The sequence below is a fragment of the Anabrus simplex genome, chromosome 3 (genome assembly GCF_040414725.1).
Source record: "Anabrus simplex isolate iqAnaSimp1 chromosome 3, ASM4041472v1, whole genome shotgun sequence".
Classification (NCBI taxonomy): Eukaryota; Metazoa; Arthropoda; class Insecta; order Orthoptera; family Tettigoniidae; genus Anabrus; species Anabrus simplex.
Genome location: NC_090267.1, coordinates 294313153 through 294556945, shown reverse-complemented (window position 1 = coordinate 294556945; position 243793 = coordinate 294313153). Strand labels below are relative to the sequence as shown.

Here is a 243793-nt window from a genome sequence, read left to right as displayed (position 1 = left end):
GAAAATTTAATTGAATTAATTGTAGGAGGGTACTTACATCTAATAAAACTAAAGTTGTTACAGATGTGAAAATTGGTATTTGGTTCTCCTTGAAAAACAAAGAAAGACGCATTTTGGGGGAAAATCATCTTGGGGCGCGGGGGTGAATAGGAGTTGAATTCCTTTTATGACGACACATTTCTCAAAAACTGAAAATGTTACAGTCGTAATAATTGGCATTTGGAAGATCCTTTACTAATAAAGAAAGGAGTATTTTTTTCCGGAAAATTCACTTAACGGGGGAAAGTGTGAAAGGAAGTGAAAAAAGTGTATTCTTTTTATGGGGACACTTATATCTCAAAAATTAAGGTAACAGACGTGAACATCGGTATTTGGAATCACCTTTAAACATAAAAACCACACCTTTTTTTGGGAGGAGGCGGGTGTAATTCAACTTAACGGTGGTGGGGCGAAAAAGGAATTGAGACCAATTGATCCTACTGTTCATAATGTACTTGATTCTGATCATAAACTGATCATTTTTAATCTTTTCTGGGTTCGTTTTCATGAACCATCTTTTCCTTTGGAGAACTTGAAGTCAGATTACAGTAGATTCTCCTGGCATATAAATAAAAGTTTAAATACATTTGAAATAAACGGTAATTGACCGTGCAATTGTTCACCTCTATAATAAGGTCAATAATGCACGGAAGTATATCATTCGTATCGCCAGAAATTCCGCGTACTTGCCTACGCGCGACAATGGTGCTGGTCACATTGTCAGCAATGACAACGGCAGAGGATGTAATTTACCGCCAAGTAGCGGTCTTGCATCTTGCTGTGGGTTCCAGACCATCATCAATAATAATAATAATAATAATAATAATAATAATAATAATAATAATAATAATAATAATAAACGTTCTGCACCGTCGTCAAAATGTGCGGACCACGCTGGAAACGGGTCCTGGCCGGGTAATGACTACGAATGTAGTCCGGCCGCGGGTACAGTACCGCCAAGAAAACCAAGACGACACCACGCCGGATATCCTCAAGGATTTGATCCATATTAAAAATGCTTATAGGAACAGATGGCAAAGATTTAGGAACCCAACTGAGTGGGCGGAATACCTGGACCTAGCCTGGGAAGTACGAAATCGAGTGCTGGAAAGAAAGATTGAAAACTCGGAGGAACTTTGCTGTAATCGGCGTAATCTCTCAGAAAACGAGTCAGATCGGGAATTTCGGCGGATTGTATATAAAACGTTAAGCATTCAGTTATAAATTTCAGTATAATACCAAAGCAAAGCACAGGTATCTTGCTATTATTTTATACTAAATAAATACAGCAGTAATTCACTTACCCTCTGGATTTTCCCTTATTTTATAGATCTCAAAATAACGAAATAAATAAAAAAATTGACAGTGGAAACAATTTTATTTCAAAAAGTCAAACAATATGACAATTATTTGTGTTCCTTTAAATAAATATTCCAGTACATACCTATTTAGGTAATACAATGCCCTTATCATGCTGGTCTCTTCAGCTTCTTTAAATGACGAAAGCAACTATTTTTAACATGATAAAACAAAGACATATTGGTAAAGGTAAATTAGGCCAGTTTTTCCACTAGTGATTGTTAACTGCAATAATATTCATTTTTCTTTATGACTACTAAGTACAATTAGTCTGCGGCTAATACATTTTTGAAAAACAACCTTCAATGGAGGTGCAAACAACTGTCAATGAATCAGTGAATTTCCTTCACACATACCATAACAATTATCAATTGCACACATAAAAAAATAAGATGCACAGAATATAAAATAAGATTATTTTATAGTTGTAATTCCTCCCATATCAAAGAGAGTTTATATATAAAAATCACACATTCAACAGGCCATAAAAATGTTTATATATGCTGATACAATGATGCAAATATACATATACATTGGATGCACCATGTAGTTAACACCAAGGATTTGTGTTATGGTACTGTAAAAGAGTGGGGTCACAGGACATCAAATCTAAATACATCCTTCTAGGCATTCACCAAGAAGTTTTCTGAATCAATGACTCACATTACATGCTGTCAAGTACATAAAATCACAATTAACTGTCACTTGTTTTACTTACCGTACCATTTGTCCAGTATTGCACAGCAGTGAAAATTTATCACAAAAAGATAGAATAGGCTACTTACATCATAGTACTGTATATCATGAACAAGTTTCATACTTCCTCCTATCTATATTTATACATATGTGTAAGTGTGTTGCTTTCGTAAGCAATTTCTTTATGTTACAAAAGGTTCAAAATATGTACGTATAAATCAATGGTAGTTGTACCAAGTCCAAATAGTTTTCTACAGAGAAATTTTACCTAATATATTAAATGCTCAAGTGTATTATGACAATTCATCAATGGATTTCTAGTTTTGGTGAATAAACAGATCATTACTTCAAAAGCAAACAGTAACATCTTCAAACTTAAAATGTTAATATTTTCCAAAGAGAGTTTTATTTATTATGGCACAATAAAAGGATCACACTCATTTTGTTGGCACGCCAAAGGACGGACATAGGCGTCTTTTAAAATATCAGCCATTTGGTCTCCTCTCTGGTTTATACGAGAAGTGGTGAAAGCTTCTTAATTAGAGTTTCACACTGTAGTTAACATGATAGCAATTATCACTAAACCTTTTACTGATTCTTTAATATTGTGTACAGATACCTTCTGTTGAGATAAAATGGTTTACTTCTATTGAGTCTATCTTACTGATAGTTTGAGCCTGTAGGATTTTGTCCATTTTTAATTTTTCAAAAAGTCTGCTCTGTACTATTCTATTTTATTCATGGAGCATTCGTTGAATATAGGCTGAGCTAGTTTTGTCATTATACCAATTTACTTATGAACAAGTGAAACAATGTTTTTGTCTTCAACCATTTTTTAACAAAAATATCATTAGTGAGAATCCTGAACATTTAATCCAGTTTCTTCACCACCGTTCTCTGTTATAATGTCTTTAGTTAATGAGCATGGTCATCCTTTCTCTTCATCAGGCAACACAATAGACACAGATTTCCTTGGTCCACGACCTCCCAAGACGATTACCCGTGCTTCGTCCGATTCTGTTGGACTGACAGGAGATGCTGGTGCTACGACAGTGATCTCAGGTTGAGCTACTGGTGAGACTATTGGAGGCAATGTAATCTTCCCTGCTGATGCTGAAGAAGAATCATCTGGTGTTGGTAGTGTTTGGCTCAGCAACCTATTGACAATATCAAAGTTGTAGTAAGTAAGTAAGTAAGTAAGTAAGTAAGTAAGTAAGTAAGTAAGTAAGTAAGTAAGTAAGTAAGTAAGTAAGTAAGTAAGTAAGTAAGTAAGTAAGTAAGTAAGTAAGTAAGTAAGTAAGTAAGTAAGTAAGTAAGTAAGTAAGTAGTAATTATTTAGAACACAATCCAGTTGAGGGAATAAACACTAGAGAAGATCTAATAAGTAGGCCCTACACAGTTACATTTAACTGTTGCCACACAGTTGTGTCCTGATAGTACATCAACAGTAATCCATGTGCAATTCTGAGGGGCACAGACTATAGGAAATACTCCCCTAGGGGCCCCTCAACATGCGAGACACGCATGTCAACCATGTGACTCAAGCTATTAAGTTGGCTGTCTGATAACCCCATTGTTTATCCCCTACATACAACAAATACCTCAATAATCATAATCACTAGATTGCCTGAATATGTTCTAATTTCATTTTTGTTTGTGGTATAACATGATACTAATGATGCTGGCATGCAAAAGGAAGGACTGAAAAGGTAGAAGCCATGGCTTAAATTAGGGCACAGCCTGGCATTTGTCTGGTTGGTAAATGGTGAACCATCATTCAAGGGCTGCCATTAATGGTGTTTGAACCCACCACACCCTGAATGCAAGTTTACAGCTACATGAACTGTTTCACACAGTCAACTCAATTGCTGGTTATTTATTTGTCATTAAGTTACTAGGGATCAAATTAAATGTTATCAAGAAAAACAGACAAACAATAATACTGTAAATGAATTACATAACATTATCAGAGGTTGGTCAGTGTTTACGCCTTTAGTTCAGAGGGACCTGGGTTTGATTTCCAGCCACATCACGGATTTTAATAATGTCTAGTTAACTCCTCTGACATGAGGACTTGGTGCTTGTTTTCATCCAAACACTCCTTTTCATACACATACAACACATCATCATCATCATTATCATCATCAGTTAACCGTCTCCAGTTTCCCAGGTGCGGTGGCACATACAACACACCATACTAAAAACCACTACAAAAACACACAATAATGATAATGCTCCCCACGTAGATTTGACGCCAGGAAGGGCATCCGGCAGTAAAACAGGATCAGGTCCAAATGTGTGACATAATAAGCAGCTGGGACCCCACCATGAAATGCAAAACTTGAAAGAAGGCGGAGAAGAAGAAAAAAAGGAGAAAAAAGAAGAAAACATTATCCAAGGTATATCAGAAATACAAAAAGTGAGCAAGGCAGAAAAGAATACCCATGAACCTACTACGCTGGTGTAACAGGGGGAGAGGTGATACTCCCACCTGACGCATCCCAGGTGGCGGATACGGGGGTCCTAACCGGCTTGCTGGCAGACTTGAGGGAAATAAAATACCTCTCGCGGACCACACACAACCCCATAAGTTGGTATGGGAATAAACATCCATATCATCTGATGGTCAGGCAGGCATCAATTTTTGGTAATGAGACTAAGTCTCTCATAGTGCACTGGCACTGCCGGTGGCTACAAGTAGCCTACGCAGTGGACTCCATGGTATGCACTAGCCATGCATCTTGGTGGGTGTGCTATTTACCATCTAATGAGCTCAACTTAGTTCACCAGGGCGAAACGCTGGCAACCAGGAATGAGTTAGCTGGAAAATTTATAATGTCCAATAATGGACCATTTATATTGGTATTGTAAATTTACTCATTCGGGACAAATATTTCAGGTTTCCTATGGGAATCAACATCTGTATCATCTGATGGCCAGGTAGGCATCAATTTTTGGTAATGAGACTAAGTCTCTCATAGTGCACTGGCACTGCCGGTGGCTACAAGTAGCCTATGCAGTGGCCTCAACGGTTTGCACCAGCCATGCATCTTGGTGGGTGTGCTATTTACCAACAGATGAGCCCAACTTAGCACACTGGGGAAAAACGCTGGCAACCAGGAATGAATTAGCTGGAAAATTTATAATGTCCAATAATGGACCATTTATATTGGTATTATGATCTTAGAGGATTGAATTAAAAAGGACAAACCCAAGTACATGGCATTCCTAGATATAGAAAAGACATTCACTAGTGTTGATTGGACCAAGTTATCTGAGATAGTGAAGATGATTGGAATCAGATGCCAAGAGCTTTGAAGAATCAGCAGCAATCCAGAAAGGCAAGTGAGGCAAGGCTGAAGTTTGTTCACCCCCCTCCTTTTCAGTGTTTATATAGAAGAGGTGGTACAGGAAATCAAAGAGGAATTTGGAAAGGGAATCCCAATTCAAGGAGAGGAAATCACAACCATGAGATTTGCCGATGATATAGTTATTTCATTTGAGACTGCAGTAGATCTGGAGAAATTGCTGAATGGTATGGACAGTGTGTTGGGAAAGGAGTACAAGGTGAAAGTAAGTCCAAAACGAATGTAATGTAGTGCAGTCGAATGAAGTCAGGTAATGCAAGAAATATTAGATTAGGAAATGAAGTAGATGAAACAAATGATAACAGAAGTAAGGAGGTCATAAAATGTAGACTAGCACAAGCAAGGCAAATCTTTCTTAAGAAAAGAAATTTGCTCACTTCCAACAATGATATACTTACAAATTACAAAGATGTTTTTGAAGACTTTCGTCTGGAGCATGGCATTGTATGGAAGTGAAACATGGACAATAACTTGCTCAGAAAGAAAGAATAAAAGCTTTTGAAATGTGGTGTTACAGAAGATTGCTAAAGGTGAGATGGATAGATCGAATTACAAATGAAGAGATACTGAATTGAATCGGTGAGAGGAGATTGATTTGGTTAAATTTGACAAGAAGAAGAGATAGAATGATAGGACACATCTTACGACACACAGGACTTGTTCAGTTGGTTTTTGAGGGAAGTATAGGCAGTATGAATGATAAAGATAGAAAGCAGATTAGAGCACATAGAGGATGCAGTAGTTAGGTAGAAATAAAAAGGTTAGCATAGGATAGGGTGGCATGGAGGGCAGCATCAAAGCAGTCTATGACCTGATGATTCATACAACAACAACAACAGAAATGTGATTAAGGAATAATATCTCTTAATGTACAATTTAGGGCTGTCCGCCAGGTGGCAGGTTCCTTATCATGAGTTGTTTGCCCTAATCTTTTCTTAAATGATTTCATATAACTTGGAAATTTACCAACTATTTCCCTTGATAAGTTATTCCAGTACCCAATTCCTCTTCCTATAAATGAATATTTGCCCCAGGTTGTCCTCTTGAATTCCAATTTCATATTATGATTTCCTACGTTTAAAGGCTCCGCTAATGACGTTCCGTGCCATCTCTCCACTGACAGCTTGGACCATATCACTTACATAAAACTATTTTCATGTTTTTTAGCCGTATTGAACTTAGTACTAATTGTTACAATACTTGTTTTATTTTCTGCCTAATTCAATACATAAAAATGTTTTTTGTCTCTAGAAGTACATTTTATTACAATACAACACTAACAGGGGCATGTTTCACTCGATATATCGAGGATCTTCAGTCTCATTTGAACAAATATCTCAAGGTTAAGTCTTTACATTGAACCTTCATATAAATAATATGTTAACAGACCACCGAAAAAATAATAGTACAAAATTTCTAGAATTTTAAAATACCGTAAGATAGACAGTTGTATAAAATTCACTGAGGAAGACGAAAACAATAGTTCATTAAATTTTCTAGATGTGAGTGTAAAGCGTACAGATTTAGGATTTGATTTTCAGACATACAGAAAACCGACACACACCGCTATTGGAATAAAAAATATTCCCTTCATCCAAAATCCCATAAACAGGCATCCTTTTTCATCCTAGTCTACAGAGCCTTCAAAATACCTTTATCTCCTGTAACTTAAGGAAAGAACTTAGATTCATAAAAGAATTAGCACTGACTAATGGTTACAAAACAGAGACAGTAAATCGAATCATTAACAAAGTAAAACTTAAGTTCGCCACTAATCTTACTCCAGAAAAGACTAAAAAATCAAAATACACAACTTTCACCTACACCAATCCTGTGATTCACCAAATTACAAATTCCTTGAAAAAACGATATTTACAAGTAGCCTTCAAGACACATAACACTAATAAAAACATTTTCTTCAACCATAATACAGTTAATACAAATAACGATGAATATCAGTGATCTGGAATATATAGGTTAATATTCACACAGTGTAGTTTCCCATACGTTAGCCAAACTGGGCACAGCTTTATTACAAGATACATGGAACACTATAATGCATTAAAACATAACAAATTTTCCGCAATGGGCAATCACATGAAATAGACCGGCCACCAATCTAGTACAATAGACAGGTATCTCAAAATAATAAACAGGATCGAGGAAGGGAAGTTAATGACCGAGTATGAGAGCATTTATATTCATTTGGAACAGTATTTCAATAAAGAAAAAACCTAATGATGCAACTGAAATAAAAAGCCTGTTAATAGAGCAGTTTCCAAAATTGCTACAAGTTCTCAAATCAGAAAATAATAAAATCTTGAAAATATTCAATTATAAACCTTCCAACACGTTAACAAACACAAATCCCACCTCAGAAACACAAAGAGACCCCTCCATCACAAGCTAGGTCAGTATCAAACATTCTGCCCACAGTTCCTTCCCGTACGCCCCCTATTAGCCTTCCACACATTACACTAGTGCTTATTGCTTCGCCCACAGTTCCTTCCACTACGCCTCCTACTCACCCTCCACCACACCTGCCCCATGGATATAACACAAGAAGCAGAAACACAATAACAAATAGTCTCAGTACTGCTAAAAGCACAGCTATACACTAAAGCATGAATAAAAGGGTAAGTGAAATTCCAACGACAAGAATTTCTCATAACAACTACAAACAACACACTCATAATATTTTTTTGTTACAGACACATTCATCCACAAATGTTGCAGTAAAACAACACTTCAGCAACTAGGTATCATCTACTGGTGTCCCTTTTAACCACACTTCAATAACAAACAGATCAGTGTAACAATAGGCTGACTCAAACCATGGTGAGGATCGGTGAAGACTACTAGTGTGATGATTCCAGTAGATCACAAACATTCAGTACACAATCTTTTAATAAGGTAGTGGTTTCTCAACTAAACTGAAAGTACAATGAAGAAGAAAAACAGTGCAAATTTAAACCTCTAATATCATTAGTTTAAAAAAGGGCATTTAAATTTAGAAAAATAACTTAGCACTAAATAGTGTTAGTAAAATCTGGGAGCTAACACAATTTTTAGCAAAATCTTACAGGTGTTTAGAACATCACTATAACTTGGACATCAGCAAAATGTGATCAATGTCTAATCTATCACAGCTATATATTTTAATTTGTTAATTCATTTTAATTATGCATTAACTGGTGGTAACATTTTATTGGTATAAAATTTAACAAACAAATTATTTATATGAAGGTTCAATGTAAAGACTTAACCTTGAGATATTTGTTGAAATAAGGCTGAAGATGCTCGATATAATGAGTGAAACATGTCCTTGTTAGTCTTGTATTGTAATAAAATGTCCTTCTAGAGACAATAAACATTTTTATGTATAGAATTAGGTGCAAAATAAAACAAACATTGTAACAATCCATATCACTTAGTCGAGCAGCTCCATCTCCTTACTCCCAAGCTTTCCCAGCCCAAATTTTACAACAATTTTGTAACACTGCTCTTTTGTTGGATATCACCCAGAACATATCATGCTGCTTTGCTTTGGATCTTTACCAGTTCTCATGCCAAGTAATCCTAGTGCGGGTCCCATACACTTGAACTATACTCTAACTGGTATCTTCTCCCCTACTGTGATAGGGTGGATCATGGAAGACTACTGGCAAAAGTGAGTGCAATTGGACTAGATGAAAGAGTGACTGAATGGGTTGCTATATTTCTAGAAAATAGATCTCAGAGAATTAGAGTAGGCGAAGCTTTATCTGACCCTGTAATAATTAAGAGGAGAAATCCTCAAGGCAGTATTATTGGACCTTTATGTTTTCTTAAATATATACATGATATCAGTGAAGAAGTGGAATCAGAGATAAAGATGATGTTATTCTGTATAGAGTAATAAGTTACTTACAGGATTGTGAGCAACTGCAAAATTGCCTCAATAATGTTGTGAGATGGACAGCAGGCAATGGTATGGTGATAAACGAGGTTAAAAGTCAGGTTGTAAATTTCACAAATAGGAAAAGTCCTCTCAGTTTTAATTATTGTGTTGATGGGGTGAATGTTCCTTATGGGGATCACTGTAAGTACCTTGGTGTTAATATAAGGGAAGATCTTCATTGGGGTAATCACATAAATGGGATTGTAAATAAAGGGTATAGATCTGTGCACATTGTTATGAGGGAGTTTAGGGGTTGTAGTATGGATGTGAAGGAGAGGGCATACAAATATCTGGTAAGACCCCAAACAGAGCATGGTTCCAGTGTATGGGACTTTCACCAGGATTGCTTCATTAAAGAAACGGAAAAAATCCACACAAAAAAAAGCAGCTCGTTTTGTTCTGGATGATTTCTGACAAAAGAGTAGCATTACAAAAATCTTGCAAAGTTTGGGCTGGGAAGACTTGGGAGAAAGAAGATGAGCTGCTCAACTAATTGGTATGTTCTGAGCTGTCAGTGGAGTTTAAAAAAAGTACAGCAACTATGATCGGTGGAAAACGGTAAATAAAGATGTAAACAGACTCTGGGATGGGTTTAAAGCAATTGTTGAGGAATATGAAAATAGGTTTGTACATTTAAAGGTGGTAAGGAATGATAAAGGTCCACTATATTATAATAGAGAAGTAAACAGACTAAGAAGGAGATGCAGGTTGGAAAGAAACAGAGTTAGAAATGGTTGTGGAAGTAAGGAGAAATTGAAGGAACTTACTTGAATCTCGCAAAGAAGTCAGCTAAGGATAACACGATGGCAAGCATAATTGGCAGTCATACTAATTTTGGTGAAAAATGGAAGGGTATGTAGGTCCCTATAAGTACTTTAAGGCAGGAACAGGTTCCAAGAAGGACATTCCAGGAATCATTAATGAACAAGGGGAGTGTGTTTGTGAGGATCTTCAGTATGTTGTACATCAGTATGTATACCTAGGCTCCTTACTATCCAATTCTGGTGGTTCCAAAGATGAAATAAAGCGAAGAATTGAAATAGCAAAGGTAGCATTGATCCGTCTGCGGAAGATCTGGAAAGATAATAACATCACCATCAATACAAAAAAGAAGCTCGTTGAATCTCTAGTCTTCTCAGTCTTCTTGTATGGCGCAGAGACGTGGATCAACCTTAAACATGATCGTGAATGGATAGAAAGCTTTGAAATGTGGTGCTGGAGGAAAATGTTAAGGATTCCTTGGACAGTTCATCGCACGAACACCTCAATCCTGAACCAACTTCAGATAAAAGTTCGTCTATCATGAAAGGTCTCTCAGCAGATTGTATGCTACTTTGGACATATAATGCGCCGAGATGGTAGTTTTCAAAAGCTGATTGTTGAGGACAAAGTCCAGGGAACCAGACAACGAGGATGAGTACCAACACGATGGATTGACATGGTGAACGGCCCCCTACAGAGTTCTCTCAGAGCAACCATATTGAAAGCTTTAGATAGGGAAGAATGGCAGAGTATGTTTCATTGGCTAGAGGGCTGAATATTATGATAGTCACGAAGCCTCAGCCATGAGGTAAAACGAAGAAGAAGAAGAAGAAGAAGAAGAAGAAGAAGAAGAAGAAGAAGAATGTAAAGATTGTTGATTACAAGGATAATGTCCAGATAGAGAAGGTGACTAATACTAAAGAAGTATTAAAATTTACCTATAATAACAATTACATTTACAGTAAGATACAAAAGTTGAAAACCAGAAAAACTGCCAGAATCTATAAGATTGCTGAGGATATACTAGTAGCAAGTACTTATTTGATTATTGTTTGCATGAAGGAGCTATACTAAATGAATGGAGAGTTTCCTTAGTAGGCCCTGTGTATAAAGGAAAGGGTGATAGACATAAAGCTGAAAATTACAGGCCAGTCAGTTTGACATGCATTTCATGTAAGCTTTGGGAATGCATTCTTTCTGATTATTTAGATATGTTTGCAAAATTAATAACTGGTTTGACAGAAGGCAGTTTGGGTTTAGGAAAGGTCACTCCACTGAAGGTCAACCTATAGGATTCCAGCAAGATATAGCAGATATCCTGGATTCAGGAGGTCAAATGGACTGTATTGCAACTGACCTATCTAAGGCATTTGATTGGGTAGATCATGGGAGATTACTGGCAAAACTGAGTGCTATTGGACTAGAAAAATAAGTGATTGAATAGGTGCTATATTTCTAGGAAATAGAACTCTGAGAATTAGAGTAGGCTAAGCTTTATCTGACCCTGTAATAATTAAGAGGGAAATTCCTCAAGGCAGTATTATTGGACCTTTATGTTGTCTTACATATATCAATGATATGTGTAAAGATGTGGAATCAGAGATAGGGCCTTCTGCGGATGGTGTTATTCTATACAGAGTAATAAATATGTTACAAGATTTTGAGCAACTGCAAAATTACCTCGATAATGTTGTGAGATGGACAGTAGGCAATGGTATGATGATAAACGGGGTTAAAAGTCAGGTTGTGAGTTTCACAAATAGGAAATGTCCTCTCAGTTTTAATTACTGTGTTGATGGGGTGAAAGTTCCTTTTGGAGATCATTGTAAGTACTTGGGTGTTAATATAAAGAAAGATCTTCATTGGGGTGATCACATAAATATGATTGTTAATGAAGGGTACAGATCTCTGCACATGGTTATGAGGGCATATAAATCTCTGGTAAGACCCGAACTAGAGTATGGTTCCAGTGTATGGGACCGTCACCAGGATTACTTGATTCAAGAACTGTAAAAAAATCCAAAGAAAAACAGCTCGATTTGTTCTGGGTGATTTCCGACAAAAGAGTAGCGTTACAAAAATGTTGCAAAGTTTGGGCTGGGAAGACTTGGGAGAAAGGAGACGAGCTGCTTGACTAAGAGGTATGTTCCGAGCTGTCAATGGAGAGATGGCGTTGAATGACATCAGTAGACGAATATGTTTGAGCCACGTCTTTAAAAGTAGGAAAGATCACAATAAGAAGATAAAGAGGACAATTGGGGCAAATATTTGTTTATAGGAAGGGGAGTTAGGTATTGGAATTACTTACCAAGGGGATTGTTCAATAAATTTCCAATTTCTTTGCGATCATTTAAAATAAGGCTAGGAAAACACCAGATAGGGAATCTGCTGGGTGTATTCCCTAAATGCAGATCAGTAGTGATTGATTGATGCCACATGACCACTTCAGTGTCAAATACATGAATTCATTTAATGGCTGCTGGTTTCATTAGATAGGTAGTAGCTTACATCATTTAAATATAGATATCGTCCATCAGTAACATAACATATTACAAATATTAACATATTACACATTATTATCAGATGTCACTTATTAACAGACATTTTGAGTTGTGACAATGTAATTGTGATTGTCAACTTCTTATTTATGTTTACTGTTCATCTTCATTATGTGCATTTTTCTTAATTCTGCTCTCTCTTTTCATTGTCTTCTCTATTTCAACAGTGTTAATTGTGCATATATTTATTTTTCAATTTGTTTGTCCATTTGTTTGTGAAAATCCAAAGGAGAATTAATAACATAACTTTAAATACATAAATAAATAAATAAATAAATAAATAAATAAATAAATAAATAAATAAATAAATAAATAAATAAATAAATAAATAAATAAATAAATAAATAAATAAATAAATAAATAAATAAATAAATAAATAAATAAATAAATAAATAAATAAATAAATAAATAAATAAATAAATAAATAAATAAATAAATAAATAAATAAATAAATAAATAAATAAATAAATAAATAAATAAATAAATAAATAAATAAATAAATAAATACATACATACATAAATAAATAAATAAATAAATATTTATTTTAATTTTATGATTTCCTCATCTGTGTGTTTGGTACTAGGTAGATTAGCCATGAAATTTAAGAATACTCTTTTTCTGCTACTTAGTTTGGTTTGGTTGCTAATATGTTATGGTTAAAATCTACTGACACAAGACTAGATTATTTGATCACCTTCAAATGCCAATGGACTGATGTGGATTCGTACCTGCCTACTTGGGCTCAGAAGGCCAACTATTCATTCCCATCCACTTGAATCTATTATTTATGAAATATTAAACTTTTATACATTTAAATAAAATAATAACTAAATGATGGAACTCACCTCTCAGAGCCTGGTGGTGGTGTGGGTGTCCTGGAGAGTGGGAAGCTGGCAACTTCCCTGCTCACAGACAGAGACCGGATGGAGCCAAAAGTCTGATCTGGAGACAAGTTGGCCCCCACGGACGTCACCATCCCACTGCTAGACCAAAACAAGTTATGTACTTCAAATTTAAAGAAAATAGTTTTTAACATACCTGTTAAAATAGCCACATAACTCTCCCCATCCTGTCCTGTGCTAACCTTTTCATTTCTATTCAATTACTATATCCTCTATCTACTAACAACAATTAAAGCCCACCGAATGGGGAATTATTTGATATGATAATCAGTTATGTGTGGAACAACGCAGCTAGGAACATGATTGTAGTGGATCATCTCAGTTTACCAAATGTTAACTGGGAAGGAAACTGAATGACAGAAAGTATGACCAAGAAATGGTAAATAGGGACGTTAATGTGGGACTGCTGAGTCAGGAAGTGATGGTATCAAGAAGAGGGAAGAATATTCTAGTCATGGTGCTAACAAAACCAGATGAGCTCAAAATAATAATAATAATAATAATAATAATAATAATAATAATATTGGTTTTATGTCCCAATAACCACTTGAACAGTTTTTGGAGATGCCAAAGTGCCACAGTTTTGTCCTACTGGAGTTCTTTTTATTAGCTGATAAATGTACAGACATGGGACTGACAGTCCGACTCATTGGCTGAACGATCAGCATACTGGCCTTCGGTTCAGAGGGTCCCGAGTTCGATTCCCGGCCGGGTGGAGGATTTTAACCTTAATTGGTTAATTCCAACGGCACGGGGGCTGGGTGTATGTGTTGTCTTCATCATCATTTCATCCTCATCATGATGCGCAGGTTGCCTACGGGAGTCAAATCAAAAGACCTGCACCTGGCGAGCCGAACCCATCGTGGGATATCCCGGCACAAAAAGCCATACGACATTTCGTTTCATGGGACTGACATATTTGAGCACCTTGAAATATTACCGGACTCAGCCAGGCTCGAAGCTCCCAATCTGGGCTCAGAAAGCCAGTGGCTTAACTGTCTGAGCTACTCAGCTCGGTGAGCTCTATAGATCAACTGAGGTGATGGACGGTGTAATTGACCGCGAAGCTATTTTTGACGTACATTAGTTAAACATAAATGTGATAGAAAGAAAGGTTATGTAGCACTATTAAGGAGTACTGTATAGTTAATAAGAGAATCATGAGAGAGATTTTGAAAAGGAATCAGGATCAGTGGAAAGTGGTTAACATGCACCGGATGAGCTGATTCGTATCTAAAATACTTCTTACACACAAAGATGCGCTAAAAAGAATGAAATGGCGTATGGCTTTCAGTGCTGGGAGTGTCTGAGGACAAGTTCAGCTCGCCAGATGCAGGTCTTTTGATCTGACTCCCGTAGGCGACCTGCATATCACGATGAGGATGAAATGATGATGAAGATGACACATACACCCAGCCCCGTGCCAGTGAAGTTAACAAATTATGATTAAAATTACCAACTCTGTCGGGAATCAAACTCGGGACCCCTGTGGCCAAAGACCAGCATGCTAACCATTTAGCCATAGAGCCGGAGAAAAGATGCGCTGAAGTAATGAAAGCATTTTTGCAAATGAACAATCTACGGCTTCGACTTTCAACTGAGCACTCGCCATCACAGGCTACAGACCGGCTTTCATGGACAGAACCTATGTTATCATGCACCTGGCAGTGGAAAAGGAAAATGCTCTGTCATCGGTCAAGAGTTAAAGTAAAGCTGTGTACATGATAGCAATTTTAGGTCTGCACATTCTTAATTTCAGGTAGATGTGTACTATGATCTGTCTTTGCTTGTTTGAATTTGAGTGCATCATTGCATTATTCAGGGGGAAGAAAGCAGTATTACAGCTGTGTATCTTCAGACATGTTATAATTGTTATCTCATACAGGATTCACAACGTTGCTATGAGTTTATTTTTGTTGTGTATTTGCCTTTCAAGTCACATTTAAAGATTTATAATTTTACATGGACAGTTGGAAAGAACGTTACAGCCCATCTATTGGCCATGATCATTGTGGTATCAAATCTATATGGCCTGTCACTGTGGTTAGCCATTTTGGGTCCTATTGGTGGAAAATAATGCTACCATTAAAATGTCGGCCAGCGAGGTGGTGGTATACAATTTCTAATCACTAGATTGCGTGCCAGAAGGCTGGATTCAATTCCAAACCTCTCTGCAATATTCATATGGAGTGAGGGCATATGACATCCATCAGATTAGCATGTGAGGTTTCGAGCAGACCCCTTAGTGCTATTTGACAGGAGTAGGCTATGTACCAGCACCAGGTTTCACCCTCTCCTTTTCTACTATCATACTCGCATATAACAACATTAATCTCATCTCGTTAACTCATCTGATGGGGTTGATGTCAGGAAGGACATCCGGACAAGCAATAAATGCAACGAACATTGATCTCAGTTCATACTCGACTCTGTAGAGAAACTGGACAAGGTTTGGACATACATAAAGTTAGAAGGAATGTTACTTCTCTTTTAAAGAGGAATGATGGGAAAGGAAGGTAAATGCTACTATAGGGAAGCCTAGAGCAAAGAAATTCTATGAGAATTCTGCACAAACATAGGTTTTGTGTTTGAAATAAAGTTGTATAATTTAAATGAATGATGAGAATGTAATTACAATTGATATTCCAACAAGTTAATACTTTAAAGTTAATTGCGATGTTTCTGATCAGAACATCGGTTGTGGAAATAGTGTCATCATCATGATTATTAAGCCAGCCACCGTTCATAATTAGGATTATTGTCTCAACAATTGCATATCATTAGTTGGGTATGCAATCAACCTTTACGATCAAAACAGATTGCTGTTTCCAATATCTATTGTAATCTTCATGTTTACCCACTTGAAGTTCTTTCTTCAAATTTTTCTTATTTTATTTAAATAAACCATTTTTCAATCAGTCAGCCATCATTCATCTGCATCTAGTGCTGTCACCTGGGTGGCAGATTCCATATCTAGTCTTAAATGATTTCAAATTGGAAAAATATTGAACATTTCCCTTGATAAATTATTCCAATCTCTAATTCCTCTTTCTATAAATGACTATTTGCCCCCAATTTGTCCTCTAGAATTCTAATTTTATCTTCATATTATTATCCTTCCTACATTTAAAAGCTCCACTCAAACTTATTCATCTACTAATGTAATTCCACGTCATCTCTTCACTAAGAGCAAGGAACATACTGCTTAGTTGAGCATCTCGTCTCCTTATTCCCAAGTCTTCCCAGCCTTAAGTGTGCAACATTTTCTTAACGTTACTCTTTTGGCAGAAATCACCCAGAACAAATCGTGCTGCTTTCCTTTGGATCTTTTCCAATTGTTGTATCAAGTAATCTGGTGTGGGTTCCATACACTGTATTATACTCTAATTGGGGTCTTACCAGAGACTTATATACTCTCTCCTTTACATCCTTACAGTACTGCAGCCCTTAAATACCCTAACCTACATGAAGAGATCTGTAACATTCATAAACGATTTTCTTAATGTGTTTACCCAAATAAAGATATTTCCTTATATTTACATCTAAGTACTTACAATGATCCCCATGAGGTACTTATCACCTCATCAATACAGTAATAAAAAACACTTATCCTTTCAGTGAAACTTGCAACCTGACTGTTTAACCCGGTTACCATCATACCATTGTCTGCTGCCCACCCCACAACATTGTCATGGTCTTCTTGCAGTTGCTCACAATCCTGCAACTTGTTTATTACATTATACATTATGACATTAACTGCAAGAAGCCTTATTTGTGACTCCAGTTCTTCACTCATATCATTTATCATTATCATCATCATATGTAGTTTCCAGCTGTGTTGGCCAGGTCTGTTTACTTATGTCATTTATATACACAAAAAAAACATGGCAGTCCAATAATACTGTGTTGCAGGACCCCACTCTAAAACACTACAGGATCAGACAGTGCTTCACCTACTCTAATATTCCAAGTTCTCTTATCTAGAAATTTAGCTACCCATTGAAGCACACTTTTGTCTAGTTCAATAGCCCTCGCTTTCACCCGTAGTCTCCAGTGATCTATCCTATCAAAAGCCTTGGATAGGTCAATAGGAATACAGTCCATTTGATATCCTGAAACTGTCTACTATATCTTGCTAGAATCCTTCAAGTTAAGCTTCACTTGAATAACTTTTCCTAAATCCAAACTGCCTTCTATCAAACCAGTTAGAAATAATACATAATTGGCAGTATACTTTTAAATAATTGCCAACATGAACTTCTATGACATGAAAACTGGCAAGTGCTTGATGTATGATTTTACAATGCATATTTTACCCCTTAATTGTATCATAACTGGTCCCACAGTCTAGGGATAGCATGTCTACCTCTTACCTGGAGGCCCCAGGTTCAATTCTGGCTAGGTCAGGGACTTTTACCTGGATCTGAGGGCTGATTTGAGGTTTACTCAGCCTGCATTATTACAATTGAGGAGCTATCTGAAGGTGAGGTAGTGACTTCAGTCTAGAAAGCCAAAAATACTGGCTGAGATGTTTCTTTGTGCTGACCATGCATCACCTTATAATCTACAGGCTTTGGACTGAGCAGGGGCTGCTTGGTAGGCCACAAGCCACAGGTCTGCCATGTCAAGGTATTTTTTGTGAATAATAATAATAATAATAATAATAATAATAATAATAATACCCGTCCGGTCTTGGAGAACAGTCTTACACAAGACACTGAGATTGCTGGAGTGCAGAAGTGTTTCTTTACGACCTTCCCTGAAGCCAGGAAATTCTTATATGCGAGTTCACGTCCCACATTCATCGACCGAGGCTCAAACCGCGACCATTTTGGTGAAAGGTGAGCTACGAGAACGCTTAGCTACCATGGCCTGTGTGCTATTTGCATCTCCATGGCTAAATGGTTAGCGTGCTAGCCTTTGGTCACAGGCGTCCCGGGTTCGATTCCCGACAGGGTCGGGAATTTTAACCATAATTGGTTAATTTCACTGACACGGGGGCTGGGTGTATGTGTCGTATTCATAATCATTTCATCGTCATCAAGACTCGCAGGTCGCCTACGGGAGTCAAATCAAAAGACCTGCACCTGGCGAGCCGAACTTGTCCTTGGACACTCCCGGCACTAAAAGCCATACGCTATTTCATTTCATGTACCTACTGCAGTTACAGGATAATGTGGAGAATTATAAGCTGTTCGCTCATCCTTGATTAGTGCCTATTGATCATATTGGTTGAATGGTCGGCTCAGAGAAACTCTGATTCGATTCACGGTCGGTCATTTTAATCGAATAGGGTTGGGTTCAGGAAGAACATCCGACCGTAAAACAAGGCCAAGTCCACATGTGCCGCACAGTCTGCACTCGTTACCCCAGCAGGGTGTGGAAGAAGAAGCTGGCATCGTTCATAACCTGGAAATGACTTACTGTCCCATGCGGAAAAAGCGCGAATGATACTTTTGGCGTCATCCCTATGACCCATTCGCGTAACTTCATGGTGTTCACTTTTGCGGGTTAATATATTGGACACTGTGTAGCCATAAACATGTGTGGGAGTCTACACTGGCAAGTTTGATCAAAGCTTCATTCATGTTTGAATTTAGATTATTTTTCATGGTTTTGCCTCATGTTAGATTGTTTTTATCTTTCAAAGTTTTAGTCAGGTTAAATTCATGATGATTTACCATCGATATCTCTTTACCATTTTCTGTATTCGACAAATAAAGACGTGAAATGAAATGCCCTTGGCCTATTATGCCGACACTTTCTGACTTGACTTGTATTTAAACTACACCATTACGCTCGTCGTCTTCGTTAACGATACTTCATTCTACAACGCACTTGAGATCCCACAGGGGAAATGAGCACAAACAAGTACCGGTATCGTATTATTCACGTTATGTTTCCGCGCTTCGTCATGCGCGCGGCCCAGTAATGTGCTTCAAGTTAACTTGGAGTCGCGAGGCTTCATGCGAACCGACTCCGGTGTTAGGAGTCGACAATCTCGATCAAAGAGGATAGAATAGATCTCGATTTCAGGCTTCAGGCGCGCACATCCCTACTAACAGCACTCGCTCGTCGCTATCTATGGACTGATCCAGTATCCATAGGTTCACTTACCCACTGACAGAAATGAACCGTCTTAATCGCTAGCGGAACTGAACAGCTGATGGTCGCTCGACCCTTCCAGATACTTCAAGAAGGGAGAAGCCTCCAGAGTCCTCTGGAATCAGAAAACTCTGGGTTCACAGTCTAGTCCTCGCGCCGGCAAGGAGGCCTGCAGTTAGATAACGGAGTGGTGACAAAGGGGCTGGCCTCTCGCGCCTGGCTCGACTCTGACTGGTTGGGGCAGTGTCAGTGGGCGTGGTCCTAACTTGCGGCTGGAGCCAGGCAAAATTTTTCCTCCTAAGAGCTTACAACAAAATTGTTGACACCGTCACAATATCTTTATTATCATAGGTATATTTCAGTAGTTCGCCTGGATTAGTCGCCTTCTCAACCTGGACTTTATCCTGTCTTAACATACCGCTGACTCCTGCCTTCTGTATATCCACACATATACACTCCTAGCTTATATGCGGTTCAAATGAAGCAAGACCATCTACAATAGTATCAGACTTTAATACAAATTCAACATGGCTGACGCATCGGTTCAATGTAAACGATCCTGTGATACATAAACATAGCCTTCTGATTATCGTATTGAATAGCTGAAATGAAATGTCGTATGGCTTTCAGTGCCGGGATATCCCAGGACGGGTTCGGCTCGCCAGGTGCAGGTCTTTCTATTTGACACCCGTAGGTGACCTGCGCGTCGTGATGAGGATGAAATGATGATGAAGACAACACATACACCCAGCCCCCGTGCTGTAGGAATTAACCAATTAAGGTTAAAATCCCCGACCCGGCCGGGAATCGAACCCGGGACCCTCTGAACCGAAGGCCAGTACGCTGACCGTTCAGCCAACGAGTCGGACTATTGAATAGCTAAGTTGTCAATAATAACGAACAAAATACCTTACTTTGGGTAACAGACCAATACTATCTTGAAATAGCCTATATTTAGATAAGCAATATGTGGATAATTCAACATAAATTTATTTTCTCTGAACTAGTATGGTCCAGGAAATAGATAATAATTATAGGATTGCATTCTAAAATAACAGTCCTGGGAGAATATCTGACGCGTTTCAAAGTGTGCTAGTTTCAATTTAGTTCAATCAATCAATCAATCAATCAATCAATCAATCAATCAATCAATCAATCAATCAATCAATCAATCAATCAATCAATCAATCAATCAATCAATCAATCAATCAATCAATCAATCAATCAATCAATCAATCAATCAATCAATCAATCAATCAATCAATCAATCAATCAATCAATCAATCAATCAATCAATCAATCAATCAATCAATCACCAGTGAACTGAATTTAGGGCTGTCGCCCAAGTGGCGGATTACGTGTCAATTATGTACCTAGTCTTTTCTTAAATAATTTCAAAGAAGTTGGAAAGTTGCCGAATTGGTGGAGATATAGTAGGGGGACCCTTAGTAAATTATTCCACACTGTAATTCTTCATATAAATCAATACTCGTTTTACAAATTGAATGACCTTTCTATTACCATGCGCTTTTAAATACACTAGCCTTCCTCGTTCAAAAATTTATTAAAAGCATAACCTTGTCACGAATTTAAATTCTCTCATAACAATGATTCTGATAATGATTCACCAAACTGCTATAATATATCTGTTTCACTTCAGATAATCAATAGGATAATCGATTTGAAGTTCTCTGGTGGCATATGCATTTTCGTATAAAGCACTTTAACACCCAAATCGTTGGCAACGTAAATACGTACTGTAAGTGACAGTATATCAGTTGATACCTTGTCCTCGAATTTAAAAAAAAGAGAATATAACCTTCATTCACAGATAAAATGAATTGCTTGATCACTTTTTATAACTTCACTTTTAAAAATCTCAAAAGATACAGTAAGTGAGAAATGTACTGGGATAGGCACCAACACCCAGAGTTTTGGCCTTATCCATAAAAAATAGCTCATCAAGTACACGGAAATCATCCTCTCTATTGACAAATTTATCCTCGAATGTCTTAATGCATCCTAATAAATTATTTGTAACTACGAAATCATCACGATGTATTAAGTACCCTTTATCTAAATGTGAGTGCATCTGCTGTAATATGAATTGCAAACAGGCACACGATAAGATCTACACGTCCTAATATATCAAAATAGTTTAAAAATCAAATTACACTAAATACAGCACTACGTTAACTTTTCCTAATCAAAGCAAACCAACAGAAAGTACTGAACTGACGCTTCGCACAGGCTCATGTTTACATTTGAACTAACCGATCGCGGTGCCATTTTAGCTAATATCGATAGCTGCGTTAAGGTCTGATATATTGTAGTTGGTCTTGAATGAAGGCCATCTGAGCGTAGATCCATAATGTCATCCGAGACATCATTTCGATACAGCTTTGATATACTGTACCTTTCACATAATGAACCTTTTCTCCAACTGAACTTCAGTGTATTTTGATGCCCACGACAACGGAATAAGATACCCGCACCCGTCCGTGACTTACACGCCCGTGACTGAGCCGAAAAGAAGAAGAAGAGGAATGAGAGGTAAATTAAATACATACATACAGACATGGATGAGGACCACGCCGCAAAAGGGATAAGGGTCTCTAAAACAAAGTTTTTGGCTAGAGCAAATTTAAGGTTTGGATCATAGAATGTTAAAAAAATATGCTATACCCACCTAGGTGTAAGGCTCATTTCTAAAGATAATAGGCAACTTAATATATTTGGAGTGTACAGATCTGGAAAGGGTAGCACTGACGTAGATTCGGAATTATTTGATAGGATAGTCAGCTATGTGGGAAACGACATGGAAAGAAATGTGATTGTAGCGGGAGATCTGAATTTGCCAGATGTTAGTTGGGAAGGAAATGCGAACGACAGGAAGCATCACCAACAAATGGCAAATAAGTTAATATGGGAAGGACAGCTGATTCAGAAAGTGATGGAACCAACCGGAGGGAAAAATATCCTGGATGTCGTGCTGATAAAACCAGATGAGCTCTATAGGGAAACTGAAGTAATAGATGGTATTAGTGATCATGAAGCTGTTTTTGTCGTAGTTCAAAATAAATGTGATAGAAAGGAAGGTCTTAAAAGTAGGACTGTTAGGCAGTACCATATGGCTGATAAAGCAGGCATGAGGCAGTTTCTAAAAAGTAACTATGATCGGTGGAAAACGGTAAATAAAAATGTAAACAGACTCTGGGATGGGTTTAAAGAAATTGTTGAGGAATGCGAAAACAGGTTTGTACCTTTAAGGGTGGTAAGGAATGGTAAAGACCCACCTTATTATAATAGAGAAATAAAGTGACTAAGAAGGAGGTGCAGACTGGAAAGAAATAGAGTTAGAAATGGCTGTGAAGTAAGGAGAAATTTGAAGGAACTTACTAGAAAATTGAATCTAGCAAAGAAGGCAGCTAAGGATAACATGATGGCAAGCATAATTGGCAGTCATACAAATTTTAGTTAAAAATGGAAGGGTGTGTATAGGTATTTTAAGGCAGAAACAGGTTCCAAGAAGGACATTCCAGGAATAATTAATGAACAAGGGGAGTGTGTATGTGAGGATCTTCAAAAGGCAGAAATATTCAGTCAGCAGTATGTAAAGATTGTTGGTTACAAGGATGATGTCGAGATAGAGAAGGAGACTAAGGCCAAAGAAGTAATAAAATTTACATATGATAAAAATGACATTTACAATAAGATACAAAAGTTGAAAACTAGAAAAGCAGCTGGAATTGATCAGATTTCTGGGGATATACTAAAGACAATGGGTTGGGATATAGTACCATATCTGAAGTACTTACTTGATTATTGTTTGGTCGGAGGAGCTATACCAGATGAATGGAGAGTTGCTATAGTAGCCCCTGTGTATAAAGGAGAGGGTGATAGACATAAAGCTGAAAATTACAGGCCAGTAAGTTTGACATGCATTGTATGTAAGCTTTGGGAAGGCATTCTTTCTGATTATATTAGACGTGTTTGTGAAATAACTGGTTCGATAGAAGGCAATTCGGTTTTAGGAAAGGTTATTCCACTGAAGCTCAACTTGTAGGATTCCAGCAAGATATAGCAGATATCTTGGTTTCTGGAGGTCAAATGGACTGTATCGCGATTGACCTGTCTAAAGCATTTGATAGGGTGGATCATGGGAGACTACTGGCAAAAATGAGTGCAATTGGACTAGACAAAAGAGTGACTGAATGGGTTGCTATATTTCTAGAAAATAGATCTCAGAGAATTAGAGTAGGTGAATCTTTATCTGACCCTGTAATAATTAAGAGGGGAATTCCTCAAGGCAGTATTATCGGACCTTTATGTTTTCTTATATATATAAATGATATGAGTAAAGGAGTGGAATCGGAGGTAAGGCTTTTTGCGGATGATGTTATTCTCTATAGAGTGATAAATAAGTTACAAGATTGTGAGCAACTGCAACGTGACCTCGAAAATGTTGTGAGATGGACAGCAGGTAATGGTATGTTGATAAACGGGGTTAAAAGTCAGGTTGTGGGTTTCACAAATAGGAAAAGTCCTCTCAGTTTTAATTACTGCGTTGATGGGGTGAAAGTTCCTTTTGGGGATCATTGTAAGTATCTAGGTGTTAATATAAGGAAAGATCTTCATTGGGGTAATCACATAAATGGGATTGTAAATAAAGGGTACAGATCTCTGCACATGGTTATGAGGGTGTTTAGGGGTTGTAGTAATGATGTAAAGGAGAGTGCATATAAGTCTCTGGTAAGACCCCAACTAGAGTATGGTTCCAGTGTATGGGACCCTCACCAGGATTACCTGATTCAAGAACTGGAAAATATCCAAAGAAAAGCAGCTCGATTTGTTCTGGGTGATTTCCGACAAAAGAGTAGCGTTACAAAAATGTTGCAATGTTTGGGTTGGGAAGAATTGAGAGAAAGAAGAAGAGCTGCTCGACTAAGTGGTATGTTCCGAGCTGTCAGTGGAGAGATGGCGTGGAATGACATTAGTAGACGAATAAGTTTGAATGGCGTTTATAAAAGTAGGAAAGATCACAATATGAGGATAAAGTTGGAATTTAAGAGGACAAACTGGGGCAAATATTCATTTATAGGAAGGGGAGTTAGGAATTGGAATAACTTACCAAGGGAGATGTTCAATAAATTTCCAATTTCTTTGAAATCATTTGGGGAAAGGCTAGGAAAGCAACAGATAGGGAATCTGCCACCTGGGCGACTGCCCTAAATGCAGATCAGTATTGATTGATTGATTGATTGATTGATTGATAGTTTTCCTCCTAAATGTTGTTTTGTCAATCCATATTTCAAATCACTTACTTTGTTATTTTTTTATACCCCAAAAATATAAAACATTACGAAATACACAATCACTATTTTCGCTATTTAATCCACTGACACCCTCACCACTATCCATTTTCACAAGTTTATTATTCGGACAATTAGTCAAAACAAACGAGAATAGCCACTAACCAACACAATATATCAAACTGGAACGTAAACAAACGCACAAGACTGAGCTCGCTCGAATCTGCTGGATTGACTGGCATTCTTCTTGCGTTGGTTGAGCTGACGTTCATCCTTCTTGTAAAGTATAGTATTACCTTGAAGCCAGATAATAGCTAAGCCATCAACCTTTTTATGTAAAATGAGCCCGCTGCAGCTTCTAACGATCCTTGGCTATCCATTACTCATATAAAGTCATTTTCGAAAAATAAATACTATTATCAGTTTTGCAGTATAGTCCTCACATTACATACATACATACATACATACATACATACATACATACATATTATACTAGTAATGGGCAGTCTGAGACGGGGTCTCGAGATTCTCGAGACTAGCGCAAGCGCTGTTTCTCGCGAGAAATTTCCAAAAAAATCTCTAGAGCGTTGTCCGCGCATTGTGTAGAGAGCAGCGTGTCGTAGGCCTCCAGATCGTCGGAGCTGAATGTTGTTTGTGCCGAGTACGCGAATAGCTAACCACGGGCCTTCACCATTTCGTAAATACATGTCAACAAGCGAATAGGGAGTTCATTTCTTTCATTTCCACCGAAGTCTGTTTTGGCGCAGTATAACATTATTATAAAGGACACGAATTCTGGCATTGTATACAGCGGTAAGTACACGAATGAATAGGCTAAGTACAGAAATTGACAGTTACTGTCGGTACACCTACCTGTTTGTGTTTACCGATATTTTGGTGACGAAGGAAATAATTCCTTACAATGTTATAGAGTGTTCGCGTCGTAATTAGGTACTTCGGAATATGACGGTGCAATGTGTAATTGTGCTTAATTGTACGCGGCAACTTTAAGACGATGTCCGAAAGGCAACGTAAGTCGTGGATGTAGGTTATTTTGATGAGATGCCACATAGCACAGCCCGCTGTGTTGCTTATTCAGAATAAGTAAAATGCGTCAGCAGAAATATTTCTGGGATGGTCCGACACTTAAAAACACATAATATCGCTGAAGGTAGGGATGGGCAGTCTGAGACGGGGTCTATAATGATTTCTTGAAACTAGCGCAGGCACTGTTTCTTGCGAGAAATGTCAAGAACTTCCGAGACCGGTGTCCCCACATTCTACAGCGAGCAGCGCGTCGTAGGCTCACAGGTAGGCGGAGCAGAATGTTATTTGTGCGGAGTATGCAAGTAGAAAGTCCCGAGCGTTTTCCATTCCGTAAATGCGTGTCAGCAAGTGACTAGGCCGTTCAATTCTACGGAGGTCTATTATAAAGGATACACATACTGGCATTGTATGCAGCGGCAAGTACTCGAAGTAGTAGGCTAAGTACAGAAACTGGCGGCTACGGTACGTTCTACATCGTTATCACTAAATTTATCAGTCCCGACATTCAAGATCCATTTAACCAATGCTTGTATTTACCGATATAACGGTGACGAAGGAAAAAAAAAATCCTTACAATATTATAGAGTATTTGCGTCATAATCGAGTACTTCTGCATACGACTGTGCAGTGTGTAATTGGTATCATTATACGCGATACCTTTCATACTAAGTCCAAAACGCCGCATAAGTCATGGACTTGGGATTATTTTGAAGAGACGCCACATAGCACAGTCCGCTGTGTTGTTTAAAATGACTGAAATACGTCATCCGAAATACTTCTGGCATGATACGGCACATAAATACGCGTAACATCTCAGCAGGGGAATCGTCACGGTGAACACCTCCGGCCCAGCCTTTATCACATAAAGCTACCTTGTCGACAGGTACGAAGAATTCAGGCGTGTGCACATTTTATCTACAGTCATTAACAAATTACACAGGGTTATTCAGCTAAGAAATCCACTTCAAATAACTCTTGAACCGTTTAAGATATTGGCATTCTATTTTCACTTTCGTTAATGTTTTTACGAGGTTCATAGTTGAACATGCATGACTTTTCCACGCTTTTGGCAAAATTCATCGGCACACACGTTTCCATATGAGAACATCATCTCACTCAATAACTGCTAGTAATGTGCACAAATGACGCCTGGAATCGCGAGAATCGGTTTCTACGACTCCGAGACCGCATACAATGTCGCATGCGAGGAATCGGTTCCGCGATGACTGCACCAGACTGTGCTGGGCTCGGTTACTAGAGTGAGTCCGTATAGAAATGGGGCAAATTCGAACGTTCAATATTTACTGTTTCTTTTGTATACAGTATAGTAAGATATAACACCCATTTAAATTAAATGTCTTATTGGTTGTTATGAATGAATTATGCCACATAATGAAATAACAATTTAACCAGTTAGTCTGGAAATAACATTACACATTTCGACACTGGGTGTAGCAATCGACGTTGTTATTTATGCTTATACTGTATTCTGCGTCTAATATGGTTTTCAAATATCGCTAGTATAAATGTATAAAGTCTGCGGAATTAAGTCAGATTTCTAATAAGTACACAACTTGTTTGGTAGCGCACCTGTCTTCCTTTTCATTTAATTTGCAATGAACATTGCGTACTAATGCCAAATATTATTATGAGAAACTGTTATAATTACTGTTTTTGTTTTCATCACTGCTGAATACTAGCTAAGGTTGTTTCTTTAGTACAATTGTATTCTGTTGAAATAGTAGCAATATTTTATGTCATAATCCACATAAGTTTTGATTTATTGACAATCAATACAATTGGATTAGTTTCAAACAGAGATTAACTTACATTATATATTATGAACAAATTACAGTCGTATTAGAGTAAATAACTCCAGGACACTAAAATGAGTGCAGGCATGTCTTGTAAAGTGACCTGATTTTCAACCAAAACGAACTCATATTACAGAACACATTCGTGCTGCACGTGTTTACGTATCTGCATCATAAATGGTGCTACTAGTTCCTCGGAATCGATTCCGGAATCGGGGACCCGATTTCCTAAGGCATATGGCATCGACTCTTCGCGATTCCAGCCGTAACCCATCACTAATAACTGCTTATGATATACACTGACTGACAGAGCAAATGCAACACCAAGAAGGAGTGGTTCGAAAGGGATGAAAGTTGGGAAAAAAACAGAGACAGCACGGACGAATAATTGATGTTTATTTCAAACCGATATGCAGGTTACACAATGCGCACGGCATCGACTCAGTAGGATGTAGGACCACCGCGAGCGGCGATGCACGCAGAAACACGTCGAGGTACAGAGTCAATAAGAGTGTGGATGGTGTCCTGAGGGATGGTTCTCCATTCTCTGTCAACCATTTGCCACAGTTGGTCGTCCGTACGAGGCTGGGGCAGAGTTTGCAAACGGCGTCCAATGAGATCCCACACGTGTTCGATTGGTGAGAGATCCGGAGAGTACGCTGGCCACGGAAGCATCTGTACACCTCGTAGAGCCTGTTGGGAGATGCGAGCAGTGTGTGGGCGGGCATTATCCTGCTGAAACAGAGCATTGGGCAGCCCCTGAAGGTACGGGAGTGCCACCGGCCGCAGCACATGCTGCACGTAGCGGTGGGCATTTAACGTGCCTTGAATACGCACTAGAGGTGACGTGGAATCATACGCAATAGCGCCCCAAACCATGATGCCGCGTTGTCTAGGGGTAGGACGCTCCACAGTTAGTGCCGGATTTGACCTTTCTCCACGCCGACGCCACACTCGTCTGCGGTGACTATCACTGACAGAACAGAAGCGTGACTCATCGGAGAACACGACGTTCCGCCATTCCCTCATCCAAGTCGCTCTAGCCCGGCACCATGCCAGGTGTTCACGTCTATGCTGTGGAGTCAATGGTAGTCTTCTGAGCGGACGCCGGGAGTGCAGGCCTCCTTCAACCAATCGACGGGAAATTGTTCTGGTCGATATTGGAACAGCCGGGGTGTCTTGCACATGCTGAAGAATGGCGGTTGACGTGGCGTGCGGGGCTGCCACCGCTTGGCGGCGGATGCGCCGATCCTCGCGTGCTGACGTCACCCGGGCTGCGCCTGGACCCCTCGCACGTGCCACATGTCTCTGCGCCAACCATCTTCGCCACAGGCGCTGCACCGTGGACACATCCCTATGGGTATCGGCTGCGATTTGACGAAGCGACCAACCTGCCCTTCTCAGCCCGATTACCATACCCCTCGTAAAGTCGTCTGTCTGCTGGAAGTGCCTCCGTTGACGGCGGCCTGGCATTCTTAGCTATACACGTGTCCTGTGGCACACGACAACACGTTCTACAATGACTGTCGGCTGAGAAATCACGGTACGAAGTGGGCCATTCGCCAACGCCGTGTCCCATTTATCGTTCGCTACGTGCGCAGCACAGCGGCGCATTTCACTTCATGAACATACCTCAGTGACGTCAGTCTACCCTGCAATTGGCATAAAGTTCTGACCACTCCTTCTTGGTATTGCATTTGCTCTGTCAGTCAGTGTACTATCAAGCTTAGACTCCTACTTACTGGAAAGTCACAGAGATCGCAGCGCAGGAGAATCGGTCTCGAGAGCATTGTCCTTTCCTATCCTGCCGAAAGAATTGGAGCAAACTCAGGTATTTTAGATTACACGTTTGACTCATGCTTAACAGTGGTTACATATCCAGCAAGGCACATCTTGCCCAGTCAAAAGTTCGAATAATGCACGCCTCTAGTATATCTACTGTACAGTAATTTCCAAATTATGCAGGGTTATTGAGCTAAAATGAGTCTCGAAAAGTTTAAGATACTGGAATTCTGTTTGCACTTTCGTTAATGGTATTAAGGGGTTCATAGTTCAATATACAGTACTTTTGCAGCTTTTGTCAAAATGTATCGACACGCACGTTTCCATATGAGAACTGCTTATGATATACTATGGAGCTTGCACTCCCACTTACTGGGACGTCGCACAAATCGCAGCACAGGATAATCGGTCTCGAGAGCATTGCGCATTCCTACCCTGTCGAAAGGATTGGAGCAAACAAAGGGATTTTAGATTACACGTTCGACTCACGCGTTATGGTGGTTACATGTGAAGTGAGGCACATTTTCCCCCGTCTAAAGTTCGAATAATGCACGCCTCTAGTACATTCTATCTATTGTACAGTTATTCACAAGTTATGCAGGGTTATTCAGCTAAGATGTACACTTCATGAGTCGTGAACAGTTTAGGATACTGACATCCTGTTTACACTTTCGTTAATGGTATTAAGGTGTTCAAAGTTGAACATGCAGTAATTTTGCAAGCTTTTGACGAAATTTATCGGCATACACGTTTCCACAGGAGAACGTTTTTTCCCGCAATAACTGTTTATGATATACTATCAAGATTACACTCGTAGTTTCTGGGACGTCGCACAGATCGTGGCACAGGATAATCGGTCTCGAAATTCTCGCGAGAGTCTCGAAATCTGTGACGTCAGTCTCGGGAGTCTCGAGCGAGAGCATTGCCCATCATTAATACATACATACATACATACATACATACATACATACATACATACATACATACATACATACATACATTACATACATTACATACATACATCTATATATAAAATAAGAGTTTTGTCTGTACATTGCTCAGAATTTGAAAAGAATGGTGTTTCTGTATCGGTCATGTCCACAGTAACAAGAACATGCATTTTTTACTTTTCCGTAATGTCTGTCTGTTTGTCTGTCTGTCTGTCTGTCTATCTGTATGTATGTACACGCATCACGAGAAAACGGCAGAAGAGAATTTAATGAAAATCGGTATCTAAGGTCGGGGGATGAGCCACTACAATCTAGGCTATAAATCATTTTATTCACGCTAAATGAAATGGTAGTTTAGGGGAAGGCCTAAAATTTAATTCTCAAATATTTACATTATTAGTGGTCCTATCGATAAATACTACATAACTAAAGTTATATAGAATAAAATTTCCGATCATTTATGTCTTACATATTTTTACAGTACCGGCTACGATAACACAGATATTCATGAATTTGTATTTTTGTTGCTAAGTCCATATGAATGCCGAGCCACGAGAAAATGGGTTAACAGAATTTAATGAAAATCGGTATAAAGAGGCGGGGAATAACAAACTACAGTTTCTTAATTTTTAAGTGCCTTTGTTATTGGTCCTTTCGATAAGTACTACATAACAAAAGTTATTTCCGATCATTTATGTTTTATTCAGTTTTATCGTACCGTCTATGATAAGAGTGGAAGGGGTCTATTTCAGAGTTGGAAGAAAACTAAATGTGAAGGCCTACAATACCGAAAGCGCGTAACAGTGATAAAAAATAACATTACATTGCCCATTGTTTGTTGTGATGTTTTTTTATCTCTTATGCTGCCACTCCTCCCCTATAGATGGGATTACTGCTGCGTACCGAGTATAATAGCCTGCCTGAATATTGGCGGAAAATAGGTGGGGAGTTAGGTAACTTTCTTCTTTAGTATGCCATTCCTGTGGTTCATACATTTTCTGATACTACTAGCACGTAACACATTGGTTCATCATAGTATTCAAGCTATTCGATCCCTACTCTGATGCGCTGTTTTGAATGAGCCGTGTCACTCGCCGTGTACACACTTAAGGCATAGGCTCACTTAGTAGTAGTAGTAGTAGTAGTAGTAGTAGTAGTAGTAGTAGTAGTAGTAGTAGTATAACCTGGTCTAGAATTACAATTTCGGCCTATTCCAAATTATAGCACCACATTTCACTAAATAACTCAAAATTAAACACCGAAAAGAGCCGTTTCTTAAGAAAAGCTTCTTCCTCTTCATTTTATTAAGTTCTTCATTAATTTTATTCCAAGTTAGCAGTGAAGAGGGGGTTTCTCCTCTGGCTTGGAGGAAAAATGTCTCTCGAAGTCAAGCTAGATGTTTCCGCCGCCAGTGTAGTGAATAGAGATTTTCCGACTCCTTGGGAACTCCTATTAAACAGATGAGGGCATATTTTTGGTCCTAGGACTCTACATTATTCGCCCTCTCCCCTCCGCCATCTTCACACCCCCTGCCTCCCGAAATTAAAGAGCGTTCATGGATCACGGCTGTCTACGGCCTGGTCATTCCACCTCTGGAACTTTGAACTATTAGATTGGCAGCGTAGTAGGCTACTGTTCGTTAAAAGTGAGAAAATGTGTGGTTTTTAATTTGATTGAGTATTTCATATGATAGCATTGCTTTTAATTGCGACATTCCTACTGGCGTCATTGTACCGATCTATGTTGATTTCAGTTGGGAAAACCACTAAGAGAGCCTTTCTAAGGATGTAAAAAGGCAGGTGGACAGTAAGTATAATGAAAACTCCCAGACTTGATTGTGACTGATGGTGGGCAAGAGGGCCTACCATTACAATAAAGATTCCCTAAACCAATCTTCACAAAAGACTTCCTCATCACATTTCTAGGGTAACGTCAAGAGCCTTGCAATTTAATGCAATCTTGCTCACAACAAGTACACTACTTAACCTAGAATTCTGTAAACAATGTAGAATTCTGTAGCGAAGCACAGGCACATCAGCTAGTACATACATACATACATACATACATACATACATACATAGGGTACACAGGGATGATGTACAAAGTTTGTAAGAAAGCCTACCAAAATTCCTTGATAAAGGGACAAAGAATATACACAGTTCCAAGCTTCAGCAATATTTCGTCGAAGTAATGGTGAAATAATGTGGTCGAAGTTAACGGAATTCATAAGGAAAATATATATGTATCTCAATGTCACATTTAAGCCCTAGAGATAGTGGGCGGTACGCACCCGACGGAACCAGAAGTGACTAGGAAGGGCAGCGGCGTCGGGCAGGGGCTGGCTGGCGTGCTGCTGACAGAGCTGCGTGTGCTGGACAGCGTGCTATGTGGACACTGAGGTGGACCTCCCAAGGTACCAGGCTTGGCGCTGCCTCCTCGCCTCCAGCAGAGTGCCCATTGCGATACAGGCTTGCCCACTGCAACAAGTTACACTGGATTACAACAAAGTAACATGCATATTGTTAGAATTCCTTTGCACTAATTACTTTGTCATATAGAATGTTTGATGTTAAAGAGAGTTTGAAATATTTACCCGCTAGTCCAGTAAACGTTTATACAACTACATGTTGGTTTTTGCTAAATGTCTGTCTGTCAGGTCATCAGCCTAGAGGCTGGTTGGATCCTCAAATAGCACCCCGAAAGGTTATGCGGTTATAAGGAAACCCCAAAAACCAATGGCAGCACCAAAATGAGGCGTACTAGGCAAGATGAGGCGTGAGGTAGTTTGCCATTGCTTTCCTCACTGGGTCAGAAAGTACTATTGCAGCACGACTGACCCTATGAGCAGCACCTTTCATAACACTCAGATGCACTAGTCATGCGCTGAATGTCATTACTCAGCACTACCCATACCCCAGCAACTTCCATATTGTCACAGCCATGGATGTTGACTGGGACTTAGGTGGAAGTTACACTTTACTCTGGCCTGTGCCAAGAGATGGATGCAAAAGTACTGTATCCATCAAGAAATGACAGCAGGCAGTTTTTCCAAATAAGAATTATTCCTTCAGTCATTAAAATCGTTTCATTGTATTGGTTTGAATTGGTGTTGTATACAGGGTTATCACTTAAAACTTGCACCACAAATATTTCTGAAATGTAAAGTGTTATTGATGTGCCAAAGAAGTTGATTCTGAAAAGAAGAGACGCTACGAACCCTGTTTTAAGTACTTAGAAGAAAAGTATCACATACCCGCCAGTTGCTGGGAGGTGATTGGCGCGAGGAACTGTCACAAAATTTTCAGATAATTTCTTCCTTCATTTTGGTATTCCTGTTTCGTTTCTAAAATATATTTGTTTAGATATTTTACGTGATTCATTGCCAATGGTAAATCATCATTTATAAAGTTTTCCTGATCGAGGATAGCTGTACAACAGGGGAATTTCAAAATTCAATATATATAAGCTCATTTTATCCTAAGATAAATAGTGCGAAAATTATTATCTATTTGATGCTGTTACCGTACGGTACCCCTTGTTCTAGGGAAGATATCCCTTGTGGATTCTCTCTCTCTGAAACGAAGCGTAACCAGTGACTCATAACTGTAGCCTATGGAATATGTATTTTAGAAAGTTATATTTTCAAGTGGAACGATACCTATTGATATTCTTCTTCTTCTTTATCTGTTTATCCTCCAGGGTCGGTTTTCCCTCGGACTCAGCGAGGGATCTCACTCCTACCACCTCAAGGGCAGTGTCCTGGAGCTTGAAACGTTGGGTCGTGGGATACAACTGGGGAGGATGACCAGTACCTCGCCCAGGCGGCCTCACCTGCTATGCTGAACATAAGCCTTGGTGGGGGATGGGAATAGTGGAAGGGATAGACAAGGAAGAGGGAAGGAAGCGGCCGTGGCCTTAAGTTAGGTACCATGCCGGCATTTGCCTGGAGAAGTGGAAAACCACGGGAAACCACTTCCAGGATGGCTGAGGTGGGAATCGAACCACCTCTACTCATTTGACCTCCCGAGGCTGAGTGGACCCCGTTCCAACCCTCGTACCACTTTTCAAATTTCTTGGCAGAGCTGGGAACCGAACCCGGGCCTCCAGGGGGTGGCAGCTAATCACACTAATCACTACACCACAGAGGCGGACACCTATTGACATTAACACAATAAAACTGGAGTAAATTAGAATGTCAATGGTGTTTTTTTCAGCATTCTAGTACAAGTAGTAAACGAGCTATCGTTCGAAAATTGTGAATACAGGCAGTTGTCTGCTCCATATGTTAGCACAAACTTCAATAAAAAGTTATTAAGCGATTTCTTTGGGTTCTGAAGAAAAAAGAGAATTGGCCTTTAAAGTGAGGACCACCAGCTTCAAAACAAGTTTCCAGTCTGCCATGTAAAGGTTGATGCATACGTTCTAGCATTTCAACAGAAATTTCAGCACAGGTAGCAGTAATACTTCGTTTAGTCCGGCCCCGCGGTGTAGGGGGTAAAGCGTCCGCCTGTCACCCGGCGGCCCGGGTTCGATTCCCGGCTGAGTCAGGGGTTTTTAATTGTAAATGTTTAATATCCCTGGCCTGGAGACTGGCTGTTAGTGTCGTCCTTAACGTTCCTTTCCTCACATTCAACACTCTACACTTCCTCCATTTCAATTAAACGCAGGTTCATATCACATGGTGCAAGTAGGGGCAAAAGATCTCTATAGGTCGACGCCCCGAACAAATAGCATTTTTTTTTAAAGGAAAAAGAATACTTCGTTTCATTTCATCTGGTGTAGTCAGTATATGCTTGTAAACAGTGTCTTTTAGCTTTCCCCACAGAAAAAGTTACAGGGATCAAATCTGGTGAATGGGCCGGCCAAGGTACAGGTCCCTTTAGTACAATACAACGATTTGGAAACTATCGGTGAAGTTAAGCAGTAGTGCGTTGTGCACTGTGCGCTGGACAGCAATCATGCTGATACCCAATATTCCTTCTAGTTTGCAGTGGGACGCCTTCTAAGATGTGTGGAAGTTGTCCTGTTAAGAGGTTGAGGTCCTTTTGAGAATCTAATGTTCCTCCTATGAAAAAAGGGCCTATGAGCTAATGGTTCCCTATTCCACACTACACATTTAAATTCCATGGACGCTGACGTTCCTCCTACCGAAGCCAATGGAGATTGTTTACGGACCAACAATGCATGTTTAGGAGGTTTACTTGGCCATGATTTATAAACGTTGCTTCATAAGAAGGTACATTATGAATCTGGTGTATTTTTTCTTAATGCTCATGTACAAAAGTTAAAGCGATTCTCAAAATTGTTTCCATACAGGAAGTCGCAATGCAAAGGAAACAAACAACATCATAGCTTCGTCACTAAGCTGTTCAATGCAGCGGACAACTGTCAATATTTACTATTTTCAAACTACGATAGCTCGTAAACTACTTGTACTAGAATCCATTGACATTCTAATTTACTCTAGTTTATTTTGTTAATATCAACAGGCATTGTTCCATTTGGAAACAAGTAACTTTCTAAAATAATACTTCTTCTTTATCTGTTTACCCTACCACCTCTACCACCTCAAGGGCAGTGCCCTGGAGCATCAGACTCTGGGTCGGTATACAACTGGGGAGGATACATCGCCCAGGCGGCCTCACCTGCTATGCTTACGGGAAGGGGGGGGGGGGATGGAAAGATTGGAAGGGATAGACTAGGAAGAGGGAAGGAAGCGGCCGTAGCCTGAAGTTAGGTACCATCCTGGCATTTGCCTGGAGGAGAAGTGAGAAACCACGGAAAACCACTTTCAGGATGGCTGAAGTGGGAATCGAACCCACCTCTACTCAGTTGACCTCTTGAGGCTGAGTGGACTCCATTCCAGCCCTCGTACCACTTTTCAAATTTCATGGCAGAGCCGGGAAACGAACCCGGGCCTCCGGGGGTGGCAGCTAATCACACTAACCACTATAGCACAGAGGCGGACCTATAGTCCTCTCCGTGTAAGGACGTACCCTAAGGGTGCAACCTTACCCTTTCTCCCCTGTAATATTAAGATATTGATTTATGGTTACTTTTCTTGCTGTTGGGTCTTTTTCAGTGTCGGTAACCATACAGTTTAGGGACCCTACTTGCCGATACGACGTCTTACATTTACCGTTAATCTGGCACGTTGGCAACGTTCAATCACTGCTCTAGCGTGAAGTGCGTGTTGCCACCGCATCGCCGTTGAAGTCACTAGTGATACATTTGCGAGAATATTTAAAGCATATTTTCTTTTTCTGTGGGATTGTAAATCTATTTGGCTAATACCAGGTAAGTAGGATTGTGGCATGTTCGGATAATGCATTTAATAACATAGTTTGTGTGAAATGATGAAAGCGCTCAAATACGTCAGTCTCATGTCTAGATCTACCGGTACATGAAATAACTCTTGCGGGACGAAATTTTGGCAGTAGAACTTATAACATTATTATTTTCAAATCCGCAGTGAACTTGAAAGCTGACCTAAATTCCGTTCACGGAACTTGGCACATTAGTATTCCTATATGTTTCCTGATAAGCTTGAAGATATAACAAGCCTGCAGGCTGAAAATATGCCCAATAATCTCTCTCCTTACTGGTTACCGGTATTGAAGAGAGAAGGAAATATTCGCGCAAAAGAAAGGGAAGTCATTGGATGTCTGGAACTTTCGAAAATCACACTGCAAAGACTTATTAAATAAATTGCATCGTTTAACACGCCCCTCTTTTCAAGAATATGGTTATAGCACGCCTACTGTATATCAAAATAAAGACAGATAATTTAAGTGAGAAAGTGTGTTTATTTCCTTAATTCCTCATTGAGGAGATATTCATAATTATCTTGATTTATTTCATCTTATCTTTTATCATTTACTAGGGTAGGGAAACATTCATTATCGGTGTTTACATTGAGGTTAGTTTGTTATGGTTATGTCTGATTTTAATATGTAACCAGGCAGGTTGGCAGCAGTGATCAGCCATTACAAAAAAGAGAAAAGAAGAGCATCGGGCGGCGATATTTACTTTCTGGGGTATTTCCTTACGTGGCAATTACTATAAACTAATACACATTCTAATAATTAGAACATCTGTGTATGGGCTACAATCATGAGCCCTTGGTTACACTTCATTCTGTGAAAATAGCACATCAATAGCACCTTCCATTTCAGAAATATTTTGGGTGCAAGTTTTAGGTGATTCATTCTGTATAGTATACAGGCCAACCAGAAAATATGGGACGTTGAAATTATTTCAACTTAAAAGTTCGAGGTAAAGAATGCCTACAAACTGTGCTACAACTTAGCTGCACAATACAATCTACATAATGTATTATTTTGTCCAACCGACCTCGATAGCTTAAATGCAGCCAGCATCCAGTATTCGGAAGATAGTGGATTCGAACCCCACTGACGGCAGTCCCGAAGATGGTTCTCCGTAGTTTTCCATTTTTACACCAGGCGTACAACAGCTTTGAGACGAACTGCATGTTTGTGACCATTCTAAGACACATGTCTTTACTCAACCCTCAGAAAAAGGTCAGAATGACCACTTGCAATTGCAGTGCATTTTCTGGTTTGTGTCTGTGGATTGTGTCCTTTAAATATCCGCACAGGAAGAAGTCTCACGGATTAAGATCGGGGCTATGTGGTGGGCAGATTGAGCCACATTGAAAACGTTCGGGATATCGATGGAACATCACAAGGGGCCCGAAATATTCATGCAGGTAGTCCAGAACAACATTTGCTGTGTGCGGAAGAGCTCCACCTTGCATTAACCATTGTCTCTCTATTGGTAGTCTTGTTGCAGAGAGATGTGGAAGGAAACCGCTTTGCAACCTGTCTATGTAACGCACACCGTTGACTGTCTCATTGGAAAAGATTGGCCTACCGGGCGAGTTGGCCGTGCGGTTTGGAGCGCGCAGCTGTGAGCTTGTATCCGGAAGATAGTGGGTTCGAATCCCACTGTCGACAGTCCTGAAGATGGTTTTCCGTGGTTTCCCATTTTCACACCAGGGAAATGCTGGGGCTGTACCTTAATTAAGGCCACGGCCGCTTTCTTCCAACTCCTAGCCCTTTCCTATCCCATCGTCGCCATAAGACCTATCTGAGTCGGTGCGACGTAAAGCCACTAGCAAAAAAAGAAAAAAAAAGATTGGCCCAATAATACCATGACTGGAAATTACAGCCCACACACACTTTGTGTTTTTTACTATTTGCTTTACGTCGTAACGGCGCGACGAGGGGACAGGAAAGGCCTAGGAGTAGGAAGGAAACGGCCGTGGCCTTAATTAAGGTACAGCCCACACACACTTTCACATCATGATTTTCAACCTCATGCACAATATCAGGCCGTTGTTCGAAACCGGACATTCTGTTTGTTCACTGCACCGTTGAAATAAACGCACTGTACGCCTCATCCACTGAACCATGTGTCGTGCAGTATGGGATCCACCTTCTGCAATAGCCCACACAGCAAGCTGTACTCGACGCCGCTTGTCATGCGCCACTAGTGGTGGTGTCATTTTGTATGGTAAACGGTCAAGCTTAGACTGCAGTATTCTCCGTCCATTTTAATACAGGAAGTTTAGGTGGATTTGGAAGGGTTCCGAGCCACAGCCGCAATATTCTCCAGTGATCAGGTCGGCTTGAAATGGGGCCATTTTCTCTTCATGATATTGTCTTCGGTTTCTAGTTGGCTGACCGGTATATACACCGTCTGTTGGCAGGGAGCCCACCGGGTACTGAAATGAACACTAAACCTTTCCTTCACTCTTTGCTTCCGCATAAAACGACACTGTTTTCACCTTCTGTTCACGCGTCAACCTCCCTTTGTCCGCCTTACTGTGTAACTGGAAGCCGGTATGCATGCGTGACATGTGCTGCCATCTGTAGAATCACGCAATAAATACTGTTTCTGTTCACAAAACATCGTTCTGAGCCCAGATTTACCCATTTTATAAACTATTTTCGATGTATGAGATTTCGTGCCCCACTCTGAACGTACTACACTCAACGTGAACGGTAGGAGGCACGCAAGATTATCACAATTTCGTTCTACATGCACGCGGCAAATAGCAGTTGTCATATGCTTCGTTCTCTGACACAGAGTCATACAGTAGCAATATTAAGGGGATGATTATCCTTATGATTTTTTTTCTTAAAGCATTTATCATTAAATAAGAGTCTGGCTTGAGCGAGCGAGGAGCGAGGTTGCGTTTTACAGTGCGTGCCGGGAACATGGTTGATATCGAGCAGTACCGGGCCGCGATTGGGAGATGGCAGCTGAAGCAGAGGAAGGAGGCCAAGAATGGACTAGCAATAAGAAAAGAGGAGGTGAAATGGGGAGAAGCGGTGCCGGTAGCAGCAGTGTTAGCAGTGCTTCTGGTCACTGGGGGGGGGGAGGTGGAATTAAATCCAGGCCCAAATATCAGTGGCACTTTCAGCATGGAAGATTTGGCAGCACTTAAGGTGGTAGTGGAGGAAGTGATACATTGTCACTGGGATAAGGTGCAAGAAATAAAGGACATGATGGAAGAGCAGAGAAAGGAGACAGGAAACATGAAGAAATGGTTGGAAACTAAGATTGAGGAATCGAACAATAAAGTGTGCAACAATGAGAAAGAAATAGAGTTATTACGAGGGAAGGTGAAACATCTAGAAGATGAGGTGATGAAGAAGAGGGAAGCAGAGGGGTACAGGCAGGAGAGAATGAAGAAAGCCATATTTATATATGGTGTGGAAGAAGGTGAGAAAGAAGGAAATATTGATTTAATCTTTAAGGTGGTAGAGGTCATACGGGATAGGATGAAGATAAATTTCAATGAAGTGGACATAGACGATGTGGAGAGAGTGGGCAAAGGGAAAGGACGAAGGCCAATTAGGGTGCAATTTTTCTCTACCTTAATGGCAGAAATTGTGCTAAGAAAAGGTAGTAACTTGCAGGGTCAGAAAGTATTGGTGAGGAGGGACTTGGGAAAAGAAGGTGTGGAAAACATGAAGATTCTGAACAGGCATCTTTGGAAAGCGAGGCAACAAGGGCTAAAAGCCCACATAAGAGGTCAGAGACTAGTGGTGACGAATGGGAGATTGGTGAGGGAGCTCTTAGTGGCGAAGCTGAAAGAGATGGACGAACACGTCAGTTCTGAGAGGGGAGTGATGGCAGTGCAAGATGGAAGGCAGGAAGCAGAAAAAACTAGGGGTGAAGTGGAGAAAGGAGTGGAGATCAACCCGTGTGGAAGTGGACAATGTAATGTGGATACAGAAGAGCAGAGCAGTGAAGGGGCGAGTGAGGATAAGCCGCAAAAACCGGCGAGTGCAGTGTGTAGTGGTTTTGAGAGCAAGAAAGAACATGAGAAGAGTGACCGGCAAAAAGGTAAAGATGTTATGAACAGAGGAAGAAGTAGCAGCCTGAAAGACTTGTGGGGTAGAGTGTGCAAGAGGGTGGAGGATACGGAGGGCATGGAACGGCAAATAATTTTAAGAAAAGGAGGTATCGAAACAGAGAGTGAGGGGGTGAGAGCTACAAGGAGTAAGAATAAGGGAGGCAATTTAGAGGGGAGGGAGAAGAAGAAGTTATAACTATATTGGAAAATAGGATGTGTGAATATAGAGGGGATAAGAAACAAAATAAGAAATAAAAAGGTTAGGGAAGTGGTAGAAAGTTTCGATGTCGTGGCACTCTTGGAGACGTGGTTAGTAGAAGGGAAAGAGATTTCATGGAAGGGGTTTGTGATTAAGTATAAATATAGAAGAGAGGAGAGGAATAAGGGACGCGCCCCAGGTGGAATGGCAGTATTAATTAAAGAAGAGATTAGTGAACTAGTAAAATATATCGAGACAGATATGCGGGAAGTTATATGGATTAAGTTTAATATGGGATGGGTAGAGGGAGGGATGGAGAGAATAATCCTAGCGTTCGTATATTGCCATCCTAGTAGTTCCGTATACACAAATAGGCATCTTTTGAAGAACTACTGGTGGAAATTAGTGTGATAAGGGAGAAGTTTGCAGAAGAAGAGGGCATGCTGCTATTTGGAGATTGGAATGCGAGGGGAACAGAGCCCGCTATATAGTAGGGGAAAACGGGAGTTGCATGCTGAGGCGTAGAAGAAGTGAGGATAAAACTATAAACAGTTATGGGGAGAAGCTCTTAGAGTTGTGCGCAGAGGGGAATTTATATATTCTGAATGGATGGAAGGAGGGTGACAGCAAGGGAAAATTGACCTATGTTTCAAAGCAGGGGGTAGTGTGATATAGTTTTAAGCTCGGAGGGAATGTTAGAGGATATTATTAGGATGGAAGTAGGAGACTGGTTCTGTTAAAAAGGAGGGGGGGGGGGAGAAGAATATAAGAAAAGAAGATAAGATGAAGGATGAACTAGGGAGAGGGTATAATAAATACAAATGGACAGAGAAAGTGAAAAGGGATTGGGACAGGGTAGTACAGGAAGAAGTACACCTACTGCAATATGGATGGGAAAGGGCGTTAGAGGAGAATAATATCGATAAAGCCTTGGAATTGCTGCTACATCCAATAAAGATGATAGCTCAGATAGATAATGGTGGAAGAAAAGAAAGAGAAGAATGGTTCAATATAGAGTGTGAAAGTATGCGAAAGAGAGTGCTGGGAGCGTTAGGGGAGTATAGGAAAAAAGGAGGGAGCTTAGAGAGGTTTTTGGTAAGTTAAGGAATGATTACAAAAAGAAAATGTGTGAGGTAAAAAAGGCGCGGTTAGAGGAACAGACGGAAGCCATAAATAAAGAATGTAAGTTGAACAACACTGAGAAAGTTTGGGGAAGGATAAATAGAATAATTAAGGGTGGTAGGAGTCTTGAGAAATCGAGTATTGAAGATGTACATTGAGTTAGCTACTTTAGGGAATTACTCGGGGGGAAGGGAGAGTTATGGTTGAGTGAGACGAGGGACGAAGCAATTTGGAGGAATAGAAGAGTGGCAATTTACGAACTAGACAAGGAAATTACAAGAGAAGAAACTTTGGGAGTGATAAGAAGAATTAGAGGCAGGGCGGCGGGGGGTTGCAGTGGTATCAATAATAAGTTTTGGAAAGAAATTAGCTAAAATTGGACAATGATAGGGGGCATAGTTAAACTATTCAATAAGACTTTTGATGGGGGGAAGTACCCTAGGGAGTGGGAGACAGGAATTTTATGTCCAATATATAAGGGAAAGGGTAGCAAAGACAGTATGAATAGTTACAGGGGAATTTCTCTATTAGATTCCTTAAGTAAAATTTATACAGGGGTATTAGCGAACAGAATAAGTGAATGGGCTGAAAGGAACGAAATTTTGTCAGATCTTCAAGGGGAATTAGAAAAAAGAAAAGAACAGTGGACAATATAATGATAATGAAGAAGGTATTGGAGAAGTATATGAGCTCGTCAAGAGGTAAGGTGTATGTAGCGGCAATCGACTTTGAAAAGGCGTTCGATAAGGTCAATAGAGGGGCTCTATTAGAGAAATTGGGTAGGTTGGGGGTGTCGGAAGAGATGCTAAGGGCAGTGGAAGCGATATATAAAGTGGTTAGGTGTTGTGTAAAATTGGGTGACGATAGGTTGAGCAGACTACTAGAGTCCAGGGTGGGTTTAAAGCAAGGGTGTAAATTATCGCCAATATTGTTTATTGTATTTATTAACGATATTTTGGATGGGCATGGGGGCGACAATTGGGCCGTACCGGTGATTAATGGGATGGAGATACCGGGTTTGATTTTTGCTGATGATGTGGTATTGATGACTAACTTCAACAGGGGTGCAGAGGAGCTTAAATACAGTGTCAAATTTCGCAAAGAAATGGGCCTTGAAAATTAACGGGAATAAATCGAAAGTGCTAGTAGCTCAGGTACATTAAGGAAGGAAGGAGGAGGGGGAAATGGGTCGTGCAGGGAGAAAGGTTGGAACAAGTTAGTAAGATGGAATATTTCGGAGTCATTATTAACAGAAAAGGAACTTGGGATGATCAGATAAGGCGTGCGAGAAACAAAGGGATGGCTGCCCTTGTCTTAGTCAAAACTTGCCGACTAAATTTCCGGGTATCAGTTATAAGTTTTAAGATCGGTAGTTTTTGGTAGGGTAATGTATGGGGCTGAAATTTGGGGGGTGGATGAGAAAAGAGTAGAATTAAGACGAATTATTAGTAATTTTGGTAAGTCGGTATCTCACATGAAGTGACGGGGATTTGAACCACGGAATCCAAGGGTGAGAAGCCGGTGCGCTGCCGCCTAAGTCATGGAGGCTCTAATCCGAACCATATTGACATGATTTTCCATTTTAAAAATCCAAATGCAATGGCTGGGATTCGAACCACGGCCTCTGTAGTAAGAAGCCAGTGACAATGCCAAACGGTCATCAGGCGCCTTCTTCCCTTCGCACGGAAAGGACTCTGCACGAATGGAACGCGGATGTCTTGTTGGATTTTGTGCAAGATTCATACCTCACTTGTGCTCATTCATACAAAAAAAGCAACAGATACAGTACACTAAATCTCAGGCTCATATTGTGAATGCCAGAAGGTCGAAACATATTAATCGGCCTGTCATTTGTCAAGGGAAATACGCAGTCATCGGGAAAGATAACATCCGACCAGTCACGGTGTAGGTTGTTTTGGCAAATGCAAGTCCATACAAACAATGCTTATCACTAAGCCTTGTTTCTTAGCAGAACGCTGGGATTTGAATATGCCTCATTTAGGCGTCTCAAAGTAATTCTAGGGCTGACGAGGAAACATACTGTGGATTTAAGTTGCATGATGTGAAACTTGGAAATACACAGAACTCGTTGATTCTCCTCATTACCTCTAATTTTCACTATCAATGAAGACTTAAACTTTTCTCTGGCTTTCATAATTTTTGGCGTAAAAATATGTATAGGTAAGTCTTTTAATACTACTTTGTATGTTGGCAGTTAACTGGGCGACTAACTGGTCGACAGAATGTTAGAAGCGGAGATCAGTCAAGCAATCCGGTACATCACGGTTCGTGATATTCCTCGAATAGTTATTACATCCAAAATAAATCTATCGACTTTCTCTTTTAAACTAACTTAAGGTAACTAAGACTAATAGGTATATTATGACTCAAGAACACATGCAAATCTGACATTCTTCATAGGCAAACGTTACGTAGACACGAGATTGTTCAACGTCGACTGTGATATTGTCATTTACTAAAGAAACTATGTTTTAGTCGACGGACTGAGGATAGCTACGGCATTTGAATTGTGTGTAATCTACCACTAAGGGAACATAAGAAAGATTCACGTAAAGTGGCTGCTTTAAGCAAGAACTGAAAATGCGGAAACAAGGATATGAACCAGAATAATTGTAGTTCTCCGTACAGTCATCATGATACGAGGTATTTCAAAACGATATCCAGTGTTCAAGACTTACTTTTCCAACTCATAATAAAGCAGCTAATCTTAGAGCGCACTTTCAGGTGAATTCGAAATGGTTTCGAATCAGTGTTCAACAATCGGGTGAATAAATACAATATATAGTTATAAATACAAGAAGATAAATTGCTTAATGATAGGTGATGAAGGTGATGTGCAACTTCTAAATAGAAGCTAGGTGCTTAGTGGCTTCCACTCTCTGTATTTTTGTTAAACTAGCAAATGTACCCGTGCTTCGCTACGGCATTCTACATTGTATACGGATAGCGAAGTAAATTCCTATACATGCAGTGAATAGATTTTTAAAATTGCATGTCCCTTAGCGTTATCCAGAAACAGCAGGGGGAGTTTCCCATACGTTATTTCCAATGTAAAGTGCGCGTTGCGGAGTTGTGATAATAACGGCAGGCTCACTGGCCTACTGCCGTTCACAATCGAGTAGGGAAATTTTCATTATAATGGACTGCCCCATTACCTACTGCTCGGTCACAATCGAGTTTGGGAGTTTTCGTTACAATGACAGGTCCCCTTTCCTACTTCCAGACAGATTAGAGTTGAGGAGTTTTTATTATAATGGCACGCACCTTCTCTACTGCCAGTCAAAATTGAGTTGTGCTGTTATTATTATAATGACAGGCCCCTTTTCTTAATGTCAGTCACACCGAGTTGGTGAGTTTCCATTATAATAGCAGGCTACTATGCCCAATGCCAGTGACATTTTAAATGGGTAAATTTGTTTATATTGGTGGGCACACTTGCCTACTCCCAAACACAATCGGTTAGGGGAGTTTTGAACAAAATTGCATGCTCCCTTGGCTTCTTCCAGTCAAATCAAGAAGAGAATTGTTCATTACAATGGTAGTCCCTCCTTACTAATGCCATTTACACAGGAGTTGGAGAAGGATCGCATTCCTACTGCCAGTCAAAGTCGATGTGGAGAGTAATAATTACAATAGCCCTCCTGCTGAGAGTCACTATCGATTTGTAAAATATTAATTATGATGGCAGACACACCCTTTCTACATCGCTAAAAATCGACTTCAGTGAATATATATAGATCGACATACGAAGTATATGAATGTTTACAATATTGAAAACCTTCATTTACAGATTAACCGCTGATAAACGATACGTCATATTGACAAACGGATTGTACCATAAGACGCTTCATTTAGCGGTCTAAATTGCTGGTATTATGATATTTTCTCTTATCTCATCTATTTATGGGTTGGATTAAGTTAGGAACGTTGAATAGGGTGAAGTTTGGGTAAGGTTTTCTCACAGTGCATTACCTTCTGATACTTATGTGACAGGTACAAACATAGAATTTGTATCACATATGGATACTGGGTGGGCCAATGTTCGTGTAGAATTAGATGATTCTATTTTTTGTAAGTGATTTAAACTATGAATATCATACGTATACAAAGTGCTTACATACCATCTGTGGCAGGAAATAACACACACCGCCCTATGCTGACGATCTTCAGATTTATCGACACTGCAAGATTTCAGACATAGATGAAACAATACAAGATATTAACAATGACCTCCGAAGAATCAGTATATATGCACAACGAAATTCTCTTATACTAAACTCCACAAAATCTCAGGCAATCATAATTGGAACACGAAAATTACAGAACTGTTCAAACAATATTGCAATCCCGCCTATCCTACTGAATGGTAACATTATTCCCTACAGTAAAACAGTTAAAAATCTCGGCGTAATTATAAATGAAACATTTGATTGGTCTGATCACACGAAAATCATCTGTAAAAAGATTTTTGGAGCGCTTCACTCTCTTAAACGGCAAAGGGATGCATTTCCATTTGAGCTTAAGGTCAAACTAATACAGACACTGGTTCTCCCTATTCTTGATTATTGTGACGTTGTTCTAGTCGATATGACAAGAGAAGAAACATTTAAACTTCAACGAGCACTGAAGTCCTGCCTGCGATTTATTGACAATATCGGGTACGATGTTCATATTACTCCATACTATAAGGCTCTCTCATGGCTGAAGCCTGATAAACGTCGGCAGGTACACATTTTAACGATGGTGTTTAGAGAACTAGCTGAAAGTTAGCCACTGTATATTTCTTCTGAATTCACCTTTTTATCATCATTTCACAACTTAAATACACGTTCCAGATCCTTACTTTCTATTCCAGTGCACCGCACAAATAAAATTAATAGATCGTTTGTAGTGACCGGCGCCAGATTATGGAATTCCCTGCCAGCTCAGGTCAGAGAAACTAGCTCTTTAAAAAGATTTAAGGTCACCTGCCGAGACTACCTGTTGGGACAGCTAACTGAATGGCTGAGGTATGAATGTGTGCGCGCCTGAGGATTAGTCATTATTAAGAGTTTTTACTATTAATTAGTTTTATTATTAACTTAGTAATGTATTTAAATTTGTTCTCAATTATATTAATATTTTGTTTGGTTTTAACTATTTTAAATATCTCAATATTTTATTTATGATTTCGATTAGTATGTGGTTAAGTGGAAGAGAGGGCCTCGAGCCCTAACTTCGCAAATAAATAAATAAATAAATAAATAAATAAATAAATAAATAAATAAATAAATAAATAAATAAATAAATAAATAAATAAATAAATAAATAAATAAATAAATAAATAAATAAATAAATAAATAAATAAATAAATAAATAAATAAATAAATAAATAAATAAATAAATAAATAAATAAATAAATAAATAAATAAATAAATAAATAAATAAATAAATAAATAAATAAATAAATAAATAAATAAATAAATAAATAAATAAATAAATAAATAAATAAATAAATAAATAAATAAATAAATAAATAAATAAATAAATAAATAAATAAATAAATAAATAAATAAATAAATAAATAAATAAATAAATAAATAAATAAATAAATGCAAAATGTACGTATAATCGAGAAATAGAGACAAATCTTACGTATAAGGAATAGAGATACGAGAAAACTTCATAGGACCAAAATTGTAGAGCACTCCAAATTGGACTGAGACAGTGCCATCCGTTTTGTGACACGACTTACCGTTTATCCACGAAATACCTCGAAACGAAGGTCTGCACCGACATTAAAATTGCCTCAATAATACGATATTTTTCGGGGTAAAAAGTGAAATATTTCAGGATCTTGGAAGTTTTCCGCCGGCTACAGGCTAAGACATATCATTTTGCTGAATTTCAATATTTTAGCTCTCGTCTGGCAGATTGTGCCAAATCTTGCTTGGGTGGGGGGAAGTGGGTCAAAATGAGGGCTTTCAGGAAACTAAGTTAACAAATATGCAGATGGTCATTATTACACCTGAAACGGATAACTGAATGAAAATTTCACCAAAATAGTCAATGTACAGACACACGGTCGTTACGATTTTATTTATATAGATAAGGAATCTGCTCCACGTGCAACATCTTTTGGACTATGTCAGCTGGACTTAACCTGCAAAACCAACTGTTCACGATATCTCCCTCATTAATCCTCCTATCAGAAAAATGCACATGGATTTCCATCAAGGTTGGTCCACTTCCAGTTACGTTGGTCTTGTATATATTTTGGGAGAGTAAAAATCACTGTATGAACCCCCAGTCCATTCCGGGAATTGGACGTGGTATGGACCTAAAAACCTACCTTTGGACAGGTGTATGCTAAATAGGAAGTTTGGTTGAAATATCTACAGTAGTTTTCAAGTTATAAGAAATAACGTACGCTTTACACGCACCCGCTCTTCAGTTAAGTCAGGTGGGACTAGTACGGAAAAAACCGTCCGTTAATGATGTCTCGCTCATTAATCCTCGCATCGAAATGATGCGCATGAGAAAAAAGTTTTAGAAATTGATTTCTATTAAGGCAGACAGATTTCCATTAATTTTGATTATGTGTATTTTGTGAGAGTGCAAAATCACGCCTTTCATTTTCGTTTAAACTCCCAGTTGATTGCATGATTTAGAAACAATATTGGCCTTAAAACCTACCCAAGGACAGGTGGACTCTAAATATCAAGTTTGGAAGAAATATATCCAGTAGTTTTCAAGGTATAAGAACTCAAACTGATAAACAGACACCAAAGCTGAAACATATGCAGATGGTCATTATTACTCCTGAAACGGGTAACTGAATGAATATGTCGCCCAAATAGTCAATGTAGAGACACACGGTTGTTACGATTTTATTTATATAGATGCATGATATACTCCATTATTATGCTATTACTCATTCAAATACATGAATTTCTGCCGATGTTCTTGCCCAAAGTCTCTAAAAGTACTCGTGACAACTGCTGACCCAAGCTGATCAGTCATACTTGTATCCTTGAAAAGAAGATGTGTCGAGAAAGCCATGCAATACTCAGGACAACTCTACAAATTGTGGCCTGCTGAACAGGTTCCAATTGCAAAACTCGGTACATTACTTTCCAATATGAATTCTTGCCGCCATTTCATAGCGACCAGCTGTTAAACCAAGAACAAAACGACTCCCATCAAAAGTTTAGGTGGTAGAACGCTGGCCTTCTGACCCTCACTTAGCAGGTTTGATCCTGGCTCAGTCCGGTGGTGTTTGAAGGGCTCAAATACTGTACGTCAGACTCGTATCGGTAGATTTACTGACACGTGAAATATCTCTTTCTGGACAAAATTCCGGCACCTCGGCATCTCCGAAAACCGTAAAAGTACCGTAGTTAGTAGGACGTAAAGCAAATAACATTAGATTATTATATAAAATGTGCTGAACATAATTTAACAATCCCTAGCGCCATTTTTCGCCAAAAGAATTGCTTTAGAACTTCATGGCAACATCCTAGATCGAAGCGCTGGCATCTCATTGATTATATATAATTGTCCGCAAGAAAGATCTTCACGACGTTGTGATCACCAAAGCAATGACAGGAGCGGATGACTGTTGGACAGATCACCGACTTATCAGACCAGTTATGGATGTTTCACTATCCCCTCAGAAGAGAAAACACCGGAAGAGCTGTAAAATACGCTTTTCATACAGTGAAATTTGGGATTTCAGAATATGCGTCACAATATAGAGAACTGCTTCATCAGACACTCCCGGAGGAGTATCATCAGGATGTAACACAACACTGCGGGAGCTTGAAGACCACTATTCGGGATGCTTGCAAATAAGCGATGGGTTATAAGACCAAGAAACATGAAGATTAGTTTGATTAAAATGATGAATACCTAGATTAAAGCTTTGATATCAGAGAAGAGAAAAGCCTTGCAAGAGTGGCGAAAGGACATGAACTGCCTCGCAAAGAAAGAAGCCTTTTGTCTTGCCAAAGATTCAAGACAATTCTTCCAAATCACGAAAGCAGTTTATGGTCCCACCACCTTTGGTAGAAATCTACTCTGGTCCAGTGGTAGGAGTACACTTCTAAAGGATCAGTTCTCCACCATGAATTAAATGGAAAGAGCATTTTGAAGGTCTCCTGAATCAGGAATCAGTTGTTGATGAACAGGTGTATGACTCAATAGAACAAGCACCCATCAAAGAAGAACTTGGCGCCCTACCAACACTGGATGAAGTTAAGCGTGCTGTTAATCAAGCAAGACGACACAAGGCCACCGATCTTGATGGTATACCTGCGGAAGCTCTCATAGAAGGTGTGAGGAACTCATAAGACACTTACATGAACTGATTGTTAAAATTTGGAACACTGAAGAAATACCTCCTGATTTCAGAGATAGTCTTATAGTTCTAATATTTAAGAAAGGTGATAGAACAGACTGTAATAACTATCGAGGAGTATCATTACTGTCTTCCTTGGGAAAGCTTATTGCTCGAATTTTGGCAAATCGTATACTACCCTTAGTGGAGGAAATACTACTAGAGACCCAGTGTGGATTCAGGCCTTCTAGAGGAACCACGGATATGATATTCACAGCTCGTCAGCTTCAGGAAAAATGCAGAGAACAAAATATACCTCTTCATTGATCTAAGTAAGGCATTTGATTCTGTAAACCGTGATGCTTTGTGGGAGATTTTAGGATTGTATGGCTTTCCACAGAAATTTATTTCCATCTTGAAACTCTTCTACACTGATATGACGGCAGCTATTATCGGTACAGACTCTGTTGGAGAGCCATTTCGTATCAATACCGGTTTTAAACAAGGCTGTGTGATTGCCTCCCACTTTGTTCTCATTACATATCGCCGATGTTATGCAGCTAGTTAAGGACATTCTTCCTCCAGGAATACAGATAAATTATAGACTGGATGGGAAACTGTTTAATTTGAGCCGTCTATGGGCGAAGACTCGTAAACTTTCTACAGCATTAGTCGAGTTACAGTATGCTGATGATAATGCAGTTGTAGCTCAGTCTGAAGAAGAACTAGTGTTAATCCTGAATGCCTTTTCAACTGCATACAGAAAGATTGGTCTCAAACTGAATACCAGTAAGACACAGATGCCCTTATCAACCAGCCCCTGGAGAAAGACATAGAGAGATCAATGTCTCCATCGACCGTGTGAGCCTTCAAGCAGTAAACTCCTTCCCTTACCTTGACAATATCCTCTCATCAAGCGCAAATATAGATTCGGAAATCCAGTTTAGAATCAACCGTTCTGGAGCATCCTTTGCAAAACTACGACCGCGAGTATTTGACAATCATGATGTCAATGCTGCAACGAAGATCCTCGTATACAATTCAGTTGTAGTTCCCAGCTTACTATATGGATCTGAATCCTGGACATGCTACAGGCGGCATATTAAAAAGTTGGAACAATATCGCCAGCGATGTTTAAGGAGAATTTTGCATATAACCTGGCAAGATAGACGTACAAATGTCAGCGTACTTGAAGAAGCACATACCACCAGTATACGATGAACAGGACATGTAATACGCATGTCCGACAGTCGCATTCTCAAGCAAGTGTTGTACCCTGAGTTAACAGTGGGTAAACGTTGTTTGCGTGGTCAGAGGAAGCGACTTAAGGATATAATTAAGACTAACATGAAGATGTGCCACATTGATGTCAACAACTGGGAGACCTTAACCCTCAACCGTTCATCCTGGAGATCTTTAGTTCATCGCGGCACACTACTTTTCAAAAAAAAAAAAAAAAAAAAAAAAGTAGCCGAACGATAAGAGGCAACGAAGGAAGGGAAAACGAAAAGGGAGAACAATGGCTGATCCACCTGGGACTATCTGCCATCTCCGCGGGAAATTCCGTGCTTCCCATATTGGGCTATCGGTCACCTACGGACTCACAGATGAAGAGGAATTCTGAGTGGAAGACCAACCTACTCGTTTTCAAGTGTCTGCTATTATTATTATTATTATTATTATTATTATTATTATTATTATTATTATTATTATTATTATTATTATTATTATTATTATTTTGCTAGGGTCTTTACGTCGCACCGACACAGATAGGTCTTATGGCAACGATGGGATAGGAAAGACCTAGGAGTTGGAAGGAAGCGGCCGTGGCCTTAATTAAGGTACAGCCCCAGCATTTGCCTGGTGTGAAAATGGGAAACCACGGAAAACCATTTTCAGGGCTGCCGATAGTGGGATTCGAACCTACTATCTCCCGGATGCAAGCCCACAGCCACGCGCCTCTACGCGCAGGCCAACTCTCCCGGTATATTATTATTATTATTATTATTATTATTATTATTATTATTATTATTATTATTATTATTATTACGTGTGGCTATTGCTAGCCTGGTGCAGTCCTTGTAAGGCAGGCCCTACGATGAGTGTGGGCAACGTCTGCCGTGTACACTGACTTAGCAAATGTCATGGGATAGTCACCTAATAGCGTGTGGGGCCTCCTCTGGCCCTGCGAACTGCAGTGAGACGCTGTGGAAGTGAGTCGACAAGTCCCTGGTAGTCCTCTGGACGCAGATGACACTAAATCGTTTGCAGACCGGCCGCCAATGCTGGTCTGTTCGTAGATGCAGGATCCATGTCACGGAGCCTGCGTTCCAGGACATCCTAGATATGCTCGATAGGGTTCATATCGGGGCTCCTGGGTGGCCATGGCAGTCGTTGGACCTCCGCTACATGTTCCTGGAACCAATCCAGGGCGACGTGGGAGCGATGTGGCGGCGCGTTATCATCTTGAAACACCGCAGAACCGTCTGGGCGCTGGAAGAACAAAAATGGGTGGAGATGGTCTCCGAGCAGCTCAACATACCGCGTACCATTCAAAGTCTCTTCCAGAACAACTAGGGGGTCCATTCCATACCAGGAAAATGCACCCCAGACCATAACAGACACACCAGCGCCCTGGACCACACCTTCGAGGCAGACAGGGTCCATCGCTTCATGTGGTCTGCGCCATACACGGTGCCTCCAATCGGCATGGTGCAGTTGAAATCGTAATTCGTCCGACCATATCACGTTACGCCATTGTTCCAGTGTCCATCCCTGGTGACTGGCGACAAATGCGCGCCATTGTGCCCGATGACGTTGGGTTAAAAGTGGCACCCGTGTGCGGCGCCGGCTTCCATACCCCATAGAAGCCATGTTCCTACGGATTGTCCACTGGGAGACGTGTCTAGCACGGCCTTTGTTGAATTGAGCCGTGATTTCTTGCATGGTTGCCCGTCTGTCACTATTGACAATCCGTCTCAGATGTCACCGGTCACGGTCATCGGGAGTGGCTGGACGGCCGGTCGTTCGTCTGTTGTGGACGGTGACACCCGCATTCAACCATTCACGATATACCCTGGACACGGTTGATCGTGTGAAGCCGAATTCCTGCACCAATTCCAAAATCGCACTTCCCATCCGTCGGGCACCGACCACCGTACCCTGTTCGAACGGTGTCAGCTCACGACGACGTTCCATGTTACACCTGTCACATGCACAGCCACTGCTCACAAGGTCTCCTATACAACTGCCGCTGGCACAGGGGGCGTGTGGTGAGCAGACAACACACCTGTGCATCAGTGCTCCGCTATCCCATGACATTTCTTCAGTCAGTGTATAACAAACTGCGTGTCAGTGTAGTGGAGGATCAGGAATAGAAACTTAACAGTCGGGAGAGGAGGGCAGACGGGGCCACTAAATTAAAACCAATCCCATAGCAGTACAGCTCTGAAAGGCCTTGGCCTACTAAGCAACCGCTGCTCAGCCCGAAGGGCCGCTAAATTGGAGAAGTATTTTAAAAAATTAAATTATTGATATTTACGTATGATAACAAATGAAAATCTTTTCCGTAGACTACAAAAGCCAAAAACTACAAAAGGTGCTAAATGCAGAATGACCAAGCTCGATAGCTGCAGTCGCTTAAGTGCGGCCAGTATACAGTATTCGGGAGATATTGGGTTCGAACCCCACTGTCGGCAGCCCTAAAGATGGTTTTCCGTGGTTTCCATTTTTACTCCAGGCAAATGCTGGGCTGTACCCTACTTAAGGCCACGGCCGCTTCCTTCCCATTCCTAGCCCTTTCCTATCCTATCGTCACCGTAAGACCTATCTGTGTCGGTGCGACGTAAAGCAACTTGCAATTGCAGAATGTGTATAAAGTGTTGCACGAGTTTGATGCAAATGATGAAGCACATCAAGTCCACCTGTAGTTTCGGAAAATAAGTGGAACTCTAGGCATACTCTTACCCTTCTAGTTCCCAAGTTACACGATAAACTATTTCCTGTTGTGACTAGCAGAACAACATCATCGCAAACCAATAAGGAACGAGGTCAATTCAGCGTTATCAGATGTTTCATTATTGCCATTCCACTACCAGCTGCCGAACGGTCAATTTCATAACGCAAGTATTGTGGCCTGACCACAGACCGCTATATATAGCAGGTAGCCCGTCAGCGCCGTACTTTATACTAATAAGTGTGCCGCATGCACTAGTGATGAACATGGTATCTAATAACTGATTTTCACAAGGGTATTACTGACTGCAGGTTATTTACGCCAGAATATGAAGAGTTGTGTCGTCCGAAGGAACTCTTGTCGGGTGAAGTCAGATGACCGCGCCATCCGATCGCCTGCCACCTTACCAAATCAGATCGTCTGGAGCGTGCTTTAGTTTTACTGTAGTTCAAGCTTTCTGTGTTTTAATTTTTCTTACATTTGTCATTAGATTAAGAGTTTGTATAAAATATCTAAGTAAAATACTCAAAATAATAGTCCTAACTGGAGTAAAACCAATTATTTCTAATATTATTACTATTTATCATAATAAAATGTTATATTCTAAAGCTCCAGTCTGTTGATTCAGCCCACATATGTATACACATCCCGGTACCATTTGACAAAACTTTTAATTTACAGCGAATAAACCAAATATGCTACTCTCAGATTATTCGTCAATGAAATACCTTAGAATTAATTTTGGTATTTTAACTTGTACTAAAAATGAAATTGCTGCAAATTTGAAATCAATCATTTACCATCTAAGCTGAAGAATAAGAAAATGAATAGGGGAATTACTGTGTGGTAGCGATATCACGTGTTGTCGGAGAGGATTTTGGTATGGTTGGTCGTATGGGGGTGCGGAGGGGGGCCATTATTCAGGTAACCAGGCTGAATAGCTCAGTCGGTAGAGTGCTGGCTTCCTAAATTCAAGCTGGTGGGTTCGATCATGGCTCAGTCCGGTAGTATTTGAAGATGCTCAAATACTAGCCACGTCTCCGTAGATTTACTGGCACGTAAAAGAACTCCTTTGGGACAAAATTAAGGCACCTCTTCTCCAAAATCCGTAAAAGCAGTTAGTGGGACGTACATTATTATTATTACCGGGCGAGTTGGCCGTGCGCGTAGAGGCGCGCGGCTGTGAGCTTGCATCCGGGAGATATTGGGTTCGAACCCCACTGTCGGCAGCCCTAAAGATGGTTTTCCGTGGTTTCCATTTTCACACCAGGCAAATGCTGGGGCTGTACCTTAATTAAGGCCACGGCCGCTTCCTTCCCACTCCTATCCCATCGTCGCCATAAGACCTATCTGTGTCGGTGCGACGTAAAACCCCTAGCGAAAAACATTATTATTATTATTATTATTATTATTATTATTATTATTATTATTATTGAGCCTCCCTGGCTCAGACGGCAGCGCGTCGGCCTCTCACCGCTGGATACCGTGGTTCAAATCCCGGTCACTCAATGTGAGATTTGTGCTGGACAAATCGGAGGCGGGACAGGTTTTTCTCCGGGTACTCCGGTTTTCCCTGTCATCTTTCATTCCAGCAACACTCTCCATTCTCATTTCATAGCATCTATCAGTCATTAATAAATCACTCTGGGAGTGGCGACCCCATCGTACTAACAGCCTATATCTGCTTCATTCATTCCATCCCTGACCCGGTCAAAGACTTGAAAGCAGGTTGTAGGTTTTCATTATTATTATTATTATTATTATTATTATTATTATTATTATTATTATTATTATTAAGTTACAGTTCATCGTTCTAATCCAACAACGGAGAAATTCGAAACTATAACACGTGCATAATTTTCAATAGCATTATACGCGAATTCTAAGAATATGAGTGACAATATCGCATAATTTTGAATTTCCTTAAACCTCGTCAAAGTTATGAAAATTGAAAGTAATTTAGTTTTTAGACATGCAGTCATAGAATAGATACTGTGAATGATATGTTTAACGTGACTCGAATTTTCTGTTACCACGTGGATTTGACATGTGCATATCCGCACGCGATCTTGAAGACTTACAATTCATAAGATTAGCCACTCAGCGGGGTGCGTCGCGTGCATACCCTGACCTCTAAGAATTCTCGGCGTTACAAGTCATGCTGTGCAGACTATAATTTAGAAGAGGAATGGAGGAGAGATAATCACAGACCGGCTATAATGTGTTATCATCAACTTGACTGAAGTTCCGTGTTTTATTTATCGTTGAGAGCAAGGCCGTACCCAGTGGGGAGGGTGTTTGGAGAGGGCGGGACGTTCTGGAAAATAAAACAATTCAATTTAATCTATAAGACTGCAATCATTAAACGTTTCTCTATGAATAGAGTTGAATTTACTGAAACAGTAATTGAAAATTTTAATTTTGGTGAGATATGTTTGATTTTAATTAAAAAAAATAGATTTACCACTATCATTCAAATATTTACACTCCAGATCTAGTTATTCTTGTCTGTTATTAGCGTCGTATAACTACGGAAAATGGAAAGCAAAGTATATTGGCTTAATATTGTAAGTGTTGAAATGGTTATAAGCCTAGAAACTTATGATACATTTTGTCTTCAGTTTTTTACATATTTTTTATCAGTCCATGTGGATCATGTTTCAGATCTACTTAAGAGATGCTTCTACTTTCCTCGTCTTTTTCCCTTTTTAACGGATGCCGGATGTCCTTCCGATGCCAGTCCTATGTCGGACGATGTGTATTGGAACAAACCCCAGACCCTACGCAAGACCGCTGAGGGTGGTGGTGGTAGTGGTGATTATTGCTTTAAAAGGAAGTACAACTAGACATCCATCCTCTATATAACACTAATCAGAGAGAAAAATGGAAGTGATCCGACACTTCGAAAAATGAAGGTATCAGCCAAAGAAAGAAAGCGTGTGAAAATGAAAGATTCCCTAGGCCTCCATTCGTAATATCGCCGGGGTAGCTGCCTCTGTGGATCAGTGGTAGAGTGTCGGCCTCCGGATCCCAAGATATGCAGTCGGATTTTTGAAGGGCGGAAAAAAGTCCATTCGATACTCCATGTTGTCCGATGTCGGCATGTAAAAGATCTCTGGTGACACATTTGGTGTTTACCCGACAAAATTCATTAAATCTCAGCCATAGACGCCCAAGAGAGTTTCGGTTTACTCGGTCTGCCATCTAGTGGGCCTAGAGTAAAACGGAACGTCGAAATTGACGAGCAGACAGCCAGATGGCGTCAAATTGAAATGTCTTCACACGGTAGCTGAGGCCATACGATTAATATTTTATTTATTTTATTATCGCCGGGGTCGGAAAAGTCAAGAGTTGACCAAGGGAGGTCAGATAGGATAGATGAAAGTGAGGAGCCTAGCACAAGTAAGTGGAGGAAATGCCAGGACTCAGCTTTGGGCCCCGTGGTCGCCAACCCAGGCTCCCAAGTTAAGAGCCCATGGGGTCCCTTTTAGTCGCCTCTTACGACAGGCAGGGGATATCGTGGGTGTTCTTCTACCGCCCCCTCCTATAAAGGGGGGGGGGCAGAACGCTGATCATTCATCAGCTATACTTGTATGTATGTTTAGTCCTCAGCCCGAAGGCTGGTTGTATCCTCAACAGTTCCGCCATCAGCTGTCATAGATGGCCTAGGCATCACTGAAGAGGCGTACTAGGGAAATGAGGAGTGAGGTAGTTTCCCGTTGCTTTCCTCACCGAGCCACAAGTTGCTATTACACATCAGTCTGCCAAGCCCACTGAAATGCATGCACCAACTGACCCTATGAGCAATATTTTCACACCATTCATAGCAGGGACTGGCTGCAGAAGGAATGGCATTACTAGCATTACTCATACCTCAGTCACTTTCATTTTGTCAAAGCTAAGGATAAAGCTGAGACAGGTCAATGAAAGTAACAAAATTGCTCTATCCCATACCAGAAGACATAGTGCACTGTAAACACTAGGTCCTGCCAGCAAAGGCACCAGCTATACTTAAGAGCCTGAAATAAACATTCTTAAGAGATTGTCTATACTTTATTGCAAATAATTCAAATAACCGATTAGTTTCTTTAAGCACAATATTCATTTCTTAGTCTCAAATTTTTCAAAGTCCTACAAGACTTCGTCCACAATAGTTGTCACCCATTCATGCTTATAAATACGAATTAATTTTTAAACAGTTATTCTTGGTAGTTACGAGCAAAGTTCATAATTTTGATTTTTTTTCTTAGAACGCGGAATTGATTTTGTAAAAGCGTTACCTGAGTCAGTCGATTAACAAAAGGTTCAGAAGCAAAGGGAACATCTCTCATGAGGAAAACTCAACTCAACAGATGTAGGGCAGATTCAAAACCAAAGAAATTGGAAAAACACCCAAAAGATGTGGGATATTATTTCCTAGCATAAACATTTTAGTTATTTTTTGATTCCCCACCTAGAAGGTCATATTTTCAATAATAAATGGAGAAATGTTGCGAAGTTAGTCTTATTGTATTCGGACATCACAAGTCTCATTATAGTTATAGTTTGATCGTGATCTCGCGAGTTACTTATTCTAAATTATACCCGCACGTTTTATAGAAATGTGTTTAAAATATACATAAATTGCTATAAAAAACGTTATTATAATTTGTATTTGTGTGGACTTTTTTGGAGTGTGGGGATGAATTGATCTTAAACTCATTGTGTACAAGAATATGCATATGTAGGCTTAAGTAGACGTCAGAGAAATAGTTAAATTTGCTGCATATTAATATTTATGCATTTGTGTATACGATTTATGAAATATGAACTTTTCTTACTTAAGTTTCTTCTACACGAACAGAAAGTATAAAACTTTCCATTTAAAGAAGTTCGTATTAGTGAATATATTTACACTTAAATACCAAAATTGGTACGAACAAATTATTGCTTACAACATTATGTCATAAGACAACATTTGGTACTTACGGGAACAAGAAATTCTCCTCATTGATACATCATTTGAAAAATTAATTCGTGATATACTGACTTGTAGAATGAAGTGAAAATGATAATGCAAATAAGAATAAATATACAAATGCAAAAATGTTATACTTCAATGATAGTAAATTAAACAGTCTATATTTCTGTTAGAGGTAACTTTGCAAATTGAAAATATTATAAAAATTGTAAACAAATTAATTTTATGCAATGTTTAAACAACTCACAAATCTATAAATGCAAGTTAAAAGTTAATGACATTCACTTATAATATATAAACAAAACAAACTATGAAATAAGCTATGACACACAGAAGGCTTTATTTTAAATTTAAATAATCACTTTTGAAGGAAGTATACCAGACGAATGGAGAAAGTCAACAATCAATCTATTATACAAGAGAAAAGGAGACACAGAGAACCCAAACGCGTATAGAGGAATAGCGTTGGAATCTACATTACTGAAACTCCTAACAGGAATCCTCGCCAAAAGGCTGGCAGAGAAGCTATAACCCCTTCTACCAGAGGAGCAGTTTGGTTTCAGAAAGGGAAGGTCCACGACTCTGGCAGTAGAAAACCTGTTGGAACAAATAAAACAGACGATAGAAAGACCAAGAGGAAAACTGTATGTGGTCTTTGTTGATTACTCAAAAGCCTTCGATATGGTCAACAGAAAGGTATTAATAGATAAACTTGAGGAACTAATTGGAAGAACGAGCACAAATACCCTGATATCGAATATACTGGCAGAAAACTAAATACAGATAGATGATGGAATAGGCATATCTGACTGGCTGTCACAGACGAACGGTGTCCTCCAAGGCGATCCACTCAGCCCTATCCTGTTTAATGTTCTCACGAACGATGTCACCACAGGAATGGCAGGAACAAGCACATACGTATACGCTGATGACATGGCCATCGTAAGTATCGCTAAACACAGGTGGAGAGAAACGACATCCAGATAAACGAAGAGAAGATGGAATTGGTAGTATTTAGGAAACAGAGAACATCAAATGCAATGGCAAGCTACTCAAGAGGGCTAACAATTTTAAATATCTAGGTATCACGATTCAAACAACGGGAAAGAGTTTCAGTTTACACATAAGATCTAGAGCAGTGGCGGCCACTAGGGCTATGAATGCAATCAGAAACATCGCACAGCTATTGGTTAAAGATACTACCTTTTCTGAAGTATGGCCTAGAATTAGTGGGAGAATACCTCACGTACAAACAGCTGGAAGAATTGGAGCGAGTAAAGGCTAGATACCTGAAGAGAATTTTAGGAGTCCCGCAGAATGCAAGATCGAGGCTAGTGTATGAGCTTACCAGGGAGACCTTCTTAACAGAGGATCTGAGATGCGAGCTCATACTTCCAGCTAGTACCAGCTTCAAACAGCTTATACAAGATCTGCATGAGAAGAAAAACAACATACCGGAGGACTTCTATGCAACATCTGCTATGCAAGACAGGACCTGGACGGAATTTAATCATGATATGCGACAAGTGACGACGAGATTGGCGATCCATGGTTTCCACTACAAGGTATGATACAACAAATTATTTCACGAACCAAATGACGAATGTGTGTGTGTGTTGTGCTTGGAATTCTGTGATACATACCATATTGTAAAATGCAGGAACAGACAGAAATCCATCGTAGCTTATAGCAAAGAAAAGTAATGTGTATATAATGTAAATGTAATGTAATGGTATTCTGCACGGTATGTGCGCGTTTTCAATAATAATAATAATAATAATAATAATAATAATAATAATAATAATAATAATAATAATAATAATAATAATAATAATAATAATAATAACTTTTGAAACATACAGACACATTATGTAATCGAGCCATTACAAGAATTTTCAAAAATGTGTCGAACTTGTAAATGCATTTTATAATAATTATAGTGAAAAATTAGTTTCCTCTATTTTTAAACAAATGACAAACATTTTTGTCTCGCGCTACGCACTCACGGTATAGCATGCGCTGCTCACTATGTCGCGGTTACTTTACCTTTCCACTTAACCTGTTGATTTGTAAATAGTACGGCTCTAAACTGTTTGAACATCTTTTATTCGATTAAATCTATTTCATAATCGAAAATATAACGTTTCTTTCTGACGGTGGTGATTATTGATTACTTTAAGAGTAAGTTCAACTATGCAACGGCCGCTTTCGTAGCGTAACTGTCAGCGGTCTTAGCTGCTGTCATTCCCGATACTGCAGAGGACGGCTGGTTAAAATTGTACATACAGCTCACCTGCAAAGAGCTGCGCCACATCGGGACAAGGACACGAATTTTGTCCGGCTTCATAGCTAAATGGTTAGAATGCTGGCCTTTGATCCAGGGAGTTTCGCGTTCTATTCATAGGTTAATTCTTCTGGTTCGGGGGCCGGGTGTTGGTGCCGTCTTCAGCATCCTCACAGACGCGCAGATGTCCTATAGGGCGGCACCTCAAAAGATCTGCACCAGGCCTCTCCGAAGGCCACACGCCATTGTTGTTGTTGTCGTTGGGCAACCAGACTCTATTAACACTAATCATAGGGAATGTGGAAGACGTTCGACCTTCGAAGAACGAAGGCATCGGCAAAAGAAGGTGAAACTATGGAAGGGTGAAAAATTAAAGAATATTATCGATGCTACGTCAGAAGAGAATAAGAGTTGACCAAGGGTGGTCGGGTAAGAAAGATAAAAGTGAGGAGACTGACACCTATAAAGTTCATGGGTTTAATCGTTTCCTGAAAGTCCAAATTAAGTTTTAACCATCAAACCCCAAGAAACGGTTGAGGGAAATTTTTGAGATATTGAGGATACTAATAAACGGAACTCAGTGTGAAGCGATCTGTACAAAATGACTCAGTTAAGGGAAACATGGTGGCCAATCCACGCTCCAAAACTGAGCCACAGTTGTTTTTTATTTGCTCCTATAGTTTTTGTTTCGGAAGCACCACTAAAAAATCCCCCCCCCCCAGCCCGAAAAAATCCTTGATACGGCCTTGTTTGAAACACTCTAGTCCTTCATTATCAACTACCTCACAGTCAGGAAAACGCTTGTCTCGAGTGCCCACGATTGTAGGTATGGACTCCGGTACAGTCTACTGGTAGACAAAAATACTTGATGATGATGACGATGATGATGATGATGATGATGATGATGATGATGACGGTGATAAATATACTGAATGAGTTAGCTGCGTCGTGTGAACCGAACTCTACCATCGGCAGGCCTGAAGATGCTTGTCTGTGGTTTCCCGTTTTCACACTTGGCAAATATCGGGGCTGCATCTTAATTGTGGCCGCTTTCTTCCCTTTCCTATCCCATCGCCGCCGTGAACATACCTGAGTTAATGCGACGTTAAAGCGCAAGATAATATTTTTTTTTCAAGTTGCTTTACGTCGCATCGACACAGATAGGTCTTATGGCGACGATGGGACAAGAAAGGGCTAGGACTGGGAAGGAAGCGGCCGTGGCCTTAAATAGGGTACAGCCCCAGCATTTGCCTGATGTGAAAATCTTCAGGGCTGCCGACAGTGGGGTTCGAACCTACTATCTCCCGAATACTGGATACTGGCCGCACTTCAGCGACTGCAGCTATCGAGCTCGGTGATAATACTAATGACAATAATAATAATAATAATAATAATAATAATAATAATAATAATAATAGACCGCCTCTGTGGTGTAGTGGTTAGTGTGATTAGCTGCCACCCCCGGAGGCCCGAGTTCGATTCCCGGCTCCGTCACGAAATTTGGAAAGTGGTACGAGGTCGGAAACGGGGTACACTCAGCCTCGGGAAGTCACCTGACTAGAGGTGGGTTCGATTCCCACCTCAGCCATCCAGGAAGTGGTTTTCCGTGGTTTCCCACTTCTCCAGACAAATGCCGGGATGGTACGTAACTTAAGGCCACGGCAGCTTCCTTCCCTCTTCCTTGTCTATCCCTTCCAATATTCCCATCCCCCACAATACCCCTGTTCAGCATAGCAGGTGAAGCCGCCTGGGCGAGGTAGTGGTCATCCCCCCAGTTGTATCCCCAATCCAGAGTCTGAAGCTCCAGGACACTGCTCTCGAGGCAGTAGAGGTGGGATCTCTTGCTGAGTCCGAGGGAAAAACCGACCCTGGAGGGTAAACAGATAAAGAAGATAATAATAATAATAATAATAATAATAATAATAATAATAATAATAATAATAATAATAATAATAATAATAATCCCTAAACGTCCCTTCAATTGCTATACATTTTAAGACTCATTAGAGTGTCAGTATTTTGTCCAACAGTGCTTTAGTCTGCCGGAAGGTAACGACACCATATTATAGCATTCAAAATCTCTCAAATGCTACAAACTTCAGTCGGGGGAGAATTCGGGGTTTATGAGGATGGGGTTCGGTAAATTGAGACCATAATTAGTTGTTTACCACTTTCTGAGCGGTAAATTTAGTCGCACAGTTTTTACTCCATGCCGTAAATTGAGTCCGCTATGGTTGTCTATTCTCCCTTGAACTCATGTAAGTGTTATATAAAATTAAGTGAATATAATTCGACTGTAGAAAGCTTTCACACTCATTACCATGACAGCAATACTTACAGAAAATAAATAGACTAAAACACCAATAATTTAAAGAAAAAAAAGCAAAGACCGATATTTATAGCAAAACATCAAAACTGTAAGACAGCGAATTCAAACAAAATGACATAGAAACTTCACCGCTGGCAGATACGGTTCTCATTAGAATATACGTAATGCACGCGTTCGCATTCACCCCAATATCCCCAGAAACAGAAACACATGCCATACTGCAAGAAATGGGAACAGACACCAACAACGGCCTTTTTTAAATGATAAATGCTATTTTTTTTTGCCAGGGGCTTTACGTCGCACCGACACAGATAGGTCTTATGGCGACGATGGGATAGGAAAGGCTTAGGAGTTGGAAGGAAGCGGCCGTGGCCTTAATTAAGGTACAGCCCCAGCATTTGCCTGGTGTGAAAACCATTTTCAGGGCTGCCGATAGTGGGATTCGAACCTACTATCTCCCGGATGCAAGCTCACAGCCGCGCGCCTCTACGGGCACGGCCAACTCGCCCGGTTAATGATAAATGATCGTGATACCTATATAATTGGTTTGTCAACTACAACAAACAACCATTCTTCGTGGAAGGCACTCAGTTTACGTAGATGGTACGTTTAACTAACAGACTAACTAACTAACTAACTAACTAACTTTTTTTTTGCTAGGGGCTTTACGTCGCACCGACGCAGATAGGTCTTATGGCGACGATGGGATAGGAAAGGCCTAGGAGTTGGAAAGAAACGGCCGTGGCCTTAATTAAGGTACAGCCCCAGCATTTGCCTGGTGTGAAAATGGGAAACTAACTAACTAACTAACTAACTACTAAATGTTTTCATTCCTCCCCTGAAGGGGGAGGCGGGCCTCTTAGACGGTGACGCCGTCTCTCAGGCCGGGAGATTTGTTACGGTGAAGGAGATGTGCGGAGAAGGTGAGGGGGTGGGCGGCCTTGGTCTATACTACGAACTGTCCCGGCATTCGCCTTAGTGCATGAGAATGGAAAACCACGGAAAACCACTCTCAGGACAGCCGACGGGTGGGGCCACCCGGGAGGTCCAGCTCTGTCCCGTCTCCCGAACTCAGAGGCGTAGAGCCACAGTAGAGCCGTGGCCACCCCTCCTCTGCTCAGTTGGCCGGTCAGAGTACAGAGCAAATGGAACAACAACCCACTCTGCATCTACCGACGCTACGTTTAAAAGCTGTACCAAGTTTTATACACAATAGTTTGCTTTTCATGCACTAGTAAATGATGTTTACGTGGCACTTGCATTCTTTCTGCTGCCACATAAGGCAATTGAAACCTATGTAAACATGTTGCGTCATACTGTAGCCCGCTGTACAATACTTGGCTTAACATTTTCACCTAGGCCGATTTTTATAGACTACGAAACAGCTACTCACACGGCCGGAACGCTTATTTGACTTTCAGCTGTAATTAAAGGGTGTCGTTTCCATGTATTACAAAACTGGTTGCGCAAAAGACAAGAAATACAAACCAAAGTCAGTAAAAGGGATGTTTAAAATATTTCTTTGGAATTCTAACCCTAGATGATGTAGAGCAGGGCCTCTCAGGGTGCATGCGCTTGGTGCATGCACTGTGCACGGTGCAAAAGATGACTTCCCTTGGTTGACCAAAGTGCAGACCCCCCACAGACCCCCCACTCCTCGATTTGGAGCAATAGCGCTGTTTCTCTCTTTCCTCACGCCTGTCTCGCTCGCTCCCCCTGTCTCCCTCTACCACACTCGTTCCGTAGCGCTCTAAATCCGAGCTGACTTGAGCCGAACTTAGCCGAGTAGCCTAGAGACGAAGCGTAGGTCCGAGCTAAACCGAGAGGGACCGATGCACAGTGCACGGAGCTCTTGCGCCTCGATTTGTACGCGTGAGATTTTGGGCGTTTGAGAGGCCATGATGTAGAGGATTGCTTTGTCGAAGATCTGATGGCTGCACAACCACGAGATACAAAAATACAAAAGTACTACATCCTGGAGATATACATCGCAGCAGATTCAATGTTTCTCCCTGCTATTTGGGCTCATTTCATAGCTACCACAAACCGAACGACAAATAGCTCTGAACCTTTACATGCCAAATTGAACGGCTTGGCACTTCGCACTCAAAAATATACAATTTCCTTGGCGTTTTTCAGATATTCAGTCAGATGTGTAGCCTATATTAAGTAACGAAGTATAGGAAGAATGAAAAACAAAACAATGGAAAAAGAATAATTATTTGTGGGAAGAGATGAGAAAGTTGAGTAACCAGAACGTACTACGATCTGACTTTGTCAAAACTGTTTCTTTAAAAATGTTTACCTATATGACAAAACAATTCTAAGTTGCCTATACGAACGATTTTTTGGACACTTTGGTGGACTATCCACTCTTTTAAGAACATTTTAAAATCACACCAAACTGCTAAATGGTTGCGCAGTCCCAATTCTGCACAAAGTGTGAGGGGAAATTTTGTCACGTAACATTGCTTATCACATACCATTACTTATCAGGTAATATTAGTTAACCGGGTCGAGTTGGATTATCGGATTACGAGGCGGGACTCAATTACATATCACCCAAATTGAGGCGGGACTCAACTTACCCATCGCGAAATTTGAGGAGGGACTCAATTTACATTGAAACATTCAAATGGGACTCAATTTACGAAACCTGACGAGAACAGAAGAATAATAACAAACTGCCTGCGCCACTGAGGTGGCCTAATAATGCTTAAATTCAAGAGACTGACTGACAAGAGATGGTTGCCTCGTTGTACTTCTCCTTGAAAAAACAATCGCCACCTCCACCCTCACTGTGGTTAATGGGACTCATAAGACCGACAATACAGTACTTTAAGGTACGTTACGTTAAATACACAGCATTTTCTTCATTTCAATTACATTCTGTACATTTTACTTTCAACCACGTTCTTTCTCTACAAATAAAACATACAGTGTATATCAATTGTGATTTCAGGGTTACATTTGAGACTAAAGTACACAGTTCAAAAATATAGGGGAACATGTTTTGCAACGTCTGGTATGTGAACGTTAATTTGGTAGATGGGGTTCCAATGATCGTGCAGCATACCTTGAGACCTTAGCTACTCAGGGTATGTCAAATCTAAGTTATACTCCATCTGTAGGCGTAGCCATGCATTAAACTGTCAGGTGACCCCTCGAAACAAAGTGAATAGCGGTGCGTCCATGTGTTGTTGTGAGGTACACAGACTACTGCGGTCATTTGAGCACGTTGTACGTAAACTAGCACATCCCATGAGAAATCTAACGAGGTTCAAGTCGCAAGGGCCATCACTTTGATCCAGGAAGGATGGACTTTTCGTCGTGTTGCTGTGGATCTCAATGTCTTTCCGTCAATTATTCAACGCTTGTGGAATTGTTACAATGAGACAGGCCAGTTTACAAGGAGGGTTGGACAAGTTCGTGGACGCATGCCAACCCCACAGGATGACCGATATCTGACCCTCTGTGCGTTGCGGCGTCGTTCAGCAACTGCCAGAGAACTACAACAAGACCTGAGGAGGGTCACTGGAGTCACGGTGTCTGACCAGACAGTAAGGAACAGGTTAAGAGAAATGTCCTTACGACCCAGACGTCCTGTTTGAGTGCTCCGTTTAACGCAGCAACATCGCGCAGCTCGCCTTCTATTTGCTCGTACACACGTCAACTGGCAACTTCGCCAATGAAGACCTGTGCTGTTCACAGACGAGTTCAGATTTCCCCTGACACAGAGTGATGGACGTTAATGTGTATAGAGACGCCATGGTGAGCAGCAGATGCCAAATATTGTCCAGGAAGGCGACCGATTCGGCAAGGTTCTGTGATGGTGTGGAGTGGCATCAGTATTGATGGCCGTACGGATCTTGTCGTCGTCCATGGTAATCTTACCGCTGCGGGGTACATCGAGCAGATACTGGTACAGCATGTGTTGATTGCTGCATACGGTGTTGGCCCTGAATTTGTACTCATGCACGACAATGCCAGGGCTCATGTAGCGCGCACAACCAGAGCTGTCTTGCGAGAACAGGACATTCAAGAGATGGAATGGTCAGCAGTGAGTCCTGACCTTAATCCCATCGAGCATGTGTGAGATAGGCTTGACATAAGTGTTCCTGGGCGTCCTGTTTTACCACAGACTCTCCAAGACCTCGAACAGGTTCTCATTGAAGAATGAGATCTGACACCGCACCGTGACCTCCGTCGACTTATACGGAGCAAGCCACGTAGGTGCCAAGCTGTGATAAATGCTCGTGGAGGACATACACCATACTGAAGCTCTCCAACTGTGATAAAAATCCACTCTGGAGGACTGTTATCACTTTGTTTTCGCCCCTGTTTGGACATTTCCGTTTGTGTTCTGGAAGTGAACGTGAATCGATCGATGTTCTTTTGTGAGGTATTGTTTTGTGGAGCATGACATACGTTTAAGAACATGTTTTCGTATTTTTTTTTGAACTGTGTACTTTTCGGGTGGGACGGAAATCCTTGCATCTTCCACGTCTGTCAGCACAATAGCTCCTTGGCCTCTATCGCACTACTTACTGGCTATATCCCAAACGCCAGGACTTGTCTACTTGCCAAGTGCTCTGGGGTACTCTAATGAACGTTGGAAACAATTATTTACAATGCTTGACGAGAATATTTTGTTTCTGGCTGAGAGACCTTTAATATTAACGTTTCATAGCTTAGCGTCACCTACTCTTTATAGAAGCCGTATCCATTTGTTTATTTTCACTTCCTACATCAATAGCAATGAAAGATGTTACTCGCATAGAGAAAATTTAAGTGGTAATTTCAATATAATTAAAGTTGACGATTCAAATAAACACTTAGGGGCACTTCGGTAAATATGAGCAGTAAGATAATATGAGCTGCGTGAAGCTCTATAGCCTTGATCGCCTCTGGGTGCTCCTTTCGCGAGTGGTAGCAGTTGGTGATTCTGTTCTTAGTGTGTTGTAGTTTGTGAGTGCAGTGCAAGGTTGGAACGTGCCGCCGATTTTTGCTGTTTAAAGGTGAATGTTTTTTCTCTGTTGTAAACTTTGTAGTTGATGGTTAAATTGCGTCATTTCATTAATAAATACTACATTGTTTTAAAGATCAACGAATATAATCATGTTATGATGTTATGGTGTAGTGGCAGCTTGTCTGCTTCTTACCCGGAGGTCCTGGGTTCAATTCCCGACCAGGTCAGGGATATTTACCTGGATCTGAAGGCTGATTCGAGGTCCACTCAGCCTGCGTGATTACAACTGAGGAGCTATCTGACGGTGAGATAGCGGCCTCGGTCTAGAAAGTCGAGAATAACGGCCGAGAGGATTCGTCATGTTGACCACGTCACCTCGTACTCTGCAGGCCTTCGGGATGAGCAGTCGTCGCTTGGTAGACCATGGCCCTTCGGGGCTGTTGCGCCATGGGGTTTGGTTTGGTTTATGATATTATCAAAAGCCGGTGTCTTCCCTATGTTGATGCACGCTTAGTTTGATCATGTGTTCTGTTTGTCGTGTGATTCGCTCTGGGTAAGATATCAATGTGGACAGCAAGCTCATTCAGGGTAATATGGCCAACAGTGTTTTACTTTATGTAATGTAACACATACCATCATGATGTTAAGCTTCAGTTTTCGCCCACATTAGTTTACGAAACATAAGAATAGGCGAGGATGTTCATGTATTTCCAAGAAAGAACACATTTCGGCATATTTTCAGTATTTAAAACGACTTTAAAATTTAAACGTTTTAGGTACGAAGGTCGCTCGGGACCAATTTTTATTATTATATTTTAATTGGTAAATATTTTTGCAACATCACTTTTATAAATTTTGTTTTGATATGATAAAGGGTGCTAGAACAATTTTCTGTTCGTATCAATGGTTGAGGATTTTATGACCACTTGCATTCAGCATTCTACCCGGGACTGTAGCGATTAAATTTCTGTATACCTTTTTAATATAATGATTAAGCATGTACTATTCGAAATATGTAGTACGTTTTAGAAGTACTGTTTGTTTACCGTCATAAATATAGGTTATTTTCAAAATTAGCCTGGAAAACATCAAAAAAGTATTTTATAGGGAGAAATAGGTTTACTGAAACGACAGTAAAAGTTAAATATTCCTGGCTGTTGTAATTTGCAAGCTGAGCGTACCAGGACTCATAAGTTTTAGCACCGGCGAGAAAGGGATTACTAAACTCCTTAAACTTAAGTTGAGGGGAAAGTCTATTGATGGGTCCTTTAATGTAATCAACAAAATTGCATTTATATAAACTGATGTTTGTTTTTTACTATTTCCAGATGGATCGTGCCTCTAGAAAACCAAATGTTATCCGCCAGAAATTGCCTCTAGAATCTATGGAAAGAGCTGTTGATGCATTGAGGATTGGAAGTTTTTTCCGAAAATCGTGCCGCTCTGGTTTAGAGGAGATTACTGTGTACCACTCAACTCAGTCTTTCCCGCCGAATAAGAATGCTAAATATATTTGTATAGATAGTTACATTGTATGCCTGTGAAACATGGACACTACATAACATTTGAAAGAACCGTCTTCAAGCCTTTGAGATATGTTGCTTTCGTAAGATGTTAAATGTGACGTTGAGAGATGAGATGACAAATGCCAGAGTTCTAGGAACTGTGAAACAACGTAGATGAATCCTTCGTTCACTCCGTCGTCTTGCATGAAGGGGTTACACAATGCACCAATCCAATTTATTGAGAATTGTGGCAGAAGACTTAATTGAAGGATAACATTATCGCCGAGCCAAAACTACTGGGCATAAAGAAACAAAATTTTGGGGATACGTTTATACTGGAGTGTAGGTGCACACTAAGGGAGGAATTTTGGATATTGCATCGCTAAGGATGTGAAAAGGGGGGTGAATTGTTTAACTGGGTGTATTTATATCTCAAAACCTTATAAGTTTACAGATGTAAAAAAAATGGTATTAAAATATGCTTTAAAAATAAAGAAACACGTATTATTTGTTTTCAGAAAAACCCATTAAGGGGGTGAAAAGAAGGTGAAAAATGGGTTGAATAACTTTTATGAGGATACTTATATCTCAAAAACTGAAGATGTTAGAGACATGGAAATTGCTATTTTGGAATTTCCTTTAAAAATAAAGAAATACATATTCTTTTGTTTTTGGAAAGCCCAATTAATGGGGGTGAACAGGAATGACAAAGGGGGTGAATTTAAAAAGGACTGTATCTATAGTATATCTCAGAAACGTAACATGTTACAGACATGAAAATTGGTACTTGGAAACTCCTGTAAAAGTAAGGAAACATAGATAATTTGTTTTAAGAAAATGCACTTAAGGGGAACAAAAAAGGGGGTGAATTTTTAAAATGAGCATTTCTACAGTATGTGTCAAAAACTTAACATGTTACAGACGTGAAAATTGCTATTATTAATTTCTCTTAAAAATTAAGAAACATGTATATTTTTGTTTTCGGAAAAATCACTGGGGGGGGGGGTAAAAGTACTGAACAGGGGGTTGAATTATTTTCATTAGGATGCTTATATCTCAAAAAATGAAGATGTTACACAGATGCTAAAACTGGTATTTGGGATCTCCTTTAAAAGTAAAGAAACGCGCAATCTTTTGTTTTCGGAATATCCACTTAAGAGGGGTGAATGAATTGAAAAATAAGTTGAATTCTTTGTATGAGGTCACTTATATCTCGAAAACTAAAGATGTTACATACGTGAGAATTAGTATTTGGAATCTTATTAAAAAATAAGGAAACACGCACTGTTTGTTTTCGGAAAATCTACTGGGGGGGGGGGTTGTGAAAATAAGTAAAGAAGGAGTTAAATTATATTTATGATGATACTTATATCTAAAAAACTGAAGCTGTTACACACGTGAAAGTTGGTATTATGAATCTCCTTTAAAAATGAAGGAACACGTACGTTTTGTTTTCGGAAAGTCCAGTTAAACGGGGTGGAGGGTGGGGGGGGGGGGAGGGGAGAGGGGTGGAAAGAAGTGAAGAAGTTGAATTCTTATGAGAATATATCTCAGAAACGTAACATGTTACAGACATGAAAATTGGTATTTGGACACTCCTGTAAAAGTAAAGAAACACAGAAAATATATTTTCGGAAAATCCACTTAAGGGGAACTAGAAAAGAGGTGGATTTTTAAAATGAGCATATCTACGGTATATTTCAAAACTCAACATGTTACAGACGGGAAAATTGGTATTAATAATTTCTTTTAAAAATGAAGAAACATGTATTTTTTTGTTTTCGGAAAAATCACTTAGGGTTGGGGGTAAAAAGTACTGAAAAGGCTGAATTTTTTAATTAGGATGCTTATATCTCAAAAACTTAAGATGTTACAGACGTGAAAATTGGTATTTGGAGTCTACTTTAAAAATAAATAAAATACTTATTTTTTATTTTCGGAAAAAGGGGTGAAAGATTTTAAAAAATAGATTATTTATATGAGGATACTTATATCTTAAAAACTAGCTATGTTACTGACGTGAAAGTTGGTATTTGATATCTCCGTTAAAAATAAAGAAATATGTACTTGTTGTTTTCGGAAAATTCACTTAAACGAGAGGTCGAAAGGAATGGAAAAAATTAATTCTTTTTTTGGGGATACTTATATGTTAAAAACTGAAGGTTACAGACGTGAACATTGGTATTTGGAATGAACTTAGCGAGCGGGGTGGGAGAGTTGAATTATTTTTATGAGGATACTTATACCTCGAAACTGAAATTGTTACGGACATGAAAATTTGTATTTGGAATAATCTTTCAAAGTAAAGATTTTTATTCTTTTGTTTTCGAAAAATCCACTTAATCCACTTGAATGAATTGAAAAATTTGTTGAATTCTTTGTATGAGGACACTTATATCTCGAAAACTAAAGATGTTACAGACGTGAAAACTGGTATTTGGAATCTCCTTTAAAAACAAAGAAACATGTATTTTTTGTTTTCGAAAAATCCGCTTCAGGGGCTGAAAAGAATTTGGAAAAGCGGGTGAATTTTTAAAACGAGTATCGGTATATCTGCAGAATATGTAAAAAACTTAACATGTTACAGAAAATAAACATGGTTTATGGGAAGTCCTATCAAAATACAGGAGCATGTATGTTTTTTTCGGAAAATGACTGAACTGGGGTGAAAAGAGTTAAATTATTGTTATGAGGATACTTACATCTCAAAAACTGAATTCCACAGAGGTGGAAATAGGCATTTGGAATCTCCTTTAAAAATAAAGAAACATGTACTTTTTGCTTGTTTTCGACTTGAGAGACGACTGTTTCTCACATGTACAGTTCTATGTGGCATTGACATGGAAGCCCCAAAAGGCAATACCAGAAAAGAGGGTTAGAAAGAGTTTCTGGGGTAAATGAAACTCAATTTATCGGCGAGTTTTTGTAGTTTAGAGATTTTCAGATAATGCAGAGTACCGAGAAACAATTACTTTTATCAAATTACGAAATCCACTCCAGCGAAGCCGCGGATAACTGCTAATAAATAAATAAATAAATAAATAAATAAATAAATAAATAAATAAATAAATAAATAAATAAATAAATAAATAAATAAATAAATAAATAAATAATAAATAATAAATAATAAATAAATAAATAATTTTTTACAATTTCTTTTACGTCGCGCCGACACAGATCTTTTGGCAACGATAGGATAGGAAAGAGTTAGGAGTGAGAAGGAAGCAGCTGTGGTCTTAAGGTACAGCCTGGTGCGAAAATGGGAAACCACAGAAAACCATCTTCAGGGCTGCCGACAGTGGGGTTCGAACTCACTATCTCCCGGATGTAAGTTCACAGCAGAGCGGCCCTAACCGCACGGACAAATCGCCCGGTAAATAAATAAATAAATAAATAAATAAATAAATAAATAAATAAATAAATAAATAAATAAATAAATAAATAAATAAATATAAATAAATAAATAAATGAAAATAAATAAATATCTGGTTTTTGACGCAGCTTGATGTTTGATGACCACTGGGTACCGAAAATGGGTCTCGCAACATAAGATCTAAGACGTCGTGGAGCTCATTTCGAGGCATTTGAGCCGCAAACCTTGTCTAAAACGACATTTCGTAACTTGTCACCTTTGAATCTGGATGAAAATCGCGAATTAGAGATTGGTTTCCATCCTTATTTTAATTGTCCTGCTATATCTTAACGCGACCTGTTATTACTGAGCGGCATGTTTCGTACATCTGTATAATGATTTATCCGCTTTCACATTTTACGTAATAAAGGCAGTCCTATATCCGCTTGTCCGTTTAATCTGGCTATTGGTAATACGTTAAAAGTGCTTTATGAGCATGATGTTCATGATATTCACGATTTTTGAGTACTCGACTGATTACAAAAACTCTCTTGTTTAGATTTTTCTGTTGACATAGCCCTGATAATGAAAGACGAATCCAGTATCAGCAGCCCTACAAGCAGAAAACTCTCTGGCATTAACTGGCTTAAGAATCAGTCCAGTTAAAAAGCAAATTAATTTTTGTTAGAAGGGGAATACTGTCTCCGGATTGTCAGTATACTACAATACCTCGTTTATTGTCTAACACATATTGATATATAAGCACACACTACATACGAACTTTCAGACAATACATACAAGATCATGATACAATATGAATGTTTATTCGTCTTTTAATTTTTAATGTATTTCTAATTTTAGATTGTTTGTGAACAGTGTTATGTTAGATTGTACAATCTGTAACAGGTCTAATGTGCGTAAGTGATTTCAACCAGAAGCCGAAGAAGAGAATCTTTTTATATTCTCGAAACATGTAGCCTATATCAATATGTATTGCATAATAAACTATGTATTGTGTACTATTGACAGGGCGGATCCTGAATACATAACATTGATCAAAGTCAATACGGACCATTTATGGCCATTGTGGTCAAAATTATAGACAGCCGGGTCCAGTATACGTTCATTGACATCTAAAGAAGAACGTATTAAATACCTTGGAGTTAATTTCAATGATGAGATTGTATTTGAGGTGGTGGTGATGGTGATGATTATTGTTTTAGGAGGAAGTACAACTGGGCAACCATCCTCTATATAACACTAATCAGAGAGAAAAAATGGAAGGAGTCCGACACTTCGAAAATGAAGGTATCGGCCAAAGGAAGACAAGGGCCACGAAGGGCATGGAAATGAAAAACTCCCTAGGCCTCCATACGTAATACCGTCGGGGTCTCAAAAAAACAAGAGTTGACCAAGGGAGGTCGGATAGGATAGATGAAAGTGAGGAGCCTGTCACAAGTAAGTGGAAGCAATTCCAGAACTCAGCTGAGGACCCCGTGGTCGCCAAATCATGCTCCAAAGTTCAGAGCCCCTGAGGCCCCTTTTAGTCGCCTCTTACGATAAGCAGGGGATACCGTGGGTGTTATTCTACCGCCCCCCACCCACAAGGGGAGATTGTATTTGACAACGCAACTGTAACTGCTGACTTAACGACAAACATTACGAAGTTATGAACCTCTCCTTTACTGAAACCGTATCAAAAGATATACATCATCAATCAGTATACTGTATATGGTCCAGTCTTATATATGCTCTTCAATGTGCTCCACTAACTAAAATCAAGAGGGAAAGACGTTGAAGTTTATGCCGGTCACCCTAAATCAGACTTATGAATAAGTAACCGGAAAGGATGATCAAAATCCGTGTAGGCAAATGCTCTCAAAATATCGTGCAACATCTCGGCGGTTCCAGCAGTTCCTGGTAGATGTCCTGGCACAATCCGCTGCCGTCTTCCAGTCTGTGGCGAAAATGAAACTCCTGGTCATGTGTTAGGATACTGCCCCAAAGAAGAATTGCTAAGAAACACCTGTCATCACAGAGTGAGAGCAACCTTAGCCTCTGCACCGAGAGATATGAAGTGGAGAATTTATGAAAAAGTACACTGTATCTCGTCCATGGGGCCCAACGGAAGAGCAGATATTATTACCATCCACCAGCAGACTCGAACAGCTGTTATTCTTGATCAAACCATCCGGTTCAAACGATACTTACACCGAGCCAAGGAAGGTGACCAGAAAATAAAAGAGCATTTCTGAACCATCATGTATTCCATATCTGAGTGAAAGACATAACATTCACCCAGAAAGTAGTCCGTGACGGGTCTGCTATTTGGAAGCAGAGGTAGTGTACCGAAGCATACGTGGGAAATCTTGGAAGAGCTTGGAATCCAGCACACGACACTGGAAAAAAATGTAGATTCAGTGACTGTTAAATAATCACTTAACCATTCCTGAGTGATAAATCATTTTATGTTTTCTTTCTTTACAATATTTTTAATACTCTCGGTTATCATCGTCTAAATTGTAAACAATCAGGATCATTGTGGTAATTCACCGTTTGTGAACTGATGTCTTTTGAAAACGTTACTACAATCTAATCTGTACAAAAATCAGTCTGCAATGATGGGAATCGAGGGCTTTGAAAAAGAAGTAGTGATCCAGAAAGGAGTGAGGTAAGGCTGCCGTTTGTCACCCTCCTTTGCAATTTTTATACAGAACTCGTGGTAAAGAAAATCAAAGAGGAATTTAAAAAGGGAATCACAATCCAAGGGGGGGAAATCAAAACTCTGAGATTTGCCGATTATAATGTTATTTCATCTGAGTCTGCAGAAGATATGGAGAAATTGCTTAATGGCATGGACACAGTCTTGGGGAAGGAGTACAAAATAAATAAGTCCAAAACAAAAGTAATAGAGTGAATGGTGAAATCTTTTGGACAACTTATAACTGATTCTATTCCTAACCTGAAATAGCAAGTATCATTTAAAAGCACCAATGCATCTTCACGTGATGCTGTAACAGGTGCACATAAATAGTAAACTAAACTCGACGTAGGTAATTACAATGACGTCAATATTCTTGTCAAAATACAAAATTAACTGACTGGAATGTCGCGGTTAAAATCAATGCTATCATACGAAATGCTCGATGAATTGAAGAAAGGTAACAGTTTCTCACTTTTCACGAAGATTACCACGCCGGCGTTCTAACAGTTCCAGTTCTGGAATGAACCGGCCACACACACTACTCTACCATTTTCCGTTAAGTGTGCGCACTCCTTATTCCTATCAGCGCCTCATAGAAGGGATCGAATAAGTGAAATACTAAGATGAACACATACCAGTAGTTATAAGTACATACATGAACCAAAGGAATGGAAGACGAAAAATGTTCTCTAACTCCCCAGCTACTTCCCGCCAATATTCAGGCAGGCTGTTCTACTCGGGACCAATCAGTAATCCCATCTATCAGAGATGAGTGGCAGAAGACACAATGCGGGCACGACTAACAATTTGTAACTATTAAAATGTAAATAATGTAACTGTTGAAACATTCATTTTCTTCTTAATCTGCATGCGCTCCAAGTTATAGCTTCACCTTTAGAATGGTCGGAGAATCTTTCTTCACCGTCTACTCAATGCAATTGTGCTGTTGTGCCCTGACTTACCTTGTGTACCGGCCATTCACATTACACTGCCATCCGCCGTACTTGCTCTCCACGGACTGACCACCATTCTGAACGATCAGCTGACTCTCCCGCTCGCCTTACGATGCTCTAGTGTTTCACACATTCTAGAATGAACTGTCGAACGTATAAATGTGCCTCACCTCGCCCAGCTGGGTAAAGGACGAGTTCGACAGCCGTAGTGGAAGGACGTGTTCCTCCCGCTCGCTCTCTCTCTCCTTGCCAGGCGCTCTGTACTTTCCCAGTACTAGTCAGGCAGCTGTACTTGTTAGTACATCTTCGAAAGAGCATTGTCTGAGCTGAGCACTTCTCAGTGCTCGCTCTTTCTCTTTCAGAGTTTGTTACAGGAGGACCAGGATGGACAACCAGGCGGATACGATGACGACCCAGGAACGGGCGGTGGCGATCGGGCACTTGATCCGAGATCTCTTCACCGGCATGACACCGACACCGGAGAGCAACACGGAGCCGCAGACGCTGGAACCTGTGCCGGAGACCCCGGCACCCGAGCCGGAGCTGCCACAGGAGGACCCGGAGATCGAGGTGGAGACGGAGCCTTACAGGGACGGGTGTGACCCCCCTAACGGCTTCTTCTTCTCCGAAGGCTACACCGACCCGGCGCACGAAGCGCTGCTCGTGTACTACAGGCCGGGGCGCCCTGTAACTTCTGAACGGGGCCTCGTCCTGGACAGAATGCGGCGCCCTCGCCGAGGAGGCAGGATCATCTCGACAACCATGGCCGTCGAGAGCTTCCTACCAGGAGGCCTCATCATCAGGCATCACGACCAGGAGCGGATGCGCGACGCAGAGAGGGAGCTTTCTTCTCTGTTCCAGGTCATCCGTCTACCAGGGAGGGACGGAGTGCCAGGGATGAACACCGGCGCAGTCAGGGCCGCGACGGAGACCAGGGAGACGCCGAGGAGGCTAAGGAATAGGGCGGTTAATACCGACCTAGTCCTGGCCACCCAGTCGGCGACCAGCGACGCCACCACGGAGGTGGGGTATGACGCCCCCTGGCGTCGCGACTGTGCAACTTCTGTGGAGGAGGACGCCCCCTGGCGTTCCGAGGTTGCTGTCCAAGCCCAGCCTGACAGCACGTCTGTCGAGCTGCAGACCTCGATGTGCGCCCCACAGGACAGGGAACGCAGTCAAGCGTTAGCAGCGACCGACGCCGCCGCCGCCAGCCAGGAGAAGGAAGAAGACGGTGACGCAGCGGAACCATCAGCTACCCTGGGGTCACCAGGCCGGGAGGAGGGCCACCAGGACGAGGCCTCTTCCCCCGCCGAGAAGCAACCCCCGGGAAGAAGAAGAAGACGACGCCGCACCAGGAAGCAGAAGGCGTCGCTGGCTCACCAGGAGAGGACCGCCAAGCCGCAACCCAGGACTGCTCCCAGGACAGCAGTCAACCGAGGAGCCAATCAGGAGAGGACCTCAGCGGGTAGCGGCAGTCAGGTGAGAGTCAAACGTCCCCCTCAGCAGCTCTTGCAGTGTTTCCGCTGTCTGAGGTGGGGCCACCGTCAAGTTAGCTGTGGACTCCAAGTGAAGTGCAACCGCTGTGGTGGTGATCACCACTACACGGCCTGCGCAACACTTAAGGAGGCGCCGGTGTGCGCCAATTGCGCGGGGGGCCACCCGGCCTCCCACCGCAGTTGCCCAGTCTACAGGGCCATGGCGCGGGCAGAGAGGAGGGAGGCCCGGCGCCATGACCCACCCCATTCCAGGAGGCCCCCGCCTCGGCGGGCTTGGCCTCATTCTCCGGGATCGGAGACTGGGTACGAGGTACCCCAAGGAGGTGGAGTCGTGCGAGAGGCCCTAGTGGTACTTGACGCATGGCTCCGCAGCCGGCAAGGACCGCGCTAGTCCCAGCAGTGCCCAGACGGACTGATCCCCAGGCGATGGAATGGCGAGGAATTGGTTTATGTTTTGTGCATGTTACCTGTTCCTAACTAACACTACCTCTGGTCTTTTACCAGCCCACATCCTTGCATGTGCTATCACAAGATGTCAGGTTTTACATGTAGGCTCTTTCTTCTTTCTGCCTATGTGGTTTTTCCCTGACCCTTCAATACCATACCTTAACACTATCCAACCAACACAAACTTTGCCGTGGTAGCGAGTCTGACTCGGAAACCGGCAGATACTCCTTGTATCACTTCCCACTCTTCCCTGCTATCGCTTTCTTCTTCTTAGAAATAATAGCATGTCGGAGGCCATGTAGATTGAGTCGTTGGTCACGCGGGGGGAGCGGGCTTCGGGGCCCCCCCCGAAAAAAAAAAAAAAAAAAAAAAAAAAGCCCAGCTGGGTAGGTTGAACGAGAGGCCGTTCCCCGCTGGATGTGCGAGCACATACTGGACAGAGCTGGTTCTCTAGTCCCTTCGAACGCTGCTGTTTTGGTTTCCGGTGACAAATAGAGAACAAGTCATGTAAAAATATCGCCGCATTCATCTACACATCTTGCTAAGTAATGACGGAGTTGGGAGAGTCACGCAATTGCACGGTGCTAAAATCCCTTTGTGTTTTTGGCTACTGATCCTTAACGCAAGCTTGAACTTATACGCTTTACCGTATTTTGAACTACTTCACTCTTCAAGCAAATTCTATCTTCATGTGCCTATCCTTACTCCTATTAGAACTGTTTTCGCGTTAGTCGTGTCTCTCGCTTCCCTCATTCCCGTCCCGCCGCCATCCCTTAACTCGTTTGAATTTTGTACGATTGTATGGTATTTGGTATTTAAAATTTAGGACTGACTTGTAATGAACTTAACTATCGTCTGATCAATCTCACTGTTGATTCTTTTGAATTGTGTTACATATTCAGTTAAATTTATGAGAATTGTTAACGATTTGCCATAAGCGTTTCCACGTCTATGCATCTGTATTAATTATATAAATTATTTAAACTAAACACGTACCATACACTTTCAGTAATTGTCTCAGTATCCATTGAATTATATTTGTTATGCTTTGTACCTGCTGGTCGGTTGTATACACACACGTATATCATATTTTAGTAAAAGGTTATTATTATTATTATTATTATTATTATTATTATTATTATTATTATTATTATTATTATTATTATCAAAATTATCTTTTCATTTAGTTGTATGTCTTGTTACCATCCACTACGTCCCGGAGCCCTCTGGGCTATATTCCACTGCGCACAAAAGTGTTTAGTTATTATTATTATTATTATTATTATTATTATTATTATTATAAATAATATTGATGTTAAATCTGTACTCTGTCATTGAGCAGTAGCTTCGTCCTAACATATGGTCACCACATGGTGCCAGAGTACTATAATAACCTAGTAACAGTTGATAACTAGATCGTGACAGTGATAAGAACATAATAGCAGTAACACAAAATGTAAACAACATAATTGCAGAACAAAATGTAACACAATGTCCGGGAATAGTTAATTCGTCAGTCCTACAAATTTGCATATTCTCAAACATTAAACTGGACGAAGACAATAACAGTCAATAGGATAGGCAGTATCCAAAAATTTGTAAGGAAGACCATTCCAAATATGTCCGGCGGTTTGATGGGTTCTTAAAGTTTCTTGACAGTTAATACGAACGTTTCACATCGCCTTTAACTCCTTCAGAACAGAATGAGAGAGATGCAGTGGATATATTTTCATTCGGCACCGCATTGAACCAAAGTAGCATAGGCTTTGATCCAGCACGGTGTGAGATAAATATCCCACGGGAACTAAAACATTACACTACACTGCCTGCGGGAGATCATTTGTCGGGGACTTCGCTAAGAATAGTCAGCTCTACTGTCTTCGGCAGTCCTCCTCCATTCATAAATACTACTGTCTTCCTCGCCGAGCCCAGAAAAAGAAAAGAAAAAAAGATACAAGGCAAGACGAGGCGAGAGAGGGCATCCGGCACTCTGGCGGACAAGAAAGCTTTCATTCAACTCTCGCAGATTATATGAAACTGGTACGTAAGCCTGCTTTCGACAGTCAAAATTACTCTACAGAGTAATTGGAATTTTTTTTTTTTTTTAATTTTCGTGTACGTCGCACCGACACCGATAAGTCTTATGGCGAAGCTAGGGCAGGAAAGGGCTAGGAGTGGGAAGGAAGCAGCCGTGGCCTTTATTAATGTATGGCCCCAGCATTTACCTGGTGTGAAAATGCGAAAACGGAAAACCATCTTCAGGACTGCCGACAGTGGGGTTCGAACCCACTCTCTCCCGAATACTGGATACTGGCCTCACTTAAGCGACTGCAGCTATCGAGCTCGGTAATTCGAAATTGTAAATGGACTACTAATAGGCTATTATATCTTATGTATAAATGTTGCACTTTCCAGGTTATATTCGGCATTTGAGTGGAATCAAAATAGGCATTTCCTTACTAACCATATGAGTACAGTTGTAGCTTGGAGCTGTAATTTGAAGTCTATGGATCTGAGTACTCTTGAAAAACCTATGTACAACTGTTCAAATCACTGGGGAGATTCATCCTAACTTTAAAGTTTGTCCTGGTGGCTTATTCATTGTGACCGAGAAGACTAAATTTAGAGGACATTGCCTTCATTTAGAAACGAATGGTATTCCCATATTCACAGGTGCTAAATTTATTCTTGGAATAATACACTTTCTTCCTGAAGCTGAGCCCGTCTGACCTTCTGCATTTTTGTCTAGCTTCCGTAGATTCAATTTCATTCCATTGCAGAAACCAGCTTTATTAACTTCAGTAACATCATCGCAACTATATAGTCGTCCGACTCGTTGGCTGAACGGTCAGCGTACTGGCCTTCCGTTCAGAGGGTCCCGGGTTCGATTCCCGGCCGGGTCGGGGATTTTAACCTTAATTGGTTAATTTCAATGGCACGGGGGCTGGGTGTATGTGTTGTCTTCATCATCATTTCATCCTCATCATGACGCGCAGGTCGCCTACGAGAGTCAAATAGAAAGACCTGCACCTGGCGAGCCGAACCCGTTCTGGGATATTCCGGCACTAAAAGCCATACGACATTTCAACTATATAGTCAGTGATAAGGTACTTTACTTGGTCATCTTTCAAGCTATTCAGAATATATTGGTTGATGATGTTAACTTGTTTGTTTATTGGGCACAAACATTTTATTGCTACTTTGGAAAACACTGTACTCTCACTTGGATGGAAAGAAGAACCAAGTGGATCTCGTAGAATATTTTTTTTGAAATTTGGTTTTGAATCTCGATAGTACCTTTTGTCCTAGTTCTCCGTATGTGCAACAAAATGACAACCTCACCTCGTTGAATGGGAGGCGTTTAATTGAGAAACAAGCAAGCATGCGAAAGTCCATGCCTTTACCATAGAAACACCTACAACGAAGCATCCAAGATCAACATTTGTTAAAATGTCATTCCACAAACTTGTATGCCCAACCCATACGGGTGAGATAAATCTTCGCAGGGAAATTTTTACGACCGGATGCCCTTCCTGGCGTCAACCTCATCAGAGGAGTTAATGAGAAAAATTAATGACGTGATATATGATAATGGGAACGTAGAGAGAAACCCCTGCCTACTCCTGTCTAATAACAGCAAAGGTTCTTTTCAAGGCTTTACGTTTCTATCCGACAGACGAATCACCATCAACAGCGTCATATGCGCTCATTCTATATGAATACTGCGAAAAGTTTTGGAATTTAATCCAGGCTTTTGGCATGCAATCTAGTTATTAGAAATTGTATACTACTATCTCTCCTACCTTGTCGCGCAACATTCTAGTGGTAAAAAAAAGGTCGATAAGGAGGACTCGAACCCAAGTGTCAGATCATAACATACACTTAATAACTTAAACCACCATGGCCACAAGAATACCGTGCATGTTGATGGAAATAATGTTTTGAAACCCCAGAATGGGGAAAAAATCATTCATTTCACTTAGTATTTTTCACTAAACAGTTCAGGTATAGTCCGCCTCTGTGATGTAGTGGTTAGTGTGATTAGCTGCCACCCCCGGAGGCCCGGGTTCGATTACTGGCTCTGGCACGAAATTTGAAAAGTGGTACGAGGGCTGGAACGGGGTCCACTCAGCCTCAGGAGGTCAAATGAGTAGTGGTGGGTTCGATTCCCACCTCAGCCATCCTGGAAGTGGTTTTCCGTGGTTTCCCTACTTCTCCTCCAGGCAAATGCCGGGTTGATACCTAACTTAAGGTCACGGCCGATTCCTTCCCTCTTCCTTGTCTATCCCTTCCAATCTTCCCATTCCCGCAAGGCCCCTGTTCAGCATAGCAGGTGAGGCCGCCTGGGCGAGGTACTGATCATCCTCCCCAGTTGTAACCCCTGACCCAGAGTCTAAAGCTCCAGGACATTGCCCTTGAGGCGGTAGAGGTGCGATCCCTCGCCAAGTCCGAAGGAGAAACCGACCATGGGGGGTAAACAGATTAAGAAGAAGAAAAATAAGTTCAGGTATAATGCTCATCATTGCATTATTCTTGTAACCCATATCTGGTACCAGTTCTAGTCTTTAGGACGTTCCCGTTTCCTCCATACACAGTATTTGTTGAAGGTAACGGAAGTCATGATGTACGTAGTTCGAGCTCATGCCGATAGATTTAGCTGTGTACCTACATCGTTATAGCCAGTGAGACAATAACTTCACTGCAACGTATTATTCTTTAAAAAAGTACAAAAGTCGTGGCCGTGAGATATTCATTGTATTTTTCTTGTAAAGTAGACAAACAATCTATAACTGGTATCAATTTCAGCTGTTGAAACCTTCCCGTTTTCTCAATATCGCTGTGAATGACAGACAGAATTAGGCATTTTATACATAGACTAGCAGAAGTACCCGTTCTTCGTACGGGTTATCAGAAACTGGCTTTAGTTACTCATACTATCGGTGTGACTGACTTCATTAGATATTTATATCACTGGTGTATTTACTTAAGTACGTAGAAATTATTTGTCATGGCTGGAATTATAGTGTATCTTCTTCTTTTCTTCATGGGGGCCTCGAAATATTAGTTCTTAATTAGCGTCGACCTGTAAGATCTTCTGCTACCATGTTTTTCCTTCATTCCCACCTAGATATATCTGCTCCGTTCACAGAGCTGCAGGTTTAGTGTAAGTATACTTTCGCCAGATAGTACCACAAATATAAATATTATTGAATGTATTTGTTTGATCCGACATTTCATAACTATTACAAATGATAAAGGAAATACTCGATTCATAAAAGAAACTACTATAATTATCGAGAATTATAATTCTCAGGGCTTTTCACTCATGTCGCACATCATGTAATGAATCTGAGTATAAATGTTGAGCATTTTTTCAAGTCATGGGCGCACCATCTTGACAATTGTGTACAGTATATAGGTTTCATGGTTACAATGATCGTAAAAGTGGACCAAAATATCGGCACTAATAACATCAGTGATCCTACTACTCCATGATTTGATAGAAAATAGTTTAAACTATAGGTAACAGACTCCGCAAAATGCTGAAACCTAAACCAGTACGTAAAAACGGAGGGCCGTCGGCAACCGCTGGTCGCTGTACTACGGAGATATCCGGGGCTATTATTTTTATACTTCACTCCCTTTCCATCCCCGCCCAAAGGAGTGCTATGAGCGTCTTACACAATAGTCTATTTTTTCCAGATAGTAAGTCATATGTGCATCAATTTTGGTCGGCAGCTATGCCCCCCTCAAATTATTTTGAAAATAAAATACAGCCCATATTACTGACTGGCAACGTAGCATTCTACAGGTGAAGTAATTTTTAAAATCGGTTCAGTAGTGTTTGAGTCTATCCGTTACAAACAAACTTTCTCCTCTTTATAATATTAGCACAGAAGTATAAAATACATCCCTACCCATACGGTTGCCGTCAGGAAGGGCATCCAGCCGTAAAACAGGGTTTAATCCGCATGTGCGACACAGTCAGCACCCGCAACCTCACAGGTGTGGGTAAAGCGATAGAAGAAGAAGATATTCATTTTTTTTAATCACCAGCTTTTTTATTCTTTTCACCCCCTTAAGTGGATTTTCTGAAAAGAGTGTGTTCATTTTTAAAGGAGATTCCAAGTACAAATTTTAAAGTCTGTAACGTCTTTTTTTTTAGATATATGTATCTTCATATAAATAATTCAACTCCTTCCTCATTTTCTTTCACCCCCCCCCCCAAGTGGATTTTTTGAAAACTAATATTTGTGTTCTTTTATTTTTAAAGGGGATTCCAAATATCAATTTTCATGCCTGTAACATGTTAAGTTTTTGTGATTTATTGTAGACTAGCGAATGTACCCGTGCTTCGCTACGGTATTCTACATTGTATTCGAATATCGAAGTAAATAGTGTGCATGCAGTAAATAAGATTGTTTTAAAATTGCATGTCTCTTAGCGTTATCCGAGAAAGAGCATGGGGAGGTCCCCGTACGTTGTTTCCAATGTAAAGTGTTTGTTATGGATTTGTGATATAACGGCAGGCTCACTTGCCTACTGCCATTCACAATCTGGGAAGTTTACATTATAATTGCAGGCCCCATTGCCTACTATGTGTACAGAATCGATTTGGGGAGTTTTCGTTAAAATGGCAGCCCCCGTTTCCTACTTCCAGACAGATTACAGTTGAGGAGTTTCTATCATAATGGCAGGTAATTACTCTGCTATCACTCAAAATGGAGTTGTGCAGTTATCATTATAATGCCTGGCCCATTTTCCTACTTCCAGCCAGCTTACTGCCAGTCACACCAAGTTGGTGAGTTTCCATCACAATAGCAGGCCACTATGCCTAATGCCAGTCACATTTTAGATGAGGACATTCCTTTATAATGGCGGGCACCCTTGCCTACTGCCAAACACAATCGGGTAGGGGAGTTTTAAACAAAACTGCATGCTCATTTGCCTTCTGCATGTCAAATCGAGAAGTGAACTATTCATTACAATTGTAGACCTTCCTTACTAATGACAATTACACAGGAGTTGGAGAAGGAACCCTTTCATACTGCCAGTCAAAGTCGGTGTGGGGAGTACTGATTACAATAGCAGACCCACCCTTTCTCGATCGCCACAAATCGACATCAGTGAATATATATAGTTCGACATACGAAAGTATATGCGTGTTTACAATATTGAAGACCTTCATTTACAGATTAACTGCTACTAAACGTACGTCATATCAACAAAGGATTATACCATAAGACACGCCGGATTTAGTGGCCTAAATGGCTGGTCCTATAATATGTCATCTATTCTTGGGTCAGATTGAGTTAGAAACGTGGAACAGGGTAACGTTCTTGTAAGATTATCTCACATTACATTACTTTTCGGATAATTATGTGACAGCTACATACATAGCATTTGGCTCACATACGGCTACTGGGTGGGCTAATTTTCGTGAAGAGTTTGATGATTCTGTATTTCATATAAGTAATCGAAGGTATGAATTATGCATGTGAAATTTGGTACACATATGTCCCTTAATCGTGCCAATGTGCGCACCTAACGCGATGATCCTATCATTCTTATAAGTGTGTCAAACAATGAAATATACGTGTAAAAATCACCAAATTTACGAACAATCCAGAAATACGGCCAAATTTAACGTATAACAGAGAGAGATACGACAAAATGTCACAGGACCAAAGTTGTAGATCACTCCGAATTGAAGCGACATTGTGCCATCCGTTTTGTGATACGACTTACCGTTTAGCCAAAAAATAGCTCAAAAGGAATGTCTGCACAGTCATTAAAATTGCCTCCATATTTCGAGATCTTTGGGGGTAAAAAGTGAAAAATTTGAACATCTTGGAATTTTCCCGTCGGTTAGGGACCAAAAGCTATAATTTCACCAAATTTCAATTGTCTACCTCGTCTGGCAGGTTGTGCCGCCATCTTGATTTGGGGGATAGGGGATAAAAATGAGGAAATTCCCGAAAATTATTAAGCCCACGAAACCTATAGGTTATCGATTTGGATATACTATACGACTGTGCTCTTATGCTGAGCCCAAAATTTGAGCCCCCCCAGCGTGCCCCCTTCAGGGAATTTTGAGAATTTCCGATTTTTCTAGGGATCCCGGGGTCATCAGTTTCCCTCGTACCAAGTTTCAAATTTCTGAGATTTCTGGAAGTGCCTCATTAATTCACGTCCTTTTTCATTTTTAAATATTTATATATACATCGCTCCAGCCCGACTTGCTTTTATATATATAGATGACGGATAAGCATGAGCACGTTGAAAAGTGCAGACTTCCACTTCGAGATTCATATCTCCTAAACGGTTTATGATATTAAGAAACGGTTTGCGCCATCAGACGCCTCATTTATCGCTCTACATATTTGTTTCTAAACCATTTCCTCGTATCTCCCATATTAAGGGGGTAAATTGAGATCAAATTTTGAATAGGGTGAAATTTGGGTGCATTTTTAACATTTTACATTACGTTTTGCCTACTTATGTATAAGCTAGAATCATGAAATTTGGTACACACATGTCCCATAATCGTGCCAACGTGTGCACACAACGTGATGATCCTATCATTCTTATAAGTGTGTCAAACAATGAAATATACTTGTAAAAATCACCAAATTTACGAACAATCCAGAAATACGGCCAAATTTAACGTATAAGGGAGAGAGATACGACAAAATGTCACAGGACCAAAGTTGTAGATCACTCCGAATTGAAGGGACATTGTGCCATCCGTTTTGTGATACGACTTACCGTTTAGCCAGAAAATAGCTCAAAAGGAATGTCTGCACAGTCATTAAAATTGCCTATATATTTCGATATCTTTGGGGGGTAAAAAGTGAAAAATTTGAACATCTTGGAATTTTGCCGTCGGTTAGGGACCAAAAGCTATAATTTCACCAAATTTCAATTGTCTACTTCGTCTGGCAGGTTGTACCGCCATTTTGATTTGGGGGGATAGGGGATAAAAATGAGGAAATTCTCGAAAATTTTTAAGCCCACGAAACCTATAGGTTATCGTTTTGGATATACTATACGACTGTGTTCTTATGCTGAGCCCAAAATTTGAGCCCCCCCAGCGTGCCCCCTTCAGGGAATTTTGAGAATTTCCGATTTTTCTAGGGATCCTGGGGTCATCAGTTTCCTCCGTACCAAGTTTCAAATTTCTGAGATTTATGGAAGTGCCTCATTAATTCACGTCTTTTTTCATTTTTAAATATTTATATATACATCGCTCCAGCCCGACTTGCTTTTATATATATAGATGACGGATAAGCATGAGCACGTTGAAAAGTGCAGACTTCCACTTCGAGATTCATATCTCCTAAACGGTTTATGATATTAAGAAACGGTTTGCGCCATCAGACGCCCCATTTATCGCTCTACATATTTGTTTCTAAACCATTTCCTCGTATCTCCCATATTAAGGGGGAAAATTGAGATCAAATTTTGAATAGGGTGAAATTTGGGTGCATTTTTAACATTTTACATTACTTTTTGCCTACTTATGTATAAGCTAGAATCATGAAATTTGGTACACACATCTCCCTTAATCGTGCCAACGTGTGCACACAACGTGATGATCCTATCATTCTTATAAGTGTGTCAAACAATGACATATACTTGTAAAAATCACCAAATTTACGAACAATCCAGAAATACGGCCAAATTTAACGTATAAGGGAGAGAGATACGACAAAATGTCACAGGACCAAAGTTGTAGATCACTCCGAATTGAAGGGACATTGTGCCATCCGTTTTGTGATAAGACTTACCGTTTAGCTAAAAAATAGCTCAAAGGAATGTCTGCACAGTCATTAAAATTGCCTCCATATTTCGATATCTTAGGGGGGTAAAAAGTGAAAAATTTGAACATCTTGGAATTTTCCCATCGGTTAGGGACCAAAAGCTATAATTTCACCAAATTTCAATTGTCTACTTCGTCTCGCAGGTTCTGCCGCCATTTTGATTTGGGGGGATAGGGGATAAAAATGAGGAAAGTCTCGAAAATTTTTAAGCCCACGAAACCTATAGGTTATCGTTTTGGATATACTATACGACTGTGTTCTTATGCTGAGCCCAAAATTTGAGCCCCCCCAGCGTGCCCCCTTCAGGGAATTTTGAGAATTTCCGATTTTTCTAGGGATCCTGGGGTCATCAGTTTCCTCCGTACAAAGTTTCAAATTTCTGAGATTTCTGGAAGTGCCTCATTAATTCACGTCTTTTTTCATTTTTAAATATTTATATATACATCGCTCCAGCCCGACTTGCTTTTATATATATAGATAATTTCGCTGCTGTAGAATCCTGGAGCAGACGTTGCCATGGTTACGGCAGTTCACTACTTTATCCGATTCCTATAGCAGGGGTAGAGTGGTGCCAATATCTCCGTAACGGTTGGTTTTAGGGCCTTAAAACATGGTTTTCGGGCCCGCAGGGCTTACCGAGTTTTGTTCTTTGCGTCAAGAGGATTAAATTGAGCTTTGTCTCGTCCTTATACGACAAATTCGATATTTTGCCTATATTAGCGTATTATTTTTATATCTCCCCCCACCGTACCCCGCACTTCGAATTGTTTTGAAAATAAAATACAGCCCATGTTACTCACTTGCAATGTAGCTTTCTATAGGTGAAGAAATTTTTAAAATCGGTTCAGTAGTGTTTGAGTCTCTTCGTTACAAACAAACAAATTTTTCCTCTTTATAATATTAGTATAGATATAGATAATTTCACGGAAAATATTTCCTGTATTCTGCACATCAGTGAATAATCGCAGTTTTAATACAATGAACACTGCTTTAACATCATACATTGGTCTTCGCTATTTTTATGTAATACATTTAATATGTAGAATACTTCTGAGATCTATTCAGAAATTTATAACTGAAAACAACGGCGTGGTTTTCATTCATCTTCCTCTTCACACCGTACCTCATGTCAGGGATGTGGAGATTGCGACACAGTCTCTCTCTAAGACTTACGATCGTTATCTGCTGAAACTGCATTTTGTAAACTCTTGTTAGTTATTCTATACAATTTGCATAATCAGAGCCAATGAATTATGTCGGTGTAATTTCATCATTTAATCTATTTTCTCACTTAGGAATTCGAAGTTATCTGTTCTTACCACATGTGCAAATAACGTAAGGTTCTCTGATCGATGCTGTAATGCATTTATTCGTTGTTACCAATTCCTTGACGACGGATGAATCCGTGTATTGTTCATACCATGTAGCCTGCGATAATACTACTTTTCAAAAGGTATCGAATTCTTATGATCGAAATCCTCTACCGTCTGTCTGATGCACTCCATAAGATTAAAAAACAAAACAAAAAAACCCACCGAGCTTATTAAGCAAACGTGTTTTTTTTGTTTCTTGGAGGTGAAGCTTCCATGGTGTGTAGAATTATTTAGTTTATTTTCCGGGTTGAGCCGTGTCGTTGTTTTCTGTACATTATGTACAGTTTGCCGATGTTTCGAATACATTGCAGTACGGTATTCATTGTCAAGGCGACTGATATGCCCCTACTCGATCCGAGGTAATCAGTCTCCCAGGCAGCAATCACACTGCAAAGAGTGGTTCCTGACCGTGCTTGATCTATATATCCTAACCTTTCTGGCTGACGTAACCCCCTGACTGTCTCGTGAGAATTCTGGAAGGTATGTGTCACAGCCGGGTAGTGGGGCTTGCCCGCGCCGTTATGCAATAGGAGGTTCGACCTGCGTGTTTATGTTGTGGTCTGTATGTTTCAATCTATATATGATACGCTTCCTTCTTCTAAACTCATATTGTTCGGATGTTTCTTGATTTCGATAGACTTGCGGATTTTCCTTTCCAGATTCGAAGGGATAGCTGCTGGGATCTTGGCCTTGTCAAATGATATTCCGTGTCCTGTTTCGTAGGAATGCTTGGCTACCGATGAAATATATGTGTTTTGGTTCTTGGTGTGATGGATATGTTCTTTTAGGCGGGTGGAGATCAGACGTTTTGTTTCACCAACATAGCACTTTCCGCAGCTACATTCAATGTGGTATACTCCAGGAGCCTGTAGTTCTATTGTGTCTTTGACTGGTGGTAGATAACGGGCTAGCTTCCGGTGTGGTTTATAGATGGTTTTTATGTCGTATTTGTCCAGTATCTTGCCAATCCTGTCTGTAGTGTCTTTAATGTATGGAAGTATAGCTGTTTTCTGGTGTACGTCGCACCGACACAGATAGGTCTTACGGCAACGATGGGATAGGAAAGGGCTAGGAGTAGGAAGGAAGCGGCCGTGGCCTTAATTAATGTACAGCCCCAGAATTTGCCTGGTGTGAAAATGGGAAACTACGGAAAACCATCTTCAGGGCAGCCGACAGTAGGATTCGAACCCACTATCTCTCGGATCAAGCTCACATCTGCGCGCCTCTAACCGCACGGCCAACTCACCCGGTATTTGATTAATTGTAATAGTATAGTTTGATCCTCAAGATGAACTCTATGACCATCGAAAAAGATTTGAATCATGTATATCTTGTCACATTTGATGTTCCTATGCTATACATTTCGTATTTCTTTTCTACTTTTAATAAACATGTTTTCCTCAATACTGACGTCATGCCTTGAATTGTATCATTTATTACTATTAGTTGACCTCGTCTTGTCCGTATTAGATACATTTTCCTCATCAAATCCAGGGTGTAGTTTTAAGTTATTTCCATAGTTCGAATTGAGCTAGCCTGAGAGCGGCTGACTAGTCTGGGGAAGATTATCTTGATGGTAGGAAACGGGGACAACAGCAAAATACTCCCTGATGCAACCGTTCAATACCACGTTAATAGTCATGTCATGAAGCTCAGTAAGATATATGTGCCGTTTTCCGCATCATTTTATGAAGTATTTGGTTGCGACAGCATTTCGCGGCCTGTCCGGGATACGAACGACGCTGCGCGAGCTCGGAGGCAAGAGCCCTAATTACGCGTACAGAGAGGGAGGGGCTTTGAGTAAGCGTGATCGTGGTATTGCCGTCTCTATCGTGCAAGGGAGACAGAGAGATGACGCTACTCTCAAAATGCTGCCTGTGACAGAAGGCGTGGTTATCTCACAGTGTTTCAACTCAAGAGCTGGATATTACCCCAGTTTCCCTAAGCATTTCTTGAATACAATCCATAAATTTCGCAGGATAAATAATAATAATAATAATAATAATAATAATAATAATAATAATAATAATAATAATAATAATAATAATAATAATAATAATAATAATAAGGAAAGTTAGTTACAAGCCCAGGAGAAGTACATGAAAGGAATCAATAAACTCCGCATACTTTACAGTATTCAGCAATGTAGAAATATGAGTTACGTATCGAACGCATTCTTAATGACGCATTTAGGATAGCACCGCAGTGATGGATGCCAGATATCCATGGTACTTTCGTAACACAGAGCGGGGAGTCCCCAGTATCACACTCCAAAAAGTCAAAGAACGCTTTAGCAATTACTATTAAACCTGCGATGCGATTTGAATAGAAATAGTTCAGTAGATAGAGGGTGTAAATATATATAAATTGAATATCCATTCGACTCTGGAAGTTGATTACTAGCGGAGTGATTGTGTCCAAGTGGGAGGAGCATTCCCTTTCCAGGACGAATTCCACGGGTCTGCTATGAAAGGACTCAGGACTCAGTGCACTCAGTCCTTTTCAGTCAGAGGTTTATTTCTGTGTCAACCAGAGGCTTATTTGTTTCATAGTGCAGCCTAAGTGTTTCTTTGTGTAGAGTTAGTGTGTGATGGATGTGTGTGATACTGACATCAGTACTCAGTGAGGGAGTGAATACAAGCGATCTGATCTGCAGGCTAAACAAATGCATTTAGTTTAAAGACTAGATAACGATATATGCAATCGTCAGTGGGTAGTGAGATATTAAGCATAGATGACTAATGATCATTGTGCCATAATTAGCTCATGTACAGTTATTAAAGGCAATAAATATAATAAAATAAATGTCGTCAGATCAGACAGGAATATGTACCAGAAGTGAAGAGTGACGCTCAGTTGGGAATAAACAAATTAGCGAATATCTCTATCTGTAACGAACGCGGCGCGCGTGGCTATTTTCAGAGACATTAATCGCTACTTATGGTAGTCCGTCTCGACCTTATGAGTGGTTACTACCATTGTCGTATTATCTTGAAGTCAGAGAAACATTGCTTCAAATGACCCGACTTCTACTTATGTTTGCATGTATGTTAATGCTCCTCGAACCCAGGATCTACAGCTTCGAGAGCGCACCTATGTACGAGCGATATTCCTGAGTGGAGGGACAACGTGAAACTTACAACGGTTTAGAGGTAGCAGTTTCCAGGACATCATGGAGTCAACGCGGAGCCAGATGAACCCAGGACCTTACATTAGCGAGATGGCGGCCATGGATAACTGAATCCATATGGGTATCGCCAGATGACTGCAGGTTACACACCACAATGATAAGTACATTCCAATGATCTCTTAGCATGAAAACCCGTCAATGTCGCAATAACATGTTAAATGAACTTTTGTAGATAAATTCAGTAGCCTGATTTTGATTTCATATGCAGTATAATGTGTAGATGGCGAGATATACGAGTTTCAAAGGGATAGGTTTTTTTTAAAACTTTATTTGTTGTCTTCAGTGTGATTATTGGCTAATCACAACACTTATCTCCGGGAATCTGCATAAACTAGTGTATAACGTCCTATAGGTTGTATGTCTATCTAGTGAAGCACTCGTAAATGGGGTGGATTTAAATAATTCGGCTAATTTCCATAATATTTCCAATTAAATTCAGATTGTATGATCTTAAGTTCCAATTATTAATTAATTCAGTTGCTTCACAATTTAAATTTTGCATGACTATAAACATCCCCCGTTAGTTTAAGGATGCTAACAAGTGAAGAAAGAAGACGATAGTTCCAGGTGCGAACAAATGACTTAAGATAGATACGCGAGTGTGTGTAATGCTATAATTCAATCCCTTATTGTTAAGGGTCATCTACATATTTTAGAAGATATTTGAATAGTGTGAATATTAAATACATGCGTTTGAAATTGAGGGCGATAGAAATGATTTGTGAGATGAGCAGGACGGAAGAAATGATAATGATAATAATAATAATAATAATAATAATAATAATAATAATAATAATAATAATAATGGAGGGGCTAGTAATGAATTTTGCGAGAGATAAATTAAGAATTAATCGTTTATTCCTGATGGAATTGTGTGTATCCACTCAGCTGTTGTAGCTCGAGCATGTCTTCGAGACGAGTGAGTTATGGCCTCATAGTGGATGGTGAGAGAAAGTGAAATTCTAGACCCTCAGTTGTTCTGTCCCGTTAGGGCTATGTCTGCCGCCCGTACGCCTGTAAATGGTAGAGATGATATCGCTCATTTTAAACACCGTATTTAAAATATTCAAGTGCTTAGTAATTTGTTTTCGCAAGGCTGTGTTCATTGAGCCGGTAGTTGACATATTCCCTCCAATTAGGGTACTTAAAGTCGTAGTAGGCAATTTCAGATACCACCTGGAAGCTAAGATGGCGTGATATCGAAGTCCTTGGATATATACCAGAAGACCTTTAAGGGGTCACACATTCCGGAGAGCATTGAAGTGTATTTATTATTTGTTTACAGGGATAATGCTCCACCATATTATGTGTTATTGCTTGTGCTGTGTGTAATTGTATGTTGATTAATTTGTGGAGTTATAGACTAACCAACGTTGTGATGTCCGCATTGTAAATATTAGTAGTAAGTGTATCACCCTGGAGAGACCCGTGTATATTCGGTAGTGTAGTAATGTTTAATGTGCTATTAGAGACAGACTGGACGAAGTCATTTTCATGACTGGGTTATTAGTTGGAGTAGATGGAATGTACTTGTAAGATGCATAAATTCCACGACTCTGTAAAAACAATTCACAAGAGATGCCACCGTCTTCATGTAATGTATGTTGTTATGTCACAATATAGTGAATATCCAAATGATATCAGTATTATGGTAAAAGGGACAGGTCGCTATTAATTTGTAATAAAAGTGTAATATATGCTGGCGTTGAGTGATTTTGGGTTGGGAATGTCAGAATGAAATTCAGCAGTGAAAGACATTAAATGGCATTACCCATGCATTAAGGTTAAGTGTATTATATGTTAAAAATTGCCACACAGGCAGTTATGTAGCATCTCTCGTGTGTATAAAGATTTTTCAACCAATGATTTCTCTCAGTGATTAAAATTATGTTGTGAATTCGGTAAAAATCCATTCTTATTATTTAGTAGATTGTGTATTCCTCTTACTATAGTGCCCTACTTTAAAGATATTTATATCACATGCCCAATTTATTTTATCGAACAGAACTATGACCCGTATGCTTTTGAGCGTAGCCGTTGCGCTGAATGAAAGTAGGGAGGATGGGACTTAGATGTCCGAATTTGATTTTTCCGAAGTTCTTCATCCATGAGATCTCTGTTCGTGACATAGTTGTGAAACAGGATTTTATACTAAGTACTCTGTCGAGGCCCGGGACAGGTACACTATCAATGCACCGAATCTATTCTCTCGAAGACTTTATCCTTCGGTGAGAGCGGACATACCCGAAGAATTTCCGTAATTTGATCTGCAGAGAGGTACACAACACGATGGAACCATGTTTACCTAATATATGCACACATACATTCCGACGAGGGAACACATACATATGTTACACTCGGATTCTGTAGAAATTTGGTAGGAATATTCATGGGAGGCAGTAGAATACTAAGGTGAAAACTGCATGTGCCCAACGCAAGTTTAAACGCCAAAATTGAACAAATAAATAGTCGTAAAATTAGAAGTGCGGCGGGAGTATCGGGGTGTGGCGGAGAGGTAGGGAGGAACGAAGCAGCGGACGTGACCAACCGAGCTGTGTCTAACCGCGCCAGCAGCCAGGCAGCGTATAGTTAGCGCGTTCCCCTTAACTTCGCGATCGGATGTGCAAAACCTAAATATGAAAACAGCGCATGAAACAAGTGTACAAAGGACGATGTTTGAACAACGATGCCAATAAGGTTTGAAAAATTACAACGGGTAGCAAGAACTCGGGCGTGTATGTGTTCCCTCGTAAGTAAACACAAATAATTATAACACCACCAATCAAACAGAATGGTAAAAAAACACATAACCAATACGGTACCACGTTCAAACACGAAATAATTAACCTACAGGTATTTTAAGCTTCCACATGAAAGCAACTGGCGACACAAATACTTCCTTATCAGTATTGAAAATCACGAAGTACGATCATAAGAGTACTCGTACTACCTCTTTCACAATTGTTACTTTAATCTCGTGTCCACGATCACATTTAACCTACGCCTGGCCCGCTCCCACGGCCATATTGCCATTAATCGAAACCTGCCTTGAGGTCTCAGGATTGTAGTTAGTCTTGGTCTGAGGATTGGAGTCGGTCTTGCTCTGATATAACGATTGAAACAATCGAAAAATATGTATATCGTACGATGATGTAAAACTCGTCTTGAATATAAAAAACAGTATATTAATTAAATGGCAATAATGTCATCTCTTATAAATTCTGTAAATTATTCAGAGTCATCTTGTTTTTCATCTCTTATAAATTCTGTAAATTATTCAGAGTCATCTTGTTTTCTTTAATTATTAATGAAACACTCCGACGGGGCCTTTGGTTACAACATTGTTTATGAATTGAACTAGCAGTTTCCCGCTGGCTCCGCCCGCAGTGTACAAAGTATGATGTTGTTCGTTACTATCCTCACGGATGTTTTTGCAAAGTTTCGAGTTAATGAAATAAAGCACATGATCTGCTGTGGTAATAGAATGTAATATTATGTCAACAAAACACTTGAAAGTACATCACACAAAGAAATTGAATTAAACGTTCCTTGGAACAACAGTACGCGCCGAACTGTTGAAAAGTCCTTCAAAGATCTTCGTCATGGAGACAAATGTACTCATAACTTTTCTCAGAATCTACCAATTTAAGTAGTTATTATCTCAAAAGAAAGTGCTTGATCTACGAACTGCGTACCTCAATTAGAACGAAAGATTTAATTGCTTCAACGAGAAAAAAAGAATGTTGAAGAAATGGGACGTCAAATTGAATGTGCACTCATAACTTTCCTCAGAATCAACCAATTTCAATAGTTAAGAGCTCAAATGAAAGATTTTGATCCACTGAGTGTTCTTATGTCAAAACGAACTCCGTACCTCAATTAGAGCCAAAGATATGATAGCTTCAAAGAGACAAACAAATTGAAAAATCGAATAATTTGAAGAAGGCGAAAGTTAAGTGATTTATAGTGCCTGATGACAAATCTGTGCATGAATAACTTTCAGTTAAAAAAATGAAGGAAATCGACCGGATAAAATGGCCGTACTGACTGACTTTAGTTTTCATCAATTTTTTTAATATATAGATTTCACAGTACCACCTGTCTACACTGTCTTTTCTGTTTCATGCTTGAAAGCTACTTGATCTTCTCGTTCAACATATCAGACAAACACGTTGAAAGGCTGCAGTCTTAGTTTGTGTGCCCTACAAAGTATTCTTGTAGTACACGCAGAGCATATCCTGCCTCCCCTCTCATTAGTGTACTGTTCTTTTGGACAAGAGCCACAGGTTCGAGCCTTTATTTGCTAAAATAGCATCAACTCTTTCTCTTCTACTTTTCCATTATTATTCTCTTGTATTAGGCTATGGCCACATGTCAGACTACAGTCAGCAACCACAGCCAATAATATACGAAATATTGAATAATAATAATAATAATAATAATAATAATAATAATAATAATAATAATAATAATAATAATAATAATAATAATAATTTGTATTCGTATGGCCTCGGATACCGTGAACATATAGTTTTGTTTTGACGCCATTTACGCTGCCTGTGCGTCAGTTTCGACGTTCTGGTTTACTATAACCGATGGCAGAGAAACCGAAACTACTAGACGACCTTGTGGACTGAACACAATATATGAGCAGAGACCGTCTACCTCCCCATATCGAACGACGTGGAGTGCTGAATGTACTATTTTTTCGTCCTTCGAAAGTCCTAATATATCTTCCGGGTTTGAACCCGCCGATCTTGGGATCCAGAGTCTGACATTCCACCAATTATTCACAGAGGGAGCTCATCAACAAGCTAAGTAATACAGGGATAAGTTCTTGATGATTATGATGATGATGATGATGATGTAGTTACCATCGCTGCTACAGTTAGTACAGCCTCCACTGAGGTCACATTGGGTCCGGCTCATTGGCTGAATGGTCAGCGTTGAGTCCTTCGATTCAGAAGGTCCCGGGTTCGATTCCCGGCCCGGTCGGTTATTTTAATCGTGTTTGATTAATTCTTATGGCTCGGAGACTGGGTGTTTGTGTTTGTTCCAACACTTTCCTCTTCATATTCAGACAACACACTACACTACCAACCACCACAGAAAGACGCAATAGTGATTACATCCTTCCATAGAAGGTCGGCGTCATGAAGGACATCCGGCCGTAAAACAGGGCCAAATCTACATGTGCGACACAGTTTGCACCCGCGATCCCACAGGTGTGGGAAAAGCGTTAGAAGAAGTAGAATAAGAAGATTGAGGTCACATTAGGTCTAATGAATGATGGTATGGAGGATGGAGTTGGTCTCCTTGCACGAAGTAAACTCCTGGCTGGATTCTCAAAAGTAAAAGTTTGATGGGTAATTGTTGGAATCATCAATATCGACTGAATTCCATCAAAAGCCATCTTTCGAGTGAGTGAGTTGTAAAAATAATGGAAGAAATGTGATATCAGTGTTCGAGAGCCAAATTGAGTGCTCCAGTAAATACTACACACCATGGATATTCCACGCTGACAAGATTATGAATCTTGGCGATAAGGGTAGCTGTTTTGAGTGTGGGTGTTTCCCCGAGTGTTTTCAAACTCATTACGGCGAGCACATGAGTATATGAATTTAAATAGCTTCATTAGCCACCCATTAAATGGTATTCTGTGGTTTCTTCATCCTCTTCCTCGTCGCTTGTGTCACAGCCCGGTGGGGTCGCGGATGTGATCTGTTCTGCAAAAGGACTTGGCCCAGTTTTACGTTCGGATGCCCTTTTTGATACTAACCCTATGTTGAGGAATGTATTCAATTGTTTTTTCTGCTTATGGTACGAATGAAGAGGTGTACAATAAGACAACGTAAACGCCGATTTCCAGAGCCGGAGGAATTAACCACTCACGGATAAAATTTCCAACCGAGTCGGAAGTCGAATCCAGGCTCCTCTCAACCGTAGACTACTATGCTGACCATTTGGCCAAGGACGGGTATCTGTGATTTATCCTATTAGTTAAAAATACATTCAGAACAAATAGTACAACAGTAAAATAAGTTAAACAGAACCCATTAAAATAGCAGGTACGCTGAAAAAATATTGTTTCAAGTTCCTAAATGATAACTGCCTCGGTGGGTAAGTGGTAGAATGTACGTGCTCAATGGTGGCTGGTAAAATCGATTTTTGAAGAACGTATAATTATGAAATTAATGTCGTAATGGTCCACCTTTCAAATTTGATAATATGCAATATTCTAAATTACATTAAATGAAAAAAAAAAAATGAAATGTCGTATGGCTTTTAGTGCCGGGATATCCCAGGACGTGTTCGGCTCGCCAGGTGCAGGTCTTTCTATTTCACGCCTGTAGGCGACCTGCGCGTCGTGATGAGGATGAAATGATGATGAAGACAACACATACACCCGGCCCCCGTGCCATTGGAATTAACCAATTAAGGTTAAAATCCCCGACCCGGCCGGGAGTCGAACCCGGGACCCTCTGAACCGAAGGCCAGTACGCTGACCGTTCAGCCAACGAGTCGGACATTACATTAAATAGGGACTAGTTTCGGCCGGGGCTGGCCATCTTCAGTCTTAATGTAAAACATCTAATAACTAAACAAATGTGCATGCACAAAATTGACATAAAACAAATGAAACAAGTATATACAAACTGACATTAAAAACACTGGGATGAAATTATGAGTAAATTAGAAATAAGTAGGTCCTGAATTCTTGCATCTTAAGTATGCTCATCATCGAGACTCTTTCATGTATTAATATTCACAGAACTGTTAGTTCTAACACTGTTAATCATTATTAATTCAATTGTGAACGGGAACTGGTAAATGTTGATCCCGTAGTCAATCACCAAATCTACTTGAGTGGTGTTAGCCGTATGCAAGTCATTGGACGCCGCTGTAAATAACCACCAGCTGACGGATCAATACGGATAAGAACCATGAAGTTTAAATCCTATGATTTTGAAGAACAGTCAAAAAATCTTGGCACTCTATGTCATTGTTGGCTCTGGCAGCGCACTCATTGTCACCCGACAAAATTAACTCGGCCATAGGAACCATCCTGTGAGATTCCGCTTTCAGTGCCAGACAGCAACGCAATCCCAATGGTGGACAGGCCGCTTAACTTTCGTGGTTGGACTTCGAAAGGTCTGTATTATTATTATTATTATTATTATTATTATTATTATTATTATTATTATTATTATTATTATTATTATTATTATTATTATTGAAATGGCTTAGCCACTAGGTATTTGAAGAAAATAATAGGTTTGACTGTCATTGTTGAGCTAAAATTAAAGCAAGTGAAATAAAGAATGATAATGTACCAAAACAAACCTTTAGGAACCGAGGAAGAAAGACAGACCCAAACGGAAAGGGAGTGTCACAAATTTCACTGGAAAGAGAGAGAATGTATCCAGCTCAAGTCTCCCCCGGGGTCTCCAACTGTGTGAGCGTAGTGCCCTCATCATTAATCAGAGTTCACCCTATGGGGAACGTCTTCTTGAACCTTGACCTTTTATTCACCTCTCGTAACAGCCATGGCATATCGACATACCTTTAACTCCATCAATTGATAATTTCAGGAAATATTAGTAAACAAAATGAACAAACAACCACAGTTTTCTTCACAGTAAGGCTGAGCAGAGAAGGTGAATTATTCGAAGTTTATAATAGTGTTGACTGTAGCTACTATGGTTGTTACTTTCCCCAAACGTTTCTATAAATACACCAGGAAAGTTCTGTGTATTACCTTATTGCAGATTCAGAATCACAATAACCAACATCAAGTAACAGTTACGCGCAATACTATTATTATAAAAGTCTCTTTCCCCAAAACTAACTTGCAACATCTGATTCAACTGTAAATGAAATGGTGTATGGCTTTTATTGCCGGGAGTGTCCGAGGACAAGTTTGGCTCGCCAGGTGCAGGTCTTTTGATTTAACTCCCGTAGGTGACCTGCGCGTCGTGATGGGGATAAAATGATGAAGACAACACATACACCCAGCCCCCGTGCCAGCGAAATTAACCAATGATGGTTAAAATTCCTGACCCTGCCGGGAATCGAGCCCGGGACCCCTGTGACCAAAGGCCAGCACGCTAACCATTTAGCCATGGAGCCGGACATCCAACTGTCATTCGACAAGATCGACGAAGATTGTCAGTTATGTTCCGCCATCCGTAAATACAAATTGTACAACACGAAACAGGTTCTCCCATGGGCGCCCGCAAGATCTTTTCCAGGGGGGGGGGGGGCACATTAACAATTTTCTTGAATATAAAAATCAATATAACGTCAGCAACATTAAATTGTTTACAGAAACTTCCAGTTATAACATATGCTAGATGACTGTCAGTAATTTCAGTTTATGAAATAATCTGGTATGATATTAAACAATTGAACATCAACATCTTTAGAATTCCAGGGGGGGCAAGTGCCCCTCCTTGCCCCCCCCTTGCGGGCGCCCATGGGTTCTCCATTTTGAAGGAACTTTGTAAAGGAAATGTGTAATCGAAGATTTCAGATGTTGGGAGAAAGCGACTTCTATCCCACTCTGTGTATCGAACAGTTGAGTTGCGCTGTTAGTTACTGGTCCTTCCTTTGAGTTTTAAGTTCAGTAATCAAATCCCTTTGTGGTCGGCTCGTATTTAATCCATTCAGACTCATAACGTATATAGAATTTGGATTCTTTATCCAATGCCTCATCGGCTTATAATGTTCGAACTTTTATGAGCAAAAATATATCGTCTATCGCGAAATGTTAATATTATAAGGTGAATAACAAATTGCAACCAAGGCTGAGCATAGGTACACCAGTTAAGGCAACCCTAACATTGACACTCTTACGAGTAAATAAATATTACTTAATTTGATAGAAATTATAGTTATCTTGGATATTATGTAACTCACTTAGATATAAATGTTGAATATAACCATTATTCATCAAACTTGCAAAGACATAATTTTATTCTTTACTCTATCAATAAAATATTGACTTAATAAATATCAATAAAAGTAACGAACAATATTTTAAAGGTGACACTCATCTTGTGGCGTTCCAGAAAGCCATTTTTCGTTTATATTAATTTTTCTGTGTCTCGGAAAAATATTCATGTCTGAATGGGTGAAGAATGTTCATTTGCAGGAAGCTTTAACAGGCACATATCGCGGTACTCTAGTGATTTTACAAATGGAATTAATAGAAACGAACGACCGCGTATTTTTCTCTACTTCGTAATTATTGCAGCCAAACACAGCACATACCTTTCCCCTCATGTTGAGAGGACATATCAAGGAATGACACACTCTACTATTTATTTATGTCAACTCACTGTAAACGCATAAATAACACCAAAAACTTCACACAAAAATACACGTGCTCTTATGAGAGAATCAGTAGCCTACTGTTCAGGTCTATCCGCTAGAGTGAGCTCCAGTAGCTGTCCCTCGATATCTCGCTCAGTGTCGCGTATTATCTCTACTGTATTTGTTATTATCAAACACACTGTGGGTGTCAGTCGGTGTCTCTGCAGCGTACTTGTTATCCTGTCAGCTCGGAGGTCCGTGTTCAAATACCTTCCCTGGCGAAGATTTTTCTTCGATTGGTGGTAAGCCTAGCAGTACTAGCAACACCGCCTCACAAAGCCCATTTGAATTCGCCCGCGAAGCGATCTGATTGGCTAACTTCAAAGCTGATTAAATGACAACGGCGCGATATATCGAATTATTTTTTTCAAATTATATATTAGTATAACCAATCCTGTAACAAACATATACCCGTTTCACGTTGTTTCCAAAGCTCCGTAGGTACGTATTTTGAACGTTGATGCATATTTGTACGTTAAGAGCATATTTAGTGCATATTTCTTATGGCGAATACCATTTTCGACTTTTAGCAGACACTACTTAATTGTAAGTTAGTAATGCCATGGTAACTTTGGCAACGCTGCGGACAGTGTGCAGAGTGTACATACAATAATTTTCACAATCTGTTAAATAGCATCAAACAATTGGAAAAAAATAAGTGCACGGAGCTTCTTGAAAGTTTCACGATGCTTGATGCTGCCGTCATACGTGTGGACGCAGCTAGTAGAAAACTAAGCAATGACCTGAAGCAGAAAATGGAGAGACTCCTTTCAAAGGATTGTTGACTAAGGAAGCTCAGGGAATTACGGAAATCATTCAAGGTTCTGATCGTGATGTGAGCATTCACTTTTCTTTTTTACTAGTGGTTTAACGTCACACTAACACATCGAAGGTTTTCGGCGACGCAGGGACGGGAAAGGGCTAGGACTGGGAAGGTAGAGGCCATGGTCTTCATTAAAACGTACAGCCCCAGCATCTGCCTGGTGCGAAAATGAGAAACCACACGGAAAACTATCTTCAGGGCTACCAACGATGGGATTCGAAAACACTAACTTACTGCCTGATTTTAAGCTTTGTCCCTTTGCTTTTCCAGATGTTGAAATTATATTTTCCGTACATATCGTACGCTTAAGTATACTTTTCTGGACAGGAGGAATAGGCTTAAGCTTAAAAACCAGAAAATACGGATAAAATTAGTGTATCTCAAAATCCATTTTGACTGATAAAAAGGGGTGGGAATAAAATGTTTGACTGATTGTAAATAATAACAACTTTTTCTTTACGATTAACATTTTGAATATTTCATATTACGGTATATTGTTAGTATTTTGTTAGTTTACGTACCGAAAGCTTGCAGTTTCAAAGTTCTAAGTGTATGTACAAGTACATATTTTTGAGGTTTTTATTGTCCATCATTCTCAACACTAGTTATTACTAATGTAGACGAACTCGGGTGAGACCAAGGACGTTCCAAGCCCTTATTATGAATTAGAAATAATATAAATTATTCTGATTTTCTCTTTCGTCTAGCGATGTATTCCACGAGAAGGGATGTGGCGCCAGCTGAAGTAGGTCACCCCACTAGTTCTCAACAGCTGTGACGCAACATCGTTGAGGGTGGAAAGCTTCTCCCCAGCTAAGCCTGTTTTATTTATCTGCTCGCCCCTGACCTTCTATCATTTAATTTTCTGTTAATGTGTATACAGAGCTACAGTTAAATTGAATTCCACGCTTTTCTACTAAGTGAGAGACACATACAAGGTCTCTCTGATATGGGTTCAACATCGTTTTTCTCGATCCATATGCTGCTCATTTGCGATAAAATAAGAGGAGGTTAATGCAGTTTTCTAAAAAGAAATGGATTTTCATCCCCAATAAAATAAATACTAAAGGATGTTGATGTTCTAACGGTAGAAAGCTGCTACAAGATGTCATATTTCATAGAGTGTGTGTGTCTGAGGGTTGGAATGCAATTGCAGGTTCTTTTTTTTTTTGCTAGTGGCTTTACGTCGCACCGACACAGATAGGTCTCATGGCGACGGTGGGATAGGAAAGACCTAGGAATTAGAAGGAAGCAGCTGTGGCCTTAAGTAAGGTATTTACCTGGTGTGAATATGGGAAACCACGGAAAACCATTTTCAGGCCTGCTGACAGTGGGATTCGAACCCTCTATCTCCCGGATGCGCGCCCCTAACCGCACAGCTAACTCGCCCGGTAATTGCAGATTCACTTCGATATATAGTTTTGTCTTTCACTTCACTCTCGACTACTTTTTTTTTTGGCTTGTGATTTAACGTTGCAAGGAGAGAAAGGGCTAGGACGGGCAGGTAGCGGCCATGATCTTAAGGTAAAACCCCAAGATTTGACTGGTGTGAAAATAGGAAACCACAGAAAACTGCCTTGAAAGCTGCCAATGATGGAATTCGAACACACCATCTCCCGAATGCAAGTTCACGGCGATGCGATCGAAACCGCGCAACAAACTCGGTCGGTACTCTCGAATACTGTGGAGAAGAGAATCGGCCTGACGACCTGTACTGTTTTAATGTCGTAACTGTATTTATTAGAAAGTAGAATTCGTGGGTTCGAATCCCATTTTCGCACCAAGCTGTAGTCAGGAAGCTAAGGGAAATTAAAAAAAGACAAAGACACCTCCGTATAGGCCATGAAGGCCCTTGGAGGAGTGGAAGTTAAAGGCTTCCACCATTGTTAACCGCCGCACGTGATGGGGTAGAGTGGTTAGCTCTACGCCCGACCGCCTTTGCCCCCAGGAATTAACCTGGTACTCATTTTTGGTGTGGGCTGAGTGAACCTCAAGGCCATATGCAAGGGAAATTAGCGAAATGATTCAAGGTTTTTATGGTGGTGTAAATATTTAAAAAATCCTAGTGGTTTAACGCCCCACTAACACATCGAAAGTTTTCGGTGATGCAAGGATGGGAAAAGGCTAGGATTGGACGGGTAACAGCCGTGGCATTAATTGAAAGGTACAGCGCCATCATTTGATTGGGTGAAAATGAAAAACCACGGAAGACCACGGTAGCTATCTACCCAATCCCAGCTTTTTCCCATAAAGCAAGGCCAAAAACCTTCCAGCGTTTTAGTGCGACGCTAAGTCACTAACAGAAAAAAGGATCTGATAGTTATGGCAAGTGCTAATGTTTGTTTAAAGTTCCTTCGATTGCTATACATTTTTAAGAGACGCTGCAGCGTCGGAATTTTGTCCCATAATAGTTCATTACTATTTCAGAGGCCACCGATACGGAGTTGCCACATTTAAATATCAGCGACCTCAGCCGGGATCGAAACAAGGATCTTGGGAACAGATGGACAACGTATCACTGAGGTTGGTAGTGAACTGTGTTGTCGCAGTATCGATTACTCTGCTCGTTCTCTCCTTCAACTTGCTATCACGTACTGTAGTTTCTGTAGTCATGTGACAGTTGACTCTGAGTATTTGTGCTGTTTCATGAAATTCTGTCCAGTGATGCCGTTTCGGAAAGCAGGTAGACAGACCATTTCATTCTTTCATAGAGAATGTTGTAATACGCGTCTCTTTGTAACGTATAAATGTTCGGACAATGGATTCCGATAGTACTGAGAGTCATTCGACACCTTTCACATGGATAGCACTACGGCCGACTTGATGCGTCGCTCTAGCTAGCTCCTTAAGGAGCGCAGCGAGGGATCCAATCGACCGTGATAGCACACATCCAGCTTATGTTAAGAAGTTAGGATACATTTAGGGGCTGCCTACCCAGTGTAGTAGTAAAGACATGTTCGCTTCATCCAGAAGGATGTTGGTTCCATTCGTCCTCAGGAAGTCAAAGAATTTAGAAGGGGAGAGTTCCACTTTTATAGAGGGGAATGGCCCTGAGTTTCACCCAACCTACGCCAAAACTGATTAGGAGGTTAATTTCTAGGAAAAAAGGTGTGTGAGCATAGAACCAATCAGTATAATTATCCTACTTAGTGCCGAGGCTAAGAATAGAGGAAGCTTGTACCTTCGACTCCTCCACGGGCCTATTTTCCTTGTATGGAGATGCTTTGTTATAATACACTTAGATACGTAAAAGAGTACAACTTCCGAATATTGTCTACTACTGGCCTACGTCTGTCTACTACTTAGTCCCGTTTCCTGATACGGGGTCGAGGATGAGTTGAGATTAAATTAGATGACATGTTTTACGGCCGGATGCCCTTCCTGACGCCAACCTCAATTGAGGAGCTAAGTATTATTTAATTAATGATGGTGAATCAAAATAAGTAAGGAAATGGAAGGAACTGGCTGTGGCCTATGAATACGAACTGTCCCAACATTTGCCTGAAGGTGAAAATGAGGAACCACAGAAAACCATTCTCAGGCAGCCGACGCCGACGGTGGGGTTCGAACCCACTCGTGTGCCGAGTGCGTTAACACGCGCAGCCACTGCGCTCGGTGTCTGCTGTTTCTAACAATACAACTATAATAATGGCGTATGGCCTCCGTAGAGGCCTGGTGCAGGTCTTTCTGCAGGCGATCTGCATGTCTGTGAGGATAAGGCCTTACCTATGATGACTTCTAATATTGAAGACGACAACGCACACGCAGTCCACGAGCCAGAGCAATTAACTCATCAATGTTAAAATCCACGACCCGGCTGAAAATCGAATCCGCGACCACTTGGACCAAAGTGCACGCTAACCACTTAGCCATGGAGTTGGCAGGTTATACAGTTAATCATTGCATTACGTATTCAGGCTGTATGAATGGGCTGAGTAGCCTCGCATTATCACTGAACAGAAGACGAGCAGGCAGCGGGAAGGCGCATGCCTCGCGTGTGGGTCAGTGCCGTCGGCTCCCTGATGCAAGCCTGCAAACTGTTGCAGTGTTTGATTACAGGTCTAGGCGTTGGAACTGACGGAAAGCATAACATCATACATGCAGATAATCTTACGTTCTGTCCGACCCGTTGGCTGAATGGTCAGCGTACTGGCCTTCGGTTCAGAGGGTCCCGGGTTCGATTCCCGGCCGGGTCGGGGATTTTAACCTTCATTGGTTAATTCCAATGGCTCGGGGGCTGGGTATTTGTGCTGTCCCCAACATCCCTGCAACTCACACACCACACATAACACTATCCTCCACCACAATAACACGCAGTTACCTACACATGGCAGATGCCGCCCACCCTCATCGGAGGGTCTGCCTTACAAGGGCTACACTCGGCTAGAAATAGCCACTCGAATTGTTTTTATTACGGTATCTTACGTTCTAACAAATCCATCCGTTAGGCTGAGTAGCTCGGGCGGTAAAGCGCTAGCCTTTTGAACTCAAGTTGGCGGATTCGATTCCAGCTCAGTCTGGTGGTATTTGAAGGTGCTCAAATACGCCAGCCTCGTGTGGTAGATTTACTGACTCGTCAAAGAACTCCTGCGGGACAGATTGCCTCGGCGTCTTCGGAAACCGCAAAAGCGATTGTTTGGACGGAAAGAAAATCCAATAACATTCTCATCATTAAAATGTCTAACTAAATTTAGGAAAGAAAATGCACTTGTAGTGGAATTTTTCCCCCTGTTGCAATTTCTTGATATATATAGTACTTTTGTACCCATCTCTTGGCAACGACCAGAGCAAGGTGTAGCTTCCACCTAAGTCCCAGTCTCATCCATGGCTGACATTATGGAAGCTGCTAGGGCGTGGATGGTGCTGAGTAATGGCATTCGAAACACGTCTAGTGCATTTGAGTGTTATGAAAAGTGTAGCACTTTCTGTCCCAGTAAAGAAAGCAATGGTAAACTACCTCACTTCTCTTGCCTAGCATGTCTCATTTCGGCAATGCCACTGGATTTTTGCAGCATAGCTATAATCGCGTAACCTTTGGTGGTGCGCTGTTTGAGGATCCAACCAGCCTCTGGGCTGATGACCTGACAGACAGTTAAATATAATGTGCAATAATTATTATACTGCATAATTCTACTACCGCATATCTCAGCTATATTTAAGATGATGGGAGTCACCCTGAATCATTCGGGTTTTAGCGAGGGGTTTAGGCCTAAAAGCCCTTCCTGTCACCATATGACCATTTTTGCGTGAAAATCTCACCCAGCAGCCGCCGGGATTCGAAACCTAACCACTTCGGTGACAAGCCTGCAATTGACCCAATGCGCTATCGTGCTCCCATAATTCGTAACTAATATAATAAAATTTAATCGTTTGAAAGATGTCTCTTCGTTCCTGATGCCGGGACGGGTGATTTCGGTGTTATCATGGTAACTTTATGTCCAACTGCCGTGGGTGTCTTCTAAACCTGCTATGTATCGCTTTATGGTAAACAAAGAATTTTGAATCCTGTGTTTGAAAACTGACGTAGATAACGTGTACCTTGTTAAAAACGACGCCGTAATTTAAACAAAAATGCTCACGGTATAACCAAATATGACCTTATAGCACTAAAATGAGTAAAAATACGACCAAAACAAAAAAAAATAGCCAGAATATGCATTTATCTGCAATATAAAATTATTTAAACGGGGTCAACAACCCATCAGTTATTTTTCAGGTTTCGGGTAAAATTCATTTAGGAACGAAATATTACTTTTCCTTATCATCCGAACCTTAGTAAAAACATATGCGTCTCAGCAAACTCTTCCTGATCTCTTGTAAAGTTAGTGAAATGTCAGGATAGTTTTCCTCTGACGTACACAGTTGGACTCAGTGTTGAATGATTTAATTATAAAAGCTATCGATCTGAACTGAACCACGGAACTAATTTTGCTACATTTATTTCAAGATATTGACATGGAACTATAATATTCGCGAAATTCTGTTTAAAAATCGTGTATGGTGTCTTAATTTCTCTCTCAATCAAGCCTGAACTACTGTACCATTTGAACTGAAATTGGTACATATATATCTGAAATACGGTACTCAGTTCTAAAATAAGATTATTCTAATTTTGTTAACAAGGAAGGTTTACTAAACAGTGGTCGTCTTGTGCATGTTTTATTCTCTAAAACCTAAAATAATTGGCAGATGGTTAGTCCTGTCACCAAACAGTCACAAAACAAAGCCCAGCAAGTGTACTTAAAATATAGTTTTCTACAAAAGGAGGACATTTTGCATTTCTTTGTAACTGTAATGGTTCTCCTGGAATTTCGGCTTTGATATTTTAAAGCTCGTGCTCCACAGCACCCGCCGCCCGAGCGCTGTTCATCTGCGGACTTTATAAGTCCTGCTGATTCAGACTGAATACTCGAGTGTGTGGAAGTTGCTGCTTAAAACGGCACGTCAATGAAGAGTACAAACAGAAATGAGTGACGACACCAACTACCAGTCGTTACGGGTACGTTCAGCTAATATGGTAATAAAATTATTTTCAACATTCTGTGAATTCTTGCAACAATCCTCTTCTTCTTCTCTTGACATTTTTCCATTCATCTGAGGAAGGCACTAATATGAATTAAGGTTAGTTTTATGGCCGTATGCCCTTACTGACGCCAACTCTATGTGATGGAATGTATTCACCATTGCGTGTCTCTGTGTAAGTTAGTATTGTGAAAAGTTGTGTGAAAAGAAATGAAAGATCTGTATTAACACAGTTAAAACTCCTAGCCCCGAGTTAAAGAATTAGCCAAACGTTTTTAAAATCTCCGACTTAGCTGAGAATCAAATCCGGGGCCAGTACGCAGACCCTTCAGCCAAGGAATCGAACAATTCTTGTAACAATCATTTCGACATATTAGCTCCTAAATTATTTGAAATAATCCCCAAGTTTATGGGGTAAATTTATTGATTATGACTTGACATTTCGGTATTACACATAATAACCGAGTCATTTCCTTGCTAGGTTTTCATCGATGCGGCCGTGGTACGAATCCCGGTCAATCCAAATGTAAAGGGAAGTCACGCTCCCGTGGTTCGGATTTCTCGTAATGACATACATTTCGTGCTTTATAACTCAAGATTAATAGTCTCATATAACTCAAAATTTACTTCTCGCAGCCAAATGGAAATGTATAGGTCTGGGTGACTGCTACTATTGTGTTTAAGTAGAGCCACAGTGTCTCATGTTTTACGTGGAATCCGAACCATATACACGTATGTTTCCATTTCAAAATCCCGGCATCCGAACCACAGCCGCCTTAATAAAAATACTGTAACACTGTTGCTCAATTATCCCGACTGACATTGATCGATCGATCCGTCCTGGTATTAAATTCATCTTCCGTATATTTTCTTGGACTTCATGCATCCACATCTGGTAAGATGCTCATATTTAATCACCATATCATGTTTAAGAGACTAATGTTTACAATTAAACTATAATAGCCAGACACACACAACGAAATATTCTGACTGCATGTTTATAGTCCATACACACGGCGTTTTATCGACACAACACTGAAGGATTAATGCACAATAACAGTCACGAAAGAACAACAAGGCATTTTATGAGTAGATACATTTATTTCATGCGAGAAAATGGTGCATCGGATTATTCGGACAGTTTGCTGAACTAAAAGTAATAGGCGTTTATTCTTATTATAAATAGATTTTGTCTCATTTGTTTCTGATAAAAGTATAAGCGAAGTAAGTTCCTTTCTTTTATTCTTCGACAAAGGGAGGAAGGAAGACCGTCGCCACTTCACAAAATATAAAGGCTGTCGTAGCCAACAAAGGAAAAGAATTCTACCCTGCTTCTAAAATCATATATCTCCATAGGATATACATTAAGAAAACCACACAAATCCCATAGCGCTACAGCCCTGATGAGTCTTCTACCAAGTGACCACTGCTCACCTGAAGGCGAGGTGATGCGTGGTCAAGGTGACTAATCCTCTCGGCCGTAATTCTTGGCGTTGTACATCGGGACAGCTATCTCATCGTCAGATAACTCAGCAATTATTCTCACTTAGACTGAGTAGACCTCGAACCAAACCTGCTACCAGGTAAAAATCCTTGATACGGTCGGGAATCGATCCCGGGGCCTCCGGTAAGAAGCAGGTTCACTGCCCGGGCTAGTACATGTCTATTGTAGGAGTTATTTTGTGCTAGTGGTTTAACGTCGCACTAACACATTGAAGATTTTCGGCGACGAACTGTTAGAAAAGGACTGGGAATGGGAAGGAAGCGGTGCTGGTGTGAAAATTGGAAACCACGGAAAACCGTCCTCAGGGCTGCCGACGGTGGGAGCTATTTGTTTGTGGATGCTGTATTTCTGCATTTGTCTTTTGGCATAGGCAGGAGCAAAATGTCTCTTATACTAGTTTTCAATATTTGGAAACTGTTGAAATAGGCTATTGTCGCGTCGTTATAGCGTTAATCACCAACGTGAAGGTCAAGCCGACATAAGCGCCGCTCTAGCGACGAGAAAAACCTTTGATTTCCGTATACAGGTATTCGATTCAACCAATCAGATGCCTTTTACATGCAAAGCAGAGTCTCGTTTTGCCGCGCGTCTTCTGGCGAGCCTGAAGTAAAAGACACAGTTGTGACATATGAGCGAGTTTTATGTGTCTATCTGTGGAAGCCTTGGGGATGTGATATAAGTGAAGTGCAGAATGACGCTCTTTACGACGCTGTAGCAAGACAGCATTGAAATAGCGCATCCTGATTTCTAAATTACTTACTGATGATGTTGATGATTGGAGAAGAATGAACACGAAACGTCGCTGCTGGTATGGAGCAGCGGCTTGGTGCGAACAGGTTGCTTACGTGTTCCCAATAACAGGCATCGTCAATCGAGAGCGAAATGCCTTCGGAGCCAGTTTGCTCCCCGCTCTTGAGGAACGAGAGCAGCTTAGCGAGCAAGTAGGGGAAGTGCATGACGTAGTAAGTACTGAAGGTCAGTGGCGCAAAGGTATAGCACATATTTCTGGACAGGTTAGATTGCTACATGATACGATTAAACTCATGTGAGGTGACAGTAGTGTGTTCCCGCCTTTATCCTCACACCACATGACGTTCAAGCCTAGTCGGTAAATATTGCATTTACTATGGAAGAGAGTTCTGCACAGCCTAGGTCATCGACGCCAACAAGTTTTAAACCTTCCTACGAAGAAGAGTATTTGATACTTCAAGAAAATAACACACGAAATGTTTAATATTAATAAAATATTGAATCATATCAAAAATTTAATCTGCAGCGCCGTTGTTCCTTGTGTTATTCCAACAAGTATGATAAATATGAAGGCCGGGAAAGCACAGCATTACTAGAAAGACTTAAAAATAACACATTTGAGGATTTACGTACATTTCATATTACCCAACTCTGTATATATTATAATGTTTGATAATCCCTCAGAGATGATTTATTTATGTACCAGTATGCATTTCATTGCTGCTGTTCATATGGTAACATTCCCGAGCGGCAAGTACAGTACCCGCCTTTGCTGGCAGGACCTAGTGTTTACAGTGCACTATGTCTTCTGGTATAGGCTAGAGCAATTTTATTACTTTCACAGATCTGGCTCTGTCTTATCCTTGGCTTTTACAATATGAAAGTGACTGAGGTATGAGCGATGTTAATAATGCCAATCCTGCTCATAGGGTCGGTTGGTGAATGCATTTCTTTTTTTTTTTTTTTTGCTAGGGGCTTTACGTCGCACCGACACAGATAGGTCTTTTGGCGACGATGGGATAGGAAAGGCCTAGGAGTTGGAAGGAAGCGGCCGTGGCCTTGATTAAGGTACAGCCCCAGCATTTGCCTGGTGTGAAAATGGGAAACCACGGAAAACCATTTTCAGGGCTGCCGATAGTGGGATTCGAACCTACTATCTCCCGGATGCAAGCTCACAGCCGCGCGCCTCTACGCGCACGGCCAACTCGCCCGGTGAATGCATTTCAGTGGGCTTGGCAGACTGATATGTAAGCAACTCTGGCTCGGCGAGGAAAGCAACGGGAAACTACCTCACTCCTCATTTCCCTAGTACGCCTCTTCAGTGATGCCTAGGCCATCTATGACAGCTGATGGCAGAGCTGTTGAGGATCCCACCAGCGGCATCGCTGACGGACTGAATATACATACAAGTACAGTACCGCCACGGTATGCAACCCGCCTGTCTGCTGCTCTCTTGTCACGTGACTGACAGGTGTCCGGAGCGGAGCAAGTAACACCAGCTCCCTAGAGCAAGTACGTGATGGCATCTGCCCAATAGCACAAAGCGAGCCGGTGGTTATGCTTCAAACGTTCTGGTTATATAGGTGATTCTGAGCAAAACGTCCAAATGCGGTACAAGAAATTACTTAGGCCTACAGGGTCAGTTGTGTTGCAATAGGACTTTCTGGCTCAGTGAGAAAAGCAACAATAAGCTACCTAAGCTGATGATGATGATGATGGCGTACGGCCTCCGGAGAGGCTTGGTGCAGGTCTTTTGATTTGACTCCCGTAGGTGACCTGCGCGTCGTGATGAGTATGAAATGATGATGAAGGCGGCACATGGATCCAGACCCCGCGCCAGGGGAATTAACCAATTATGGTTAAAATTCCCGACCCTGCCGGGAATCAAACCCGGTACCCTTGTGACCAAAGGCCAGCACACTAACCATTCAGCGATGGAGCCGTACAGCTACCTAAGCTAATAATGTCGCTGGTTTCCCGTCCCACCAACTACTTTTACGGTTTTCGGAGATGCCGAGGTCCCTAAATTTTGTCCCGCGGGAGTTCTTTTACGTGCTGGTAAATATACCAACATGGGGCTGACGACTCCTGACTCCTCATCTTGCCAAGTACCACTATCGGTTTTTTTTTTTTTTTCGAATTCTCTGCAAGCACAAAACCTTTGGGAATGCTATTTAAAAATCCAACCAGCCTCTCGAATGAAGACTTAACAGACAGATAGGATATACTGCGTTATCGAAGCTTTTCTGCCTCTCCACCTTCAGACCTATGAAGATATATAAGGTTTAAGGGGAAGTTATACTGAAAATATGAGGGGTGTATAGGAAGTGTCTTTGCTACAATCTGATAAATCCGTCAACGTCCTGCTTTTGTTCAGAAGGACACAAGTCAATGTTTGCCGTTTGGCTTTACGTCGCGGGCATGGCGAGTATTTGTAAACATATATACCTGCATAAACATATATTCACTGCACACGGGTTGACCGTCAAACAACCATGGCATAGGTGTAAGCGTCTATGACACACAGCGATTGTTGGTAATCAAATTACATAACTGAACATCAAGCATGCACCCCGCAAGAAAGTTCAGAACGAGTAGTGCAGAGGAGTAAGTATACACGTATCCATCACATTCTCATTGTCAGTAGTTTATTGTAGAGAGACGCCTTAGGGGAAAGGCGGAGCGTGCGAGGCACAGTATAACCCAATGGCACTACAGCCCTTGAAGGTCCTTGGCTTACCAAGCGACCGCTGCTCAGCCCGAAGGCCTGCAGATTGCGCGGTGTCGTGTGGTCCTCTCGGCCGTTATTCTTGACTTTCGAGACCGGGGCAGCTATCTCACCGCCAGATAGCTCCTCAATTCTAATCACGTAGGCTGAGTGGACCTCAGACCAGCCCTTAGGTCCAGGTAAAAATCCCTGACCTGGCCGGAAATCGAATCCGGGGCCTCCGGGTAAGAGGCAGGCACGCTACTCCTACACCACGGGGCCGGCGAGCCACAGTAAAAAAAAATGAAATGGCGTATGGCTTTTAGTGCCGGGAGTGTCCGAGGACAAGTTCGGCTCACCAAATGCAGGTCTTTAGATTTGACACCCGTAGGCGACCTGCGCGTCGTTATGAGGATGAAATGATGATGATGATGAAGACGTCACATACACCCAGTCCCCGTGCCAGTGAAATTAACCAATTATGGTTAAAATTCCCGACCCTGCTGGGAATCAAACCCGGGACCCCTGTGACCAAAGGCCAGCACGCTAACTATTTAGCCATGGAGCCGGACACGAACCACAGTATGCTTCATGGTCAAAGACAATGAAGCAATCACGAGTGAACGTTTTCTCAGCTCGTTGTATGAAAAGGGTCGTTAGTAGTACCATTGCTACAACTACTCTTAGTGTCTACGTCTCACGAGAAGTCGCGGCAGCTTGTAGGTACGGCACGAGTAAGATATACTACACTAGGCTACTAACATTAGTCGTGACAAACTGCACGAGCTCTCTGAGAGAGATGCGCGTTCATTATTAAACTGTTCGTTATGCAGAACTTGCAGTAAACCAATTTGAAACTTCACAGCAACACACTAGTTCACAAGAATCGCCGCACACGGAACCGATGTTATTGTCAGGCCTCGAGACTTGAGATTGGCACATGCGCAGCGCCCGTGCTTGCCCTCCCCACCCCTTAAACCGCATGCACGCGACTTCTCGTCAGACAACCATACTAATTCTATTCATTTCCAGGACACCTTTCTAAATTTCCCATTGATTAATTTTTGATCGTTCTCTTAGTAAGGAGAGCCATACAGGATGAATGATACATTCGTTAGCTTCATAGGTGGAAAGCTCGAAACCCGATACACTTTTTGGCGAGAATTTTGAAGTCGTCCACACCCTTTAATTATCAAACATATCCTGGTCGTATCATACAACTCTTCAAAGGCGTGCCAGAGTATCTTTTCCATTTCTGGATTCCTTCTGGAGCCGAGGCACGGTGCTGATCTTCCTGTGCTGGCCGCTAGAGCAAAAAGGGAACTCATAACATACTACTAACGGCCGCAGCGTGTTGAAACACCGGATCCCGTGAGATCTCCGAAGTTAAGCAACATCGGGCGTGGTTAAGATTTGGATGGGTTGCCACGCGCTGCTGGTGAGGGTGAGGGAATGGAGGAGCGGAAAGGAACTGGTCACCCTACCATACGTAAACTCCGGCTCAGGCACACCTCTGCGGAAGTTCGGACCTGCCTTCGGGCAGAATACCCCTTACCTTACCTTATAACATACTGGTAATTACAGTGCATCAGAAGAGTGAGTAAACACGTAAAACAGCTCCTGAAAACACAATTTCAGCTCCTTGGTCTCTCCAAAAACCGTAAAATAGTCAGTGGGACGCATACACCAGTCCCAGGGTTGTTTATCGACAACACATCCTTAGGTCCACTGACACTGCCACCAGGATCTTCGGAAGGCCACCATGTTTAGGGGTGGGATGTGATTTGGTTTACGTACCCCTCTCGAACCAGAGCGGTCGATCCGTTCCTTGAGACGCATGGCATACAGCGATTGGCGTGGCCGGTATATTCTGCGGACACGCTCACCGTCATAATCCTCCTGCTAACATTCAGAAACTGACTGAAACTGCTATCCAAGAGTAGGGTAACCTGCTCCAAAACAAGCTGGATTCTTTGGTGCTGAGTATGCTTCTTCGTGTTCAAGCATGGCTCAAGACCCGAAGTGTCCGTACACAGTATTGATCTGCCACACAACGAAGCATAATTTTGTATTCAAAATTCCACATTACCAACTTTTTACCTTTGTTACGATTCTGTGGCTTGTGTATACCTGACTTATTTGTATATATACCCTTTGTAATGTATAATGCACTTAGTTATATATAGCAAAATAAAATGTGCACTAAACCAGAATATGCCCAACATTATTGAACACTGTACATAGCCACTCAGCCTGGCTCATCCTTCTTGCATTCAATCAATCAATACTGATCTGCATTTAAGGCAGTCGTCCAGGTGGCAGATTCCCTATCTGTTGTTTTCCTATCATTTTCTTAACTGATTTCAAAGAAATTGGAAATTTATTGAACATCTCCCTTGGTAATTTATTCCAATCCCTAACTCCCCTTCCTATAAATTAATATTTGCCCCAATTTGTCCTCTTGAATTACAACTTTATCTTCATATTGCGATCTTTCCTACTTTTAAAGACGCCACTCAAACGTATTCGTCTACTAATGTCATTCCACGCCATTTCTCCACTGACAGATACCACTCAGTCGAGCAGTTCGTCTCATTTCTCCCAGTTCTTCCCAGCCCAAACTTTGCAACATTTTTGTAACGCTACTCTTTTGTCGGAAATCACCCAGAACAAATCGAGCTGCTTTTATTTGGATTTTTTCCAGTTCTTGAATCAAGTAATCTTGGTGAGGGTCCATACACTGGAACCATACTCTAGTCGGGGTCTTATCAGAGACTTATAAGCCCTCTCCTTTACATCCTTACTACAACCCCTGAACACCCTCATAATCATTTGCAGAGATCTGTATCCTTTATTTACAATCCCATTTATGTGATTACCCCAATGAAGACCTTTCCTTATATTAACACCCAGATACTTACAATGACCTCCAAAACGAACTTCCACCCCATCAACGCAGTAATTAAAACTCAGGGGATTTTTCCTATATGTGAAACTCATAACCTGACTTTTAACCCCGTTTATCATCATTTCATTGCCTACTGTCCATCTCACAGCATTATCGAGGTCATTTTGCAGTTGCTCACAATCTTGTAACTTATTTATTACTCTATTCAGAATAACATCAACCGCAAAAAGCCTTACCTCTGATTCCACTCCTTTACTCATATCATTTATATATATATAAGAAAACAAAGGTCCAATAATATTGCCTTGAGGAATTCCCCTCTTAATTATTACAGGGTGAGATAAAGCTTCGCCTACTCTAATTCTCTGAGATCTATTTTCTAGAAATATAGTAAATAAATGTCGTATGGCTTTTAGTGCCTGGATATCCCAGGACGGGTTCGGCTCGCCAGGTGCAGGTCTTTCTATTTGACTCCCGTAGGCGACCTGCGCGTCGTGATGAGGATGAAATGATGATGAAGACAACACATACACCCAGCCCCGTGCCATTGGAATTAACCAATTAAGGTTAAAATCCCCGACCCGGCCGGGAATCGAACCCGGGACCCTCTGAACCGAAGGCCAGCACGCTGACCGTTCAGCCAACGAGTCGGACCAGATATATTCAGTCACTCTTTTGTCAAGTCCAATTGCACTCATTTTTGCCAATAGTCTCCCATGATCCACCCTATCAAATGCATTGTTCCATGAATGGGCGCCATCCACCTCTTCTGTCTGATAACACTGATTCACAAGGAATGACATAATATTTACTGTTTGTAGTGCATTTTATTTTGATATCAAATCCGAAAATCATTTTGCTCTATCACGTCAGGTTTTGAAGATATTGACAAAAAATTGTCATGAAGATCGTCCATCGAGAACGGTTTTAATTATTTTTCGTTTTTCATACTAAGCCGAACAATCTCATTTGCTTTCTTTTAATTGTCGGTGAAAGTGGACATTATGACGTCCAGAGGTTGCTCTCTTTTGCTTCGTGCGAGGCTGTGTAATAAACAAATCGAATATGTGCCATGTGGTGCATATGCACTAAACCTAGCTGAAGTCATGTTAATTAGAACTCCATGTAACAATCACTGCTCTAGTGAAACTTCTGTTTTAGTTTCAGCTGTCTGAGAACGCGTTTTGGGTACGGAGATATCCGCAGAAAGTCATTTTTTGTTGATCAGTGCAATACATAAACATATCCAAATGCCACACATCAACAGACAACATGATAGTCCGACTTCTCGGCTGTATGGTAAGCGTACTAATTTTCGGTTCAGAGAGCCCTGGGTTCGATTCTTGGCCGGGCCGAGGACTTTAACTGCGTATGATTAATTCCTGTGTCTCGGGGCTGGGCGTTTGACTTAATATACGAGGGCGAATCAAAAAGTAAGTAGCACTTCCAAGTTATGGCCATTTTGAAACTACCTACACATAGGCAACATGGTTATGGCAACGTACAATGTAAGTTCACTTTTTCACATAGTCCCAAAGAGATCGTAAACAATTCTCGGAACGGTCAACCAACTTTTCGATTCCGGATGTGTAGAAATCACCTCCAGAGGCATGTAACCACCTGGAGACAGCTGCTCTCACCTCCTCATCGTTTCGGAATCGTCGTCCACCAAGATCCTTTTTCAGCTCACGGAACCGCATGGCGCTAAGTCAGGACTGTATGGAGGATGTTGCCACTTGAATCGCTGTAGCAATTCGGACGTTTGGCGGGAACAGGGTCGGGAATTTTAACCATCATTGGCTAATTTCGCTGGCACGGGGGATGGGTGTATGTGTCGTCTTCACCATCATTTCATCCTCAACACGAGGCGCAGGTCGCTACGGGTGTCAAATCAGAAGACCTGCGCCTGGCGTGCCAAACATGTCCTCGGACACTCTCGGCACTAAAAGCGATACGTCATTTCATATCACAGAGGCGTTGAATTTTCCCCGCCGCTTTTCTTTAATTGCCTTGCGCAACTGGTGATTACATAGCGCTGCAGATGATTTCTACGCATGCGGGAACGAAAAGTTGGTTGACCCTACCGAGAAATGTTCATAGTCTCTTGGGGACTATGTGGAAAAGAGAACTTACATTGTATGTTGCCATAGCCGTGTTGCCTATGTGTAGGTAGTTTCATAAATGGCCATAACTAGGAAGTGTAACTTACTTTTTGACTCGCCCTCGTAGTAGTTCTCTTCATCTACATACAACACACCACACTACCAATCATCAGAAAAACACTCAATAGTCAATACATTCCTCCATATAGGGTTGGTGTCACGAAGAGCATCCGGCCATAGAACTGGTCCAAATTCGTACCAAATACCGACCCTAGGAAATTGGGAAAAAGGTCAAGGTTAAGCTAGGTAGACAGAGAGTAGAGTAAAATAAGTTCTACGCATATGATTCGCTGAGTTGATTGATCTCTCTACAATAATACGGCGACCTGAATGCCGAAGACATCTTACGACTTCTACTACGATGCACCACATTTGCTCCTTTACGGCCGTGTTGTCTTCAATGAGCCTTCAAGAAGTCTGAAATAATATTCCGAAGGCTACTGTCGAACACACGAGAAAATAAAACTAAACTTCAGATTAACTGACAAATATTTCCATCACCATTTCAAAGTTCATTCTTTATCTCAATATTTCCGCAATAAGCACGGCTCAGTTACATTGTGAACCATCTTACGCGCATAATTCGTAGAAACGTTAATGTTCTTTAATGTTCAAACCAGTATTTGTGTTTTGGAAGCGATAAGGCTACAAACTTTAGACTTAAAGGGTCAGCTACTCACTTCGGAACGTATTGGACACTAACCGGATAACAAGATAAATAGCGAAGACCTTACTATACAAATGCGGACTTCGAACATAAACAATCGTCATCAAGGTTGTTCACTATCAAAATGACGTCAATTATTATTTTTTTGGGGGGGGGGGGGGAATATCGATCGCTGTTGTGACACAGATTACTATGTATATTGAAAAAAAAAATGTGCTGGGTGTGTAAGATGGTTCACGAAGTAACTTTTAAGACCAAAATTTTAAAATTGTTGAGAATTTTGTATATTCGAAGCTGTATGCGTACTTTCACCTGCTACAGTGTATAGAACCAGGAATGGGACTTTTTCCTGAAAGTATATATCGATAAATGAACATTTAGAGTTTGCAAGACGATAAATCTCATTCTCTCCCTTTTAAAAAATATCACTCGTCAGTAACCGTACTACATTTGACTAGCATTCGGTCACAAAATCTCCGACCCAGACGGATTGTGACTGCGTCTAATTACTCTAGCTCGGGGGCTAGGTATTTATGTTAGTCTTCTTAATACAAAATAATATATTCAATGCATACAACGCATCACACTGCCAACTGCAACAGAAACACGGAATATTGAGTACATTTCTTCTGACGTCAAGGAAGGTATCCAGCCATAAAACTGGGCTAAGTCCATACAAAGTGCTGACCTCCAGGTAATTAGGAAAATGACAGGAATAATAATAATAAGAAGAAGATTAAGATGATTGTGATGATTCGGTCATTGTATCCGGCATTGCTCCAGTTCGCTTCGTTGGCTGAATGGTCAGCGTCAAGACCTTCGGTTCAGAGGTCCCTTTATTCCATTCCCGGTTGGGTCGGCGATATTAATTACGTCTGATCAGTTTCTCTGTGTCTGCTCGTCCCAATACACTCCTCTTCACACTCAAACAACACATCACACTGCCAACCACAAAAAAAAAAAACATGCAATATTGAATACATCTGGCCGTAAAGCAAAGCCAAATCCACATGTAAGACGACGCAGGCGCGACCCATCAGGATGCGAGGAAAGAAGAATAAGAAGATGATGATGATCCAGTATAGCTCAAGTCAACAAAATCATTTCTCTTAAAATGAAGCGTTAGGAGTTGCTATTGACAGGAAAGTAAATGCTGTCTCCCTTCCCCCCTCTATCTATCTCACTTGACTGATTATGTACCATTCTTGGTAAGGCAACTGCTTTCTGTACTGAAGGTTGTGGGATCGAATACAGTCTTAGAATTTACGACTACTTAAATTATTATCTTTCCTAATTGATCGCTCTTCTTCCGTTATAACTCCAACAGGGTTTGGGAAATCTTTTCCTGTAAGAACCGACTCATTAACTACTTTTACGGTTTTCTGGGAAGCTGAGGTGACGGAATTTTGTCTAATAGTTCTTTTTTATAAAATGATAATGGCATATCTATTGGTTTTATATATCACTTACTATTTTTATGGCTTGTCGGAGACGCTGATGTGTAGGAATTTCGTCCTGCTGGAGTTCTTTTATGCACCAGTAAATCTATAGACACAATAATGGCGTACTTGTACACTTTCGAATACCATCAGACTGACGATGATGGTGATGATGATGATGATTGTTGTTTAAAGGGGTCTAACATCTAGGTCACCTGATCCTAATACCAGCAGACTGAGCCAGGATCATACCTGTCTGCTTGGGCTCAGAAAGCCAGCGTTCATACATGTGAGCCTTTCACCCCGGCAAATAAAAGTTTTCAGCAACGCGATTCATACTTGTCATCAACTTGCTCGGTGTCAATGCATTTCAGACATTTTCTTGGAGATAATTATCTACTTGTCATCAACTTGCTCGGTGTCAATGAATTTCAGATATTTTCTTGGCGATAATTATCAACTTGTCATCAACTTGCTCGGTGTCAATGCATTTCAGACATTTTCTTGGAGATAATTATCTACTTGTCATCAACTTGCTCGGTGTCAATGAATTTCAGATATTTTCTTGGAGATAATTATCAACTTGTCATCAACTTGCTCGGTGTCAATGCATTTCAGACATTTTCTTGGAGATAATTATCAACTTGTCATCAACTTGCTCGGTGTCAATGAATTTCAGACATTTTCTTGGAGATAATTATCTACTTGTCATCAACTTGCTCGGCGTCAATGCATTTCAGACATTTTCTTGGAGATAATTATCTCTACTACGCAATTCTATACTCGTTTGGCCTACCGCACACGTGTCTCGCTTCTTCCTCTCAAAGCAACGTTTTAAAAATCCATGCTCATAACGAATTCTTTTAGGTCTGGCATGGATAGAACGATCTATATTCACTTTCCATCTTGGCGTTAAGCGATATTTCAATTAAAGAACTACTCAGACAGAAACGTGTTATGGGCCAGGGGAGTTGTCCACCACTGTCTTCTTCTGTATTCTTTTTTTTTGCTAGTTGCTTTACGTCGCACCGACACAGATACGTCTTATGGCGACGATGGGACAGGAAAGGGCTAGGGATGGGAAGGAAGCGGCCGTGGCCTTAATTAAGGTACAGCCCCAGAATTTGTCTGGTGTGAAAATGGGAAACCACGGAAAACCATTTTCAGGGCTGGCGACAGTGGGGTTCGAACCTACTATCTCCCGAATACTGGATACTGGCCGCACTTCTGTATTCTTATCCATTCTATCCCTCAAGGTGATATTTCAGAGAGGCAAGTGTTTTCACCGGAACGAAGTAATCTCCTTTAAAGACAGATGCAGCTGTCACAGACATTTTTGTACATCTATTTATGCTTAGTAATTCTTCATTAAAATACTGTGATATATTTTTGACAGTGTAGGTTGTGTAGATTAAGCCAAGAAAGGTCTAGGACGATTGTTCTTTTTAACTTGCTTTTCGCCTCTCTCTTGACAAACGGCCTGTAGCAGAGGTAGGCAAATGTTGATGCACGATTACATCCACTCTCGTTGATGCTGAAGCAACTTTCGGCTGTAAAGTTCCACCCCTTCCCCTATCGTCTCGCTCTGCAAACATCTCTGCACTTGTAAAATAAATGGATTTGTAAACTGCCTCTCAAACGATGTCTCCACTTTACAGCTCCCCTTGCTCTGAACTGTACACCAGAATCAATCGGCCCCACATGTTGCGCTATAGATTGGTGAAAGCCGCATCAAGAAGAAGAAAAAGTGCAAGAACATATTCACTTTTAGGTTACAGTTACTATCGTAATCATAGCCAGCCTCTGGACCCCAGTTTTACGAGGAATGCGAACAACAAAGACGTAGCTTTTCCTTTCAGAAATGTCAAGACTTCATCCGTGACCACGTTAGTGAGAAGCCGGTGATGAAATCTATAAGACGCTCTTAAATTAGAATCAAAATCCATCCTGGGGTTCTTGAGATTAGCTCGAACGAACAGATACGACAGGCACCGAGGAAGGAATAAATGAATTACGGTGAAAATCTTTTAGCATGTGTGATAATTGTATATGCCCAGTACCTTTCTTCAGGTATTCCCAGGTAACCTCATTACTATTGTAACACATGAATTCATTTAGTTTACTGAAGCGAATTGGCCAAGCGGGAAGCACTGTGTAGCTTTGAACTTGCATCCATGGGATGATGATCTCGAACTCCTTCGTCGGTAAGCCTGAAGATAGTCTTCTACTGTACATCTCCCATTTCTACGTTGAGGCTGCACCTTACTCTAAGCCACGGCCATTACCTTAACGGATATAACTATTTCTTATTTCAGAATCGATGAAACCATGTCTGTGCAATGTTAAACAAAAAAGAATTTTAAGAAAATCATAATGTTGTCTGATAATAGCTTCAGATTTTCGTGCAGACTTTAACAGCTTAACAAAATTAGAATGATAGCATACAGTAGCCTGGACATATAGGCTCTATAAATTATAAAACAAACAAAAATTGTTTAGGGTTTAAAGGCTGTGATGGAAAAGTGTGAAGATGCAAAGTGGTACAATTTATGAGCTTGTACCATAAATTATACCACTACCACTAGTATTATAAATTGTACCATTAATAACATGCAGGACTTTTAAGTGTGATTAAGTAATGGAAGAATGCAATAAATACTTTTAAAATATTAATACACTGTAATAAGACAATAATTAAGCTCTCATAAAATTAGTTGTCAAACATAAATTAAGAAGATTCTTTGAGATCAGAGGTTCTTAGAAACTGCTTCATAAAATTATATAATAGATATTAAAATATAGATTAGCATATAATTTTGTACAAGTGGTAGCAACCTACCGAGCGTCCTCGAACCGTTGATAGGCGACAGCGGATAGAAGTCCCCGTGTAAGGGGCAGTGGAAACCTACACGCCTCTCACGGCGCCGTGCTCTCCGGGTGAGTAAGCAGAGCCCGACGCCTGCCGCCAACATGACGGCGCCCACTACGATGCATGCCGGCCCCAGAACGCGGGAGTTGCCGGTGAAGGCGATACGCGCCTCATAATGGTCCGGTGCCTCGTCTTCGCCTGGCCCACGATACGATGCTGCTGTGAGCACACAGCCCACCAAGATGAAGAGAAAGCCAAACGCTGGCAGTGCTATCTGACAGTTTGCAGCGACCACCACTCCTGCTACCATCAGTCCACCTTCAATCTTCTCCACCCGCAACCGGGAGATGGGGGCGGGGCAGCGGATCCCCCCGCCCCCCAAGCCGTCCTCGTTCAGCACCTCGCTCGGCCTGAAACACATAAGAACAGGAAATTAACTCACAGGGTAATAATAATAATAATAATAATAATAATAATAATAATAATAATAATAATAATAATAATAATAATAATAATGTTTTTACGTCTTACTAACGACTTTTACGGTTTTCGGAGACGCCGAGTTGGCAGAATTTAATCCAGCAGGAGTTCTTTTACGTGCCGGTAAATCTATCCACACGAGGCTGACGTATTTGAGCGCCTTCAAATACCACTGGACTGAGGCAGGATTGGACCTGTCAAGTTGGGGTCAGAAGGCCAGCGCCTCAACCGTCTGAGTCATTCAGCCCGACAAATTGTTTTTTTTTTTTCTTCAACCATCTACGAACCCATAATCGTGACTCGGATGCACACAGGAGACATCCTTATACTCACCAGCCAATGAATGCATTTGATGATGATGACGATGATGATGATGATGTTTATTTATTTCCGTTTTATGTTTCGATGTGTTGGTGATTAGTCTTTTGAGATATAAATAAACATATAAAATGCAATACGCTATCCAGCTGTAGTGAGATGACATGTTTCTGGTGTTAATGTGGAATTAGGAGTTACACGTTGTATCAAATAGAGCTTGTTCGCAGTCTCCCACCTCTGTAATCCACTTGTAACAACTCTGTAGTGTTCCCCCCATCCCCTCCCTACATTGCATGCTGACGTACGCAGATAACTACTAGAGAACCGAACTGACATGTTCCTGGGAGAGCGCAGTTTGTGATGTTGAATAAAAGTTATTCTATTCAACAAACTGTTACGTTGTCAGCCCGGAGGATGGCTGGATCCTCAAATAGCACCACCAAAGGTTACGTAGTTATAGAATAATCGCAAAAAGTGGCGGCCCCATAATGATGTATACAAGGCGTAATGAAGGGTGAGGTAACTGCCATTGCTTTCTTCAATGAGCCTGAAAGTGCTATTGCAACGCGACTGACCCTATGAGTAGAACGTTTGGATAAAATTCGGATGAACTAGTCATAATCTGAATCTAGAAGATATAGAATAAATATCGATCAAATACTTGGGTTTATAATGAGCTATTTAAAATCTTTAAAATCTATCAGTATAACTTAACATTTATGTCACTATCAGAGCTCGATGCAGCCCTTGTCAGGCAGACACTGCAATGTTTAGGAAACTATGATGTGTGTGTATAATGTCAGCTACAGGAATGTCGGAGACAGCACAAATACCTATGGTAGTTCCTGAGAAAAGAGAACTAACCTTCAGCGATTAAAACCCTGCGACATAGCCAGCAATCGAACTCGGGGCCCTGTGGCCCGAAGATGAAGACACTGGCCACTCAACCGTAGAGCTGGGCAATGTACCAGTAGTAGTATAGTTTTTACATTATCTTTAAATATCAGTACTTTGTTGATGTGCTGCTCTATTTTCTTTCTTAGTATTGTTACGAACAATAACCGGAATGTCATTTTAAAATATCTACTAACGATAGCACTGTAGGTAATTACGAGCATTTAAAAACCAACACGTGACTCGTTAAAACGTCATCCTTCTACAGATGTTAGGGTACAGGTTATTAGCGACACGGCTTCCTATCTCGTATTACTAAACGTTCATAACCCAGATTTCGGCCTCGTATGTCAAGAAACTGCTCCTGTTGCTGAGTGAAAATCGATCCAATTCAACGACAAAAATGTAAATCCTTGGATGAAGTAAGAATCGAACCTAAATATGGCCAGAGAGAGACGTTATCTGTTCGCAAAGAAGCAAATGTTATTTCGTATGGAACAAATTTGAAGGTATCAACTTCCAGGCTGTGTATCTACGATTATTACCACTGACTTATTACGCAAATGTATGCCGATAGACTGATACAAAGAAAAAAACGATGCAATAAAACCGAAAAATATATTTACTCTGCAATTTTATCAAGGAACAAACCCACTGCGGGGATGGTTTTAAACGTCTTCTACTATCTTTAATACTTTTTTTTGTTCCATTCACTAAATTTTATTTTGTTTACTTTTGAAACTCGAAGAGACTTAGTTTTTTATAACACTCTTCTCTGAAGTAAATTTGGTTGTCAAATAATAATATTGGCAGTGTAGCTCAGCTGGTCACGCAGTCGTCTCCTGTGCATAATGTTGCGAGACTGAACCCCAACAAGGGTTGTCAGAAACTCATGGGTTAAAAAATATCACTTTTCAGCGCTAAATTCTAATAATTTCACGTCTCTCACGGCAGTCATCTTGGAGTAAGTTTTGCTGTTTTGTGTTTCTCGTATCCGAGTTGCTGTGTCATGGATGTCTAACCACTGTCGAAGATTTCGCGTTCAGGATAATCTTATTCACCATCGTTTTGTTCCCTTACTACACTAATGTCCAAAAGTTAAGCATAATCACTAAACGAGGCCATACCGCCTGATAGGAATGTCAGACGGATTGCTGAACAAACGGAAGATGAATCACACACCATGTATCACACAACTTGTCCAAAAACAGTGTCAGAAAGGTTCTGATAGCTAAGGTACACATTTGACAGCAACTAACAAAACTTGGCAATGTTTTTCACAATAAAATATGCTGTTAATAGGGTGTTTGGTTACCCCTAACGGCCACACATGCTTCGCAGCGACGTATCATGCTCTCTATCAGATGGTCCAAGAGCTTCTGTGGCAGTCGATCCCATTCTTCCGAAAGGGCAATGCGACGGTCTTGCAGGGTCCTTGATGGAGGCTGACTGGATGCAATTCGCCTCCCCAATGCATCCCAGGCATGTTATATACGATTCAGATCCGCATATCTCGCTGGTCAGTCCATGCAATGAATGGCTTCCCCAGCCAGAAATTTATCCATCAGAGCAGCGCGGTGCGGTCGGGCATTATCGTCCATTAAGAGGAAGTCTGGACCAACCGCACCTCTTAAGAGTCGAATATGTGGTCTCAGTACCTCATCCCTGTATCTTCGAGCGTTAACAGTGTTCCTCGGACCACCCATGAAGATGTGCATGTCCGTACGGCCATTCAACATGATACCGCACCATACAATGACGCCACCACCACCATACTGGTCCCGTTTCACGATGTTCCTGTGGTTGTATCGGCTATCCGGTTCTCTCCAGATTAATGTGCGACGGGAATCATTCAGCAAACTGAAGCGGGATTCATCTATGAAGAGCACATGTCTCCATTCATTCATGGTCCAGTTTCGATGTTGACGGCTCCACAGTAAACGGACCCGTCTCTGTGCTGGAGTGAGCGGAACGCACACCGCTGGACGTCGGGCAAACAGCCCTGCTATTCTGAGCCTCAGGTACGAAGTTTTCCGGGAAACGGCAAACCCTGGGACGGCTGCACGCTCCGCCGACAATTGTCTTACAGGTGCACTCCGCTTTCGTCGGACAGTTAAGGCCAGATATCGGTCTTGCTGTGGGGTGGTTACCCTTGGTCAACCTGGTACTGGCCTACGACTAACATCTCCTGTGTCTCGAAATAGTCTCCAAAGCCTGGAAATGACACTTTGTGGCACATTCAAGGATACGGTGACTTCGGTCTGTATCTAGCCTGCTTCCAGGCGGTCGAGTACTCTACCCTACCAAACAGGGTCCAAATGGCGTCGTTGTGCCATTATGTTGTCACGTTCACCACGATGCTACACTACGCACACTATAACAGGGCAAACACGACTGAGGGAATATGGGGCGCAGGCACTGGCTGTGTTTACCTTGCCATTACGCCGCTAGTCTAAGCAGGGAACACTCCTATACAGAGCGAAAACGTAAGGTTGGTAGCTGCATATGTCGTGCGATTTGCGGTCTATTTCCTGTTGCCTTGCCTACTCGTAACTTATGTTTAACTTTTGGACACTAGTGTAACTTGACTGCTATGATCAGTTGTATCAGGCTGCATTTGTCATTTTGGAAGACTTGGCCGAAATAGGGTGATTTCCTGCGTTTTGGGAGGGCTAAGACTTCACACGATTTTTCCGGCACGACGGAGTACCTCCTTGTTGGTGATGTGGTCCACCCATGGGATCTTGAACGTTCTGCGACACATCTACGTGTGAAAGGCCTGGAATCGGTTCATTGACGAAGCCTTTACTACCCATACTGCGACACCGCAAAGCAGCACCGGCAACGCGTAACTTTTCACGACACGCCAACAAATTTCGAATCGGTGGTCAGGTGTTTTAATTTTCATAAACCGATTCTGATTTTGATTTCCACACTCAAATCCTATTCCTGTGTTCGCCAGCATCCTAGGTATTTGAATAGCGACATCCTTTCAGTGGCTTTTCCATCCAAAGTGATAACAGTGATGGTGATTTTCTACTTGTCACGTCTCTAAAGACAAATAATAGTCGAATGGCTATTAGACATTGAATTTTTACTGCACGGCCTAGACGCCGGGGTGACTAGCTCAGAGGGTAGAGCATTCGACTTCTAAGTCCAAGTACACGCGGGTTCGATCCCGGTTAAGTCTGATGGTAATGCAGAGTACTTACATTCGTCAGCATCGAGTCGGTATATATAATGACATGTAAAATAAATCTCCTGAAGGTTAAAACTCCGGCACCTCGGCGTTCCTAAAACCATAAAAGTAGTTAGTGAGACGTAAAATTACATAGTAGTAGTAGTAGTAGTAGTAGTAGTAGTAGTCGTCGTCGTAGTAGTAGTGGTGTATTAACAATTACAATAAATACATTTTACCATACAGATTGAGTGACAAGGGTTCGTTTCCTTAACCTGTGAAATGCTTTTAAGTTTACTCCACGAATGCGCCAATGTTCTTACAGGTTAGCCTGAAATATCATCTACATAATTTGGTTAATAAAAGATGCAGAATGAAATTAGTTTTCTTTTGCTAAGTTTAACAGTAAATTCTTATGGTTCGTGGTGCGGGTTGCTTTAGTCACGTCCTCGTTTGTGAATCATGGACAACCAGTACTGCCCAGTTTTACTGATCGAACTACTGTACGGCTCACTCCTTGATGTAATAATAATAATAATAATAATAATAATAATAATAATAATAATAATAATGTAAACTCGTGTCCTCATCCCGAGGTGGTGCAGCTCTTTTCAGGCACACCCCTATTGGAGGTGAGCTGCATGTGCCATTTCAACCACATAGCAACCCTCCTGCCATTCTTAAATTTCTGGCAGTACCGGGAATCGAACCCGGGCCCCCGAGGACGGCAGTTAATAACACTAACCGTTACGCTACGCTATAATAATAATAATAATAATAATAATAATAATAATAATAATAATAATAATAATAACACATTTTTAAAAATGGAATGGCCTCGGAGACTTAAAAACCTCGTAATTTTGCATTCGAAGGGGTTCTTCAGCTTTTACTAATATGGGTACTTCATATTTAAACACCGGAAATGTTTGGATTCTTGTTGTAATTGTCTTCATAAGTGACACAATCGTGAGGAATGAGAAGAACAATGTGAAGGAAAAGTTCACTCGAAGAATGAGGGGAGATCATTAAACAGCCAGAACAAAAAATAAGTGAGGGCCTAAAACGTATCAAGATGACCTTAATTTTCAATTTCTGCTTTACGTCGCACCGACACAGGTAGGTTTTATGGCAACGATGTGGTAGGAAAGGGCTAAGAGTGGCAAGGAAGTGGCCGTGGCTTAGAGCTCCAGCATTCGCCTGGTGTGAAAATGGGAAACCACGGAAAACCATGTTCAGAGCTGCCGACAGTGGGGTTCGAACACACTATCTCTCGAATGCAAGCTCACAGATACGCGACCCTACCCGCACGGCCCCATCAAGAATCCCATTACACTGACTATTGTTGTTAGTTGTCCATTCTGCTACCATTCATCATCACTAGATGGCATCAGTCTTGCAATTGCACAAAACTGACCCGTCAACAAGGCGTACACTATGATATATAATATAAAACTTCATTAATTAGTTTTGACTAAATAAATAGAATCCTTTCAAACTGAGGAAGATAAGACTGTCTTATTATAGAATGACCTTTAAAGTAATTCCAGCAGAGAAGAGAGATGCAATTGGATGTGGGATGAAGTTTTCAGTCGTATTTATGAGCCATTAACTATTCAACAGCGTTCTCCGACGTACCACGTGTGGGATCCACTTCCAGTCTCTCTCCAGGTTATTCTCATGGCTTCCTAATCCCTGTTCCGAATTGACGAAAGTCAATTACAGCTATGTCGTCTACATGTGAGGCAAGCGAGAAAATACAGGACAAGAGAGTAAAGATTACTTTGTTATTAACTACAGTGATTCTAAAAGTACCTCCAGCTACACAAAGCCTCCCCTCTTCAGCTGCATTTTTCCATAACAGTTGCAGCTAGAGACCTGAAATTTTATGTTCGAAATTAAATCCTTTCGTATGACACACTACACACGCTGCATACATAATGTGTTATTATTTATTTATTTATTTATTATTTATTTCTTTATTTACTCTACAGTATTTCATTAACGCGCCGGAAGACAACGACATGGAGTTAAGTTGTAGTACTTTAACGCCTTCACGTCTGCAAATCCTACTGACATCAGTCGCAAAGACAACGACTAACGATTCCACCACTAATGTTGATACCGAGCGAGTTGGCAGTATGGTTAGGGACGCGCAGCTGTAAGCTTACATTCGGGAGATAGTGGGTTCGAACCTCACTGTCAGCAGCCCTGAAGGGGTTTTCCGTGGTTTCCAATTTTCTCACCAGATAAATGCTGGGGTTGTACCTTAATTAAGGTCACGGCCACTTCCTTCTCACTCCTAACACCTTCCTATCCCGTCTTCGCCATAAAACGTATCTGTATTGGTGCGACATAAAGGAACTTGTACAAAAAAAAAATGATATTGGTGGAGACAAATAGATTTCAGCCCACAACCACTCAACGTTCTAAATTCGAAAACGAAACATCAAAATTAACTTATGCAAGACTCAAAATACAGATGGTTATCATAATCGAAATAGCGATGTTCCGGAACACGGCGTCTTTTTCAGGAGGTAGCACTGATCATTCGTGCGCCGCGACTGCCGTTTGGTATTGTATTGCGTGACGTTAGTTTGCAGTACGCTAAGCGGTATAGCAAGTATTCGTACATGCAATCGACCGGACGTGGGTGAAGCAAAATGCGAGACCTCTGGGACTTTCAACGACAGCAGATTGTTGATGAGCTGTTAGTTGGTGCAAGTTGTATCGAAGACTGCGAGTGTGTTAGGCATATCGAGTACAACAGTGTCCAAGATAAAGACGACATACACAACTCGTAGCAAGACAGTACCAGCGTAGAGTAAGAACAGAAGTCAATCCTCATTGATGGGGGTCGCTTAAAATTCAAAAGGATTATCACAAAGAAACGAAGAGCAAATGCGATACAAATTACTCCGAAACTCAACCAGGACCTCGAAAAACTTATTTCTTCAATTACAGTCCGATGCGAGCTGCACAAAGTGAATCTTTGCGGATTGGTGGCAAGCTGAAAATCTCTGATCACCACGACCTCAGCACGTCGCAAATGATGTCGAAGCCATGCAACATGGATCAGCAATGACTGGGAGAGAGCAAAATGGTCCGATGAGTCATCTATCACGTAGTTTCCAGCAAGAAATCGGATTTATGTATGGCGGACGTTCGAAGCCTATGCGTCGGACTGTCTTCTTGCTTTTTTATGACCCATCTGTATATAGGTATTACAATTTCCTCGCTAACGCTCGGCACACTTTTGAAGTCCACAATGCAAGTTCACATGGAGTTTGGAATTTACGAGACAAGCATGTTAATAGTCAAGAACCATATGTGATATGGTTAAAACGTATACAGGGTCTTTCATACAAACCAAGACCGTCGAAGGGGCGTTTTCACTCTCCTATACGTAAGCCGCAGTATGGGAGACGCGCGCATAGTTCTTGACCTTGCAAGCAGCCTGCAGGTGTCCGACCTCGCAAGCATCAGTCGGCAGTCTGAATTTCAGTGGTGGGACTGTTATCATTGCAAAACCGTATTTTCGTATGTAAAAGTTCTGGTTTCACCTTAATGGTCGTGTGAACAGTCACAGCTTTCGCTATTGGTGTGCAGTAAATCCTAATGGTGCTTATATCTCTCGTTACGACAGGAAGATTGGTGTCTGGTGGGCTGTTAGTGCAAGACGAATAATTGGGCCTACTTTTTTCGAGACGACAGTAAATGCAGAGAGGTATCAAGATTACATTTTGACGCTGTTCTTTCTTCATTTAACGGAAGAAGAAAATTCGCGTGGTTGCTTTCAACAAAATTCAGCCCCAGCTCAAACAGGAGAAGATTCCCTTCCTACAATCTAACAGTTTGTGATTTTCGCTTGTGGGGTAAACTGTAAGAAAAAGTGTATCGAACAAATCCTCATACATTGAAGGAACTGAAAGAAGTTGGAAACATCACAGTGGCAGAACTAACTCGCGTCAGCCAGAATGCGGTTACCAGGTACAATGTCTGTATAACCCAGGATGGACGACACTTCCAGCATCTTTTAAAAGGTAAGATTTCATACAAGATTGTATACACGCCTAAAGCAGGGCGGCCGCGCGCGAAATAAATTCGGCTGAGGCATCTGCCGTAGCGCAGAGAACAAACACCGTGCGTTCGGTCTTAGTTTATGTGAGAGACCATGCATGAATCATATGCTATTGGTCAACAGTCGAACCGGCGGGAGGCCCTGCTTAACGTTTGAGTCGCCGGTGGTTAACGGGGAAATTGCGAGAACAACTTGTATAGGGATTGATGGGCACCTACACTACTACTACTACTACTATTACTACTACTCCTTAAGGTGCTATTCTGAGGCGCCCCTTTTTCACACCAGGTAAATATAGGGGCTGTATCTTAATAATAATGTTACTTGTTTTACGTCCCACTAACTACTCTTTTACGGTTTTCGGAGACGCCAAGGTGCCGGAATTTAGTCCCGCAGGAGTTCTTTTACGTGCCAGTAAATCTACCGACACGAGGCTGACGTATTTGAGCACCTTCAAATACCACCGGACTGAGCCAGGATCGAACCTGCCAAGTTGGGGTCAGAAGGCCAGCGCCTTAACCGTCTGAGCCACTCAGCCCGGCGTATCTTAATAAAGGCGATGGCCGTTACCTTTCCATATCCGCGTCAAGGAAAAGCAATACATATACTATACAAGGGTGTGACACTGATCACATTTGTGACCTAACCTCAATGTGGGGAAAGAGGCGGAAAAAAGCTACACGTTTAACACATTTTCAACTACTTCTGGCCTTAAGATATACACCAGAATGTCCGAATTTTGATTTGAAAATGCATTTATTACGTAGGTAATAAAGAATATGCCGACAAGTCACTTAAAATACGATAGTTTTACAGTAAATATTAATCGGCTCTGCCTCAAGTCGATTTCAAGGTCTTTTTTTAAAAAATGAAATTCAAAACCCATCAAGTAGTCTCCGTGGCTCAGGCGGCAACGCGCCAGCCTCTCACCGCTCGGTTCCATGGTTCAAATTCCGGTCACTCCATGTGAGATTTGTGTTGGGCAAAGCGGAGGCGGGACAGGTTTTTCTCCGGGTACTCCGCTTTTCCCTCTCATCTTTCATTCCATTTCATCTGTCATTCTTTAATCACTGCCCCAGAGGAGTGCGACAGGCTTTGACAGCCGGCACAATTCTTATCTTCGCCGCTAGATGGGGGGCTTCATTGATGCCATTCCTGATACGGTCGAATGACTGGAAAAAGGCTGTGGATTTTTATTTTACTTTTCAAATCCCATCAAATTAAACAAGCTTCCAGGTCCTTTGATTTCACATGCCGGGTTGAGTAGCTCTGATTGAGCTTAAGTTGGTGGGTTCAAACCCGGATAAATCTGGTGGTATTTGAATGTGCTGATACAGGTTGTCTGCCTTGTATCGGTACATTTATAGCACGTAAGGGGACTTCTGCAGGACGAACTTCCGATACCTCGGCGTCTTCGAAAGCTTGGCGGCCATGATCGTTCAGATGTAAAGTCTCTATGGTCTAACACCGTGGTTAGCCGATTCGAGTCCCGTTGGAGGAAACATTGTCGGGAGGTGGAAGTGATTATTGTTTTAAGAGGAAGTACAACTCGGCAACCATCCTCTATTAACACTAATCAGTGAGAACAATTTGAAGGGGTCCAGCACTTCGAAAAATGAATGTATCGGACAAAGAAAGACACGGAGAGCGTGAAAATGAGAGTCCCTAGGCGTCGCAACCTAATACCGTTGGGGTCGGAAAAGAACAAGAGTTGAATAAGCGACGTGGGATAGGATAGATGAATGTGAGGCACAAGTAAGCGGAAGGAATGCCAGGGCTCAGTGAAGGGCCTCGTGGTCACCAGTCCACACTACCAAGTTAATAGCCCTTAAGGCCTCTTTCAGTAGCCTCTTACGACAGGTAGAAGACACTGTGTGTGTTATTCTACCGCCTCCACCCACGCTTCCAAGTTCAGAGGCCCTTGGGCCCCTTTTAGTCGCCTCTTTTTCTTGTTTTGCTCGTTGCTTTACGTCCTTTACGTGGGTTCGAACCCCAATGTCGGCAGCCCTGAAGATGGTTTTCCGTGGTTTCCCATTTTCACACCAGGCAAATGCTGGGGCTGTACCTTAATTAAGGCCACGGCCGCTTCCTTCCCACTCCTAACCCTTCCCCGTCCCATCGTCGCCATAAGACCTATCTGTGTCGGTGCGACGTAAAGCCAATAGCCAAAAAAAAAAAAAAAAAAAAAAAAAAAAAAAAAAAAAAAAAAAAGCTTGTTTGTTTCTCGCAATTGAGATCGTAGGTGCAATTAAAAACAAGGGAGGTCATGAAGACAGGAAAATCAGAAGATTCGTGGCTTCTGATACTCGAATTGTACTGAGGTTGGTTGAAATCTAGAAATGATTTAGGGAGGTCGGAACAAAACAGTGAATGCATTGCCAGTTCTCGCTCATGGCAAGCTCCATTTAGTGCACTTGGCTCACTTTAACAGCCTCCAGTTCCATTTATTTGTTATAGAGTAGGTGATATTCGATACAATATTTACAGGTCATTCCACACGCAACTGGATCCATTTAAAGCACAACAATGAAACTAGGTGTTACCAGCAGTTCATTTATCATTTCATCTCGGATATCATGAATATGTAATGTTACTCTGTGGATTATACCACATTCACAGAAAAAAACAGATCATGAATTCTACTTGCAGTGTTACAGCTAGCACTTCAATTTTTCCCGCAAGTCCATGCTCCAAACTGAATAGATTCCGGAGGACTCGTATTTCACACTTACGGATTATTATGGTGTACCAGAAGAGTGGCCGCGCCTGTTAACGTGCTACGGCTACGGAGCCAAGCTCTGCAGTCGGGAGGCGAGTGGGTTCGAACCGTCGGCTGTCCTGAGAATGGTTGTCTGTTATTTCCCTTTTTCTCTTGCAGGCAAATGACGGGACAGTTCTTATTCATTGGCCACAGCAGATTCCCTCCACCTCATTACCGAATTTTATTCACCATCATTCATCTTCATTAGCTCCTCAGCTGAGGTTGGCGTCGGGAAAATCATCCAGCCGTAAATCAGGACCTATAATTTCACCTCATATCATTCCCAACTCCGTATCAGGAAACGGTCATCGGCCGCAGCAAACGAGACCAAGTGGTAGACAAACATACTGAGTATGTTGGTGTGTACCGTAAATGTCATGTCATGTTTTTCATCAATAGGCTACATTATTATTATTATTATTATTATTATTATTATTATTATTATTATTATTATTATTATTATTATTGTGTCTGGTTCCATGGCTATATGGTTAGCGTGCTGGCCTTTGTTCACAGCGTTCTCGGGTTCGATTCCCGGTAGGATGAGAAATTTTAACCAGACCAAACCAAACCCCATGACGCAACGGCCCCGAAGGGCCATGGCCTACCAAGCGACCGCTGCTCAGCCCGAAGGCCTGCAGATTACGAGGTGACGTGGGGTCAGCACGAGAAATCCTCTCGGCCGTTATTCTTGGCTCTCTACACCGGAGCCGCCATCTCACCGTCGGATAGCTCTTCAATTGTAATCACGTAGACTGAGTGGACCTCGAACCAGCCCTCAGATTCAGGTAAAAATTCCTGGCCTGGCGGGGAATCGAACCAGAGGCCTCCGGGTAAGAGTCAGGTAAGCTACCCCTACACCACGGGGCTAGCATGGGGAATTTTAACCATAATTGGTTAATTCCCCTGGCACGGGGACTGGGTATATGTGTCTTCTTCATCATTTCATACTCATCACGACGCGCAGGTCGCCTACAGGTGTCAAATCAAAAAAGACCTGCACCAGGCCTCTCCGGAGGCAACATACTATTATTATTATTATTATTATTATTATTAAACATTTTCATCTCTCTATCTATGAATTACAGTTACGCAGCTTCCTTCATTTCTAGTTACTTACTACCGCTTCTTTCGTTGCCAGCACTAATTCATTCTCTGTCCCATTCTTGCACGTTCTTCATCCGAGAATACCCTATTTGCTATCCTTGATCTTCAGTAAAGCACCGATTATTCGCGGAATTGGGTGGTGAGTGCACCGCAGATAGCAAAAATCGCGGATAACTCTAAAAAGCTAAAAATGAGGTGTAAAGACGAAACATTATATTTCAGCATAAGAACTATGTTTTATTGTACAAAAACATAATATGTAAAACTTTTAAACTATATACAGTACAGCAGAAACCTTTGCTTTACGTCTATATCACTAAAATAAAGAATAGTAAACATAAACATACTGTACTGTTAAAAAAGCTTTTTGCTTTGGAAACACATTTTCTTTAATCTAGATTGTAATTTGCTTAACATGAGATACGCGCCGTCGTCTTGTTCCTCTAAATACTGAAGCAATTTCGTGTGGCATCCGTTCAGGCGCCTCGTCTTCTTCACTTTCACTTTGTTCTTCTTCATTCTCATTCACTACCATTGCTTTGTTCGTTATCTCTACGTCAATCAGTCGTTCAATCCCCGGCTCACTCGCGTCGCATTCCAGCCACTCTTCTATGTTCTCTTCGTAGTCATTTTCACCTCCCGGACCGGATGCCACTAGGTCAACAAATGTAGCAGTCGGCATGACTTCATTCTCTTCTTCACAAATGTTTTCGTTGGCCTTTTGGCTTGGATTAAAATATTTTTTTGAGGTTCTTAATTTTAAAAAATCGTGGCACTTGCGGATAATCGGGGCTTTACTTTATCTTCAGAAAGATCCTTAACCTCCAGAAGTTTTTGCTCTGAACATTTCTGTATTTCCTACATCTGCTGTGATCTCACATTTTTCTTGGAAAGTGAGTACTACGGTGAGTATATTGTTTGCTAACCCTTCTGGCCCGTAGAAGCCCAGTCTCATTTTCTTCATCGTGATACAGATATTTTCACACTTAGTTTGGTCCAAATGCATTATAAATTCGTCTGCTGTTCCTTTATTGCGTTCGAAGATCTTTCATAGACATCTCCCTTCTTTCTTTTCTATTTTCATGAGCAAGTATTTCGGGCTGACTACTGTACTATGTCTACATTTCGCCTGATAAGAAAGGGATTCTCATGTTATAATCTGAATACTAAGCTCAACGTTCTCACCTTTTGTTTTCTTCAGTGGCTACCTTCTGTTAAAGTTCGGGGTCGGTCGGAATCTCACCTAGGTGCTTGAACTTCTGGACACTTTTAATGTCACCATATTTGGTCTTCATTGTTCAGGTTAGATCTTTGGCGTTTATTTATGTACTGCTTCTTTTCAATATATATCAGTAATTCTGCCTGTTTTACCATTTATTTCTCGGCTTCTGTCTATTTCGTTGTAATCTCTAAGTTCTATGCAATTATTATTATTATTATTATTATTATTATTATTATTATTATTATTATTATTATTATTATTATAGATTTTGACGCGTTGCGATTAAAAGGATGTTAAAAGAAATGACGTCCTAGTTTCGTTCTCTCATCTTGTCAAAAAAATTCCGTTCATGTGATCAGCTCATGAGCTAGGAAGCAGGGCCAAGTGCTTGAGAGGAGACGGCCAAGGAGCTGACGCTGCTGGGCGCCGCTCGGGGACAATAGACAAGGTCAAGTGGCGACCGGCGTCTCGCTGTTCAATACCCTGACCTCACGAACGAAAAGATGAAGCGGCTATGCAAATCAATCCTAGACTTTTCTTCCTATATTTCCACTTTAAGGCTCCTTCCATCTTTAGATCTACACTTTCACACGTAGAAGAATTAAGAATACCGGTACTAACCTGTTTATCTGTAAACATGAAATGTATTTCATTTTCGAGGAATAAGAATTGCATTGAGGAGTATAGAAAATTTCTACTGTATTCACTCATATGCCAGTCAAGGAGAAAGAGGAAGACCTACAGGAGGCATAACTATGTTGATAAAACCAAAACTGTCCCCTTTTCAGATATTGCTCAACTCAAAGAATATTCTGTTAGTAAAAACCAAATTATGTACAGTTATGAATGTATATTTCCAACCAGAATACAAAGCAGATGAAATACTAGAAGAGATTACTTACGCCCTTAGCTTGACAAAAGAAACAGATACCATGATTATAATGGGAGACTTAAACTGCAGGATAGATACACCAACACAAAAGACGAATATCGTGATTAGCCACTTAGAAATGGAAGGTCTAACGTTGCTGAACGACAGAAAAGAAAAAACTTACCTCAGTCCAAATGGAACCAGCACTATTGACTTAGTATTCACGAATAGCGACAAGACCTATCAGGAGATCCGAAGAGACATTCCAGCAAGAAAACATCTACCAGTACATACCGTCATAAATGTGGGAAACACGCTCCAAGGGAAAACGTGCAAGAAAACAAACATTCTATCGCGAGAAATCGATAAAGACAAACTAAACATGGAAATGATGATCCTGGCATCGAGAGAAATCAAGGAAGGAAAATTAAACGAAGCATTAAACATAATCGAAGAACAGTTAATGCATGCTGTAGTAAAGAAAGATAGAAAACAAAGGAGGGCAAAACCTTGGTTCAACCAAGAGTGCTACAAGGCAAGAAAAGACGCGCTAAAAGCACTTCATAAAGCAAGAACCTCACAAACACAAGAGGACTTAGAGGAATATAATAAGGCCAGAAGATGCTACAAACGAACACTAAACGAGCATAAAAACAACTATCAGGCAGAAGAAGAAAAGAAACTCATCCAACAAGCCGAACAAAAATGGTACAAGGTCTTAATGCCGAAGCAACCCCATTTTCCTAGGGACCTCCCACTCGAAATTTGGGAAGAACACTTCAGGAAAGTCCTTCAGGACAGAGAAACACGTCCAGCAAAAGAAGACCAAGAAGAAGTAGAGTCAGTGGTTCCATTTTCAATAGACGAAGTACGGAAACAAATCACCGACTCAAAGAATGGTAAAGCATGCGGACCAGATGATATTTTTTACGAGCATCTAAAAGAAACAGCACCAGAACTCACGAAAACATGGACAGAGCTCTTCAATGAATGTCTGCGACAAGGAAAAATCCCGGATAAATGGAGGATATCTACATTGAAGGTATTATACAAAGGAAAAGGGGATTCCAGGGACCCGAACTCCTACAGAGGGATAGCTCTGGAATGCTCTTCACTGAAAATTCTGACAGGCCTCCTGGCCAAAAGAGTTAGCAAAATGACATCTCACGCAATCCCTGAACAACAATTTGGTTTCACCAAACAGAAATCCACAATCCAAGCAGTAAGTTGCTTGCAGAAAGACATAGAAACAGCGTTGGAACTGCCAAGAGGGAAACTTCATGCAATATTTATAGACTTCACAAAAGCCTTTGACTTGTTAAATAGAAAACTTATAATAGAGAAATTAGAAAGAATAGTTGGAAAGAACCAAGTAACAAGATTGATACAAAATATCCTATCAAACAATCAAATAATAATAGACAATAGAGTATCCACAACAGACCCTATGAATCAAACAAACGGAGTTCTACAAGGCGATCCCTTGAGTCCTCTACTTTTCATAATTGCCACCGCAGAAGTACCTAGAGAAATAGACACAGAAAATGTGAAAATCTACGTTTACGCAGAGGACATGGTCATTGTATCACAAAACTTGGAAAATATTCGAACAGCCTTCAGCAAACTTACCACATGGGCAGAAAAGAATGAGCTTACTATAAATATTAACAAAACGGTAAAAATGACATTCAGAAGAGGAGGCAGACTATCAGCAAATGACGTCGTCATGTATATGAATATTCCGATGAAGAACGTACCGCATTTCAAATACTTAGGAATCACACTTCAGACGAGTGGAGATGTCTATGACCTTCAAATAAAAGAACGAACCATCGCAGCAAAGACGGCAATTAATAGCATAAAGAACCTAAGACAACTATCCTTGCCCACAGCTACCGCACTGTTTCGCTTAAAAATTGCTCCCATCATAACATATGGACTGGAAACCATCTGGACACACCTAAAGAAGAAAAACTTCGAAGACATAGAAAAGGTCAAAGCCAACTTCCTCAAAAGAGCACTGTGTCTGTCAAAGTACACATTATCCCGACTTATATATGTACTAGCAAGAGACCAGTTTTTCATCGAAGACCTCCGCCTCGACCTGCTTCTACCAGCTACCAAAGCCTACTTGGATGTACTGCAGGAACTCAATAAGAAGAGACAAGAGATATGGCCAGAGTTCTATTCAACGGATGCGATGATATATAGGGAATGGACACAAGCCAGTTATGATCTACGTCATGTATTGACAAGATATGCCGTACACGGTTTCCATCATCGGATATGCCTTACAGATAAATTCCATGACCCGGACGATAACTGCAAGTGTAAATTATGCGGAGCCTACTGTGACCGATATCATCTGATGTTGTGCAACAAAAGACAAAACTCTTTGACAAGTTTCTGTAACAACTAAATGCACATTGTGCGAAATTTATCATATTATTATTGAGGATGATAACATATATTTTACAATTCAAACGTAATCCAATCAACACAACTCGTATCGAATGCCCTTTCTGTTGTTGATGCTTGTGTGAGGGGACGACGTCCAGTGTTAAGAATATTCCCTTTAATGTCTTTGCGGGACACATAACAGAAAGGAATAAAACATAACATGAAACAAAATATAGTTTTGCTAGTCAGAAAGGGAAGTTACTCTGAAACGACATGCCGCGGAACCATCGCCTGTGTTCTCCAACGTGAGGACTACAAACAGCAGGAAGAGGTCCATTGCGTTTCCCAACACGATTCCCACAGAAGAGCTGGAGGTTATAGTTATTGATCCAACAATTACGATAGAGGGATATACTAATGAAGCGGATCGATTGGACAACGAGAAAAGGGACATGAATGTAACTTGTATCTAGTAGATATTTGTATGCATGTTGGGTATTCAGCCAGAAGGCTGGTTGGATCCTCAACAGGTTCACCATTAGCTGTCATAGATGGCCTAGGTGTCACTGAAGAGGCGTACTAGGGAAATGAGGAGTGAGGTAGTTTCCCGTTGCTTTCCTCACTGAGCCAGAAGTTGCTACTGCACATCAGTCTGCCAAGCCCACTGAAATGCCTGCACCAACCGACCCTGTGAGCGACATTTTCACACCATTCATAGCACGGACTGGCTGCATGAGGAATGGCATTACTAGCATCACTCATACCTCAGCCACTTTCATATTGTCAAAGCCAGGGAAGAGAGTGAGACAGGTCAGTGAAAGTAACAATTTTATTCTAGCCCATACCAGAAGACACAGCGCACTGTAAACACTACATCTTGCCAGCAAAGGCAAAGTAGATATTTAGCGTTCTCAACCACACTGTACTTGAAATAGTCTTCCAGCTTATTAGGTCGTGTCGAAGAGATGTCAAGTAACCCACAGAACAAGAATGGCCAACCAGACTCCAACAGAACGGAAACCACAACTTCTATCTGTTTCCTATCTTCTGTTAATAAATAACGGACCTATTCTTCGGCGATTGGGTTCAATATACACTGACTGACAGTGACAATGCAACACCAAGGAGAAGTGGTTCGAAAGGGATGAAAGTTGGGGAAAAAACAGAGTCGGCACGGAAGAATAATTGATGTTTATTTCAAACCGATATGCAGTTTACACAATGCGCACGGCATCGACTCAGTAGGATGTAGGACCACCGCGAGCGGCGATGCACGCAGAAACACGTCGAGGTACAGAGTCAATAAGAGTGCGGATGGTGTCCTGAGGGATGGTTCTTCATTCTCTGTCAACCATTTGCCACAGTTGGTCGTCCGTACGAGGCTGGGGCAGAGTTTGCAAACGGCTTCCAATGAGATCCCACACGTGTTCGATTGGTGAGAGATCCGGAGAGTACGCTGGCCACGGAAGCATCTGTACACCTCGTAGAGCCTGTTGGGAGATGCGAGCAGTGTGTGGGCGGGCATTATCCTGCTGAAACAGAGCATTGGGCAGCCCCTGAAGGTACAGGAGTGCCACCGGCCGCAGCACATGCTGCACGTAGCGGTGGGCATTTAACGTGCCTTGAATACGCACTAGAGGTGACGTGGAATCATACGCAATAGAGCCCCAAACCATGATGCCGCGTTGTCTAGCGGTAGGGCGCTCCACAGTTACTGCCGGATTTGACCTTTCTCCACGCCGACGCCACACTCGTCTGCGGTGACTATCACTGACAGAACAGACGCGTGACTCATCGGAGAACACGACGTTCCGCCATTCCCTCATCCAAGTCGCTCTAGCCCGGCACCATGCCAGGCGTGCACGTCTATGCTGTGGAGTCAATGGTAGTCTTCTGAGCGGACGCCGGGAGTGCAGGCCTCCTTCAACCAATCGACGGGAAAGGGAAATTGTTCTGGTCGATATTGGAACAGCCAGGGTGTCTTGCACATGCTGAAGAATGGCGGTTGACGTGGCGTGCGGGGCTGCCACCGCTTGGCGGCGGATGCGCCGATCCTCGCGTGCTGACGTCACTCGGGCTGCGCCTGGACCCCTCGCACGTGCCACATGTCCCTGCGCCAACCATCTTCGCCACAGGCGCTGCACCGTGGACACATCCCTATGGGTATCGGCTGCGATTTGACGAAGCGACCAACCTGCCCTTCTCAGCCCGATCACCATACCCCTCGTAAAGCCGTCTGTCTGCTGGAAATGCCTCCGTTGACGGCGGCCTGGCATTCTTAGCTATACACGTGTCCTGTGGCACACGACAACACGTTCTACAATGACTGTCGGCTGAGAAATCACGGTACGAAGTGGGCCATTCGCCAACGCCGTGTCCCATTTATCGTTCGCTACGTGCGCAGCACAGCGGCGCATTTCACATCATGAGCATACCTCAGTGACGTCAGTCTACCCTGCAATTGGCATAAAGTTCTGACCACTCCTTCTTGGTGTTGCATTTGCTCTGTCAGTCAGTGTATAAAAAAAGACGGCACTTGTGTATTTTATAAACATAACTTACTTTTTGTATACTATTTATGGATGTTTGCGATCAACCTGGTTCTGAAGACGAACGATATATTCCAGTTCATTTATTAAAAATGGACACGATAAACTTGAGAAGGGAAACTCAGAAGAATTGATTTCAGAACACTTCTAAGATGTGTTTTTCTATTTCCATTACGGCTTCTAACGATACTAGAGAAAGTCTTTCCACATTGCAGATTCAATGCTTGTATCTAGTTATTATTTAGCGACGAGAGTATGTCTGTATTATTTTTCTTTACAATAGCACGAATAATATTCCATTACTAGGTCAACATAGAATATTTGTTTCTACAATGAACATTGAGTAATATACCTCTGTCGAGACACTACCGAACAGATTTAAGCCTTGAAAGAGAGCAAACATAATGGATACGATATACTCATGTCTTTACATACATGCTTGACACTACGTAACTTTGTACTGATGCAGCTGGTTATTCAGATAATAAAATCTCCAAAAGGTCTTGGTCCGGATAGAAATATGTTATCTTTGGGAGAAATTAGGGCTGTGACGGTCAATTCCAATGGTTTTAGAGGGTCTGTACATCCCACAAAGAGTACTGAACCTAAATACATTAATCTAGAATTTGTGTTACAATATGTATCTCGTGTTTTTTTCCTAGTTGCTTTACGTCGCACCGACACAGATAGGCCGTATGGCGACGATGGGACAGGGAAGGGGTAGGAGTGGGAAGGAAGCGGCCGTGGCCTTAATTAAGGTACAGCCTCGGCATTTGCCTGGTGTCAAAATGGGAAACCACGGAAAACCATTATCTCGTGTTGTTAACATTGTCACTTCACTTGTGTCCTGGGTACCATTTCACATCACCAAGTCTGGTATTGCTTCCTCTTGCTTATGCCAGGCTCTCTTCCTCCATCTTTCATCATTACTACCATGAGCACCCATGATTTGAATTGCGCCCTATGCACTTTGAGTTTTTGAAATGTAAAATCGCACCTCAGTGGTTCTGATTTCAGGTAAAACTTTAAGTCCCTTGAATACAATATTAACAATTCATCCTTCTTGTCCCACTTCATTGTATTATTATTATTATTATTATTATTATTATTATTATTATTATTATTATTATTATTATTATTAATGTACCGGGGGTTCACCTTCTCCGGCCAGTTAAACAGCGCACCTTCCATAAGGCCATCTACATAATCTAACTTGAACGGATGTACTACAAGATAGTTTGGTTTTCTACCGTTAGATGACTCTAACATCAGTTTAAGTGCCTCCCTCTGGCGGGATCAGCGATAATTAATCCTTAAAGGAACCTTTATTTTTACAGTTGCCAAACCTTAAGTTTGGAAGATTGTTTTGTTCAGTTGTGAACACTTCTGCTGATTCTTTCTTCAATAGCAATAAACCTATCAGAATTTTGTAAATATTTTCTCTAGCCAATTAAAATTGGGGGTGTGTACAGGAATCCAGCCTATCAGTAAAGAGTTCTGGTATGTTTCCCTCAAAAATACTATAAAAGCTGGACGATTTAGGGCCGTATTGTCTTCTTCATTGCTCCAGTTCATTGAATTCGGCGTGTCCTGACAGAGGCAGGGGTCGCGGGCGGCGTTCGGAAGGTACATCAAAAATGGCACAATTTATTTTCATAACTCCTGCAGATAGCTTGAGGGGAATGTTTCAACCTCTTATTTCATGTAAATTTCTAAACCTGGTGGTGTAAATGTAGATTTGCGGCCGGTATGAGGACTCTGTTCTGTTTCCTACTGGGTAATATGTAATGCAAGGGAACAAAGAGTGATTATCCTCTGTTGATTCCCATTCAATTTGGTATGGGGTGACTGAAGTTTCTAAACCTCTAAAATTTAATGTTTGCCATTTAGTCAGACTTAGCCTCTGTATCATTGGGCTTTAAATATTTCGAGAAGGAGTGTAAGTGTTTCGCCTCCTAGCCTTTTGTTTATGGGCAGTCATGTTCGACCTTTTCCTTTTACATTAAAGCTACTTAGTATAGGGACTCATTGCCTCTGTTTATTCGGTAATTGTTTTTGGAACAGTGTGTTACAAACTGTTGTACAATAAATGAACTTACATCAAAGCAACGATGTGTATGTACTTTAATTAAGGACAACCGATAGATTATAAGTACTCTATTAAAAACTGATGCCTCTGCGACGCTGGAATATGATATAGTTGGAGCGTAGATTCCCCTGTAGTGTAAAGGATAGGAGCAAATAGTGCTCTTGCAAATCTCGTAACTGCCAAGAGCAATCTAGCAATCTAGAGCATTTGTAATTCTCTCAAGTTTTGTACCTGATTTTTGGACTTTAAAACATTGCTATTATTGGAGCTGACGAGCTCATAATATGGTTGTTATTGATTCAGATTTTCTATTTATCAATTTTAAATTCATTAAAAAAAGAAATGAAATTTCAAAATTTGTTGTGTTAAATTATGCTCTAGTTAATTCCTTGTCCACCCAATCACCCCTCACTCTTCTCACACCTCTGCGAACCACGGAAATCCCGTATCAATTATTATTATTATTATTATTATTATTATTATTATTATTAGAGAAATCTGTGTAATACAAATACATATTTGCTCCAAGTTGAAAGATTGAAGTTTGAAGCTTAGCCTACTTCAGTCAAGAGGAATACTGAACAGAGCCGACTTCTTCGCGACTTAGTCATTGAACATTGCTTCCCCTGACGAACTTCATCGAGCTGTTCCTAATGAGAAGGGATGGAGTGTGGGAGGACGATATATTGCCACAGCTGTCGTATATCGTCCCTGACGGTCTGGGATGGTGTGTCCCATATGTATAGTACATGATAGGATGCAACCACATTCCTTTCAGAGCGCTGTTTCTTGTTGATATTCCTTTGTTCAGAGAAGTACAGGCCGATGACCTTAGATGTTAGGCCTCTTTAAACAGCAAGCATCATCATCATCATCATCATCATCATCATCAGAGAAGTACAGTAATCAGGTGTTAGAGGAAGGGATCTGTCTTACTGCAACAAATTGAACTCATTCCTATTAGCAAAATATAAGACGTGTTCATCAGTTTGGTTCGTTTACGACTACAAAAGCAGATAACATTATTATTATTATTATGATTATTATTATTATTATTATTATTATTATTATTATTATTATTATTATTATTATTATTATTATTATTTCAAATGGAGTCAGTGTTTAACCCTCAATCGGGCGCCCTCTTCTGACGAACACTCTCGGGCGCGCGCGGTCTTTTAGACCGCAGCGATTATTTTCATAATTTATTGTACGGCATTGGAATCTAATAAAAATGTTGAAGTTTAATACTGTTGCAGGTAAGTTTAATTTTATTTAGATAATATTTAAAACATTTTTACGTACTCAATGACCGCATTAGAAAAATAAAAACTTCTTGAAAATTGAGTTGATTTACAAATACATTTGAAAAATAACTTTCCATTCTATGTTTTTTAGTTTGTAAAATGGAAGCTATTTGAACTAGATATATATTTATCCTCTCCTTCATCCATTGTCACTAATATTCCTGGCATAAGTAATCATAAATTAAAACTCCGTTTTTCAGAAATATTTGTGTTTCAAAGGAATAAAAACTTCTAATTTTACAGCATAAAAACCACCTTTGTGAAAAACATGTATATGAGAGAATTATGCATTATTTTATGTACGGTATATTTGAGTTCATATTCAAGTTCGATTTTGCACCATTTTCTTTATGTGAACACACTGAAGAATTATTGTCATTGTTTTTACCAAATATTGGTAAAGTCGACAATCTTTTGTGCAATATCGTCTGGAAAAATAGCTCCCAGGTTTCAATTGGAGTTTTAACATTCCTAGCTAAACCTTTAAGCCCTGGAAGGCGTGTTACAATATTATGACCTGGTCCACGACCCGTCCTTGCGAATGTTCGGTGCGCATGCCATTCTGTCTCACCGTCCTTGTCTGTCAAATTCACTTCAGAAACACCAGCACCGCATCCGTCATCATCAGATAGCTCAATATCTGTATCAATTGGAACATCGGGGTCAACAGCTCAGTGCACTTAAAGTGTATGAAATCTATCTGAAGGTGTATGTAGCTGTTGTGCGAGTATATTTAGATTGTGCCACAATTAGAGAGGAAGCGGTTTCAGATCTATCGGCGTTCGATTGGATACTAACCAATGAAGTTTTTAACCTACGTCTCATATCACGAGTTTTCGAGGCTCACTGAACTCTGATCCAAACCCTAAGTCAGATCTTCAGTACGCAGTACAGTCTGGGAGCACGATGGGGTCAAACAGAGTAGAATAGTGTCATAATTCATTTCAGCGACCCAGAAAATTATGGATTCGACCCTAATATTCGTCGTTTTGGATTTTTTTCATGTCACTCCCTCCCATCCTTCAACCGTAGGGGTTAATACATCCACAGTATTTTTTCTTTGTCCAGCTGGATATATCTCTAGATGACATGTTATTTTTCAGGTGAAAATTCCACCGAAAGTCCATCGGAATTCGAATCTCAGCCAGCTGGAAGGAAAGGTTAATGCTAAACCATTAAGCTCATTATGTTCCCCTGGGAATTTAATATTGATTTTATGTGCCAGTAAATCTACCACCACGAGACTGGCATTTACCACCGTACTGAGCCATGATCAAACACGCCATCTTTGGTTCAGCTTTACCGTCTGAGCCACCTATTTCGGTCCCCTGCGGAGTTATTATTGCATTTAAATAAGCGTACAGTTGCTTTAAAAGAAAGAATGAACATACGGTATTGTGTAAGTTCTTCGTGTGGGTATCCACAGGGTTTATAACTAAACGGGAGGCTAATTGTATTTTGATAATAATTGAAATTGTCTGTTGAAATATTAAATGTAAGGAACATTCAATATAATGCAACTATTATCCTTTTGGACGGCTTTACCATGAAAACTGCCATAAAAAAAGGAAGCCGGGAAATAGAAAGACGTAATTCTTGTTGAAATCCAATGGTAATAGGAGTAAAGCCGAGGCAAGATTAGGATGTTATATTTATCATTTCTCCGATATTTAGACGTGGCTCTCATAGACTTTCCATTAGGATTTAGAAACGTTTTTCTCTTGTCATGCAATTATGATATTTACGACTATGTTTAATCTTTGTCCAAGTTCGCGTGCACTACCAGTTCAGAGATATGAACGGAGCAACTCCGAGCCATGCACGACATTGAAATAACCGAGTGAAGACATGCGAATCTGTAAAGTCTACTGTTGGAATGCAATCCATGGAGGTCATCAGAGTTATCTAGGGACAAACTGCCATTGCGAAGATCATTTTCTTTACTAACGGACAGGGAATACATCTTTGGTACTAAGGCGGAACGCGGTATGTCAAATAATCGAAATTTAATGACGAAGGGTATGATGGTATGATGGCAAAGCCCGGTATGATTCTGGTGCCCGTAGAACACACTTCTGGGCCGGTGACCTTCGATGCTAGGGCCCTTTAAACAACAAGCACAAAAAGCAAGAACACACTTTTCCCAAAATAAAGATTCCGAAATGATCAGAACATAGATGTTGAGACAAGCGAGTGGTTTGTTCCTAGAACTTGCTGAATAGATAAGAATAAAACTTCTTTCTTCTTTTTATTACATTCAAAAATTAATGTATGCCACTTCAGTTCTGAAGTCAGTGAAATACAAAATGAATTTCAGCAAGCTTGCCAAATTTTAGAAACGCCTTTGAAAATGAAGACGCTTGACATAATCAGGGCCTTAGTGCCACAAACATAGTACGTACTACACAAAATATGCAATATTCAGACGAATTGTCATCAGATTTAGTAATATCTTGCCAGAAATCCAAAGATTGTAGTCACACGACCCCGGCCAAGAAAAATTCCAGCAATCCGTGGTCAGAAATACAAAGAACAGAAAAGCCAATTCATGATCAAAAATCCAAAATTCCGGTCAAGATAAGCAAACGATAAGGCTGAGGAAATAATCTCTTTGACCACGTGACACTTCGCTAGACATGTGGGCGGACAGCAGTCGTTTTGGTAGTGTCTCACGACTGTTTGTTGTTTGTTATAGATACATGATGTAGGATGTATTGGTGGTGATTATTATTTTAAGAGGAAGTACAACTAGGCAATCATCCTCTTATTACCACTAATCAGAGGGAAAAACGGAAGGTGTCAGACACTTCGACAAATCAAGGTATCGGCGAAAGAAAGACAAGGCGCACGAAGGGGGTGAGAATGAAAGACTCGCTAAGACTCGCAAAGCTAATACCGTCGGGGTCAGAAAAGAACAAGGGTCGACTAAGACGAGTCGGATAGGAAAGATGAACGCGAGGAGCCTGGCACAAGTAAGTGGAAGCAATGCCAGACTCACCTAGGGGAACTGTGAAGGCCAACGCACGCTCACAAGTTTATGCCCGTGGTCCCTCTTTTAGTCGCCTCGTACGACAAGCAGGGGATACCGCCCACTCTCAGGGGGTCAAGATATACCCTGTCATCGTGGTTGAGAATGTTGTCCGGCTCCTCGGCTGAATGGTTAGTACTGTGGACTTTTGTTCAAAGGGTCCCGGGTTCTATTCGCGGACGAGTCGGGGTTTTAAATCACCGTCTGGTTAAATTATGTAGCTCGAAGACTGGGTATTTGTATTTGTCTTAATAGAAACTTCAAACACACACACACACACACACACACACACACACACACACACACACACACACACAAACGCTTTATCAACTATGAACAGTATACCGAATTTACGGAAGTTATCATTAAATACCGCGTTAAAAATTTTCAAGTTAAAAATCACCCCAATAGTGACATATGGATTGACATTAATCTGGGACCAAAAAGAAAGAAGAATCTGAAGAAAATCGAAAATTTAAAAGCAAGATTCCTGAAAAAAGCCTTGTGTATTTCAAAGTATATGCCCTCACATCGGGCATATGTTCTCGCCAGAGAATCCTACATTGAGGATTTGAGATACGACCTATGTCTGCCATCAACAGAAGCATACCAGAGTCTACTCCGAGAACTGCAAGGAAAAAGAGAAGAAATATTTCCTGAATTTTACGCTACAGATGCTATGGTCAACAGAGAATGGATAAAAGCCAATTATGCATTGAGACACTTCATGACGCGTTTTGCTGTTCATGGTTTTTACTACCGTATCTGCACGAGAGACATCTACCACCAACCGGATGAACTATGCGTATGCAAACTTTGTGATAACCCATGTGACAGCACGTAATGACATGTAAGGGCAGAGAAATATATCTGACAAAATTCTGTGAAAATGCTGAAGAGTATGTCCTCTAATTATGCACATTGTGCGAAATTAAATTAAATATATAAAAACGGAACCACCAATCACCACAGAAACACACTGGGTCAAATTCACATATGCTACACAGATGCCATCTGGCGAGCCCACCAGATTCTAGAAAGAAGAACAAGAATAAGAAGATAGTGGAGAATGTTACGATAGAGAAGATGAACAGGCGCAACGTTCGGACCTTGCACCTGAGGCAGCAGACCTGAAAATGACTTTTCCTCCGACGAAAATTCCACGTTTGTGGAGCTTTAGATGTGAGGATTGTGATAATTTCTCCTTTAGAAGTCAGGATATAATTTGAGTTGGTTTATTTAATTAACAGGACTATATGTATACGAAACAAACACTCCGTCCACGAGGATAAGTAGTAGTAGTAGTAGTAGTAGTAGTAGTAGTAGTAGTAGTAGTAGTAGTAATTCTGGCATAAGCTTAGCTGAGACGGTAGAGATGTGTTCCGTTCACACGGAGGGTCGTGGATTGAATTTCCTGCCAGGAAATCGAAAAACTTAGACACTTAAGTTCCACTTCTTGAGAGACACAAGTTACCCAAGTTCAGTCAGCCTACACCGAAAGTATGTATCATGGTAATACCTAAAACAAATACGGACAGCACAGACCTGACCAGTATTCAGTCAGCAGTATGTAAAGATTGTTGGTTACAAGGATAATGTCCAGATAGAGGAGGTGACTTACTACTAAAGAAGTATTAAAATGTACATATGATAACAATGACATTTACAGTAAGATATTAAAGTTGAAAACTAGAAAAGCAGCTGGAATTGACAAGATTTCGGGGGATATATTAAAAGCAATGGGTTGGGATAGAGTACCATACCTGAAATACTTAATTGATTATTGTTTGCATAAGGAGCTATACCAAATGAATGGAGAGTTGTTACAGCAGCCCCTATGCGTAAAGGAAAGGGTGATAGACATAAAGCTGAAAATTACAGGCCAGTCAGTTTACATGCATTGCATATAAGCTTTGGGAAAGCATTATTTCTGATTATATTAGACATGTTTGCGAAATTAATAACTGGTTCGATAGAAGGCAGTTCGGGTTTAGGAAAGGTTATTCCACTGAAACTCAACTTGTAGGATTTCAGCAAGACATAGCAGATATCCTGGATTCAGAAGATCAAATGGACTGTATCGTGACAGACCAGTGAAAGACATTTTATAGGGTAGATCATGGGAGACTACTGGGAAAAAAATGAGTGCAATTGGACTAGACAGAAGAGTGGCTGAATGGATGGCTATGTTACTAGAAAATAGGAGTCAGAGAATTAGAGTAGGGGAATCTTTTTTTTTTGCTAGTTGCTTTACGTCGCACCGACGCAGATAGGTCTTATGGCGACGATGGGACAGGGAAGGGCTAGGAGTGGGAAGGAAGCGGCCGTGGCCTTAATTAAGGTACAGCCCCAGCATTTGCCTGGTGTGAAAATGGGAAACCACGGAAAACCATTTTTAGGGCTGCCGACAGTGGGGTTCGAACCTACTATCTCCCGAATACTGGATAATGGCCGCACTTAAGCGACTGCAGCTATCGAGCTCGGTGGGGGGGGGGGATCTTTACTTGACCCTGTAATAATTAAGAGGGGAATTCCTCAAGGCAGTATTATTGGACCTTTATATTTTCTTAAATATATAAATTATATGAGTAAAGAACTGGAACCAGAGATAAAGCTTTTTGCAGATGATGTTATTCTGTACAGAGTAATAAATAAGTTAAAAGATTGTGAGCAACTCCAAACTGGCCTCTATAATGTTGTTAGATGGACAGTAGGCAATGGTACGATGATATTGCGCCCTGGTGGGGGTGTGATAAGCGTCATGCAATTGTAATTATTTATGGAGGAATATATATTTCATTTTCAGAAGCGAGAAGATCGTACTTTGTATATTATAAGTATGGACCAGGTCGAGAGGATGTTGTGAAACCTACACAGACTATTATCTCCACTGAGATTAACAAAAACAATGAACGGCAGAATTAGAATTCTCAGAAATTGTGACAACGAGGAAAGAGAGAGGATAATTTGTTGCCAAAGTTTTCATAGCCCCGGGCAGAATAGGTAGTGGCAACAGCGCAAAGAGCCGGGTGCAAATTTCTGAGAAATGATGGCAGGGTATCTCCATGTACTAGCGGGAGTTGAACGCGGGGTTGGCACAGGAAGAAAAAAATATGAGCCTTCCCGGTCCCGTGGTTTATGTGGACCAATAGAAAATTTCATCGTCCAGTCGCAGGTACGCCAACTTCGTATTGTAAGAAGCACTAGCGAGGATAACTCCGCGGATTAAATTGATAGAAGGAAGTGAGATATCAATTTAGAATAAGGTGGAATTTAGGAGCCTTACTATATTATAAAACTTATAAAAAGTTAATAATTGCGGGAGACTGCATGGTGTAATTCTGAGAATTAATGAATGCTATCCGATGATTGGCTGGAGGCAAAGGACGCCACAATATAGCGCGAAATCCCAGGCCGGGATACGGCAGCTGGATACATCCAGAGGTATGTCCATTACCAGCGAACGATAATAGTTGAGAATTGGTATAGAGCCTTTGAGAACATAATTACATCATTGGATATATTTAAGCCACGGGCCGAACCGCAAATTGTCGTATGAAGATATCGGGACTGCGCGTCCCAAGATGAACTTCGGTGAACTCGGAAGAGAAGGGATACAAGTATAAATATGAGGTCATGGACAAGGACTAACAACTACTTTTGTCAAAGCGTTCGGGCTGATACCACGCCTGGGGTGCGTGACAACTTCTGATAATTTGTTCGAGCCGTGATTACGCCAGGGGTGCGTGTGTGTACTTACTCGTGGAGTAGGGTTCGAAGTATTATATTGTTACATAGTACAGTGATTCATGACGTGATGTAGCTCATATTACAGTCTTGAGCAGTATACTAGTATGAAGTGTTTCAAATAGACAGGACTCAGTAAAGCATAACTTACGGACTGTGAGATTCTACCAACAGATTAGGAAGTACGTTACGTGAGAACGGTCACGAGTGTTCGGTGTATTTCACCCAGTAATAGTCGATTATAAACTGATACCTGGTCAGCTACACAATTAAGAGACGGGAAAATCGAGTGCGCGCCGGGCCGTTTGAATGTGATATCGAGGTGTCACCAGTTCCTTAAGTGCCGGGGAATGAATGAAGAATATGTGTATGAATTAGGAGGGTCAGATAACGGCCAGAAGTGTAAAGTTTCAGTTCAATATTAGTGTGTGTAAATTTGTTAAAATGTTAAAATTTTTAAATCTTGAAAATGAATATGTGTAAATCTGAAAAGTGCATTGGATTACTTCTTCAAGCTGGGATGAAAACCAGTAGGATGCAGGGCTAAGACTGGACGGGGCCTGTGCTTCTCGTCCGGCTTAGCAGACTACAAGGGCAGAGATGAGTAACCTTTTAAAATATTTGTAGATTGCTATCGTTAGGGGGAGAAAATCATATTAATTTATTATGTAACTTAATTGTGAAACGAGCCGTGTCCGGCTCGTATAAATTCAAAGATAGATAGACAAAGGGACAAATTAATATGTACATAATTAGATCAAGCACTTATCATAGTTTTGATTATTAAATAGAGTAGAGTAGTGTTTATTTGTTCATTCAAGTCCTTGAGTTGTTTGATATGATATGGAGCACGTTTCACGTAAAGATAATGTTAATATTCATTTAGAAGTGCTTCCAAAGGGTTTTTCCGTTATCGAATGTTTTATAGATATTAAGGCTGTTAAGATAATCCAGAGGTAGGGTTGCCAAGTGATTTAAATTGTTGTGGGACGGAATGAAGTCCATTGATTTGTTTGTAAATATTGCGAAGTTCGCCAGTGGACAGAAATAATAATAATCAGTACAAGTGTCGAAGTATTACATTAATATTGGGTAATGTGTAAAGGCGTGTTTAATAATAATCTTTGAGAATAAAGGCACAGGCCTAATTGGATAGAATGATTGCAAATTAAAGTAATTTAAATGTGGAGGTATTATGCGGCATGAATATTTAATTTGGGCATTGAATCCGATTTTAACACTAATTGTGGATTTAACGTTTTTGGACTCCATAATAATCATAAATAAATTTTGGTAGAAACGAGATAGGCATTTTGATAATATGGTCACGCTATATTTGAGGCCCAGAGTGATTTGAGCCAAAAGTTGAGATTTGGAGTTTTGCGGGACAGAAATCCGGCCCGAAATAAAAGTGAATTGTACTGATGTTGATGAAGAAATAGATGGATCTGAAGGCCTACATAGAGGTTGTATTTCTATACCGGTGATATGAGTGGCAGAAGAGAGTCCACACACCGAGGGTTAAATAATGAAAATGTTTTGAAGAGTTCCGATGGATAAATGGACTTCACAGTGGAAAAGGAAGGAATAATTTAACACTTGCAGAGATTGGAGGTATTTGACCAACTGAGAGGTGTTATGGGATTTGAGAATTGTCTTAGGAGCATATGGTCTCCATGAATTAACGACAGTACGAAAATAAGGTTGCGGGTTCGAACACTATTATGTCCCGACCGATGTGAATTTGGATCTTGGTGATTTCTGTTTGGGAGAGAACGTATGTGACTAAATTATAAAGATGGGGAATAAAAATAAAGATTCTTGAAAGCATAAGAATATTAAATATAATAATATTCCAAGTAAATCATGTCTGGATTGATTAGTGCCAAAATAAATCGGGATTGTAAAAGGGGTTATGCGTTAAACATATTAAGAGTGGACTACCGTGTAACAAGCGAAATTATTTTTTAAAAAATTAATAATAATAATAATAATAATAATGATAAATATTTGAAGAAGAAGAAGAATTTTTTTATTTTTATTTATGAACACAATAATGATGGTGGGAATTGAATTGAACATACTGAAATTTTCAAACCACTTTAATAATGATAATATTTGAAGTATAAGAAAAAGAAGCTACTTTTTTTGAAGAAGAAGAATTTACTTTTTATATTTTGGACATAATGATGATGTTGGGAGTTGAAATGAAAAACTTGAGATTTTAAACTAATAATAATAATAATGAGAATATTTGAAGAAGGAGAGAAGAATAAAAAAGGAAGCTACTTTTTTTATTCTTTTTAGATGAGAATAATAAGAGCGAGAAGTTGAAGTATTATAGCGAGGATGATTACGAGTTACGATAATCACGATCTCCACCATTAATAATAATGTTGATAATAATAATAATAACAATAATAATAATAATAATAATAATAATAATAATAATATTTTTTTTAATATTTTTATTTTATTTTATTATTTCGGATGCTGATGATGAATGATACTAGGGAAGTCAGCTGGCGATTTAATGTAATAATGTCAAGTTGTTGTAAATAATAAGATAAGTTAATAGTTGTAAAATGAAGGCAAATCCCTACATCTGGACCATTAGGTTAGAGTCCCTTTGTCGTTTCCTTCAACTAACGATTAGCATATCTTGGTTAGGAACCCGTGGAGAGTTTGTAGTTTCCCGGGTTGGTCTCATCTCAATCAAAGTAGAGGCGATAACATGGTCCATGTGATCGCGCCTACTTAGCCAACAGGTAATTGGTCCACGACCAAATATGGTCATGGTGTTAACGAAGGTAAATCTGATACCTTCAGATATCAACGGTTCCACCACCCAAATGGAAGGGTGGTCAAAAGTGATAAATATTATGTAATCATTTTTCAGGAATAATTTGCCAAATTACCGGCAAATCAAGGGTCAACAGATTTTGATTGTGTGTAAAAATCTATTTTGTTTACTTAAATAAAATGCTCCTTTGGCATTTGCAAGTAAACAGTTCCAGGTTCTTGTTCTTGTAGAATAGTAAACCCTCGGTGACCGTTTAAATATCCGTCCCCATTCCTAGGACGGAGCCTTCATAAGTTTCCTTTAATCTGAATATATATATATATAATTTGTGTTTTTTATGATGAGCCTTAAAGTTAAAGATTAGAGTGTCCCGTTCAACCCTGTAGTACTGATTGGATGGCGCCCTTACATTTAGTTTGAGATCTTATATCTCAAAATATAATTTTGTTTTGTTTATTAGTTGCGATAGATTCGGACCGTAACACTCCCTGAGATAAATGCTGGTTGGGACTCAGGCTTTGAGCGGGTACAATATATAGGGTTAAAAGTCAGGTTGTGAGTTTCACAAATAGTAAAAGTTCTCTCCGTTTTAATTACTGCGTTGATGGGGTGAACGTTCCTTTTGGGGATCATTGTGAATACCTAGATGTTAATATAAGGAAAGATCTTCATTGGGGAAATCACATAGATATGATTGAAAATAAAGGGTACCGATATCTGCACATGGTTATGAGGGTATTTAGAGGTTGCAGTAATGATGTAAAGGAGAGAGCATATAAGTCTCTGGTAAGACCCCAACTAGAGTATGGTTCCAATGTATGCGACCATCACCAGGATTACTTGATTCAAGAAGTGGAAACAATCCAAAGAAAAGCAGCTCGATTTGTTCTGGGTAATTTTCGACAAAAGAGTAGCGTCAGAAAAATGTTGCTAACCTTTGGGCTGGGAAGACTTGAGAGAAAGGAGACGAGCTGCTCGACTAAGTGGTATGTCTCGAGCTCTCGGTGGAGAGATGGTAAGGAATGACATTAGTAGACGAATAAGTTTGAGAGTGGTGTCTTTAAAAGTAGGAAAGATCGAAATATGAAGCTAAAGCTGGAATTCAAGAGGACAAATTGGGGCAAATATTCGTTTACGGGAAGGGGAGTTAGGGATTGGAATAACTTACCAAGGGAGATGTTCAATTATGTTCCAATTTCTTTGCAATCATTTAAGAAAATGCTAGGAAACAAGAGATATTGAATCTGCCACCTGGGGGACTGACCTAAATGCAGATCAGCAGTGAGTTATTTATTTATTTATTTATTTATTTATTTATTTATTTATTTATTCTGTACTATATGGTCGAGGTGAGAGTGCTGGTAATATTTTGTTTTAGGAGGGATGTGTTGGACTGGGGAACCACCCTCTAATAACACTAATCAGAAGGTCTGATACTTCGAAAAGTGAAGGAATCTGCAAAAGAAAGGTAAGGGCTACGAGGGCGTGAAAATGAAGGACTTCCGAGGTCTCGAAAACGTAATACCATTGAGGTCGGAACAGCACAATAGTTGAAGAAGGAAGGTCAGATAGGAAAGATGAAACCCAGGAGACTGACACGAGTAAGCAGAAGCAGTGCCAGACTCACCTAGCAGTACTCGGATCGCCATCTCACTTACAAGGAGACCTTGACAACGTGTACCCTCCGATTTGATCCAGTTTCGATATAAGTTATTTTCAGACATTACAAAAACCAACACCGAAAAAGAAACCTGGTTCTGGTACATCGCAAGAAGACATCTAACAACCATAATCAGGAGGACACTTGGTCATGGATGCTACCCACATCTACTGTACACCGCATCGGAGTGACTAACTCGAAAGTTTACCTCCATGACGGTTACAACGGTGCTGTTTTTATCCATATTGTATTTTATTGTTCTAGGTATGTGCAGAAAATTTCAGGGAATTCCAGAGAAAAATTTCATACAAATCCGGTCCCTACGTGTCCCATTTCCCACAAATGTCAACATTGTTCTTCATGTCCACGATCGAAACATCTACAGAGCACTGATCGAGTTCTTAAGACGCCATTTAACAACTTAAAACCCGGATGAAGATTTCACCCAATGAAACAAGTCAACACATTCTTCTTCTTAATGTACCTCCCACTCACTATTACCCTTCCTCCGTGGCCTTCCCTCCTTGTAGTACAATGCCATGACAGGCCTCATGGTAAAAGACTTAGCACCAATCTCTATCCTTTATCACTATGGTGAACAACCAAAAGCCATAATGTAAATATATTAAATATAATTGCAGGCCAGGACGAGAAATTTCACCGGTTCAATTTGCAAGGCGGTACTCCCACCCAATTTCAAGAAAATGGAATTTGAATATTTCGCGAGTGCTTCACAAAACCAGCATGCGACATGCGACACGTTCCCACGCTGAACTTTCAACGCAGCGGACAAGCTCTTCGCTTTACAAGCAGCCTTCCTAGAGTTTTCGAAGTGTGGTTTAATGTTTAGTTCATGAATTATTTGAACAAGAACAACATACTTAGCAATAACGGTCGACTAATGCAGGCGTACGTATTGCCGGTTACGTGAGCGATGTTGATCCACGAAATATCACTGTAATATTTGTCACAAACGAAAGGTAATCATTGATTTACTCAAATAAAGTCTCAAATCCCGGGTTGATTAAGACATACTGTCGTTACTAGCAAGAAATATGTATACGTATTTACTGGCTGTAAATAGGAGTCCATGGTTTTGCATTCCGCTGCTTACGTCGTCTTTTGTTTCTTTCTTGAGGTCCAGGGCTGGCACCGATAAATGGGAGTGCTGTGTCTGCGATTTTTGTTATCTTTGGTCATATGTCTTGCATTCCGCTGCTCGCGCCGTCGTTTTTTTTTTTCCTCTCTTGAGGTCCAGGGCTGGCACCAACGAGCTCTCTTTCTAGCGAATGGGAGTGCGGGTATTTTGTTGAAAAATAGCATGATCCCTGGACCAATACATCGTTTAATGAATCAGTTAATGCACATGAAATGACAGCCCATAAAATTACATCGAATGAGAAAAATCAATAAAACGACACCAAAGAGCTTCAGTGAGCAAAGACATCACAGACGACAGTGTTGGACAAACAAAACACTAACGGAAGCGCTGCGACGTAGCAGAAATAGTTGTTGTAAGGCAGTAAAGTATGTATTCTCTAAAATAAAATATTTCGTATTATTTCTTAATCAACCTGGGATTTGAGACTTTATTTGAGTAAAAGCAATTACTATCTTCCATTTGTGATAAATATTACAGTGATATTTCGTGGATCAACATCATTCACGTAACCCGTATTGCCATCTGCTTCTCTATCGGAAATCGGATGTTATCTGTTGAAAATATCAGTAAATTTTCGTTAAACGTTGATCGTTTCAACAGGGGCATATATAGAGTTATGAATACAATTTTCGTTGATATATTATCTGTCGTTTATAACATCGTATACATCATTGTAATAGCAGTGTCTCTGACTGCAGATTGCTACATGAACCACGGTGGTACTGATCATAAAACAAGAGTAGCATCAATTTAAACAATTTATACAGAAGCACTACGGAGGCAAGCTATGGAGGAGATATTCGATCCATGGATCACGAACTTGTGAAGAAGAGAGCTTGCTCGTTGCGCTAAACGTTCGTTGTGGAATTGAATGTATCGCGAGCTCATCTTTTGGAGCACTTTCGAAATATTCAAATTTTTGAACTGGGTGGGAGTTGTGCCTTGCAATTTGAACCACTGAAATATTTCGTATGTTGAAAATGGGTTAAATCGGTGGGGGCATGATGAGAAGGTCTGCTTGTTAATGCTGAGGTTATGGTCATAGCAGAAACCTTTACCTCCCACTCCTCCAAGCGCCTTCATGGCCAGCTGAACTCACTACTAATGATACAACAATAATACAGGTTATTAAATTAATTCTGTTCATACGAACACACGGGGATGTAATCTAAAATAGCTCAATACACCAAAATGTATCAACAATAGCAACATATTGGAAATGGTATTCAATGTGAATTGTGTTAATAGAATTATGTTTGAGTTTTAAAACCTACATCATCATCAATACAATCCATACTCATCGAAAAAGATGAGGCACGTTCAATGTTGGCAAATAAGAATTGATAAAGGAAATTGGACAAGAGGTTCAGCCAACTTAATGGAAGTGTTGATTGAATTATTGCATTATGTAAATAATCAGAAGGTGATCGCCATCTCACTTACAAGGAGACCTTGACAACGTGTACCCTCCGATTTGATCCAGTTTCAATATAAGTTACTTTCAGACATTACAAACAACAACACCGAAAAAGAAACCTGGTTCTGGAATATCGCAAGAAGACATCTAACAACCATAATCAGGCGGACACTTGGTCATGGATGCTACCGACATCATCACCATCCTCAATATGATTCCATACTCCTTAAATGCTCCTCAATAATTGACCCAGAATACTATAGAGGAGGCTGATGCGAACGGGAAGGAAGTTTGCAAGCGAGGATCCAAATGTGACTGTTGAAATTGTGATCAGAGCCCGGGACCTCAAGTTCTATGTCGAATTTGAATCCTAGGATGTGATTTTGTATTTCATTACTCAAACACGTGTTGCCTGGCGTTCGAACCATGGCCACCTTGGTAAGAGCTCATGAGCGATGTCACTCTCTGTCAAGTGAAATAATCTGTATCTCTGGTCGGAGGTCTACGTTAATCGTAGACATTTCTACTGTTTTGAACTGAATGGTCATAATAGAGGATGAACAAAAACACATTTTCTACTCACAAAATGTAATTCTGTGGACGTCATTGTTCAAATGAAATGGTGTGAGTTACAGTTTCAAGGCTCAGTCACCTTTAGAAATTGTCACATAGTATTTGTCACGAACGACTGGATTTAAAAAGGGGACTCAACTCCACAATACGGCCAGTGGAAGCTCTCATCCTCCCACACAGCTTCTCCATTCTCTAATCGATACGTGTGGTGCATCCAAGAGATACAGGCCAAACGGGACTCAAACATTTTGGTGAGAGCTGTAGTTATCTTCCTTTACAATATGGCAGGCATATACAGTATCCATAAGCAATGGCAACTATGCGCATGCACATGAAGTACATACAAATGAAACTGTGTCGACTGTGGTTCTGTTATGAAAAAAAAAATCTAATAATTGCACGTCTCGAGTGGGAAGGAAGCGGCCGTGGCCTTAATTAAGGTACAGCCTCAGCATTTGCCTGGTGTGAAAATTGGAAACAATGGAGAAACATCTTCAGGGCTGCCGACAGTGGGGTTCGAACCCACTATATCCCGAATACAGGCTCACAGCTGCGCGACCCTAGCCGCACGGCCAACTCGCTCTGAGCCTGTTATTGTATTTAAGTTGGTATCACATAATAGTTGTTTACGAAACAACTACGGAAAGCGAGATGTTTACGGTGAGGACAGAATTTTGAAAGGAGAAATGCAAACTTACAACGTTAGAGGCTATTGTGTACAATACTTTTTTTCCAAACTATGACGAATTAACGGATTTTTCTTCTTCTTCTTCTTCTTCGTTATCTGTTTACCCTCCAGGGTCGGTTTTTCCCTCGGACTCAGAGATGTATCCCACCTCTACCGCCTCAAGGGCAGTGTCCTGGAACTTCAGACTCTGGGTCGGGGGATACAACTGGGGAGGATGACCAGTACCTCGCCCAGACAGCCTCACCTGCTATGCTGAGCAGTGGCCTTGCGGGGAATGGGAAGATTGGAAGGGAGAGACAAGGAAGAGGGAAGGAAGCGGCGGTGGCCTTAAGTTAGGTACCATCCCGGAATTTGCCTGGAGGAGAAGTGGGAAACCACAGAAAACCACTTCCAGGATGGGTAAGGTGAGAATCGAACCTACCTCTACTCAGCTGACCTCCCGTGGCTGAGTGGAAACGTTCCAGCCCTCGTACAACTTTTCAAATTTCGTGGCAGAGCCGGGAATAGGACCCGGACCTCTGGGGTGGGGGGGGGGCAGCTAATCACACCAACCACTACACCACAGAGGCGGACTAACTGATTTTTAATTAAATAATAAATAATGTTTTCACCTCGCCACCCAAACCATGCACGATCCAGGCGGCGGTGACCAACACAATTAATTGAACAATACATGAAGAAATGATAAACTTGGGGGAAACTTAAGAAAATTAATACTCAACAAGACATGTGAACCAATCAGAAAAGTTGTTGGTAAGCGAACCGGAGTTAAACCAATCAGAGATGCTTTTTAAATAAAAGTGTACGGAAAGCAGATACTGAAGCATAAAGTGGCATTTCCCGTACATTTCAGAGTGTAGAAAGAAAAAGAAGACAAATTCGTTATAGTCTATACCGGGCGAGTCAGCCGCGCCTGACGTTTTATGATGTCAGGCATCCCACGGAACGTCACTGGTGTCGTTATGGTCTGTTGAAATATTTCCCTCACTGATTCACTTGACTGTACCTTCAACACTTTTAGTGTAATTACGACGTAATCCATTGCTCTGGTGTTTACTGTAGATGTGTCACGCCTAACGTGGTGATACATCCTTGCGACTGCTTCTTCTCCATATCATCTGACTTCTTTGTAAGTCAATATGGTATGACCTCTTGGTAGGTCCAGGGTTGCCCTCTCTGACTCCTTGGTAAGCCCTTGCGTCCGTGTCTTCAACTGAGTGAGCGACCAACCTTGTCCTCACTCTCTCAATGACCAATAATTAATGGCTCACTGAGTCTTCTCCATCTCTCGTTCACACTTGTTGGCCGACCGACTAAGGCCTCTTGATCTAGTAGACTACTTCACTGTACTGCATCCGTATAAGTAATGACTGACGCTACAATGTGCACCCACCTTATATAGACTTTGGTTGACACAGCTACGTAATCTCCAGAAATAACAATGACATACTCCCACCTACGCGACAGATATTACATCCAGTGGTGAAATAGCCCCGCGGCGATGAGTCGATGCGCGCATATTCTAAATAAATACAATGACGTAGCCATGGAGTGGCGATGACTTGGCAGAATTGCCAACAATATTGCAATATAACAACGTCACTTCCAATCTCTGATATATACAACAATTCTCACTGTACAGGTATTGAGTGTGATTCTACACATACGTATATATGTATACATCTAAGTGCAATCTTGCAAGCAACAGGCAATTGCAAAATTGAATAAAACGGATAATTACAATAATAGTACAATATCACAGATAACATAATAATAATACTGACATAATAATAATAATAATAATAATAATAATAATAATAATAATAATAATAATAATAAAATACAGATAAAATCATACAATAATAAAAATACAGATATCATCTTGTAACGGGATTTGAACCGTTACAATTCGCCTCCCTCATAAATAAATCGAAGAACAAAGAATCGATTGATTTATGAACAAAATTATATATATAACACTGACACATATGAACACTTTAAATGAGTATACCACAATAACTTTCTTTTTTCAACATCCATACATTTTATAAAATATCACAAATATGAGAATTCTTCTCGCACATTGCCATCGTAGATAACTGTCCAGTGTCCTATTCTCTCTCTTTCTCTCATACAAATCACAAGAGTACAGCACTCAATTTAACACATACAAATAATTTTAAATGATTACACTACATTCTTCTCTTTTTTTTTAACATATCAAAACTTTTTGTGAAATATCACTTATATGAGAACTGTTCTCGCATATTGTTATCGCAGATAACTGTCCAATGTCCTGTTCTCCGTTTTTTTTGTCACACAGTACATGACAATGTAGCACTTATTCTTCCAATACACCAATACGACACTTGGTTCACACGCAAATTCATGTATGTTAATTTTATTTTGCCAGTTTCTTACAAAAATTTAATCATCTTACTCTTATTTCAACAAATCTCACGTGAAATACTCCTTTACATATATAATACTACAAATACCGACAATATCCCCTTCCTGATCTTTTAAGGAATATGCACACTTCCCGATACGGTTCACAATAGTGAAATACCCCTGATACAAAATAATAACTTCAACATATTTCCCGCCTCTGCAGATGATGAAATGGAACTCTGAGTAGCACTCTGTCACGCAAACTGAATCAATTTTGCCCTCATTGACTTACATATATCAATAAATCACATCCTCCTTGGCAACAATAATTAAAGGATCAATACTATGGCTACAAGATGGTTCAATTATTCCGTAATCCAGCATAATGTTTATTTGTTCTTAGACTTCACTAGCATTTTTAAGTTGAATGGGGTACTTACCTCCCACAAACGATCTATGGTCATTTACTACAACTTTATGTTCATATACGTGTTCTTCCTCACTGACCACTTAATACATCTCGATGCTTACCTAACATCGAACACAATTACTCCTCCTGTAATTCACTCAAATTACCTCACGTCACTGCCTCATACCGACCATCCCTCGGATACTGGTCGTACAGGCACGTAACACACCCAACAAAACATTTCCTCTCACTAGGAACAACTTCACTTACCTCTCACCTATCTTTAAAGAACACACGTTACCAAACACTTACCTCAGACCATCATAATTAACACGCACTTCTTTGCTAGTTTCCTCCCAGAACAAGCACACACTACCTAAATCAAAGTCTAATCTAGCTCCATGATTTGTAAGCCAGTCAGCTCCTAAAATAACTGAATACACCAGATTTGGTACAACGCATAGATGAAACAATCATCTTCTATCGTAATTACTACCGCTATCATCTTACAGTATTTACTCACTTTGACTTACCCAACGGCTGTTATAAAATAGTACCTTCTTCACATCACAATTTCCATCATCGGAGTTACTACCTCACTACTTACGTCATATTCTCGGCATTACAAGTACTTACATCACTTAACAGAACACTTCTTACGTCTAATTTACTATTACCATTAATTACTTCACTATCTACGACTACGTCATTACTTAAATATCTCACTTCACATTACTTAGGTCACAATCACACTGTACTCTTAAATCTACTTTCACTACATACCTGTTCAACTTCTACCTTCGGACTGTTCACTTAACTTACCCGATTCCCTGTGAATCTGAAATACTCTGACTCGATAACGACACCTGGATAACATTCATATTCAGACTATCATAGTCTTTCTGATAACTCAAATCCGTACGCCTCCCATCTTCCGATTCTCTCTGATTACTCTTCTGACCCTCTCTTTCACAACTCAAATTCATACGCCTCCCATCTTCCGATTCTCTCTGATTACTCATCTGACCTTCTCTCTCGTAACTCAAATACATACGCCTCCCATCTTCCAATTCTCTCTGATTACTCTTCTGACCTTCTCTCTCATAACTCAAATACATACGCCTCCCCTCTTCCGATTCTCTCTGATTACTCTTCTGACCTTCTCTCTCATAACTCAAATACATACGCCTCCCATCTTCCGATTCTCTCTGATTACTCTTCTGATCCTCTCTCTCACAACTCAAATCCATACGCCTCCCATCTTCCGATTCTCTCTCGTTACTCTTCTGACCACTATCACCATCAACACAACTATTAATCCTCTGCGGATCATGATCACCCCCTCTCCTCTGATACACGGCTAACATTTTTCCCTCTTCCTCTACTATACTACTTTCCTCAGCTATCATGCGCTCTCTCTCTCTCTCGCGCCCTTGCACACATTCTTTCCAAAGCCTGTCAATGAACTTGTCTTTCAATTCTCCTAAATTAGACATATTATCCCAGTATACTCGAAACCATATTCTACTTTCACCGATAAAAACATTAGACAAAATTTCCAGCACGTATTCCCATTCAATAACATTATTCCTCAACTTACTTGCAAATCTTTTCTCAACTACTTTTACAAATTCTATAGTACTGAACTGTCTTCCAGAAAACTTGGTTAAATCACGATCCCTACTGAACAAACCACTCACTACTAGCACCTCTACCGCCGCTTTACCTGTAACTTCATGCCGTATCACTTCCGGGCAGTTTACAACTTCTTCTTCTTCTTCTTCTTCCGCTGCTCTTTCAGCATTCTCTTCCACTATTCTCGCGTCTTCCTGCAATTCTTCCTCTCTCTCTCTCACCTGTTGTGATAGCGTTTCCTGTTCGTTCTGTAGTTCACTGACTTCCACAAGTTTGCTTTCAATTTGTTCAATTCTACTAATCTGTTCCCTCGTATCTTCCCCAACTGCATTGCAAATCTTGTCCAATCTTTTCTCGCCTACCTCATGAATTTCTTCCCGATTACTAGAAATGTTATTACTTAATTCTACGATATTCTCTGAAAATGCTCCTTTGACATGCTCAATCTGAATATGAATATTGCTCCGATTCAACTTCATTTTACCTCCCATTTCAACACACTCTTCATTTGACTTACTTTCTAACTTATATTCTGACTTAGATGTTTGATTGTTTATCTCTAATATCTTAGAATCTATTTTATTAAAGGTCACATTAAAATTTTCTTTATTACTGCCAATTAATTCTTCCATTTGTTTCTTATTATTTTCATTACTAATACCAATCATTTGCTCCATTTTATTACTACAGCGACCAAGCACTTCTTTCATCTGTTTATTCCTATTTTCGATACTACTACTAATCACTTCTTCCATCTCTTTATTATTGTTGCCATTCCTACTAATTAATTCTTCTATTTGTTTACTCCTATTTTCATAATAAATATCAATCTTTTCCTCCATTCGTTTACGACTTTTTTCACTACTACTACTAATTAATTCTTCCATCTGTTCCTTATTAACCATTTGTTTCCTGAGCTCGGTCATTTGGGCCATCAGCAGATTAAACTGTTGTAAATTCATTGCCCCTGAGAATTTCTTTTGAGTTTCAGTGTGCTTCTCAATTTCTGCACTTTCCTGAATTATCCCAGAACCTTCCATCGTATTCACCTGCTCCCTACTCTGAATTTCACCTTGGATGTCCGCCGAAGCAATGACCTCGTCGTCACATGACTTGTTATTGTCTTCCTTGTCCATCTTTGGTTCACTAGTGATAGTACGCGATCTCAAATTAATTTCCCTCTTCAAATCCCTTGACATATCCCCAAAATACAAATATATATCACAAAATTACACTCCTGACATTTACCGGTAATAATTTCCGTTGGCTCAAATGCGCACACTCCTCCCAAAATGAACCTATGATATGCTGTCATTCAGAACAAATTCTGAATTTATTCGAGTCCCACGTTGCGTCGACACATTGTAACTTTATTCCTGAGTCGCTGACTATATTTACAAACATATTAATCTGAATTTATATTGAAAATCTGAATATCTACATTTAAAATCGAAAATCTGAAAATTAATATTCATTATATAAAATACACACTCGTCGAACCTTGTACTCACACTTACTTGTTACCTGCTTACTTACACATACGTTATTTGAAGGGCGCCAGCTGTCACTCAGTACAGCAATAATAGAATGAGACTCTTGACCATCTCTAGGGTGTGGGGTAATAAGCTTACTTTTGACAACATACCATATAAGTTCTGGGAAAAGGAGATTGGCGTTCGGTTTCCCCATTAATTTTGAGGTTAAGATATTTTACTGTCAATGAAATGAAACTATGAATTCGTTTGATAGAACAATATATATTCTTTAAAAAATATATCAAAATTAGTGAGTCTTGTTGCGATAAAACAGATGAGAATATGAAATTATGACATTGCGACTCAAAGAAACTAGGCATGAATTTGAATTCTTCTTGACCGGACATTTAACAATTTATACGAAATATTTCCCTCACTGATTCACTTGACTGTACCTTCAACACTTTTAGTGTAATTACGACGTAATCCATTGCTCTGGTGTTTACTGTAGATGTGTCACGCCTAACGTGGTGATACATCCTTGCGACTGCTTCTTCTCCATATCATCTGACTTCTTTGTAAGTCAATATGGTATGACCTCTTGGCAGGTCCAGGGTTGCCCTCTCTGACTCCTTGGTAAGCCCTTGCGTCCGTGTCTTCAACTGAGTGAGCGACCAACCTTGTCCTCACTCTCTCAATGACCAATAATTAATGGCTCACTGAGTCTTCTCCATCTCTCGTTCACACTTGTTGGCCGACCGACTAAGGCCTCTTAATCTAGTAGACTACTTCACTGTACTGCATCCGTATAAGTAATGACTGACGCTACAATGTGCACCCACCTTATATAGACTTTGGTTGACACAGCTACGTAATCTCCAGAAATAACAATGACATACTCCCACCTACGCGACAGATATTACATCCAGTGGTGAAATAGCCCCGCGGCGATGAGTCGATGCGCGCATATTCTAAATAAATACAATGACGTAGCCATGGAGTGGCGATGACTTGGCAGAATTGCCAACAATATTGCAATATAACAACGTCACTTCCAATCTCTGATATATACAACAATTCTCACTGTACAGGTATTGAGTGTGATTCTACACATACGTATATATGTATACATCTAAGTGCAATCTTGCAAGCAACAGGCAATTGCAAAATTGAATAAAACGGATAATTACAATAATAGTACAATATCACAGATAACATAATAATAATACTGACATAATAATAATAATAATAATAATAATAATAATAATAATAATAATAAAATACAGATAAAATCATACAATAATAAAAATACAGATATCATCTTGTAACGGGATTTGAACCGTTACAAATATACCAAGCAACAATCGGCTTTAATCACTCACTGCACCATTACTTTGCAAAAACATGTACCGTATGCGACAGGCATTTACACAATGCATCGAATTGTCACACGGTTATTTAAAAACTACGTGCCAATTGTGAGCTTTCAGTAGGGTATGAAATGAGCGCTAAAAGCGATGGCATACCGATAGAAAACGTGTGTGCGTTTGTGAAGTGGAAGTAGTAGTCCATCTAGTAGGCTTTCTGGAAACCAAATCGCTGGAGTCACCGTGGTGTCATAGACTAAGTGCGGTGCTGTTAATACAGCGTTTGGTAGGTAGGTTCGAATCCCACTTTAGCCTGTAAGTTTTATTTGCATTTTGTGCTTGGAGAATCATCCACAGAGCCAATGTATCCGAATGCCCTCACGCCGTGGTTTATTTATTTATTTATTTATTTATTTATTTATTTATTTATTTATTTATTTACTATTTATTAATTTATTTTGGCACTGTTCTAGGCCATTAGGGCTGCTTAAGTGGATGTCTTATTAGGAGGGCTGGATGAGGATAGAATGGTTGGGGGTTTGAATCCGCTTGACTGAGCAACAGCCTGTCACGGCAGTAAGGGTTCAAATAAATGGCCTTCTGCAGTAATGCACGTTTGAGCACGCCGTTGAACTGCCATCGGGCTCTTTGTAGCATTGTAGGTGTTACGGATTCACAAGCTTCCGTAATAAGGTTTCGAAGGCTTTCAGGATTTTCCGGCTGCTGAGCGTACACTACATCCTTCAAATAGCCCCATAGGAAGAAGTCCAGTGGCGTCAAATCGGGTGATCTAGTAGGCCAGGTGACAGGTCCTCCCCTTCCTATCCATCGACCGCGATGTGTAACATTCAGGAATACTCCAGTAGTGCACATTATGACGATTCACAAAGCCATTATTATGATATCGTGCCTCGTTCGAAAATAAAATGTGAGATACAAAGGCTGGATCTTTCACCACTTGGGTCAGTATCCACGCACATAAATCAACACGAGTTTAGAAATCTCGTCCCTTGATGTAGCTGCAGGTGATCCGGACGAAAGTAACTGGAATACAATATCCTTACAACAGACGACTGGCTGATGTTAGCCTATTGCCCGGGTACTCGCGTGAGGATTCTCCCGGAAAATGTCCAAAGCCAACTCAGCAATTTCACCGGACGTAACTGGTGCCTCTCCAACAGGACCTGTTCGGGAAAGTGACGAAGTTACATGGAAATGTCGCTCTACCCTCCTAAACGTATTTGCGTTTGGTTGTTCTCTGTGTGGAAATCTTTCCTGGTACAGCCGCAGTGCTTCCTGTGCGTTCTCGCTTGCTTCACCGTAGATGAGGAGCATGTCAACATACTCATCTATTGAATACATAACGAAGAAATGACCAGGACTGCTAGGCTACGCAGAGTATCAGGCCACTATACGTTCAACATGAATGCTATTGGTCGAATGTGGCACGAATGACCTCTTATTTGATCCTCAAAGTTTAAAATGTGAATTAAAATATTTATCGCTCGTGGGATTCTAACCCACCTACTAACGCAACATGCGTCGACACATCTGTGGTTAGTCAACTACTCCACGGTGACTGTTGCCTCCAGTTTATCAGAAAGCTTACTTGGTGTAAAACTACGTCCCGCTTCAGAAACTCACACACGTTTTCTATCAGTATGCCATCGCTTTTAGTGATAATTTCATAACCAATCGTACAGTTTACATAACCGTACGACAGTTTGATGTATTGTGTAAATATCTGTCGCATACATGTTTTTGCGAATGTCGTGCAGTGCTAACGCAGTAAGTTCTTTAAAGGCGACTGTAACTTGGTATGCAGCAAAGGAAAATGGACCATCACCACACTGATGTTCGTTGGGATGTCTAAAAGCAGAAATGTCAGGCGCAGCGGACTCACCCGGTATATATAACAATGTATGTTTGTTTGTTTGTTTGTTTGTTTTTTGTATGTATGTCTCGAATGGACTCAAAAACTACTGGAGCGATCTAGCTGGAAATTTCACAATTTGTTCTTATTACTCCAGGGAAGTTTGAACGAAATCTGATGGGTAGTTCGGTATAGGGGGTGAGATGGTTAAAAAAATAATTAAAAAGAAAAGAATATAGGGGAAGGTAAGTAAACCGCATGGCAAGTCTGATCAGCGGGTTGCCTGATCAATAGTATGTGAAGATTATGATGCGTTTCTTAAACTTATCTTCTTTTTCTTCTTCTATGAACGGTATATAAAAATGATAAGTCCAAGATCAGTCTTCATGGCTTAGGCGGTGAGAAGTATTTCAGAAAGAAAATGACAGAGATCACGGGTGAATATGTGTGTGTGTGTGTGTTTTTCAGCATAGCTCTCAACCAAACTAGATACACATAACTTAATACGTTACGTTGTTACGTTCGTTGTAACAATGGTACTTAAGGTTCCGATGGAAATCCTTGGCGTCGGGATGCAACTATGGGCGTCAGCGTCCTCTTCCTGCTCTACGGAGGCTCATAGATGTACAAGGTCATCGCGCTGTACTGTAAGGGCAATAAACCCCTAGCGCCCCTAAAGGAAGGGGTAAAATGTAAAAATCCGAAAAATGACCGATAATAGCGGCGAGTTCATAGTCTTTTGGGTAGCTAAGATGAAGCGTGACACTCTGGACGCCGTTTGAGCAATGTTCATTCCCAATCGGAATGGGGGTTAGAAGGGGTGAAAGAAATGTCCAAAATGACAGAGATCATGGATGTACGTGTGCATGTTCCAGCATAGCTCTCAATCAAACATGATACTCATATGACTTACTGTTTGGGAAAGAAAACTGTAGGGTAAGACACCCCTATGGGCGGGGCTGGAAAGAGGGCGAAATATTAAAATAATAGAACACGACCAGTATTTAAAGTGAAAACGATGTACGTAAATATTTTGTTTTGCATTTAATTAAACGGTTTAGAAACATCTAATGCGGTTGAATTAATAAACGCGGGTGATGCCTCGGGCACCTGCTAGTATGGAATAAATATTGTTGAATATATATTTACGAAATCCTGTACATAATTTATATCACTTACACGTACAGTATTATTTTGCTCCTTTGTAAAAGATGAATCCAGGGTCCTCGATCTTTATACACAAACACGTATCGCGACTCGAAAACGAACTTCATTCTCATGCATAGTGGGCATCACCAAATGTTGGTCCCAAAGCGAGAAACCTCACAGTTCCCCCATCCCCCAATTCTAACGAAGCTAGTGAATTAGAGTTTTTTTCCATAATGTTTAAGTTGCATTGTACGTTGTCACCAATACAATATCTTGCAGTTATCATTTTACCCATTCCAGTCTGGGCCTTAATATCCCTAACAAACGTTCTGGACTGGGCATTTTTAAGGATCTTTAAAACATTATATCTCTGTACCTGTAGGAGATATTTGAATGATTCTTTTTTCTTTGCGCTTGTTTGAGCATCTAATTTTGAAAAACGCTGTTTGTATCATGTCAACTATCACCTGAGATTTTAATTTTTTTATATATTACACCATGTTTTGCGAATGGAGGAAAGGACTGACGGATAACTAAGCAAGTACAGTTTACTGAAATACTGTTATATTTACCATATTTTGCTAATATAAAATGTGCATTGCAACTACAAAACAACAAAAATAATGGTTACGATATAAAAATAATAATTTTTCAATAATAATAGTAATAATTACAATAATGAAAATGGGAGCTCTAATGCAATTTTACTTTAATTGATAAATTTTGTCAAAAGTTACTCAAATGGAAAATTATTGTTCCATTTACCACAAAATACTTCTGAGAAAGAGAAAATACAGTCTTCTAAACAGACAACTTCACTAATATGTAGACAATCTTACGTATTCACGCAAATATGAAATACGCGGGAACATGCGCTAGGACGTAAAACGAACTTCAATCATAATGAAATGTAAGAAGTTGTTTCGAATTCATGCCAATATGTTCATTTGCGCGAAAACTTATAATATATCTTAAAATATCGAAAATATCACTTTCGTCAAGCACATGTTTGCCGCGAGAAACCATGTCTTAGAGCTCACTGAGTGACAACATCTACTGATGCATGCTGATCGAAAATACCATAACTTCTCTGACTTAGACATATAATACTGCCATCTGTTTAAATACTCTCGTAACTAATACATGAAGAAACATGATGTAACCACCAGAATGCGTGAATAGCTCGTTCTCGACCGGAAAGAGTTTAGTCACATGTTGGCAGCATTTTTCGTGATTTTCAAGGAGTTACTATTGCCACCATTTACATTATTGTATTGTTAAGTGTCCCGAAGTGTAATTGACTGATATATTATTTTCGTTCAGATTGTAAGAATTTTAGGGTATTTTCAGGTAATTACGAGCAAGATAGCAGTATTAACAATAACGTATTTAAGAACTTAGTTGGTGGTAGATTAATCTTAAGTTTCATTAATAAAGTGTTCAGGTAAGTGAATCTCCATTATTGCTACTTGCATTGAGATACTGTTTGTTTCGGTAATGTTTGGTGATTCTCATAAATAATTATTAAATTGTCAGCAATGACATTACTACTATACTGCTTCCTACGGATCAGTTTTACGTGTTACCAACTATACACACTTCAAAGTTTGACAGATGTAATGGCTATTTTTTGGTTTACAATATAGCCCTATTCCTGGCCACAATAGCCTTTATATTCTTCTAACAGAACATCTCACCGGCTTTCTGGAATCCGGTAACCAAAAAAGGTCCAGGAAAGAAAAAGACACGCGAATTGTTCAGTTATTAACAATTATCTCAGATGTAGAATCAGTTCATTATGTCTGGATCAATAGCTAAATGGTTAGCGTGATGGCCTTTGGTCCCACAGGTCCCAGGTTCGATTCCCGGCAGGGTCTGGAATTTTAACCATAATTGGTTAATTTCACTGGCTCGGGGGCTGGTTGTATGTGTCTTCTTCATCATCATTTCATCCTCATCACTTCGCGCAGGTCTCCTACAGGTGTCAAATCAAAAGAACTGCATCTGGCGAGCCGAACTTGTCCTCGGACATTCCCGGCACTAAAAGCCATACGTCAATTCATTTTTTCAGTTCATTATTACTTTTTATGTCATATAAACATCGTTACATATTTTCTGTTCTCTTGTTCCTTTTTCACACATAATAAATTACAAATCAACTTTGTTAGCATACTGAACGCTTTAACTGCTGCTTAATAAATAATTCAAAAGTCATAAATTGAACCACTTCTTCTACCTCTTTTCCCACACCCGTGGGGTCCCGGGTTCGAATTGTGTCGCACATGTGAATTTGGTCCTGTTTTACGGCCGGATGCCCTTCTTGACGCCAACCCTATATGGAGGTATATAATCACTATTGTGTATTTTTGTGGTGATTGGTAGTGTAATTTGTTGTTTGAATAATTATGAAGAGGAAAGTGTTGGGACAAATACAAAAACGCTGTCCCCGATTCAGAACAATTATTCAGACGCGATTAAAATCCTCAACACGGCCGGGATTCGAACCCGGACCCTCCGAACCGAATGGCAGTACGCTGACCATTCAGCCAACGAGTCGGACTGAAATAATTGCTATTAGTTCATTATTATTATTAGTGTTGAAGTGTTGATTTACCATCATGTATTTAAGTAGTTTAAGTGCATAGTCGCGTTTTAAAAACCAGCAAATTGCACTTCATGAAGGTTATGAGACTGGCCTACATCCTGATTAGCAGGCCTGACTGTCACTGGCTGTCCCAGCCGACACACCAACACACAGTCCCCGGTCTTCAGGAGGAGATGGAGAGTGATATTAAGACGCCACAGCATCACAGAGATTACATAGTCTCAATTCCTACGGTATATTGTAATTCCTGGTGGAACTCCATTCCCGTACCCCTCCTGCTCACTGGATCTCACAGCCTCAGATTCCTACACATGGGGTATGTTGAAAGAATCAGTTTCAAGACAGATGACCCACTTACAAATATTCCCGAAATAGGGGAGAAGGTCATACTTTATATCTTTACAGAAAACTTTAATAATAATAATAATAATAATAATAATAATAATAATAATAATGTACACAAACTACTTTTACGGTTTTCGGTGACGTCGTGGTGCCGCAATTTAATCCCACATGAGTTATTTCATGTGCCAGTAAATCTACCGACACGAGGTTGACGTGTTTGAGCACCTTCAAATACGACCACACTAGCCAGGATCGAACCTGCCAAGCGGAGTTAGAAGGCTAGCGCCTCAACCGTCTGAGCCATTCAGCCCGGCACACACTAACCTTTGTTCATCAACATGTTCAATGAAATGGCGTATGGCTTTTAGTGCCCGGAGTGTCCGAGGACATGTTCGGCTCGTCTGGTGCAGGTATTTTGATGTGACACCCGTAGGCGACCTGCGAGTCGTGATAAGAATGAAATGATGAAGACGACACATACACCCAGCACCCGTGCCAGCGAAATTAACCAATGATGGTTAAAATTCCCGACCCTGTCGGGAAGCGAACCCGGAACCCCTGTGACCAAAGGCCAGCACGCTAACCATTTAGCCATGGAGCCGGCCACATGTTCAATGATCTTCAGAAACATTATGAACAATGTGTGGCATGTGACGATACATATTTTGAACACATTCTCTACCAACGCAATTGCATAACATATCAGTGTCGTTTGTTTTACCGCATAGGTAATTCTTCTGTTCCCAAGATAGCAGGTTTCGTCCTCGCTAAGGTCGGTGGCATTTGTGAATCTTTTAATGCAGCATATCCGTGTCTACGGCAATTTAAGGGACGCTAAACAAATAATATAGTTGTTATATTAGTCAGATCATGTGAAGATATATTCTCGATACCTACGTATGAGAAATGGAAAATAAGACATGAAATACAGGAAAACGAAACCCCATGGCGCAACAGCCCCGAAAGGCCATGGCCTACCAAGCTACCACTGCTCAGCCCGACGGCGTGTCGTGTGATCAGCACGACGAATCCTCTCGGCCATTCTTCTTGGCTCCCTAGATCGGGACCACCATCTCACCGTCAGATAGCTCCTCAATTGCAATCACGTAGACTGAGTGGACATTGAACCAGCCCTGAGATCCAGGTAAAAATCCCTGACCTGACCGAAGAATCGAACCCCCGGCCTCCGGGTAATAGGCAGGTACGCTACCCCTATACCACGGAGCCGGCCACTAAATACAGGAACTTCAGCTTATTCTACGTATTATGTGGTTGTTGGATAATTCTGTGTTTTATTGACATTATGTGATTATTCAGGTGCGAATTCCAACCTGCTCACTTATCGGTATTCGAATGCCAGCCGTTAGAGTTGATAGCCATCCTAAGCCACTACCCCAAACACGCTTCCCTCCACAAAAAAATTGACGATGTTATTTAAGGAGCAACCTACGTAGAGGAACGAACTCGAACCTAAGTTGGTGGGTTTGATCCCGATTAAGTGCGGTGGTATTTGTATGAGTTCAAATATGCCAGCCTCGTGTCAGTAGATTTACCGGCATGTAAAATTCCCGTCGAAAACACTCCGGTACCTCGGCGTCTCCGAAAATCGTAAAAGATAATCAGTGGAAAGTAAAACCGATAACATTTTAAACTGTTATGATCAGTGACTACACGCGGGACATTCCATCAAACTGAGAGCAAGATTGAATTCCCATTTTGTTTTCGAAGAATCAACACATACAATCTGCGTGACAGGAACATAACACATCTCTCAAGAACTCGCGTGTTACCGAGAAACATTGACAACATCCGCCGTAATATGGAAAAGGCCGTATAGTGGGCTGTTGAGAAGATGTTCCGTGCCAGGCGAGTAGGCTGTATCCACTTGTAGCCGCGCGCACACCGAGTGAGATTGTTTACGTCAGCGAAACGCGGCCAATATTGTACTTGGTTTGATCTTGACCCTGGAGAAGGCAGACGTGGAGAAAGTATTTCCGAGATGGGAAGGTCATTTCTGTACGTCACGTCACGGCGACCTCGTCTTTCCACCTTTACCACTAACCGCGCTTTGGCGGTGAAACGTGCCAGCAATGACGCGCATTGGAGTGCATCAGCGCAAATGAGACGTTCACAACGGCCATTGATTATTTACGTCAGTATCAATACAATGATGAGAAAATAAACCAAATGTTAAAAAAATATCATATCAAGATGATAAAGCAGTCTCATTGCGACAAATACTGCGTCAGTTCTATAGCAACCAGGACTGTTTATAGAGTGGCTCAGCCAACAGTCTGTCGTCACTGAGCATGTTCTAAGAGCCAAGAGTTCATAGATAATAATAATAATAATAATAATAATAATAATAATAATAATAATTGTGGCTTTTTACGTTATTATGGCTATCTATGGACTTAAAACGAGAACATTAATCACTATCTGTATTTTTAATTTTTTTGCTGTTTACCGCCAATTACTACAGGATCGTTTACGGAGATAAAGTGTTAGGAAAGGCTTAGTGATGGAAAGGTAGCCATAGTGGCCTCAGTTAAAGTACAGTGATTGATTTGAGAATGAGAAATCATAGAATATGATCTTCAATGCTGCCGAAGGAGGCATTCGAAGCTACAATCACCCCAATGCAAACTTTACACGTATACGATCCATACCACGTAGCTAACTCGCTTGGTCTTCCTCCATTTCTCTACGCTTCAAAGAAATGTCTATTGGCCTTATTAAATAGCATTTCGGAAGGTTTCCTTTATTATTATTATTATTATTATTATTATTATTATTATTATTATTGTTATTGTTGTCCGCCTCTGTGGTGTAGTGGTTAGTGTGATTAGCTGCCACCCCCGGAGGCCCGGGTTCGATTCCCGGCTCTGCCACGAAATTTGAACAGTGTTACGAGGGCTGGAACGGGGTCCACTCAGCCTCGGGAGGTCAACTGAGTAGAGGTGGGTTCGATTCCCACCTCAGCCATCCTCGAAGTGGTTTTCCGTGGTTTCCCACTTCTCCTCCAGGCGAATGCCGGGATGGTACCTAACTGAAGGCCACGGCCGCTTCCTTCCTTCTTCCTTGCCTATCCCTTCCAATCTTCCCATCCCTCCACAAGGCCCCTGTTCAGCATAGCAGGTGAGGCCGCCTGGGCGAGGTACTGGTCATACTCCCCAGTTGTATCCCCCGACCAAGAGTCTGAAGCTTCAGGACACTGCCCTTGAGGCGGTAGAGGTGGGATCCCTCGCTAAGTCCGAGGGAAAAGCCGAACCTGGAGGGTAAACAGATGATGATGATGATTGTTGTTAATTTCGGTGATTTTGAAAAGTACGCTAATTAACTATTACACATTTTTAGAAGCCTTTTTATGCAGCCTAAAATCGTTTCATCCGTTCTCTTTCTTTCGTACGCTCATTTTCCTGTTTTGTTCTTCCTGGAAGTTGCTTGTCTAATCTCTATCAAATTCGGCTTGAAATATCTTCCAGACTTAGTCTGATTATTTCGTAATCCTTTTTGACTTCCTTCAACAACTTATCCAAAACCTAAGCTTTGTTGTCAAATGTTTTTTTAAAAAATATCTTTAATAGGCCTATGTTGTTGTAGCTGCTTCGGTGGCTTAGTGTTAGTGTGTGTGATCCATGATTCCAAGTTCTTCGGTTTGGTCCTGGCTACAGTTGTCTTTAAGAAGGGCGGTGAAAGACTTGGCACACATGTCATTGTTGTTGGCACATTTAACATTTCTGACGGTGCACTCAATGTCAACCGACAAAATTAACTCAGCCAAAGGAACAATCTGGTAGAATTCCATTTTAGCTCCATGACAAGCAGCACAATCGGAATGTCGGGATTGTTGGCAGGTTGTTTTGATGGTATCACTTGTGAAGGACTGCTACTCGGTAGCCTTATTATTATTATTATTATTATTATTATTATTATTGATGTATTCAAAGAGAACGCTGAAAATTAAGCAGCTGCATCGTCCGGAAGTCTTAGTTTAGTCCTAGAGCTGATATCCACCATCCTCAGTGTATTCCTCACGGACATACGGACACTGGGTCTGGAAAATACTCGTTTGATATATTTCAAGTACTGTAGTTCAGCAGTTACACACACCTCCATACACGGTTATCGGATAATGTCACTAGTTTCTAATCAAGGCCACTACAGCTCGAATCACAGTCAATACGGCTATTCACCGCTACACATGGGAGGGTAGGGGAACCAGATCCCTAATACACTATATCTTAACTGACTTAAAATTCAGGAAATCTGTTAGGAATGTACTGGTTTTTCGGAGATTTTCTTTTTATACAGACTACTATCTGATTTGTAGTGAACTTGGTATCTCTAGACCTGCGGTAGAGAAAGTAAAATCTGTGTGCAAACGAAGTACAGCTTGGCAACCATCCTCTCGTAACACTAATCAGTGGGAAAAGGGAAGAGGTCCGACAATTCGAAGAATGAATGTATCAGCAATAGAAAGGGGAGCGTCACAACGGACGTGAGACTCCCTAGGCCTCCCAAACCCTATACTGTCGGGGTCGGAAGAGAACAAGAATTGACCAAGAAAAGTCGGACAGGAAACATGATAGTGAGGAGTCTGACACAAGTGAAAACAATACCAGACTAAGCTAGGAAAACCGTGATCGCCAGCCCACATTCCTAACAATCCCTGGTTCCCCTTTTATTCTCCTATTACCACTTGATTTTGTCTGCAGACTGTAACATGAAAATGCTTATTGAGAGGCTATCTTCAGCAGATAGATATACACTGTCCCGAACATTTTATGGAGCTTTTTGATGCGCTCTCTCTCTCTCTCTCTCTCTCACACACACACACACACTCTCTCTCTCTCTCTCTCTTGGGGCCTTTCATCAACTGTTTAGGCAACGTACGGCAAAAAACGCTCGGATGGCAGTTTATTGTTTGACTTGCTTCAATAAGATCGCCAGTGTTCGGTTCTCGTTTGTCATAGATTGATGTTTCGTTCACCCAAACCATCCATGATAAACGCTATGCACAATGGTGAAAACCGCATCAGAATCAGTTCTGTAGTTCTCGAGATTACCCCATACTATCAGACAGACACCTAATGGGAATTTCATTTCATGTGACATAGATGTGGTGTTCTTGGCTTTGCTAGACCTTGATAACATGAAGAGCAAGGTGAAGTTCAAGAACGATAGCTGTGAACAAATGACATTACATCCCACTGGAAAATGAGGCTCTCAACTCTACCCTCCTTAGAGCCAACTACTGTAGGAGAAGCTAACCTCTAAAGCCATTTCCAAGGGAGAATGACGTTCATTCAAATAAAATGTTTAACTAAGTAGGTCACTAGGTCGACTGAAGTTCGCGTAAAACACACCTCGTTACTATGGTGCTCGTTAAAGCAATGCTAACTTGAATGATGCATCTAGTACTGGCACATAATTAGATGTGAGTTGATCAAAGCCCATTTCATTAGCAATCAGAGCCCTGGCAATCCTTCTCGCCTCAAGAGTTAAGCACAATTCCTTAGTACTTCTCTCTCTCTTTCTCTCTCTCTCCCTATCATAGCTGTTCCCTTTGCAATGTTCTCCTTTGGAAGACATTCACAACATGCAGGTAAGACACGTAAACATTTATTTTCGAAAAATATATTCTTAGGTCGATATTAATTTTATTGACCTTATTGGTTATATAATATGAATATTTGCTACGGTTCAATTTGTGTATGGTTCAAGGTGTGGGTTGCTGTAGTCACGTCCTAGTTCGTGAACCGTGGACAACGGCTGAGTGGCCTAGTAAGTGGTCCTGAGAGTCGGGATACCAGTTGCTGCGGAATGGGAGTGAGCATCCCTGACATATTCTGAGTCATGGCCCTCCTTGTGCTCAGTGGCTAGAACTATAGAACCCACCGGTTGTCCCTAATCTATTAGAGAAGAGATCCTCACTTGGACTATGTGTAAGTAGGGCAGTATCCTGCTTCACGAATCTACCGAGCTAATAACATTTTAAGCAAGCCTCAGACCTATAGGAGTAACTGAGTCCAACTCCCATTTGACAAGCGAGGGACTCCTTGGAAACAACTTGGCGAACGAAATGGAATTCGATAGGGAGCTATCAATAGAACTGGCTTAGTCAGCAAAGAGGATGCATCTGGATTTGCTAGGGGTAAGTGATATTCGGGTAAGGGGAGATAACGAGGAAGAGATAGGAGTGTACTTGACGGGTGTTAGAAAGGGAAGGGCAGAGTATGGGGTAGGGCTGTTTATCAGGAATACCATTGCCCGCAACATAGTTTCTGTTAGACACGTACATGAGCGAATGATGTGGCTAGATTCGGCAGTTAAGAGGAATTACGACGAGAATTGTCTCAGTGTATTCACCGTTTGAGGGTGCAGATGAGGATGATATTGACAAGTTTGATGAAGCATTGAGTGACATCGTAGTCAGGGTCAACAGCAAGGATAGGATAGTGCTAATGGGTGATTTCAATGCAAGAGTTGGAAACAGAACTGAAGGATACGAAAGAGTAATTGGTAAATGTGGGGAAGATATGGAAGCTAATAGGAATGGAAAGCGTTTGCTGGACTTCTGTGCTAGTATGGGTTTAGCAGTTACGAATACATTCTTCAAGCATACGGCTATTCACCGCTACACATGGGAGGGTAGGGGAACCAGATCCCTAATAAACTATATCTTACCCGAATTAGAATTTAGGAAATCTGTTAGGATTGTACTGGTTTTTCGAGAATATTTTGATTATACAGACTACTATATATTCTGTAGTGAACTTGGTATCTCTAGGCCTGCGGTAGAGAAAATAAAATCTGTCTGCAAACGAATAAGGGTAGAAGGTCTCCAGGACGAGGAAATTAGACAGAAGTACATGGATATGTTTAATGAGAAGTTCCAACCAGTAGACAGTAAGCAGTTTCAGGATACAGAGAGCGAATGGGTGGCAGACAGGGATGCTGTAGTAGAAACAGCAAGGGAATGCCTAGGAACAACTGTGTGTAAAGACGGGAAAAAGTGAATATCTTGGTAGTATGCTGAAGTGAGAGCATCTTTTAAACATAAAAAGAAGGCTAATCAGAAATGTCTCCAAACAAGGGCTGATGCAGACAGGGAATTGTACGTGGAAGAAGTAAACAGAGCGAAACAAATAGTTGTTGAATTCAAAAATAATTCGTGGGAAGTTTTTGGTAATAACCTGGAAAGGCTAGGTCAAACAGCAGGGAAACCTTTCTGGACAGCTGTAAAGGATGTTTGGAAGAGAGGGAAAATGGAAATGAACAGTGTTTTGGGTGATTCAGGTGAACTCATAATAGATCTCAGGGAATCACTGGGCAGGTGAAGGGAATATTTTTAAAATCTTCTCAACGTAAATGGAAATCATCTTGGTGGTGTCGCGAACAACCGAGAAATGAGGTTGGTGAAATTACGCTTGAGGAAGTGGAAAGGATGGTAAATAATCTCCATTGTCATAAAGCAGCAGGAATAGATGAAAAGAGATCTAAAATGGTGAGGTATACTGGGAAGGCAGGGATGAAATGGCTTTATAGAGTAGTAAGATTAGCATGGAGTTTTGGTAAGGTACCTTCAGATTGGACAAAAGCAATAATTGCATCTATCTATAAGCAAGGGAACAGGAAGCATTGCAACAACTATCGAGGTATCTCATTGATTAGTATACCAGGCAAAGTATTCACTGGCATCTTGGAAGGGATAGTGCGATCAGTGGTTGAGAGGAAGTTGGATGAAAACCAGTGTGGTTTCAGACCACAGAGAGGCTGTTAGGATCAGATTTTCAGTATGCGCCAGGTAACTGAAAAATGCTACGAGAGGAATAGACAGTTGTGTTTATGTTTCGTAGATCTAGAGAAAGCATATGACAGGGTAGCGAGGGAAAAAGTGTTCGCCATACTGGGGGACTATGGAATTAAATGTAAATTATTAAAATCAATTAAAGATATTTATGTTGACAATTAGGCTGCAGTGAGAATTGATGGTAGAATGAGTTCTTGGTTCAGGGTACTTACAGGCGTTAGACAAGGCTGTAATACTTCACCTTTGTTGTTCGTAGTTTATATGGATCATCTGCTGAAAGGTGTAAAGTGGCAGGGGGGAATTCAGTTAAGTGGAAATGTAGTAAGCAGTCTGGCCTATGCTGACGACTTGGTCTTAATGGCAGACTGTGCCGAAAACCTGCAGTCTAATATTTGGAACTTGAAAATAGGTGCAATGAGTATGGTACGAAAATGAGCCTTTCCAAGACTATACTGATGTCAGTAGGCAAGAAACGCAACGGACTGAATGTCAGATTGGTGATTCAAAGCTGGAACAGGTGGATAATTTCAAGTATTTAGGTTGTGCGAAAGCTGGGTGGACTCAGGATATCTTATTCATAAGTTGAATTAACAGACATGAAAGTAGCGGGAATGGTTGCTCGTACAAACAGGTTGGAACAATGGCAGGAGGGTACTTGGAATGATAAAGTTAGAAATGAACTCAATGGACGAATATGTACGCATAAACCGGCTGCTGTGGGTGGGTCATGTGAGGCAAATGGAGGAGGATAGGTTACTTAGGAGAATAATGGACTCTGTTATGGAGGGTAAGAGTGGAGACCGAGACGACGATGGTTAGACTCAGTTTATGAAGGTTTAAAGATAAGAGGTATAGAACTAAATGAGGCCGCAGCACTAGTTGCAAATAGATGATTGTGGCGAAGTTTAGTAAATTCGCCGAGGCTTGCAGACTGAACTCTGAAAGCATAACGGTCTACAATGTTGATTTTTGTTTGTATGTTCAATTTGTACCTTAATAAAACCGTATTCCTTTCTTTTTCCCCATATATCCTTTACTCATAGCCTATTGCGGTCTCGGTTAATCAGCGTTGAAAAAGTCCGACTCGTTGGCTGAATGGTCAGCGTCCTGGCCTTCGGTTCAGAGGGTCCCGGGTTCGATTCTCGGCCGGGTCGGGGATTTTAACCTTCATTGGTTAATTCCAATGGCCCAGGGGCTGGGTGTTTGTGCTGTCCCCAACATTCCTGCAACTCACACACCACACATAACACTATCCTCCACTACAATAACACGCAGTTACCTACACATGGCAGATGCCGCCCACCCTCATCGGAGGGTCTGCCTTACAAGGGCTGCACTCGGCTAGAAATAGCCACACGAAATTAAAAAAAAAAGCGTTGAAAAACATGACCATAGCCCATATTTCCATCATTTCCTATTTTCACAGCAGGCAAATGCTGGGGCTGTAGCCTAAGTAAGGCTACGGACGCTACCTTCCCAATCCTAGCCCTTTTCTACCCTTCCGTCGCCGACAACCTTCGATGTGCTAGTGCGACGCTTGATTTCTGCATATTGTTTTTTTTTTTTTTTTTTTTTTTTTTTTGCTAGGGGCTTTACGTCGCACCGACACAGATAGGTCTTATGGCGACGATGGGATAGGAAAGGCCTAGGAGTTGGAAGGAAGCGGCCGTGGCCTTAATTAAGGTACAGCCCCAGCATTTGCCTGGTGTGAAAATGGGAAACCACGGAAAACCATCTTCAGGGCTGCCGATAGTGGGATTCGAACCTACTATCTCCCGGATGCAAGCTCACAGCCGCGCGCCTCTACGCGCACGGCCAACCTGCCCGGTGTGTTGTTCTTTTGAAAGCGAGAATTTGAATCATTGTGTGGAATGGAACTATTTAATCCATCTTCTTTTATCTAGCTCAGTGTTTAGAGTTCTCAAACGCATATCAATTCAGTATTAGCATGTTTTATATATGTGATTGATGTTTGAATTGGTGTAATTCCAGGAACCTGAAGGGTGTCTTCCTTTATCTGACCTTTTTCTACGAGTAGTTGTTTGGGGTCAATAATTCATGTGGATCAAACCCAGTTTTACGAGCGAATGCCTTTCCTGATGTTAACCCTACGCGAAGGTATATAAATGAAGATGTTTACTAAGATAAACACAAACACCCAGCCTCCGAGAAAGAGGAGTTGACCGCACGTGTTTAAAGTAAGTGGCCCGGTCAGAAATCGAACCAGGACCCTGAACCGGAGGCCACGATGTTGATCATTCAGCCAAGGATCTGAATCTGAAGATGTCTTCTTAACTGAATAATCATGTCAGTGAGCGTAAAATAACGTATTAGTTTTATGTCTTAATATTTTTATTACTCTTAACAACGCCTTACTCATCTACCCACGAAAGACCCAAAGCATAATAATTGGACACAAAAATTACTATGTGCTCTAAATAGTAATCACAATCCTCCTCCGATTACCATTGATGATACCAAAGTGCCATACTCCAAGATTTTTACAAACCTTGGGGTCACCTTAAATGAGACTCTGACCTGGAATGATCATATAACCAATGTGTGCAGAAAAGTACACGCACCTATTTATCCTTTGAAGCGTCATAAAAATGTTCTCCCACTGGACCTTAAATTAAAACTCATACAAACACTTCGATTTCCAATCTTTGACTACTGTGACAGTTTATTGACTGATCTAACCTGTGAACAAAGCTACAACGTGTATAGAACTCTTGCATTCGATATGCCTTCCAGCTCCGACATGATGCTCATATAACACCATACTACAAAAAGTTGGGATGGTTACGTTTAAATGACCGTAGAAAAATGCACCAAATGACCCTCGTCTATCAGTTGCTTTCTTCAAACAGCCCCACCTACCTGTCGTCCAATTTTAGGCTTCTTTCTTCGTTCCACGAAATTAACACTCGTTCCGAATCACTACTTGAAATAGCACCGCACCGAACGAATACCTACAGCCATTCATTTCTGGTCTCCGCTATGAGGTTATGGAATACGATCCCGGATTATATTAAAAAGTCTTGCTCGTCTAGGACATTTAAAACAGCCTACCGTAAATTCCTCCAGAGTACATACAGTTGACACGAATGAATGTAAGAGTGAATGACGTGTGAATGCAACCAAAAATGACGTACTAGATTTAAGTTCTTAGGCTATCCCATTTACGTTCTTACTACTCTCATTTAAGGCTATAGACTGTTCATAGAAATAGACTACATAGTAACATCGATTTTAGTACACTCAGATCGTAACATATAATTGAATCGTATTTATCTACGGGCTTATACTGAATACATTATTTTTAACAGTATTTAAAAGTATACAAACAAACTCTGTTTTATGGCATCACTTTAATTATGATCCTTATTATAGTAATTTTTAGAAGACAAGATATAGCACACACAGTACAGTACAGTAGCGAAACAAGAAACATACCTCGGCTAACACCTTTGGATACAGTCCGTTAGTCTCTTCTGTTTCTTACTGTTAAGCTTTCCTCCCTTCACGTTGAAAATTCTCATCAATACCACGCAGCCGAGATTCGAAGAACGACGGGTATTGTTGGGAGATCAGAAGAATGCACATGCCCGGTGAGGTACGGGGCGAAGGGGTTTTCACCAGCAGAGCCAGTGACGCAATGGTTGTCATAGCAACTCCGCTACTACCCAGGCTGCTTTATATTATCTTCTACTGACAGCTCTTCGTTCTTGTCGGTTGTAATCCAGCTGACTGCAAAGTGTGAGTCAATGTTTTCGTGTAGCAGATAAGAGCCGATCTGTCTGGGCAGAACAGGAAGTTCGTGCTTGCAGGCCACATTCCTCATTCTTACATTCTTCTCATCTCTACACAGTACTATTGCTTCCCTAGCCTGCATGTTCGCCTGACATGTCACCCATTGAACATGTCTCGGATGTGGTTCATAGACAACGTGTCCGTCATGGTTCTCCTGTAACCAGTGTCTATGATTTGCGGACTCACATACAAACTGCGGGGAGGAAGATTCTCCAGGAACATACGCAGAACCTCTTTGATTCCATGCCAAGACGTTTAGAGGTTCTGATTGTAGCGCGTGCAGGTTACACAAAATACTAAATGCTCAAACTCAAAGGTCATGTACAGATTTGTAAGCTTAATCGTTTGTCTATTATCATGTACCTAATCTGTGGTATGAACTTAATTTCAATTACCTAGTCGTATTGGTGATTCAATTTTCATAAACAGTGGTGTACATTCTAAAACAACAAAGCTTGTCATATACGACTTCGGGGGTTGCTTTCGTACGTGACCGGTAGTTAATTCACACCCGAGAAACAGCGAGGCTTCACCCATTTTCCGATCACTGGAAGTTTTAGTTTTTCGGTTCCCGTCATATTAGCTCCCAGCATTACTGTAACCCTTTCTTTACTTGTTAACTGTTCCTCACAAACAACCAATGCCGAATTGCACAGATAATGTTACACGATATTAGAGTTAAAGAGTATTTTTTTCTTCAAGGAAGGAAATGTTTGCTTCGAGAAATCGTGTAACCGAATTTCGTGTAATAGAGAAATAAAAACACGCGAAGAATAGGACAAACTGCTGGGAAACTTACGTTAGTTCGAGATACTGAAATTTCCGAGTAATGGAGTTTCGATATATCGAAGTTCGACTGCAATAATAATAATAATAATAATAATAATAATAATAATAATAATAATAATAATAATAAATAATAATAATAATGATGTTATTGGCTTTAGGTCCCACTAACTACTTTTCTACGGTTTTTGGAGGCGACGAGCTGCCGGAATTTTGTCCCGCAGGAGTTCTTTTACGTGGCAGTAAATCTACCACCACCAGGCTGACGTATTTGAGCACCTTCAAATACCACCGGACTGAGCCAGGATCGAATCTGCCATGTTCGGGGTCAAGAGGCCAGTGCTTCAACCGTCTGAGCCACTCAGCCCGGCTATTGTTGAATTAATGGTGTTGAGTATTAGTTTGATTTTGGTCAATATTAACAAGCACCTTGCTGTTAATGGAACACGCGGTTGTTTTAATAATAATAATAATAATAATAATAATAATAATAATAATAATAATAATAATAATAATAATAATAATAATAATGTTATTGGCTTTACATCCCACTAACTACTTTTCTACGGTTTTTGGAGGCGCCGAGCTGCCGGAATTTTGTCCCACAGGAGTTCTTTTACGTGGCAGTGGATCTACCAACACCAGGCTGACGTATTTGAGCATCTTCAAGTACCACTGGACTGAACCAGGATCGAACCTGCCAAGTTGGGTTCAGAAGGCCATCGCCTCAACCGTCTGAGCCACTCAGTCCGGCAGATGGCATCACCAAGAAGGAATAGGTGATTGAAATTAACTTTATACCACAGAAATAGAAAAACGATTAAGCTTACAAATCTGTACATGACCTTTGAGTTTGAGCATTTAGTATTTTGTGTAACCTCCACGCGCTACAATGAGAACCTCTAAACGTCTTGGCATGGAATCAGAGAGGTTCTGCGTATGTTCCTGGAGAATCTTCCTTCTCGCAGTTTGTATGTGAGGCCGCAAATCATGGACACTGGTTACAGGAGAACCATGACGGACACGTTGTCGATGAACCACATCCCAGACATGTTCAACGGGCGACATGTCAGGCGAACGTGCAGGCTAGGGAAGCAATGGTACCCGTCGTTCTTCGAAGAAGGTTTGCACATTCCACACTACATGTGGCCGGGCATTGTCCAGCTGAAATGTGGCATGTGAAGTTGCCTGAAGTTGCGTGAGTACCTTGGGTTCTATAGCCTTCTACATGTGCCGGTTGCTGTTCAGATTGCCCTCAATACGTAGGAGGCGAGATAGCTTGTTGTACCCAATGGCGCCCCAAATTATCACACTAGGTGTTCGTCCGCTATTTCGTTTAACAATGCAAGCTGCCAGATTGCGCTCACCCACGGTAGCGTCGTACACGTCTGCAGCTTTATTGTAGGACAGGCTGAAGTGTATTTCGTCTGAAAACACTACATTTTGCCACTCAGCACGCCAGTGACGGCGTTGACGTGTCTATTGCAGTCTGAGACTTTTGTGGTTTCTGGACAATGGAAGTCGACGCAATGGCAAGTGTGCAACCAGTTCAATCCATCAGACGGCGTCGAACCGTCGTTGCAGACAGGTTCATACCTGTTGCAGTGCTTTAGCGTCGAGCCAACACTGTTGACAAAGGTATATTATGGCCATATGGACACGATCGCGGTCATCTCGTGCTGTGTGGTATTATTGCGTTGTCCAGTACCTGCTCACTACCGTAGCAGTATGCTCTGTACGAGCCGAAATGTCAATGAATGACAAACCCGCTTCCCGGAGACCAACCATTCTGCCCCATTCGAACTTAACTCACATGCTGATAGGCTATTGAGCCCTTTGACGTCGATGAGGCATCCTGGCACTTACTTTCATGTTTCCACATTCTTTTACAGCTCATTGCTGACTACACTTGGCATAATACTGACCTTGTCGGTCACACAAAACAGGGCCCTGCTCGGCCTACGTGTACCCCATCTCTCTGCAATCCTTTAATCACTTTTTGATAGAACATTGTTCTATATATCCACCGAGATTGGATTCATTCGGGCCATTCTTTCATGGTGTTGCAATGTTAGTGTATTATTTTAAACATTGATAAGTAAGTTCAAAAGAAACCTTGTCGTTTTATGGGATGCTGATATCATGGTCATATCCATACGACCTCCAGTTTCGTGCGAAATCCGGATTATCGGGACGGAACTTTTTATTTCAGAAATCACTTCTGTATTGGTCAGTTTTCGAACCGTAGCTGTCTTCATGAGAAACCAGCAGCGATGTCACTCCGATATCATGCCCCTGATAAGTGAAAGGAGATTGGCTGTGGTAGTTCAATGTTAAAGGAAAGTTGTATTTGCGGGTTAAAAAAAAGGAAAAGCAAAGTCATCTCTGTACACGCCACGAAGGCCCTTGGAGGGGTGGAAGGTAAAGGCTTCCACTATCCGTAACCTCGGCACTTGGTGGGGTAGAGTGTTTAGCTCTACGCCCGGCCGCCTTTGCCTCTACTAATTAAACTGGTACTAATTTTTAGGGTAGGCTGAGTGAATCTCAGGGCTCGGCCCGGCTCCTTGCTTGAATGGTCAGCGTAGTGGCCTTCGTTTCGGGGGCCCCAGGTTCGATTCCCGGCCGGGTCGGGAATTTTAACTTCGTTTGGTTAATTTCTCTAGATCGGGGGCAGAGTGTTTGTGTGCGTCTTAAATGTCTAAGCTCAATTCATCATGTTCATTAATAATAAGAAAAATACATAATTGTAGGTGGCTGCATGGTCGATAAGATAATGATGCTTTTTGTTTAAAGGGGCCTAACATCTAGGTCATCGGTCAATAATGGTACGAAGTGAGATAAAATGCAATGACAATTTAAAAGTAAAAAAATCATCCACTGACCAGAATTCAAAACGTAATGATGAAGAATGAATGGATGAATATGAATTTAAAACAATCAGTGGATCCGGCCCGCAATGCCTCACCTTCGCAGAAACTATATTACTGACCAAGGGACTGCTTCCAAAGCACAATCCTGAATCGATGATGCTTGTAGTCTAAAGGAGCTCAATATCCAGGTCAACGGTCCCTCATAATGGCACTTATCGCTTGTAAAGTAGAACCATGGTATTTCTCAAGTTACGTACTAATCAAAGGTTGCGTAAACTACAGTGTTCCAAACTTTATGGTACTACTCACAAGTATTGTACGTCGTACAGGTAAGGCAGACCTATGGTGTTTAACACATAATGGCGCCACTCATAGGCAACGCAAACCCACCGTGCATCTCACATAGGTGTACTAGTCACAGGGACTCGTACTATCCCGTGGTGTTTCTCACATAGTGGGTACAAATCACAGGCAACGCAGACCAACAGTGTCGCTTATATAGTGGTACTAATCCACAGGCAACGCCCAGACTCGTGGTGTTTCTCACATAATGTTACAAATCACAGGGAACGTCAGCCCGTGGTGTTAAGCATATAGTGCTACTAATCACAGGTATTGGAAACCCACAGTGAACCGTTCTCTGCTGCTACTAATCAGAAACCTGTTGTGTACCTAACATAGTGGTACTACTGGCAAGCAAACGCGACCGACGGCTTTTCCCATGGCTTCTCTAATTCAATCATCTCTTGGTCGTCTCTTTTAGTCGCCTCTTACGTCATACAGGGGATACCGTGGGTGTATTCTACATCTGTGTTCCCCTCCCGCAGGGGGCGCATGGTCGATAAGACCGAAGGCCAAAATTAGTTTTTTTTAAACCTCACGGTCATACGCACTTCCGGAAGTGGTAATCTCATTTCCTACATTTTCAACTTCCTGACGGGGAATCGAACCCACGTCCTTCCGAGTAAACCGAGCACGCTTTTCCGGAATCAATCAATCAATCAATCAATCAATCAATCAATCAATCAATCAATCAATCAATCAATCAATCAATCAATCAATCAATCAATCAATCAACACTGATCTGCATTTAGGGCAGTAGCACAGGTGGCAGACGCCCTACCTGTTGTTTACCTCGTCTTTTCTTAAATAATTTCAAAGAGTCTGAAAATTTATTGAACATCTCTCTTGGTAAATTATTCCAATCCCCAACTCCCCTTCCTATAAACGAATGCTTGCCCCAATTTTTCCTCTTGAATTCCAACTTTATCTTCATATTATGATTTTTCTTACTTTTATGAACACCATTATCTACGAAGATTATAAAACATGTTCAGGATATGATAATAATAATAATAATAATAATAATAATAATAATAATAATAATAATAATAATAATAATAATAATAATAATATTGTTTATACATTCCACTGACTGCTTATGACGGTTTGCGGAGAAGCCGAGCTATAGGAACTTTGTACCGCAGTAATTCTTTTACATGTCAATAAATATGCCGACACGAGGCTGACATATTTGAGCACCTTCAAATACCACCGGACTAAGCCAGGATCGAACCTGCCCAGCTCGAGTCAGAAGGCCAGCGCCTCAACCGTCTGAACCACTCAGCCCGGCAAAGGAGGATCAAGTGAATCCCATATGTGATAATATGTAAGCTGTTGTGGAAGAAGCACGTCGAAAACGCAATAACTGAATTAGTGCTACTTCATTTTATTGTCGTAACAACTGGAATGAGAAATGCTCCCTTGCTTTCTCTTTGACACTGGAAGCTTTTATGCTGCAGTAAAAGCTCAGATAAACTAACAACCACTTTATCTCTTAAAGATGGCAGGTCATTGCTTTTCATTATAGTAAAACTAGTAACTTTAATTATTAACTTTCAGAGTTAAAATAAATAGATCATCCATACTGAGAGTTCGATTTAAGCAGATAGCAAGAGGAAATAAGAATAACGTCTCCACGTCTTGAAACATATTGTGTAGCCAATGTTAAATCGTGAATTGGAGAGCGATTGTTTGTAGAGTACAATTCGTAGCATTAACGGGAGCATATCTTTACTTTCTACTATAGACGTTTGTTGTGCTTATACCAACGATCACCCATTAAAGACTGGGATAGCTTTCCAGATCTGTTTATAACAACAAATATATTCAGTTTTAAGGATTTGAAGAAAAAACTAACACGTTTAAATCTCATTAAACCGTATAAACTGAGAAGGAATTTTGCGTATTTTATTCTTCCAGTTGATGACTGAAAACAATTTTTCTCGTCAGAATTAGTTTCTGGCTTACTGAATAAATGGTTTGTACAGTAGTCTCCGGTCTCTATTTGATTTCCGGCCGGTTGAAGATTTTAGCCAAATTCACATCTTCATACATACAATTCATCACAATTGCAACAAGCAGAGAAACACACAATAGTGAATACATCCCTCCACAGAGCGTTTGGGGTCAGGCTAGGTCTCCGGTCGTAAAACTGGACTTCATCCACACACACCAATGCCGTCCTCAAGTAGTTGGGAAATCAATACCAAAATGAAGAAGGAGAAGTCACTTAAATCAGACGTCATCACGTACTTGCTCTAGGGGCCGGTGTTACTTGCTCCGCTCGGGACGGCTGTCAGTCACGTGACAAGAGAGACGCGGACAGGCGGGTTGCATACCGTGGCGGTACTGTACTTGCTGCTCGGAAATGTTACCATATAAACAACAGCAATGAAATACATACCGGTACATACGTAAATCATCTCTGAGGAATTATCAAACATTATAATATAAATAGAATTGAGTAGGGTAATATGAAACGTACGTATATCCTCAAATGTGTCATTTTTAAGTTTTTCTAGTAACGCTATCCTTTCCCGGCCTTCATATTTATCATACTTGTTGGAATGACATAAGGAACAACGGCGCTGCAGATTAAATTTTCAATGAGATTCAATATTTTATTACATATTAAACATTTTGTGTGTTATTTTCTTGCAGTATCAATACTCTTCTTCGCAAAAAGATTTGAAACTTGTTGGCATCGATGACCTAGGCTGTGCTGAACTCTCCTCCACAGTAAATGCAACATTTACCGACTAGGTTTGAACGTTGTGTGGTGTGAGGATAAAGGCGGGAACACACTATTGTCACCTCACGTGTGTTCACGCATATCGTATCACAATCTAACCTGTCCAGAAAGATGTGGTATTCCTTCGCGCCACTGACCTTCAGTGCGTACTACGTCATGCACTTCCCCTACTTGCTCGCTAAGCTGCTCTCGTTCCTCTAGAGTGGGGAGCAAACTGGCTCCGAAGGCATTTCGCTCTCGATTGACGATGCCTGACTTAAATCTTTAAAATGAGTACCCGTACTGTTGATTTCACGTGAAAGGAAATTTCTACACGTAGGCTGCTGAGGCTCTGCGACACAAATAACAGCAGATTCTTTGTTCCAATGAACGTTGAACACGAGAGATGTAATACCTTTATGTGTTGGACTGTTCCAATGAAGTTTTAACTTCCTGTCGTTCAATTAACCATCTGTACAAACTGTTATACAAATTAAAACTCACTCCTACACCTAGGGTCGAACCTATGGGCAATTCTTACTGTCATCGCAGCTACCGATAGCAATGAGAAAAACCATTCTGGTTAGAATGTAACTTTATCTGTTTTTATAAACATGAAATACCATTCACTCCTTTGGTCATTTATCACGATATCCCAGGGACCATCAAGTCGATGAGAGTGAAATTTAACCTAGAGGTTCTCTTTAGGACAGCATCAATTATCGCAGGCCGCGAGATATTCTCCTGGAATTCTCCTTTCTGAAGTTCGTTGGCTATCCCGCGGTAAAGTTCTAAAGAGATTATACGAACCCCTAAAGGAAGTTGAGATATTTCTAATTGAAAAGGAAAGTGGTATTTTAAATTTTTTAATTTTAGTGTAGCATGTCTCAGTGATATATTTTCTTACATAAACAGGTTGAATTAAAAACTTCAAGGTCCAGGCACAGAAGTACTTAATGCTTGGAACAAAATCGAATCTTTTAACATATACTCAAGTTGTGGCCTAATATAATCGCAGAAGGAAACAATGAAACGTTTCACTCGTACTCAGATGATAGAAGCAGATGAACTGAATACATGAGTTTCAGTCTCAGATATTATTACAGCCCTCTTGAAGATGATGAGGACCCCCGGAGGAAAAACATGTGGTTTGTGAAAACTTTGTTTGAACATAAAGAGAATGCCCCTTGCCTTTTCATTTTTTGAATTATTATCAGACGAAGGATTGGAAAATACTATTTAAATCAATGATGAGTAATTAGAAATTCTGAATAAGAATCAAGATTACACCATGTTTAATTATCAATACTCAGGTTCTTATAGAAATAGAAACATATTTACAAGTACATTTATTGGGACCGGGTCCTCGTCCTGCATAGAAAAGTTTACCACACCACAGACTATCAGAGGTTGAGAACCGCTGCCTAAGGTCATAAGTAGCAGCTAAGACGCCTGCTTTTGTGAACAATTCAACCCCTTAGAAGTAAATGTAATGGGTACCACACGAGGAATGGGAAATACTTCGGAGTAATAGATCTCAGGTTGCTATGATAGTTAAATTGTATGCCACTTTGTAACATTGATAGATCGCAAGCTTCAAATCAGTCACTATTGATATGCATTTAGGACAGTCGCCCAGGTGGCAGATTCCCTATCTGTTTTTTCCTAGCCTTTTCTTAAATGATTGCAAAGAATTTGGAGATTTATTGAACATTTCTCTTGGCAAGTAACTCCCCTTCCCATAAACGAATATTTGCCCCAATCTGTCCTCTTGAATTCAAACTTTATCTTCATATTGTGATCTTTCCTACTTTTAAAAACACCACTCAAACTTATTCGTCGACTAATGTCACTCCACGCCATCTCTCCACTGACAACTCGGAACATACCACTTAGTCGAGCAGCCCGTCTCCTTTCTCCCAAGTCTTCTAAGCCCAAACTTTCCAACATTCTCGTAACGCTACTATGTTGTACGTCACACAGAGCAAATCGAAGCTTGGGATTTTTTCCAGTTCTTGAACTAAGTAATCCTGGTGAGGGTCCCATACACTGAAACCATACTCTAGTTGGTGTCTTACCAGAAACTTCTATGCCCTCTCCTTTACATCCTTACTACAATCCCTAAATATCTTCATAACCATGTGCAGAGATCTGTGGCCATTATTTAAAATCCCATTTATGTGATTACCCCAATGAAGATCTTTCCTTATATTAACACCCATAAGGAACTTTCACCCCATCAACGCAGTAATTAAAACTGAGAGGACTTTTCCTATTTGTGAAACTCACAACCTGACTTTTAAACCCGCTTATCATCATACCATTGCCCACTGTCCATGTGCTCTATTAGAACAGTTTTACACCGCTAGGAAAGGAAACAATCGCTGCCTCCTCGTGCTGTTTCTCTGGAAAGAACCGAGAATAACGACTAAGAACTAATACGAGGACAACTTTGAGGGCGTGTCATCAAGCAACTGACGATGGATGAGTGAGGTACTTATTAGATAAAGGATGAAAACAACACGATTATCTCCTGAAATTTAAGAAAAATCCGCTGGAACTAAAAGCAACACATTGAGAACACCTGGGGTGAGGTAAATATTCCCCTTTCATAGGGGAGGATATGATAAGATCCCGTATTTCCCTTTTGATAGACCTGGTGAGTAGCGCAGATAATTAAGCGTTCGCATCTTGGGTCAAAGATAGAGAGATCAAAATTCATAAGAGCATTTATTTATTTATTTATTTTGGTGTAGGACCTAATAATAACGTAATCAGTAATATATTTCGATAAGCTTTTACTAAATTCCTCTGATATTCATAACTTAAAGCCTCCGTGGCTCAGACGGCAGCGCGTCGGCCTCTTACCGCTGGATACCGTGGTTCAAATCTCGGTCACTCCATGTGAGATTTGTGCTGGACAAAGCGGAGGCGGGACAGGTTTTTCTCCGGGTACTCCGGTTTTCCCTGTCATCTTTCATTCCAGCAACACTCTCCATTATCATTTCATAGCATCTATCAGTCATTAATAATCACCTTGGGAGTGGCGATCCCATTGTAATACTAGCCTATATATGTTTCATTCATTACATTCCTGACCCGGTCTAAGACTGGAAAACAGGTTGTAGGTTTTCATTTTCACTCATACCTTACTTAGCATACAACTTACTTCAACATACAAACATCTTTCAGATTGGAAACATTCACTTGGACACTGCGATATTAGAAAATTGATGAGAAAATGACAAAATAAAAACCAAACCCCATGGCACTACAGCGCTTGAAGGGCCTTGGCCTACCAAGCGACCGCTGCTCAGCCCGAAGGCCTGCAGATTACGAGGTGTCGTGTGGTCAGCACGACGATTCCTCTCGGCCGTTATTCTTGGCTTTCTAGACCGGGGCCGCTACCTCACCGTCAGATAGCTCCTCAATTCTAATCACGTAGGCTGAGTGGACCTCGAACCAGCCCTCAGGTCCAGGTAAAAATCCCTGACCTGGCCGGGAATCGAACCCGGGGCCTCCGGGTAAGAGGCAGGTACGCTACCCCTACACCACGGAAAATGACAAAATATGTACTCTAAATAGAAAATAAATGAGGAAACAGACGATGACGTCTGGGAATTACTAATTCTGCACTCACAATTTATAACTTCACTAAGCCCCTTTTAGTACAATTATTTTTCTCGGCCTTCAGTAGCATGAGATACAAATGCAAAGAAAGATCTTTACTCTAACATTTTTGGATGGTACACAGTGAGGTCATCTGTAGAAGTAAACAAGGATTCTTTAAGAATGTACTGCTGTCTTGCCAAGTTTCAAACAGAATGCATCCACATCGTCGCTCTGCGTCTGATATGTTTACATAGGAACGTGATTCGGACCTAGTGCAGATTTATTTTTGGATGATGTTTAATCGCAGCGGTTTACAAATGCTTTCGAAATACGTACAGTTTACCAAGTTCTAATGTATACCCTGTAATTTTGTCACGAAATGTTGAGAAGTCTCTCTTTACTGATTTAAAGAGCAAATTGATATTTGTTGGATGAAAAGGTAGTGTCTGATCAGTCTTGGACGTTGGCGACATGAATGACATTTTTCTTTCTTAATCTGTTTTCTTTCCACGGTCGGATTTTCCTTCGGACTCAAGCGCAGAGTCTTGGAGCGTGAGACTTTGGGCTGGAGGATACAACTGGGAAGGAGGACCAGTACATCGCCCAGGCGGCCTCACCCGCTATGCTGAACAGGGACCTTGTGGAGGGATGGGAATATTGGAATGGGCAGGCAAGGAAGAGGGAAGGAAGAGGCCGTGGCTTTAAGTTTGGTACCATCCTGGGATTTCACTGGAGGAGGAGGAGGAGGAGGAGGAGAAGTGGGAAACCGCGGAAAACCACTTCGAGGATGGCTGAGGTGGGAATCGAACACCTCTCTACTCAGTTGACCTCCCGAGGCTGAGTGGACCCCATTATAGCCTTCGTACCACTTTTCAAATTTCATGGTAGAGCCGGGAATCGAACCCGGGCCTCCGGGGGAGGGGTGACAGTTAATCACGCTAACCACTACACCACTAAGCCGGACTATGCCATTTTTACTGTCGTTAAATAACATATAATTGTAACTGACAATGTTGATCACAAAGTAAAATAATTAAATGTTTATATATATAATATACATTAATTTATACTCCGTATGCATGCTGGAAAACGAATGGTCTGTAAGTTATTGAACAAGTTTGAAGCTATTAAATGTAAGGTCATCTTTACTGTTTATCATGGTGTGGGATGATTTCATGAAGGTACCGGAATGTATGCAATACATTGTAATTGTGATTTGAGGAAAGGATGAAAAACTAGTCCAAGAACAGCCTGATGCAGTAAATAAAGTTGGAAGAATGAACAATGAGAATTAGTGTGGAGAAGAGCAAGATATATGTAATGGCAAGAGGGGAGACAAGTAAGAGGTGAGCAATATAAGTTTGTGTTTGTTTGTTTGTTTGTTTGTTTGTTTGTTTGTTTGTTTGTTTGTTTGTCCAAGCCTTGTCCTGTTTCTCTACGGGGTCGGGTATGGGGTGAGATGAATCTGTCATGGCGGGTTTTTATGACCGGACGTCAAACTCATCAGAGGAGTTATGAGATTAAATGAATGACGTAATATATGAGAGTACGAAGGGAGATGGTGAAACCCGGTAGCGGCACATAACCTACTCCTGTCGAATAGCACCAAGGGGTTTGCTCAAGGCTTAATGTCCCCATCCGACGGACAAATCGCCATCAACAACGTCATATGCCCTCATTACATATGAGCACTGCGGAGAGGTTCAGAATGTAATGTAAGCTTTTAGCACGCAATCTAGTCATTAGAAAATGTATAGGTCTACCACCACCTCCCCTACCCTGCCGTCCAACATTCTGATGGTGATTTTTTTTTCGACCAACAGGACTCGAACCGGCTAGCCACGGTGTCAGACTGTTCAGACTTCAACGCCTTAGCGATCTTGGCCACCAGGCGGTCTATGAGTAATATAACATTGAGATTAAGTTATTGAAATATAGAGAGATTCACATACTTCCAAAGCGAATAACGAAGAATTTCAAGAATAAATGCAGGAATCAACTGGAGAATGTAACAGGTGTTTTCTACCACAGACGTTGCAACTACTATGGAACAAAAGTATAAATATATAGAAATAAGGTTATAGACTTACATAAAGTATATTAGGCTACATCTGTAATATAAGGAGCTGTGAAATGACTAATGACGAGAATGATGGAACATTGAGTAAAAACAGTGTAAGTGAAATTTATGAAATTTATCTTTAAGAAGACAGCTAAGCAAGGGGTACCATGATACACAGATTTTGGGATTTTCAGCTTTTGCGATAAACACAAAATATGTCCACATTTGGTACCTGTTTAACGGCGGATTAGCAAAGGTAGATTTTCGGAAACGTTAAGATAAGAAAGGCCAGGACTACGAATAGAGCGACTGTGGGATTAATTATATAGTATAGTTTCGATACCTGTTTGGAGCCGACCTCAGTGGAGTAATGGGCTAATCGTTTGCCTCCAGTTCCCAAGATAGGGGATTCAAACATTGCCGATGACCCCCTAGAAAACTTTCAGGCGATTATGAAGAAGAAAATGAAGAGAACCATCATTACGACTAAAACTAAATAATTGATTATAACTGGTAGGTAAACATATAGTACGATGATGATGACATTAAAGAAAACTGCCAAGGTCTTCTTGAAAGCATGAGCCCTCTCCGCATGGCACTAAAGCCCCGAAGGTCCTTGCCTCAAGTGACCGCGGCTCAGCCTGAAGGCCTGCAGTTTACGAGATGACGCTTGGTCAGCGTGATGAATCCTCTATGCTATTATTCTTGTTATTTCTAGACCAGGGCCACTATCATGCCGTCAGATTGCTCTTCAACTGTTCTCACGTACGATGAGTTGACCTTGAACTAACCTTGTGATCCAGGTAAAAATTCCTGATCGGGCCGTGAATCGAAACTGGGCTTCTGTGTAAGAAGAAAGTTCGCTATCCTTAGTTCACGGGGCCGACGGACGCATGGCCAACAGAATGAAACTGCTTAGCTCTAAGAAACGATTCCGTAGGAAATATTGAGATGTATGCGGGCTCAATTTGCACTTAAATATGCTAGTTGAAGTATAATATAGTGCTGGCTCCGGGTTCTAGGGTTAACGTGCCTGACACTCACCCGGAGGGCCCGGGTTCGATTCACGACCAGGTCACGACCTGAATATGAGGGCTAGTTCGAGGTTCACTCAGCCTACGTGATTACAATTTAGGACCTATCTGACGGTAAGATATCGACCCTGGTCTAGAAAAACCAAGAATAACGACAATGCATCAGCTCATAATCTGCAGGCCTTCTGAGCAGCGGTCGTTTGGTGGGGCAAGGCCCGTCAGGACTGTAGTATCATGGGAAAAAGAATAAGAAGATCTTGACCATTTCTGCACCTCGAATTACAACAATGGCTTAATTATTTTAACATGCTGATCTGTCTTGTTACGTAAGAAGAAGAGAAAAAGAAACAACGTTTGATTGTAGAAATTGCATCGAAATGTAGATTATGAAGTAAAACGTATAATTTCCTGAACCAGAAAGTAAGTAATAACACGGAAACATACGTAACTGTGTAATTATATGCTACTTGCGTAACGGTAGAAATTGGACATCGATCATCTTCACCGGCAGTCCTTCTGAGGTTCTGTACGTACTATAGAATTTGAGTGGGCCAACTCTGAACTCCACTTGTCGGAGACTTGTAATTCCCTGCAAACCAGTGGGGCTACAACGTAGTGTGGAAGGCAAGGCCAGCCAAATCCTTAAAGGAGTAGCTAATTATCTTTCAACAGAATGTTGCCGGGTGAACAGAACGCCAGAGTGGTGGGTGGTAGAGGCCGCAGTCCGTTCGTTCTTGGCCTCCGTTCTGTCAATCAGGCGACCGACATCTTGAAAATTTGAACCAAACAATGTCAGAAATATCTCCTTCAATGTTATTAGTGACATTATTGACCACTTTTACCTATACGAATGTGTGTAAATATTCTGGTGTATCAGAGGCGTAATAGATAGCCTACGATACGGGCCCGCCTGCAGGATACAAAACTGGGCCCTTATATCCATTTAATATATATAATAAAGAACAATTTGTTTATTATTTTATACAGAGTTCGATAGCGCAGTCGCTTACGTGCGCCAGTATCCACTATTCGAGAGATAGTAGGTTCGAATCCCACTACCGACAGCCCTGAAGATGGCTTTCCGTGGTTTCCTATTTTCACACCAGGTAAATGCTGAGGTTGTACCTTAATTAAGGCCACGGCTGCTTCCTTCCCACTCCTAGCCCTGCCCTGTACTACTGTCGCCATAAGACCTATCTGTGTCGGTGCGACGTAAAGCAACATGTATATAATATACTTTATGGATTTTATTTTGAAATTTAAACATTTTATAGGGATTGAAATACAACGTGAATACATATATTTCTATCTTTTGTCTTTATGTTTTTAAAACCTTACTGTACTCATATTTGATTCTAAAGAAATTAAAACATGCGGCGTATATCTGGGATGCAAAGGCATTGGCGAGTTCAATTATATCCATGCATGACAAATACGATTCTGAGAAGGCTGAGTTCACAGAGTCTGTCTTGGGTCACAACATTTCGTAGGTACACGCGTACACAGAAATGGTGTCCCGACATAAACAATAAACACTGCCCCTCTCCAGTACTGAAAATGTGGGGAGGGACTGAAGAGGTAGTGTTGAAGGCCAGTCCAGTTCCGAAAAGGAGAGGAGGGAGTGGACGGGTAGTGTTGAAGGCCACTCCAGCACCGAAAAGAAGGGAACGGAGTGAAACTGAGTTGTGCTGTTATCATTATAATGACAGGCCACTTTTCTTAATGTCAGTCACACGAGTTGGAGAGTTTCCATGATAATAACAAGGCCACTATGCCTAATGCCTGTCACATTCTGGATGGGTAAATTTGTTTATAATGTCGGGCACACTTGCCTACTCCCAAACACAATCGGTTAGGGGAGTTTTGAGCAAAATTGCATGCTCCCTTGACTTCTGCCAGTAAAATTGAGAAGTGAATTATTAATTATTAATTCATCCTTACTAATGCTAGTTACAAAGGAGTTGGAGAAGATTCCATTACTACTGTCAGTCAAAGTCGATGTCGAGAGTAATGATTACAATAGCAGACGCTCTCCTGCTGAGAGTCACTGTCGATGTAAAATATTAATTATAATGGCAAACACACTTATTCTACATTGCTACAAATCGACGTCAATATAGGCCTACATCGACATCCGAAGTATATGCATGTTTACAATATTGCGAACCTTCATTTACAGATTAACGATACATCATATCGACAAACGGATTGTACCATAAGACGCCTCATTTAGCGGGCTAATGGTTGACCTTAAGATATTTTCTCCTCTGTCATCTCTTTATGGGTAAAATTGAGTTAGAAACGTTGAACAGAGTGAAATTTGGGTAAGGTTTTCTCACAGTGCATTACTTTTGGGTACTAATGTGACAGCTACAAACATAGAATTTGGTTCACGCAGGGATACTGGGTGGGCCAATGTTCATGTAGAATGAAATGATTCTACCTTTCGTATATGTGATTCGAACTACGAATTATACGTGTAAAAGAGCAAAATGTAGGTATAATCGAGAAATAGAGACAAATATAAATTGTAAGGAATAGAGATACGACGAAACATCATAGGACCAAAGTTGTAGATCACTACAAAGTGAACTGAGATTGTGTCATCCATTTTGTGATAAGACTTGCCGTTTAGCCGCGAAATACCTCGAAACGAAGGTCTGCACCGACATTAAAATTGCCTCAATATTCCGATACTTTTCGGGGGGTAAAAAATGAAATATTTTAAGATCTTGGAAGCTTTCCGTCGTTTACAGGCTAGGGCATAATTTTGCCAAATTCGATTTTCTAGCTCGTATAGCAGATTGTCCCTCAATCTTGCTTTGAGGGATTTGGGGGGGGGGGGTTAAAATGAGGACATTCAGGAAACTAAAGCTAATAAACATGCATAAGGTCATTATTATACTTGAAACGGATAACTCTACGAAAATTTCGCCAAAATAGTCAATGTACAGACACACGGTCGTTACGATTTTATTTATATAGATAAAGCATCTGCTTTACGTACAACTCCTTTTGGGCTATGTCCGCTGGACTTAGCGTGAAAATATACCGTTCATGATATCTTCCTTATTTATCCTCCTATCGAAAAAAGGACATGAGAAAAAAGTTTTATAAATTGATTTTAATCAAGATTGGTCAATTTCCAGTCAGGTTGGTCATGTATATACTGTATTGTGGGACAGTAAAATCACTGTTTCGGTTCCCTATAAACCACCAGTCCATTCCGGAAATTCAACATGGTATGGACCTTGAAACACCTTTGGACAGGTGGATGCTAAATTTGAAGTTTAGTTGAAATATTTCCAGTAGTTTTCAAGTTGTAAGAAATACGCTTTACACGCACCCGCTGTTAAGTCCAGTGGGATTAGTACCGAAAAACGGTCCGTTAATGATATCTCCCTTATTAATTCCCGTATTAAAATTATTCACATGAGGTAAAAGGTTTAGAAATTGATTTCCATTAATTCAAGTAGTTTTCCATTAAGTTTGGTTGTGTATAATTTGCGGGAGTGCAAAATCACGGTTTTGGTTTCTTATAAACCCCCAGTCAGTTCAGGGATTTAGAAACAATGTTGGCTCTAAAACCTACCCAAAGACAGGTGAATTCTAAATGTGAAGTTTGGTAGAAATATATCCTGTAGTTTTCAAGTTATAGACAAACATACAAACAGAAACCAACGCTAAAAATACGCGTATGATCATTATTACACCTGAAACGGATAACTGTACGGAAATTTCACCAAAATAGTTCATGTATAGACACACGGTCGTTACGATTTTATTTATATAGATGCATGTTTATGACTTCGCTTCCTCAAATTTTGAATTCAGGTCCACTAAGCAAAAGAGGCGTACTGTTCCCTGAAATCGTCAGTATCCTATAATTCTTAAAATCAAGATGTTCCCTTGTCAAATATTGTCGGACGTTGGCCATACTCTTGTGTCTATTCGACGTCGTTCAGTTTGTGTGTGATGATGGTAGGGTTATTGTCTGCTAAGTCTGGAAGCTTGTGTCTAATTATAGCACCGTGGGAGGGCGTAGAGAATTTTGACGACTCACGATTCATTAATAATTTATATTCCACGATTCATCGAGTATTATTCTACGCCTAGCCGAGACGAACATTCTTGTCTACTGTCTTCCAAGCTAGTTAGGTATTAATAAATAGTTCTGAATTTAGAAATATCGGGACATTCCAGCATGTTTCAAACGTGGCTAATGAAAAGCAGTCTGGGTATCGTCTTGCGGTTTCGTAGTAATCCAGTTCTTGTCCAACCTATATCTTTAAAGACAGCCAGTTAGACATTAAAGACATCAAGGTGAGTCTATCTAGTGTGTGAACCGTCTAACGGAATGGAAAATCCAGATTCGATTTTCTCCAGTGCGTGTTGAACAGTTACCTTGAAGGCAGACATGGTGGTCTCAAACACAATGTTACCATAGGGACGTTTCGAAATAGAGTAGATGGGAGCAAGGTATCGATAGACTTTTAAAGGAGTGTGGTGGTGTGGGAGGGGGAGGGGAGAATAATTTTCCCGTCTCGGAGCAATGCCTAATTTAAAAGACGATATCCTCAAAATTTATTTCTAACCTTCAAAAGTTTAGTCCGTTTCAGGTATAGTCTGTAGTAAGTACTCTAGGTTTACTCAAATGATTTCAATGATTTCATAGTAATCCAATCTTTGTTCGATAGATGTCTCCAAGCACAGCCATTTCTACATTAAAATGGTCGAGTGCGGTTCATGTACTGGCCGTCCTAGAGGAATGGTTAACACTTATCTGTAAAGTGTTGATTTCGGGTTCGAATCTCCGACCCTCGGTGTCTGTATTAGCTTCTTTTTTGTTGGAATATATAGTTTTTGCACTATCATCATCATCATCATCATCATCATCATCATCAGTGCCTGTTCAACGCTCTTTTGAAGTAAAGGCCTCCCCCTTGGGCAGTTTTCATCCATAATGGCCCCACAGTTTACCTCACTATATCGGACTACCTACACAATGGACGCCCTCTTATCCAATATCCATCTCTCGAATACCACACCGTTACTGTCATTGCCATTTTTTTAACAGTTGCGACTATGCATCATGTATCAGCACCGTATGTTAGAAGAGGAGAAATACAACTGTTCATCACTTGCCTTTTGATGTGAAGTGGATAACCATTCTTGAGAATGAAGATAAATGACCAGGTCAGGGGGAAGTAAGTGTAGGGGCCTTCCAGAGATACTGTAAAGTGTTATGATAAGTAAATAAATAAATAAACAAATCTAAGACTATTTCTTCCAGGTAATCACTGTTCATATTCTGATCTATTTATCCAGCCTACTCCAAAAGGACACCGTTTTATCCGAATGGGCGTATTCCTCGACATATTAAATTCTTTTTACATTCAATTTTGTCTGTTGTTCGAGGCCGTTTGTGGTTAGCATACTCTTTTCCTCAATCATAAGTAGTAGCACGTTTTTACCGTGCTTTTATAGGTCGCTCAACATCAACTGAAGTTCTGAATGATTCTATGAATACAGGACATCATTCGTAAATCTCAAGTTGGAAAGTTTCCTGCCTTTGTACTTTATGAAAAATAAATTATGGTAATTACTTAACATATTAAGCGTCCGACTCGTTGGCTGAATGGTCAGTGTACTGTTTTCGGTTCAGAGGGTCCCGGGTCCGATTCCCGGCCGGGTCGGGGATTTTAATCGCTTCTGATTAATTCTTCTGACTCGGGGACTGGGTGTACTTGTCTGCCCCAACATTCTCTTCATCATATTCATACAAAACACTACACTACCGACCACCACAGAAACAAGCATTAGTGATTACACCCCTCCATATATGGTTGGCGTCAGGAAGGGCATCCGGCCGTAAACAGGGCCAAATGCACATGTGCGACGCAGTTCGCACCCGAGACCCCACAGGTGTAGGAAAAAAGCGGTAGCAAAAGAAGAAGAATAATAAGAAGAAAACATTAAGTGATTGATATGTTTTCAAAATTGTTAGTTTTCTCCAGTGCGTGTTAAACAACTATCTTGAAGGCAGTCATCATGGTATCAAACACTGTAGTGGGCTACCACAGGAATGATAGAGTTGATGGGAACAAGGTGTCAAGAGACGTTTAATGCGGAGGTGGAAGGAGGGTGAAGATGGGAAAAGGTACCCTTTTTGGTGTCAGGAATTGCATTTTCAATTTACTTTTCTCTTTACTTATTATTTGTATCTAATTTGGTGAAAAAAAAAAAGTTTTCTCTACTATCAAAACATGCGTTAGAAAATGTCCATATACACGTATGTTACTTGCTACATCTCACTCTATGATACGTTACTTATTAATGTTCTGTAATTCACACTTTTACGCATGATTTGTATCATAATTGGAAAACTACTGAAGATATTTACATGAAATTTTGTTTGTTAGTGTATTTAATTTTTGATGGCAATGTGTTCTGGGCACTTTTCTTTGAAAAAACTAATCTAACTTTAAAAATATAATTAGTAATGCAAAAATTAGAAATAAATTATATGGAATGTACAAATTAGGAAAGGAAATATTCTATAGGAATACTAAAGGTTCTAGAGTATGTATTTCATAAAAGCATATTTGTGAAAATACAATGAAGTACTTCATACATGCCTTTTATATGCAAAATTAATATGCTAAATTGATGAAATGTTTACGTGTAAAAACAAGGCTTTATAAAATCCTGAACATCGTTCATTGAATGAGAATGAATGTATGTTAATCATACAAAATTTTGTTCAAGTAGGACATGTTGTTGCTAAGCTACCCCTCTTTCTGTAAAGGATGTTCTGACTGAATATCGGATTTAGGGTGCCTGGTGACAGACAACACAAAGGAAGACTTTCTACTTGTATTCGGAAGTATGAAGAACATTTGACTTGCAAAAGAGATAGTAATGCTTTTGAAATACCCGCAAGATCATTGGCCTGGAAACAACATACATATGGTAATAAGTTAGTGGACAGACCACATAGCACTGGTTGTCTCGTGAGAGTGGCGGTGGCTCCCTGATAAAGTGAAATGAACCGAGTGACCAAGCACTGACCAATACGACCCTATAAATAGATGTACGCCTATATCGATCACTTGCACGCATTTATAAATACGGAAAAAACACTGGCGATTTAGGATTTCTATTGCATCATTTACACGTATTTCTCGATGTTTTATTGCCAGGCCTTAGAAATATCCCAGTTACCTCAAAGGCAGGGTGACATGAATCAGTACCAACATTTTTTATAGTCAACACATATAAAGTCATGCTGAAGTACATTCAAAAGAAAAGAAGAAACCTGTCGAATATATCACCTGAAGACTGGGAACTATTATTTTGAAGTAATTTTTTAGTTATCAACTTCTGTTGTTAGTTTTGAAGTTATTTCTATTTTAAATACAGTGAAAGACACAAATATTAGCAGTTTATTAGATCTCAAACGTGGGAGAATTTTACTCTGTAAAATTTTTATTCTTTGTTTTTGTTGAAACGTTATATTATTATTATTATTATTATTATTATTATTATTATTATTATTATTATTATTATTATTATTATTATTATTAAGTTGCTTCAAGTCGCACCGACACAGATTGGTATTATGGCGACGATGGGACAGGAAAGGGCTGGGAGTGGAAAGGAAGCGGCCGTGCCTTAATTAAGGGAAACCACGGAAAACCATCTCCATGGCAGCCGACAGTGTGGTTGGAACCCACTATCTCCCGAATATTGGGCACTGGCCGCACTTGCGCGACTGCAGCTATCGAGTTCGGTGTTTTAGTTATCAGTCTCATGTACTTGTATTTTTCTACTGTGTGAGTGAGTTACAGATATATTTTCAGTCTTTAAGATGATAAAAAATCCACTACTTGTATAGTTTAATACTAACTAGGTAACTCAAAATACCGGTCGTAATGATGCTCGACAATATTATACATCCGGTATGCGGGTCGTCTGCTGTGAGAGCCCTCCGCGTCCAACGACAGGAACCACGGATAGTAAGCACAGTAACAATCGTGAAAAATAATGTCGAACGGCAAACTTATTTTACTTCCTTTGCTGTAGTGATAGAAGTGATATTTATTTCAAGGGTTCAGAGTTTTTGCGTCTTCAGCCTTGTATACTTTCGTGAGAGTATAACCTGTCGTACAATATATCTTGTAGTGGAGGAAATATATGTGCAGTACATTACATTTAATTTACTATTCTCTTTTCTGTCCCCAACAAAATGAGGTAGGTTCTAAGTTGACCTCATGAGACTGAGTAACCTGAAATCAGACCATACCTAAAACTTGTATTCTTGGTAGAATTGGTAATCAAAACCCGAGTCTTTCTGTAAATAGTGTAGTCTATTATCGTAATCACTAGACCAGAGAGCTAAGCGCTCTCAACATTCGACACAAAGGACTGCTCACTTCAATACCAGTGCATTACCAGATAGTGACATCTGGAATTTGTTCTTCACGGAACATCCTGCTAATAAAGGACTTTGCCACCCCATTAACTACAAAGAGTGTTCATAGACGCCGAGTGCCGTTGGTTTGTTACGCACAAGTTCTTTAACGTGCCGATAAATCTATTGCTACGAGGCCATCACATAATTAAGCTTTCTAAGATGCTGCTAATCTTACAAGAGATCTATTGCGTAATAATCCAGCTAAAAGAGTCAGTGGTTTAACGATCTGTACCTCCTAGACGAACGACCCGAAGGATCTTCAATACTGACAAATAGGACTGAATTCATGCGAATCCAGAACTTAACTGCATTACTCTAAGTCATCCATGAATTTTCAGGTAGGCTCGAATTATTTACTAAAAGACAGCGCGAACAATCTCATAGCCGAACATGTAATTTAATTCAGGCGATAGTGGTGTTGTGGTTATTACTTCAACACTTTACGGCCGAAATTATATGATCGAAAAAGTAATTATCAGTTTTGAAATTACTTTATGCTGACCCCAAAATCCATCGTCTGGCAGAGGCAGTGCAATGTGGAATTGATGAATTCATAGAAATTATTTTATTTCTTTATTTATTTATTTATTTATTTATTTATTTATTTATTTATTTATTTATTTATTTATTTATCGTATGGATTTTAGTGCCGGGAGTGTCCGAGGACATGTTCGGCTCGCCTCGAGCAGGTCTTCCTATTGACACCCATGAGCGATTAGCGCGTCTGGATGTGGCATGATGACGATAGGGAGAGGGTGAAATCCGGTATCGGCACACAGTCTACTCCTGTCGAATAACATCAGGGGGTCTGTTCAAAGCTTAACATTCCCATCTGATGGACGAAGCACCATCAACAGTATCTTAAGTTCTCACTCTATAAAAACTGTGAATACATTTGGAATATTGAATCCAGGCTTTTGGCACGCAATCTTGTAATTATAAATTGTATACCATCACTTCTTCTACCCTATTAGCCAAAATTCTGATGGCGAAAATATGTGCTTCCAACGGGACTCGAGCCTGATAACCACGGTGCCAACCATATTGAATTAACACCAGGAGGGATAGAATAATTTATCAACATACTCCATTGATATAAGATATTAATGATTGTTGCCTCTACTGAATTCAACGGAGAATATTGCACTACGAAAGAAATACATGCCAAGCTGAACGATAGCACAGAGAATGTTATAAAACAAAGTAAGAATACCTTCACATACCAAACAAGAAACAACAGGATGTTACCCTACGCGCCAGAAATAATGAAGCAGTTCAAGGAGTGAGAGATGCATGCAGCGAGGGACGATATCTGGGAGAATGAATTCTTTCTATATTGCTGTTGGTTCCAGCCTTTCTAAGTTGTTATTGGTTCCAGATGGTAGAGCAATTTATCATTTGATGCGTCCGTGTATACACGCCGACGACGAGATAGGGAAGTAACCATTAACGTCGGCTGTGTTTTGGACAGGAGCTTTGAAACTAGAACTACCTTAATATTGCAATAGTGACTTTTGTGAGTGCTGGCCCCGTGGTGTAGGGGTAGCGTGCCTGCCTCTTACCCGAAGGCCCCGGGTTCGATTCCCGGCCAGGTCAGGAAATATTAACTGGATCTGAGGGCTGGTTCAACGTCCACTCAGCCTACGTTATTACAATAAGGAGCTATCTGACGGTTAGATAGCGGTCCCGGTCTAGAAAGCCAAGAAAATAACGGCCGAGAGGGTTCGTCGTGCTGACCACACGACACCTCGCAATCTGCAGGCCTTCGGGGTGAGCAGCGGTCGCTTGGTAGGCCAAGGCCCTGCAAGGGCTGTAGTGCCATGGGGTTTGGTTTGGTTTGGATTTACTTTTGTGAGTATGTTAACACTCAGCAAATTGATTCAGACTGAGCAATTGCAGTTTGAAAGAGAATTCTGCATTCTGGTGTCCTGAGAATGGTTTTCCGTGCTTTCCCATTATCCTCAATAAGGTAAATGCCGGGACAATTCCTTTTATAGTCCTCAGCCGCTCCCTTCTCGCCTTTAATTCACTCTGTCACTGCTAAACTCCTGGGGTGAGGGAGGGTGTGATCATCGAAGAGGTCCACCTAACCCTTTCAGGATACAGAAATGAAGATTTAAAACATGTTTAAAAGTGACACACTCAAGTCGGTCGCTGTTAAGATGAGATTCGAACCTTGAATCTCTAAGTTATGCAACTTCTCAGTCTGTCGATCTTTTAATTAAACTATAGCAATAAGTGCCAAATTCGTTAGAGACCATGATCACAGAAGACAGCAGATGCTTGGTGGTTATAAAGGGTAGAATTCCCATGGCAAAATATGCGTTTATGGCAAAGAAAAGTATGATAACTAGTAAACATAGCAACATAGAAGCCAAGAAATATTTTGCAAAATCACTTGTTTGGAGTACCCTGTTGTATGGAAGTCAAAGTTGGGCATTGGGAAAAGAGGAAAGGTCTTGAAGCAACTGTGATGTCGATATAGAGGAAAATGACAAGAATGAACTGGACTGAAAAAACAAATTTGGAAGCTGTTAAAAGGAATGGAAATAAGGAAAATAAAATTTACAGGACATACCATTAGTCACAACACCTTTATCACCAATATATTTGAAGGCGAAGTACTAGGGAAGAAAAGAAGAGGCCGGCCTAGAAAAAATGGGATTCAGAAGTTACCTGACGATGAAAAGAGCGGCGCAAGGTAGAGAACAATGGTTGTATTGACAAGGCACTGACCTTAGGAGATGAATGAATGAATGAATGATTCATGTAAACTATGAACTACAAAGGTGACAAGAGTCTAATCGTCGTCGTCTTGGTCTCCCTCTTGTCTGGCCTATGTAGCTACTTTGAACCAAGAACTCATCCTGTCGTCAATTCTCACCGTAACCCAATTGTTAACATAAAAGTCTTTGATTGCCTGTATTACCATATCCATGAACCCATAATCCTTCAGTACGCATAACATGTTCACCTCCGCCCCCCCCCCACTCCCTAGTTATTAATGTACCTTCTCTAGAACTACGAAAGCATAAACCTTACAGTCTGCTCCTCTCGTAGCATTTTCCAGTTATTGGCGTATACTGAAAATCTGGTCATGATGGCCCCTCTGTGATTTGAAACCACACTGGTTTTCATCCAGCTTGCTCTCAACCATTGATCGCACTCTCCTTTCCAAAATACCACTGAACACCTTACTTGGTATACTGATCAATGAAATCCTTTGCTTACAGACAGGCGGAATTAGTGCTTTCGTCCAGTCAGAAGGTACCTTTACTAACATTCCATAGTAATAAAATTACTTGTCTTTGCTCATGAGATATAGTGTTTGTAGTGCGCTATGTCCTATGGTATAGGGTAGATTAAATTTGTTACTTTCATTGACCTGACTCAGTTTCATCTTTAGCGTTAACGATATGGAAGTGACTGAAGTATGAGCGATGCTAGTAATGCTATTCCTTAGGCAACCAGTTCCTGTTACGCTGGACTATAAGGGCCGGTATTATAATGAGGGTTTAAACCGAAGATTGAGTTAAACTGTAACTTGAGTTTAAACCGATGTTGAGTCTTATAATGGCCGGCCTAAGTAAATTGAGGTGAAGAAGGAAAAATACGATCTTAGTAGCAGTGACTTGCGAGAAAAGATGACTATCGATAATGTTTGTTTACTTCTTGTAGGTAAAATGGCGAATAAAAGCGATAAACGTTGTCCTAATTTTACTTGTAAGGAAATAGAATTGCTTGTGCAATTAGTACAGGAATATTTATATAGTCCGTGAAACAGTGGCTCATGAATTTCTCCGAAATTTCCCATTGTAATAAACATACTACGGGAGGCATAAAACCGCAATGCTATTAGTAGCTGACTGAGGGGTTCTACAGCAAGATTTCTGAAATATAAGGAGGTTACTTCATTTTCTAAAATTTACACTTTTGACATTCAAGCCTTTCAAAAAGTAATTTTTACATTCTTACCTTTACGTTGCATGTTTTATTCTAGCACCAATTTGCTGAAATAGGGTTATGACAGTCTGTTTTGTAAGTCTAAGCCTATTTAAAAACTATTTTTCATTCCATATATGAAAGTAACGTGCCCTTGCTCGAAAACCTCGTGGTGCCAGTGGTCGTTCAATAATTTCAACCATTTCTTCATCATCGCTTAGTATTTCTTCAAACACCTCAAAAATATCTTCGAGATCCGTTCGTTTTGCCATTTTGTAAGGTTATGTATTCTTAAACTTCAGTTTAAACTTCATTCATTCCATCACTGACCCGGTTGAATGACTGTAAACAGGCTGTGAAGATTTCCATTTCTCTGACTAACAGACAAACCGAAGTTTAAACTGAACCAGCAGTTTAAACCCCTATTATAATACCGGCCCTAAGATGCTCATAGGGTCGGCTGCGAACAATTCGGTGGGCTTGGCAGATTGATAGGTAATAACTTCTGGCCCGGAGAAGAAAACAACGGGAAACTACATCACTCCTCATTTCACTAGTATCCCTAATTCGTGACTGTTGATGGTGGTTAAATTGAGGATCAAATCAGCCTTCGTGCTGAATATACAACTTAATATCAAGCCATTTCACCTCTGCCTTCCCCACTATGTTTAAGGATTTCAAGTCTAATTTAATATTTCTGTTGATTATGCCAAAATAGGGCGTTTACTATGTACTTCTTTCAGAGTAATTTCCCTGACACCACCGTTCTCTTTTCCATGAACTCGATTGTTCGTGATGTTAACAGAAGGGCTTCCTTTTACTTTCAGAAGATTTTCCAAATAATCCTTCCATTCCTTTTCTCTCCCTTTATAAGATTATTTACGATAGCCCAGAAAGGTTTCCCTGCCGTTTGACGAAGCCTTTCTAAATTAACTTCCCACGATTTCTTCTTGGACTCTACAGTGATTTGTTTTACGCCGTTCCCTTCTCTCTCTCAAATCCTGAACTGTTGTAGGAGATGTGGTGGTCATTGTGATATCACACATTTTTCTCCATGATTCCCTGCTGTATTATATCATGCATTCTTCGTCCACATGTACTTGTAATCTGGCTAGATCACTTCCTTGGGACTCGTGGACTCTGTTCCTTGGTTTTTCCCTGAATGATTACTTCTCCATATTTTATGGTCCTCTCGTAATTACATGGAGAGCCTGCGTAGCAGCAGCGTCGACCTCTCACCGCTGGATTGCGTGGTTTAAATCTCGGTCGCTCCATGCGAGAGCTGTGCTGAAAAAAGCGGAGGTGGGACAGGTTTTTCTCTCTGTACTCCTGTTTTCCCTGTGATCGTTCGATCAGCACTTTCCAATATCATTTCATCCGTCAGTCATTAATCATTGCCCCAGGGGAGTGCGACAGGCTTCGGCAGTCGGCACAATTCCTATCCTGGCCGCTGGATGAGGGCTTCATTCATTCCATCACTGACCCGGTTGAATGACTGTAAACAGGCTGTGAAGATTTCCATTTCCATTTTCTCATTACATGGTCAAAGTATTTCAGCTGGCGGAAACGAACTTGGCTTGAGATTATCTCCAGAAAAACATTTCAGTTGCATCGATCTTATTCATCTCCTTCTTAATGGCCACGTCTCGCATGGGAGATATTAGACAGTTTACCAGACTTATTTTCAGGTTCTTGGAAATTTGTTGGTCCTTCCATAGTCTTATTAACGTTTTTAATTTGCCACTTTAGCCATATTGAATCTTCGTATTATCTCCTTTCCTGATAACCCAGAATGTATTATCTGAGATCTAAGATAGATGTATTTATTGACAACTTCAAATTGATCAGTCCGGTTTATTTCTGGATGATCGTTATTTTGCCTGAGCATGATGATTATTTTCGTTTTCGAGGTGTTCATTTCTAAACCAAGTTCTTGCTTCTCCTTTTCAATTAACTGAATGAGTTAAAATAATTATTCTTGACTGTGTGCTAAAGAAGCTGTATCGTCAGCAAAGCGCAAATTGTAAATATTTTGGTCATTAACTGAAACACTTCCTTCGCGTCTGTCCAGAGCTTTCCTAAAGATGTACTCTTCATATATGCTGGGGAGTTGAGGCGAAAGTATAAAACCCTGTCTAACTTGTTCTGGGTGAATCTCCTTTGATAAAGCCTGGATCACTCTCACCGATCCTGTAGTTTGCTTATACAATTCAACTATCGGCGATATGAGGTGATTTGGCTCACCCATTACCATTAACACTTGCGATAGATAATGCCACTTTACTTTGTCAAAGGCTTTCCAATAGTCGATAAGCTAATACAAACGAAGCCTATAATGAAGAAGAAAATTCTCTCGACTTCTCTATCAACTGTCGTATGTTTAGCAGGTGTTCTCCAGTACCTCTTCCCTTTATGAACCCCACTTGTTCAGGAGGTAGTTCCAACTGCAAGTACAGTAGTCTCTCTGTAATAACGTGGAGCGTTACCTTTTGTTTATTTACACTTCCCTATCTTTTCCAGTTATCTGGAGCCATATTTGATAGGCCTTCCTTTTACGTTAGACCACTAGCACAAAAAAAAAATTGAATTTATCTGGACAGTTCTTATTGTTCAGTTGATTTAATTTAGTCGAGTGACAGTGAGTGCATCACCAGATATCTTTAACATGTCAACAACAATAACTTTTGATCATTAATGAACGTAAGTTTTCGTGGCTCATTGTATTAACATAAAGGAATAAATGGACTGGATTAAAGCCACTATATATATATATATATATATATATATATTTATTAATAATAAAGCCAAGCTTTCAGCCAAATCGCATTGGCCTTCATCAGGGCATGTGAAGTGGTGGTTGGGAGGGAAGTTACTGATGCACCGCCCTCTGTCGACAGTTTGAGTGCGTCCCGCTGTGCCATGGTGGTGTTATGTATGCATTTCTGCAGTACAGGTCTCCATGTATTTGATAACTTGAAGCCGTCTTCCCTGTTGATGTTATTTGGGCGCAGCTCTATCTATATGGCTTCCCTCACAAGACGAGCATAGAAGTCTTTTACAGGCGCGATGACCTTCGCCTGGTCAAAGAGGATTTCATGGTCTGTACTGTAGACATGTTCTGCTATGGCAGACTGGATTATAGCGTTCTTCGTGGAGGATGAAAGAGCGACATTCTTTACCGATCTGATCCTCCACGGAGAACGCTATAAGCCAGTCTGCCATAGCAGAACATGTCTACGGTACAGACCATGAAATCCTCTTTGACCAGGCGAAGGTCATCGCGCCTGTAAAAGACTTCTATGCTCGTCTTGTGAGGGAAGCCATAGAGATAGAGCTGTGCCCAAATAACATCAACAGGGAAGACGGCTTCAAGTTATCAAATACATGGAGACCTGTACTGCAGAAAAACATGCATAACACCACCATGGCACAGCGGGACGCACTCAAACTGTCGACAGAGGGCGGTGCATCAGTAACTTCCCTCCCAACCACCACAGCACAGCGCCACGATCCTTGAGTCCAGTTAGTGGGGTAGGCCGTGGATAGTACGGGCATGACTTCCATGTTCCTTCAGATAATTTCTTTGCTCACTGTCGGAGGCAAAACTTCACATGCCCTGATGAAGGCCAATACAATTTGGCTGAAAGCTTGGCTTTATTATTAATAAATATATATATATAGTGGCTTTAATCCAGTTCATTTATTCCTTTATGTTAACTTTTGATCATACTTAAAATTTAGAACCTCACTCCGGATCGAAACCAGGAACTTGGAACTCTATCACTCATCCGTGATACTCAGTATTATAGATGAATTCAACTGCGATGGAATGGCAGAATCGAGCTGCCAAAAAATGGCGCGAAGGCACTTTTAAAAATCTCTGTTACGGTCGGGGATCATAAAAAGGCTTCTCTTTTCGAGATGATAACACTTTACCCACTGAACTACCGCATCTCTCACACGAGTGATATATGACAACAAATTGCCTCTACTAGTACGTTATAGTATATAGTCCAATGATAAAGAACAGTAAAGATTTCCTCCACCAGAATACTTCTCCAGGAAGTAAAGCCTGGTGCTTACATCAACAACTCACTCCGAGTGAGAGACATATGTTTTCATCAACTCTAGGATGGGAGAGAACTAAGACTGGGAAGGTAGCACCAATGGTCTTAATTAAGATTTGCCTGGTGTGAAAATGAGTAAATTATTGTCCACAATGGGATTCAAACCCTTCGACTTTAGAATGCAGGCTTACAGCTATAAGACCCGTATCGCGCAAACAACATAAAATCATTGATATTATCATTAGATTTTACGGGGCCGTTATTAGGGCAGTGGCTTAGTTGCTGGCATTCTATCCGGAGGGCGAGGTTCGAATTCCGGTCGATCCAGGGTTAGAATTTTCACCTGATAAATCACCTGGTGTCACGAAGCACCTTAACCACTGGGGAAAACCAAAATGTGCCTGGATGGTTCCGGCGACCCTAGAAATATCTGGGATAAGCTGAAGAAAGCTTTATTATTGGATTTTAGGTCTCACTACCTACTTTCGGGGTTTCCGGAGACGATGAGATGACAGAAATTTGTCCTACAGCTGTTCTTTTGCGTGTTGGTAAATCTAATAAAACGAAGCTGGCGTATTTGAACACCTTCATTTACCACCGTACTGAGCGAGGATCGGATTCATCAAATTGTGCTCAGAAGGTCAGCGCTACTAGTCTAGTTACCTTGGTCAGCACTTCTACTTTCTGAACTGCTCAGCACGGCAAAAAAACAAAAAACAAACAAAAACCAACAATTATATTACTGTCACGAACAACGTAAAATCTCCGGAATTATATAATTTTTCAGTTCCTGTACCTCACGTTATGATACTTCTAAAAGTATATATTATACAGTTTCGCTTTTCTATGTAATTGGCTAGTCTTTCCCATTTGATCCTCAAAATTTAAAGTAATATCTATTTTGAATGTTACACTTACGACTCTGGGTTTACACATTTCACTGCAGTACTTTCTACTAGCCAGTCGTGACCACCAGCGAACGAATGAATGAATGAATGAATGGAAGAAAGCTTAGGTGAAATGGAATGAGTCTGCAAGAACCCTGCTAAAATTTACAATGTCACCTGACGCCGTCAAGGGACTGCAATTCGTGAAAGTAGGTATAAGCTAAGTTCGGGTGTAAAGCAGTCATAAAGAGGAGAATATCATTCGTAATTACGAGTGAATTTATTTATTAAGATATGCGACTCATAACTAATTACTAGTAGGGCAAACTTTTCGCTGAATTCGTAATTTCTAGGGTCTTTCACGTAAACAAACGCTCCTGTACACGCATGTGCCGTGTTGAGTGGTTCAGAGCCCGAGTTGTTGGGCTCGATACCGATACAGTCCGCTAGTATTTCGAAGTGTTCAACTACGCCAATTTCGTATCGGTAGGTTTACTGCACGTAAAATAATTCCTGTCGGAACAAAATTCGGTTTTAGTCGCTACGACTCAGACAGGACATAATGGTGACGATGGGATACGAAAGGGCTAGGATTGGGAAGAAGCGAGTGTCCGTGACCTTAATTAAGGTCTGAAGATGGGAAACTACGGAAAGCCATCTTCAGGGCTGCCGACAGTGGAGTTCGAACCCAATATCTCCCGAATGAAAATTCACAGTTACGCAGACTCTCACTCGGTATTATTATTATTATTATTATTATTATTATTATTATTATTATTATTATTATTATTATTGTGGATCAGCGGTAGAGTGTCACCACACGGAGTCCAAGACTGCGGGTTCGAACCAGGCAGAGACAGATTTATGAAGGGCGGAATACACTCCATGTCGTACGATGTCTACACGTGAGAGATCTCCGGAGACACACTTAGTGTTTACCCGACAAAATTAATTAAAATCAAGCCATAGGTCACCCAAATAGAATCCTAGTTTCTTTGCCACCTCGAAGCAGAGCAAGAAACGTTGAAATTGTCAAGGCTGCCTACACTGCGCCAAATCAAAATGCGTGCATGTCGTAGCTGAACCAATAGGCCTAGATTATTATTATTATTATTATTATTATTATTATTATTATTATTATTATTATTATTAACTTAGTGTTTTAAGATAATTCATACACACTATAATAAATAATAATTCTATTTGCTTTACGTCCTACTAACTACTTTTACGGTTTTCGGAGACGCCGTGGTGCCGGAATTTAGTCCCGCAGGAGTTCTTTTACGTGCCAGTAAATCTACCGACACGAGGCTGTCATATTTGAGAACCTTCAAAAACCACCGGACTGAGCCAGGATCGAACCTGCCAACTTGGGGTCAGATGACCAGCGTCTCAACCGTCTGAGCCACTCAGCCCGGCAATTCATACAAACTAAATAGATTAAAATTATTATACGACCTTATGATAAGCTGTTTAGTCGAATGTCTATTACTTCTAAACGATGGGCTTAAATCTGATGTTGTAAATCCTTAGGGGCCGCGATGTAGGGACATTGCCCTCTTACAAAAGCGGTCATGGTTCAAATCCCGGCTAATGTACGAGAGGTTTTCAAAATGAAGGGTCATGGCTCCGTGATAAGGATTCAACGGTATTCAAGCGGTCCTGTGGCTAAAACGACAATAGTAACAGTTATATGAAACTAAAACTTTTGTTAATCCTTAAAAATCGATTGGAATGGCTTCACGGTTAGAGGCGTGTAGCTGTTTGCTTGCATTCAGGCAGTAGTAGGTTCGAACCCCTCTGTCGGCAGCCCTGAAGATGGTCTTCCGTGGTTCCCCATTTTCACACAAGGCTAATGCTAGGACCCTACCTTCATCAAAGTCGTTTCCTTATCATTTCTAGTTATGTCCTGTCACTACAAGACATGCATGAGTCGGTGCAACATAAAACCAAAGAATAACCTTAAAAGAACTCTCTTCTGAACTGGAAGTGGGATACAGTTTCTTAATAACGAGATTGTCAGCGGTTTGTGTTAATTATCAACCATAACTTAATTGTTCAATATATCTCTTACCAAGCAAGTTAGCCACGCGGTTTGGGCCACGTATCTGTGAGCTTGCATTCGGGAGATCGTAGGTTTGAACCTCTCGGTCAGCAGCCCGTAAAATGGTTTTTCGTGCTTTTCCATTTTCACAGCAGGAAAATGCAGGCCAGGGCCGCTATCTGCCCAATCGTAGCTCTTTCCTATCCCATCGTCACGCCATAAACCATGTCTGCGTCAGTGCCACGTAAAACAAATAGTAAAAATAAAATAAATACACTCTTACACAAAACTTCATGTTTATCTCAGGCCGTACAATTAATAAAGGACGTTATTTCACAGGTTTATCAATTTTTTACCCACGTTATTTGGAAGAGCACGGAAATGGCTTCCTGTAGGCAATGAAATGTTTACGAACGTTAACGTTACACATGTTAACGTCATAATACAGTAGTATGGAGAATTAATCACTGGCCTTGACGTTTCCTCCTAGCTTTTTTGGTGTAGATCAATATGGTAATGTAAAGAATGACACACACTCACGTACTATAGGTACGCAAGCCGCGGTATAGGAACGTTTGTTATCACGAAGAGGTTCATAGTTGCAAGTGTAAGGTTATGACATTGAGAGAGTACGGAAACACAACACGCAAATGGCGCTTCAGCAAAGCGAAACACGAAAGCAGAATAAATAAGCAGCAGGAAAGTATGTATTCAGTTACGTCATTTGTTCGTAAATTAACTTGAGAGGTGCGATACGCACTAAAGACCAGTTCGTATGTCAATCAATCAATCAATCAATCAATCAATCAATCAATCAATCAATCAATCAATCAATCAATCAATCAATCAATCAATCAATCAATCAATCAATCAATCAATCAATCAATCAATCAATCAATCATCTGCGCTTAGGGATGTCACCCAGGTAGTAGATGTTAGTAGCATCACTTCTTTTGAAAGCTACCATGGATCATAGCTTCTAAAACCTTTAAAAATTAAATAGGCCCTATGTTTAATAATATTGGCATGATCTATATTCCTTTGTCTTTTTTTTTCTATTTGCTTTACGTCGCACAGATAGGTCTTATGGCGACGATGGGACAGAAAAGGGCTAGGAGTGAGGAGTAAGTGGCCGTGGCCTTAATTAAGGTACAGCTCCAGCATTTGCCTGGTGTGAAAATGGGAAACTACGGAAAACCATTTTCAGGGCTGCCGACAGTGGGGTTCGAACCATTCTTTTGTCTAATAATAATAATAATAATAATAATAATAATAATAATAATAATAATAATAATAATAATAATAATGACAAAAACAAACCGATCGAACTACTAATAAAAGTGGGAGGTCGGGATTCGGCCTGGAGGCATCATTCGTGATAAAAAGAATACATTACCCGGAATAAAGAAGTACCAAAATACATGGAAACAAAATATGGTAAAATCGAATAATGAATCAAACGATTTAACCTGGATGAAACAGTCAAAGAAAGCAGAATCGAAACAAAAGCCGAATAAGTTAGATCCCAGAAAATTGAAACAGCATATCTAAAAAACCAAACCCCATGGCACTACAGCCGTTGAAGGGCCTGGGCCTACCAAGCGACCGGTGCTCAGCCCGAAGGCCTTCAGATTACGAGGTGTCGTGTGGTCACCACGACGAATCGTCTCGGCCGTTATTCTTGGCTTTAGAGACCGGGAAACAGCATATCACCTCGCCAAAAATATCAACAACAAATGCTCCATTTCCAAATTTACAAAACTAAAACAATACGGTCGTTAAATCAGAATGTCTCTGTGGATTGGAAACACGAATTTTGAACAGCGGATAATACACCGAAAACACTGACAGAAAGGAACGCAAAATTGTAAGGAAAATTCTAGGTCTTGAGCTCACAGGTGAGTATTACACACTAGAAACCAGCATCAAATCAAACAGTACACAGCCAATCACAGTGACATAAGAAAACGCAGATCAAAGTAAAAATTGATACAATGAAATGGGTCAGTGACCTTAAATGAGCAGGAATCTCACAAGAAGACATCCAAAATAGAGAGCTATTTTGATCCGAAATTCACAGATAGCAACTTGACCAAGAGGACAAACAGAAGACAACGACCAAGAGAAGTTGAAGCTGAGAGAAAAGAAGTCCACAGCAAGAATGGAAACAAAAGCAAAATAAACATGAAGGAAGGCGAAAATTTCCTCTTTCCGAAGTTCAAAATGGGCTTAATCCCAACAAATTATAGTACAGCATTCCCTAACTGAGGATGGTCTTTATGGACCACTGTCTTTTCATCTTTCCGTCTTAACGGAAGTGAAATATTCAACCGTCAGTAGTCCTGCACCTGAAACAAAAAATAGATGTATTCGAAATGTCGCACATGCTACGAATTTCGTCAACAGAATGTAGAATTAACTGCTAGTCGAGTGATGACCAAACTGCAGTTATTTGTTCGCGTTGCTCGTATAGGAGGAGGAAAAAATGGAAAATCTTATGATCTTCGGCCATGTTACTGGAGAAAAGAGCTCGGAGAAGAGCTCTTACGATGGAGTGATGCGATAAAGAGTATCACTGGCCGTCCAGTAAGTTCTGTTTAAATAACCCCCAAACCTAGACCCATGGCGCAACAGCCCCGAAGGGACGTGGCCTACAAAGCGAACGCTGCTCATCGCGTAGGCCTGCAGTTTAGGAGGTCTCCTGTTGTCACGACGGATCCTCTCGGCCGTTACTCTTGGCTTTCTAGACCGGGATCACCATCTCACCGTCAGATAGCTCCTGAATTGTAATAACGGAGGCTGAGTAGACCTCGAATCAGCCCTCAGGTCCAGGTAAAAATCCCTGACCTGTCTGGGAATCGAACCCGGGGCCTCCGAATAAGAGGCAGGCACGCTACCCCTAACGCTAAGTGTCGTGGAATACCCCGCTCAGAAATGAGCAAATGGCCGAGAGTAGAAAACTGACAAACGATTGTGCACCTACATAAAAGAAAATGTTCTTTGCAGTGACGATATTATATGCTTAGTACATTCAATTCACCATCAAAGATGCTGTGGTATTCAATATGTCTGACTTGTTGGATGAATGATCAGCGTACTGGCCTTCGGCTCAGAGGGTCTCGGGTTCGATTCCCAGCCATGTCGGGGATTTTAACCTTCATTGGTTAATTCTAATGGCCCGGGGGCTGGGTGCTTGTGCTGTCCTCAACATCCCTGCAACTTACACGCAACACACAACACTATGCTCCACCACAATAACACGCAGTTCCCTACGAATGGCAGATGCCGCCCTCCTTAATCGGAGGGTCTACCTCGCAAGGGCTGAACTCGGCTAGAAATAGCCACACGAAACTTTTAAACTTTTAATATGACAAAGCGTTGGGTAATTGGCTGCCCCTGAAATGATTTTTTTCGTGATTTTTTCCTTTTCATCACCATGTTAGTGATGGAATGGAAGGTCCTTTCCTAAGCATTAGCAAATATTGATTGTGTGAACAGACTACCCAGTAACACAATAATAATGTTATTGGCTTTACGTCCCACTAACACTTTTACGGTTTTCGGAGGCCAGTAACACATGCTATCTTTATATAGAACATATACGCAGTAAATACACGAGGCTATCGACTGCAGCCCTGGCATAATTTAACAAAGGAGATGTTCGATACATTTCCAAATTCTTTGAAATTAAGAAAATACTAGGTAAACAACTCATAGGCAATTTTCCACCTGTGCGACTCCCTAAATGCTGATCAGTAGTGATTGTGGTAGTCTTCAACGATACAACAAAAATATCGTCCAGAACAACTTCCACGTGAAATGCACTCTGCACCGTATTCGTTCATGAATTGAGTTGTAGGTGTGCGGTTCTCTAAACATATTTTTATGTTATCGGCATGGTTGTACTTTTAGTCGAATATCACGGTGTAAGAGAGGACCGTGAGTTCTAACTTCACCACTGTTTCTCATTTTCACACCAGGCAAATGCTGGGGCTGTACCTTAATTAAGGCCACGGCCGCTACCTTCCCATTCCTAGGCCTTTCCTGTCCCATCGTCGCCATAGGACCTACCTGTGTCGGTGCGATGTAAAGCAACTAGCAAAACTTCACCACTACTGAAGACAAATAAATACAGACAGAGTGTGAAGCAGGCACATTCTAGGATAAAACTTTATTTCACATTACGAAGCTCTTGTTTTTCCTCCGATCCTGTTTCCATTTAATCATATGTTTGCCCACAAGCCGTTTCTATTTTAATTTATGAACTTCTTACATTGTAATTCGCATAGTTAAATACATCAGAATTTCACAAGCGATTACACTATAATTTGTCGTGTATAAAATCTGTGCTGGACAAATGAAAATTGATAATACGTAGGACCGGATAGTAGGGAGTATACTGTACGTACTGAACATTCGTGAACAAAGTACGGAAAATTACGCAGAAAACCACTTGTAGGATAGCCAATTAGTCGCCGTAACAGGTATTCAAATGAAGAAACAAAGAAATGCATTGCATTAACACTTCTGACCTGAAATTATTTAAAGAAATCTTAACAGAGACATGCAGATACATTGGGAGAAATGAGTTGCGTGTAAAGATGATTTATCGCTTCCCCATGTAGAACTTCTGTTTTAAGAACTGATATTGGTAACCGAAAAAGCTGAAGCTCACGCTGAAGGATGCTGGAAGTTTGAGAATTTAAGGACCGAAATTCCCGGTGTTCTGAGCAGTAGTGAACTATTAACTAATTTTTCACTATTTTACGGCTAAAATATTAAAAAAGTAACACTCCGTTTCTTCAAGACCAATTCACTTTTAATTCAGGAACATTTACTCTACGGTATGAACATTCTGAAGTAACTTACGAGAATTTGACTTCTTCGTCGTAGGAGAACCATTGCCGCCTGTTAGCATATGATGGAGTGGTGGCAGTGACACTTTGGCCCCCCGTGGCTAAGGATGAGGTAGGAGCTTTGCGGACGCGAACTGATTATTACAAGCTCTGCCGTAATACTGAAGGCTATCTGGGCTCTCCCCAGCCAAGCTGAGGCGCTACAGTTTAAAATACCACCGGAAGGCTGAAGTAGGTACTGTTCATTACCGTTCTTTTAAACAGGCGCTATTAGTTCATCCTACAACATGCATCTTTATGATCTATTTTCTGAGTTAGTATGTGTATTTAGTATGTTCAATACTGTGTCTAAGGGTGTCCTGTAAAGACAGTTCGGATCACAGAATCAGTTAATTACGGTATACGTTTTCCACAGCTTACCTACAATACTTTGTTCAAGATAATGCAGTTGTAGGGCTGAAAACTACGTAAGTCCATGTATCGTTCCCCAGAAGCAGAAAATAGAACATTTTTAATAATATCATTAACGTGCAGAAATACACAGATATATCCAACATGCCCAACCATTAATCAAACAGGGTACATTTATAATTTATGCGAAGGCTGGTAAAAAAGTGTTCTTTTGTTTTTCAAATTAACTATTGTGCTCTTGTCATAATAATAATAATAATAATAATAATAATAATAATAATAATAATAATTACTACAGTTTATTTCAGTTATTATAGGGTAGCTGGAGTCACGCTGACCAATTTTTGGTTTTATCCGGAGGTTTAAGACCAGATGCCTCTTGATACCACATGGATTTATAGATTTTCAGGTGAATATTCTAACATACAATTTAATGAGTTTCGAACCTCGCTCATTCAGGTATAAAGCCAGCAGCTAATTACGCTAATAATAATAATAATAATAATAATAATAATAATAATAATAATAATAATAATAATAATAATAATAATAAAATAATAATAATTGTCAGTGCTAGTGATTATCATTTTAAAGAGTAAGGACATCTGGGCAACAATTTTCTCATAACACCAAACAGCAGAAGACATGGAAGAGGTTCGAAGATTGAGGGTATCGATAAAAGGAAAGGAAGTGACGAGAAAGGCGTGAAAATTAAAGACAACCTAGGCCTCGTAAACGTAATACCTTCGGGGCAGGAAGAGAACATGAGAGGACCTAGTGAGTTTGAGAAGGGAAGATAAAAGTGAAGAGTCTGGCAAAAATAAGTGGAAGCAATGATAGACTCAGGTTAGGGCCCTGTGGTCGCTAACCCAAACACCAAAATTGAGAGCTCCTAGGGATATTTTAACCACAGTCAGTAATCAGCCAGAAGTCATCCTTAATGTTACTGGCGCCGGGCGGAGTGGCTCAGACGGTTAAGGCGCTGGCCTTCTTGCCCCAACTTGGCAGGTTCGATCCTGGCTCAGTCCGGTGGTATTTGAAGGTGCTCAAATACGTCAGACTCGTGTCGGTAGATTTACTGGCACGTAAAAGAACTCCTGCGGGACTAAATTCCGGCACCTCGGCGTCTCCGAAAACCGTAAAAGAGTAGTTAGTGGGGCGTGAAACAAATAACATTATTATTAATGTTACTGGCTTTACTTTCCACTAACTACTGTTCCGGGTTTCGGAGACGCCGAGGTGCCGGAGTTTAGTCCCGCAGGAGTTCTTTTGCGTGCCAGTAAATCTACCGACACGAGGCTGACGTATTTGAGCACCTTCAAATACCGCCGGTCTGAGCCAGGATCGAACCTGCCAAGTTGGAGTCAGAAGGCCAGCGCCTCAACCGTCTGAGCCATTAAGCCCGGCAAAAGTCACCCTTGAAATATGGTGTTCTAAGTTTCTAGTAAATGTAATTGCATAATTTTAACCCATATAAGTACTCTCAAATGCCAACTGAATGCATCTAGCAACCTCATGCACACAGGTGATGAGCGCTCACCCAACTTCCGCATCAAGTACGGAATCTATATATATATAGGCCTAACCAATAAAAACAACTAGAATTGAGGACAAAATTGTGCAACTTAAGTCTACTTAACTTTGGAGTGAAAGAATGGAAAAGTTACTGGATGCACAGAAAGATCATGGAACATAAAATCGAAAGGAAAACGAAAATTATGGGTTTTATGGAATTTGGATATAATGGCAAATATTCCCTTGTATTACGTTTTTGAAAGTCTGTCTAATGCCCTGTATAGTTGTGGTATATGTACTTTTAATTTAACGGGGCTAGGTTCGGGAAGAACGTGATCCTGGCTCGTATGGTGGGGTACCTTCAGGCATTAACATTTATATACGATAGCAATTAAAACTGAGCTTCTGGTAGAGGTGGGGAGTTAGAGAGTGGGCTAACAGACTAGCGTGAGATGTAACTGATCATGAACCGTAACTATCCTTCAACGTTGACGACCTTCTTAAGTAACGTCCAATTTAGAGAGCAGTATGGTGAAGAGACACTCTTAGCCCTTCTTAGCCTTTGTTTACTTAAGACAGGGAATTCTGTTGTTGGGCCGTGTTACCTTTCCTATAGCTCATGCGGACAAACCTTGAATTTGTAACATTTTGGATAAATAATGAATTCATCATACCGGAAAAGTGTTTACTAGAATTCGACGAAAGAATCACATACTGTACGTTGAATTTACGACTCCTGCTTCTTGAAAGTTTGAAGTCCTCATGAACTTTCCTCAAGAAGTGTTCACATATTATTTAAATATCTACTTATTTCTTTCTTTCTTTCTTTCTTAATACGTTTACCCCCCAGGGTTCGTTTTTCCCTCGGACTTAGCAAGGGATCCTACATCTACCGCCTCAAGGGCAGTGTCCTGGAGCGTGAGATTTGGGTCGAGGGATACAACTGGGGAGAAGGACCAGTACATCGCCCAGGTGGCGTCACGTACTATGCTGAACCGTAACTATCCCTTAAATATTTCAACATACGGAAAGTTTTTGTTTACTAATCACTGAGTGGTGATAAACCCCACATATTTATATTAGAACCAGTTGTTAAGAAACTAGGGTGTGGGGGATGGGAAGATTGGCAGGGACAGACAAGGAAGAGGGAAAGAAGCGTTCGTGGCCTTAAGTTAGGTACCATCCCGGCATTTACCTGGAGGAGAAGTAGGAAACCACGGAAAACCACTTCGAGGACGACTGAGGTGGGAATCGAACCTCCTCTACTCGGTTGACCTCTCGAGGCTAAGTGGACCCCGTTCCATCCCGCGTACCACTTTTCAAATTTCGTGGCAGAGCCGGAAATCGAACTCGAGCCTCCAGGGGTGGCAGCTAATCACACTAACCACTACACCCCAGAGGCGGACTTAAATAGTTTACTACAGTCGAAAAGTGTTTGTTTACTAATCACTGAGTGGTGATAAACCTCGCATATTTATATTAGAACCAATTGTAAAAACTAGGGTGTGGGGGTAGCGTGGTTAGCGCAATGATTAGCTGCTGGCTTTCCTACCGAAAGGACGAGGTTCGAATCTCGATTCTGGTTTGGAATTTCTACGTGAATAATCACGTGATGCCAGGAAGGGCATCTGAGCTCCAGCTCCAGCGGCCCCAGAATTCACTTAAAGTGACGTTGTTTGATGAAATGTGTTATTACAAAGCCCGTAACTCGGGATATAAAAAGAAAGGTAAAGTCACAGATATAATTCAAGACGCTCTCCAAAAACGCCCTAAAAGAGTCTCGAACCTTTCGCTTTGTCTTCCGCATACACCCTAGGCAAGTAAGATAACGTGCTCTTAGAGGGTGCAGGCTCGCATTCTGTTAGAACACGATAAGTGGAAGATGAACTACAGAACTATCGAAATTCATCGCTATTATTGGTCATTAATGATTTTCTGTGATTTTTCTGTAAGTCCAGTATAAAACATAGCAGACTTAATTTCTAATTTATTAGTAGTTTAAATTTGTTTAGAAGGAAGCCATTCTTTTTTCGTGTTCCTTTTATAGATATGTTTCAATATTCGAAGTGTTACAATTTGTGTTTAGACAGACTGAAAAAATCGAAGTTATTTTAAGTTAAAATTAATCTTATTTGCTTTCAATAACTACAGTAATACCAATGCCAGGTAAATTCGCTATTAGGTTTTAACAACAGGAAATAATGAACACACTGCAGTTCTCTTTGAACTGTCTGAATTCACGGCACTGTTCTTGAAGAAGGCATAGTAGTATCTGAATGTGTTGATTTAATATGAGATTGTTTTCTGTATTTGCCATTCTATAAGAAATTAAGACTATAAAATATTTCTAGGTGCAAAAATGTTACTTACCAACAGCTCCGCTTGGTATCAAAGATGGTACTGGGTTTCCCCTTTGGATAGACGCTGTCAAATTTCATTGTTAAGAGTCAATGGTTCACACTACACACAAGAACAATGATGACATTTCCTTCAGGTACACACACGTCACTAAGTTTTTCGATGAAGATGATGGACTGTTTTTAATATATTTCCAAGTATAAAGTATTTTCGTTTGTCTTATTAGTTATAATTTGAATTTCACTTCAAAGAAAAAATATTTTGAAATGTCGATGTAATACTGTGATTTAAATGCTTAAGAGAACTTTGAAAATTGAGTTTTCCTTTGGTATTAGCAGACTAGAAATATTATGCCTTGCATTCTAATCTAACCAAAATTCAGAGAAGACAACTAACGCGCAAAGCGTGGTACACACAGTGAAACTCTGGCTCTTCGTGCTGTGTGCATGAGCTGCAGTGCCGTGAATGAAGCGCCACTCCATTGACCCCACTATCACGACAGTCCGTCCGACACTGGTCGGTCCCCGCTGAAGGCAGTTCCTGGGCCACGCAGCGAGAGCAGCGCTCCACACGTCCACTGCGACACTCAAGCGCAGGCGGACGTCAACCCTAATGCCGTTACGCGTGTCACACTGACGAAGGGGCACACAGTTCCACTTGAATCTTAATTAGCCTACCGAAGTGATAGGCCGGACATTACTTCGTGTGTTTAGTTGCTCTATTGCTTTCAAAACAACTGCATTAATGCTAGCTATAATGGAAATGTATTCTTCAGTCCTTGCTCTTTCCCGTACATCTTCGCCTATGCTACCATGTGATCTCGACACTATCACTGGGAGTGGTCTTACGGTGACTGGGGTGACAAAAAGGCGGATGGATGAAACGTCGCAATTATGATTTTTATTTTGGTAGTCGTTTAATATTGCACTCATACATAGAACGTGTTTGGCGTCATAAGGATAGGAAGAACTAGGATTGGGAGGAAGGATGCAGAGTGGGTCGTAGCCCACAAGTCCTACGCCTCTGCATTCGGGAGACAGGACAGGGCTGGACCTCACGGCTGACCCCAACTGTCGGCTGTCCTGAGAATGGTTTTCCGTGGTTTTCCATTCTCCTTCACCAAGACGAATGCCGGGACAGTTCTTAGTATAGGCCACGGCCACCACCCCCTCACCTTCTCCGAACATCTCCTTCAACGTAAGAAATCTCCCGGCCTAACGTAGAGACCGAACATTCGTCCGGTGTGAAAATGGGAAACCACGCAAAACCATAGCCAGGATTGCCGACAGTGGAACTCGAGCCCATTATATCCCTTATATAATAATAATGTTATTGGCTTTACGTTCCACTAACTACTTTTTCGGTTTCCGGAGACACTAGGATGCCGGAATTTAGTGCCGAAGGAGTTCTTTTACGTTTCAAGAAATCTACCGACACGAGGCTGACCTATTTGAGCACTTTCAAAAACCAGTGGACTGAGTCAGGATCGAACCTGCCAAGTTGGGGTCAGAAGGCCAGCGCCTCAAACGTCTGAGCCGCTCAGCCCGGCATCGCACAGCCAATTCCCTCGGTAATCATGAATACGATCTGGGTATACAGATACTGAAAGGCACAACCATTTCTAAAAATATTTTGATGTAACATAAATATAAATGCCAGCCTTGTAGTGTGGAGGTAGTGTCCCTACTTCTCACCCAGAGGTTTCGGGTTCGATTCCCGATGAGTCCAAGAATTCAATTATGGATTGAAGAATATAAAGGGACACTCTCTGCCTCGTGAAGTAAGCGAGGAGCTGCAGCGGACCTGGTCACGAACGTTAAACAATACGGCTCAGAATTTGACGCTGGTCATGTGATACTCCAGAATCTGCAGGCCATCTGGATGGGCAGCAATCATTTGACAAGCCAAGATCCGTACTGGGCTGTATGCACCTGGGAAGGGTGGGTTTGGAAATAGTTACATTTATCAAGTTGGCCTACTGTTTGACCTATGACTGTTACAGTGATTGACCTTTCAGGAAGGACCTTATGATGAAGTATATTTGTCAACAAAGAAGTATGTGAAAGAATATTTCGTCTTGTTTGTGTACATCGCAATAATTTAAATGTTCGCTGTGCATCATTGTCGAATTAATCCAGAGTACAGAAAATGCAATCTACAGTATGATCTAAGACAAATAGACTGTAGGTATTTTCTAGTAAAGAATGCAGCTTAGGAAACACACATACCCTATTGTAAATTCGAAATATTTTTCAAAATATTGCAAAATGTGACATTTTCTTTCGTACATTTCTTTTAGCATGTCACAGGGCGAGTTGGTCGTGAGGTTAGGGCCGCGCAGAAGTGAGCTTGCATCCGAGAGATAGTGGGTTCGATCCCCACTGTCGGTAGCCCTGAAGATAGTTTTCCGCGGTTTCCAATTTTCACACCAGGCTGTACCTTAATTAAGGCCACGGCCGCTTCCTTCCCATTCCTAGGCCTTTGCTATCCCATCGTCGCCGTAAGACCTATCTGTGTCGGTGGGACGTAAAGCAAACAGCAATTTTAGCATGTCTAGAACCTTAAACTACTAATGGATTTGATACGTTCGGTGGTATTTGAAGGAGCTGAATAATATCAGCCTTACATCTACAGATTTACCGGCAGGAGGAAGTCTCAGTAGAGGCCTGCACTGACCTACCCAATGTCAACTTTTGGGTGAATAATCGCAGTGGATTATTGTCTTCGGAGTGAACAAATGCTCTTAAATTGCCGTCCAGTATTTCAACGGTTCAAGCGGTCCCTGGAAGGTGAACATCCTGACTGTAGAGAGACTGAAACTTTAGGACACGTGCTTCGTACTGTCACAGGGGATCGCTGCAAAGGAATAATTGCCATGAAAGGGTTAGTTCAGCTCTAGCTTCAGTATTAAGATAAATTAAGTGGTAAGTTTACGAAGATTGCATCCGGGAGATAGTGGGTTCGAACCCCACTGTTGGCAGCCCTGAAGATGGTTTTCCGTGGTTTCCCAATTTCATAACAGAAAAATGCTGGGGCTGTACCTTAATTAAGGCCACGGCCACTTCCTTCAAATTCCTAGCCTATTCCTCTCCCATCATCGCCATAAGACCTACCTGTATCGGTGCGGCGTAAAGCAAATTGAAAAAAAAAAGTTTACGAAGAAGTTCACTGTGTGTCTTCTACGGGGTCGAATAGAAGAGCCATTGCCATTCATCCAAAAGTGCACACTACTTTAGTGTTGGATACCACTATCCGTTTTGAAAGAGGCGTTGATCAGGCGATTGAGGTTGACATAGAAAAGCGTTATGAACCATGCCTCCCATATTTAAGCGAATATTACAACATCCGTCTAGAATATTAGTCGGTTAAATTATTGTTTCTGGGAGCAGGGAAGGTACTAAAAAATAGTCCTGAAACATTTTGAAATGGTTAGGTATCCCCGGAAATACACTCAACAACATCATAATAGACATTATCAAGGACTCGTTAAGCATTCTGCATCACCATCTTTATATTTCATAATTGTCAATCTGGCCCACTTTGTGTGATAATCCTCAATGAATCTGTTGCATTTTCTTTCCGTAGAGTATGAGTCCAAGCAGTACTTTTCACTACTCGTAATTATTCTTCCAGTAAAGGCCCTGCTGCCGTAACAAATGAGGGCCACCTGCGTTACGTGCATCAACTGTCCTGTATCAATAATGCTACGTCTCCCTTGCTCTCTCGCTACCGTGCAAATAAAATTATCTCTATCCTCTTTGATCTCGCGGTTATTTTCGAGAAAATCGTGCCCTGCTTAGTGACGACGTATGTGACGGGGCTTTTGTTATATACTGATGGGTAGGAGAAAAAATAATGTATAATAAACCTAAAAATGATCATTTTTCATGGGGTGGGCGGAGGGAGGGGGGCGAAACTTGGGCGCCAGTAGCAAAATCGCGGCCGTGGCGAATTTAAAACGTTATAGCAATCCTAGTGTTAAGTTTTTTGCGCTCACGTGGAAGGAATAAAAAAAAGAAAGAAGACAGAAATGGATATTAGCAGTGAACCGAATGAAGTACGTATCGTGAAATAATCTTTCTTTCTTTCTTTCTTAATTCGTTTACCCTCCAGCGTTGGTTTTCCCCTCGACTCAGCGATGGATCTCACTTCTACCGCCTCAAGGGCAGTGTCATGGAGCGTGAGAATTTGGGTCGGGGGGTACAACTGGGAAGGAGGACCAGTACCTCGCCCAGGCGGCTTCACCTGCTATGCTGAACAGGAGCCTTGTGGGGAGGGGGTATGGGAAGATTAGAAGGGATAGACAAGAAATGAGGGAAGGAAGCAGCCGTGGCCTTAAGTTAGGTACCATCCCGGCATTAGCCTGGAGGAGAAGTAGTAAACCACGGAAAACCACTTCGAGGACGGTTGATGAGGGAATCGAACCATCCCTCGACTCAGTTGACCACCCGAGGCTGAGTGGACCCCGTTCCAGCCCTCGTACCACTTATGAAATTTCATAACAGAACCGGGAATCAAACACGGGCCTCCGGGGATGGCAGGTAATCACACTAACCACTACCCCACAGAGGCGGACATCATTAAATAATACAAGAAATATTTAATTCATACATAATTGACACCTTGAGAATGACAGTGGTGCAAGTCATTATTGAGTTAAAGCAGACATTAATAAGATCTTGTGAAGTTCTTTGTCCTCTTTCATAACGCTAAACCGAGCTCGATAGCTGCAGTCGCTTAAGTGCGCCAGTATCCAGTATTCGGGAGATAGTAGGTTCGAACCCCACTGTCGGCAGCCCTGCAAATGGTTTTCCGTGGTTTCCCATTTTCACATCAGGCAAATGCTGGGGCTGTACCTTAATTAAGGCCACGGCCGCTTCCTTCCCACTCCTAGTCCTTCCCTGTCCCATCGTCGCCATAAGACCTATCTGAGTCGGTGCGACGTAAAGCAACTAGCACACATAACGCTAAAATATGAGTCCGCCCGGGCTCGATTCTCGGCTCTACCACGAAATTTGAAAAGTAGTACGAGGATTAGAACGGAGTCCACTCAGCCTCGGGAGGTCAAATGAGTAAAGGATTTCGGTTCCCACCTCAGCCATCCTCGAAGTGGTTTTCCATGGTTTCCCACTTCTCATCTAGGCAAATTCTAAGTTGGTACCTAATTTAAAGCCACTGCTGTTTACTTCCCCCTTCCTTGCCTATCTTCCACAAGGCTCCTGTTCAGTACAGCAGGTGAGGGCGCCTTTGAGAGGTAGTTGTCCTCCTCCTCAGTTTCATCCCCGGTCAAATGTCTCACGCTCCAGGACACTGCTCTTGAGGCGGTACAGGTGGTGTCCCTCGCTAATTCTGTCGGGAGAAACCAAACTTGGACGGTAAACTGATGAAATAAAAAAGTCATATAAGTTTAATCCGATAATTAATTTTGTGCTGATTCCAGAGTTCACTCTTCGTGTAAATAAATCCGAATTCTTTTCTGAGAAAAATATTAAGGGGCGTTATAATAATAATAATAATACCGGACGAGTTGGCCGTGCGCGTAGAGGCGCGCGGCTGTGAGCTTGCATCCGGGAGATAGTAGGTTCGAATCCCACTATCGGCAGCCCTGAAGATGGTTTTCCGTGGTTTCCCATTTTCACACCAGGCAAATGCTGGGGCTGTACCTTAATTAAGGCCACGGCCGCTTCCTTCCAACTCCTAGGCCTTTCCTATCCCATCGTCGCCATAAGACCTATCTGTGTCGGTGCGACGTAAAGCCCCTAGCAAAAATAATAATAATAATAATAATAATAATAATAATAATAATAATAATAATAATGTTATTTATTTTACGTCCCACTAACTACTTTTACGGTCTTCGGAGACGCCGAGGTGCCGGAATTTAGTCCCGCAGGAGTTCTTTTACGTGCCAGTAAATCTACCGCCACGAGGCTGTAGTATTTGAGCACCTTCAAATACCACCGGACTGAGCCAGGATCGAACCTGCCAAGTTGGGGTTAGAAGGCCTGCGCCTTAACCGTCTGAGCCACTCAGCTCGGCGAGGGGCGTTATGACTGCATTTTGAAATATTTTTATTATATTTGTACCAAATGTAGGTTTCACATTTAGGTACAAATAAACACATATTTTATCAAATTACAGGTATGCACATGTACTGGTTCAACATTTTTCCAGTTTTCTCTTATACTATGCTAACAAGGTACCCGTGCTTTGCTACGGTTTTAAATTGATCTTATCCTGCGAAGTTTTCAGTTTTGAAGAGTCCACTGTCAGCTACCCTATAAAATACACTATCAGTTCGTACGACGAACGGTTTCGGAGGAATGATCACTTATTCTCGGCTCTAACATTAACTTAAGCCCCATACAGATGGAATGTTTTAAATCCCTAACATCTAGGGCGTAAATGCAACCAACCTGTGAAATTTTAACTGCGTACGTCGAACAGTAATAGAGGAATGAACGCTATGGTTCAGGGATATATTGTTTTAAAATATTTCTTAATTAACACCTTGGACATAGAAGACATACTTCATGTCACATATTGAAGTTCGTAGGTGAAACGTATTCGGAAAGTTGATTATAATTGTCAACCTCCATCTAAACTTCTTAGGGGAGAAACATTTTGAAGCTAGGCTGAGTGGCTGAGTCCAAGTTGACAGGTTCGATCCTGGCTCAGACCGGTGGTATTTGAGGGCGCTGAAATAAGTCAGCCCCTTGTCGGTAGATTTACCAGCATATAAAATAACTCCCTCGGGACAATTCTGGCACCTCGGCGTCTCCGAAAACCATACAAGTACTTAATGGCACGTAAAATCATCATCATCATCATCATTATTATTATTATTATTATTATATCTAATTTTTTTAATACATCACATTTGACACCTAGGACATAAAAAGAATAATCTTATTGTACGTCAAACGGCTTTGGTGGGATGAATAATTTCGTTTCCGGAGCTAACCTCATTTAACCCCCTAGGGGTGGAATGTTTTAAAAAATTCCTATTTCGCACTTTAGGAATTATGTTTTCGTACGTTAAACGCTTTCGGAGTAATGAGTATTTTAGTTTTCAGTTCTTAACCCCCATTTAACATCTTTACGGAGTAATTTATTTTTTTACACCAGGCAAATGCAGAGGTTATACCTCAGTTAAGGCCACGGTCGCTTCTTTCCCGATACTTGCCCTTTCCTATTCCATCGTCGCCATAAAACCTACCTGCGTCGGTACGACGTAGAGGAGATGGTAAAAAATAAAATTAAAAAGTAAGACCTTGTTATTTAATACCTATGATATCATTTGAAACAGCGTGGTCTTTTGCGGTATTATTTGATTCACTTTTGGGTATAAAATTAACGGCATTAAATCCACCATAAATGAAAATATCCCCCAATGATCACTCCGTGCTCACTGTTCACATTCGCAACTCGCAGCACTAGGCTAAATGGTAACTCAGTGAAGTCCGCTAGAGTGATCTGAACTTCGTGACTCCATAGGAGGAAGCTGTCTATATCACTCGTATGCTTAACACATGCCTTATAAACCAAGTGATGTATTCTTAATTGAAGAAAGGACAACGTAGTCAGAGAGGACAGCAAAAGTGATACAAGGACTTTCTTTCTTTTATGGCCTTTTCCTCCATTAAGTGAGATCAGCATTAATATGGAGTAAGATCAATTTTACGACCGGATGCATTTCCTGACAAGAATCCTACGTGAAAGGATATTTTCTCTATTACGTTCCCCTGTGGTAGTTGGTAGTATGATCTGCTGAATGTAGATGAAGACCAGCAGGAACACTCACACACCAAGCTAGAGACCGGCAATCGAACGCGGGGTTCTCTGAACTATAGGCTATTACGCTGACCATGGAGCCGGACAAACGAGGACATTATAACATCAAATATTAAGAAGTGACGAATTGACCACTGGGAATACGTTGCATCTGATCAGCCGATGTGGTGACGTGTTGTTCGCGAGAGCCCACACATTCTGAACGACAGCGACGAAGGCACGAGACCAATAAACTCTAGAAAAGAGCGAGAAATTTGGAGAAGAAATGACCACAAGGTTTAACAACAACATCAACAGCCTCTACCATTAGCAACTGATGTCCATCAATGAGCCGGAGAATCTGGTTCTAGGGGAGAATTGGCCATTTTTAGCCATCTTAGTACCCATAGGCGGCGAATGAAAGACTATTATGATGAGTTTAAGTAACATGGCTGAAATTAGTTTTGTAATGTCCAATTTGTTTATCATCCTTCGGAAGGGAAATAGAATTTTACGAGCATGTCAACTGCTGTTATGACAACCGTAAAGCCCCTTTATAAATGGTTGGCTTATGTAGGCAAACAATATTACTTTAACGCATTTAGGAGCAAATGATGTAAACAACGCGATGATGGACTAGTTAATTGAGTCGTGTGTAAACAGCTGATCTACAAATGTCAAAGTCTGAACAGAATAAAGAGAAATGTCAGTTCGTCATTTCATTTATGACGACTTAATTTGCATCTATAAATACAAGTAACTCTCGTAGTGCGGTAGAATAACAATAATGATTTCGTGTTACTAATGCTAGCGTGGTTCACACCTTGTAAGGCAGACCCTCGGACGAGGGTGGGTGGTATTCGACTTGTACAGGAAACTGCGTGTAAATGTGGTGGAGGATAGCTTTCAGTGTGGTGCATAGGTTGCAGAAAATGTCATTTATATTGAATAAAACGCGTTTGAAACATATTTATAGGGTACAAAAACATTATCACACATAACAAACACATGTAGGCCTGCAGTAAAGTGTAGTTCTTGGAAAAGTAATTCTTACGCTCCTGTTGCGTGAGTTGAGTGTACCCCTTGCGAGCCGCTTTTAGCTTTACTCCCATTATCAAATTATTATTATTATTATTATTATAAAACAAAATGTTAAATCTTTTTCCTGTCCAGTGCGACGCTGTTGAAGTTTCGAAGCTTAAGTCCGCAGCAAATACAGTGCGATTGTGCGCACTAATTGAAACAATAACTCTGACTGTAATGAATTTTTTCCAAATTGCTTCTTTTTTAAAAATGGACCTTACGTCGCACCGACACAGGTAGATCTTATGGTGACAACGGGAGAGAAGAGGGCTAGGAGTGGGAAGGAAGCGGCCGCGGCCTTAATTAAGGTATAGTCCCGGCATTTGCTTGGTGTTAAATTGGAAAACCACGGAAAGTATCTTCAGGGTTGCCGAAGATGGGGTTCGAACCAACTATCTCCTGACTTCAAACTCACAGCTGCGCGCCCCTAACTGAACGGCCAACTTGCTCGGTCTCTCTCAAGTTATCGTAGAAAGCGTCTTAACCTATTCTTTTATTTGTTCCTCTAAATCGGTCTGGGTTATCCGGAGATCCGAGTTAACTGGTCCGACATAACGAGTTTCTACCGTATTTTGTCTTAAATGGAAAACAATAGTATTTTAAGTATATGTAAAATTGGCGGTAAGAGAAAGAGTAAGGCCTCTGACGTTCTTTTTTTAGGTAATGTAAAGTAGTTGGGTTTCTAGTGTCTGTAGGTTGTAAAAGGGCTAGGCTGTGTAAGGTAATGGCAGTGATCTTCATTAAGACATAGCCTGCGCATTTGGGTGGTGTGAGATTGGGAACCACAGAACACATTTCTCATAGTGGTTTAACGCTGCACTGACACATCGATGACTTTTGGTGACGGCAGGATAGTAAAGTGCTAAGATTGGGAGGGTAGCGGCTGTGGCCTTAATTAAGGCACAGTCCCAGTATTTGCCTGGAGTGAACATGGTAAACCGCGAAAAACCGCGATGAACAATTTTCAGGGCTACCAGCGGTGGGATTCGAACCTACCATCTTCTGACCACAGAAAACTGTTTTCAGCGTTGCCAACAGTGGGATTCGAATCCATGCACATGCTGAAAAAAGGCTTACGTTCTAAAATAAATAAATAAAGCTCTGTTCTTCATAGTTCAGATTATTTCTTTCAGTAAATGGTCTTGCTTACAACAGCATATTACTCTAATGTACTATTCAGTATTCCATGCAGATCCACATAACTTAAGAACTGGCGAAACAATATTAATGAAAATGCTATTTACGTGGTATTTTAATTTTTTTTAAATTAGAAAATATCAATAGAGGAAGCGAAGTCTTAAAGGACGTAGAAGAATATTGATTAAATAATTATGGACTGATTAACAGTGTATTTATCATGGCAAGGTTAAGAGCAAGTGAGTTTCTCCTACGTCTATCCAGGTTCAAGGACTACTTGCAGCAAGATGTTTACAGTTATATAAGTATTTGATAATTTATTAACACTGAACTATTAGTAAATTATTTAAAAAATAAGTTATAAAACATGAATATTGGGCTTTAGCTACTAAACGTAGTGATACATTTAATAGATGATGAACAGCTTCAAAATAAGTAATTAGCAACTCAATTATTTGTAACTAAATAAATTAGATTATAAGAGAAGTAAACATAACTATGTGTTAATATTTTTGGAGAAATATATATATATATATATATTTGCTATTTGGTTTACGTTGCTCCGACACAGACAGGTCTTATGGCGACGATGGGATAGGAAAGGTCTAGGAGTTAATGGGGCTTAATTAAGGTATAGACCCAGCATTTGCCTGATGTGAAATTGGGAAACTACGGAAAACTATATTCACGACTGCTGACAGTGGGGTTCGAACCCACTATCTCCCGGATACAAGCTCACAGCTATGCGCCCCTAACCGCATGGCCAACTCCCCCGGTGGAGATATACTGACCCGCAGCACATACAATATGAAGAGCGAGAATTCATTGGTAATATTCGCACAATATTGAACCTCAGATGACAGAACGTTACCGACCAAACTTCAAAGCTAATCACATAACGAATTACGCTAGGATATATAAAAAGGAGAACAAAATTACATTAGTAAGATGGAAAGAAGATACGCTAATTTAGTTACACAACTCCCACACAGCTGCTTTGTTTAGCCCTGATATTCTCAGGAATTTCGTTCCATTCACCAGATGCGAAAACCCTGAAGGAGTTGGTAACGCGATCAGTAATGCAAGGAGGGTGGTATAACGTGCTCGGGTATTTTTGTCATGGTGTGAAGCGAGGTAATTGAAGGAATTTCTCAGACAAACGTTTTTTGTTACTTGGGTAATAACATAACTAATGATGGCACAAGCTATGATAATATCAATCTTAGGTTATCCCAAGAAAATAAGACCCTCCTTAAATAAAGGAATTTGTTCACAAGAAACATAGGAGTAACAGAATTATATTTCAGCATACTTGTAGGGAGCATGGTATTGTACTGAAATAAAACATAGTTGTAGAGTGGAAAAGCCAATAGAGTCATGTGCCAAAATTTTAAAATGTTTTGCCTAGCTCACCAAGCTACGTGCTAAGGTCAATAGCCAGCTGTTGAGTTTATGTACCTTCGTCCTTCCAAATAGTTTATGCGGCCAGAAAATGATGGTACTAGGCGTGTGCAAAAACACCTCTTGCAAAAATAATAGAGCTAAATGACTGTAAGGAGGTGGAGGTGAAATGAGATGGAAAAGGCGTATGACTTTTAGTGTCGGGAGTGTCCGAGGACAAGTTCGGCTCGCCAGATGCAGGTCTTTTAATTTGACGCCCGTAGTGACCTGAACGTCGTGATGGGGATGAAATGATGATGAAGACGTAACATACACCCATCTCCCGTGTCATGAAATTAACCAATTAAGGTTAAAATCCTGACCCTGTCGGGAATCGAACCTGGGACCCCTGTGACCAAAGGCCAGCACGGTGACCATTTAGCCAAGGTACTATCGGCTATAACGACCGTTGATTGGCGGTCCCTTCGGAGGCGTTATAACCGTCTTCGACTGTATTACTTTTTCCACAGACTTTCAAATCATCTTCTTCTAAGGCTTTTCCCACAGTTGTTGGGTCTCAGGTGAAAACTACTGTATATTACAAAAAGCAAAGCAACCTCCGTACAGGCCATGAAGGCCCTTGGAGGGGTGGAAGGTAAAGGCTTCCACTATCCGTAACCTCGGCACTTGATGGGATAGAGTGGTTAGCTCTAAGCCCGGCCGCCTTTGCCCCCAGGAATTAACCTAGTACTCATTTCTAGTGTAGGCTGAGTGAACCTCAGGGCCATGTGCACCTCCGGAAGTGGAAATCTCGTTTCTCAAATTTGCGACTTCCTGACGGGGATTCCATCCCACGTCCTTCCGGGCGAACCGAGAACGCCTTTACCGCCTAGGCCAGGCAGCCCCTAAACTATATTGCACATGTGGGTTTTCCCTGTTTCACGACCGGATTCCCTTCCTGACACCACCCCTTTGTGGAGGGATGTAAACGCGTTGCGCAGAGCCGTATTTAGGCATGGGCCTTACGGGCCCAGGACCAGGGTGGCATATATATGGGGCGGCAAAAATTAAAAGCTCTAATAGTTTGAAAACGACTTTTTAAAAGGCGCGCACTTTCGTGGTATTCAAAAGCGAAAACTCCCGACCTCAATAACGGCATAATTGTTCCGCTTATGTAAAAGCTGTCGGTAATAATATTACAAATACCACCACAGTGGTATTATTATTATTATTATTATTATTATTATTATTATTTAATTGCACTAATGTTTGATGGTTTACTTTGGAGTCATTCTTCTTCTTTCTTTGATTTTGGCTATCTAAGTTAACCTGTGCATTAATCTTAATCCTCCTTTTCTTGACTTCCAATAGTTTTTCATCCTTTCACTTTTGCTGTTTCCACCTCTCTTGTGTCTTGTGTCCTCTTTTCCTTCTCCTGGACATCCTTGAAATTTTGTATCAATATT

At 40.7% G+C, this 243793-nt stretch overlaps 1 protein-coding gene across 4 annotated transcripts; it reads right to left on the bottom strand.

Annotated features, from left to right (window-relative positions):
• Window positions 1–1404: 1404 nt before the first annotated feature.
• Window positions 1405–231484, bottom strand: LOC136866281 (uncharacterized). 4 transcript variants are annotated; one of them, XM_067143103.2, is made up of 5 exons: window positions 230967–231484; window positions 125719–126158; window positions 32926–33112; window positions 13569–13706; window positions 1405–3251 (listed from the first exon to the last, which is right to left on the bottom strand). In XM_067143103.2, exons 1-5 carry the CDS (start codon window positions 231032–231034, stop codon window positions 3023–3025), a joined length of 1062 nt encoding a protein of 353 aa, XP_066999204.1. In that variant the 5' UTR covers window positions 231035–231484; the 3' UTR covers window positions 1405–3022. The 4 variants fall into 4 exon arrangements, with proteins under 4 accessions (XP_066999204.1, XP_066999205.1, XP_066999206.1 ...); XM_067143104.2 differs by having other exon boundaries at window positions 13569–13703; XM_067143105.2 differs by lacking the exon at window positions 230967–231484 and adding an exon at window positions 226684–226839.
• Between the last annotated feature and the right edge of the window lie 12309 nt (window positions 231485–243793).

Bases quoted from the DNA above. Each gene is read 5' to 3' on its own strand.
- LOC136866281 (XM_067143103.2), bottom strand. From the start codon at position 231,034: ATGAAATTTGACAGCGTCTATCCAAAGGGGAAACCCAGTACCATCTTT. The intron at 33,113-125,718 runs GTAGGTTGCTAC...AACTTGTTGCAG, and splicing joins CAACGGTTCGAGGACGCTCG to TGGGCAAGCCTGTATCGCAA. The intron at 3,252-13,568 runs GTGAGTTCCATC...TATTGTCAATAG, and splicing joins CCACCACCAGGCTCTGAGAG to GTTGCTGAGCCAAACACTAC.